This window comes from Ictidomys tridecemlineatus, chromosome 9 (assembly GCF_052094955.1).
Source record: "Ictidomys tridecemlineatus isolate mIctTri1 chromosome 9, mIctTri1.hap1, whole genome shotgun sequence".
In the NCBI taxonomy this organism is placed as follows: Eukaryota; Metazoa; Chordata; class Mammalia; order Rodentia; family Sciuridae; genus Ictidomys; species Ictidomys tridecemlineatus.
This window is the reverse complement of record NC_135485.1, coordinates 122,310,225-122,598,582: the sequence shown is the minus strand read 5'-3', so window position 1 is coordinate 122,598,582 and position 288,358 is coordinate 122,310,225. Positions and strand designations below refer to the sequence as shown.

Here is a 288,358-nt window from a genome sequence, read left to right as displayed (position 1 = left end):
AGTGCTGTGGGGTCACCGTTCTTGCAAGCAATGCTTCAGATGTCATTCAGAGCCATCTGACTTTGGCTTAGGAAAGAGACAGCTGGATGTGGCTCAAAAGGCACCAGCCCCAGCGGCCCTTGTTTCTCTGATAAGCAAGGTTCCTATCAGAGCCAGCCTGGGAACGTGGTTTCTCTCCAGACCAGAAGGTCCCGGAGCCGGCCTGCCGCTGGGTGTGGAAAGAATCCTGGGGCCAGGGAGGACTAGAGTCTAGGTGCCTCTCTCTGGTCTGCCCCTGCCAAGGCAGCTGCCTGCCCCCTGCACAGAGGCCAGACGGTGCCAGGATAGTCCTCTCGCTTTTGGTTTCTCCTTGCTTTAGCTTCAGGCTTCTGCCCATTATTCTTCTCTTGTGGTTCTTTTCTGGCTCTTGATTATTTGGACCAACAGCTTTCTCCCCACCCCACCCCACCTCTCCCCTGGGTTGTTTTTGTTTTTGTTTTTGTTTTAATAGAATGCTTCACGAATTTGCATGTTATCCTTGGTGCAGGGGTCATGCTAATCTTTCCTGTGTCATTCCAATTTAAGCACTCTCTCTGTTTTTGTAGACAGCTTTATTAAAGTATAATCAAAATAAAATAAACTGCACGTTTATTTTGGGAGGTATTATGAGTATAGATTTTGTTGTTGTTGTTCTTTTTAGTTATACATGACAGTAGAGTGTATTTTGACATATCATGCACACACGGAGTGTAACTTCCCAGTCTTGTGGCTGAACATGATGGGGAGTTCCCCTGGTCGTGTATTCATAATGAACGTAGGAAAGTTGTGTCTGATTCATGCTCCTGTCTTTCATTCCCATACCCGCTCCCTGCCTCCCACTACCCGCTGTGCAATCTGGTGAACCTCCATTTCCCTCCCCGCCATTGTGAGTCAGCATCTGCATATCAGAGAGAATATTTAACCTTTGGTTTTGGGGGATTGGCTTATTTCACTTAGCATGAATCGTGACGGTCTGCAGTTCCATCCATTTACCTGAAAAAGCCATCATTTCATTCTTCTTTAAGGCTAAGTAATATTCACTCCGTTGTGTGTATGTACATTTTCTTTATCCATTCATCTGTTGAAGGGTACTTGGGTTGGTTCCATAGCTTAGCTATTATGAATTGAGTTGCTATAAACGTTGATGTGGCAGTGTCACTATAGTATGCTGATTTTAAGTCCTTTGGGTATATACCAAGGAGTGTGATAACTGGGTCAAATGGTGGTTCCGTTCTAAGTTCTCCACAGAATCTCCATACTGTTTTCCAGAGTGGTTGCACCAATTTGCAGTCCCACCAGCAATGTATAAGTGGACCTTTTCTGCTACATTGTCACCAATGTTTATTGTTACTTGTATTCTTGACAATTGCCATTCTCACTGAAGTGAGACGGAATCTCGGTGTAGTTTTAATTTGCATCTCTCTAATTGCTATAAACTGCACATTTTAAACTATACAGTTTTATAAATTTTGACGTGCATATACATTTAGCAAACCATCAGCTCCATAATCAAGATAGAGAATATATCCAGCATCCCAAAGTCTCCCATGTCCCTTGGCCATCCAGCCCTCCATCCCTTATCTGTCCCCAGTTCCTAAGAATCACTGATAGTTGTCTATCACTATATAGGTTCGTTTGTGTTTTCTAGAATTTTATATGAATGCAGTCTTATAGAATGTTTATTTATTTATTTATTGGCCTCTCTGCTTTTACTTGGAAAAATATGCTGAAATTTATCTATATGGTTGGATGTATCAAAAAAAAGTGTTTTGGATCCCAGGGATTGAACCCAGGAGTGCTTACTGAGCCACATACCCAGCCCTCTTCATGTTTTTTTTAAGTTTAGAGATAGCAACTAAGTTGCTTAGGTCCTTTCTAAGTTGTTGAGGCTGGCTTTGAATTCATGATCCTCCTGCCTCAGGCTCACCAGTCACTAGGATGACAGGCGTGTACTATTGTACCTGGCAATTCCATTTCTTTTTATTGCTGAGTACTATTCCATCATGTGCCACAATTTTTTTTTATCCTTTCATCTGTTGGTTAATAATTAAATTGTCCCAAGCTTGGGGAAGACTTGCACTTAAAGCACACAGGCTGGCACTCCTTCAGAAAACACCCAGAGCTTCTTGCTGCCAAGGCTTATGGCTCTGATGGCCCCTGTTCTGCTGCAGGGAGAGCGGCAGGAAGTCATTTGCAGAGTTAGGGAAGGGTTGGGGGAGAACTGGCATTGCATCTCCATAAGCCCACCCACTTCCTGGCCCTTCTTCCCCACCACTTCCACCCCAGCGGTCTCTCAGATAATGATCATCTCTTGACAAGAGCTAGGAAGAGAGGGGACCAGACGAGGACGGGAGGAATGGGACCATTCAGTGGTGACACCATTTTCTTTGCATCTTGCACTATTCACCCTTGAGAAGAAGCCACATGCCTGCAGAGGTAGCTCACTGACAGTATTTATAAACTGTCCTTGGAATATGCTTTTAAGAGGCAAATTTAGAGCAGGGAGCAGTGGTGCACATCTGTAACCCCAGCGGCTCAGGAGGCTGAGGCAGGAGGATTGAGAGTTCAAAACCAGCCTCAGCAATTTAGCAAGGCCCTAAGCAACTCAGGGAGACCCTGTCTCTAGAAGAATATAGAAAAGGGATGGGGATATGGTCAGTGGTTAAGCACCCTTGGGGTTAATCCCCAGTAGCAAAAAAGAAAGAAAGAAAGGAAGAAAGAAAGAAAGAAAGAAAGAAAGAAAGAAAGAAAGAAAGAAAGAAAGAAAGAAAGAAAGAAAGAAAGAAAGAAAGAAAGAGGCAGATGTAGAATGCTCGGACAGTGCTTCTTAAACTTTGATGTGATTCAAATCATGAGAGGGTCATGTAAAATGCAGATTCTGATTCAATAGAAGAGGCGGAGGCCTGAGAGTCTGCATTCCTAGCAAACTCCCAGATGATTTGATGCTGTTGGTCTTCTATAACACTCTTCAAGGGGCCCATCACATGTGTCAATCATTTCATAATTGCTTTTTTTTTTTTTTTGTATCTGGAGTACTTAAACACTAAGCCACATCCCCAACCCATTTTTGTACTTTATTTAAAGACAGGGCCTGACTGAGTTACTTAAGACCTCACTAAACTGCTGAAGCTGGCTCTGAACTGGCAATCCTCCTGCCTCAGCCTCCTGAGCTCCTGGGATGACAGGCGTGTGCCCCTGCTTCTGGATCATAATTGCTTTTTAACAAGAGTTTAACCACTACCTATAAAATTCTACCAAGTACAGACTAATGCAAGCCTTCCTCTCTCCTGGAGAGCCCCTGCAGCTATTCCAAACCAACCAGGGATAACACAGTGCTCCTCTGAAGCCCAGAGCTGGCACTAGAGCTGCATGGTGTCAGATTTTAGTGTGTCAAGAACACTACCTCCACCAGGTGAAATGTCTACTGCTTCTCTTGTTTTCTACCTTATACTTTGGTTCCAGGAATATTGTGCTCTAGAACTAGGACTCCAGAGCTCGAGACTCCATGGTTCTGAGAACTCCAACCAGCAATATGATCATTTAACTGAAAAATGGACATAAAGCACAGAAAACGAAAGCAGCTGTGTAAAGCAACCAGTTAGTTGGACACCAGATGGAAGGGAAGGGAAACATGAGTACTGTAAGAAAGAGCGGAGAATTCCTAATGGTATGACCAAGGTTGGTGCTACCAGGGGCCAAGGAGTGAATGGCAAATCTGAGGTGGGCTGTAGTTTACAACTTAGATGCTAAAGAAGAAAATACTTCCAAAGAAGCCTCACTTGGTTCACTGTCCTCACTCAATGCCCTCCCTCATCCTTCCTTTCATTAGGAGACAAGGCAAAAGAACAGTCAGCCATGGATGACTAAGGATGGGGTCAGGAAGATGGGGCTGATTCAAAGGAAATAAAATGCAAATACCTCCAGAGCACTTCCCCCTCCTCCATCCTGTTGCCAAGGTTACCTGCCTCCAGGGAATTGTTCCTCTCAACAAGGAGGTGTTAATGAGCCCCCTGGACAACTCTCTTCTTGCCCTTTAGTCACTTTTGGTCACCTAGGAAAGATAAGAGAAGGAGAAGGCATAAGAAAGGAAATTTGAAATCTATAAAAGGGCCAGGACATACCCACTCCCTCAGGCACCAGCTTTGGACCTCCTCCTCTCTGAAGCGCTCTCTCTCTGGTCTCTAATATATATCTCTCTCTCTCTATCTCTATCTCTGTTCTATCCTTTAAATAAAATATTTTGCTCTTGCCTCCGTGTTTCTCGGGTGTTCGGTCTTCAATACCAGGGGAACAGGAGCCAATCCTGATTTTCAAGAACTGGTGTCCATCACCCGTGACAACTCCTGTGATGGAGGAAAGGCGGCGCTCACTGGGCTCATTCTTGACGCTGTGTGCACCGTTCACCTAGAGCCTCACTCCAGTACCATCTTTTTTCCCACAGGGACCGTCACGGAGCTGTCAAGGGTGGACATGAGCTGGTAATGGCTTCTGTGGAAATCACAGATTTCTGGCTGTAAAGTTGTGATAACGTCATTCATTCGATCATGCAAATGAAAGTTTATCTCTTATCATCTGTCAGGTACTGTCAGGACACAGTCTACCAGGACACAGTCCCTTCCCTTGAGGGAGGACAAGACATAAGCTGATATGTCCCCTCATTCACATTGGGAACTACAAACGAACTGTTTTAGGAGATCAGAGAAGAGAAGGGTCGCTGCTAACCACCGCAGAAGGTGGCCAGCAGCAGGTGGTGCTAATGACATCCGAGTGGCAGCTGCGGGGGGAGAAGGTAATCCCAGTGAAAGAGATGACCCGACAGACACCAGGGAGGGAGTACCCAATGTGTCTTTGAAAAAGGAAGTTGCTCAGTGACCCTGACTGAAGGAATGAACAGGAGAGGTAAAGGCGTGGTGGGTGGGGTGGGGTGGTGCCAGAGGCCTGCCTTGACCCTGGTACTATTTGAACTAGGTTTGTAGTTAACTCAGGGCTCTGAATTGACAGAATCAAGATAGAGCTAGGCACAGTGGCTCACGCCTATAACCCATCAACTCAAGAAGCTGAATTGGAGGATCTCGAGTTCAAGGCTACCTTCAGCCTCTTGGCAGGAACCTGTCTCAAAATTAAAAACAATAAAAAATAAAAAGGGCTGGGGAGGTAGCTCGGTGGCAGAGAACCCCTGGGTTCAATCCCCAGTATCACCAAAGAAAGAAAAAAAGATCTAAGATGGTATTTTAAGGCTGATTCAGTTACAATGTGCTTTGAAGGAACAGAAAGGGCAAGTTCCAAGGTAGGGAGAACAGCCGCTAGGAGGCCACTGTGTCAATCTGGGTGTGACAGCCTGAGCCAAGGTAGGGTTTCCAGGAACAGGAAAGGGAACTGGGTGAGGGAGCAGGGAAGGAAGACTCCCAGGACGGGGTGACTGTACCTTAGGGGTGATAGGAAGACAGCAGAGGCTGGGCCTCCATTGGAGACTTCCTGGAAGAACGAATGACAGTTCCCAGCCATGAGCTTGGCTTTGGTTAAGCTGAGCCACTTCTGTGAAAATGTCGGCAGCCGCTCTTCATGGAGAAGGACACAGTCCAGGTCACCCACAGCAGGTTCCTTCGTTTGTCCTGCAAAGAGAAACCTGAGACTGTGGTACTCCACCCTGTACCACTCTCTGGGGCTACAAGTGTCCCCTTCTACTAAATTCTCAGAATTCTGGAGGAAGCAGGCTGTTGTGGTTTGGATGTGAGGTGTCCCCAAAAGCTCATGTGTGAGACAGGGCAAGAAGGTTCAGAGAAGACATGATTGGGTGATGAGAGCCTTAATTCAGTCAGTGAATTGACCACCTCATAGGCAGATGGGGGGTAGCTGGAGGAGGTGGGCGTTGGGGGCGTGGCTCTGGGGTGTGTATTTTGTATCTGGTGAATGGAGTCCCAGTCTCTGCTTCCTGATCATCACGTGAGCTACTTCCCTCTGCCACACGCCCCCTCCAGGACGTTCTGCTTTACCTCAAGGTCCCAGGAAGGGAGCCTGCTGGACCGAGATCTCCGAAACCATGAGCCCCCAAATGAACTTTTCCTCCTCTAAAGTTGTTCTGGTTGTTCTTTTAGTCACAACTGCGAAAAAGCTGACTAAAACACAGGCCCCTCCTGCTTGAGCAGATTCTGTTACCAAAAGTTTGGTCCTTGTCCCCAATGCTAATCAAACAACAAGGATGCAGCTTATGAAAAAGAAGTTTTATTGCTTTACTAGCAAAGGAGAAACTCAGGGAGCAAGGGACTTGTAAAGAAGTGATCCAAGACTCCATTCCACGTGTTGCCTGTTGGAGTTGTCATTCTCTTGTTAACTTGGGAGATAGTCATTTCTGAGGTCTTCTGATGCCATCCCCAGAGTCTGGATTAGTTTGTCCCTGCGGTGGGTACACAAGGGCTCAAGGACAGATACCCTGCCTAGGATGGGGAAGAAAGGTAATCCTATTTTCCTCAAGATTAGGAAGGGGAGAGATAAAGGAGGAAGAGAAAGAAATATGTTCTTTTAAAACGAGGTCACAGTGACAGGGGAGCAGGGGTTATATTCAAAGTGGACCGTCACTGTTCCAATCCCAGGGCTGTACTGGGGGTGTCGGCAGGCAGTGGTGCTGGGGTTAAAGTGGAAAATCTCTTAGGCCCATCATGTCAAGGAGAGTTTATTTGAGCAAAGAAAGAAAACTGATTCATGAAACAAACAGCTCTCAGAACCAGAACGGTTCTGATAACTCCAACCAACAATATGATCATTTACTGAAAAAGGGACAGAAGGCCTAGAAAACTAATGACCACAGCTGAGTCAAGCAACCAGTTAGTTGGTCACAACTTAGCTAACTGGCTACCGGGCCTCGCGCAAGCCACCAGAGCTCAGTTACCAAGGTTAAATTGTATATTGGTTTGGTTTGTTAGACCCAGTTAGGACAGGTGCCCAGTTCAAATTCATGGCCTCCCTCAAATTTTATTGAATAGCGGGGAAATTCTTGGAGTGAGAAGAACAGGGTGTGGAGAGGTGCCTTTTTAACAAGGCACTTTTCAAATAAGCAGAGTTTTTAAAAATGCTTATAACGTGCCAGTCACTGTAATGAGCAATTGGAGGCAGAGATTAGGGCCCACATGTTTACATTCCACACACACAGGGGAGAGAAACTGGAGAAGTTGGTATTTAGCACCTTTGGAATGGGAATGGTCAAAGATCGCTGGGAGGCAATGTGGGTGCGGCTCTGGGGTAGAGTGCGTTCACAGGGGACTCTGGAATCTACCTTCCAGTGACAGGCGGGGGTGGGGGGAGGGGCGCAGGGGGACAGGACACGGGCACCCCACGCTGCCCACCTGCTCTCAGTTGGCTCTCTGGTGAACCCTCCTTCTCCTGGAGCCTCCCCAGCTGTGATCAGGGTTTTCTCTGTAAGCTCCATTTCCCAAGAGTGAATCAGTGGCCTACGCCCAGTTTCTCGGTGGCATATTTCTGCGTTCTGGCTTGTAAGTAAGTTTTCAGGCAGAACCCGAGATCTCAAGAAACTGGTTGCCCTAGTCCTGAACACCAGAACCCCTGACAGCCCTGGTTCCTCTGATTGCTGACCACTTGTCTGCCTCGATTTCTGCTGCTGCCCTCCAGCTTGGTTTACATCCTCACCCAGGATTTGAGATTTGATTGGGAAATTTTGCTAGTTGTCCGTCTTCTCAGAGACTTGACATGGAAAACTTCTTTTAAACTCACAACTCTTTAAAAATCAATCAAACAAACAACCTCTGCCTTATTTGCACCAAATGACCTTCTCCAGTTTGGTTTGGTCGGGGGCTGCCTCTGCTTCAGCACTGAGAGCAGGAGAGATTGTGACCAGCAGTGTGTACAAGTGGGTGGTGGGTGGCACACCCCCTGCCCCTGGCAAGTTTAAAAGAGGGGGAAGATGAGGGAATTCACCCAATCAACTTCTAGCTCCTCATTCTCCTCTCAGACATCCAACTATCCACTCATCAATTCCCCCTCTCAGTTGATCATCGATCTGTTCACCCAGTCAACAGAATTTGTGGAGTACCCACAGCATGCCAGCCTCCAGAAACAAAACACCCAGAGAGCTTCAGGAGAGGCTGAAACTAACCCATCTGTGACTCAGAGACTCAGACACGCCTAAGTTCTTCTCTTGCTTTCAGCCAAAGAGACGGAAAAACTTGTTTTATTTGCACAACTCACTGTCAGGGCTTCCTTTAAACAAGTGAAATCTCCGGCCTCTCTCCCCTCCTGTTCTCCCCCTCGGAGATATGAGTAAGATCCTCATTTAGGAATTCTGGGCAATAAGTACAGGATACCAAGTCCTTTAAAGACTTTTCCCAAGGTTGCCAAATGCAGAGGTGAAGATGGATGCTCCTGTATACTTGTCCTTTTATTTATTTGGTTTTGATACTGGGGATTGAACCCAGAGCCAGGTGTTTAGCAGGCACGCATTCTACCACTGAGCTATACCAGCAGCCCTTTTTTATTTTATTTTGAGACAGGGTCTTACTCAATTGGCTAGGCTGGCATCAAACTTGCAATCCTTCATCCTCAGCCCCTGGAGTAGCTGGGATTAAAGGTGTGTGCCACAGCAGTCAGCCTGTAAATATTCTCAGTATGCATGATAAGAGGAAAACGAGGGCTCTAGAACATTCTAACCTGAATCATACAGCAGGCCCAGCTCCAGCAGGGACCCACTGCCAAGGCATTGCAACCTTCTATTGCTCAGCAGTTGCATACCCAGCAGTGGCCCCCACTTGTTCCAGTTCCACCCTGGAGACAGTAGTCCCTGATGCCATTTCCTTGTATGTGCTTGTAGCAAGACCCAGAATCCCATTACCTTCATCAACTGCTTCAGGACAAAGCAGAGCCCAACCTTTGTCCAGAGAAAGGAAGAGGCAGGGCTATCAACTAAAAGATGTAGTGAAATGAAAGACTTTAAAGAATGGATAGAAGAAAGGTCCCATCTCATTCTAACACTGTCAGACAAGAGAATGAGCAACAGGCCGACCACTAAGTCATGCGTATTTAAAAATGGATTTGTGCTGAGCAATGGCATGGAATCTCAGTGACTTTGGAGCCTGAAGCAGGAGGATTGCAACTTCAAGGCCAGCCTCAATCACTTGGTGAGACCCTGTATCAAAATTTAAAAAAAAAAAAAATAGTACTGGGAATGTAGCTCAGTGGCATCCCTGGGTTCAATCCCTACTGCTGAAAAGAAAAAAGGTTTTTTCTTTCTTTGAGGATTGAACTCAGGGGCACTTAACCACTGAGCCACATCCCCAGCCCTATTTTATATTTTATTTGGAGACAGGGTCTCACTGAGTTGCTTAGAGCCTCACTAAGTTGCTGAGGTTGGCTTTGAACTCTCGATCCTCCTGCCTCAGCCTCCTGAGCTGCTGGGATTACAGCCATGTACAGCCATACACCACCACATCCAGCTTTTTCTTTCTTTCTTTCTTTCTTCCTTTCTTTCTTTCTTTCTTTCTTTCTTTCTTTCTTTCTTTCTTTCTTCCCTTCCTTCTTTCTTTCTTTCTTTCTTTTTATTTGTTTACTTAACATTTCTGATTAAAATAAAAAATATTGTAATGGTAGAAATTTATAAAATACTGAAAAGGATTAAGAAAAAATAAAAATCATCCCAAATTCTATTAGTCGGATATAAACACTGTTAACAATTAGTTTTGCAAAGCTTTTTTTTTAAAAAAAAAAATTTTAGTTGTAGACGGACATAATACCTTTATTTTATTTTTATGTGGTGCTGAGGATTGAACCCAGTGCCTCACACATGTGAGGTGAGCGCTCTACCACTGAGCTACAACCCCAGCCCCTCGCCAGGCTTTTTAATTTGCCTATAATTTTTATGCATTTAAAATTTTTAATCATATTACAGATACTCTTTGTAATCTATTTTTTATTTCACTTAATATCACATCCATTTCCCCATGTTTCTAGATGTTCTGTTACAACGTAGTTAATGGTAAAGGCATATCCACAGAAAGAATAAAAATATTAAGAGTTAACAGAGTATACAAGGCACTTTATACTGAATAACCCACTTCTCACAATAATGTAATGATCTTCACTTTACAAATGAGAAAACCGAAGCACAGAGGAGTCACACGCTATTTGAAACCAGGCAGTCTCGGTGGCCACGTCTCAACCCTTAATCCATGCTATAATATAATTTACTTAATCAACTCCCTATTGTTGGGTATCATCCTGACTCAGGGTTTTTTGCTATCATAAACAATCCTGAGTGGAATATCCCTGAATACACTTTGGTCCACCTATTTAATGATTTCCTTATGATGCTTCCTAGGCCAAAGGGAAAACTTGCTTTTAAGGCTTTTGATAGCATTACCAAATCTCAGAAATACCAAATTATGTTCTGCATATGTGGAAGCGTTGCTATTTAACGTTACCAATGCTGGTTATTTTTTTCCTTTGTGACTTATTTGGTGAAAATAGTTCCTTGTTATTGTTTTCATATACATTTCCTTATTTATTAGTTTTATACAATTTTTTCATAAAATTATTGGCTATTTGAATTTTTGTTTATAAATAGTTCATTTGTTTACCTATTGTTCTATTAGGTGTTCTCTTTTATTTATAAGAGTTCTTAATATTTTAAATTTTTTTGTCTGTTGGGTGTATTAAACATTATTGAAGGCTGTCATTTATTTGCCTTTTAGTATTGTTTATAGCAGTTTTTAAAAATCTACAGACACTTTTGGTTTTTCCTTTGTCAAATTCATTGATATTTTCTTATTTCCAATGTCGGGCTTAGGAAGACATTTCCTGCCTCACTCATTTGCTTGTAGTTCTTTCCAAACAATGTCATTTAATGACTTTCTGATCAAATGAGGAAAATTGCAGAAAATCAAAACAACTTAACTTTCCTGTGTTTTCATATATGAATACACGACCAGTGTAACTCCACATCATGTACAACCACAAGAATGGGGAGTTATACTTCATGTATAACTACTTCATGTATTTTACTGTCATGTAAACTAAAAAGAAAAAAAAAAAAAAAACCTTAGCGATGACTTGATGTATTGCCCAGCCCAATGTCTACTCTGATGCCATTTGAGAAATGTCGCCTTGAGAAGACAGGACACAGTTCCATTTTGCGGGTCTCCTAGCAGTGGCAGATCATTGTGACTCAGGGACATCCAGGGCTCCTCTTCCTATCTCTGAGGTTGCCTGGCTTGAGGCAAGATGATTTCTTTGCTTCCATTAATGGGAGCTGGGGGTTTTCAATCTGTGTGCACTTGGACTGCTTCTCTTGACTCTCCACGCTTCTCCAAAAAATATATATTCAGGGAAAACTAACACCTGGAACTTTCAAACACATTGAAAAGTTGATTCAACAACTCCTACATTTCCTTTCTTTAAAAAAAAAAAAAAAAAAACAAAAAAACCATTAGCTTTGTATACGTTTGCTGACCCCTTCAGGAACGACCCTCTCCGGGGACCACACTCTACCTGGCTGTGATCCTAAGGCAGTCAAGATATTTCTGAAGCCCCACCAGGATTCTTGCTGAGTGACAGGAAGACTGGAGATGTTGAGCTGCCTTCTCCCACTGCCACAGAAGGGAGAAAAAGGCTGTGTCAGTGTATGAGAGTCACACGTCGCGAGCACAGTTTCTTTCTGAACAAACTTTACCAAGTTGGGTAATCCCAAATGCCTGAGCAAGAAGCTGACCTTCCAGCATGCGGAGCCAGGCCTAACTGAAGAGCTGTGAGTTCTCCTTCTGGTGATGCTTCTCCTTCCCTATTGTGAGGAAAAGTAAGGAAAAAATGTTTCCTTCACACAATATGGTTTTATCTGTTACTATCTTTTTTTTTCTCCCCCTATTAAAATTACTGCCAAGGTCCTTCAAGAGAAGCCTCCAAGAGAATGTTTTCTTTCCACAGTGACACAGTTTTAAGTGGAAGGAGCTTCTGAGACAGGGGAGAAGGGACAAGGCTTAGATTCTTAGAAAGAGATGTTACTGTATCAGTAACCCAGTGGGTTCCCTGGGGACTTGCTCTGTGAGAAGGGAGCAGGCCCCTAGGCCTATCTGCAACCCTGCAGCAGAAATCAAGAGAAGCTGAGGCTTGCAGCCACCAATCTCTTCCTTCTCCAGAAACAGAGGGGCTTCAAACGGAGGAAGATGGGAATCACTACCAAATACCTCCTTTTGACCCTTTCCGCTACCTTCCTCTTTTAAATCTCTCTCACACAATCAGACTTTTAAGAAGTCTTTGGGGCAGAGGTTGTAGCTCAGTGGCAGAGCGCTTGCCCTACACGTGTTTGAGGCACCAGGTTCGATCCTCAGCACCACATAAAAAAAATAAAATGAACAAAGTAAAAAAGCCTTTGTCAGAATTACTGGGGATGGGGTGGGCAGAAATAACATCAAAAGTAGAATTGAAGGATTCTCAGAACTTCAGTACATCATACTATATATACCAAGTAGGTGGTTGGATTTTTTTTTTTTAACATAGACTCTTTTAGGACAGTTTTAGATTTACAGAACTACTGTGAAGATTGATTCTCTTATTATTGGTTTTACTTATTTATTTTTGGGGATGCTAGGGATAGAATCCAGGGCATCACACAGGCTAGGCAAGTGCTCCACCTCTAAGCTATCTGCCGCCCCTCCCCAGCCTTATCTCCTATTATTATCTAACATTTTTTTCACTATTGGAGAGTCCATATTCATACTTACGCATTATTATTAACTGACCTCCGTATATGATTCACATTCTTTCAGCTTTTACCTAATGTCCTCTTCCAAGATCTCCTCCAGGGTACATTTCATTTATTTGTCATGTCTCCTTTGCTTCCCTGTGGCTGTGACAATTTCTCAGGCTTCACTTGTTTCTTATGACCTTGACAGTTTTGAGGTGTATAGGTTAGGCATTTTGTAGAATGTTCTTCAGTTTGGGTTTGTCTAATATTTTTCTCGAGATTAAACTGGGTTGGTATGATTTTAGGAGGGAAATCACAGAGCTATTCTCATCCCATTGTGTCAAGGATACATGCTGTTAATATGACACATGGTTGACACTGACCTTGATCACCTGGCTCAGGTAATATTTGTCAGGTTTCTCCACTGCAGAGTTACTCTTTTTTTCTCACCCCTTTTCATTATCCTCCTTAGAGGGAAGTCATTCTGTGCAGCTCACACTGAAATGAGATTTATGCTCTACTTCCCTAAGGGTGACCACCTAACATTAATTATTTTGAGTTCCATATGGGAGATTTGTGTCTCCTACTTTTTTATTTGTATCACTATTGACTCATGGATATTTATCTTATACTTTAGGTTATGATCCAATACAATCTTAGCCAATAGTTTAATAAACTTTTTTTATGATGAACAATTTTGAACATACACAAAAGTAGTTAAAATGATGTAATAAACCCTAAAGTGCCAACCACCTAGTGCCAATAACATTTATGCCACAGGCAATTCTGCTACAAGCATATCATTTCTGTATGTATCTTTATAATTCTTTATATATCTTTTAAAAACAGACTTAAAGAAATGATCACAGCTAAAACCATAAAAACAAATCTCACCTCCAAAGTCTCCTCTCTGAATACCATCACCTTGGGGATTGAGTCCCAACATATGAATGTTCAGGGGACACAAGCATGCAGCCCATAGTGTATGTTAGAAGGTGATATAATAGGCAGGGCACAATGGCACATGTCTGCAATCCCAGTAGCTCAGGAAGGCTGAGGCAGGAGGATCTCAGAGTTCAGAGCCAACCTCAACAACTTGGTGAGGTCCTGAGCAACACAGCGAGACCCTGTCTCTAAATAAAATATAAAAAGGGTTGGGAGCCAGGTGCAGTGGAGCATGCCTATAATCCCAACAGCTTGGGAGGCTGAGAGCGGAGATCCCAAGTTCAAAGCCAGCCTCAAAGGGGCTGGGGATGTGGCTCAGTGGTTAGGTGCACCTGGGTTCAATCCCTGGTACTAAAAAATAAAAAGGTGACATAGTATCTGTTAAAAGGCGACAGAAAAGTAAATCAAAATAGGAAGTCAAAGCTGCATTCTTAAATAGGGCAGTCAGGGAAGGCCTCTCCAGGAGTGAGCCACTTTGGAAACCACGGGGGAAAAAGAGAACCAGGGGAGCAAGGTCTTGACCACAGTGCTCTAGCCACGTGGCCAGAGTGGCAGAGCCTGCCCCAGAAGAGAATCCCTCCCAGATGCCATTTTCTTTCCTTATGGTGTTCATCACTATGCACACTCTAAAGCTGATGTGTTTCTGCTCACTAGTAAGTGAACTCCTTTAGAGAATGAGCCTCCTTGTATTCACCCACACCATGCAGCCTGGCACCTGGAACACTGCTGCAGTATGAGGTGCTCAATGAGTATCTGTTGACTGGCTGGCACTGGACGGATGAATGACTGCACCCAAAATCATCTGTAGGGTCTGTTTCCCTTGTTCTCTTGCACGTGGACAAAGGTGGAGGACAGTCCTATCACACTAGGATGGCAAACATCTGTGGAAGAGATGATTGGGGTGGTGAAGGAGGATAAAACTTCTCCACTTTTCAAATCATTCTGCATAAATAGGGTTTGGGTGATTCCCTCTCTTCCCATTTATGGTCCTGTCTACAGGTGGAGGCACAGAGGGTGGGGGAGATGCAGCTGGGTATTTGCTCTTTGGTCAGCAACGCTCTCTCATCAGAAACAGAAACTCAAAGCTGCAAGGGTTAAAATGCCACTAAGACCTCTCCCCAGGCCCCCCAGCAGGCTTCACAACCTGTTGGAGTCAATTTCCTAATGTTTAGACATAACCCGCCTACTGATTTTATGATTATTGTTTTTCAATCTGGAAATACAGAGCAGCCGGCCTGATTTAAAAGGGAGATTTACATCCACCTGCTCAGAATAATGATGATCTGGCAGAGCATAGAGGAGTTCAGGGCCATATAGATATTTTATCATTTTCAGCAGGCAGGCCTCTTCTGCTGCCAAGAAAGAAAAAGAAAACAATGAGGAGGGAGATCAAATAAAATGATAATTCCAGACCTTAAAAATCAGAGCTGAGTACATGCCCGAGGGCTCAGTGCTCTTGTGGAACATGTTGCAGGGACCGCAGGTTGCTTAAGCACCTTGCCACATGTGGCTTGGGCAAACCCAGGAGGTCACTTCTCTGCCTGGTGAAAACGTGTGCATTTATTCATCTTAAAACACCTTGAGATTGTCAAATATTAAAAAGTAGAAATAGGACTTGTCATGCCAGATAAATAGAATTTGTGAATTAGATATGACTTGGAGACCAGGGAGCGAACCATAGAAGTATCCAAGGAGCTTAAAGCCTAAAAATTTAAAGGATTATTATTCCCCAAAGCCAAGGAAACAAGATAAAAATGATGCCAAATTATTTCAAGATTTCTCCCTGCCAGTGAGTTTAAATCTTTCTATGGAACAGTCTACTTGTTCAGGCAAAAGAACTCCAGTTCTTTGGCCTTGACATGGGTAAAAATTCTTAAGAGATTGGCCTTTTACCTCAGAGAAAAACTAGACACACCAAAGCTACAGATTTACCAAAAATAGTGGTAATTCATTTCTAGAACCAAATATCAGTCTACACATTTGGCCAACAAATGGGGAAGCCTCTCCGTGTTGGCAGAGATATAAATCGAGGTAAATAGAGTAAAAGTTTCTAGAGGACTTGGGGCGTAGCTCAGTGGTAGAGCACTTGCCTAGCATGTGAGAGGCCCTGGGTTCCATTCCCAGTACTGACAAAACCAACACACAATCAAACAAACCATAAAGTTTCTTAGTTTCCCTCACAATGCAAGAAAGAGAAGGGTGGATATACCAGCCCAATGTGGAAGATAAACCCGGCAGTAAGTGTTCACCTGCAGCAGAGTTTGTATCATACAAATGATAAATCTAACGCATCTAAATGTATCAATTAATAGGCCTATTAATAGGCATCTGCTTTAGAGAACTGAGAACTTTTCAATTTCAGCATAATTCATCATATGTTTTAGGACCAAATTTAAAGATAAATTATTTTAGTTGGTTCAAAAGGGTCTAAAGAGGGGTTGTGGCTCAGTGGCAGAGCGCTTGCCTGGCACATGTGAGGCACTGGGTTTGATCCTCAGCACCACATAAAAATAAATAAACAAAATAAAAGTATTGTGTTCATCTATAACTTATATATATGTGTGTGTGTATATATATATATATATATATTTTTTTTAAACGGTCTAAAGATCCTAAGGAAACATAAGGTTTGAGTCTGTTGTTTTCTCTGTAGGTTTGGTTTCTTCTCCTTTGGTTTTTTTTTTGTTGGTTGGTTGCTTTTGGTTTTAGTTTTGGGGATTTGATGCGGGGCAGGGCACCCAGGGCCTTACCCGAGCTAGGCGTGCTCTCTCCCACTAAACTCCACCTCCAGCCCTTTTTCTCTGGGTGTTTACTTCAGTGTCTTTTGCTTCCTGGCTGAAGCAATTCCTTTCTTAAGAGTGCTTAGCTAAAGTCTGAGGCTGTAAAGAATGGGTAAGAAGAGATATGGGAGTACATGCAAAATGTTGAGATGTCTTCCAAAACACAAAACTTACAGATATTATAAAAAACAGTTCCAAATTTGAGACACTTTACTAAGACCTATGTCTAAATATTATACAGTCAGGTGACTTCCTGGAAGACCGGGTTTTCATGAATTCAGTTCGACATACACTTGTTTCATCGTATGTTGGGATCAAAACAACATCTTTAATTTTTAATCCCTTTTTCTTTATTCATCTGATGAAATAACAATTTCTATCTTGTTATGGCCTCATAGGGAAAAAAATATCTCCACACTAAGATTCACAGCAAATGGAGCTGATCTCATATATAGCTTTGGTCTTTCTCCTCCATGATCCTATTCATTCTCTATATTTACTGAGACTTCATATGTATAGGGGAATGAGCCAAGGGCTTTGGTGCACACAGAGATGGCTCAAATGTGAATGATCTTGCACACAAGATTAGAATTGGAGCTGGGTACAGTGGCACACATCTGTAATCCCAGCAGCTGGGGAGGTTGAAGCAGGAGGATCATGAATTCAAAGCCAGCTTCAGCAATGTAGCAAGGCCCTAAGCAACTCAGTGAGGCCCTGTCTCTAAATAAAATACAAAAATGGGTTGGGGATGTGGCTCAGTGGTTAAGTGCACCTGGGTTCAATTCTAGTACAAGAAATTAAAAAATAAAAAAGATTAGGAGTGGAAGATTGAGTTCTAGTTCTGGCTCTGACACCAGCTACATGACTCTTGGGAAAAACACTTAACCCCTGGAGATTTCACTTTTCCCACCAACAAAGTGAGGGAGGAACTAGATCAGTAGTTCTTAACCTGGGATCCATATTACCCCAAATTATCCAAGGAAGATATTCAGGGCCTTGACTTGTATGAGAAAAAATTCCACTTTATTTTCACTAATCTCTAACTGAAAATACGCACTTCCTTCCATTGCAAATGTAGGCCATAAACCACAGCTGTAGTACGCTGGGTTAGCTGTGCCACATCACTAGCAGGAATCACAGGTGTCTTCATATTGAGGGCAGTTGGTGCAGGTATCTTGAAATATTTTTTAGTTCATTACTTTGAAGTTATGGTAGTTATCAGTCCTACCATCAGAATTTAACATGTTAATAAAAAACTTCTATATTACAAATTATCTCGTTTGTTCGTTTTGTGTGCTAGGGATTGAACCAGAGCCTCTTGAATACTAAATACATATTCTACCACTGAACCATACTGCCAGCTACAAGTAGGTTTTTGAGAATATGTTGAACATCCTACCTCATATTTATTAGAATAGTTACTATTTAAAAATCCAAAAAAATAGAAAATAACAAGTGTTGATGGGAGTGTGGAGAAATTGGAATCATCACACACTGTTGGTGGGAATGTAAAATAGTGCAGTCACTGTGGAAAACGGCATGGGGTTCTTCAAAATATGAAATATAGAATTACCATTTGACTCAATAATCCCACTTCTGGGAACACAACCAAAAGAATTGAAGGCAGGGACTTCAGCAGTTTTTCTGTCTGTTTGTTTTTGTTTGTTGTTTTGCTTTAAATAAACCTTATTGTATATATCTAAGGATAGATACAACATGATGTTATATGATGCATACAATAAAATGGTGTATATATATATATACACTAATATATATACACTAATATATATATATTATATATATATATATGTATATATATATATATACACACACACTAATCATTTATACTTGACAGTAGAATGCCTTTTGACATACAAACATGAGTGTATAACTTTTCATTCTTGTACATGCTGTAGAGTTACACAGGTCATGTAATCATATAAGCACATAAGGTAATAATGTCTGATTCATTCTACTATCATTCCTCTCCCATGCCCCTTCCTCTCCCTTCATGTCCCTCTGTCTGATCCAGAGTGCCTCTGTTTCCCCGCTACACACACACACCTTATTGTGAATTAGCATCCACATATCAGAGAAAACATTTGGCCTTTGGTTCTTTGGGATTGACTTATTTGGTTTAGTATAATATTCTCCAGTTCTGTCTATTTACTGGGTAATGCCATAATTTCATTCTTCTTTAAGTCGGAATAATATTTCATGTGTATATATACCAGTTTCTTGATCCATTCATCTGTTGAAGGGCACCTAGCTTGGTTCCACAGTTGAGCTATCACAGATGGAACTGTTGAGCAGTTATTTGTACACCCACATTCATAGCAACATTATTCATAATTGCCAAAAAATATGGACCTTAGACAGATGAAAGCATGAATGGATGGATGAAGGGCTGAACAAAATGTATTACGTACAGACAGTGGAGTATCATTCAGTCTTAAAAAGGAAGGAAATTCTGATCTATGCTACAATATGGATGAGGCTTAGAGTCACTATACAAAGTGAAATAAGCAAGTCACAGGGGCTGGGGGTGGAGCTCAAAGGGAGTTCACTTGCCTACTAGGTGTGGGGCCCTGGGTTCAATTCCCAGCCTGAGGGGGAAAAAAGAAAGCTCCCAGAAGCAAATACTCTCTGATTCCATGTATATGACATACTTAACCGTCAGACTTGTAGAGGAAGAAATGGGAAGGTGCTCGCCAGGGACCAGCAGGGAAAGAATGGGGAATTATCATTTAATAGGAATCAAGTTTCAGTTTCACAGGATGAAAAGAGTTCTAGAAATGGAAGGTGGTGACAGTCGCATGATACTAAGGCTGTATTTAATGCCACTGAATGGTGCACTTAAAGATAGTCAAGGAAGCAAACTTTATCTTATGTATATTTTATCATGACTTAAACTAGTAATAAAATATATATATGAAAACAGTATTTCAACATGATTGACATTTTTGGAATTTTATGCATTGAAAAAATTCTTCTGAAAAGGGTTTGCAGACTTCAGCAGAATGTCAAAGGGGTCCATGGGATATAAAGATTTAGAAACCCTTTAAAAGTCTCAAAAGTGTTTTTTAGTTCTGAAATGCTCAAATGCACTGAAATAGAAAAGCAAGCAAGAGAGGGCCTGGGGTTGTGGCTTAGTGGTAGAGCGCTCGCCTAGCACGTGTGAGGCCCTGGGTTCAGTTCCTCAGCACCACATAAAAATAAGTAAATAAAATAAAGATACTTAAAAAATCATATTAAAAAAAGAAATGGGATCAAGAGAAAAACAAATGTTTGTAAATGGATGAATGCAGCTATGTGTAGGAATAAACTTTCAACTATAAATTCACATCCTTTTCTTGTAATAAGAAATTTTAAACAGAATTCAGAAATTTTGAAAATATCCTTTGATGAATTCTAGATAGGGAAGAGGGGTGGGAGGGAAAGGGAAGGGGCAGGGGACTGGCAAGGATGGGGAAATGTGATGGACATTATTATCCAAAGTACATGTATGAAGACATAAATTTGGAGTCAAAATACTTTATATACAAATAGAGATATGAAAAATTATGGTATATATGTGTAATAAGAATGCATTCCACCATCATTTTTTTAATTAATAAAAAAAAGGAAAGAAAATATCCTTTGACATCTCAAGAAATAACACTAATAATCAAAGCTTTCTGCTGCCCTTTTCTTCAAAATGCTCGTCTTAGAAATCTGGTCAGGCTCTCTATGAATGATTTCAATAGCTGATTAAAACTAATCAAACCAGTTGGTTGGTTTTTGTTTTGTTTTGTTTTTAACATTTACCAAGATATAGCAAGTTACGAACAAGAATTTCTATGTTGTTTTGCAGTTAAAAAAAAAAAAGTAGAAAAGATTTCCCTCCATTTAAAAAAATATCTTGACTCAAATTCACATAGGAGGGCTGGGGATGTGGCTCAAGCAGTAGCGCGCTCGCCTGGCATGCCCGGGGCTCTGGCTTCGATCCTCAGCACCACATAAAAGTAAAATAAAGATGTGTCCACTGAAAACTAAAAAATAAATATTAAAAAATTATCTCTCTTTAAAAAATTAAAATTAAAAATAAATTAAAAATTCACATAGGAAGAGAAAAATATATTCAACTTTTAGGGCAGTTTATCTGTTCTGACACTATCTCATAAGAACTGAGTGTGTTTGATCCTGCCTACCCCTGCCCTTACCAGTTAGCCCTGCTGTGGGAGGTACCTGATAGTTATAGGCAAAAATTGAAAGGATTTCCTTCCTGTGTTAGTCCACTTTCCATTACTGTGACAAAACACTCAAGAAAATTAACTAAAGGAGGGAAAGTTTATTTTGGCTCTTGGTTCCAGAGGTTTTAGTTCATGGTCGATTGACCCTGTTGCCTATGGGCCTGCAACACCTCATGGTGGGAGCATATGGTGGAAGGAAATGCTCACTTCATGGCGACCAGGAAACAAAAAGAAAGAAACAGAAAAGGCCAGGTTACAAATATTCCTTTCTTTATCTACCTTTCTTTAATACCTCTATTTTATTTTTTTATATCATTCTGAGGATCAAACCCAGTGCCTCATTCATGCTGGGCAAGCACTTTACCACTGAGATACAACCTAGTCCTCCCAATGTTCCTTTCAAGGACACACCCACAATGTCCTAACTTCCTCCCACTAGACTCCACCTCTTAGAGGTTCCACCACCTCCCAAAGCACTACAGACTGGAAACACAAGACCTTTGGGAACATTTAAGATTCAAACCATAACACTGCCTCAAGGAGAAATAAAGCTTTCTTTATCCACGCTGTTTCCTCTTCCTGACCTGGATGCTTTTGTCTACTTATCTAAACTATAAATAGGTCACTTTCAGTTGAAAAAAAAAATTGTACATAGACTGGTAAATTTTCATAAGCTGTATGTCTAACAGAATGTTTTCATATCCTTTAACTTGGTGGTTTTCAACTAGGGCCCTCTTGTTCCCTAAGGGACATTTGGCAGTGTCTGGAGACATTTTTGTTTGTTGAGAATGGGTGGGAGTAAGGATTTCAGAATGAAGATTGCTACTGGAATCTAGCTTAAAAAGGCCAGTGCTCGGGATGCTGCTAAACACCCTAGCATGCACAGGACAGTCTCCCATAAACAGAAGTTATTGGACCCAAAGTGTCAATAGGGAGATTGTGAAACCCTCTTTATCTGATTTTGTTTAAAGAAAATGATTCTCAGATATCTCTTGAGAGCCACCTTAGGCAAAGGATGAAGAATGTAAAATCACACTGAGAACCTTGGGTTTTATCTATTAATACTGCTAATGCTCACACAACCACGTTTTAGGTATTTTCTCCATTAGCCCAAGTCAAGAAACAGGCTCCACAAATTTACGTCATTCAGTCTGATCATTAAGCACAGAACTAAATAGAATCTGGATCAGTCCGGTCCTAAAACTTATGCACTGTTAATCTGTGCTGTAGGTACTAAAAAAATATCAGTTACAGAGTAACAGAACCCCTAAAACAGTAGCCCTCATCTTTATGAAGCCTTACCATGCCATGGACACCTAGCCTAGCTCTTGGGTGCTAAATGGCAAATAAAAGTATTAGGTGGTGTGGAGAGCCACTCTGAATGATTCACATCTTCCGTCTTGGAGCCAAGAGGCTTTGATGTCTCTACATCTTGTAGTGACTTGGATATTGCCTTGTCCCCTGTCTGAGGACATTTGAGGATGCACCTTCAGACATAGGTGGGGCCCTAAAGCCCTTGGGTCGAATTACACTCACATGTCCCTTGTAACGCCACCCCTTCTTACCTTTTTTGGATGGAACTTTCTAAGAATGAGGATTCTCCCAATAAAAGCCCACTTCCAAATGTTCTCTCTCTCTCTCTCTCTCTCTCTCTCTCTCTCTCTCTCTCTCTCTCTCTCTCTCTCTCTCTCTCTCCTCCTCCCCGCCCCCGTCTCCCCTCCCCCCTCTCTCTCTCAACTATCCCTGGCTTTCCCATTTGGGGAGCTTGAGGCCAAGCGAGTGGAGGAGCTGTCCTGAAGCGTGTTTAAAGGTAAAGTGTGTGTCTGTGTTTTATTTGGTGTCCCTGGAAATTCACACGAGTGACCTTTTAAGTTCAGCTGCCTCAGTGGGTCAGAGGCGGCAAGGTGGTTCTAGGAGGATAGAAATGAGAAAAATTAAATCTGTAGGAAGTAACTAAGTAATAGTACCATATATTGGAGCACAGTGTATTGGTAAGAGTTGAATTCCTTGGCATTGACAGTGAGTGCCATGGAGTTGAGAAGGGCTGCCTTCAACAGACAACGTGCTCCATGAGGAAGTGAGAGTTGCGCTTTCGGCAGGCATGGGTTTGAAGGCAGATTTAGTTCAGGAGGGTTAGACAACACATTATTGTGCTGAGCGTAGGTGCTCTAGAATCAGATTCCCTGGGTTTAAATCCTATCTTTAGCTCCTAAGTAGTGGGACTTGGGCAAAGCACTTAACTCTTTTGTGTTTATTTCCTCATCTGTGGAATGCTGATGACTACATTTTTCACAGGGTGGTTCTGAGAATTAGATAAGATAATGCATGCAAAATCTGAGTATGATGCTTGTCCTATAGTAAAAGCTCACAACATTAGCTTTAAAAAATCCACAGGGGCATGTGTATACATGTGCTATGTCGATAGAGCTTTTTAACTGAAAGCAAAAGAAATTGAGTTAATTAAGCAGGACATAATTTTAATGGAAGGCTGAAGGTAGCTCACAGAATTGATTCAAGGCAGGGTAACCTGGATCAAGAAACCAGGCCCGGGGCTGGGGCTGGGGCTCAGTGGTAAAGCCCTTGCCTAGCACAGGTGAGGCACTGGGTTCAATTCTCAGCACCACATAAAACTAAAGAATAAACAAAATAAAGGCGTTGTCCATCTACAAATTAAAAAAAAAAAATAGGCAAGTGGATAACAGACACTGTAGCCAAAAACATAGTCACAAGCAGGGTCTTGCCTTCCACAGAGACTTACACATGGGGAGCACAGGAAGGACGGGGCTTCAGGCACTGGGTAGGTCCTACATTAGCAAATGTTTTCTATGGCAGGTGTTAAATTTTAGGGGAGTTAGATGCTAGGGACTCTGAGTTTGATGGCAAGGGACAACAGTAGTGTAAGGGTTAATTTGAATTGTCAACTTGATTGGATTAAGAGATGCAGATGATTAAGAAGCTTCTGGGTGTGCCAAAGAGGGTGTGTCTAGGAATGATGTTCGGATACATTCACCCAAACTGGCCTTGCGTTGTCTGAGAGGATAGGTACACTTTCAAGCATCCACTCAACAAACGTCAGTTAGACACTTACTATGAGCCAGATGCTAGGTATATGAAACTGAGTAGTAACCCACTTAGTCCCTTCCCTCATGGAGTGATGGTCTATACTAAGGAACGTAAACCATTTTTCTTGCCCATATAGTAGGCACTTCAGAGGCTACACCTGCATCCACAGGTCCTGTGCCCATTCGTTATTCAACAATTTTCCTACTTGTATTAGTCAAGGTTGGTTCCCCTAGAGGAACAGAATCAGCTGTGAACAAATAGAATTGGAGAATATGGTTGGGGCAGATCATAGATTAGATTTTAAGAAACACTAGAATTTGCCAGGCATGATGCTAAATACCTGTAATCCCAGTTACTCAGGAGGCTGAGGCAGCAGCATTGCAAGACCAGCCTGAGCAACTTAGTAAGACCCTGACTCAAAATAAAAAAACAAAAAATTCTGGGGATGTGGCTCAGTGGTAAATTGCCCTGGGTTAAGTCCCCAGAACCACCCCCACCCCCCGCCCTTAAAAAAAAAAAAAAAAGATCTGTGGATGTAATTCAGTACCCCTGGGTTCAATCCCCAGGATGGATGGAGGGAGGGATAAATAAATTAATAAAATGAATGAAACATAATTCAGGAAGTAGAAGGTAAGTCTAAAGGAAGCAAAACTAGTGGCTGGAAGACAACTTTTGGAACTACTGAGGTATCTAGGCAAGAGATAGGGAGAGCCTGACGTGAGGAAACTGGTGTAGGGATGGGGAGGAGAGGAGTGAGCCAGTCGTGATATCCATGATGGTGATAATTATAGCAATAAAAATATCAGCTAGGGTTAATTAAAATATTACTATATTAATTAAAATATTAATAATTACTATTATTAATTAAAATATTCCTATATGCTAGGTGCTGTTACAAGGACATTTACTGAATTGTTTTCTTAGTTCACTTAATAAATAGGCCAGGCACTCATCTAGGCACTGAAATACAGCAGGAAATAAACATAATAGAAATCCCAGCCTTCATGGACTTTCCACTCAACTGAGGAAGACAAACATTAAACAAGATAAATAAATAAAATTCAGTGGTAAGTAGATAATGCTAAGTGTGATGGAGGGAAAAAAATGCAGAAAAAAGAGAAAAAAAGTGTTGGGGAAGGCATGAAGTTTTTGACAGCAGAGCCGTGTGAGACCTCAATAAAATGTGTGACATTTAAACAGACTGAAAGGAAGTGAGGGAACCAAGGAAAACATGGCTGGGCGAAGACCACTGCTTGCAGAGGGAACAGCATGTGCGAGGTTCAGAGGCAGGAACTACCTAAGTTCCAGGGATAGTGGGAAGGCCACTGTAGCTAGACTTTAGTGAATGCGGGCAGGAGAAGTTGAAGATGAAGTTAAAAGGTAATGGAGTCCCCGTCTTTTGGGACCTCTAAGATCATAATAGGATTTTTTTTTTTTGTTTCGGGTGAGAAGGGATCCAGCCCCCAGAGCATCTTGAGCAGAAGAGTGACGTGATGCAACTTCAATTTTTAACAAGATCACCCCAGCTGACTTCTGAGAATAGATTGCTGGGGGGAAAAGGGCAGGATTGAAAAACCACTGCTGGGATAATCCAAGAGAAAAGGGGTAATGATGGCGGCTCAGAATGAGATAGATGCCATGGGAGGGGTGAGAAATGACCAATTTCTGATTATAATTTGAAATAGAGTTGATAAAATTTGCTGATAGATTGGATACTATGAGAGAGGGAGAGAATACGAGGATAAGTCTAAGGTTTTGTTTGAGCAGCTGGGAGGAATGGAATTGCCCTTCCCTGAGTTGGAGAAGACTGCACAGGAAGCAAGTCATATAGACGGGGACGGGAATGTCAGCATTCAACTGGGGACCTCAGATGGATGTCCAGGAGCCAATTGGACATATTGGCCTTGACTTGAGGGGAGCAGTCTCCACTGCAGATAATAATGTAGGAATGGTCCACAAATAAATGATGTGTAAAGCTCTAAGTCTAAGAGAAATCAACCAGGGAGTCAGTAAATAGAAAAAAGAAAGAGCACAAGGACAAAGTCCCGGGCATTCTAACAACATAGTTTGGAACTATGGAGGTCACTGGTGTTTTTGTTTGTTTCATTTTTTGGTACCAAAAATGTAAGTGGTTCAAGTGGGTTCAATCCCTTGTACAAAAAGATAGAAAGAAAAAGAAACAAGGAGGGAGAACAAGAAGAAAGAGTGTAAGCAAGATAGAAGCTTTACATTTAAATTAAATAAACATTAAATAGAATTTAAAATTCAATTCCTTGTTCACATTAGTGACATTTCATGTGCTTGGAAGCACCATATGACCCAGGCTACCGATTAGACAGAACAGACATAAAATCATCACCAATCTCGGAGGGGGGGGATGGCACCCACCTGTAATCCCAGGGATTTGAGAAGTTGAGGCAGGAGGATCGCAAGTTCAAAGCCAGCCTCAGCAATTTAGCAAGGCCTTAAGCAACTTAGACCCTGTCTCAAGATGAAAAATAAAAAAGGCTGGGGATGTGGCTTAGTGGTTAAGCACCCCTGGGTTCAATCCCTGGTACCAAAAATTTAAAAATTAACATTAAAAAGTTAAAAGCATCATCACAGAAAGATTCTGTTTGTTTGTAGTTTGCAAAACTGGGGATTGAACCCACGGCCTTGAATATGCTAGGCAAGTGCTGTACCACTGAGTCTTTTTATTTTTATTTTGAGACAGGATCTCCCTAAATTGCTGAGGCTGGTCTCAAATTTGCTATCCTGACTTCCTCAACCTCCTGAGTGGCTGCGATTATAGGTATGCGTGGCCACAGTGCCCAGCTATAAAGTTCTTTTGGGCTGTGGTAGCCTGTGCTATGAATAACAATGGGAGTAAGTAGCTGAGGTCAGGTGGAGGACAGGATCATTAAGGGAGAGACTGCCGAGTTGGGAAGATCACCTGGGTGTAACATGAAATTGTTAACAATCACAACAGGGTTAATATTAGAGAAAGTGAGGTGAGACAAGTAATAAAATAATCCAAAACTGATTTTTTAAAAAAGACTGGAGAGTACCTGATATAGTCACATAATGAGATGATCAAAGCTGAATTTTTAAAGGAGGAGGCAGGGGTTCATAGTCTATTTTATCCCCCATAACTATTGTTATTCCAGTTTTGCAGAAGAAGATGTATTCAGAAAACAATTAGGAAGAAAAATCAACAGGACTTGGTGAATGAAGCCCTAAGCAGGGGGGCGTCTGGGTATGAAAGAGGGGAAGAAGGAACTGGGAAGTGGATTCTGGTTTAACATGTTTTGAATGGAAGGTACAGGCAGAGGTGGGGAGTCACTGAATTGAAATTGGTTGAAGATGGTCAAAAATTAAGAAACAGGCTTGGGGCTGGGGATGTGGCTCAAGCGGTAGCGCGCTCGCCTAGCATGCGTGCGGCCCGGGTTCGATCCTCAGCAGCACCACATACCAACAAAGATGTTGTGTCCGCCAAGAACTAAGAAAAAAATAAATAAATGTTAAAATTCTCTCTCTCTCTCTGTCCCCCTCTCTCACTCTCTCTTTAAAAAAAAAAAAAAAAAAAAAAAGAAACAGGCTTGACTTAGGTGTCAGATCTAGAGAAGCTGATTTGGAAGTCAGCAGATCAAGACAGAGCAGGCCTTTGAGCTCCGGTGCTTCCCAGGTGGATCTTGCCTCTCAGGGAAAGTGGAATTGTTTTCCAGAGGTGAGAAACAAGAAGAGATTAGAAGTGAATTTCAATTCAGGAACCTGATAAGATCCCAGCTGTTGCCCTCAAACTACCCGCATAATATCTCTGCACAGATCGCGCTCTGAAGGAGTCTTTCTCAATTGTATTGCTGGTTAGTCGTCTTCTTTTGAAATATTGCTTTAACAGTGACCTCTAGTGTTATAAAGAGGTCTCTGCTAACTGATGAGGCCGTCTGAAAAAGAAAATTCCCTTCACCTGAGTCATTGCAGAGATTCTTATTGGCCAAAGATAGCCTCATACATTATTCAGTCCATCTCTCCCCTTGAGGGAGATCACACTTGAACAACTCCAGGTCACTTCCCTTCAAGGCAGATGTCATGGAGCTGGAGAGAGCTCAGAGAATGGCAACGCGCATGACCAAGGAGGGAGATGCACTGAAGAGGGAGAGAAAGAGGAGAGATGAGAAGAAATTACAAGCCAGACACATAAAACATGACATGATAAACTAACAAATCTCTAAGTACTAGAACTAAGAAGTACCTCTTTGAAACTATGAAGAGGTTGCTTTAGCCTAACACTGGCTCTGATTTTTGAGCATTTGTTCCATGGAGACATGCTTACAACCACTCCTGATGTAAGGACCACTATTAATCTCCATTTTACAGAGACGGAAACCAAGGTATAGCAATCAAGGTGACCCAGGGGGCAAATTCAGGATGGCAACTGAGGTTTTTTGGCTCCTAAGTGCTTCTGATCTCAATACAACAGCCCTTTAACACATGCGGATACTAATTTAGATGAAGAATACACACGAGTCATTAAATTGACAATGGCTAAATATATATATAAGTTTCTCAAGAAAAGTGGCAGTTTGAGAATGTCTGGGATGTTTTCAGGTAAATTCCCCTACCTGACCCCGTACACTCATTCACATGTCCTTATTACATATCAAATCTATGGACCTTTAGAGCAGTGCATTTCAATTTTAAAAAATGGAACCCCCTTACTGGAGGCTCAAGAGCCCTAGGTTCTATGCCCAGCACCAAAAATAAATGAATATATTAAAATATTCAATAACAGAATTTCTTTATGTTTTACTAAATCTCTTCTATTGATGCCCATTTTTATTTATCCTGTCATCAATGAAGATGGAAAACAGTTGGACATAATCCTCTCCAACCTTTTCTACACATAAGCACTATTAAATCTTTCCAGGCATCTGGTCTACCTACCTTGAAGCTACATAGTTTTTCATCTTTTCAAATGTCTCCATAAGTTTTTTTTTTTGTGTGTGTGTGTGTGTGTGACATTAACACACCTTATGGAAGTTTTTCTAATCCTAAAGAAAAGTTTGTGCTTTTGTAATTAATAAATCATAAAAATGTCTTCTTCCAATAATAGTTAAAACAATGTTTCTGGTTTGTAAAATGCTTTCCTATGCCTTATCTTTCTTGATTCTCCTACGTTTGACTCTGTTTAACTGAAGACAACATCGGGCTCAAAGAAATTAAATGATTTGTCAAAGGTCACATAAGGGAATAGTATAAAAAAAAAAAGACTGTCATTGGGCTTGGTGGTGACGCATGGTATACCAGTGACTCAGGAGGCTGTGGCAGGAGGATTGCAAGTTTGAGGTCAACCTCAGCAATTTAGCAAGGCCCTAAGCAACTTAGCAAGACCTTGTCTCAAAATAAAAATAAATAAATAAAAGGGCTGGGAATGCAGGTAACTCAGTACTAAGAAACAAACAATAAAACAAAACACCCTCTTTCCTTGTCATGGAAGGGGATGACTCTCAAAAATCAGAAGTTTTTGAAGGGCATGTAAGGGTTAGTAAGTAATCATTTTTGCTTTTGTGCATGTTTTTGGTGGCTGTCAATATCTAGAAATGTAAGTACCTAGCAAATGAAAGCAGAACCAACCTTTCTCATCACCCTTGGGCTTTTGTTTTTCATAACAGAGCACAGAGACTTTACTTCAACTAGGAAGGCTTAGGTAGCTGCCCAGTCTGTGCCACCAAATTATTATTTGGTGCCAGGCACTGCTCCCACCACTGCTCATGTATTCACTCACTTCTTTCCAACAATTCTATGAGGTAGGTGTTACTGTGATCTCTCATTTTACAGATGAGGAAACAGGCACAGGTACATTAACTAAATTGCCCAAAGTCATACAGTTAGCCCTAGTAAACATAAAGCTTAATTAAAAGGCCCTCTACATTTTGCATCTGGATTATTAAGTAGTAGGTATTAATCATGATGACTCATTATAATACTATAAGCTGCACTGGACAAATATGACTCCTTGAAGGCATAGGGAAAGTGGGTCTCATGGGGCTGAGTTATTCAATGCCGGTCACACAGTGAGGCAGGTTTGTTACTAATGGCCATATCAGTTGATACAGTGTTCAATATTTCTGTACAGGTGAGAAGTGCCACCCTAAGTCCTCCAGCACCCACCACCACCACTGGATCACCCCATAGACTGACAACTCCAGGGTTTTCTGCTCCAGTGAGGTTTGCACTCAGCTCTGTCAGGCTACCTTTGGGAACTGGGTGGGGGATATAGAGGGAGAAGGATATAGGAGGTGGGGGCAGGAGGTAATAGGAGCAGCCCAGGGGTATTTGCTGCACAGTTGGTTTCACCCTTCCTCTCTGCATTATTACCCCAACACAGCAATAAAACTCAGGAAGAGCACAGAAAACATCTTCTCCTTTGTTTTCACATTAGCTAGAGAAACTCTTGGTGTCTGAGCAAAGAAATAACCCTCTCTTTGGTGCAATGGTGCCCCAGAGTTGGGGGGACTTAGGGGACAGAGGACTAGCATTCGAGGAGAGAGAATTAGAGAGCCAGAAATGAAGACTAAGGGATTTTTCTCTATTCTATTTGTTATGTACATGAAAACACATGCACATGAAATCCTGTCATCCAGGGTCAGGCCCTTACCTACTACTCAATAAATGTGTGCTTTTCTTGTTGGATTAAGTTCTGAAGTGAACCCTTTAAAAAAGAGCAGTGGGAGTTGCTGTCGGCCTTGAATTTAGCAGGGGATTACTACAGCACAAGAGCAGACATTCAGGGGCCAGGGACAGTTACCAAATAAGGGGACATTGTTTTGGTAAAAAAGAATCTCTGAAATGGGACAGTCGTTATAAATACTAAAGGCAAATGCCTGGGCTCTGATGTAAGAAAACAAAAAGTAAAAATAAGACCAGCTTAGAAAAGACCCCAGCAGAACTGATTTTTCTAAATGTAAATCCACTGAATTAGTCCTGAGTCTACTCAGGCATTAAGTGGAAAAGAGACCAGAGACGAGATACCCATCCTTCTACACAAGCACACTCCAGGACTTCTGAGGGCACTAGGAAGAGGACAAACACAAGCACAAAACAAGATAAATGGCACAGTGCGAGAAGTCAAGATGATTAACTGTGACCAACCGACGGAGCCTGTAGATAAGCAAGGAGTTTGTGCAATGGGGAGTGCTACTGAGTCAGCAGAGATTCTATTAAAAAAAAAAATCTATTGCTCAGTTTAAAAATTTCATTCTTGCAAAGGATATAGAAGAAAGAGAACTGAATCATAAATAGCAGACGATGTTTGTATTCACTTCTTAGGGCAGCTCTAACAGGTGACTTAAAACCACAGGCGTTTATTCTCACAGAATTCTGGAGGCCACACGTTTAAAATCGGGGTGTCTGCAGGGCTGCACTACTGAAGGCTCTTGGGGAGGATCCTTCTGGCCTCTTCCAGCGTCTTGTAGCTCCTGGAGTTCTTGACTTGAGACAGCACAGCTACGGATCTCTGCCTTTGTCCTTCACTTTTTAAAATGTTTTTCTTCAGTGCTGAGGACAGAACCCAGGGCCTTGCACACACTAGGCATGCTCTACCACTAAGTTATACCCTACACCCTTTTTCCTTTTTTTTTTTTCTTTATTTTTAATCTTTTTCTGTCTCTGTCTTTACTCACTCTTCCCTGAGTTATTTTTTGTGTCCTTTCTTCCTTTATAAGGACCCCAGTCCATTGGATTTAGGACTAACTCTCCATCTGAGGTGACTTTATCTTGAGATTCTTAAGTAATTACCACCAATTACCTCTTTACAGACACTATTTTCAGATAAGGTCACATTCTGGAGTTCTGGGTGGACATACGTTTTGAGAGGACCTTATTCGACTCACTTCAATGTGTGTAAAACAAGATGTGTCACAGAAGATGGACAAAAGGAGAAGATCGTGCATTTAACAGAAAGGAAATTGATTTACTCTTTATGGGCCAACTATCTAATGAACAGTAGCAATCCAAACTGAACTAGATCTTTTTCTATATCCTGTGGGGATAGAGGTTCCTAAACGCTGGGCAGCAGAACAGCTCTGGTCCAAAGGGGAGTTTTTGTCGGCCAAGTTATCTTCCCCATAGACCATGTGTGTTCTCAGTTGAAGCCCCAGCGCCTCCCGTCGCCTGGCCTCAGCTACGAGGGATCACGGATGGGAACTCCACTCCCCAGACTCCCCAGGGCCCAGAGAGGAATGAAAGGTGGCATCAGAGCTGTCAGGAGACACAAAACATTTCCAAACCAAGGGAGATGCCATTTTCAATATTACTCTCTTTTTTGGTGCTGGGGATCAAACCCAGCTCCTCTCACAGGCTAAACATAGGCTCTAGCACAGTCGTGTCTGCTTCCATTTTGATTAACCAATGTACGAGAAGCTGGATTTAATAGTGAATGATATAGATAACATATGAGAATAAATTAAACATTTCTGCTTTACATTATGGGGTCCCGTTGCCTATCTAACCACAATCCGATAGGTATATAACAAACTGACAATTATAAACAGTGTAATATTTTACGAATTTTTTACAAAATTCATAAAATTTTTAAAAAATTCTTACAGTAACTCTTCTAAATTCAATAATTACGTATATGTTTAAAAATTATCTTTTATGCTTGTTGTCAGAGTTCCAACTGTCCTTCTTTGTGCTGTGTCCTTTTTATGAATGTCAAAGTATTACTTCTAACCTGAAGTAATAGTAAAAATAGATTCTTACCTTATAAAATATGGAGAGCAACTTTTGGTTGGCCCTGTGCCTTCTAAAAATTTTTACTGAATACGTCTCATATTTCAGTGATTTGTTTTTCTTTTAGCTTTCAAGTATAAACTGATTATGGAAATAAATTTCAGAATGTGAAGGTATTTCATCATAAGAAAATCTATCATTTAAAAGTCAAGCTTAAAGGGTATATGGGCTAAAATGTGATTGTATTGTTTGCTTTAAAGTAATAAGTTTTGCACTGAAGCAAAGGTACACCATGGATTTCCCTCATAAAATGCACTCCTACAGAGTATATATGATACAATTCCATTTTATTATATTTAAATCCAAAATTTCAAGACTACAGAAATCAAGTTACACCTCCTTTTTCTATTTTTGCCAGAGGCAGCTGTCAACAGGCAAGATATTCCCACTGCAGCCCTCGCCTCTCTTACCGGCCTGTCTTTCCACCAGGCACTTTGACATCAAGCAGATACACAGACTTGCAGCTGGGCCAACAGATAATTGTGCCGGTGAAAGCTGGACCCAAACTGGACACAGACGTTCTGCCCAGGACACTGGTTTTTCTTTTCTCTGAGCCTTAACCCTGCTTGACCACCACTTGACAAAAACTGGTAGCAAAAGCACAGTCACCACCAGTGACGATTATTACAGTTACTGGCAAGTGTCAAAAGTCTTCCCTCAGATGGAAGATTAGTATCTGCTCTGTTCAAGGTGCTCCAGGGGGAATGGCTTATAGTCCAACTCTTCTGTCTCCTTGAAGTTATCTCCTTGTGATGGTTTGTATGTGAGGTGTCTCCAAAAGCTCATGTGTGAGACTATGTGGGAGGGTTCAGAGGGGGAATGGTTAAGTGGTGAGAGCCTTGAACTAGTCCATGGATTAATCCCTAATGGGATTAACTGAGTGGTAACTGGAGGAGGTGGGGCTCAGCTGGAGGAGGTGGGGCTCAGCTGGAGGAGGTGGGCATTGGGGGCGTGGCTTTCAGGTATGGATTTTGTATCTGGAGTCGCTCTCTCTGCTTCCTGATCATCATGGGAGCTGCTTCCCTCTGCCACGTTCCTCTGCCCTGTTGTTCTGCCTCACCTGCAGACCTGAGGAGCCAGCTGTCTGTGGATTGAGACCTCTGAGGCCATGAGCCCTCAAATAAACTTTTCCTCCTCTACAGTTGTTCTGTTTGGGTCCTTTTAGTGACAGCAGCAAAGAAGCTGACTAAAACACTCCTTTATGTTTCTTTTGTGCAATTGCTTCTGGGCTTCCCTCCTTGTATGTTTAGGGAGGAATGGTGAAAATTTCAGACACCTACTTAATAGGAATTATGATCATCTGCTTATGGTTAGAAAAGCACTTCAGTTGCCCCTTAGTCATTCTGAATATTTCAAGTTTTAAACAACAAGGCCTTCTGGTTCCATCTTTGCGTTTCAGATGTTCTTTGAATTATAGCCAGAGGCCTTATTTACTAATATCCAATATAATCGTGTTGAAAGAGATACGTTCCTAAGATAGTTGACCTTAACCACATTCTGTGTGAATGCAGCTATATGCGTATCTCTCTCTGGTTCTAATGAAAGCCTTTGCGGAGACGCAGAGTTGAACTTGATGCAACAAAACTGCGTGGGTCCTGCCTTTCAGAGCAGGAGCTGCGACAGACAGGAAGGTGGCAGGCGCCTGAAAAAGATGAAAAACACTTGTCAATTTCTTCTTGGTCTGTCTTGTCTGCAATTCACATAGAAGATATATTACGTCCTTGGAAATGGCCCTTTTAACCCGCTGCCCTCCTACCACCGCACCAGAGTCTAATATTTCATCGTGTAAGCCTATATAAGCATCCCTTTGGTCTGAGCCGACTGGTAAATTAACTTATGCTAAACGGCGTCGGCCTGTGACTGTCACCTCTATCATCCTTGACTGTCTCCTTTCCTCTTTCCCGAGCATTTCATTTCACTGCGATGACATTTCATTTTATTCTCAGTGCCATTTCATCTCCTTGCAATGTATGAGATTTTTCAGGGAACAGGATACTCACTGACCCTTTGGAAACTGACAAGGATATTTGTGTGTCGCAAACAAGTTCAAAAATACAACTCCACTTGGCTTCCGTTCTGGTCTCTCCCAAGTTAGACTGTGCTTCAGAGGGTGAGTTTTTTAAAGGGAGTATCATCTATCTCCCCAATGATTGAATCCCCAAACTGGACTTAGGCCTCATTGTGAACATGCTATTGAGGATAATCAGTCGCATGAATGACCCTTAAGGGGGATATTGGGCAAAAGTCGTCTAGGAATCAGGAATCCCAGACATTTTCTGAGCACTTGCAGTATGACCTTGGATGCTGGAGTGGTCTCAAGGACACCTTAGGAACACAAATTCATTATAGTAGAGGAGGATTTTCTAACAAGATGTACATAATGGGGGTGAAGTGTGGGGGTTGTGACTCAGTGGTAGAGCACTTGCCTAGCATGTGTTTGATCCTCAGCACCACATAAAAAAGAAAATAAATAAAATATATTGTGTCCATCTATAACTACAAAATGGTAAAAAAAAAAAAAAGAAAGAAAGAAAAAGAAAAAAGATATACATATTCCAACTTCTTGGAAGCCCTCTATAAATATACTAGCTCCAAGTTCTTCCCACCTCTTTGGTCCATATGGACACACACACAAGCCATTCTAAACTAGCTATAGTGAAGTCTTAATATTTCATGCTCTTCCAAAACTTGAGATGTAGTTTCTGACTCTCCAGCCCAAGGCCTTCCAGCTCAGGTTTGTCTACACCAGTCACCAAAGATGGGCAGCTCCTCAGTGGAGAAACACCCAACTCTTTGGTAGCTCAACAATGACCAAAATGATAACTAAAATTTGTTATTTCTAAAGTACTGGGTATATGGCTCATTTTATTTGATTCTTGAAATTTGTAGATTTTATTATTCTCATAACAGATAACTAGTAAAGAAATGAAGGCTCAGAGAAGTAAACAGATTTGACAATTATCACATAACTTTTAAGTGGCAAATTGAGACTCAAATTGAAAGTTACTAACGTATTTGTGAAATGCTTTCATCAATGTCTGGCATACAGTGATATATGGGTATTGGTTAAATAAGTAATCAAAATGTTACTTAAAAAGGCTAATTCCAAAACAACTTCTCTCCACCACAATGGCTTCCCTATGTCCTGTGGAACAGTAGAGTTCTTCGGGAGTTGTTATGGTTTGGATATGAGATATCCTCTCCCACACACCCAGATTTCTGTGCTGTTACAGAAGCATTTGGAGATGAATGATTGGATTATGAGAACTGTACCCTAACCTATGCACCCTAGCTTTAATGGGCTAATGGATGGCAATTACAGGCAGGCAGGGTGTGGCCGGAAGAGATGGGTCCCTGGGAGCCTGCCCTGGAAGGGGTTGTCTTCCCTTCCTCTCTCTGAATCCTGGCTACATGGGTGGATTTGCACTCTTCCTGCCATGATGTTCTGCCTTTCCTTGGGCCCACAGCAATAGACTCGGGGTACCATGAACTAAACCTCTAAAACCATCCTCCTCTAAGTTGTTCTTGTCAGGTACTTTGTTCACAGCAAAAAAAATCTGACTAACACAGGGGTTCATTGGGGGTCACTTTGGAGACTCTAGAGGAAGGTAGAGCTCAAGGGCTGTCCACCCTCCCCAATCGCCATCCCTCAACAGAGCAGCTCCACTTTTTCCTGAACAGGTCATTTGCTGGAGAGCTTTGGGCAGGGTGGGGAGAGCAGCCTTGCCAATGACATAACATACGTATGTTCTATAAATACTATCCTGGGAGGATGGGGACACTATTGAGAAACTGTAACCTAAATATAAGAAGGGGAAACAACAGATTCCTAATTTCCAAATGCATTATGTCCCATTGGGGAGGAAGTTTATATTAGGTGGGTCACAGGCAGAAGTAGCATGAGGAAGAGACCTGGAACGTTTGAGAGAATTATATTTAAATCCTATTACTTCAACTGGCTAGCTGTGTGAGCCTCAGACTTATCATTTGTAATAATGGAACTAAGGAACCCCTCTTTAAGGATTATTTTTTTTTATTGCTGTATCCCCAATGCTTAGAACAGTACCTGCACATGGTTGGTACTCAATGAATATTTGTTGAATGAATGAATGAAATAACTACAGAACTGTCAAACCCAGAATCAGGCGAATTTTAATAATTCATTTTTTCCTAGGCATCAACTGAATGGGGATAGAGAATGTTTCCAAAGAGGGAATAGAGTAAAATAGTAATAATAATTAACACTGAAATATTCTATGTATTTTACCATTCTATATGCTTCACATATATTAAGTCCTTTAATCCTCAAGTTCTAGAGTATTGACTAACTTGAGAAAGCTACCTAATCTTTACCCTGGGAAAGTGATTTAGCCTCTCTCTCAGTTTGCTCACTTGTGGAATAGAAATAATAATAGTACTTACTTCATAGTTTGGTTATGAGAACGAAATTAGTTCATCTATATATAATTCTAGGAACAATTCCATGTACAAAGTAACCCTGATTAGGTTGTGAAACTACCACCAACCCACGTTTTGCTAATGTGATGTTCTTCTGAGCTCAATAAAAAAATGCTGTCAGAATTCCAGGGTGAGAGGGATCAGTGTAGGCAATTAGAGTTTTCTAGAGAATATAAGATTTAAGCTGGGCTTTCACTAAATTTGGATGGGCAGAGAAGAGTGGGACGATATATAGGTATGGATGGCCTTTGACACATCTTCTAAAAGGTTGGATTCTGGCTTGACCATTTAATAATTTTCCCACATGTGAAATCAGAATAATCTGCCTTGATCTTCATATGGATACAGCTTGACATGACTGCAGCCATTTTGAGTCCTAACCACACGATGGCCCTGAGTAACCCTTGTTGGGGTTTTCTGTATTGTTTCCCAGAAAACTAGAATAGATAAAACCATTAGTCCTAAGTGGAGCTTCACAACCAGACTCTGGCCAGGAACGTGCCTGACTCCTTGATATTACCTGAAGATAAGCTAAGTACGTTCCAGCCAGAATGAAGTCACTTTTGTCCTAACCCATAAAGTACACCCCTCTTTCTGACCCAAATTCAGCGACCCAACTGGTCTTGCTGCCATCCAGGTCCAGGCTTCTGTCAATAAACTGCACTGTTTGAGATCCTACATCTGTCTGACTCTTTTTCTTTGGTCTCATGGGAACTTGGGGCCAGTCTCAAAGCTAGGAGTGAGTTTTTCTGGAATGATCATTATACAATGTGTACATGAACTGAAACATTGCACCGTACCACATAAACATGTACAGTTATACGTACACTATAAATTTTAAAAATCCGCCTCACAGGGTTATTGCTCTTAGGCTGTTATGTGAAATAATGAGCAGAAAATGCCAGGCACATTATAAGCACCTGGTTTAAGGGCAGAAATAGAACTTTGGAGGATAATGGGAAAACTAGTTCATCCCATCCAGGAATCAAGCTAGGTCTCGAGTATCAGTGATTCACTGATTTTTCACTTACATGAGACCTTATTAACAACAGAAATCTGTTTTAAGTGGAGCCTTAAGTTCTAATGGGTTGGATTTAGGGGTAGGGAGTGGGAGTAAGTTTTGGAAATACCGCTTGGACGAACTGAGACGCATCCCCAGCCCTATTGCTTAGAGCCTTGCCATTGCTGAGGCTGGCTTTGAACTCACGATCCTCCTGTGTCAGCCTCCCAAACTGCTGGGATTATAGGCTTGCGCCACCATGCCCAGCTCTAGACTAACTTTTATATTTATATTTAAGTTGGTTAACATTCAAGTTACTGTATAATGAATTACTGAAAAGCAAACCAAACAATTTAGTGGAGAGGTGATTTGCTTGCTCCTAGGCCATTTCATGCAGATACAGGTTTGCTCCTTCTAAGTCAACCTGCTGCTGGGACAAGGAACAAGAGTAACATGAACCATAGTACTTTGCAGCTACTTCTTAAAATGCTTAATATAAACTTCTAGCTCCCAAAATAATTTTCTTGACCTCAGTACTCTTTGGAGCTCTAGTATTTCCCACTTAATCCTTTTATCCAACCCCACCCCAGATATATTTTAAAAAGCATGAGCTCAGGACTCACTTTTCATTTCATATTTATAGTGGCAATTGTTAATTTAATCATTTTAAAGTTCCTTTGTGAAGATTATATGCACACTTGGAAGTTTTTTTCGTTGGAGCTTCACATGATGAAAGATGGAGTTTCGCAGATTTATCTGCAGTACACTCAAAGCACTAGGTGAAACCACAGATTTACCTTCTCTAATCTATTTGGAAATATCACAAATGTGAACTATTTTCATATACAACACAGAAAATATAAAACAAAAAACTTTTGGAATTCTTCCACAGTGCCTTATTCGTTCCTGCCTAAGGTCTTTTACCCAGTTTTTCTTACCTGAATTTATCACCCTGCATTTTTCCTGTGCAGGCCTGGGGATCTCTGCATGGAGCTTCCTGACAGCAGCTCTTAGAATTCTTTTGTCACATTGATTTGAAACTTACCATGTGGTGAACTCTCCTTGTGAACACTTATTCTGTCTGTCTTCCCAATTACACGGTAAGATCCAAGGTAGACACCAGATTGCATCTCCTCTGTATGCTGGCTCACTACCTGACCCATGCATTGACAGAGAAGGTCCTCAGAGTAATATTTTACACTCATGTGACAGTCCACTTCCCAGTTCTGAAATAGCTACTATACTAATACAATTTTTTTCTCTTTTGTACTGAAAACAGAAAACACGTCATTCCTAGGAGGTTAGCCGGGGATCTGTAGTCTGCAGCTTTTGAATGCTATATTTCTTATGCTTCACTGAACAGCATGGTAATATCAGAGAATGCTGCAATAAACAAGTTCTTATTATGGAGATTCAGCTGGTACTAATTCCAGACTCTGTGTTCAGCTTCTAGGAGGCACAGACCTCAGATAGTTCTATTAATTTGATTTGGCAACAGGAGTTAATTCTTTGTAAAAATAAACAAACAAGTTATTAAAAATAATGTTATCAAAAATAGCATTCAAAGGAGAAAGACAAAAATAATGTGCAAAAGAAGTTCACATTGCTTAGTTAATATACAAGTTTAGAAAAATGATTCTAAAAATTTCTTAAGTATTTACTAGTAACACTGAAATGTTTTGTTTTTTTTTTAAAGAGGCCAGAGGCAGGATATTATCGCAAACTCCTCTGCACCTAGGTTTTTTTTTTTTATTTTTTTAAATATTTTGTATAGCTTTTAATAATGAAGATTGTATAAACGGTGAAAAAGTGAAGTAGAGTTGCTTAATAGTAAGTCTCTTTGGCCAGGGGTATAGCTCAGTAGTCAAGTGCACAAGCAAGGCCCCGGGTTTGATTCATAGAACGAAAAAACAAACAAACAACAAAAACAAAAACAAAAAAACTTGAAAATTTAACTTTATATGCAGGACACTTTGTGAGGGGAAAACCCAAAGCTTATTTGTATTCTCAAAGGGAACTGTTAAAAAAAAAAAATTGAAAGCACTACATTCTTCCCACCTGCTTTTTTGAGTTCAATAAGAGAGATGGAGATACTCCCAAATCCGATTCTAAAAATGTCTCACGTTACAATGCATTTTTAAATTTATTTCAAAGTCAGCAAAACAAAACAAAACAAAAACCCTCTACCTTCAACAATCTCAAAGCTAAAAACAAACACAGAGCAAAGAAATCACATAGGTGGTATTCAAAGGCTCAAGTTATACCGTGTTCCCTTGGGCCTGTGGAACTTGACAATGATTTCCAAAATTGCTCTTGAGAGCTTTGAGCATCTGGAATCCTCATAGGAGGAGAGCTGCCAAGTCATTAAAAAGTGTTAGCTTTTTAGTTTGCCTGATTAAACACGTAGCATCATCTCCCTTAGCTCCCACAAAAACTACCGGAAGCACTTAACTGGTTCCCACACAGTGAAAACCATTCTCTGGGCAGTCAATTAGGAACCAGGCCTTTCCCAGACTCAAAGACGGTTTTCAAACTGCTCAGCAGAGTGTGTGTCTGTCACACACATTATATAGAAAGAAAAAAAAAAAGTAGCCCAAGCTTGTGGTGAAAGTTCTTATAGAAAATAAAAATTAAAAGAACTACTTCTAACTTGGGGTATCATCTGGAGTAGACAGTTTTCAAGAAATCTGGTTTCTCATTAATTAAATAGGGTGAGGATAGAGCGAGTGGGATGAGAAGAAAAACAAGCTTTCAGTGGCAGTAATTTTAAAGACTACTGTCCCTGTTGAATGTACCCATCATAAAGCACTGAATGACACCCCAATCAAGAACAGGGGTCACCCCCAGGATATTAGAATTTGAAGAGGTCATTTGTATGCTAAGGATATCTGCAGAATATGGTTTAAATGATATCCAAAAAGAGAAATCACAGAAACTTATCTTTTATGCTTCATATGCCCTAAAAGATAGACTTTTATTTTACTTTTCTTTTGGGGGTGGAGGGGGTACTTTACCACTAGCTACATCTTCAGCCTTTTTCATTTTTTATTTTAAGGTGCGGTCTTACTAAGTTGCTTGGTGCCTTTAAATTGCTGAGACTGGCCTTGAGTTTGTGATCCTCCTGCCTCAGCCTCCTGAGCCACTGGTATTACAGGCATACTCCTCACACCCAGCTCACTCTTCTTTCTTAACACCTGGGTTCCAGATTGTCCTCTAGAACAACACATCATTATTATACTAATGGGGGGGGAATGATTTATTAAAGAATCATTTATTCTCTAAAGAAAAATTCGTTTTGTTGATTCGCCTTTTGTCACTTTTTGCCTCCTTAAGTGTTTTCAATTTTTTTTTTTTTTTTAAGGCTTGAACCTTAAAATATATACTTTGAGCTGGGCGCAGTGGCACATGCCTCTAACCCCAGAGGCTCTAGAGGATAAGGCAGGAGGATCCAGAGCTCAAAGCCAGTCTCAGCAGCAAGGCCCTAAGAATCTCAGCAAGACCCTGTCTCTGTCTCTGAATAAATATAAAAGGGGGCTGGAGATGTGGCTCAGTGGTTGAGTACCCCTGGGTTAAATCCCCAGTACCCTGGTGTGTGTGTGTGTGTGTGTGTGTGTGTGTGTGTGTGTATTTTTTTCAGGTAGATTATCAGATTGTTGGAGGTCTTTTTTTAACTTTATTTTTTAAATTTACATATGACAGCGGAACGCATTACAATTCTTATTACACATATAGAGCGCAATTTTTCGTATCTCTAGTTGTATACAAAGTATATTCACACCAATTCTTGTCTTCATACATGTACTTTGGAAAATAAAGATCATCACATTCCACCATCATTTATAACCCCCTGCTCCCCCTTCCCCTCCCACCCTTCTGCCCTATCTAGAGTTCATCTATTCCTCCCATGCTCCCCTCTCTATCCCACCATGAATCAGCTGGAGGTCTTTTTTTAATGTGGTGCAGGGGGTCAAAACCCAGGGCCATAGTGTTGTGCCAGTGAGATACATCCCCAGCCCAGCCTCGGAGATGTTTCATCCTCAAGAAGGATGATTTCCAGGCACGTCATTTGGGAGCATTGGCTTAACCTAATTCAGGATACCTCGTGAAAAATACCTCAACCATTAGGAGAACCACGGTTATTATTTAGCTTGTGCTTCCTTATTGTATACAAAATTCATATTAGTTTATAAAGAAGTGACAGAAAGGAATTAATATGTCACTATTAAAATTAATTTAATCTTTTTATAAAAATGTATGGCTTTTATAGTATGACTATATATTTGTTCCATATAGACAAATTCCTACCAGGTTATAATTCACATTATTAGCATCAAGGAAGTGGTTTCACGCTGTGGGGATGAGTTTTGGGTGCTGGGCAGTTAGAGTGATCTTACATGGGCTCAGTTACAGTTCTATTCCCAGATTAGGTATGCAAGGATTTCTACTAATCATCAGTACCATACTAATGGTGGGGTGGGGGCGAGGAGTGTAAATGATGTTAGATAATCATTTATTCTTTAAATAAATAAAAGTGTATTTAAGGAGGCGCTACTGCCTTTAGTGGGGCAGTTAAAATGTACAAGCAAAGTACAAGCTGCGGTCAAGAAAGTCCTCCCAGGGAAGTGGCTGGAGGTGGAGCATTCATGCCAGCCCCAGGCCCAGGCAATGGACACTGCTCACCGCAGAGGGGCTTGGCCATCTCAGAGACAGTCAGCTCCTGAAGCTCCTTGACCTTCGGATAATGCCCCTCTCAGGGACCTTGACTGCAGTCTTCCTGAATATATGGAGTGTCTAGACACGCTCCTCAACACGAGCACCTTGACTGGTGGGTAAGGCCTAGTGGAGCGAGCGAGCCTTCTGGCGGACAGTAATCTCGAGTGTGCAGCCAGGCCCCTCCGTTCTCTGCTCCCAGCATGCTTTTCCCTGCATCCATTTTCCTTCTCACACCTGGAGGGAATGTTTTTTAATGCCAGGAGGAAACTCCACTTTCTTCAGACTTCCCCTTTTCTCTAATATTTTTGTCTCTGAGTCCCACTATTCTGCTTTCAAAAACAAAAATGGGGAGGCTGGGGTTGTGGCTCAGAGGTAGAGAGCTTGCCTAGCACCACATAAAAATAAAATAAAAAAGATATTGTGTACACCCATAACTAAAAAATATTTAAAAATAAAAAAAAACCAGGAGTCCAAGAAATCTGGATTACTTTTCTTCTTATATTCTTTTCCTATAAATAAGACGGCTAATGTTCATGCAGTCTGAACTACGAGCTAGCCTCTGCCTCCCTCGCCACACTTGCCTCTCCTCTGGCTGCTTTCCTACGGGTTTGCATCTGACTCAGAGGTCTGTCTCAGAACAGTCTCCTTCCCCTGGTCTCTGTTGCCTAGTAAACTCCTGTTTATCAACCAAATCTCAGGTCTCAGTTCCAGACAGTTCCATGAATCCTTTGCTGACCCGTGACAAGGTCAAATTCCCATATTATACAATTTGATAGGAGGACGCACTCCTTCAGTGTATTTATTGCAGTTGTGTTTGTTGTGTTGAATCCTGTCTGCTTTCCTCATACACTGCCCACTGCCGATGCCACGAGGGATTTTTTTTTTCCTCCCTCACTTTTGAAATTCTTAGAGCCTAGCATAATTAACATGATAGGGTCTTGATGAACAATCAGATCACCCCACCCCCACCTCCGGTCACTCTAGTCATTAGAGTCATTAGGCTTGAACCAATTCTATTTGTAAAAACTCCCTGAACAGCTAAATAAATTAAATAAGATCAAACTGGACTTCTTAAGGATCTAGTATGATTTCTCTGACAGAATAATTGAATCTGGAGGACAGTGATCAAATTTGGGGGAAGAAAAGGGTCAAAGCTGAAATTCCAAAGCCTGAGTATAAGCAGATGTCCTAGAAATTATTTGCCCTATGGTAGATCTAACACGCACAGACCACAATTCAGGAATGAAGAAGTATACTTTTTAAAACAATTTTTTTTTTTTTTGGTACTAGGGGTTGAGCCTAGAGATGCTCTGCCACTGAACTATATCCCCAGCCCTTTTCACTTTATTATTATTATTATTATTATTATTATTATTACCTTTTGAGTCAGGGTCTTGCTAAGTTACTGAGGCTTGCCTTGAAATCCTGATCCTCCTGCCTCAGGCTGGCTCTCCACTTTACCCACTAAAACAAACTTTACTTGCTCCCAAACCCCCATTTTCATTCAATAGGAAAATAAACAACAATCTTTCCACTAAATTTTCTTTTGGTTCAAACCTTTTTTCTTGGTAACTATTCAGACATTATAGGATTTAAAGTCTTTTCCAGTATCACCTTTGGGCACAGGCCGAGGACTTGGTTTTTAATAGAAAAGGCATAACAAAATAGTAATCAATATACAGTGTGGGGCAGATCTCTCTCTGCAAAGCATTCCAAGAATTGAGAAATTCAATTCTGGGTCTACTTTGGGCAATGGTTCCTCATTTGGACAGGTGGTAACATGAAAATAGTTCTTATCTCTGTGCTGAGCTAGTTATTTTGCAATTTAGAAAATAAGGTGTGGTACCAGCCAAGAACACAGCAGTGACTGTATTAACAAAGGAGAGTTCGGAAGCTTACAAAGAGGAAATGAGGAGAAAACAAAACAAAAGTTGGTCTTTATTCCTAATACAAAAATAAGACTATCTGTAACTTTTTATTTAGTTCTTCCATTGGGTAAATATTTAATCATACCAGCAGCTGGCCATGTGTTTCATAGGTATTTGTGGGGAGATATAAAAGGATTCTACAATAGTCCAACCCTTAAAAAGCCACACAACCATATCAAGTGTTGACAAATAGAAAAAAATAAAAAAGTAAATATGGAATGAAGTGGGGAAATTTTCCTTTGATTTTTCTCCTTGACACTTTAGGTAAGGTTTGTTCTAATTAAGGAAACGATTCCTTAGGACTTAAATCAGGCTAATGAATGAAGATAAACTTGTAATTCATAGTACATTAAACCAGCAGGTATAGTTTTTCACAAATTTGATATTATATTCCTGTATTACCGGGCAAGGAATTTTCTAGCTTTGTGATGACTTAAGATATTCATCACAGAGAATCATAGGAAGAGGAGATTTTAGTTCCACACTTTGCAAGCCAAATTTAGAAAATATCCACTTCAGTTCAGGCCAGCAACTTCAATTTAGAATATATACCCATGCAAGAGAAATTTTTTAAAAAGTTTGAGCTTAGGAACTGGGGATGCAGCCAAGGGACAGAGTGTGTGCTTAACATATGCCAGGTGTGGGGTTCAATCCCCAGAACCAAACAACAAACAAAAAGTTTGAGCCCAGATGTTTCATTCAATATAAATTCAATAAAATATATTTAACCAACCTGCTGTTGGAAAGAAATATAGTTTTCAGTATTTTGTTTTTGTTTTGTGCTATTAAAGGACCACAATTTTTTATCTGCAGCTCTGAAATACAAAAAGCTCCAAATTTTTTTTTTTACACTCCATTTGATGGTAAAAGCTGACCTGATGTGAACTTATTTGGCAATAAAACCTATGAAGCTAGTTAGCTATTTATGACCTTTACATATTTGACTTAATGTGTCTTTATATGATTCACTACAAAATTATTCATTTTTATTGTGGCATGCCCTGATACCCACTGGGGGTGTTATATAGACAGATTTTTTTCAAATCTGAGAAATTCCTTTTTTCTTCCTTTAGTGCTGAGGTGGGACCCAGGGCCCCACCCTTGTTAGGCAGCCACTCTACCACTGAGCCGCACCCATCCAGGTCTGAGTAATTCTGGCACACATATGCTGCCAAAATTTTGGATAAGGGACTATGGAACTGTATGCATTAAAACAAATATCTTTAACGCTTTTGTTTGGTTAGTATAAATATATCCTAAGTATATCCTAAGTTTGAATCCTAGTTCTGTTACATATTAGCTGTAGCTATACATATTTACATTTTCTTATCAATTAAATAGTGATGATAACTGTTGGAGTTAGATTCTGAGGATTAAATAAGGTAACATGCAAAACACTTGGAACAATATCTGGCAATTGGTAAACAGTTAACATATGTCAGCTATAATAACAGAAGAATGCACCTATTCATAACAGATTTATCTTTACAACAGTGCACCCATTTTCCTATGCTCTTCATTTGTTATTCTAAATTTTTGTCTGACAGGCCAAACTTTTCTCAAAAAACTAAAAGAAGACAAAGATATTCCATTGTTTTGCTCACAACATCTTTGATTTCTAGTGATGTTGAAAATATTTTCATACTTTGATTAATCATTAGGGTTTTTTGGGGGGAGGGGGGAGTTGTTGCTGGGGATTGAACCCAGGGCCTTGAAAATGTTAGACAAGCAGTCTACCACAGAGCTAGACTTTCAGCCCCTTAAAAAAAATTTTAGACAAGGTCTAGCTAAGTTGTACCTGCTGACCTCAACTTGCTATCCTCCTGCCTCAGCCTCCCAAATAGCTGGGATTACAGGTACATATCACCCACTTAGCCCATTTGTTTGTTTTTTGGAACTGGGGATTGAACCCAGGGGCACTCAACTACTGAGCTACATGCCTGGATCCTTTTTATTTGACAAAGGGTCTTGTTGAAGCTGACGTTGAATTTGCAACCCTCCTGCATCAGTTTCCCCAGTCCCTGGGGTTACAGATGAGAACCACTGTGTATGGCTCCATTAGTATTTTTACCCTTGACTATTTTCCTTGAGTGTCATACTTTTCAAAAGATCTTCCTTATTACAAGATTATTAAAATAATTACATTGATTTTTTTCCTAGTATTTACAAGTTTGTTTCTTTCCTTTATTCCTTTAATAAGAATCTTATCCTTTCAGGACTCATTTTGGTGTATAACTTCCAAAAAACTTCTGTAGAGTTAGCCAGTTTCCCCAATAATAGTTACTAAATAATCCACCTGTTTTGGCTTCTGGTAGTCAACTACTCATTACTTCTATTTTTCCAATTTTTTTTAGATATTGATGCACACTTATTCTTACAAATAAAAATTTGAATTGTAAAGTTTTCAACAAAATTATTGGGATTTTGATTGGGATTAATTTAGGGGAAACTGACATTTTCATATTGTTCAAAGCCATAAAATGTTTCCATTTCATCAAGGTATATGTTTCATAAATCTTAAAGTTCTTGCTAATACCTTGATTCCTTTAGAGTTTCCTAAAGCTGATTAATGAGTTCTGAAAATATGCATGCCCTTTTAGCTTTTAGCAAATGGGAATTAAATATGTGAAAACATTTACTTATACTAGGTGGTTGTTATAAACTGAATGTTTGTGCCCCGCCCCCCAAATTCATATGTCGAAGCCCTAAACCCCAATGTAATATTTGGAGATGGGGAGGTAATTAGGATTATTTGTAGTTCTCAAGAAACTTGTATTTGGGGTAAAAAATGGGAGTTCATAACCCACTTGAATCAAATGTATGGAAGATGATATGTCATGAGCTTTGTAATGTTTTGAACAACCAATAAAAAAAAAAAAAGAAATGACAATAGGAACATCAAAGAGCTTGGTCTCTCTCCATACTCACACAAAGAGGTCATGTGAGCATAGTGTCAAAAGGCCAGAGACCCAAGGGGACAGCCCTCTGGCATCCTGATCTTGGGCTTCCAGTCTCCAGACTGTGAGAAAATAAATTTAAGTTGTTTAACTCTGTCTCCAGTACCATCATGGAAGACTGAGCAAACTGATATAGTGGTGTATTTATTATTTAGTGTGTCTCCAGACTCTGGGTTACCCTAGGTTTCACAAGTTTGTTACAGCTCCCAGACAGGAGAATTGAATTAGCTAAGGTGGCAACAGAAAGGGCTACTCTGTGATGAGCACTTATTGTATTGTTTCGCAGAAGGATCAACTCAGGAAAAATTAAGGTTTCTAAGTCATCTTTGTTCCTCATCCAAAATGAAGTTTCTGAACTCTCAATTAAACTGAACATTTCTAAAAATGCTGGCTTCCTTATTTCATTTCACATGTCAATAAAACTATCACTAGGGTTTAGGGGTTTTGGGGAGCATAGCTCAATGGTAGAGTATGTGCTTAGCATGTGCCAGGACTACAGCACCAAAGAAAGAAAGAAAAAAAAAAAAAGAAAGAAAACACGGTCATCAATAATTTAGCACCACTGTGTAATATCTGGGCATATTTGGAAGTAGTAGCATAGAAGCATTTTTCTGGTTATTGCTTAGAATTGTAGAATACTTGATTCCTTTAGAGTTTCCTAAATACACTCACATGCAAAATTTTCATTCTCAAAATAAATACAAATGAAGTATTGTGACTCTTATTTTATGGATGATAAAATTAAGATTTAGACAAATGGGTGTCTTTCACAATTAAGTAGAGCTAAAGCTTGATTTATTTCACCGAAAGAAAACTTTTCTGAGCTCTCTTGTGCACACTGGGGCCTCCAACCTAGGCCTTTCTGTCTTAAAAGTTGTGGGATCTTCCTTAGCAACTGTTGCAGCTTCCAGGCTGTCTTTTACCATGCTGTGCTGAGCTCTGTAGTCCAGAGATCAGGCCCAACCCTGAAGTGGGAACCTGCAGTAGATGAGGTGCTGCCTCTCCTACAGGCAAACCTCTCCACCAGTCCTACAGGGCTGGAGCCCCAGGGTGTCTCTTAACATTGGAAGTGTTGGTTTTAATGCTCCCTCCATTCCCTTCTCTCCTTTCCTCCCCCTCCCAATTAATCTGCCTTGCACACAGCGAAAGGAAGGTTTGAGATTTGAGCTCAGGTTCAGGTGAGAAGGTAAGCAGGCAACAGGAAACCCACAAGCTTTGATTTACTCATTGTCCTACTTTATTCTGAACTAAGCCTTTCACTAGAGGTTCATTAGCCACAGGTAGTGAAATAATGTCCCAAATTCAACAAGAGACTTGTTCTTGATGAAGTAGAATAAAAAACACATTGTTAAAGAGTAAAAATATAATGCAAGAACAATGAAAATAATACCACATTTTAAAACCAGGCAAATTGTAAATTGAGTTGTTTTTTTGGGGGGGAAAAACATTTAATTCTTACGTTGTACTGACTATGTATAGAGAAGAAAAATTAGGAGTGAGGTATGTAGCGGTGATTACATCCTAGGAAAAGTTAATTTCTAAAATTTTTGTTCCAAAAATTGTTTAAACGTATACATCTTATAAACCACACAGGCGTGAACAACGTTAACAACTTAAAGCTTATCTTTGAATTTAAACCCACAGGCATTTTTTCTTAATCAAATTTTATGTAACTTCTAACTTTACCATCTTTAGATTTATTACATCTCAGAAGTATTTACAATAAGAAATGTATAATATCGTAAAGGAAAGAAAGAGTGGGTGCTTTCAGCACTTTGGAAATTTTTATTTAAATAGAACCAGACAGAGTGGTATAGAATGACCAAATCAGAATATCTCTCAGTATTTCATTATTATGTGTACTTGGATGAGATCTTGTGAATAGTGCTATTAGCACGAATCTAGTGTATTCTCTGGAATACTTTGTCTTTTAATCTTCTAAATTAAGGGTAAAATAATGGAATTTTCTTTTAAAGAGAACAAGTTAGGAACATTGTGGTATATCGTTAGGGGAATGTAGGAACGGGTGATGAGGAACTACTGGATTTTAGTTTGGGCTCTGAAATTTTAAACAAATCATTTAATCTTTCCAAGTTTTAACTTCCTCATCTGTAAATAAGGAGGTAATTCTTATATTACAGAATATCTGAAATAATCAAATAGCAAAAGGCATCAAGTGGAGAAGGAAAAAAAATGATTGAGGGCTCATAATATGTGAGATATTAAAGTTATGAGTGGGGCTTAAGAACACCTTTAAGTCCACAATTTTATTAAATTAAAATTTTAAAGTAAATCATAAATAAAATCTTTTTAATTTAAACAATTGATATTTCACTCTAAAACATACGAAAACATTTGTCAGTCTTATTAGTAAATCTCAAAAGCCGAGTAAATCAACAGTGAAAAATAAAAATGCTTTCTACAATTTCTTCCAAATGTGTCATCTGTTGGCAGATTAATAATTCATAACAAAAATAATCTATGTTTTATCTTTACAAAATACTTTCCAAAGGGACACTAAATTATCTGTAATAAGTAAGCATAGTGTTTAAATTTAATAACAGAAAAATCTGATACACTGTTATAATTATTGACTGTTATAAGACTATTTTATAGAGATTAAATAATTTTACACAGCATTTAAAAACATTTGGTAGCTAAAACTTCTTCAAACAAAATTTTAATCCAAAATGTTATCCATTAAATTTGAAGGAAAAAAAGGACTGATTACATCAAATATGCTGAAAGAATATTTCATTTTTCCTGACAACAAGATTCAGTAAAATCAAGAAAATAATTCAATATTATAAATTAAAAGCTTGAGCTATTAACATTAGAAAAATATCTAAGCACCACATTTTTTCCTAGTAGTGCATATGTATCTTCTCATTTACTTTTTAAGAGTATTCTTATTAAAATATAAAATCATGAGTTTAATAAATGTTTCAACAAAGATTTTTCTATTAAACACACACACACACACACACACACACACACACATTTAAGAAAGACCCATATCTTCTGATTCTAGATGACAAAACCTGATATGGTCATTTCATTTGCCCTTATTATAGCTTGAAAATAATAAGATATATTTTTAATCATTTTGGTGTATAGGTATGTCAGAATTTATTTTCAGTAGTTCTACATAATTTCTTTTTAGAAAGGTTAGCTAGATATAAGAAAAATAAATTAAAACTACTGTAATATTTGATTCTTAAAATCTAGTTAGAATACATATGGCATATGTCTATAAAAATAAATATCTAAGCTATTTTGTATCTTAGACTAGGTAGATAAATTAAAATCTTCTAGAACATGATTTGAATTTTAAAAAAATAGCAATGATGATCCATTGTGTGTGAATTAGAGCTAAAGCATTCTTTTCATGTTTGACATATATAACTCTGAAATATTTTCTACTCCCTAAAACCTTACTGAATATAATTCAGTATTTTTATTTAATTAATCATTATTTACTAGGGAGCTTTGCTAGTCACACGTTTTTGCAATTAAACCAAAAATCACTAGGTTTTCATATTTTATCTTTAAATGGTATTTCTCCTTTACATACCTTATATATTAAATTACATCAGGAAAAGCTTTTAGTCTTCAGATGTTATATAACAAATAATTACTTAGGTGGTAAAGGGTTAATAAAATTTTCAAGTTCTGCTAAAGAATTATGAAGTCCATCATTCATGTCTTGACTTCTAAGAAATTTTTTAAGAGTATCTAAAGCGGTTAGTGCTTCATTTTTTGATGGTAAAGGAAGTTCAGTTTCTAAAGATCCACCATCATCTTCTTCATCTGAAGTATAAAATCCAGTTTCATCTGGCTGACTTTCTTCAGTGCATTCTGACTCATCGTTTGGTACTGCTTCACACGTCTCTAAGTCATCATCCAGGGCAGCATACTCCTCTATAGACAAACCTTCAGGAAATTCCACTCCTGCTCCCAGAGCATGGGTGACCAAATCAAGACCAGGGTCTCTCTCTGCATTGGCTGGGTCATTTTCTTCCTTTTGAGATTTGAATCCTGCTTCTTCGTAGCTTTTAATAATAGTCTCTGGGGTTACTGTACTCCAACATAGATGCAATGTATCAACTGCATCTAGTAATGAAAATGTAAATTCCCTACTACCTTCAACAGAGCTTAAAAATTTCTTGATGAGACAATGTCGATATTTGATTTTAAGACTTTTAATAACACCTTGTTTCATAGCTACGAATTTGGAAGATAAACATGATGGAAAGAATGCTAACTCAATGGACTTTAGGTTCTTTACCTCTGGATGTGCAGGGGAAGAATCCACAAAAATCACCACTCTTCGTTGCTGGGCTTGAAATTTCTCATCAAGCTTTTGCATCCATTGTTCAAATATGTCTGAAGTCATCCAGGCCATTCTGTTAGCTTCATAATGTACAGGCAATGATTTTATACCTTTGAAACAATGTGGATTTTTGTTTTTTCCAATGACAAGCAAAGGAAGTTTTTCTGAGCCATCCATGTTCGCACCAACCACCAGAGTTATCCTGTCTTTGCACAACTTTCCAACTGAACATGTTTCTCCTTTAAATGCAAATGTATTTGTAGGTAACATTCGATAAAGCAGTCCAGTCTCTTTTATATTAAAAACATTTTTATGATGATAATCATTTAAATAATAAGGAAGTATATTTTGGTACCACACAGTTGAAGGGTCTACTGATACACCTGAAGCTTCTGCAGGTTGAGCTCTGAATACTAAACCATACCTGGATTTAAAACGATCCAGCCAGCCATTACTGCACTTAAAGTCATTATGTCCCAGTTTCTGGGCAAAATCATTAGCTTTTAGACGCAACATTGGACCATTAACTGGTACATTTAGACACTGAGCAATTCGATACCATCTCATTAATGCCTCTTCTAGGTCTGTATAAAAAGCAGTTCTCAGTCTTTTTCTCTTTGGATCAAATCTCAAAGATTCAAAGGCTTCTAGAACTTTGTCTTTATTCTTCATAATAGAAGACAGTGAATTTTTCTTTATTCCATATTCAGCTGCAATCTCTGCTTTTTTCTTGCCACTTTCCACTGCATTTATGATGTCGATCTTTTCCTCAATGGATAGACTCTTCTTTTTCTTCACTGTTACAGGCAGAGTTGAGGCTTCCACAGGAGCTTCTGCCATCTCAGTCAGTGCGTACACAGAAAGCTCTCCTCTACTTCCTGCTGTCCATTTCTTTCAATTATTCTTTCAGTAGTATAAAGATTGCTGTTTTCTATGCCACTTCATATATTAAAACGTGGTAAATGTCTGATAGTCTTGCCCCTTAGGAAACTGGTGACTAAAAATCCCTTTTCAAAAGATCTGAAGAAGAAAAATGTTATGCTCAACTAGAATGTTTTAGAAGAGAAACTTCCTTTGCAAGACCTTGTGTAGCTCAGTTTATAGTTTGATTCAGAGTTCCAGAAGTCAAGCTAAAATAGAAATCTCATTATGTCAAACCTGTCCAGTCCTGCTGATATATTTTTGGAACTGCAATCCTTTAAGATGATCCATTTTATCCATGTGCGCATTCAACCTCCTATTAATTCTCCACAGAAGGCCTCCCAGATAAGAAGAAAAAAATGCTCAAAAATTTTCATGTAAAATGTTGCCCATTAATTTCCAAGTCTCTTCAAGGGTAGCAATGAAAATCCTTCCAGAACTTGCCTGTGTATCTTCTCTCTCTGGAAAATGAGGGTGGAAAAAAAAAGCAGAAATTTTAGCAATGTCAATTGAATATCAAAAGGAATGTTCGTATAAATTATTATGCTCTTAATAACAATGAAATGAATAGAAAGATGTTTCTGAAATACAATATCCAAAGCTTCCAGGAGAAGTGCTTACCTCCTGAATAGTTTCTCCTTAGAAAGCTCTCTGGCTCTGCTTCGTGCATTTGAATTCTCACTTGCCGTTGAATCCTTTGTAATATATACTTCTGAAAGAAATCAGACAAATTTAATCTGTTTTGAAAATGTGGGCTTACCAAAATTAAAGAACTAAAAATGATTCTGGATAGATCTTTGGTGGCTATTTTTTACATGAGGTCACAGACTGCACTCTCTGACTTCTCTAAAAGAAAAAAACAGTCAGACAGTAGTCACAAGGCTCAACTTTTAATAGCACATGGGAGAGAGTGTCCCCTTTATAGGAGTCTGGTAGAAACACTTCACTAAAAAAAAATAAATAAAATTAAGGGATTGATAATTCCATTTTAAAAGATCTATCTAAAAGCTTACTCTATCTAAAAGCTTAAAAATCCAGTAACTTTTGAATCAATTTGACACATGAGTTAAAAGTACGTAGGCCAGAGACACTGGAGAAAAGGCATAGGAATAAACAAATTATTAAGAGGACATAATGCAGAAAAAGTCCTAGACTAAGAGAAGGAAGTAGTATGACTAGGGGTCTTACTAGCTCTACTTCCTAAGTATAAAAAAAAAGGGATTTCTCATAATATAAGGACATGGGATTTGGCACCAGACAGATGTGAATTGAGAAGTGATTCCACTGTTTAGTACAGAATCTTAGGTCATTGAGTCTCAACTTCCTTGTCAGTCATGTGGCGATGACCACAGGACCTACCTCATGGGGTTGCACTTAATATAGTTTTTGATCTTTAAGGAAGGGCCCAGTCCAACAAATGTAGAGTGATGATTTCATCATCATCTTCTTTCTTATGTCCTTTCAGCTGTGTGACGGTTCAGGGATTTTATAAAATCCTACTTGTAAATGGAAGCAAGAATCCCAATTTGAATATACAGCAAAAGCAGGGCACTTCTTAAGCCCAGTTGTCCTGAGAGAACAGTCACAGGGCTCCCCATGGGCTCACTTCTCTCTTCCCAATCAATAGCTCCCTCACCAGAATCTACCAGCTCTTCGCCTTCTGTGGCCCAGATAACAAGAAGCCAACTCGACATTGGTATTGTGTTGTGGGAGAGAGTGAGCAGCCCATTCTTCTTGCGTGGGCTTCTGGGTTTCCCAGACGACATGTCTACCTTTTTTTATTTTTTGATTTTTGTCAAAGTTCTTCTGCCTTTGTTGTCCAACACAAAGAAGTAATTTTATCATAGGAATTACAACAAAGGAGCTCTTTTATTTTATATTTTAAATTGCTACAAGGTCTTCAAAATAATGATAGCCTAGGGTTTTGGATTCCAAATTGCTTCAGTATCTATATTATTCCAGATAATCAATGAGAAAGACAAAACTGGTCATACACACACACCCACACACACCTATATATATATATCATATTTATGAAATACGATCATATATATATGCTATATAAGGGTGTGTGTGTGTGTGTGTGTGTGTATGTATCAACATCAGGCCTCCATGGAAATATAGGCCATTATGAATTCTGTAAACACAAATAGCAACCCAATCCAACTGACAGGGAGAGCTAACCTTTCTAAGTAAGACTTGACCATTTGGCTAGAAAAGAAAAATCTTGCTTGAGTATAGGTTCTCACGATATATTTTACTGTAAATCTGCAAATATTTCAAAATAAAAACAATGTTTTGCTCCTATTAGGAAGATACCAAAGTTTAGAAACTGATAGCAATAACCAGTATTTTTAAAAAAGACAAAAATTACTAAGAGAAAAAAGGACATCTCCCAACTCCTCTCTCCTTCCCTTCCACCTTATTTTGCCAGAAATAAATCCTATCATCTCAAACAAGATTACAGAAAAAGTAACCTGAATTTCTTCTTACCCCATCCTGGTTAGAGCAATATAATACAGCTTGACTATCTCTAATCCAAGAATCTGAAATTCAGTGGGTTTATGGATTGGGGATGTTGAACCAATAGAGTCCATGCAAATATTCCAAATTTGAAAAAATCCAAAATTTGAAATACTTCTGGTCCAAAAAATTTTGGGTAAAGAATACTCAATCTGTATATATAATCAGAGATTATGGGTTATTTTGATCATATCAAAAAGAATGACATCTTGGGCTGGGGATGTGGCTCAAGCGGTAGCGCGCTTGCCTGGCATGCGTGCGGCCCGGTTGGATCCTCAGCAACACATACAAACAAAGATGTTGTGTCCGCCGAAAACTAAAAAAAAAATAAATATTAAAATTCTCTCTCTCTCTCTCTCTCTCCTCTCTCTTTAAAAAGAAAAAAAAAAAGAATGACATCTTTAGGAAGATATTAGTTCCCCTGGCCAATTAACAGTGTTACTTCCTTCAAAAATAGCAAAGCTGTGGGGATGAGTTTGTGGCTCAGTGGTAGAGTGCTTGCCTAGCGACTGTGAGGCAGTGGGTTTGATCCTCAGCACCAGATAAATAAACAAACAAACAAACAAATAAAGATATTGTGTCCATCTATAAATATTTTTAAAAATAGCAAATACATGGTGAAACACAATATATTCCTAAAACAATCACGTTTCTAATGCCAATCCAGACAAACTAGACTTTTTCCCTAGAAAAGTACTGCCTAATCAACAAAATGGGTATTCTCTGATCTCCCTCAGTAATATGTCTTATTTATCTATATATGTAAATGTTTATATGTGTATATATGTTTATGTATAAATATATGTATATATATTTCTCCCCTAGGGTTAACGGCAGTGACTAATACTTCTCAGAAGTACACATTCTCTCAAACTCATTAATCATTGTCCCCTTGGGGGGGAAAAAAAACAGCAGAGAAATGCTGTACTATAAGTTACGGAATATTTTCTCAATATTAATAAAGATAACCACAGAAGAAGAATAAGCAATTCACCAAAAGACTTAGCAAATGAACTCCAGTAAAGAAAACAATGGCCAACCCTACTAGAAATAGACAAATATAAATCTTCTTTTTAAAAAAGGAGACACTTTTTGTTTTGGCTTCTCAGAATAGCAGTGGCTGGTGTTTGCTACAGTCTAGTAACTGGTTGTCAGGAGGCACATAAATTGGTATAAGGATTATGAAGGGCAAATTAGTAATATGATTCAAAAACCTTATAAAACATGCATAACTTTTTATTCAGAATATATCTAGGATTTTATCCCTAAAGAAATTATAGCTATAAAAATAATTTCTTACAAATGTATTAAATTTTCTATTGTTATGTAACAAATTACCATACACTTAGTGACTTAAAACAACAACCATTTATTATCTTACACTTCTGTAGGTCAGAAGTCCGGGTGGGCTCAACTAGGTCCTCTATTTAGGGTCTCAAAAAGTAGAAATCATGATGTCAGTCAGCTAGGCTCTGGGAAAGAACCTGCTTCCAAGCTCATCAGGATTGTCTGCAGAATTGATCTGCTTTACTGTAGAACTGAGACCACTGCTTTTTTTGTTGTTGCTGTTGTCGGCTGTTGGCAGCACTCTCAGCTCCTAGGACCCTGTCAGTTCCTTGTCCATGGCCCTTTTCATTTCACATAGGAGAACAGTCTTCCTGTCCCATCTTTTGTACACTTTGAATCTGACTTCTTTTATTGTCAGCGAGACAAACTTATCTGCTTCTAAAGGGCTCCTGTGATTAGGTTAGGTCCACTCAGATTATCTCCCTTTCTAAGAACTCAGTCAATTGACTAGTAACCTTAATTCCATCTGCAAAATCCCCTTGTGTGTAACATAACATAATCATGGGAGTGTTATCCTATCATGTTTACATAATACAAGATAAGGGTTACTGAAGGTCATCTTAGAGTTTCCCAGATCAAACAAAAACATTCCTCACATTGTTGGTATATAATCATAGACAAAATTGGAAATGACCTAAATGTACAACAGAATATATAATATAAAGAATATCTATCTATATGTTGTCATATGATGAATCTCTAAAGGACAATGATTATTTAATAATTTAAGGAAAATTCCACGATACATTAAGTTAAAAAGTCAAAATACAGGGCTGGGGTTGTGGCTCAGTGGTAGAGCTCTTGCCTAGCATGTGTGGTGCACTGGGTTCGATTATCAGCACCACATATCAATAAACAAATTAATTAAATAAACGTCTATCACCAACTAAAAAATATTTTAAAAATAAAAAATTCAAAACTATAAAATGCAAAAATAAAATACTTGGGAATCAACTTAACAAAAGAGGTGAAACACTACAATGAAAACTACAGAACACTAAAGAAAGAAACTGAAGAAGACCTTAAAAGATAGAAAGAGCTCCCATGCTCTTGGACAGGCAAAATTAATATTGTCAAAATGGCCATACTACCCAAAGCACTATACAGATTCAATTAAAATACCAATGTCATTCCTTATAGAAATAGAAAGAGCAATTATGAAATTCATTTGGAAAAATAAGAGACCCAGAATAGCCAAAGCAATCCTTAGCAAGAAGAGTGAAGCAGGAGGGCATCACAATATCTGACCTTAAATTGTACTACAAATCTATAGTAACAAAAACAGCATGGTGTTGACACCAAAATAGACATGTAGACCAATGGTACACAAATATAGTTGTCTAATACTAGACAAAGGTGCCAAAAACACATATTGGAGAAAAGATAGCCTCTTCAACAAATGGTGCTGGGAGAACTGGAAATCCATATGCAACAAAATGAAACTAAATCGCTATCTCTCACCACCACAAAACTCAACTCAAAGTGGATCAAGGACCTAGGAATTAGACCAGAGACCCTGTGCCTAATAGAGGAAAAAGGAGGCCCAAAATTCATCACACTAAATTAGACCCTGACTTCCTTGATGAGACTCCTAAAGTGCAAGAAATAAAATCAAGAATTAATAAATAGGATGGATTCAAACTAAAAAGCTTCTCAGCAAAAGAAACAATCAATGAGGTGAAGAGAGAGCCTACATTTGGGGAGCAAATTTTTGCCACACACACATGTCATATATAACGCTAATCTCCAGGATATATAAAGAACTCAAAAATTTTAAACAAATTAAAAAAAATCAAACAACTCAATCAATAAAAGGAGCTGAACAGACACTTCTGAGAAGAAGATATACAATCGATCAACAAATATATGAAAAAATGTTCAACATCTCTAGTAATTAGAGAAATGCAAATCAAAACTACTCTAAGACTTCATCTCATGCCAGTCAGAATGGCAGGTATCAAGAACACAAGCAACAATAAGTGTTGGTGAGGATGTGGGGGAAAAGGCACATTTATACATTGCTGGTGGGACTGCAAATTAGTGCAACTACTCTGGAAAACAGAATGGAGATTCCTTAGAAAACTTGGAATAGAACCATCATTTGACCCAGCTATCCCACTCCTTGGTCTATATCCAAAGGACTTAAAATCAGTTTACTGTAGTAACACAGCCACATCAATGTTTATAGCAGCTCAATTCACAATAGCTAAACTGTGGAACCAACCTAAATGCCCTTCAATAGATGAATGGATAAAGAAACTGTGGTACATATACACAATGGAATAGTACTCAGCCTTAAAAGAGAATAAAAATTATGGCATTTGCAGGTAAATGGAAGGAGCTGGAGAATATCATGCTAAGCAAAGTAAGTCAATCCCTCCAAAACCAAAGGCCAAATGTTCTCTCTGATAAGTGGATACTGATCCATAATGGGGGGGGTGTGTCATGGGAAAAATGGAGGAACTTTGATTGGGCAAAGGGGAGGGGAGCAGTATGGGGGAAGGAAAGATGGTGGAATGAGATACACATTATTATTAACCCAGGTACATGTATGACTTTACATATGGGACACCACTACATCACGTATAACCAGAGAAATGAAAAAATGCATTCTGCTATCATATATTCCTAATTAAAATAAATAAATTAAAAAAATAAAAATACAAAACTATATATCACCAACTACTAAAAATTACATAAGGACAAAAGCTCACAGCTATTCCCACAGTGTTCAATGCCAGAAAACACAGGTTCTTAATAATAAATTATTAAGGAAAATATATATATATATGAAAAAAAAGACACTGACCAAAATATCAAATGTTCCTGGATAATTGAATTTATACCTAAATATAATTGAATTGTACCTAAATTCAGTTTTTTTCTCTTTATGTTAATTTTTTTACAATTCTAATGTTCTTTTTGTACCAGGTTATCATTAAAAAAAAAAAAACAGTATGAAGAAACATAAACCTGTCATTATTTTCATTCAGAATTTCTAGGTGTAGTAAATTACTCAGTTTTTTTGTACTGGGGATTAAACCCAGGGATGCTTATCACTGAGCTACATTCTCAGTCCTTTTTATTTTTTATTGAGATAGGGTCTCACTAAATTGCTGAGGCTAGCCTCCCAAGTCACTGGGATTATAGAGATGTGCCACCATGACTGTCCAGTTACTCTCCTTTTATCAGTAGTTTATAGCCCTCTGCAGAAAATCAACTACTTTCCAAACTGAAGAAAACACTCATTCTTTGTCTTCCACAAATAGACAGCAACTATGTCCACTTAATCCTGCCTATAGCATTATTCTAAATACCGGCAATTGCTGGTATTCTAGAACTTAACAGAGTTAGATTCCTGGTGCTGTGAGAGAACAAAATGAATCTAAAGTTCAGTCTCCCAAGAAGGATCATGGGAAACAGACATGCAGAGACACTAGTATAAGAAAGACTAAAACGGGCCAAACTGAGGACTGTGGGAGAAAACAAGTGGGAAAATTAACACTTACAAGAAGGATAAAAAAATGGATTTATAAACTGGGCACGGTGGTGTGCACCTATAATCCCAGCAACTCTGTAGACTGAGGCAGAAGGATCGCAATTTCAAAGCCAGCCTCAGAAACAGTGAGGTGCTAAGCAACTCAGTAAGAACCTGTCTCTAAATAAAATACAAAATAGGGCTGGGGATGTGGCCATGATAAAAGATATAAAGTAGCATCTGAGTTCAAATAAATAGTATGTGGCAGGTAAGAAGAGATAAGAAAACATTTTTGTGTGGTAAGACTAGAGAGTGAAACATGGAAGAAGGAAATTATAGGGCAGTTTGAAGCATATTAAACAGTTTTATGTGGGCTGGGCATGTAGCTCAAGTTAGAGTGCCTGTCTAGCATGCATGAGGACCTGGGTTGAATTCCAGTGCCAATAAGTAAATAGAAGTTTTATATGTAACTAAACCTTCATATCTATGTTAATATCTGTATCTATTAGTTGGCTAAATAAACACTCTCCCTCTACATGTATAAAAAGGAATATTCATTTGGTTGACTATGAACTATACTTATATACTGCAAAGTAAGATTGGGGTCAGACCTTGGTAAGAACTGAATGCTAGGATAAGGAATTCATTCAGCATGTCACAAATGTCACTCAAGGTTTTTGAGTAGAAGCATGTGACAGGATCACCTGAGAAACTTTCCTCTGTTGTAATAAGTGCATAAGAGAACTCTCCTACTTTTAGAAAAAAGTGATACTAAGAGCCTTAACATCAATAAATTCATCAGGTATACAAGTATAGTCTTTTTATAATTGAGTGAAGTTGTATATATACCTACTATAAAACTTTTTAAAAATGTAATAAGTCCTAGTAACTCACACCATACACCTTTACTTTGTACCTTACTTATTTTAGGGCTTCTTAAATAGTTCCATTATTCAGCATCTTCATGGGGGGTTTCATTCCAAAGGACTACACTGTGTGATCAACTAAATTTGAAAAGAGCCTCTGATGAACAATGAAACTTTTGAGACATCCCCAGAATTCCTATATAAAAGATCTGAAGTAGCAATTTCAGTAAATCATATTGATAAACAATATACAGTATTCAATATCTAAATTAGAGTTAAAAGGTCACTTGCGTGTTTCATTTATGTAGAATAGATTAAAAATAATATTCTTCACGTCTGTGATTCCAGCAACTCAGGAGGATCATGAGTTCAAAGCCAGCCTCAGCAGATTAGCTAGACACTGGGCAATTCAGTGAGACCCTGTCTCTAAATAAAATATAAAAAAGGGCTGGAGACATGGTTCAGTGGTTAAGTGCCTCTGGGTTTAATCCCTGGTATCCCCCCCCCACCACCAAAAATAAATTATTTAACTTGTTGCCTCTTTTCCTAAATGAAAGATAGGCTACTGGTCACTAATGAAAGTCTACTGGAGTTCTCCACAAGCCTACTGAATACATAAGATCTAATTTTTCAAAAGCTGAATAAAATGCTATGTAACTATCTATATTCATGGGGACAATCTCCATGTCATAGGGAAGGTAGCTATTCCCCCTTTTCTTACTTCTCTGAACAGGTCAACTGAGAGAAAACTAGTAATTTTTTCTTTTTAAATAGAATAGATAGGCAGAATTTCCCAATCTAGAGCAAAAGACAGCAAGAAGGAAGAAAGGTAGGAAGGGAGTAAGGAAGGTAAGGAGGGAGGGAAATTAAGGAGGAAAGAGAAAATATGTCTCTATCTAAGCAGGGCTAGGTATCAACAAACAAACAACAACAAAACCAAATAAAAAAACTTCCCCAGACCCAAAAAGCACTAGCTGCTGCTTCCTTTACTACAAAGGACATACACACTTTCATAATTTTCCATCATCAGGTGAAGTACCTTTCTGTGTTTTCTTAGGGCCACCTGCATTCTAATTTCCTAGGGGTAGAAGAAATCATGGAAAGATTAACCCCGTGTATAGCCCTGCAGAACTGTAATACCATGGATGTGGATTACTCATGCTCAGTACCAGAATCTCACTGTATTGAAGGGTGTCTGACATAATAAATAGCATCTTCTACAAGGATAAATTAGCATTAGTTCTGAGCAGTTCCAATTCTTGAGAATCTCTATCAAAACCATCAGCAGCTTCCAAGGAAACTATCCTGCTAACAGCAAATTACCCAAGCAACTGTTCACCTTCCTAGCATAAGAAAAACCTCTAACAGACTAACAGATTTTAGCAAAGTTAAGTATCCCCAAACTCAAAAGACAGAAAGCAGAAATGCTTAAGGATACAGCCAGTTCAAACATTAATGCACCTATTGCCAAAACTGTTCAAGCCCAGCTGGGCACTACCATGCACTTCTTCCAAGTCATCCTTGGGATACTTTGGGAATAACACTTGAACTTAGCTTCAAGTTTTGAGGTTACTTTTTTCCTACACAATAAGAGTAGTCACTATTCTAGATTGGAATCCTTTTCTTATGGCTGAGAAGAGGATGGCTTTGAGTATAAAAAATCCACAGTAAGCCAAAGAACTTAAGTTATGGTTTGTGTGAGTTGGCATTTATATTTACTGTTTTCTTGAAAAGAGAATCATTTAAGATACAGAAAGTCCCTTGACACTAGATTTGTTTTAGGATTTCAGTAGTGTTTTTTTAAGAGGTGGAGAAACACTTGTGGTGTCACAAGTATTTATTTTACACGAATCTGGAGAAGATATCTGTACAGCAATATTTCACTATTCTGAAGCTCTCTGGAATTCTGTAGAGGGGGAGTTATGCTTCTGGTCACTTAGTGTTTAAAAAAGTCTCGGTTAGCAAATGTGACAAGGAAAGTGAGAAGTGTGGTCTAAAAAAGGCTTAGTTTCATCATGAGCAAAGTTACTCTTTGCATTTCTACAAGCGAAATGAGAATAAAAATGAGCACCTAAAGCTGCTGCAGGAAATATCTGAAGGGAGATTAGTGTGTAGGGACAAAGGTAGCTACAATGTGTAAATGAGTTTCAGGAAGGTCTAGCACCGCCGCGGAGTCACAGTTTCCCTCCATTCAGTGCTGGGCGTTGGGGAGAGTGCCTGTGCAGGTTAGAGCTTCAACTTAGGAGACCACTAAGGGCTGAAAGAAGGAATTGCTCCGCGGCTTCTGTAGACAGGACAGCGAGAGCGATCTACTTTAACGGGGCGAGCAAAGAAAGGAGACCTCGGTCATGTGGCAAAAGAAAGGAGCAGCCAAGAAAGGTTATTGGGGATCCACTCTCAGGGCGCGAGCAGAGTAGCTACAGATCACCAAGACGGAGCAGGTAGCGAGAGCTCAGAGACGACGGGAGTCGGGGATCTGGGCTTTTCCAAAGGGAGTAGGCGCGAGGGCGCGGCAGGAGGGGGCCTGTCCGGGAACGGGGGAAGCGAGGGGGAGACGCCTGCACCCCGTCGGCTCCCTTGTCCCCACATTCTCTCCATCCCTCCCCCATCCCGCCCGCGGAACTGGTATAACCTTCGTGCTCTTCGGTGGCTGAGCAGCTTTGGCTCTTCGGTGGTAGCGTGGCGGTAAGCTACTTCCACCTCCACCCTCCCGGCGGACCGTCTGTTGGGGGGACGCCTAACGCGTGAGGCCGGGGCCTGTGAGTGAGAAAGAAGGGACGCTGAGGGCTCCTGGAGCCCAGAGACCATTCAAGGCAGGCCGGCGCGCCCTTCCGCTAGCTCCCAGCGCTGGCAGACGCCTCAGGAGCCGAGCGCAGAATCCACGACCATTCAGCCGCCGCCAGAAAATTACCCGGGCAACGGCACCAGTGGAGTCCCGGATGTGGTTGCTAGGGCCGCAGCCGGAGAGGCGGGGCCAGCCTCTGGAGAGGGGCGGAGGGAAACTCGTGAGAAGCGCGCTGGCACCATCGAGACGTGGAGGCGCCGGGCCCGATTTAGGGAGAGAGAGGCCGTCCAGAGCGAAGGACCACACCACTTCCGGTCCTCTCACTTCCGGCTTCGCGGCTCTTGGTGCAGGTTCTGGAGGCTGGGTTGAGAGGTCGCTGGTCCGAGTGTCCTCGGCGGTTGGTCAGTGTGAGCCTGTGACTGCTGCAGTTGTTCCCCGCCCCCGAGGATCCGAGGTGCGTGGGGGAGGGGAAGAAGGAAAAGGTCCCGGTCGCGTTTCCGCTCACTTCTTGCTCGAGTTGAGGCGATTCCAGAGAGCAGCCGCAGGATAATCTTCTACTTGAGAGGTGCCGGGTTCCCAGCAGACAGGTGAGGGCGGTGCGGGCCCGCCGGGAAGAGGCGGGGGGAAGGCGGGGGAAAGATGCTTGGAGGGCGGACACGTTGCCTCGGGCTTCACTTCTCCCGACTTTCCCCCGAGCACTTCTGTCCTTAGTCTGTACACTATCTGGCCAGTATTCTGCCTTCGGTTTCGGCCCCGTGGTTCCTGCAGTCCTGCCGAGTGTATCCCAGAAACAGTCGCTTGAGGGAGCAGGACGGCCCTTTGGGTCGGCACCCTCGGTTTGCATGCAATGAGTGGAAGAGGGCTGCAGGGTCCAGATCGTGATGAAGTGTCGGAGTGGGCCACCTTCGGGCTTGGTGTCCAACTTTCATTTCTCTCCTCCCCAGTTTGCATTTCCCCACTTCCTCTCTCCAGCTGAGAGGAAGGGAGATAGTGATAGTCCCTTGGAGAGGTTCGCCTGGCAGTGGTGCAGGGAGGAGCCCTGCCCGTGGAAGTTCCAAGACTTGACTGTGCTTGTGAGGACGTCTAAGGATTGCTGGAGTTTGAGAAAGGGACTTGTGGCCCTGTCTTCTGGTCCGTCCCTCTTTGCCCAGTTATTGCTGCTTACGTGTCTAGGAAAGGAAGTTTTTCTTTTGAACAGTTTTTAAACTCTAGACTTTTTCCTCTCTTTATTATTGCTTCCTTGGCTTTGTTGTTATCTTCCCCTTGAACTCTTTGATCTCAAAAAAGTTTGTGCTTTACACTTCCAGCAGATCCTTTGGTTAAAGGATTTCTGCTTCTTGTCTCTATTTTCTCCCAGAGTATGCTTCCTCAGTTCTTAATTGATAAGGAAACAATGGAAGATCTGCAGGACTTTTCAACGTGTGCTTTCACCTGGAAGGGTGTGTTCACGTTTGCCATTTAATTAACTTCGTTGACAGAAAGGTGCACCAGATTGGTTATGTTCATCCAGGCCTTTATGGGTTACGTTTAGCCAGCTGCAGGGATTGGCCGTTTCATTACTGCTCTTTCAAAGTGAGTACAGTCAACTATATTTTAGTACTGTTTTAATCATACTTTTCTTCCGTTTTTGTTTTCCTTGTTCAAGGTAACCAACGCCCTTTCCCAGCCATAAAGTCCAACACCATTATCTGGGAAAATGGACAATATTTCTATTCTAAATTTATTTTCTGGGTTAAGATCGCTGCCTCAGTTACTTTGGTTCCTTTTTAAATCAGTATATTAGTTTTCCTTAGTTTATGATTTGACTTGATTCTGGGCTATGAATTGAGGTCTGTGGATTTTCAGGGGTCTTCTTGGTCCCTGTCCTTGAAATCATATGACAGGTTTTGTTTGAGTGCCTTTTTCCAATCCCCCTCTGGAGTGAATGTCCATTCCTTTTCTCAAATTCTCAAAAGAGATATATGTCTAAATAGTTAAAACCACTACTTAGTGTCTTGCTGAAGTCAGTGAAAACAGAGCTTTTGGTGGAGCTGTTATTTTCCCAAACTCTAAGTGGCTTGTTTGGGGCCAAGGTGAGTAGAATGCAGGGATTCCAACTTGATATTGAAATCTCCAAGTACTTCATAACTTCAGTGTGTCTACATTCCTTCCTAGACTTACACTGTCTATTTATTTAGTTCCTGCTTTGTGGTTTGAGGTTTCTAAGCATACTATAGCCAGTGCTTTGGTGATCCAAGGGATGTATAAACTGATGTGCTTAGGTTCACCTGAGTAAAAGATTTAATTTTGGTTGTACTTTTCTTTCATTTCTTGTTTTTCCACTTTGTATTTACCTTGGGCTCTAGCTTTGCAAGGAAGAAAAAATAAGATATTTCAGTGGTGTGGCTCCTAAGCCTTTGTTAAGTTGCTGCTTAACTTGACAGACTCTCTCCCTCCATCCTACATTAGATATTTTAATGATTGTTTCTTTCTTTTAAGTAAGTTAGAATCTTTCCAAACTCAAGTTTTAGAGTGCATACTTTCTGATCGATTGTCAAGTAAATGTGTGTGTGTGTGTGTATGTGTGTGTGTGTGTGTGTGTGTGTGTATGTTGCTTACCTTATTCATGCAAGGCAAGTATTCTACAACTGAGCTATATTCCCCAACCCATGAAATGTTTTTTGATTGAAGGTTAAAGTTCTAAAGGTTTGAACCTTATGTCATATAATTTTAGAACTTGAGGAGTTATACAGCTTATCAGAATCTGTCTAACCAGTTTTTGGTTTTATTTTGCTCACAAAATAATCTTCCTTTTATATAGCATCCTAACTTGGAGGAGCAGTTAACATAACTTTGAAAAGAATGTTATGTTAAAATTAGTTTCTTTCTAAGGTAATGACAAATTCAGAAGATAAATTATATCCAACACCATAGTGACTGTTACATTTGTTTTGCCTCCTGTGTGCCAGAATTTATGCTAAGTGCTTTACATGGTTATTTCATTTAATCCTCTTAGCAACTTTGTAAGGGGCCTAACCCCCCTTTTTTTAATAGATGAAGAGACTGATACAAATGGCTAACTGAAGCTAAAATAATCTGTTCTGAATTACACTGATAGAGCCAGCATTTGATCCTAGGTGTCTGGTGCACACTACTTTAGACAGCTACTATATACTTCCATTACATTCTTTCAGGAATGAATTGGGGATATGTCACCTGATTTTCTGTCAGACATTAAAAAAAGGTCTTTTCTTTTATTGCTCTTCAGTGGATGAACAATTACTTGAATGTCCTACTGAAAAGTATGCCAAAAAGAAGTGAACTTGAACAGGGCTTATAGAGTGGTCATCTATAGGGTTTTCCCAAGAAGATGGATATAAATCTATGGGTGCGTTGTGTTCCTTAATGACATACAGGGGTGGGAAATGTGAAAATAAGTTATAAATAATAACCTTTTTACATCAAAACCCATCTTTAAGCATAAACAAATTTCAGTATAGTTCCCTGCTTAATATATACCTTTCTCTTGGGGTAGAGAAAGGTATATATTAAGCAGAGAACTTAAGGTAATATACTTATAGATGAACAGACTAAAAAAGTGAGTTATTTCCACATACTTTGGAAGATAATGACTTAAGGTCTATGATAATCTAAAAGATATATGCCAACATTACTTCTGGGATGTATGAAAAAGGCTTTATAAAACAAAGGATCTAACATGGTTTCTACTACATTTACACAGTCATAGAAGCCACTTAATATCTCTATCAGATTCTCAACTATTTTCTGTAAGACAAAAGTATATGTATGTATTTTTTCCCCTCTTTATTTTCTGTTCTTTCTCCTACCTCTCATTCCCCTCTCCTCTATCTCTTCTAAATCTTTGTCTTAAGATGGTCATAGGCAGGTGTTGCTTAGTTCTGTTAGCAGTTGACTCCTAAAAAGGAACATATGATCTTTTTATAAATTGTTTTCCCCCTAACAAACATACTTTTAAAAAAAATTTATTCTAATTTATTATACATGATGGCAGAATGCTAGTCATTTCATATTACACTTATAGAGCACAATTTTTCAGGTCACTGATACAAACATACTATTTAAGTGAATACTGTTCTTCTGAGAAGCAATCTGCTTTGAAATCTACTTCTGATACTACTGTTAACTCATATTGAGACATATGGTAAAGTTCTTTTCTACCATTGTCACTTCACCTTAGTCACCAGAGTCTGAATAACTGGGTATTGGGCTTTGTTTGTTTGTTTTGGTGGTATTGGGAATAGAATCCAGAATCTTGTGCATGTTAGGGAAATTCTTTACCACTGAACTACATCCCTAGCCCACAGTGATTCAGTATTTGGAAGAAATCATATCTCTTCTCAAAAGACAAAGATTTGTTACCAAAACTAAATTTTTAGAATGTTTTAGGCTTTGAAGGTAGTTGTAAAACTAGTAATTGCTCAATTCTTTTGTGAAAATACAGTTTTATCATTGCTATTTTCTGAACTAAGAGTTTTTGTTTGGTTTCATTTTTATCCTCTATTGCTTTGGACTAGCAGCAATAGATGTTCATGATTGATTTTCTTTAATCCTTTGGGGAGCAATAACAGATTTTGGAGCGGTACTGTAAGAGCAACAGATTTGTGAGTGAGGCCTAAAATCATGCAAAGTGGAAAGTCGGGTGGTCAAGCCCCATTTCTGCTAGCATGAGATAGAATTCTAGGGCAAGGTTTCCAAACTTTTCTGCATCATAGCACACATACAAAATTATTTACATTTGTGATGTCTGTAGCGAGGCTCTCCCTAGCTTTCTGAAAGTTTTTGGGGATAAAACAATGGGACAGTATTTTAGCACATCTGTAATCCATTCTTGGCATGTTGGTTGGAAAGTTTGCACTAGGGAAGAAAATGTTACTCCATGTTTAATACCTTTGTTTGTTTAGCATGTAATAATTTATAAAACACTTTCATATATGTTCTATTTTTATTCCAGCCATGTCATTTAGTGGAACAAATACCATAACCATGTTAGAAATGAAGAAATTGAGATTTAGGTAAAGTGCTTTATATAAGGTCAATGGATCAAGAATTCACGTGCTAGGTAGAAAGAATCCTTAGGGGTTCAGGAAGGGACCTTTAATCTCTAAGATTGCCAGGACCCTATCTGCTTTGATTGTTATTTCCATTTTCTGAGTCAGTTTCTAGGCACCTAGAGCTCCATAATAGTTATCATTTATTGAGTGTTACTCTGGCTTTCTAAATCACTATAGTGATTAAATAATTCTAGGACATTGAGAGTGGTGATCAGGTTCCAGTTAAAGTGTGTGTCATTGATGGCAGGGGATGGTGGTGGTGCTGGTAAAGGAAATGGTCAAGTGGACTGTCAAGAGCTTATCTTCACAGTTTTGAGAAGATGGCAGTTTAGCAGGATTTCCAAGGTTTTTGAGTAAAAGTAGATTAAAAGAGAAATGTAGTAAAATTCAAAGAAAGTAACTTGGGCCATTGGGCCATTAGTGTTTAGGTAATTCTAACAAAAGGATTAAAAATGTAGATCATCTTAATATATGGCTAAATGTTAATTGTAGACTATTTCTCCTGTTGTTTTTTTCTTTTTCTTTTCTCTCTCTCTTTTTTTTTTTTTTAATTGGTGGTAACTGGAACCAGTGCTTTCTGTGTGCTAAGCATATGTTCCACCACTGAGCTACATCTCCAGCACTAGATTATTTCTTAAAGATGGGTTTATAGATGATTTTTATTTTCTCTTTCTGTACTTTCTACTTTTATATATAGCATTTGATTACTTTTAAAATTAAAAATAAAAATGAAAGTACTATATACTCTGTTCTTTTGGTGCTGGGGATCAAACCCAGGGCCTTATGCATGCTAGGCAACACTCTACCGCTGAACTTCATCCCTTGCCCCTATTACTGTATGTTCTTGAAAGAAAAATTCTAATCACAGATAGAATAAAAGTTTCTTCTACTTCCCAGTCCCTCTAACCCTCATGTCTCTTCCCAATTAATTTGAGAAGAAGCTGTTAGGAATCAGATGAAATATATGAGGAAGCCCTAAACCTGCTCTAATATGATAGTTACTAGCCACATGTGGCTGTTTAAATTAGTTGAAATAAAATAAAATAAAAAATTTAGTTCCTTAGTTGCACCAGCCACATTTCAGTGCTCAGTAGCTGCCTCGTGGCTGCTTTATTGGACAATGCAGGTTTGGAACATTACCAAAAACATTTGCCAGCCTGCTAAAACTTTAAAATGCTATATATTCCTTACATAATTATTATATTATTGAAGTAAGATTTTGAAAATCCCTGTGTTCTCCGTGGTGCCTCGCAGTTTTTGTTTTAGCTGATGAAATATTATTGCCATGTTCTCTCTCAGCTTTTTAACTAAATCCAGATGGCCAAAGTCTAAGTCTAATGTTTTTCTTGGATACATAGGGATTATAGTTAGCTGCTTTTCTAGGATAAAGATGTCAGCTTTTCTCAGGACTTGAGTGTTTTCTCTTTTGAGCTCTAGATCTATATATCTTGTTGTCTGATTGACAACTTCTTAAATATCTTAAAGGTATCCCAAATCTAGTATGTATCAAACTAAATTGATTTCCCTTCCTTCTTCTCCAATCCCCCAAACACTTGTCATCTTTTTTTGTTCCTTTTTAAGTGAAAGATGCCATTATATTTTCATTTTATAATCAAGAAAATTAGGAGTGATGCTTATATCCCTTTCTCTGAGACAATAAATGAGTCTACAGGTTTTATTAATCTTACTTTCTAAATGTCATTTGAATCTATTCCTATTCCCACTAACATCACTTTAGCTTGTTACCATTATCTTGACTGAAATTTCAGTAGCCTCTTGGCTACTTTTGGCTCTTCTTTAATCTGTTATCCATCCTGAAGGCACAATAATTAATTTTGAAATATGTATGATTTTCATTCTCTTCCTCAATTGTTCTATGGCTTTCCATTGCTCCTAGAGTAAAAATAAAACTCCTTAACAATGCATAGTTCCCCAGCCTCACGAGTGCCATGTTCTGCCTAACTCCCCACTTCACCCATGCTAGCCTAGTTTAGTCCTTTGTATTTTGTTTGCTCCCTCCTGTTTTTGCACGGTTTTTGCACATGCTTTTCTCTTTGTCTGGACCATTCTTTTTTTCTTTCACTTCACTTGTTAACTCCTGATCATGCCAGTTTCACATCTTAGCTAAAGTTTTGCTTCTTTAGGGAATACTCTAACCTCCTAGATAAGGTAATAACATCATACATTTCCAAAGCTACAAATGACATTTATTTATTTGATTATAAGGTTGCCTTTCTCTTCAGTGGCCTATAAACCCTATGAAGGTAGGAACAATATCTAAATATCTAGTTATCTTTTTTTCACCCGTTTTTGGATTCCTAAAACCTAGGTCAGGACCTGACCCCTAAATATCAATTAATTAATTTTCTAATTTGATGTTGTAAAGATTTCAGCAAATGGAGTTTTATAATATAAGATTTTAAAAAATATATTTATTTTTTAGTTTTAGGTGGACACAATATCTTTATTTTATTTTTTTATGTGGTGTTGAGGATCGAACCCAGCGCCCCGCGCATGCCAGGCTAGCTCGCTACCGCTTGAGCCACATCCCCAGCCCTGTAATATAAGATTTTGAATATGAATTTTTATAAACATAGTCATTAAAATAGTAGAAGCTAGCAGGATACTGTGGCACATGCCTGTAATCCCAGCAACTTGGGAGGCTGATGCAGGAAGATTGAAAGGTTGAGACCAGCATGGGCAACTTAGTGGGACCCTGCCTCAAAATGCAAAATAAAAAGGGTTGGACTGGGCATGGTGGCGCATGCCTGTAAATCCCAGTGGCTCTGGAGGCTGAGGCAGGAAGATCAAAAATTCAAAGCCAGCCTCAGCTATTTTGTAAGGCCCTGAGCAACTGAGCAAGACTATCTCAAAAAATGTGATTCAGTGGTTAAATGCCCCTGGGTTCAATCCCCAATACAAAAAAAAAAAAAGGTGTGAGGAAGGGGGTTGGGGTTGAAATCCCCAGTACCAAAAAATAAAAGAGTTAAATTGCCAACTAGCTTTTCAAATATGCGGGCCAGATTATTAATAGTTATATAAAATATAACATGTTCTTTGATTATTTATAGTAAGTTTTTATTTTTAGATGGTTTTAAATTTAACAGATTTATTGTGAATATAGTATAGAGGTTGTATGTATCCCATACCTTTTATGAACATATTCATTAATAAATTTGTTAATAAATATACTTACTAAATAATATTAGATTATTGACATATAATTATGTTTCCTATTTTAACATTATTAACACATTTCATTATTATGATATATTTGTTATAATTAATGAAACAATATTTTTTTTTGAAAGAGAGACAGAGACAGAGAGAGAGAGAGAATTTTAATATTTATTTTTTAGTTATCGGTGGTCACAACATCTTTGTTTGTATGTGGTGCTGAGGATCGAACCCGGGCCACACGTATGCCAGGCAAGTGTCCTACCGCTTGAGCCACATCCCCAGCCCAAATGAACCAATATTAACACATTATTGTTAACTAAATCTGTATTTTATTCACATTGCCTTAGTTTTCCCCTCATGTCCTTTTTCTGTTCAAATGTCTCGTCTAGGGTAGTATAATCTATTTAGTTGTCATGTGTTCTTTTGGTTTGACAGTTTATCTTGTGTCCTTGTTTTAGGCAGGTTTGAAGATTATGAGTCAGATATTTGTACACTTTCCCTCAACTGGGATTTATTTGATGTTTTTCTCATGATGAGACTGATGAATGTGTTTGGGGGAAGAAGACCACAGTGCCATTTCCATCATGTATTGAGAGTATCCTACTGCAGTACTCTTCAGCACTGCTGATGTCAAACCTTGAACACTTGGCTTGTCACGTTTATCCACTATGAAATTACTGTTTTTCCCTCTCCTTTGTATATTGTACTTCTTGGAAGAGAATCTCTTAGTGAAGTACACAATTGGAGAATGGGGAATTATGTTCTATTTCCTTAGGGTCAAGTATTTATGTAAACTTTTGGGAAATATTCCATAAGGGAAACTTATCTCTTCTTCCCATTTATTAATTTATTCAAATGAATAAGTATTGTCTCATGGATATTTATTTTGTACTCTGAGTTATAATCTGGTAGTACTTTATTTTTTTGCTCATATCGTTCTAGCTTTGGCCATTTGGAGTGCTTTTAGTTAATGCTACATTCCTGTAACATACCCCCATCATTGTGAGGTTTATGGTGATTTTCTTTTTGACTTTTGAACAATTTTTTTTTTAAATTTTCTGACACGACAACATGCCCCAGGCTCATCTTGGTGTATATTATTTGCCCCAGTCCTAGAATCAGCCATTTCTCCAAGGAGCCCTGGTTCCTTTTCTTAGAGAATGATTAGAAACTAATACCTGTGTATGCTTATGACTACTGAGATGTCATTGTTTCTAGGCCCTCACATCAGACAGAACAAGGAAATATATGGTTGTATACTAACTGATGTATATGCACATTGCATGTAATAATCTGTATCTATTAAGTGATATTCAGGTTATTTACCATGAATTTTTTCCATTGAAAAAAAATTATGGGGCTGGGATTGTGGCTCAGCAGTAGAGCATTTGCCTAGCATGTACGAGGGCCTGGGTTCGATCCTCAGCACCACATAAAAATAAATTAATAAAATAAAGGTATTGTGTCCAACTACAACTGAAAAATAAATATTTTAAAAAATTATCTATGAATTTTGAATGAATTTATTTGGTATGGTTTTGGTAATTTTCTAACAAAGTAACTCTCCAATTATTCATTGCTAAGGGAGAATAACAACTCATACTTAAAATACCCAATAATGGGTAACCTATTTGGTCTTTGAGTGAATTCAGTTATAACAAACACTAAAAACAGTGGTTCTCTTTGGTTTGGCTTCACTGCTTATATTCTGGAACTCAGCTGGCCATGTGTGAAGAATCGCAGCCACCATTCACTGTATAATTTAGTTTATTTACAGCCAGTTTTCTTTTCAGAGAGCAATTTAGTTTTGTTGTGGTCCCGGGGATTGAACCCAGGGGTGTGTAACTGCTAAGCCACATTCCCAGCCCTTTTTTAATATTTTATTTTGAGACAGGGTCTCCCTGAGTTGCTAAGTGCCTCTCTTAGTTGCTGAGGCTGGCTTTCAATTCATAATCCTTTTGCCTCAGCCTCTTGAGCTCCTGGGATTACAGGCGTAGAGAGTCTTATCGTTAAGTTTCTCTGTAACACAGTCTGAAGGAGGAAAAGAAAAAGTCTTCTCCAAAGAGTTAATTTTGTTACTTGGTTAGAAATTGATTATGATGGTGGAGATGGGCATAATTGAATATGTTAGATTAACTGCTAAATTATTTCTCTTTACTAAATGTAATTAAGAATTAACTGTATTTGGTCCAGGTATCTGAATTTATCTTATGTGTTTATCTTTTTTGGGTTTTCTCCCCTTTCTTTTCTTTTTTGGAGATGGGGATTGAACCCAGGGATTTGTGCTTGCAAGCGCTTTACCATGAGCTATATCCCAGCCCTTTTATGTTAATCTTAATAAGCAACTTGAACTATAGGACTTGTAGATGTCTGTCAAAACAGCTTTTATAGTTACCATAGTTATAGTAATTAATATAAACACAGAAACATGAGGTGATTCTGTATTATCTTATTTCTTTTTATTTGGTTATTCTGTTTATGAAAGGAAATGTAATATGCTTTGAACGTACTACATGGTAAGCCATTTTCAGTCCACTATCAAATGAGTTGGACAGTAGGGAAAGTTTTTTTTTTTTTCTTTTAGGAGAGCTGTCATTATAGAAAACAAAATTATTTTAAGTTGTTTTGATGAAACGGAAGACTTCTGTATTTTGGATATTGTTTTCAACTCTAAACGTGTTTTTTTAATTTGAGTCATTATATATTTTGATTCTAATTTTTTTGCTGTAAAAGTAAGTTCAACTTGAAAATTAATATTGAATTATGAAATCAAAACAAACCTTAGTATTCTATTACCATTTCTTCATGAATGAGAAAGGGTAGACATATTCTAATAGATTCTGTTGAGAATGTGAGAGATAGAGCCACTTTCTTTAATCTTTAGCATGGTAACCAGACTCTGGAATGTCACAGAACAGTCAAAGAAGCTCAGCAAGATTAGATCAAAGCAAGCCTGTCTTGCTACTTTCAGCTCAGTGTTCTGTATTTAACCTTGACTCACCAATTGGAACTCCTTCATTCCATATGTTGTTGTTATTTATAGTACTTCTCAAACTTTTTTTTTTTTAACTATTCAAAGAATAACTCATGACATTTTTGTGAAGATTTATTATTTAAAAAATCAGTAAATTTCTCTGAAGACTTATGTGTACTGTTTTGTACAAGTGAATTTTTTTTTTAAAGAGAGAGGTGAGAGAGAGAGAGAGAGAATTTTTAATATTTATTTTTTAGTTTTTGGCAGACACAACATCTTTGTATGTGGTGCTGAGGATCGAACCCGGGCCGCTCGCACGCCAGGCGAGCATGCTACCTCTTGAGCCACATCCCCAGCCCTTCCAAGTGAATTTTGCTTTAGCTTCCTTAACATACTTATTTTACTAAATTCATATTCCAGTGTGATCTGCCATGTTTTTCCTGTTTGTGTCTGCCTCCCTGTGTCTTGGGCAAACTATTTTAGACCTCCAATGGTATATGAGTACTTAAATTATGATTTCTGTTCAACAACTCTTATCCCATAGATATTTTAGTATCAGACGGCTGAGTCTTTGAACTCAGTGGCATCATTGACTGTACATGGAGTGAGTTTTTGTTTTTGTCTTTTGTTTCATCTTAGGCTCTTATCTCTGGGGATCTGGCAGAATTCATGCCTCCTGCTTTCTTCCCAGGGTTCTAAGACCCTAAATGCATTTAAGAGTTATAGGGTATAGAATTTTTCCTCATTAAAAGTTCTTATATGTTTTCCCTCTGGATAGACCTACTCTATTCAGCTTACAAAATTGAAAGATGATTTTTCATAGTAAAATCAAAACAGCCACAGTTTGATGACTTATAAACTTCAGGTGATACTATGTATACATCTTTATAGATGCTAATTAGTAATTTTCTTTGTAGGCTTTTCTCCTTATGCTCATTGTTTCACGAATACCTCTGCTAATTATAGAAGATGAACCCTGGAAATGACTTAATGACATTTTTGGCTTCCAGTATAACTGCCTGTGGGGCTTGAGTATAAGTGGTAGTTTTATAGTAGTAATTAATTTTTTTTGTTTTAAAGATAACTGAACTCATAAATATCAGAAAATATATATTTTTGAGAAGGGACATTGCTGGAGATTGAACCCTGGTCCCTGCTTTTACTAAGCAAGTGCTCAGCCACTGAGCTATAACCCTAAAATGTATATCTTAAACAGCACAAATTACAAGTCATTAACTTTTAAATCTTTTCACTCTTACTTCTGTTAGTCATCAAACTTATAAACAAGCATATCTTTACGAAATAATTGTAAAGTAATTCAGAGCATTTAAAATATTAATAACGTAAGATCTAGTATATTGCCTTGCAATTCTTGGAAAATTTTTTCCTCCTCCTTTTCTTTTCCATTTATTTATTTATTTATTTATTTATTTATTTATTTATTTATTTATTTATTTATTTATTTATTTAAATGCTAGGGATCCAACCCTAGCATTTAAATAAATCCAAGCTTTGCATATACTCTGGTAAGCGCTCTACTAATAAGCCACATCCCAAGCCAATTTTCAGTTTTGTGCTGTTTCCCTGTTTGCCTCAAGTTATTTGTTTTTTTCTAGAACTATTTTCCCAATTGGTATTATTTTAATATTAGGGAGCAGATGATAAATTCTATTTTAAAAGAAAGTAGAAGATTGCAAAAATGAACTGCCTTAATGTTCTTTTTTTTTTTTTTTTGACATTCTACTCTTCACTGTCTCTACAGATTCCTTCCTCTTTTGAGGCAAGATACCATAGTCAAAGAGATTGCCACCTTTTATCTAAGGGTAATTCCTTTACCTTTGCTCAAAATTTTTTGTTATTTAAAAAAAATTAATCTAATTTTAAATAGAACATTTACAGAAAGAGTACAGAGAATTCTTCCCAGGGGCCTTAGACCCTAAGTGGAGTTCTAGGGTATAGAATTCTCTCACTCATTAAAAGTTTCCTTACCCCATTTCCCCTGATGCTGATATCTTACATAACTGTAATTATCAAGAGTAGGAAGTAAGATTGGTATAATATTATTCATTAAACTGCAGACCTTATTAGAATTAAACCAAATTTTCAACTACTCCCTTTTTCTGTTCCAGGATTTTATCCAGGAACTCATTGAATTTAGTAATTTCTCCATTGTCTTCTTTAATTTGTAAGTTTCTTACTCTGTCTTTGTCTTACACGAACATGATACTTTTGAAGAGAATAGATCAGTTAATTTTTAGCATGTCTCTTAATTTGTGTTTGTACAGTGTTTTCATATGAAAACATTTTAGCATTTTAGCATTTACTGAGAGGATCTTGTCAGCAACATTTGTGATATATGCCTGATAATGTTTCTGTTTGCTCTTATTTCCTTTCTATATTTTAATTGAGGTTCCTTTGTAAGGAAGAGTCACTTTTTCTGTTTACTTGTTTATGTCATTATGAACTCTTTAATGCTTGTTCTGTGTTTTTAAATTCAGTGCTATCCTTTATTTTATTGCTCAGTTTCTTTTTTTAAAAAACATATTTTTAGTTGTGGATGGACACCATACTTTTATTTTTATGTAGTGCTGAGGATTGAACCCAGTGCCTCATGCATGCTGTATCACTAAGCCACAACTCCAGCCTCAAATTTTGTTGCTCAGTTTCTTAAGGAGCACTAATGGCTCCTGTGTTCTTTGGACAACCCCTCACCCTTTTTGTTTTCTTTTAGAGTTTTCTTAGTTTCTGACATAAGATGATGTTCCAGCCCATTTTGTATTTTCCTGCCTCAGTCTTAGAATCAGCTACTTTGTCTAAGAGCCTTGATGCTTTTTATTGAAGTATTTAGAAACCAAAATCTGGGCACCAGATACACTTATTGTCACTATACAGTCTTTGCTTCTAGGCTCCTTAGTGAACAGAGCTAGGAAAGTAAACTAATGCACATAAATATTTATGTGCATATATTACAAATATAATAAATACGAATTTATACTGATGTCTCTGATTCCAGTCCAACACCACAGAATTAATTTTAGCATTTCTTCTTTCTTTATTTATAACTTCTTTTTTTTAAACAAACATTGTGGGAGGCCAACCTTACGGGTGACTGAGTTATACTCCCCAGCTGGGTGCTGAGGCGCTCAGTCACAGAAATGGGTGTGTCTTGCTACAGCCCTTGGGTGAAGCTATGCTCACCTGTTCCTTTGTAATATAACCCCTTGCCCTGTTTAGGATAGAATCTTCCATGGAAGTGCCTTGTGTGTGTCCCTTCCTCTTACTGTGCCCTTGGGTGTGGCCTACCCAGGTGTCAGTCAACCTGCTGACAGTGGACATCATGAAGATAGACTTAGTCCCCTGAAACCTGACCCCTTGCCTCATTTGAATAGCTTCTCCTCAATAAAAGGGGTCAGCGCGTGCTCTGGCTCTCTCTTTCTGCTCTGGCTCTCTCTTTCTGCGGACCCTTAAGGTCAGAGGAGCCGTCACAGCAACCCCAAAGAAAAGGTATTTGTGTCTCTTGTGTGGTTATTTCGTGCAGCCCAGTTAGCCCAGTTTAACTAGAGTGACCCCTGAGCCTTTTAGTCGCAAGAACAGAAACCCAACAAAACATATCTTTTTTTTATACCTTTATTTTATTGATTTATTTTTATGTGGTGCTGAGGATCGAATCCAGTGCCTCACAAGTGTGAGACAAGCACTCTACCTCTGAGCCACAATCCCAACCCTATTTATAACTTCTTTAACCCCAAGAACCCATTTCTAATTTTCTTTATTTTTCTTCCCTTTCTTCTTTTGGTTATTCATTATAATACAGTTAGTTAATTTGTTGGTGTCTCTGTACTATTTTGAGTTCCCACCTTATGCTGGCTGGTTTTAATTGTTTGTTTTTTAATTAAAAATTTTTTATAGTATATTTGAAAATTGCTATAGCTCTAACAGAATTAATTTTGGGCAGGGAGGGGGGTACCGGGGATTGAACTTGGGGCACTCAACCACTGAGCCACATCCCCAGCCCTATTTTGTATTTTATTTAGAGACAGGGTCTCACTGAGTTGCTTAGCACCTCACTTTTACTGAGGCTGGCTTTAAACTCATGATCCTCCTGCCTCAGCCTCCCAAGCCACTGGGATCATAGGTTTGCACCACTGTACCTGGCAGAATAAATTTTTAAAAAGAAAAAAATATGTGTCCCGAAATGTCACTTTTCCTTTTCCTCGGTTACCCTGTGCCTATTCTCTTAATTTTCCTACATCTTTCTACCCCTTTCTTACCTGCCCTACCCAGAGCCTTGGATAGTACTGAACCTTATATGTACTAAATTTTTTCCTGTGTGTGTGTGTATAATAAAATTTAATTTGTAAATGAGGCACAGTAAGAAATATAGCAATAGTAATAAAATAGACTATTGTAATAAAATAGACTAATAAAATGTACTATAATAAATGATATATGATAGTGGTGCCTTTATCTCTCAAAATATATTATAGTATTTTCACTTAACGGAAGCACTTCATGGCATCTCTTTGGCATATTTGAATTGGTAGCAAGACTTGAGTATGGAGTCCTTTTTAAATAAAATAAGGGTTACTTGAACACAAACACTGTGGTACCACAACAGGCAATCTGATAACAGACATCTATTGAGTGACTGAATGATAGGCAGCATACACAGGACAGATACTGTATGTAGTGTGACTATGCTACACAAAGGGATGATTCATCCTGAGTAGGATGGAGCAGGATGGTATGATATGTCATTACGTTCTTTATGATATCAGCAATTTAAAACTTAGGAATTATTCATTTTCTGGAAAATTTCATTTAAGTTTTCAGACCACAGTTGACTATAGAAAATGAAACTGGATAAGAGGGGACATGTCCTGGTAATCACTCCATATCATATGAAGATTGTCTTCTTTTTCTTTTCTTTTTTTTTTCCCCCTTTTACAGTTATACAGTTTAGATGTACCATAGTTTTCAATCACTTTCCTACGTGTAGACACCTTAGGCCATTTCCAATAATTTACAATTACAAAGAATGCTGCAATATATATGTATTTTTGTATCATTGGATGTGGTCATCTTGTTCAAGAATAGGGAATGTCTTTCCCTTTGCTCAAGTCTTCAGTGTTTTTCAGCCATGCTTAAACATTTTTTCCTCATACAAGTTTTATACATTGCTTACTTTGTTCCTAAGTATTTCATCATCTTCTTTTTGTGTGTGTGTGTGTGTGTGTGTGTGTGTATGTGGTGCTGGGGATTGAACCCATGGCCTTATGCATGTGAGGCAAATACTCTACCAACTGAGCTATATCCCCAGCCCCCAGTATTTCATCTTCTTGGTTGTTATTGTAAGTGAAATTTTCCCTGCCATTCTGTCCCCTGAATATAGTTTTTGTATGAAGGCTTTTGATTTTTATCTGTTAATTTTGTATTTTACTATTTCAATGAATTATTTTTTAGTTTTATCATTGATTCCTCAGGGTCTTTCAAGCATACTATCATATCCCCTGCAAAGAGAGATAATTTTACCTGTATCTGTTTCCTTTGGGATTTCTCTTAACTAGTCAGATTGGTTAATACCTCTAATACAATGTGAATAGTAGTGGAGATGGTGGGTGTTTTTGTCTTATTCCTGATATTAGTGGAAATGCCTGTTTTATTTATTAATTGAGATAATGGTCGTAGAACTAAAGTGGATAAATATTTTATGTTGAGAAAGTATTTCTTATTTTTTTAAAATTTTTTTTAATATTTATTTTTTTAGTTTTCAGCGGACACAACATCTTTGTTTGTATGTGGTGCTGAGGATCAAACCCGGGCTGTGAGCGCGCTACCGCTTGAGCCACATCCCAGCCCCGAGAAAGTATTTCTTTCTTTTTTTTTTTTTTTAACATATATATATGTATTTTTTTTAGTTCTCGGCGGACACAACATCTTTGTTGGTATGTGGTGCTGAGGATCGAACCTGGGCCGCACGCTTGCCAGGCGAGCGCACTACCGCTTGAGCCACATCCCCAGCCCAAGAAAGTATTTCTTAAATTCATATTTTCTTGAGTATTTTATTTTGAATAGGTGTTTTATTTTGTCAGATTTACTCCATCTCAGTGTTTGTGGAGAAAGCAATGTCCCCCTTTAGGTTTATGAATATAGTATCTATAATAGATTCCCTAATTGAACCAGTTCTATACTACTGAGATAAATCCCACTTGGTCATGTTGTATTATTTTCTTAATGTCTTGAATTTTGTTTGAAAACAGTAAATTGTTCCCTCTAGTGTATTTCAGGAGTAAAAATTTGTTTCTTTGCATTATAGTATGTAACTTTAATTGTCTTATAATTTTTTATGTATGACTCCCTGATTAGAGTGAGATTGCTTTTAGAATCTGCAATAGATTTTACTCTTCTTTTCCCTTAGTGCCTAGAAGAGTTCTTCATATGTAGTTGATGTTCTCCCTATTGAGTAAATTAGAAGCAGAAATAACTCATTAAACTTTTACTGAATAAAATCTGAGTTTTGTGTTACACTTAGACAATGAACAGTCACCACTGTTATTAATATTAAAGACCACTCTCCACCAGGGTAGGGAAGGTCTGAGTTCTGGTTTGGAATTTTGTTTTGTGTAGGCCACAGGTAATATTTTAACTTTAGACATCTTTGGATCTCAGTTTTTCCATCTGTCAAATCAGGTTGGCAGTCTTATCTTTTGAATTGTTTTATATCTAAGATATTTTATGAAATTATTTGTAATCATTCTGTATAAGTGCTTTTTCCTGAATTTTTGTTTTTAGAATTATTTATTTCTTGTAATCCATAGATACTTTTATTATTGTAGATAATTTGAAATGCAAATTCTCACTACAAATAAATTAGTTATGCTGTGGAATATTTGAAAGAATATCAGTGGGCTAATAAAGCTCTTTTAACTAAATGATTTAATATGTGCTTAACACATTTTACTTTTAGGTATGTCTGACTGCAGCAATGATACAACTACTCTTGGTGCATCTAAACCAGCCACAGAAGAAGTCAAGTCTAATTCTGAGGTGATTGGATGGTGTTATATTGTTTTGTAAAGTCAGTCCATCTCAATCAAGGTTTCAGACTAACTTAATTTGTTCAAACTTGTGCCATTCTATAAATAAACTCTTTTACACAAAGGGTAAGAGGAGGGAGAGGTTTCTTCATAATGGCAAGTAAGTCACACTTGCCTTCAGGCATCTGAAATTTTTAGACCACAGCTTGTCACATAATAATAAACATAAAAGCTGTATAAGTTCTTATTTAAAAAGGAAATGTGACAATCGCTATAAGTTACTCTTGAAATAATAGTTGTAGTAGGTTCATATTTTGCTCAAGAGCACTTTGGTTTGCTATGTGTCAGAATCCAGGTATAGTGTTTTTAAACCAAATTTCAGATTCGTTGAACCTGAGTGGTAGACAGTAGAGCTTATGTAGTTTTTTTCTTCTGATAGAATCACCTGTAGAACTAAGAGCCACTGTTCTAATTCATTAGACAAAGGAGAAATATTATGAAATATTAATTTTATATTGAACTCAAGTCAAATAGAATGTGAAACATAGTCATAATTGCCTATTATATTTGTAGTGCTTAAATATTTTACCACATAGCACTTTGTGTCCCACATTGACTCACTGTAATTCATGTAGGTAAGTAGAACAGCTGTTCTTTTTTCTTTTGTTGTTGTTGTTGAACAAATTTAACTTTCAGAGCAGTGGTGACTGATCTAGAGGAATGGATGAGGGTAGCTTTCAACATGGGGCCTTCTGACTCCAGCTGTGTTCCTTACCGATTTGTAACTTATATAGCTAGTGATGTACTAGGCGCATTATTGCTTTATTTGAGCAAGATACTGCCTGTGTGACAAACCTCAGTGAGGAATTTAGCACCAAGTAATTTACTTTTAGTCCGAAAATCAAAGATGAGTTCTGTTTGGCAAGTATGTATTATTTGTAGACAATTCAGAATTCTTTGTAATTTATGACGACTTGGCTGTTTATCATTTGGAAAAGCAGTGTTGTTAGATGTATGTAATCCTGAGAAAGTAGAGAATTATGTGTACTTATTTGTCTTACTTCACAGATTTGATTTTCAGTCACCCAATCTCTGAATCTGTACTCTTGAGAGATGATCAGGGGGAAAGTTTGTGAGCTACAGGAAAGAGTGGCAGCACAGCCAGTGACGGGACTCATAATTCATAATAAATAATAATAAGTGCAAGTATTCTGTTTATGTGACTTTTGTTTGTGTGAATGTTCCTCTGATAAATGTTAAACTAGAAATTTCCTGCTTGGCAGAGAGTGAGGTTTGGGTAACAGTGGTCTGAAGGAAACCACTGCAAATTAATGAATTGTTCAAATTTGTTCATAAGTTAACATAAAATCCATGTTAGGCATTCCCTCTGTGTGTGTATGTGTTTTAATTTTTTTAACTTATAGATGGACACAATACTTTTATTTTATTTATTTACTTACGTTTAATTTTATGTGGTGCTGAGGATCGAACCTTATGCCTCATTCGTGCTAGGCAAGTGCTCTGCCACTGAGCTACAACCCCAGCCCATTCCCTGTGTTTTTAACTATACCCAAATATGTCATGTCCAAAGGGAATGCTATAATAATAATAATAGTAATAATAGCAGACCAAGTATGTGAGTATAAGCTGAATCTGTGCCCCAATTTAAAGCATTATAGGAGTGTATAATTAACCAAAGTAAGATTTAAGAATGCTTTGTGATTTTTTCCTATTTGTAATGAAATATTGTCATTTTAGACAACATGTAGATTATTAAGTGAAATTAACCAAGCACAGAACAACAAGTACTGGATAATCTCACTCATATGTAAAATATATAAAAGTTGATCTCATAGAAGTTGAGAGTACAATGTTAGTTACCAGAGACTAGAGGGAATAGGGGAGAGGGAGGGTTGGAGAGGTTGCTCAGTGAGTACTAAGACACAGGGAGGTAGGAGTTAAAAGTTCCAGTGTGCTATTGTGGGTAATAATTATGTACTATATATATATAAAGAAACTAGGAGAAAGGATTTTCAAATTTTTTTGTCATAAAATAACAAATGAGGAAATAGATATGTTTAAACTGAGCATACAATGTATACCCGTATTGAAACATCAGGTGGTACTCTATTAATGTGTACAACTTCTTGTTTTTATCACTTAAAAGATAAAAAATAAATTCCCCTCTTATTAGTCTGCTGATTTGAATCTGCTTTTCCAAATCTTTGGATCAGATTGCTTACAAGTAGAAAGAGAAGGTAGGTTAATTGAGCCATTCACTGAGAGCCTATTGGTTGCCAGGCATTGTAGTAGGTTATACATTTGTAATCTCAGTGCTTCTATAACACTTTTGGCAGTTGAGGTTTTTCTCCCCATTTTACAGATTAGTTGAGACTGGAAAGGTTAACATAGCTATTAAGGAACCAGAGTTATGACTTGAACCCAGATGAAAGTGAAAAAGATGAATAAATTTAAGAAACTAAGTAGAAAAAAATTATTTAAAGGTAGAAGCAAGAAATTGGGAAAACAAGCAGGTAAGTATATTTTCAATAACAACAACAAAAGAAAGCAAAGACAGTGTGGCTTGGGATTATAGACTTATTTTGTCTGTCTCTCAGTATAGTAACATTAGTATATATACCAATTTCTAATACTGAGGAAAAATGTAGGCAAATATTTGCATTCTTTTGTGTAACTCAGAGATCGAAAAAATAAATTGGGTACAGATTCTGCATTCAAGGCTTATGTTGATCAATAGAAGAAATTTATAAATAAATAAAACGCAGGATAGTAATGCCTTTTGAGTGATACAGATTATTCACAGGAATATCAACCAGGAATATCAGCAGTGGTGGCATTATGCTGTCGTAGAGCTTGGGTAGAATTTGAGCATGTGAATGATAATGCTTATTGCTTGAGCCAAGGCTGAGGGAAGGAAAATTTAGAAACATGTTTGGAAAGAGTGAGTAAATTTGATTTATCTGATGAAGTATAATCTGAAAGAAGATAGTTCTGGTCTCAGGGAGAATTTTTCATGCTGAGGAGTTAGCTGTTATGTTGTAGACATATGCGTGGGAGACATTTTGAAAACAGACGTGTTATTTTTATTTTTGGTACCAGGGATTGAACCCACGGGCGCCTTACCACTGAGCCACATCCCCAGCTGTTTTCTGGATTTATTTAGAGACAGAGTCTCACTGAGTTGCTTCACGAAGTTGCTGAGGCTGGCTTTGAACTTGTGATCCTCCTGCCTCAGCCTCCCAAGCTGCTGGGATTACAGATGTGCACCACCGTGCCCAGCTGCATGTTATTTTATAATGCAAAGTAATATTTCCTGCTGTAAAACATGTTGGGGAGCTAAAGAGTAATGAAGAGTGCTAATTTACATAGGTTGTTCATAGCTGGCCCTTTTGAGATGATGTTTGAACAGATATTTGAATGAGATGAATGTCATCTCCCAGACAGAGGAAACAGCAAGGGCGGAAAAAAAGTTTGGTGTGTTAGAGCAACGGTGAAGAGGACTCTGGCTTGGAACCAAGAGTCAGGAAAAGGTATGAGGAATGTGGTTCAAGAGGCAACTAGCAGCTAAGATTGTTGTGTGTGGCATAGAAATGAGAACAACTGGCAGAAGATGAGAAAGTTGAAAGAAGATTTGAATTGCAGTTTGCAGTTAGCAGTATTTGAAAAATAAAGACCAGTTCGGGGTTGACACTAAAAAAAAAGAAAGAAAGAAAGAAAGAAATATGTGTAACAACCAGCACACTCTTGTACTCCCAGATATTCAGGAGGCTGAGGCAGGAGGATTGTAAGTTCAAAGCTAGCCTGGATAACCTAGTGAGACTTGTCTCAAAATAAAAAATAAAAAGTAAAAAAAAAAAAAAAAAAAAAAAAAAGGAGGGGGGGTGGCTGGGCACAGTGAAGCATGCCTGTAATCCCAGAGGCTCAGGAGGCTAAAGGCAGGAGGATCATGAGTTCAAAAACCAGCCTCAGCAAAAGCAAGGTGCTAAGCAACTCAGTGAGACCCTGTCTCTAAATAAAATACAAAATTGTGCTGGGGATGTGGCTCAGTGGTTTAGTGCCCCTGAGTTCAATCCCCAGTATCCCACCCGCAACCAAAAAAATAAAAAAGGGGTCTGGGGTGTGCCCCTGGGTTCATTGCTGGTAGAAGGAGGGAGGGAGGGATAGAGACATGCAAGAAAAATGAAAAAATGAAAAAATTTAAATTTAATGAATTTCCATATACTTATCATCCAGATTCAATAATTATTTGGATTTTATCACATTTGCTTTATTCCTTTATTAATAGGTTTGAGAGTCATTTGCCTCTTAAAACTATGAAATTGTCAGGATAACATAAAGGGGAAATTGGGATACAACAAGAACATTTATAATCATATTACAACTCCGTCCTGATTGTAATTTGTTTTAGAAAAGTACAGAGTGCCCATGGTGATGGTTTTAAGGAACAGCTATGCTGGTTAAGAAAGGAATGCATGTCAAGTATCCACTTTTTCTGAATTGTTTCCAGATGTGTTTTGGATTTGGGCTCTTTTTTTTTTTTTCTTCAGATTTTGGAATATTTGCATGTACGTAAATGAGTATCTTGGGGATAGGACCCAAATCTAAACACGGAATTCATTCATGTTTCATATACATCTTACATGCATAATCTGAAGTTAGTTTGGTTCAATATTTTACACATGACTGTGACCTGTCACATGAGGTCAAGTGTAGAACTTTCCATTTGTGGTATCATGTCAGAGATTTCAGATTGGAGCATTTTGAATTGGGAATGCTCAGCCTGTACCAGTGTTGGTGGAAATTATTCCAGTATTTGTCCTGTTGAACTTAACTATATTTGTAGCTTCTTTACATGGTATTTTCATGTTATACAGTAGTTACACATTTGTCTGACAATAGTTATATAAGCGAGATTAGTAATCTTATTTTATAATGAGGAAAATGAAAGTTTCAGAAGTAATGTGACTTATGTAAAGTATATAAAGGGGCAGAGCTGGACCTTAAATCATTACTTGTAATAACTCTTTGGCTAGTTCCTGTAACTTTGTGCATAGGCTTATTTACCTAATACTTTTGAACTATGTTGACTTTTTAGTAGATTAGCTTTTTTTTTTGCACAATTTATCTATTTATTTACTTTAAAAAATTTATTCTGATTTGTTATACATGATGGCAGAATGCACATATAGAGCACAACTTTTCAAGACACTGATTTCACACCAGTGAAACTTAGGGTGATGATGTCTAACTCATTTCACCATCATTTCTATCCTCTTGCTACCCCTCATTTCTCCTCCCTTCCCTTTGCCCTATCTAAAGTTCCTCCATTCCAAAAGGCTGTATTTTTGCTAATACAGAAGGAAATTTCAAAGACTTTGAATTATGAATTTAATAGAATTGCTTTCTCTTTTTGTAGGCAAACAAAAATCTGAATAATTTCATCCATCACAGATGGCATTTGTGCTTTTTGATATTGAAACAAAATATGGTCTCAGTTGAGATGCATAATCAGTTCACTAAGTATTGTGGCTTTCATTGTCTGAAGCCATAACTAGAACAATTAAAGTTGAAAATTTGTGGCTTCTTTCTTCTTTCTCTTTCTTCAGTGGGGATCTTTGTTAGGAGTCAAGAAAGCAGTGGGTTTGATTCATATAAATGCCGGAATATGTATGTGTGTGTATGTGTGTGACATGTAAGTACTCACTAAATGTTACCTCTTATTATTCACGTAGGACTTCTTTTGTAAGAAGGTGCAATATTTTGATTTGTTTAAATTTCTTAACTTTTCTAGGCCTTAGTTACCTCATCTGTAAAATTGGGAAAATTATATTTATCCCACAGAGCAGATGTGAGGGCTAAATGAAGTAATTCATGTAATATGTTTAGCACGTTGTTTAGCCTATAATAAACATTCAGGAAATATCAACCTTTTAATCATTACTGTTAGTATTAGAGAAAGGAACCATAAAGCTGTCAAACAAGTTTCATAGTATTCTGATATTCTGAAATTCTGAAAAATTGCCACACTATTTCAGAATTATCTAATAAATCAAAACTATTCACAAAGATATTAGGAGACTATTTTAAAATTTATCTACTTCTTGTTTGTAAGATTGGTGTCCCAATCTTATGTTGACAGCAAATGAAATCAGCTTTAGCTCATCCACTGAGAAAAAGGATTACTAAGAGGATAGAAGTGTCATGAGGCTTGGGAAACTAGAATCCTGGCTATACACTAGGAATATTGAGCACTGGTCCATTCAGGATACCATTGCTGCCATTGTTTAGCTCCAGGTGTAGCAGTTTGTATTGTTTGTACCTCTGTCTCTGGTAGCTGGAAGTTGCAATGGCTGAATGAGGTCTTGCTTCAGTTATTGCTTTCCCCAAATTCTTTGCTGTCTTTATTCTTTTTTTTTTTTTAACTGGGGATTTAACCCAGGGATGCTTTACCACTGAGCTATATCTCCAGCTCTGTTTTTTGGGGGGCAGGGGTGGCATTAGGGATTGAATTCAGGGGCACTTAACCACTGAGCAACATCTCCAGCCCTAATTTGTATTTTATAGAGACAGGGTCTCCTTGAGTTACTTTGTGCCTTGCATTTGCTAAGACTGACTTTGAACCCTTGATCCTCCTGTCTCAGCCTCCTGAGCCACTGGGATTACAGGCCTGCGCCACTGCACCTGGCATCCCCAGCTCTTTCTACTTTTTATTTTGAGACAGATTCTCACTAAGTTTCTTAGGGCCAAAGTTGCCAAGGCTGGCTTTGAACTTGGCATTCCTCCTATTTCAGCCTCCCTAGTTGCTTACATTGGGATTACAGGTACTCGTCACTGTACCCAACCTCATATCTATCCTTGTTATTACCACTAGCATTTTGATGGTGCAAGTGCCTCTGGTTTGGCAAAGCGTAGATAATAGGGCAGTGCCCTAGAGCTTGGGAAACAACAACAACATCATCATCATCATCATCATCATCATCATCATCATCATCATATGTTCAGCACTTAGTTTTAAATTAAAATATGTGTGTGTGTGTGTGTGTGTGTGTGTGTGTGTGTGTGTGTGTACACACACATTTATTTTATGCTACAACAATGCTATGAGGAAGGTACTATTATTTATCTAAGGAAAAAGAGTACTATGAATCTTGCTTAAGTAAGGTTCATAGCTACAAAACAGAGGAGCCATGAATGGAACCCCAAGCAAGGGTCTTTGCAGTTTTCCAGATATTTGTCTTGATAATCTGGTATTTTCAGTTTTATATTATATGAAGCAGGCTCTGCCTTTTTCCAGAGCTCAAAATATGGAGACTTTTCCCAACATTGAGAGAGGGCTGGGACTGGGTAGCCAAAAAGAACAACATAAACTTAGTACTTGGCTGAAGTCTGACTTGGCAAACCAGTTACGCCTCTATTGCTGTTTTAAAAGATCTAAGATGAGTGCAGAGGGATTTTTTTCTTAGTGGTTGCATTTCATGCTCTGCTGTTCTTTAGATATTTGCCATTGCTTAAATATTCTTTTGGAGGCAGTACTTACATTTTTAAGATTCTGGGTCAGGCAATATTGTTTGTAAAATGACAGGCTGATGCAATCATTTTTGCAATGAGTATTGTCATAATTTATTTTTTGTAGCTGGATGTATTTTGGCAAATGTTGGAACTTCTTTTGCTTCTGAGTTGTAGAGCTGTAAATCAGACCCTCCTTGTAGATTGGCATTGTGATCTGAATCACTCCACCCCACCAGACTGGTGCGGTTGTTCTGTGAGTGGATTTGGGGCTTGCAGGAAAAATCCTTTTTGTTTGAGGTGATATAATGGAATTTTACCCTTTTTTTCAAAATAAATAGTTAATTGATATAAAATTTATGTAGAATAAAAGCATACCCATTTTATATGTATACCCCAATGCATTTTTACAAATGTATAAACTTGGGAACCATAATTATCAAGAGGATATAGATTGTTTGAGACAGGAAGATCTCCAGTTCAAAGCCAGTCTCAGCAAAAACAAGGTGCTAAGCAACTCAGTGAGACCCTGTCTCTAAATAAAATACAAAATAGTCCTGGGGGTGTGGCTTAGTGATTGAGTGCCCCTGAGTTCAATCCCCAGTACCCAAAAATAGATAGATAGATAGATATTGTTTCTATCATCTTTAAGTTTCTTGTGCCCCTCCCCTACCACTCCTGTCCCAGGCAACCACTGATCTGTCATGACAGGTTAGTTTACTATGTTCTAACATTCTATATAAATAGAATCAAATAGTCTGTATCCTTTTGTGCCTGCAATATGTTGTGAGATTAATCAGAGTCCTGCCATGTGTCAGTAAGTCTTTCCTTTTTATTGCTCAGGAGTATTCCATTATTGTGGATATGCTGTAGTTTGTTTATTAAATAGCTTTTAGTGGATATTTTATTTTCTCGTTTGGGGTTCCAGGTATTTCTGAGATTCAAAATCATTGTCATCCATACAAGTCAGAACATTAGTTTTAATTTCTTTTTGATCAGTGCTTAGGTATAGAAGTAAGTTATATGGTCAAATGTGTATTTACTTGTATAGGAAATTGCTAAACAATTCTTCAAAGTGAAATACATTTTTACATCCCCTCCAGCAATGTATTAACACTTGTTATTACCAGTTATTTTATCTTGAGCCATTATAGTGGTATCTTATTGGGTTTTCTTTTCTTTTTTAAATTCTAATTTGTTATGCATGGCAGCAGAATGCATTACAATTCATATTACACATATAGAGCACAATTTTTTATATCTCTGGTTGTACACAAAGTAGAATCAACCATTCGTGTCTTCATACATGTATTTAGGGTAATGATGTCCATCTCATTTTACCGTCTTTCCTGCCCCTTGCCCTCTCCTTTCGTCTCCCTCCCTCCCCTCTGCTCTATCTAGAGTTCATCTAATCCTCCTATGCTCCCCCTCCCTACCTCAGTATGAGTCAGTCCACCTTATATCAGAAAACATTCGGCATTTGTTTTTTGGGGATTGACTAACTTCACTTAGCATTATCTTCTCCAATTCCATTCCTTACCTGCAAATGCCATGATTTTATTCTCTTTTAATGCTGAATAGTATTCCATTGTGTATATATACCACATTTTCATTATCCATTCATCAACTGAAGGGCATCTAGGTTGGTTCCACAGTTTAGCTATTGTGAATTATGCTTCTATAAACATTGATGTGTCTGTGTCCCTGTAGTATGCTATTTTTAAGTCCTTTGGGTATAGACCGAGGAGTGGGATAGCTGGGTCAAATGGTGGTTTCATTCCCAGTTTTCCAAGGAATCTCCATACTGTTTTCTGTATTGGCTGCACCAATTTGCAGTTCCACCAGTAATGTATGAGTATGCCTTTCCCCCCCCACATTCTCACCAACACTTTTGTTGTTTGTCTTCATAACAGCTGCCATTCTGACTGGAGTGAGTGAGAGGAAATCCAGAGTAGTTTTGATTTGCATTTCTCTAATTACTAGAGGTGTTGAACACTTTTTTCATGTATTTGTTGATTGATTGTACATCATCTTCTGAGAAGTGTCTGTTCAGTTCCTTGGCCCATTGATTGATTGGGATATTTGATTTTTTGGTGTTAAGATTTTTGAGTTCTTTATATATCCTAGAGATTTTTGCTCCCCAATGTAGGTTCTCTATTACCCATTGATTGTTTCTTTTGCTGAGAAGAAGCTTTTTAGTTTGAATCCATCCCATTTATTGATTCTTGATTTTAATTCTTGCACTATAGGAATCTTATTAAGGAAGTCAGGGCCTAACCTGACGATGGAGATTTGGGCCCAAGTTTTCTTCTGTTAAGCGTAGTGTCTCTGGTTTAATTCCTAGGTCCTTGATCCACTTTGATCATGGTGAGAGAGAGGGGTTTAATTTCATTTTGTTGCATATGGATTTCCAGTTTTCCCAGCAACCTTTGTTGAAGAGGCTATCTTTTTCTCCAGTATGTGTTTTGCACATTTGTCTAATATAAGATAACTGTAGTTATGTGGGTTTGTCTCTGTGTCCTCTATTCTGTACTATTGGTCTACCAGTCGGTTTGGGTGCCAATATCATGCTGTTTTTGTTTCTATTGCTATGTAGTATAATTTAAGGTCTAGTATAGTGATGCCACCTGCTTTATTCTTTCTGCTATTGATTGCTTTAGCTATTCTATGTCTCTTATTTTTCCAGATGAATTTCATGACTGCTTTTTCTATTTCTATGAGGAATGTCATTGGGATTTTGATTGGAATTGCATTAAATCTGTATAGTGCTTTTGGTAATATGGTCATTTTGCAAATATTAATTCTGCCTATCCAAGAACAAGGTAGATCTTTCCATCTTCTAAGGTCTTCTTTAATTTCTTTCTTTAGGATTCTGTAATTTTGATTATATAGATCCTTCAGCTCTTTCATTAAGTTGATTCCCAAGTATTTTATTTATTCTATTTTATTTGAGGCTATTGTAAATGGGGTAGTTTTCCTTATTTCCCTTTTAGATGATTTGTCATTGATATACAGAAATGCATTTGATTTATGGGTGTTAATTTTATATCCTGCTACTTTGCTGAAATCATTTATTAGTTCTAGAAGATACCTGGTGGAATTTTGGGGGTCTTCTAGGTATAGAATCATATCATCAGCAAACAGTGCTAATATGAGTTCTTCTTTTCCTACCCGTATCCCTTTAATTTCTTTTGTCTGTCTAATAGCCCTGGCCAGTGTTTCAAGAACTGTGTTAAATAAAAGTGGTGAAATAGGGCATCTCTGTCTTGTTTCAGTTTTTGGAGGGAATGCTTTCAATTTTTCTCCATTTAGAATGATGTTGGCCTGGGGTTTAGCATAGATAGCTTTTACCATGTTGAGATATGTTCCTGTTTTCCCTAAATTTTCTAATGTTTTGAACATGAAGGGGTGCTGAATTTTCTTGAATGCTTTTTCTGTATCTATTGAGATGATCATATGGTTCTTTAAATTTATTGATGTGATGAGTTGCATTTATTGATTTCCATATGTTAAACCAACCTTGCATCCCTGGTTGAACCCTACTTGATCATAGTGCACTATCTTTTTGATATGTTTCTGTATTCATTAGAAATATTGGTCTGAAGTTTTCTTTCTTTAATGTGTCCCTGCCTATCTTTGGAATCAAGGTGATACTGGCCTCATAGAATGAGTTTGAAAGTGCTCCCTCTTTTTCTATTTCACGAAATAATTTGAGGAGTATTGGTGTTAGTTCTTCTTTAAAGGTCTTGTAGAACTCAGCTGTGTATCATCCAGTCCTGGACTTTTCTTGGTTGGTAGACTTCTAATGGCATCTTCTATTTCATTCCTTGAAATTGATCTGTTTAAATTGTGTATATTATCCTGATTCAATTTGGGCAAATCATATGACTCTAGGAATTTTTCGATGCCCTCGATATTTTCTATCTTATTGGAGTACAAGTTTTCAAAATAATTTCTAATTATCTTCTGCGTTTCTGTAGTGTCTGTTGTGATATTTTCTTTTTAATCACGTTTGTTAGTGAGTTTAGTTTTCTCTCTCCTTTTCTTTTGTTAGCATGGCTAAGGGTTTGTCAATTTTATTTATTTTCTCAAAGAACCAACTTTTTGTTTTGTCAATTTTTTCAGTTGTTTCTTTTGTTTCAATTTCATCTCTGATTTTAATTATTTCCTGTCTCCTACTAATATGGGGGTTGGTTTATTCTTTTTCTAGGGCTTTAAGATATAATATTATGTCATTTATTTGTTGACTTTTTCTTCTTTTAAGGAATGAACTTCATGCAATGAACTTTCCTGTGAGAACTGTCTTTATAGTGTTCCAGAGATTTTGATATGTTGTATCAGTGTTCTCATTTATCTCTAAGAATTTTTTAACTGCCTCCTTGATGACTTTTGCAACCCATTGTTCATTTAGTAGCATATTATTTAGACTCTAGTTGTTGGAGTAGCTTTTATTTTTTATTTTATCATTGTTTTCTAGTTTCATTCCATTATGATCTGATAGAATGTAGGGTAGAATCTCCAGTATTTAATATTTGCTAAGAGTTGCTTTGTGGCATAATATATGGTGTATTTTAGAGAAGGATCCATGTGCTGCTAAGAAGAATGTGTTGTTCTTCACTTATTGAAGGTCAGTTAAGTCTAAGTTATTGATTGTATTATTGTAAATTATAGATAATTTCTTTGTTCAGCTTTTGTTTGGAAGATCATTCCAGTGGTGAAAGAGGTGTGTTAAAGTCACCGAGAATTATTATGTTGTGGTCTGTTTGACTCTTGAACTTGAGAAGAGTTTGTTTGATGAACATAGATGCTCCATTGTTTGGGACATATATATTTATAATTGTTATGTCTTGTTGGTGTGTGGGTTCCTTTAGCAGTATGTAGTGTCCTTCTTCATCCCTTTTGATTAACTTTGGCTTGAGGTCTACTTTATTTGGTATGAGGATGGAAACCCCTGCTTACTTCCACAGTCCATGTGAGTGGTATGATTTTTCCCAACCTTTCACCTTCAGTCTGAGGATGTCTTTTCCTATGAGATGAGTCTCTTGGAGGCAGCATATTGTTGGGTCTTTTTTTTTTTTTTTTTATTCAATCTGCTAGTCTATGTTTTTTGATTGGTGATTTAGGCCATTATTATTCAGGGTTATTATTGAGACATGATTTGTATTCCCAGCCATTTTTGTTTATTTTTGGTATTTAACTTGACTTGGTTTCTCCTTTGATTAGTTTTTCCCTTAGTGTAATAACTCCCCCTGCTGATTTTCATCATTGTTTTTCATTTCCTCTTCATGGAATATTTTGCCAATGATGTTCTGTAGTTCAAGCTTTGTAGTTGTAAATTCTTTTAATTTTTGTTTATCATGGAAACTTTTTATTTCATCATCAAATCTAAAACTTAATTTTGCTAGATATAAGATTCTTGGTTGGCATCCATTTTCTTTCAGAGCTTGGTATACGATGTTCCATAATCTCCTGGCTTTGAGAGTCTGGGTTGAAAGATCTGCTGGTATATAATTGGTCCCCCCAAATGTGATCTGATTCCTCTCTTGCGGCTTTTAAGATTCTATCCTTATTCTGTATGCTAAGGCATTTTCATTATAATGTGCCTTGGTGTAGATCTGTTGTAATTTTGTACGTTTGGTGTCCTGTAAGACTCTTGTATTTGATTTTCCAATTCATTCTTCATGCTTGGAAAATTTTCTGATATTATCTCGTTGAAGAGATTGTGCATTCCTTTGGTTTGAATCTCTGTGCCTTCCTCTGTCCCAATAACTCTTAGATTTTGTCTTTTGATGCTATCCCATAATTGTTGGATGTTCTGTTCATGGTTTCTTTCTATCTTCAGAGTCTCTCTTTCTTGAAGTAATCTTTTGCTACCTGTATTTGCTCTCTTATCTTGTTGTTGGAGTGATCAGTTTTTGCCTGTATTTGCTTATTTAGGTCATTCTTTATTCACAGAGCATTTTAATTATGAACATTCTGAACTCCTTCTCTGACATTTCATCAACTGTGCTGTCCATAGGTTCTGTTATTATAGTGTCCTGGTTGGTTTGGGGCACTTTCCTCCCTTGTTTTTTCATGTTGTCTATGTGTCTTCCTTTCTTGCAGTGTGGATCTGAAATGTTACAGTTTCTACCCTATAATCTTGTAGTATTTGTGCAGTTTATCTGTACCTCACTTGATGTTGGGCTTCCAGACCTTGCAGGTGTCCCTTGATATATGCTACTGCAACTAAAGATGGTGGCGACAATAGGGGAGGTATCTCGAGATAGCAGTGAAGGTGCCCCAAGATGGATGCAATGTCTTTCAGAGATGGGGCTGAAAGGGTGGGCCTTACACTGACTTTGGGATGCCTGCTCCGAGATGCAGTTGCTTCTAGGCCCTGTTTTTGTCTAGAGGTGGAGGCTATTTTGCATGGGGAAGGTTATGGTAATGTCTGCAGTGTTCCAAGATGGAAGTGGGTTAGGCCTGGGCTCCCAGGTGGGAGGGAAAGGCATGTGTGTGGCGGACTTAGACCTATCCTGGGCCTGGGTCCTGCACTATTTGGGTTTTCTTGATGTACTTATTTGCCATTTATGTTTTCTTCTGAAAAAAGTTTTGACCATTTTATATTTGAGTTGTCTTAGGTGACACGAGTGTGTGTGTGTGTATGTGTACGTGTGTGTGTGTGTGTGTGTGTGTGTGTGTAGGTGTGAACTGTTTTATTCCAGTCTGTGAATTTCCTTTTCAATTTTTTTTTAATGGTGTCATTTGGAAGTTTTTAGTGGGGTTTTGTTTTGTTTTGTTTTGCTTTGTTTTTGGCAGTCGGGAGTTGAACCCAGGGGCATGCTACTGCTGAGCTACATCCCTATCCCTTTTTATTTTACTTTGAAAAGGGTCTTGCTAAATTGCCCAGGCTGAGCTGTACTTGGATCCTCAGCCTCTGGATTCTCTTTCCGGTACCCAGCTGGAAAGTTTTAGTTTTCATGCAGTCCAGGTTATCAGTGTTTTTCTTTTATTATTTTTGCTTTTGTGTCTAAGAAATGTTTCCCTACTCCAAAGACATGAGTCAGTACTTGCTCATTCTGTGATAACCACTATTCTGCCTACTATTATAATTAATTACTGGTTTTCCTTCTTTTTTTGTGTGGTGCTGAGGATAGAACCCAAGGCCTTGTGCATGCAAGTCAAGCACTCTACCAGCTGAGCTATATCCCCAGCCCTGTTTTCTTTTTGAATCGAATCATACATTACTCTTTTGTTCTGGTTTCATATGCAGAGAATAAAGTTTTTTCTCACTGTTCATCCTGTAGATTGTTCTATTGGATGACTAGGCCACAGTCTATTCAGTGAACATTTGGATTGTCACCAATTTTTGGCTATTATAAATAAAGCTGCTCTGCATACGTACCTTTTGATGGACAGATGCACTTATTTTTGTTAGGTGTATTCCTAGGAGCAAAATTGCTGGGATATTGGCTAGTCATATATTTAATAATATTGCTCAATAGTTTTCTAAAGTGATTTTATCAGTATCAGCAATGTATTAGTCTCGTTGTTCCACGTACTTGGTGATACTGGGTTTGTCAGTTCTTCTAATTTGGCCATTCTTCTTTTTTTTTTTTTTTCTTTTCCCCATTTTTTGTTTTTCTTTTGCAGTGCTGGGAATTGAACCCAGGGCTCCATGCCTGCTAGGCAAGTACTCTACCACTGAGCTACATCCTCAGCCTTTTCATTTTATTTTTCTATTTTAAGACAGGGTCTCACTGTATTGTTCAGGCTGGCCTTGAACTTGTGATCTTTCTGCCTCAGCCTCCTGAGTCGCTGGACAAGCATTTGTCACTACAGCTAACTTAATTTTGGCTATTCTAAAGAGCATATAGTGGTGTTTTATTTGTGGTTTTACTCAGCATGATATGTTGAACTAAATGGCTTTGCAGATACTTCCCAATACTGAAATTTTCTGTTTGTTTTAAAGAGTGGCAAAGGTTATGGTTAAGGACCCGTGTAGCATGCTGCACTTTTCAGTAATAGATATTTGTATGGCTGATCTGGCTGTGTTCACCTTCCTCTGCTGTCTAGGGTATGCTTATAGCAGTGCTTGTCACTCAGCTGCACTTTAGAATCACGTGGTGAGATTTTTAAAATAGTTTAAAGCTTGCTGGCCACTCACACAAGGGATGAATGGAGGCCATCATTAAATCATGATCTCTGTGGAGTGGTTAAAAGCTCCCCAGGTAGTTCTGAGATGCAGAAGCTTGAGAATCATTGGCATATCTGAGTGAGACATTCCATTGCCTCTTGAGAACTTGACATACACTTTAGGGATGAAATACCACCATAAAATCACTATTAAGTTTGTGCACTGTTAATTTATCCCCAGCTTTGGCTCGTTGTTCCCTGGCTTTCACATTTTTGGTTCTCCAATATACAGTGTTGTTTCAAAGTCAGTTCTGTGCTCATATTTTTGATTTTGCATCACTCTTCATGTTACAAGGTTAAGTCTGCTTTTAAAGTGCACTCAACTACATATAAATACAATTTGCTGTCTATAAAAATAAGTGCATTTTTTTCTATTAGGGCATATAGCAGCATTCAGTCACATAGAGTAGTTGATCAATTTTGATCTTTTCCTTACACATGACTGGATTTAGAATGTGCTTGGAATTAACAGGGCATGAAAGAAGGACATAATTTGGTTGTTGCTTTATAAAATGAAAAGTGAACATGTGTAGTTTTTTTATTAATTTCCAAACAAGTAATATAATCTAGAATGTAAGACCTATGTATTGGATTTTAAAAGATAATTTCCAAAGATTCATCTGTATAGAATTCCTAACACTTATTTTCTAACTTGGAAGAATTCAGTTGTGGCTAGAACTGGCTTATAATGACTTACAAACACTGATTGTTAATTTTCAGGAATTTGTGAGCCAGCTTTTGAACACAGCCATTACTTCTTTTACAAAAATTTTATAAACTTAGATTAAATATATATATTAAAATAAAAGTAAGACATACTCAAAGTGTACTAGCTTCTTAATATTTTATGGTATCTTCCTGTGCTCCTGAGGTTATTTGTGGCTAATGGTAGCTCTGTGGTAAACTACTACATGTGGTGTGACAGTACATTTCTCTCTGCCTCTGGATTCAGTGAGGTCATGTTGGAAGCTTGAAATTGGCCCCAGTTGACAACACAGAATAGGTGAAAACAAAGATCAGGACTTTTCTTTTCTTTCTTTCTTTTTTTTTATTTGGAGAATCAGTTGTTAACCACTTACTAGCCACTGCCCTGGAAGGATCATTATTTATTCATTGGGTGCTAGCTGCTCTTTATAAATGCTTTGGATACACATTCACTTAATTTCCTCAAGTGTTATTCGAGATGTATATATTTTAATATACTTATAGATGAGAAAAATCAGATTAAGAAGATCACATTGCAGCTGCTGTGTTGTTGAGCTGAGATTTTAACCCATCTTTCATATTCCAAAGACCTTACCCTTCCTGTTATACTATAGACTCTCGGAAGTCTCTTTGGTTTTAAGCCCCATCCTGCTAATTTGTATATTGTCTGTTAATTTATTCAGTACTGTAATGGTCATTAAGTAGTGTTTCCTGAAATGGGTCATTCGTTGTAGAGAATCTAAGATAACAAATAGGTAATATAAGAATGTTTGTACATCTTTTGGCAACTGAGTATTCCTATTACCTGCTCTATGGCATAAAATAATATTGGTTTATCATTTTATTTTTCATTTTCAGAACATTTGTTTCCTATTTAAAGTCACAAATTAGAACAATATGTAATAATTCCACTGCTGTGGTTTTCTCTGCTGTGTTTGCATCATGAAGCTGTTTATCCCCTTGCCCCTGCAACTTTTTTGCAGTGTCCTCTGCTTTTAATGTTCCATAGGATGCTTTTCTTGGGTTCTCCTCTTGCCTTCTATTTCATGCCATCTCCATCCTTTACAGTGATTAACTCTCAGGTACCTCTTAGCCTGGGTACTAGACCTGCATTTTGGAATTCCTTGTGTTCTCATGGACTTGGATACTCCACAGACATTCTCAAATTCATGTTATTTACAACTGAACACATTGTCTGTCCTTCTCAAGCCAAATGAACCTTTTACTTTTCCTACTGTGGTGATTGACATGTTCATCTTTCCAGGTGCCCAAGCCACAAATTTGGGGGTGAGAAGGAGGTAGGTCATCCTAGATTCCTTTTTATCTCCCACAGTCTAGTTATCTCTATCTCTTCTACCTTCTTAGTATCACTTGAATATATGTATTTTTCTATCCCTACACCCTTAGTTCAGATTTTTATTACTTACCTGCGGGAAGCCATCTGTGAAATACGTAACGATCTTCTCTTACATGAAGCCAGGTATATTTAGGTTTGGCTTTGGGAACTATCCATGACTCTCCCACTGCAATAGATTGCCTAGTGCACATGACCTTTATCTCTGCTAGGAAAATCCCTTAGTAGCTCTGGAGATGGGTGTAACCTGTTAGGAACTGAACAGCCCATCTTGAACCTTTTTTGGTGAAGATCATTCTATGGAAGGCCTTTGATGTTTCCCTATATAAATAAAGCAGACACAGGCTCCATTTTGCCAAAGTCTAGAAGCTCCATCCATCAGATCAGCTTGCTGGTTCTGTCTTGACTTTTGGAATTACTTTCTGTGTTCTGTGGTTTTTTCACTGTTATATTTTTCATAGCTTTTATTTCTCAGCCAGCCCATTTCACCGTGGGGAACCCCATTCCAACCACCTGTGTGGGACAGAGTCGAATTTACCTTGAACTACAAAATATTCTTCTAAACAGGTGTTCTACCACCATTTTGTTCTCCTTTTAATTTAATCTAACCTTCCACTAAGCCATTTGTTTTCTAGACATTTCTACTGCTTTGTCTTTATATCCCTTTTAGGTTTTGTTTCTTTTTTAAAAAAAAAAAAAACTCCTCTCCTTTTCCCCCCTCCCATTCTCTTTTCTTACCTTTTTATTTATTATTTGAAAATATTTTAGAATTCCATTTTCATTTTTCTGGCCACTTGGCTGTACTTCTTTACATTATACTTTTAGTGGTTGCTATAAAGATTGTGGTATATATTCTAAACTCTTCGTATTCCACTTATAATTAATAATGTGTTGCTTAATTTACAATATGAAAGTCTTGCAGGTTTTTAATGTCCATTTTTCCCTTGTCTCCTCCCACCTTGTTTCTCAATATAGTTGTTATATATAATAAATCTAGGTAAATTATGAGCCCCAGAAGATGTTACAGTATCTGTTTCAAGCAGTTATATGGTTTATAAAGAAATTGAGAGAAAAAGGCAAAAAAAAGGAAAAAATTTAAAAATAGTCTTTTGTGTTAACTCATATCTTGCCCTTTTCTTTTCTGAAGATCCATGTTTCTGTCTGATTTTATTTCCCTTCAGACTGAAGAACTTCCTTTAGCATTTCTTACAATGCAAATCTGCTGCTGAATTATCTAAGTTTTATCTGAAAACATTTTTATTTTCCCTTCCTTCCTTGTTTGATTTTTTTTTTTCATTTTCATTTTTTTCCCAGTTCTGGGAATTGAAAAAAGGGACACTCTACCTCAGATTGCAAGCTGGGCCATCACACCTGCTTCTCCTTTATTCTTTTTTTTTTTATCTTCACAATTTTATTTTGTATACACATTTCCTCTAAATCAGTGAATTTCTAGGCCTGGTTCAAGTAACTGAAGGGCCTTTATAAGTACTTTATATTGTCTAGACCCAAGGTATGCTGCAAACATAGTCTGAAGTAAAATGGGAAATAACATCTTTCTGAAGATAGGCTTAGAAATTTTAATCCAGTAAGTTAAGGTGTTTCCTTTCTCTGGTAGCAGGGCTGATTGATTCCTGGCTGCTAGGCCACCATTTATAGATATAGCCAAGAAAACAGGATACAGACCTCCTAAAACTAAACCAACAAGTCCACCCCGTGTCACAGTACAGGTTTCACAATTCAAATCACCTGTACTCAAAGGTAAACTTACAAAACCTTTGAAAGATGCATTTGCTGTCAAAAATGGGAGTGCTGCCATTGGTAAAGTAGCAGCTATTCGGGCCTGTGTTACATGCAAGACACGCAGAAAAAGACTGTTTGCTATTAGGCCACAAAGAGCAGCATTAAGTCCATTATATGTGGATCCATGTTCAAGTAGATTCCTTTCTGCTTCTGGTAGTAGTTCAATTTTTCTGGCTATGATATCAAAAATTGACTTTTCCTTGATAGTATCATGTGGTTTATGCTTTTCCATCTTGACCCTGCCGCTCTCCTCCCAACAGCCAGTGCCTCCCCTGTTCTAACACGCCGGGGCTTAAGATACAACCTTTACTCCGTTCCTCCCAGCGCAGCCATCTTCGGCAGACACCTCTCCTTTATTCTTGAAGGGTATTTTTATTGGATATAGTATTCTGGGTGGACAGTTTTTTGTTTTTCATCACTTTAGAAAATGTTCTGTTCTCTTCTGGCTTTTGTAAATTCTGGTGAGAAGTTAGACATTAATTGTTCCCAGATAATAATGTTTTTCTCTTGCTGCTTTTAAAGTTAGCTTTTTCCATTTTTGGGCTTTAAATTTATTAATTCCCCACAATATTACATATTTTAGTCAACAACAGTGGTCCCATAAGATTATATTGTTAGTGAAAATGTAGCTTAGTTTGTGTAAGTACACTCTTAACAATGTTGGTAGGACAGAATTGCCTGATTCATTTCTCAGAATGTATCCCCATTATAAGCAGCATATGACTGTCTTTGACTCTGATGTGCCTTGGCACAGTCTTCTTTGTTTTTATTTTGCATTGTATTTTTTTAGCATCTTGTATCTTCCAATCTTTTTTTCCAACTTTTTTTTTTTTTTTTTTTTTTTTTTTTTAGTTGTAGTCAGACACAATAGCTTTATTTTATTTGTCTTTATGTGGTGCTGAGGATCGAATCCAGCGCCTCGAACATGCTAGGTAAGCGCTCTACTGCTGAGCCACAACCCCAGACCCCAACTTTTGTCATCTAATTTTGGGAAATTTTTAGTCATTAGTTCTTCAAATATTTTTCTGTGCCTTATACTCCCTCCTCCTCTTATATTTCAGTTACACATATGTTGGTCCATTTAATGTCATCTAATAAGTCTCTCAATCTCTTTTTTCTTCAGTCTACTTTACTCTTTGTTCTTCATGTTGGATAATTTGTTTTGATTTGTCTTTACCCTTTCCTCTGTCATTTCCATTTGGATGTTAAGTCTAGTTATTTTTTTTAAATATTAATTCGTAAGTCTTAGGTGGACACAATATTGTTATTTTACATTTATGTGGTGCTAAGGATTGAACCCAGTGCCTCATGCTAGGTGAGCATTCTACCAATTAGCCACAACCCCAGCCCTAGTAATTTTTTTAAATTGTATTTTTCAGTTCTAGAATTTCCTTTTTTGGGGGGGCGGTACTAGAAATTGAATTCAGGAACATTTTGCCACACAGCCATATCCTCATCCCTTTTTAAAATTTGTTTATCTTTTATTTTGAGACCAGTTCATGAGAAGTTGCTTAGGACTTCTCTAAGTTGCTGAAGCTGGCTTTGATCTTGCATCCTCCTGCCTCAGCCTCCCAAGCTGCTGGGATTATAGTCATGTACCACTGCAAATGGCCTGGAATTTTTATTTGGTTCATTTCTATTGGTTATATTTCTGTACTTGAATTTTTTTTCCTTCAGTGCTTGGATTTGAACTCAAAGCCTCACACATGGTAGGCAAGTGTTTTACCACTGATCTATATCCCAGCCCTGAGATATTTTTCCCACTGATATTTTTGTTCGTTGAAACTACTTCATTTTATTTGTTGAAAGTTGTTAAATAGCTTCTTTAAAATCTTTGTCTCTTTCAATGTCTGGTTCATCTCAGAATCAACCTAGATTGATTTTGTTTTTCTATGTGTTTATTTTCTTGTCTCATTACATGTCTAGCAGTTTTTAATTGTATTCTGAACATTGTGAACATTAATGTGTGGAGATTGTAGATTGGTTGTTTTTCCCAAATGATATTGTTTCCTTTGATTTAGTGGTAATTTTCTTACCTGGGCTTACATTACAAACTGTTTCTTGATGACACATCTAGTCTTAGTTCAGATCTTTTCTCATTAGCTGAGGTCATTTGAGTCTGTTCTACCCAGTCAAGTTCAAGGGTTGTCAGAGATGTGGGTAGGCAGTTTGGGATCCTCAGAATTCTCTTTTCCCTTCACTTTTCCTTGACTTAACTTTTCCTCAGACTCCCCAGTAGGAAGACTTTTGCCAATTCTTTTTACTCCCTGACTGTTGCTGGGTGTACAGCATAGAGTATTGAGCTTCAGACTAAAAGCCGAGAGGATTGAAACTGACTCTCATAGCTCCCTGTCTCCCTCCTCCAAGTGAGCATGCACTTCCCACCAGAGTTGCTGCTTTCCTTTACCTTTTAGTGCCTTAAAGCAATTGTTTTTAAAAGTGTGTGAAGTTTGTATGTTTTTTTTTTTGTTGTTGTTGTTGTTTGGGTTTTGTTTTTTTGCAGGGTGGGGAGATTTAGTAGTATCTTGGTCCATTAGTGTGCAACAGAAACCTTTTTTTAAAACCTGTCCTCAGAAACTTCCTGTTAAGGTTTTTCTCCTAACTTTGGAGGTTTTCCTCCTAAGATTCCTTTGCTAATTCCTCCTCATTTCCCCATTTCTTAGGGCTTGAGATATCTCAGAGCTCAGTCTTCAGACCCCCTTTCTACCTATATCAATTCTTCAAGGCAAGGGTCAGGCCAAAGACATTCTAGTCCATTCACATATTGTCTACAGCTGCTTTTGGACTACAACAGCAAAATCGAGTAGAATTTTGCAACAGAGAATCTTTGGTACATAGAGCCTAAGATATTTACTCCTTGATCTTTCATAGAAAAAGCATGTTGACTTCTTGGTCTAGGTGATCTCGTCCAGTCAGAGATTTAAATGCCATTTATACACTGTTGTCTTTTACATTTCTTTTTCCCAGCTTCAAGCTTTCCCCACCCCCCTGGGATTTTATGTGCAATAGCTTACTTACCTTTTCACTTTAATGTACAGTAGGCTTGATATTTCCTTGATATTTCCCCTATATTGTGCTCCTCCATGAGTCTTACCTGGGTCTGTTGTTGGCAATTCCATTTTTTTCAGCCCAGACCCCTAGAGTTATTCTTGGCCTCATTTTGTTTTGTTTTTAAGAGAGAGATTTCACATCTCTTTTAAGGAGTTCCTATTGGCTCTAGCCTCAGCATGCATCTGGAATCAGATCAGTCTGTGTATCTCCAGCCACTGTCACTCTACTCCAGTAGAATCATTTACCTAGATTACTCCAATAGCTTCCTAATTGCTGTCCTTCCTTCTGCCTTTGTTCAACTGTTGTTTAACACAGGAGCAAAAGTACAGTCCTTTTGAAACACAAATCAGATTGTTTTATTCTACTATTCAGAATACTTAGATGGCTTCTCATTTCACTCAGAATAAAATCCACAGTTCTTCTGATGGTCTCTAAACCTACAGTATTCTTCCTACTGACTGTCTCTGACATTTGATACTATTCTTCCCCTCAAACCAAACAGCTTTCTTGTCTTTCCATGAAAGGTTGAGCATGATCCCATCTCTTGGTATTTGTACCCACTATTCCCTCTGCATGGAGTGCTGTATTCCTACATGCCTTTATGACTCACTCCGCCACTTTATTCAGGTCTCACAAAGTATAATACCACTTCTGAGATTTTCCTTGATCACCCTATCAAGAGCAAGCATGAGCTTGTGTGTATGTGCTTCTATCTGTGTATATATATGTACACATATCTGTATACACACACATCCATTAACGTTTATGACTGACGTATATGCTTGTTTGTTTCCCCAAATACAATTTTTATTGGTTGGAAGGGTGGTACTGGGGATTGAACCCTGGGGCACTTTACCACTGAGCCACAACCCAGCCGTTTTTATTTTTTATGTTTCAGACACAATTTTATTAAGTTGCGTAGGACCTCTCTGAATTGCTGAGGCTGGCCTCAAACTTGGGATCCTCCTGCTTTAGCCTCCCAAGTTGCTGGGATTACAGGTGTGCATCACCATGCCCAGTCCCAAATAGGATTTAAGCTTTATGAGTATAGGGGGTTTTGTTCATTTTGATCATCATTGTCCTGTGAGTCTGAAATTCTGCCTAACACATTATAGAGCACAAGAAATTAGTTGAATAGATTTATGAATGCTAATTCACCGTTCTAATCAAGTTACTTAAAAATTTCCAGAATATACCGTTTCAAAAATTTTTTTTAAAGAAAAAATAAAATTCCAGAGTACACTGGACTGTTTCCACTCTGCTCCCTCTCTTCATTTCTTCTGTTGAGTCTCTCATTCACTGCAGTACTGTCAGCCTATTACTTTCAGCTTGAATGTCACCTCTGATTAGTTTCCCTCTTACTGATTAACACATTGTTAATATAAATGCTTTCCTCTCAGAGCTCACCATACTGAATTATAATTATTTTTTACCTGCCAAAACTTTAAGTTCCCTGAAGGCAGAGAACTGATTTATATTTCTATTATATCTTCTGCACATTGTCTAGAAGGTAGTAAGCACATAGTGAAATACCAACTGTTTTTAGAAGGATGAAAGAAAATAATTTTGCTGTTTGAAAAAGTTATGATAACTTGATAGCTTGATTGGAATAGAGACCAAATACTGGTGTCATTTCCTTCTCCTTCTCCCCCTCTCTCTCTTTTTATAAAGAAACACATGTATTTCTACTAGCTGGTACACTTACAAATCACACAAAGATACATATTTATTTTTAAAATAAAGACTTGAAAATGAAACCAATTCATCAAATTTTTACCAAAGTATGACAAGAAATCTTTTATGCAAAAAGTAAAAATTGATGCAGAAATAACCCTCAACTTTTCTAATATCTTAAAAATCACATTAATTCTATAATAGACTATTTCTAAATATGGAATTTTAATTGTACCTTGCCCATTTCTGTCATGCTTACAATAAAAAAAAGTGCTCTAAGTATAATTAATGGAATTATTACATTTAAAACTTTTTCTTCATATAAAAGATAACAATCACTTCATTTTTTAAAAATTTATTATTACCATACACTAATTTTTTTTAAATTCCTTTTTTTTTTTTGAGAGAGAGAGAGAGAGAGAGAGAGAGAGAGAGAGAGAGAGAGAGAGAGAATTTTAATATTTATTTTTTAGTTTTCGGCAGACACATCATCTTTGAATGTGGTGCTAAGGATCGAACCCAGGCCGCACGCATGCCAGGCGAGCGCGCTACCGCTTGAGCCACATCCCCAGCCCCACAATCACTTCATATATTAATTTTCTACTTTATATTGTACTAAGATTACTTTACATTAAAGAACTACTTGATGTATCATCATGACTACTTAGGTACATTCTTTGATATTCACATCTACCTTAATGTATATGTCACAGTCCATTTAAATAAATTTTCTAGTAGATATCAAATGATCTAATAACATAGCACTACTCTTTTTAAGAGCAAATATTGAGGTTTTATTATGACTGCCTTTGGGAAATACACTGAATTTTAAAAACACAAGTAAATCACTCATGGTACCTGACGTTGATTCTTCATTTATTTTTTTGAGAGTCCCTCCTATCCCCTGCCTTTGGATGTATTGGGAATTGACCCCAGGGATGCTCTATCACTGAGCCATATCCCCAGACTTGTTTTTGCTATTTAGAGATAGGATCTCCCTAAGTTACAAGGGCTGGCCTCAAACTTGCCATCCTCCTGCCTCAGCCTCTGGAGCCACTGGGATTATAGGCATGTGCCAACACACCCAGCTTGAGTCTCTACCTACCCAATGGTGCTTAATGACTGAGCCACATCTCTAGAGCTTTTAATTTTTTATTTTGAGACAGGGTCTTGCTAAGTTGCTTAGGGCCTTACTAAATTACTGAGGCTGGCTTTGAATTTGTGATCCTCCCATCTCAGCCTCAGGAGCTACTAGGATTACAGTCGTGAGTCACCGTACCTGGTGACTCTCTACTTTTAAATACAACATTTATTTTACTACAAAATGAAGAAAAAATAAAAAATGTTCTTTTATCCAGTGAAGAAGAATTATGAGAAGAGAAATAATAATACTTCAATGCTGATTATATTTTATAGAACTTAAAAATTCAGTTTTCATTGTTCTGCTGTGTTATGTTTGTATGTGAGGTGTCCCTCAAAAGCTCACATGTGGGACCATGCAAGAAAGTTCAGAGAAGAAAAGATTGGGTTGTTAGAGTCTTAACCCAATCAGGGAGTTAATCCCCTAGTAGGGGGGTGGCTGGAGGAGGTGAGAATTGGGGGCATGGCTTTGGGGTATATATTTTGTATCTGGCCAGTGGAGTCTCCCTCTGCTTTCTGATCATCATGTGAACTGGTTCTCTCTGCCACACTCTTCCACCATGATGTCTTGCCTCACCTTGAGCCCCAAGGAATGGAGACAACCTTCCGTGGACTAAGACCTCTGAAATCGTGAGCCTTTGAATAAACTTATCCTCCTCTACAATTGTTCTGGTCAGGTCTTTTAGTCGCAGCAGCAAAATAGATCACTAAAATAGCTATAGCTTTTTATTTAATAATATAAATAAAATGTTGAGAGTCTTACAAGATGATGACTTTGGCTTGGAGTATCATTCAGTGGTCAAGTACATGATCAGCATGTGCAAAGCCTTGGGTTAAATCCCTGGCACCCCCCCAAAAAAATTATGATTACAATTAAAAAGCTTTGAACCAGGAGGCTGGGAATTTAGCTTAGGGGTGGTACACTTGCCTACCATGTGTGAGGTGCTGGTTTTGACTCTAGCATTGCAAAAAAAAAAAAAAGTTTGGAACTGGAACAGTATGATAAATCTAATGGCAACCTCTTAAACTCCATTTTAAGTTATCTCTGCTTTCAAATAACACTTTAAAATGTTCTCATATAACCAGATTATGATTGCCGTCATCAGCTTAGGGATATTTTTTCAGTGTTCAAAGTTATAATGTTTGGCATCAGAAAGGATATTGGCATCAAAAAATGTGTTGGAATCACTTTTGATTTGTGAATTAAAAATTAAAAATCTAGAACTAGCGCCAGTGGTTCCTGTGACAGGGTAAATATTCCCCTTCGAGTAATGTTTGCTTCACAATTAAAGTAATATTTTTATTTTTCCCTCAGAGTTTATTAAGGAAAAGAAATTACAAACCACAATTTTTTTTTTTCAGTTGAGGTGAAAAAAACTGCTTCATAAGTTCATATGTTGTAAAAGCCACTGCTTGAGAGGGAAGATACCAAATGTATATCTCTTATTTTCAAGGCACAGAAACTTAATTCCAGTAACCACAAGTAATCTGAATGGAGTAGCAGTAAGAAAGTCAGAATATCAAAATAATCTAAAAAACCAAGACTATTAAGTGAGGCAGGTTAGAGTGATAGTCAGCTCTGGGTTGCTGGGACAGTATAGCTGGCAAGAACAACTGAAGAGGAGGGAAAGTTTATTTTGGCTCATGATTTCAAAGATTTGGTGCATAGTGTGCTGACCCTCTTCCTCTGGGCCCAAGGTGAGATTTATTAACATACAATAGGTTTATTAACATATAGGATTTAACATATAATAGGTTGATAATTTTGGAAAGGCATCCAGAGGGAAGTTGCTCAGAATGTGGCAGCCAGAAGCAGGAAGAGGGAGAAGGGGAGAAGAGGCCTGAAGAAAGATACATTCTTCCAGGGCACACCCCAAGTGACCTACCACCTCTAGCCACACTCTACCTGCCTACAGTTACCAGCCGTCCATTTAAACTAGGACTGACTGATGAGGTTTCAGCTGTCACCATTCAGTCATTTTACCTCCAGCCATTCCTGCATTAACACAGGAGCTTTGGGGAGACATCTCATATCCAATCCATAGCAGTCTCTTCAACACTTTTTAGTAACATTAAGACATTATTTCATTGTCATTGTTGTCACACTGGCCCTGTGCCCAAGAATTGGTAGGTAGAACTGCTCATGTCTTAGCAGGAATCAAGGCAGTTGGACCAAGATGAATTACTAGTCATATTCTTTTCACCATTATAAACTTTCAGTAAAGAAAAATACCAGTCCTCTTTAAAAATGACTTGGATGGAGCAGAAAACTTTTTATTAAGTCTTTTAAATATTCTGTTTGACAAAATGAGAAGTATCCTTACAGCATTCCTGCTGCATGCCAAAAGCTCAGCAGTTGCCTAGAAGACATGTGTGATTATATTCTGAGCTAGCTGGGTTTTTGTTTTTAATGAAATATCATCTTTTTACTTGGAAAAATAACATAAAAGCAAACTATGACTATATTTAGATTTGGATGTTTGAGAGACATATTTTGGAAAACCTGTTACTTCAAGTTAAATCATGGACAGTGTTAACAGTGATCAAATTCAAGATTTCAAGCAAAAATTTGGACTTTTTAATATAAGGAATGTGTCAGTATTTGAAAGATCTGCACAACTCAGAACCAGAATTTTAAAAAATGACCATTGTATGATGATACCAAATTATGTACATATGGAAGATTCATTCAGAAGACAAAGAAGACCAATGGATTTTAATGTAGCAGAATATAAAAAGTCCTTTGATATGCTTTTATATTTCATATTATGCTTAGGTTTAAGAAAGTACCACTTATCAAGTTTTGGTATAATATCAAAGAAGAATATCCAGTTATTTTGAGGAGACATAGTCATGAACCAGATTTTTATTCACATAGTTTTGTCAAAACACATACAGCAACAAATTTAATGAAAAAGTAGATATGAAAATCCAGCTGTCTTCTTATAAAGGCAGACATTAATTTGCAAAAGTATAAAAGAGTGCTATTTGTCTCACTAAATTTTTGTAGTTTTGGAAAGCAGTTATTTTTTATTAAAGGATTTATTAACATAATAGTTTGATAATTGTTTCTTTAAATGGATTAATAAATATAAAGTCCTCAGCATTAATGCTAGATAGTAAATATTGATAGATATAATCCACATAAACAGAAGTTTTTTGAAGTCTTTAATGATTTTTAAGAATGTAAGAGGATTTTGAGACCAAAGTTTGAGAATTGCTATTTCTATGTAGTGCTGAGATTATTTTCCGTCAAAACTTCTGACACTTGACAGCATCTTTTCATAGAGTGCAACATATCATGCTTCAGCTGGATATAACAACTGTATCTTTGTTATTTTAATCTTCGTTTTTCTTGTTACCCTGCCTTTACTACTTCTGTCATTATATAGCAGGTCTCATACATCTCGTATACTTTTGCAGGGGGGAAGTCCCCAGCCCACCACCCAACCATACTTGCCATGTGTACCCCCACTTAGATTTTACAAAAAAGAGAATCCTGTGTGCATAAGTTAAGGTGAAGAGACCAGCTCCACTAGCCCCCCTGGTGGCAAAAAAGGAGAGCTGCCCATGTTGTGGCATTCAACCAAGGGGTTTTGGAAGTGGCAATGGTCTCCCGTGGTGATTCTTGTCCCCTGGCAGCCAATTGAGGGTGAAATGTCCAAATGTGTGTTTAAGATTCTATGGGATTATTTTTGTTTTGTGTAACATTTTGTGTGTACACACACACTCTCTCTCTCTCTCTCTCTCTCTCTCTCTCTCTCTCTCTCTCTCTCTCTCTCTCTCTCCCCCCCCCCCCCAACACACACAAATGGAGAGAGAGACATAGATCTGTCCTGTTTCTGGATGAAGCACCATGCACTGGCTGAGAAGCTGAACCCTGTTTCTGGGAGCTATGGTGATAAGCTGGCCCTCCAGGCCTGAGAACCTGCTCTTCTATGGTCGTGCCAGTCTGATTTTGAGATGCACAGGTTTGGAGATGTAAGGGCCATTTATTCCTTTGGGCAGTCCTTGTCATGTGAGGAAAGGACTCCCATGAGTTGGGAGGCCTTTGGAAGGTACTTGTGAACGTTGTGTCCCTGTAGAGGTGCTGTGTAGTCCTCACTACATAGGGATTCTTTTCCTGCGGATTAAGGGAGGCTGTCAAAGCTTGTGGTGTTGCTGCCCGAGGTATTCTGAGGTGTGTTCTTGGACTGTCTGTCAGTGCTCAGGACTAGGAAGCTGCTATCTGTTCATGTCATATCAGGTCATGACCTACTGAGGGTGACAGACTGCAGTGTGCAGTGGCCGGGTGGTTGAGCAGTAGGAGGTATTTGGAAGGAGCCACAGTCTCCCTATTGGCAAGAGGTTGGCTGGTTCTGAGCGGAAGGGACATCTACCTCACAGGACCTGTCTTTTCAGGGAGTCTCACATTGAAGTCTTGTCAGATCTCCACCTGCTCAGGCTTTTGGAAATAGAGGGGATGGGAATTTTTTAGACTGGGGAGATCATGGGGAGCCAGATCTTTTCACTGAGGTCCCAACAGTTAATCTCTTAAAAAAAAAAAATCTTACAGAGAATACTTGAAGAACCTCTTAATATTTTGGGCAGTAGATTCTAGTCTGTAGGGTAAATACACACATACACACATACATACACACACACACACACACACGTTTATTTTAGTTATTGAGCCTGTTTTTGGCAATTCTGTGCAGTGCAGTTGGGATAGCAGCTAGATTTAGATGTGAGCATTAGAACAAACATATGCTGGTAGTTACTGATTCTCTCCTTAACAGATGTTTCTATCAAGGCCTTTATTCTAGTGAGTACTATGATTAAAATTTGGGGTATATGTGTATAAAGTCATTATGATTTTTAAAAAAGGTCGGGTTGGGAGAGAAGGAGGTGCTTGTTCTCTGTGAGAAGTTGAATAAATGACTTAGTTTATTTACTCAGTTTTAAAAATTTTAGTGGGAGAAAATAATTTTCAAGATCTTTAAAAACCTGAAATTGTCCCTATAATTTGTAGTCATACAGTTTTTTAAAAAATCACAATTGGGTCAAAAGAATATTACCAACTGTAATTGATATTCTGTTATTGGTTATTCTCTGAAAGAAGTTTTTATTTCCTGCAATTATAGAGTTAAGGAATATTTTGATTTTGTAACTTAAAGTTGGTATAAAACTTAATTCTCCACATATAGAGATTTAAAATTTTTTTGTTATGTCAGGAAGATTATTTTCTTTTGACAAAAGTTCACTTAGAAGCCCTTTAGATAACAACAGAAAAAATAGAGCCACTGTGGTGAGTTAACAACCAAATTTAACTTTGTATAATATTTTATCACCTTGTAAGTGGTAGTCTATTATAACACTATTTAAGAGACACAGATAGTGTCTGCTCTCCTGGTAACTGTAACAAGTAATTCTTTTTTTTTTTTTTTTTTTCTTTTGGTACTGGGGATTGAACCCAGAGGCACTTAACACTGAGCCACACCTCCAGCCCTTTTTTCAATATTTTTAAATTTAGAGACAGAGTCTTGCCAAGTCACTTGAGTTGCTGAGGCTGGTTTTGAACTCCCAAGCCAGTAGGATTACAGGAGTGTGCCATTGCGTGTGGCAAGTAACTCATTCTTTTTTTTTTTTTTTTAAAGAGAGAGAGAGAGAGAGAGAGAGAGAATTTTTTAATATTTTTTTCTCAGCGGACACAACATCTTTGTTTGTATGTGGTGCTGAGGATCGAACCTGGGCCACACGCATGCCAGGCGAGCACGCTACCGCTTGAGCCACATCCCCAGCCCCAAGAAATTTAGGTTGGGATGAAAATAGCCCCATGCATTTTTAATTGTATTACTGTCATGTTTATTATTATTGCATTTATAAAAATGAATTAATAAACTTGTGACTAGTAAATGCTATAAACATGAATATTGTCTTATGAATATTTACCTTTTATGATTTGGTATTATGTCTTTTTTTTTTTTTTTTGTAAAGGAGTCTACCATGGCTCAAGAGTCTCCCAAAAATTCAGCAGCAGAAATTCCAGTGACCAGTAATGGAGAAGTTGATGATTCTCATGAACATGGCTTTAATAGGGTAAGAATACTTTTCTTTCTGTTAATGCAAAGAATCATGATAAGTCTTTAAATGTTTCGATGAAAAGTAACAGAACTTTAGCCAGTATGGTGGCACATACCTGTAATCCCAGCAACTTGGAGGCAGAGGCCAGGGGATCATAACCTCTAGGCCAGCCTCAGCAATTAGCAAGGCCATTTCTTAAAACAAAAAATAAAAGGGCTGGTAGTGCAACTCCTAGGTAGAATGCCCCAGGGTTCAGTCCCCTATATCCAGCTCCCCCACCAAACCAAAACAAAACAAAACCCCCAAAAACTAATAGAGGCATTTTTCTTAAATTGGTTTCCATCAATAATTTATTTTATTTTAGGGGTGTCTAGGTTGGCCATGATGTGATTTGTCATGGTTAAGCTCTAGGGCCATAAGCTTTGATGTTTATTTCAGTAATTGACCAGAATGAAAGCGTGTGTTTGATTAACATATAACTTTATAAAACTACTTAATTTTATTTGTCATAAGAAAAATATTAAATATATATTATCCTTTTAAAATTTGACATTGTTTAATTTCTTTTCTATATGTCATTAATACATTAATTCCTAAGTAGCTGCTCCTGATTTTGCTGTTCACTTTCTAAAGTAGTTTCCTTGACTCGGACAAATTAAAACTTTGGATATTTTTTGTTTGTTTGTTCATCCGACTGTTTTAGAGGTGGCATATTAGGTATTGAATCCAGGGCTATATGCATGCTAAGCACACACTCTACCCCTAAGTTGTGTACCCCCTTCCCTAGCCCAGTGCTTTTTATTTTGATCTCCCTCTAAGTTGAAATTTAAATTTAATATATCTTAATGGGAATACCATGGCTTTGGAGATAATTTGGGTTCAAACTTCAGCTTTATCATTTCAAGCAGTATCATCTTGAGCTAGTATTTATTTAATCTGTTCTACTTTTTTTCTACAATTAAAATCTTAATTTACTTTCATGAGGATATTAATATCATATGAGATAATAATAATACACTCTTAGAAATGATAGTGATAGTTATTATTTCTGTAAGTATTTACACTAAACATTCTTTTTAATGACATTTGATACATGTGTACGACTTTAAAAATAATAATATTTAGATACTTAAAGTAGTAGTTGAAAGGTTCTTAATTTATAGTTTAGATAGGACTCTTTGCTTTATATATTTAAGAATAAAATCCTTTAGTTTAACAGGAAGTGATACTTTAGTTCAGGATTTCTCAATGTCAGCACCATTGACAGCTTGAGTCATACAATTCTCTGTTTGAGAGGTTGTTCTGTACATCTCTATCTTCTTCCTACTGGATTGTAGTAGCACTCTTCTGTTGGTAAGCAAAAATGTTTTCAGGTATTGTTAAATATCCCCAAGGATGGAAGAAATTTATCTCTGTTTTAGATTAGTTTAATTGAGATTAGAAAGTTCCATTGAATTTCTTTTGTTTTTCCTCTTCAAGCTTGAGGCTTTTGCTTTAGTCTGTTTTCTATTGCTATAACAAAATACCCAGGACTTGGATAATTTAGAAAGAAAAGAGGCTTATTCACAGTCCTGAGGGCAAGGAAATTCAAGATAAGGTGCTGCATTTGTCAAGGAACTTACGTTATGTCATAATATGATGGATGATGGCTAAGGCAGGAGTACGTGCATGAGTGGCAAGTGAACACATATGGAAGAGGGATGGGAAAAAGGGAGCCACATGCTTCACAGTAACCTCCTCTTGACTGAACTAATCCAGTTTCTTGAGAAAGACTTTAGTCCCTATCATAGGCACTACTTTCTAGCACGACTACCTTGGCAACCACATTTCCATGAGTTTTGGCAAGGACAGACCACATCCAAACCGTAGTGGTTTATTTTACTTGCAAACATCTGTGGATCCCCCCACCGAAAAAAAAAAAAAAACCCAACAACAGTGATTCATAGAAGAAAGAGACTTAAATTCTGAGTGTACAAACACTTGAGGTGTTAGTCTAAGGAAACTCAAGTTATCATCATTACCTTTACCTATTATAAAATTCTGGTCAAATACTCATTATACCAAGCTTTTTATTAGTGGTTTCTTCATTTAATTTTTGGTAACTGCTCTTTTACAAATGTATTTGGCAAATGTTTCTAGTATTGCTATATACCAGGCAAGGCACTAGAGAGATATAACAATGGACAGAAATTCCTGCCATCAGGGAGCTGATATCCCAAAAGACAATCTGGTGAAAGCTAAGGACCTTTATCCAAGAAAAATGCAATGTATACAAAATGCTGCAAGGGTTGGGGTTATAGCTCAGTATTAAGAGCGTGTGTATGCATCAGGTCCTGGGTTCAATCCCCATCACCCCCACCTCCTCCCCACCCCGCAAATTGTAGTAGTCAGTGTTGGGAAAGGCACCTGCCACCTTCAGCCTATTTTTTTCTTGTTGCTCTTTGTTGTTGGAGTATGGCTTATACACAGTTAAAGCACAGATGTGAAGTATACACCATCCAGATCAAGATGAAGAACATTTCCAGGACCTCTGAAGACTCCCTGATGCCCTCTACTGGGCAGTAAATCTAATTCTTCCCAGGGTAACCACCGCTGATCTTAACTATCATCAATAGATTGCTTTTGACTGTTCTTCAACTGTGTATCACTACAATCATGCAGTCTATACTTTTTTTGGCAGGGTTGGGGGGAACCAGGGATTGAACTCAGGGGCACTCAACCACTGAGCCACATCCCAGGCCCTGTTTTGTATTTTTTTTAGAGACAGGGTCTCACTGAGTTGATTAGTGCCTTGCTGTTGCTAAAGCTGGCTTTGAATTGGCTGGCAGTCGTCCTCTCTCAGCCTCCTGAGCCACTGGGATTTCAGGTGTGTGCCACTGCGCCCAACTAGTCTGTACTTTTTTGACAGGCTTTCACTGAATGTTGTATCTGAGATTCATTCATATTGCTACTTATGGCAGTATTTTATTCCTTTAATTGTTTTTTAGTTTTCCATTTGTGTTTCTATTTTTTGGTTGATAGGCTGTTTCCAGTCCTTGACCATTATAAATAAAGCTTCTGTTACTACCTTCACAGGCCTTGGGTGTACACAATTACCTGTTTCTTTTGGGTGCGTACCCAAGAGTGAAACTGGCCAGGTCATGAGTTTAGCAAGTGGTTGAACTATTTAGCAAGTGGTTGAACCAGTTGACAATTTTACCAGCATTCAATGGCAGTTCTGGTTGTTTACATTTCAATTTTAGTCATTCTGATGGAGGCATATGGTTTCCTGTTGTGGTTTTACTAAGCATTTTCCTGATGACTGATGATGTTGGGCATGTTTTCATATTTTTAATGGCCATTTGGATACTGTCTTCTGTGAAGTAGCTTTCCAAGTTTTTTGCTCATTTTTCTACTGGGTGTGTGCTTTTTAAAAATTCTTTTGTATTTTTTGTATATTCTGGGTTTAAGTCATTTGAATGGATATATTACAATATTATCTTCCAGCCTGTGACTTTCTTTTGTACTTACTCTATTATTAATACTATCTGGTGAACAGAAATTATTCGTTTTGTGTGTATGTGTGCTACTGGGGGTTAAACCTAGGGGTGCTTTACCATCACACTATATCTTCAACCCATTTTGTGTTTTATTTTGAGACAAGGTCTAAGTTACTGAAGCTGATTTCTACTGAATTGCTGGGATTACAGTTGTGCATCACCATACCTGGCCAGAAATTGTTAATTTTAATGAATTCCAGTTTATCAGTCTTCCCTTCTCCAGTTAGTGATTTTTGTGTCCTGTTTTTTTAAAAAAAGCTTTGCCTGTTCAGCATATTGATTCTGTTTCTTCTCAAAGTTTTATTGTTTTGCTTCTCTTACTTAGGTCTGTGATTCATCCTAAGTTAATTTTTGTGTATGGTATGAGGCGTAGAGGTTGTAGGTTTTTTTCTCCCTTGCATAAATATCTATCTAGTTAATATAAAATGGGTTAAAGACCCAAACATAAGATCTAAAACTATAAAAACTTCTAGAAGAAAAACTCCATGACATTGGTCTCATAAATGATTTTTTTGAATATGACATCAGATGCACAAATAATTGGGACTACATCAAACTAAAAGCAAAGGAAACAGTCAACAAAATGAAAAGTCCAAAGAATGAAAAAAATATTTACAAATCATATAATGAAAGGTATTATTATCCCAAATATATAAAGGATTTATACAAGTCAGTAGCAGATAAACAACCCAATTAAAAAATGAGGAAAAACTGGCAACAGCGGCACATATATCTCATTTACTCAGGAGGCTGAGGCAGGACAATTACAAGTTAGAGGCCAGCCTGAGCAACTTGGCAAGATCCTGTCAAAATAAAAAGGGCTGGGAATATAGCAGTGGCAGAGCACTTGATTAGCATGCACCAGGCCCTGGATTCGATCCCCTAGTAGTTGCAGGTGGGGGAAGCAAAGGAAACTGAGTAGACTTTTTTCTAAAGAAGAAATACAAATAGTCAACAGTTGTGAATAGGTGCTCAATATAATTTATCCTCAGGAAAAATGCAAATCAAAACCAGAGTGAAATATTACTTCACATCTGTTAGGAATAGCTATTATCAAAAAGTCAATAGCTTAGGTGGGGATGTGGAAAAAAGGGAACCCTTATACACTATTAGTGGGAATGTAAATAACCTTTATAGAAAATAGTTTGGAGATTCCTCAAACAATTAAAACTAGAACTACCACAAGATAGTAAAGATAGAGAAAAAGCAATCCCACTTATGGGTATATATTAAAGGAAATAAAGTCATTATATCAAAAGAGACATCGCACTTTCAAGTTTATTGCAGTACTCTTCACAATGGCCAAGATATATGTCCACTGACAAATGAATGGATAAAAAGAGTGATTATCCATCACACTGATGAGACTATTATTCAGCCTTAAAAAAAAGGAAGAAAATTCTACCATTTCTGACAATTTAGATGGGGCTGGAGGACATTATGTTATGTGAAATAAGCCAGGCACAGGAGGACAAATATTGTGTGTTCTCATTTAGATATGGAATCTAGAAGTCTAGCTCATCGAAACAAAGTAGAACAGTAGGTAGAGGTGAGGGTTAGGGAGATGTTGATCAAGACTGCAATTAGTTATAGGATAAAATAGTTCTGGAGACCTAAAGTACAGCAGGGTAGATATAGTCAATAATAATGTATTATGTACTGGAAATTTGCTAGGAGAGTACATCTTAGATATCCTCGCCACACACAAAAATGATAACTATGTGAGGTGATGAATATCTTAATTAGCTTGATTGTGGTAATTATTCAACAGTATATACACAAATTAAAACATCACAATGTACACATTACAGTTAATTTGTCAATTATATGTCAGTAAATCTGGGATAAAAAAAAAAGTCTGGGTACAGTGATGCATGCCTATAATCCTAGCACCTCAGGCAGAAGGATTGCAAGTTCAAAGCAAGCCTCAGCAATTTAGCAAAGCCCTAAACAACTCAGTGAGACCCTGCCTCTAAATTAAAAAATGTGTGTGTGTGTGCACACACACACACAAAGATATTTTTTTTAAAATGGAGAGAAAAGTTCATCCTTCCTTCATTGAGGGCTTTTGCTCTATAATAATTAGAAATGTTTGGGCACATTTCTGAACTCTGCTTTATTTCTTGGTCTTTTTATGTATCCTTGAAATAATACCACACAGTATTTTTCTTACTATAATAATTAACACTGGAACAGGTATCAGCCCCAATGTTGATACCTGGTAACTAATTTCTTCAGCATTTTTCTTCTTCAAGTTTACCTTGTACCTTAAGCCTATTCATAAGTCTTTTTTTTTTTTTTAAAGAATCTTTGCCTTTAAGTGTCACTGGAAAAGTTATTTACTTATGTGCAGCCAATATTTGCTGTCTTGAGAATTTACTCACTAGTTCATATCAAATTCTCCTTTTAGAAATTATACCTCAATATTATTTCACTTTCTGTTGGGAAGTAGAGAAGGATAAAAGGATGTTATCTTGGAGGTCTCTTCCTGTTGGATATGAAATTCATCAGTGGGAGAAACCCCCAAAGAAGCAATGATCCACTTCAACCAGTATGTCCCAACTCTTCTCCCTATAGAAATTCAACAGTATAAAAAATTGTTTGTTGTACCTTTTTTTATTAGAAAAATGCATATCATGAGAGTCTCTTAAACATTTAATACTCTTTAATTAAAATCAAATTTACAAGTGTTTTGTATATATTAAGATTCATTGGCCATGTTTACCTAGACATTGACTTCTGAGCAGTAAACAGGAAATTTTCTGAGCAGTAAACAGGAAATTGTGTTTAACCTCAAATCCAATTTTTAGAATTTTAATAGAAATAAAAAATCATTGAGGAAAATAAGTATTAAATATATTGCTTAGCAGTAGACTATAGACTGGTAAAGTGATCTTATATGTAAAAGTGGATCATACATTATGTATCTATCTTATATACATTATAAATGTACTGGCATATCTTATATACATTATAAATGTACTGGCATATGTATTTCGATTTAAAATCTGAAGATGATTTATTTGATGCATACTGTATAACGCACTTTGAAAGTAGAGTCACAAAATCAAATTGGTACTTATTAAGTTGCCATAACTTGGTTGGCCAGCTGGTGTCACTGTGGCATAGGCAATGAAATTATTAAAAAAAAAATTGTTTTTGTTTTTCATTGCAGATGTTTGATTTTCATTTGACTTCCTTTCTTAGTCAAGACACTGGTTAGACTTATACTCAACACTCATATTTATAGAAATTATAATGGAAGTGCTCATGCTAGAAATGGCCTTGTCAGCAGTTTAGTCAGACCATTGCCTCATCTATGAATATTTCTAGATTTGTTTCTCTTATTAAGATAGGGGCAATAGCTAGATGAGGAGAGGACATGAGGTGGTGTTTTGTTTTTTAATATTTTTTTTAGTTGTAAATGGACACAATCGATACCTTCATTATTTATTTATTTATTTATTTTGATATAGTGCTGAGGATCAAACTCAGTGCCTCACTTGTGCCAGATGAGCACTCAGCCACTGAGCCACAACCCCAGCCCAGCGTTTCAGGGTTTCTTGAGGGTTTTATTGTTGTTCTTATTGATGGATTTTGTTTTGTTTTTTGTAGCAAAGATATTTCTATTTCTAAATAAAAAATAATTCTTGTATTTTAAAGATTAGTAAAGTTTCATCAAAAACTTCAAATTCTCTTTGACTTATAAACTCCATTCTATTTATAATGGATGCTGTTATAGTGTTTGTTAAAATATTAAATTAGAAATTTACCATTTGCACCATGAGTTAAAAAGAAGAAGCAAGTATTAGCTCTGCATGGTTGAGACTTCTTATAATTAAGGTATAGTTGTCAGATTTAGAGAAATTACCTCATTAGACATAGCTGAAATGGAACTTTTCCTGTGGGAAGCCCAAAACAAAAATTCATAATTTTAGTGTTTTTCCATTTGTGAACGTTTTTTCTCTAGGGAAAAAAAACCAAAAAACAAAAAACATGGTACTCTCTCCCCACCCCCCAACAGAACTACCAAAATTTGCATTTAAATTGAGGGAGCTTAGGACTTACTGAATCTACCATTGGGTTCTTAGATTTTCTGGGGCTTAAGAACCCTTGGTCTGTAAGTTTTGAGTTAAATCACGGGATACTGGTTCTGTAGGAGTACCCTGGCTCTCACTGCTTTATTTTACAAGAGAGGAAAAGGGCCCTGGAGGTTATGATTGAATTACCCACCATTACATAGCTACACCAAAAGGTTATGTGATTTGACTATAATTGTGATGAGAGCAATGCCTCTATCATCATTGCCTAATTTCCAGAGCCTGGCCAACAGTGCTTGGCATATAGTACCAGTTTTCAGTAAATGTTTATTCATGCTAGGGCTCGGATTAAAAATAAGGTTTCTAGGATTCTGTGGGAAAAGGGAGAAGAGAGATTGTAATCTTAGATGTGGTATAAGTTGTGTTGATTTCTCTGCGTTAGTTGTTGCTTTGATGTGTATGCACTCTTAATGTTATTGTTTTAATCTTTTAAGGCTTCTGTGTACCTAAGCAATTTCTCCATTCCCAGCCTGGAGATTGGGGAAAGAAAAAAGGATACAGATAAGAAACAGTTTGGATATACTTTCATCTCCAATCCTCACCAACCCAATGTTATAATTTATTTATCTGCTTTTTATTCATTTATTATTCATTCATTCATTTATCATTTATTTTCTACTTTTCCTAAGAAGTTGGAATCACTATTAAAGCATAGACTGTGTGCACACAACATAGTTTATGGTTCGCTGCAGTTGCTTAAAAAAAATGATGATTTCAAGTGTATGGACTTAAAATTTGACATATGTTCTATTTCTGTCATCCTACACTAGAGTTTGAGTAGTATGCAATGATGTTTTTGTCTTCATATCATACAGAAATATAGTACTATGTGTCCATACTATACCTAAAACATTCAGTAGCTCAGTCAGTGGCAACATTGATTTGACATTAGCTTTTTCAGAAAACCAGTTCTGATCAAATATATATCTAGGACACTTTAAGAGGTATGGAGAATGTCTTTCAAAGGTTCATTAACCCTATTCAAATCTATATTCACTTTTGAAAATTGATACATAAAAATTGTACATATTCATAGGATATCATAATGTTTCAATATGTGTATATATTATTGTCTAATGTTCACAATAAGGCACACATATCCATCTCCAACAATTATCCTTCATTTGTGGTAAAAACATTCAAATTCCTTTTTTCTAGCTTTCAAAATGTACAATACATTATCATTATAGTCACCTTACTGTGGTGGTAGCACGACAGACCTTATTCCTCCTATCTTACTACCCAGTTGACCAATCTTTAGGTTAATTTTAATATTTACTTTTAAGCTAAAACACAGTGAAAAATTTAAATCTGTGTTTATTATATGCACATACATTAAATTAATTCTGGATTGAGATTCCTGTTGAAAACTGTGAAGAAATATATAATTTGTAATGGAAGACTAAAGCCCTATCTTTATAATCTGTAAATTTGTGCCCTTACTTATATAAGCAAAAGCTATCATGAATGTTTTTGACCTCTAGGGGAAATTATTTTGAATGTAGATACATACTGATATTTTTATCTCTTTGAATGAATTCAGCATTCATTTGGTGCAAAATTGGTATGTGATTTTATGTTATTTCATGCTTATTGAAATTTTGTACTATTTAGAATGTAGCTAAGTGGGCAGGAGTGGGTGATGCCAAGAGAGTTGGCATAGAACCTCCAAAAGGTAGTGCTAATATGTTTTTGAATTCATTAAATGAATGAATGAATGAGATGGAGAGATATTGAAATCATACATCTGTGTTATCAGCATATGTGCATAGTGAGGATATAGAGAAATCAAATTTATTATCTTGATCAGGTAGAATAGTGTATATAAGAAGTGTGGTCATAAAGTGATGTTATTAGACTTATTCACTTAAAATGACATTCAAGAAGTGTTGCTTCTGAGTCAAATAACAAAGTCCAAAGAGTGGCCATTGATGTTTGGGATACTTAAGTGGAATGATGTTTGAAAGATGAATGGCATTGGAGATGAGGAGTTAATCACATCTGAGACTAGGTATAGTCTGGGTTATATTATATTTAGACCAGTACACTTTTTTTTTTTTTTTTTTCAAATCTACCCTTATCCTTTTTTGGCTCTGAGCAACTACAATTCACATTGCCAATTTTAGGCATACCTGCAAATATTCTGAGAAAAAAAATTATATACCTATACTTAATTTTATTACTATACTCCATCATTCTGCTTCAGCATAGATAGGTAGGCTTATGCAATAGATTTAATTTTATTTTAAGTATTATACAGTGTGTTAAAAATATAGCAAAATATTATATACTTTGCCTTTAGTGAACTTTATTTTTGATAATCTTTGAAAAATTTTTAGCTCAGAGCTTGGAAGAAAGTGCTAACAGAATACATAATGCTTCCCAGAAAGTATGCCCAGTAGCCTGCAAAAGCTTGGAAACATCCAGAATACTAAAAAGAGTGAGTTATGCCAAAGCCCTCAACAAATACTTAGGATTGACTGAAAGGAAGGTAGATGGCAATGTTGAGGTTGACAAGATGGCAATGAGACCCCAGCCTGGAGGGGTGCGGGGGGGGGGGGGGAGGGGATGACACATAAAAAATGGGAGTTGGGGTGAGGATCCATGCTGTACAAGGACAGAAAAACGGTTTTCTGTAGGAGTTCCTCAAAATAGGCCAAGGTTCACCCACATCAGAGTCACTGACTTGCTTGCTTGAAATTCTGACTCCTGGACTCCAAATTTGAACTTCATGAGAATCACAAGGGGCATTGAAGAGGAATTTGTGTTTCAAACAGGCTCCTCGGATGATTTTTTACTGAAAATAATGTTTGAAAACTGGTAGTTTAGAGGTACCAGTGGAGAGCTGAAAAAAATGCGGACCCAGACTCCTAATAGTAGAGTATTGGTAAGTAGGAAGTTGGAGCACAGTCAGTTTGACTCAGGTAATTGGAGAGAAGCAGAGGGGCACTGGGTGGGGGTAATGATGCTGCACTGTATCAGCAAGTGGAATGGGATCTGGAGGCCTGTTTGAATAATTGCTTTGCTCTGACAGATGTTCTTTATAGATAGCTGTTAAGATAGAAGTGGATTTTAGTTTACCAAAATTCGTTGAGCATTTAACAGAAAATTTTGAGTTTGTTTCTTTAAAAAATTATATAGCAGCTTTGGAAGGTTTTGTCCAGTTTGAAGAATTAAGTGAGATGTTTAAATTGAGAAATTTTCTTAGTAAATGAAGTAATAAGCACTCTGTCAGATGTCAGGAATACAAAAGGGAACCAAACACGTAAGTTTCCTGGTCTGTCTTAGCATATTGTCTTGAGGGGAGACTACAGACAATTTTTTAACAAATATATTTTGGTTTTAGTTGTAGATGGACACAATACCTTTACTTATTTGTTTATTTTTATGTGGTGCTGGGGATTGAACCCAGTGCCTCACACATGCTAGGCAAGCACTGTACCACTGAGCCACAACCCCAGCCCCAGACAAGTTAATTTTGAGTACTGTGTGGGAAATGATATGCAAGGCCAAGTAGAGCGTGGTCTGAGAATGGTTAGGAGTTTGGAAAGTTTCCTGGGGAATTTCTGTCTGACCCGAGAGTTGAAGGATAAACTGGCCAGATGAAGAATCAAGAATGTTCCCACTAGAGGCAGCTGATGGAGGTGCAGGACCACAGAATTGAAATCTCATGTTGCTGGAGTGAAGAAACAGGGGGCAGGTATATGAGAAATGAGACTAGAGAGAGAAGTAGAGAGTAGATTTCACAAAACCTCAAAACCATATTGAGGAACTTAGACTTTACCTAAAATGCAATGGTATAAAAATGGGGTGTCTCACTCAGATACCCATTTTAGAAAGTTATCTCTGGCTACACTTTGAAGATTCCGTTCTAAAGCTAACAGGACTAGAGAAGGGAAACCAGAATTGTCAACAAGACCTAGCGAAGCACACCAAGCTATGTTGGAAGATACGGGTAGGAATAAAACTGGGAGAAAGTAGAGTTAGGCAGCTAAGGGAGAAGAGAGTTGGTATAGTTTGTAGACCACTTGGAGGATCCTGGGTTGTCACAATATATGCTTTCAGAATCACTCCCTTATTTGAGATTTCTCCCCCTAGCCCTAAGTAAAAGGGGAAGAATAACTAATTTCCAGTATCCTGAGTGTTACTAAAGATGTGTATTTTAAAGCAAATTTGCTGAATGTTTTGTATTCTTTATGTGTTGGTTTTAGAATAATGTTACTTTAAAAGTAAATTATCATACTAATTTATAAATTCCAAACTTATATTTTAACCTCATTCTTATTCTGAACAATATGCAAAATGGAAACAAGTTCCTTTTGTTTGAAATGAGAGACCCCTTCACAGCTTTATGAAAGTTATTACTGTGAATATTCTTTTGTATTCTTTGAAGAGGACTAAAAGTATACATGAAACTTATTTGGAGCTTCTTCCAAAAGTGTTATATTTTGTTTTAACCCTGTCATTTGAAAATGTGTTTTTAAAAAATACTGAATACTCCAGCATTATCTTACTAGCTATAATAGAAGGTTGACTTCAGGTTTATTCCATTTTATTAGACAGTTGTTAAGCTTGGCCTTGCAAAGTCTTAAAGTTTGAGTTGAATGCCAGCAATTTAAAATGCAAATTAGAAATTTTATATTGTAGATTATAAGTGGGCTAATTGTCTTTTAAATATACTCCAGAAACTGTGGAAATAAATGCAATAGCATATTTTTTAAAGATAATGAGCTAAACACAGCTTTATGACTGAGACACTTTAACATTTTTTTAAGTGTTTTGTAAAGAAGGCACATTTAAATTTTTTGTGAACTGTGAAGCCATATTACATGATTTAGGGAATAAGTAATACAAGAAAGGAAAAAAAAGTCTACACACTTTAGAATCCTGGGTATAATGTCACAAATCATTCATCCATTTCTCATACGTGGTCCCTATCATTTGGTGTTGCACTTAGCTGCCTATCAAAATGATAATCCTCTTCAGAATTTGCACCACCCTTTTTTTTCACATTCTAATTTGTTACATATGACAGCAGAATGCAGTATAATTCATATAATGCACCACCTTTTGATCCGGCTCCTTCTGTTAGGCAGATTAGGTATAGGAAATCCTTGGTGCTATTCACATTTTACAGCTGCTTTATGTTAAGGACAGAACTTTTCTGGAAGAACTTTTGTGTGTTGAGTGAAGGAACTCTGGTGACTGTGGGAGGGTTTTGAGTGAGGTATAATACCCTCAACACTCCAGTTGTCTTTTCTAGGGGCCATGCGTGACAAGGTGGAAGGTGTCCCCATAACTTCCTTAGAACTTATGTAACCGGAGATATCTATCTTATCTATTATTTAACCCATTATTAGCTACCCTCCTCCCCAATACTTCTCTTTCCAACAATTTACACAATGTTCCGTGACAGGAAAACGATTCAGATGACTAATTATATGCATATATATATATATATATACCTATATATGTTTTTTTGTACCAGCGATTGAACCCAGGGGTGCTTAACCACTGAGCCACATCCACAGCCCTTTTTGTATTTTATTTAGAGACAGGGTCTCACTAAGTTGCTAAGGCTGGCTCCTTCCTGAGCCTTCTGAGCCACTGGGATTACAGACGTGCAAGCTGACTAATGTGCTTTCAAATAAGCTCCAAGAAAAAGCAAGCCCAACTATCAAAGATACCATGTGAACATAGTTTGAGTGTGTTTAGATAATGTTTATTATTTTAATTCCTTCTATTTTGAGAGGTATCTCTGATATTTTTTTCTTAAGGAGAACTATTGTGTTTACTGGACAATAAGTTTCTGAGAAGCTGTTAGGAGTTAGCAAGGTAACAACCATGGAAACAGCCAGTCCAAAAATAGTTGACCTCAGTGAGCAAACTTAGAAAGTTTAAAAAATACTTCAGTAGTTTGACAGGATTTTATTTTGTAATAAATGTTTGTCTTTTGGTGAGAGGAGATTGTCTAGTTAAAATGTAAATATGAACAAAAAGAATACTAATATTTAAAGCTAAAAACCATTGACTTAGGTATTAAAATACAAAGTGGCAAAATTCAAGGTCTTATTCAGCCAAGTGAGCAGACTCAGAGACTTGATTTAAAAATAGGAAGTAAATAAAACTGAGTGTAAAGAATGTCTTCTTTGTTATTCTAAGTGCTCTTCAAAACAATAGCTGAAAAGGATGTGCTATGACAAGAGGTTTTAAGTGACATTAGGAAACAAGTGAATGGAATAAAGTCTGCTCATTTGTTTTCTAATAGGAAGTTACAAGTTGAGAACTTAGTTCTGTTAAACAAGTTCTGAAATATTTGAGATGTATTTTTTAAACAAATATTTCAGAAAACATACTGTTAAAATGAATTATAAATTGCTAATAAATTGCTTATAGCTCTTTACATTTCCTATACTTTATAGTTAATGTTGTTTCTTGAAGCTTGGCCTTAACCATATTGCTAGTAATAAAATGACACACTTCTCCGTCCCAGTGAAATGGGAGCAATAACAGTCTACAAAATATTGCTGTTGTGATTAAATGAGGTTGTATACATATAGTTTTTGCTTTGTATAGTTTCAGTATACATCAGTTTCATTTAGCACAGTTTAGATAAATAGCACAGTCCTCCAACAGCACAGCTCTCTTTCTCACTCTGTTTAGTCCTCTGATCACATGCTAACTCCTTCACATGTAGAGTAACCTTGGCCTGTCACTCCCTAGCCCTTTTATATTGCCTTGAAATAAAAAACCAAAAGAACATATTACTTGTTTACCTATTACTTATTACTTATCTGCAGCACTTATTACTGCCTTACATATGTTTTACTGTCAGTCTCTTTCCTCTGCCCTCCTGTCATATAGGATGTGAGTCGGTGTGGGCAGAGACTTGATCTGTTTTCTTCACTGCTGTATCTGTGGTATTTGCAGCAGTGACTGGCTTAAAGTTAGTTCTAAGTAGATGCTGATTCAATAAATAAATCTTTTATGTTTCAGAGCTCAAACAGTGCTTTTGCCTTTCCTATGTCCTTCTTATGGTGGATTCTGAATTCCTCTGATACTTATTGTCTTTATTTTGACACCAAGTTCAGCTTTTATGTTAATATATATCTCATTTCTCCAGTGAGGTGCCAATGACTGTATCTTTTTCTTTCCCTAGAAAATCTAACATATTAAGAGTAAACAAATACTTATTACATTTAAAAATAAACTAGTTGCTATTGCAGCTTCTTAATCTACATGGTGTTGTCATAAATCCTTTATTTCATTCAACAAATCCAGTTTGTTTATTCATTCAGCACATTTAGTACACACCTGCTATTCAGGTATTGGCATATAACAGCAAACCAAATGGTAACAAAAGTTTCTCTGTAAGTTATTCTTACATGTGTCCCAAATTAATTTTTTCTTTTTCCTTTCCTTTTCTGCAGTGGAAATTAAACCCGGGGCACCACAAGTGCTCTTCCACTGACCTACATTCCTAGTGTTTTGGTTTTTTGTGTGTGCTTTAAGGTTGAGACATGGGCACACTAAGTTGCCAAGGCTGGCCAAAGTTTGTGATCTTCCTCAGCCTACCAAGTAGATGGGATTGATTACAGGTTTTGCCACTATACCCAGCTCCAAATTAGTATTCTTAAAGCAGTTCTTTCACCAAGTCAAGCAAATTGCTGCTCAAAATTTAGAATTTACTAATTCAATCAGGGTCAAAATTTCTACCTTAGTATTTTATCTGGTCTCCTAATTCTTTTACCCCCATTGACCATGGGAGCCTGGTTGCTGGCCTCCATGCTATGCCAGTAACGTGGCAGTGACTGCTCTGAGCTTCCTGCCTTCTCCTGGAATAGTTTTTATGATAGGGTGAGAATGTATTCTTCCTCTCTCTTGCCCCCTCCCTCTCTCCAACACTCCAAATCCTCCACAAATATATCTCATTCTAATTAAAAAGTGTAACTCCTCCCTTTGAGAAATATTCTCAACCCTGCTCTAGGCTCAGTGCTTTACCATTACATTAAAAGAGATATGATGGTTCTAAAATCTGTATAAAAATTAGCTTAGTCGTTAGGTAGATTTAATTTTAATTTGTCATGGTCTTCAAATTCCTGTGAAATTTTAACAAAAATAAATAGAAAAGTGATTTTTTTTCTTTTAGATTTAATGCCTTACTTCAGTTTAATTGCTTTGAAGTGCTAATCATGTAGATTGGCTAGGTTTTAATCTGCATTATTAATATATTTCCTTCCCATAGAGCTAGTAAACTGTAGCTTCAGTTTTAGTTTTTGGTGCTTTTAGGCACTTTTATCTTGACCTGTTTGCCTAACATTTACTAAGCCCTGAGATTTAATTTACAAGGTCCAGACAACATTTTTTCTAGCTAACTTGCTTTGTGCCTTTTTTAAAAGATATCTTTGTTTTTTATGTGGTGCTAAGGATCAAACTCAGTGCCGCATAAGTGCTAGGTAAGCATTCTAACACTGAGCTAATCCTAGCCCCTGGTTTGTGCCTTTTAAATAGCATTGTGCTCCTTGGCTTTCTATTCTTTTTAAATTGTAAGACTCACTGTGTAATATCATTTTTATTACAGTTAAACTAATTTATATTTAGGTTGACTGATATTAGCTTTTATAATATATATCTGAATTAAAGGAAATTTCTTTCCTTTACCTAGCCATGATTAAAATCAGAGAAACCCCCATTTACCTAACTCACCTTGGAATTGAGGGGAAATTAACATTGCTCATGAATGATTTACTCATATTGGACATTGACTAAGCTTATAATAATGATATATTATTATATATACACTGGTGGGTGTCTAAAATTAGACATCATATTTTAGTGATTTGGGGGAGGAGGATGTACTGGGGATTGAACCCAGTGGTGCTCTACACCGAGCTATATCTCCAGTCCTTTTTTAAAAAATTATTTTTTATTTTGAGATAGAGTCTCACTAAGTTGCTGAGAGCTTGGCCGAGTTGCTGAGGCTGACCTAAAACTTGCAATCCTCCTGCCTCAGCCTTTCTAGCTGCTGGGACTATAGGAATGTGCCACCACACCTAGTTAGTCATCTTAATTCTGTTCCTTAAAATAATATTCGTAGTAGATTGGTAGTTTTAAAATTTTAAGCTGAATTTTAATATCTGCCTGCTGCTTACTTCCAGAATAAAGAAAGTATCTTATGTTTGATGTCCACTGTACCAATTAATAGCAAATCTTGCTATATTTGCTGCTGATTATATATCATTATAGAATGTCATGACAGCATAAGGGAATACATAGAAGAGAGAAAAATAGTCTGAGATGTGATTAAAAGGGCACAATTAATTCTGAAGTGTTGTCTGGTATGGGATTTTTTACAAAGATTTTTTTCTTTTATTCAAATGTTACTAAGGATTTGAAGCGTTCATTACCATCTGGACTTGGTCTCTCAGAAACTCAAATTACATCTCATGGCTTTGACAGTACCAAAGAGGGGGTTATTGAAGCAGGAGCATATCAAGGTAAGAGCCCATATATTTGTAAAGATGGCTGGGATGGAGGAGGGGAGAAGTTTACTGACTGTACTTCCATTAATAAAGAACAAGAGTTGAGACCTTTAATTCTGTAATAAAACACTAATAAACACAATCCTTTTTCTCTTCAACTTAAGTATTTTAGGCTGTGTCTTAATAATCTTATATAAATTGATCAATGTGCATATTTTCACTGTTAAAAATTGTTTTTTAAATACTGAAAAACTCAAAATTATATCAAAATGTAGATTTAGATTGTATCCGTAAATTTATCTAGTTTGTAACCATAAAATTTATAACTATAAATATTGGTTTGTAGGAGTACATATTTCCTATATCAAAACATTAAAGTTCTCACCTAAAATAATTATCATGTAAATAAAAGAAGAACCATGCACACTATTTGAATGTGAAAAAATACATTGTTTTCTTGACAGAGCTGTAGTTAAAGTAATCGATGTTCATGAAGTACACTAATTTTAATACTACCTTGTAATTTCATGAGATAAAAACATCTCCATGCTTTTGCAATACTTAGCCCTCTTGCACATAGTAATGTGCTATATTTTTAGTGTATTACTGGCCAATTCTTTATTCAAGAACAGTTTAGATTTTAAAATATATTCTTTGCTACTGGGTCCTAGAAATAGGCATTTAGGATAATCCAGTATAATATCCCCTGTCCTAGATTAGTGAAGTGAATAGACTATCTCATGGTTTCACTTTCTCTCTCTCTTTCTCCCTCTCTCTCTCTCTCTCTTTCTCCCTCTCTCTCTCTCTCTCTCCCTCCTCCCCCTCTCTCTCTGTTTTTAATGTTTATAAAAATAAAGCTATAAAAGGGAACAAACATATCAGTATCTTAACAGTATACACATAAGCCCTGCATACTATATGTAGACACGGTCTTAAAAAAAAAATTCATCTCTGCATTTTTAAGCATAATGGCATTGTTATCTCTTTAGAGGTACAAGGCTTACTTTACATTAATTATTGTTTCTTTGTGGTATTGGGGATTGAACTCAGGATTGGGGATTGAACTCAGGGCCTTTAGCGTACTATTCAAGTGCTCTACCATCCGCAGCCCCAGTTTCAAAACTTAAATGTCAGCATAGAATAAAAATTAATTTAATATTCAGATATTTTAAGTGTTTTCAATGAAATTATTTAGCTGACATTTGATTTAACCTTTTTCCCCTCAAGTGAAACAGGATTATTGAATAATTGAAATCAACTGGCCATTCTAATTGGCAGTGCATGAACATTAAAATGCTAGTCAGTTTCATTTACTTAGAGATATACCCAATCCTTCAAATAGGAATTGAAAACGTGCTTCACACTGAGCATGGAGGCACATGCCTGTAATCCCAGTGGCTTGTGAGACTGAGGCAGGAGAATTGCAGGTTTGAGGCCAGCCTCAGCACCTTAATGAGGGCATAAGCAATTTAGCAGGTCCCTGTCTCAGAATAAAAATGAAAAGGACTGGGAAAATGTGTTTTATATAAAGGCAGTAATTTGTCTCTTTGAACTGTGTTTATAAAACATTTCTTAACCTAAACTGCATTGTTGATCAGTGTTAAAAAGAGAATCAGAGCAAGATGTAGTGGCACATACCTATAATCCCAGCTACTAGGGAGACTAAATAGGAGGATTGCAATTTGAAGGCCAGCCTGGACAACATATCAAGATTCTGTTGAGAGAGAGAGAGAGAGAGAGAGAGAGAGAGAGAGAGAGAGAGAGAGAGAGGGAGGGAGGGAATATCATGCTGCCACACTGGGATAAGTGGATCAATTGAGTGTTTACTGGAAAGTGGTAGTTGTTTTGAGGGCCTCTTTGCCTGCCCCTCTCTGTCTTTCTCTCTTTCTCTCTCTCTCTTCCATACACACACACACACACACACACACACAGACATATCTGTCTCACACACTCTCTCTCTATATATGAATATGATAAAGAGCGACATAATGCTTATAATTTAGAAAATAAGTCTTATGAAAAATGTTAGATATTTTAGTGCTGTTTGTTAGCTCTGGAAGAATGAAAGATAACTTAGTGACTCTATTACGCAGAACAGTTACTATAAGAAGAATGTTAATGGGGCTGGGGCTGTAGCTCAATTGATAGAGTGTTTGCTTAGCGCGTGTGAAGCACTGCGTTTGATCCTCAGCACCATATAAAAATAAAATAAAGATATTGTGTCCATCTACTATAAAAATATTTTTTTAAAAGAAGAATATTAACAATGTACTTTCCCATTTATCACTATCTTTAGCAAGTTTAGAAGAAATTATACTTAAATTCAGCTTAAAAAAACAATTATTATTGAAATTTTCCTAACAACAAAGATGTGGCAGAATTAGTAATAGTGGAACTCATGAATAAATCAAAGCTCCTAAGAGTGACTTGTGCTTCGTTTCTGGGTTTTGTTTTAATGGGGGTTTCAATCATTGAATCCATTTATTCCTTTCTTAGATTTCTGTTGTTGAGATGAAATGGAGCTAATTCCCCAAATTTAGTCAGTTAACAAGATCCTAGATTTTCTTTTGTTGATATTGGGGATTGAACTTAGGGGCACTTAACCAGTGAGCCACATCCCCGCTCCTTTTTATATTTTACTTAGAGACAGGATCTCACTAAGTTGTTTAGGGCCTCGATAAATTGCTGAGGCTGGCTTTTAACTTGCAATCCTCCTGCCTCAGACTCCCAAGCCGCTGGGATTACAGGCATGCACTACCATGCTGGCTGTTATTTTTAATGGGTATTGCTGAATGCTTTTGGTAACCCGTTTGGTAACTCTGGGTTAGTTTGAACTAGTTTAAAGGATTAGAATACTGAATACTAAAGATGCAAAGAGTGATAATTACCTTTGAAGGTAAAGCAAACAGCGGAAATCCCAATTACCTTAGCACAACGCCATGGTTTGCCATTTTAGTTTGGAAAGTTACATATATATATTACACATATCATGTTGTGTCATGATATTATTTCTTGTGCAAGATTAATAAACTGTAATAACTAAAACTACAGCTCTGTTCCTGGGATCATCAAGACATGAACTATGGTAGTCTTCTTTTATTTAATGCTTCCTTATAATAGGAACCCTTGTGCCTTGGATAGTAGTGATATAGTCTTTGTTTAAAATGGTGGTCAGATTTGATAACCTACTAAAATGTCCTCCAGCTCAGCAAGTAACTTATAATTAATGTTTTCTGCATTGAATCTAATAATGAAGATATCATAGTGTGGATTCAGAACATCTCAGTCTCTAATAAGAAACTGTTTTAATCTCTCTGAGCCCCATTTCTCTTACAGTTTAATTTGACAATTTGGCCTAGTTGATTTTCATCTCCCTTTCTAGTTTTAAATGTTATAGTACAACAGACTTTAGGGCACATGTATCTCTCATTTTGAAATGTAGTGACAATATGTAGGCTTATTGCAAAAATGTGAGATCTAGTCCAAATTCAGAATGGTACTAGAATTGATAACTGTTTCTGTTGCGAGGCACAGTAGTGCATGCTTATAATCCCAGCAGTTTGGAAGCTGAAACAGGAAGACTGCAAGTTCAAAGACAGCCTCAGCAACTTGGTGAGGCCCTAATCAACGTAGTGAGTCCTTTTCTCCAAAAAAAGGGAGTGGTGGTGGTGTGGGGATATGGCTCAGTGATTAGGTGCCCCAATACCAAAAAAAAGAAAAAAGAAAAAGAACTTACTGTGTCTGAAATATGTAGTTACCACTATTTTAAGTAAGGAAAGTGGTTATTGATTCTTTCTTAAGAAAATTTAGTTATGAATTTGATATATTATGTATTTTCCAGAGAACTAGGGAAGAACATTTACAGACATTAAATATTCTCAGCTATTTTTTTAACATCTTTTAAATGATTACTCCCTTTTCTTTGGTTTGCTACTTAGCATTAGCAATAATATTAAGTAGTCAGTATTTCTTATGCTGTGATGACAAGGTTCATAGATATTACATAATTTGCTACTAATGTGTTCCTGGCACTATGTGGTAAACAGCCATAATTTCATGCGGAGGGTCAGAATTTAAAACTGTTTCATTCAACAGTTTGTTTCCTCTGGTTATCAAACTTGATTGTGTTTAAAAATCAACTGGCTTTTAAAAAACAACATATGCCTGTTTCACTAATGATAACGATCACTAGATCTATAAAGTATCCCGATAATGTTTTAAAAACTATGGAAGTGGTGATCAGTCAGAAAATACATCAGCACTTCTGAAACTTCCAAGTCCTACAAAGGAACTAGGTACTGAGGATCTTGTGATAATAGGGATTCTGGTTCAGCAGATATGGGACAGGGCTTGAGATTTTGTGTTTCTAGATAGGCTTCCAGGTGACTTAATTGCTGTGGGTGCCCTGCATGACTCGAGTGAAGGACATAGTTCATTCACATTTCTGTAAGAGATAATAAAGCATTCTTTCATATCCCTGTGTGCCTTCGGATATTTACTTGAAAAGTTTTTCCTTCATTTTAAAGAGTAGCACATTATGAAGTATTTACTTCAGCTTTAAATCATTCAATTGTGGAACTTTAATCACTTTCTATTATTTGGTTTTGAAAATAGCAGAGTCCAGGTGAAATAATTTTGTTTAGATATGATCTTGCCAAATTTCTTCATATAGGTATGTGTTTTGTTTGCTTTTTATAGTTTGATGAAAAATTTATATAAGAACTCCATTTAATATTAGTTCTTTTCTGAAAGAAAGCAAATATATTAATTCCAGTCATTAATCTCAGTGTTTTCGTATTTTAAAGGAAATAGCAATAAACCTAATTTCAAAACGTATAGTATGAGGAGGAGGAAAAGGATATTCATGGTTAAATGTCTGCCCTGCCCTTTTCAGGTTCCCCAGCACCACCTTTGCCATCTGTTCTGTCTCCTAGCAGGGTTGCAGCTAGTCGACTGGCTCTACAAGGAAGTGATTTAATTGTTCCTGCAGGTATTCACTGCACTGATTGGATAAAGCCTCCTTGCTACTGCTGAAGCTAAAATTCACTCAGTTTCATAATCACTTGCTTTGTGTTCTTAGGTGTGTGTTATTCTGGCTTTTTTGGTGGCTGCTGCTTTTTTTTAAAACAATAGGGAAATAATCTTTCTAGCCATAGCCTATCTTTCTGGCTTTTCAAAGTAATTAAGCTGCATCTCGCTGAAATTTAATCCTTTTAAAGGTTAGAATCATAGTAAAATGTGATTTGCTTTAAATCATTCTTTCTTTGCTCTGGGCAATATAGGTTCACTGACTGGATCCTAACCTTCCAGCTTTGCAGCTCTGTCCTGTTTTCAGTTAAACAAAAAAGGAAGTTTCAACAGTTCGGTGGTTATTATTGGGAACAGAATATTGGAAGTAGAAAAGATTTTGTCTTATTTTCTTCCTCAACTTACAAATAGTTTTCAGATTGCAATAAAATACTATACAATTTGCCAATTATGCCCAATTTAAAAAATCCTTGGGAAGGATTAACATCTTTGCATTTTAAATTTGCTCCGCACTTTAATGTTGCTGGACTATAGAAACAGGAAAAATGAATTCCATGTTTCTTTTGGTATGGAATGTTGACAATATTTTGTTTCTATGAGAATTTTGCAAATTCCTAAATGTGCTTGATTTTATATACTTTTCTCAGATTTTATCTTAGCTTGTGATAAAGCTGGGTTAAAGGTGGGCTGGCTATAGGAAGAAGAGAGAGAAGAAAATTGTTTTATTTCTCAGAGAGGGATCCAACGCCAGACCTTGCACAGGTCAGGCAGGTGTTCTACCACTAATATACCCACCACCTCCTAGCCTTAATCCTAATTTTTTAAAACCATTTTTGTTTTAATTTTTTCCTTAGTGTTTTATTGTGCTTTTAAAAATTATTTTAAAGTTTCTACCCCAAGTCATTTATATTGTAAATGTTTATAAAACATTTTTTTCTACTATGAAAAATATTTGTGATTAGAAATTATATAGTGTTAGAGTTGCTTTTTTGTCATAAAGTCTCAATTGCTGGGACAATATATCATCAGGACTTTCCAATGCCTTTATTAATTATGCCTTGTTTTTTAAAGATTTTTGTGGGAGAGGCTCTTGAGGAAAAGGTACAGTGTAGGTCTTTTTTCAACTCAGCATATTACACTGCTGGTGAGATTTTTTTATTATTATTTAAATAAAATGTGTTTTTTAACTGATGATATAAAAATTGTGCATTTTAAGCTGGTACCATGTGATTGATTTGATATATGTATTCATTGTGTAATGTTTAAGTCATATTAAACATATGTTCTTAAACATTTATCATTCTTCATGGTGAAAACATTAATTTTTTAATGACTTTTTGAATCATTTTTAAAAATTTATCCAAAATCATAGCAACTGGTCTAAATAGTATATGCAGTGGAAGGAGGTCACTGTTAAGGATTTTCATTGACAAAAATAGTTTCTTTAAAGGGTCAGCAGGTTATAAGATAAGTTGTGAAATTTTTATTTTATGTGAAGAAAATAGCAACAATATAGAAAAGAAGGTTGATTGCAGCAGAGTTTTTTTTAAAAGATAACAGCCGGGCATGGTAGTGCATGCCTGTAATCTCAGCAGCTCCCAAGGCTGAGGCAAGAGGATCACAAGTTCAAAGCCAGCCTCAGCAACTTAGCCAGGCCCTAAGCAACTCAGCAAGACCCTGTCTCTAAATTAAATATAAAAAAGGGCTGGGGCACGCTCAGTGGTAAAGTGCCCTGGTTTCAATCCCTAGTACCAAAAACAACAACAACAAAAAAAAAACCCCAAAAAACAAAAAAACACCCCAGACAGACAGACTACATGACATACATTTAAGTTTCATGGACAGAGGTGTTTTTAAGTGATTAGGAATTTCTAGTTCTACAATTTGTGAGAACCTTTTTATTTTTTAATTGTAAAGTAGTTTTAGTTGAATGGCATCAATATTTTGTTTTCTTTCTTTCCCTACTTGTCTTTATCTGGATGGTGCTTTTGTCTTTTTGTTATGATCATGCAGGTGGCCAACGAACACAGACAAAAAGTGGACCAGTAATTCTAGCAGATGAAATTAAAAATCCTGCAATGGAAAAGTTAGAACTTGTTAGAAAATGGAGTCTAAACACCTATAAGGTTTGTAATTTTTAAATTTTTCTTAAATGGGTCTAAGAATCTTCATTTATGTTTATTCAAATTATTATATTGCAATGTTATGAATATGAATATATAGAAAAGAATTTAACCATCTAAATTTGAAAGTACAATTAGAAAATTAAATGTTTGTTTTATTATCGATATTTACATATAATTTAAAATGTCAGTAAAAATAGTGAAAAGCTATTAAAATTCTTAACTGCCAAATAGTACATATTTGAAGAAATATACTTACTGCCTTGGGATTATTTAGCCATAGGGCTATTACAGATATATTTGCCCCCTCTGCCTCCCCCACCCCGCTATTTTGGATACTTTATTTATTTTTAATTTTAAGAGAGAGTGCTGCCCAGGATGGCCCCCAGCTCCTAGATCAAGTGTTCCTCCTTCCTCAACCTCCTGAGTAGCTGACTATAGGCATGTGCCAGGCCTTTTTTTTTTTTTAATACTTTATAGTAACCAAAGATTGGGAAAGCATATTAATTCTCTAAGGTTTGAAATTCTTGTATCTTCTTATAATTACTAAGTGTTAGCCATAGGTAGCACAGTAAATTTATTAGGTTTTAAAATTTTATCCACATTGTTATTGCATAGCTTGAGTATTTGGTTATTTTCCTTATGTTCTCCATAAAATAAATAAGCAAATTACTTAATCTATAATATATTTCATGTATTATAAATAGCCCAAGCCCTAAATTCACTTAGTAATTTTGAAAACTCATCGTGGATAGGGTACTAAATTCATGGAACAGGTAAGTGGCTGAAAGCCCCAGCAGCTTAGGTTGGAGCATGAGCCACACTCTTGAGTTGTGAATTGTTTGTCAATCTGTTGGTTGGCAGTTCAGGAATCATGTGTTTCTTTATACAGAGTTGATCTCTCCTCTGTGTCTTCTTAAAACAGTGAATTTATTTTTTCAGTTAATTATTTTTTAAATATGTTTTGAAATCCTCAACAAAATTACAGTTTTTCTGCAGATGGTAAACGTGCCCTGAAACATGCTATGTTTAACCCATAACTTCCAGAAGTTACTTAGCTTGGGACAGTGTAGAAGCTGAGAAATGCCAGTGATGCCAGCTTATGCAGGGCATTCTCTTAAGTCATTGCTCTGTTTTCAAAGATTGGAATTACCCTATTCCTTCATATCACAACTGCTTACCCAATATTCACAGATGTCTCCTCCATCTTCTTACTGATCCCACATACTCAGTCAGTCATTAAATCCTATGGATTCTGCCTCCTTAGTTTTCCATCATGTTTTCCTCTTTTCTGCATCCCAGCCTTCACAGCCATTGTTTTGTCTTTGTTACACAAACTATCCCCCCACTCCACCCTTACTGTAATAACTTCTCAACAAATTCTCTTGGACTACATTTGCCTAATGTGGTCACTGTTGCTTTAACATCCTCCAGCCAATCCCCAGTTGTCTTCAGAATGGCATGAATCTGACCCTGTCTACTTTTCCAGCTTTTTCTACTCCTCTTTTCTGTCTATGGATCCTATCCATACCAAATTACCCAAAGATTTCCTTAAGCAATCTATGCTTTCTAATACTTGAGTAACTTTGTTTATGATGCTTATCTGCCGACTGCATGGAATTCCCCTTTATTTCACTTGTTTCTTTCATACCAGACTAAACTCCATTTATTTATTCATTTATTTATTAAATGTAGTTCCTTTGAACCCTCCTCTCATTTCATTTGGTTTTTTTCTTGTTCCTTTTCTAATTGTTCCTATTTGTGAATGTTATGTTTCTTTTCTTCCATTTATTACTTCTACACTAATCTGAGTTGAATCGTTATTAAGATTCTACATTTGTCTCATAATATTAATATTATGTAGATTCTACATTTATCCTTTCCTGAAATTTATATAAATGAAAATGACCAGTCTTTAAAATGTGGTGCATATGGTATACTATGTGAAGGAGGTGTTGTGTTTTTTTATATGAAAAATTCTCATCAGAACTTAATTTGGATATTCCAATTTAGGTCACAGGAGAAAAAGAGGGTTCTAACTCAAATGATTTTTTGGAGCTTGTTGCCCCGTGTGTCTAGGCTGACAAACAGCTCTCAACCAAAGGAAGCTCAGAGTAAAATGACCTGTTGGGTCTATATGATTCTCTTTGTTCTCTTTTACACCTTTTTGATCTAAATTGTACCTGTTATTGGGTATTCATTGTTATGGATAATGCTTTAGGAACTTGTTCTGATTGGGTGGATTTGGGACAATGATTGTTATCCTTATTATTTCTTTTTTTAAATATTTTTTAGTTGTCAATGGATCTTTATTTTATTTATTTATATGCGGTACTGAGAATCAAACCCAGTGCCTCACACATGCTAGGCAAGCTCTCTACCACTGAGCCTCCACCTCAGCCTCTTTATATTATTCTTGAATATCTTGATTCGGTTCATGACTTTGATCTTCCTGCTTTCATGATTTCTGTCTTTAATTTCTTCTGTCCTTTAGAAATACTCCAAGGCTTTTGTCAAAAAGAAGATCTAGTTCTTCATTTGTTCATTGTTAATTTCAGCCCCAAGACCAGGCTGGTAATTAAAAGCCAGCTAATGTAATAGGAGTAATTTTGAGTTCAGCTCTTGAACCCATCTTTTGAAGCATTATTTTAATCTACCTGATTTTATTCATAAAATTCAAATCCAGAATTTATTTTATGCTTCTCATCTGTAGAAACAATTGTAAATAATAAGCTATTTTATGTTGTTTCGTCTTTTGTTTTTCCTCGTCTACAATAGAGTACTTTTTGAAGTCTTTTTTTAACATTAATCTCAGTTTCAGCATTTAGAGCTGTTTGATTCTTTCCTAAATATTAAAAAATTTTTTAAGATATTTAAGAATTTTCCATTTTTATTCATACTCTTATTAATTAATCTTTGTTGTCTTTAAGGCAGTATCTTTTAAACTCCCTTGTAAACTGCCTGTTTTTCTTGTCATATTGCCTCGTTCATTTATTGGTTGGCCTATTTTCCCTGTTCAAGTTTTTTTGATGCTCCCTTCTCTATATTTCATTGTAATAACCTTCTTAAAATCTGTCTGTTGTTGCTCTGTGTTTCTTCTTTTGCTTGCACTTAAATGTCTTTATTTTTTAGCATTTGAAAAAAGCTCTTGGTGCTATTTAAATACTCTTGCACAGTCACTATCTTGTAAGTTCATGCAGTGACATGCAGGGTAATTTTCACACCATGTGTCACTTTATTTCATCTGTCCTGCTCCAACTGGGAGATCTACATGGATCAGTAATTGACTTTGCCTTTCTTCTACCCCTTTAACTTAGCTTCATTTGGAAGCTGTTATCTTCAAAATGAAATCTTAATTTATATGGGACTACCAGCTCATTACAAATAATCTACATTTTCAAGGACTTTAACAAAGGATAGAGAACTTAGATTCTTAATTTTGTTTTATTTTAGACTTCCTCCATAGTATATAGTAGTCTACAAATTTTCATTTTAATATCAGTATACATTAGAAATTGATTTAAATAAAAATTCACTCTTTAGGGATTATGTAAAAAACTCTTTTTGAGACCCTAATGAGTGGCACAATGCCTAACAGCTTTATATCTTCTCACTACAACTTTCTTCACAAAGCTGCCTGTAGGCCAGTATAGTATTCTTATTTCCAGATTATTTAATTTTTTAAAGAGTATATGATTACCTTTATTGGAATATAGGTTCTGTAAGGTCAGTTTCAAAACTTGTTTCAGGTGTCCAGATTCACCTTAATTTGCCTCATATCAGTATCTCACTGCCCTAGCTTCCTGGAAACAAGCAAACAAAAACATTTCCTCATTAAACCTTTGGCCCTCCTGCCTTTCTGTAACTGTTATTTCTGGGGGAAGAAAATGGCCACTCAAAATAACAGGTGACATTTCTTTAGTTTTGCCCAGTTTATGAATCTACTTTAATGGACTTTGGCTTCTTAACTTTCAACAGATACTAATCTGGGTTGCTATGGAAGGAACCACATGCTTTGGTTTGGGAATAAATTCAGTGTCTCTGATAGGGAACATCCTGGTCTAAAAGAAAAGTGTGAGAATGAGTGACCTAGCTCTTTTATGTTATTGCCACTTCAAGCAATTATTTCTTGCTGATTTTTTTTCCTCCTTAAAATCATCATATCTCCTCCAGTTAAACTTTTCTCTTTATGTGATTTTTATCTCATAGGACAGTTTTGTATGTTTTCCCAGTAATAGTGTTATTTCTCTTCTATTCTTAACCTGTACTTTTTTTTTCTTTTTCTTTTTTTCTTCCCTTTAGTTCTGGGGTACTCTAGCACTGAGCTACATCCCTAGACCTTTTGATTTTTCATTTTGAGATACAGTATTGCTGAGTTGCTCAGACTGGCCTTCATCTTGGGATCCTCCTTCCTCAGCCTCTGAGGTAGCTGGGATTATAGGCATGTTCCCCCATACCTGGTTATTATACTTTTTTATTATAATTTTTTCTATGTAGTTAAGAATTTTTCTACTTTTTAAGAAAAGAATTCCTTTAAAAAAAAAAAGTTTGTTCCTAAAGATCCTTAGTTGATGAAAAAAAGAGAATGTGTCAGGAAATTAGTTTTAATTTTAAATGGAAAAATATATGATTAGCAGGTTTATGTATATTGACAAAAGGGCTTACGATATTTTAATAGAAAAGAAACATTCAGAGTATTTTATATGTAACAGAATAATCTCATATTTATTCCAAACATTTTATGTTTGATTATATGTTTAAAGTTGAGTTTAGAATTTAGAATACTCAAAACTATTGATAGATGCCTATTTAATGGGATTAAAGGAAAAGGGAATTTACCTTTTATTTTATGCATTGTTTTAATTTCTATAACAAACATTAATTCTATAATCAAACCTTTGAAAAACATAATAAAGAGCAAATTTTTAAATTATGATACTATATTTTTAGAATATTTTTGGTAAGTTTTAATGGTGAATATGTTGATATGCTACACAGTTACCTTTAAAATGTATTATTGAATGATGAAAGCCTTATCATAATTTTCTATTTCCATCAAAAATTGTTACTTGGAGGGGCTGCAGTTGTGGCCCAGTGGTAGAGCGCTTGCCTAGCATGTGTGAGGTACTGGGTTCGATTCTCAACACCACATACAAATAAATAAAATAAAGGTCTATCAACAACTAAAAAATATTTTTTAAAAAATGTTACTTGGAAACTTATTTTCATGTGCTTTGAAATTAAATATATTTTAAAGCATTTTAGGTTTCTATATCTTCTGTATTATTATTTCAGGTGTAGAATAGAATAACATAATTAAACATCATGCTAAGTAAAAGGAGAACTCAGTAATCTGTAATTTCCCTCTTTTTCTCTTTCCCCTCCTCCTGCTTCCTTCCCTTTTCATTCTTCCTTCTTTCCCTTCATTCCTACTTTATATACTCATACACAAGAATTACATAGGGGGAAGACAGACTAAAACAAAGCCTTTGAAACCCAATAAGAGCATAGAATTTTGGTATTATTCTTAAAACAATGCCAACTATCTCTATTGTGTCCAATAATTTATCCAAACTTAAATGTGAGAATTTATCTGACAGTATATAAATTAGATGAATCTTAAAACTTCTTCTGATTAGTAATAGTTTTTAGACATATCTGGTAAATTTGCTCTGTGTCCTGATAAATTGCTAAACGGCTGGCAACTTTCGGTTTGTTAGGTTAGTTTACTTGAAATTAAAATACAAAAGACGGGCTGGGGCTGTAAGTCAGTGGCAGAGAGTTTGCCCAGCATGTGGGTTCGATCCTCAGCACCACATAAAAATAAATAGATAAAATAAAGTCATGATGTCCATCTACAACTACAAAAACAAAAACAAAAAGACTTATGCTACATGTTTAGCATTTGTATTTTGGATTGCTATATTTGTTTTTCCTTTTCTCTCTCCCTTTCCTAAACAAAGTACATCTTTCCATTTTTAGTGTACTCGACAAATTATCTCTGAGAAGCTAGGCCGTGGCTCAAGAACTGTGGATCTTGAACTTGAAGCTCAGATTGATATATTAAGAGATAACAAGAAAAAATATGAAAACATTCTAAGACTGGCTCAGACATTGTCAACCCAGCTTTTCCAGATGGTGCACACCCAAAGGCAACTTGGAGATGCTTTTGCTGACCTGAGTTTGAAGTCTCTAGAACTCCATGTAAGATTATTTAAAATAGCTATTAGAGATGGAAGAAAATGTTAATGGGAATAGTCCAAGAGGTGATTTGTTACATTTATGATTTGCTGAATTCTTAATACAGTTGGAGTTTGGGTTTTGGGGATTGAACCTAGAGCCTTGTGCATGCTCTACCACTGGTCTACAGCCCCAGCTTTATATAATTGAAATTTTGAGACATTCTTTTAAGGTATTTCATGTAATTTTTTAAGACTGTCCAACTAACTTTAGTCAACATAGTAATCCATTTGTACCCTAGACTATATGTCAGCTGGAGGTTTTCGGAAAATGGAACTTTGGTAAAGAGAGAAGGAAAGATATTCAAGCAGCCTAGAAAGAAGTTATGTGTGTTTTGGTTTTGTTGTAGTTGTTTTTGTTTTGTTTTTCGGTGTGGGCATATCTTGTGATCTCTTTTATGTCTAGGTGTTTTTGTTTTTTTGTTTCTTACTTGAAGCTTTCTGGTACAGACATCCCTTAACTACAAACTTCTAACTTGAAGAATTCAATAAGTTAAAACATTAAATTCCTTTGTCCTAAAACCTTGGACAACAAAATTTGGCTTCAGATCACAATAATGAAAAATACTGAAACTCAATTTTGACTAAGCCATTAAACAGACAGAAATAGTATTTGGGAAACTGAATGTAATAACAGCTGCAATTACTGAGTACACAATTTAAATGGAACAGACTAGGTACTTTATATTTATTACATGTATCTGAAATGAATGGGACCAGAAGTATTTGAGATTTGGGAATTTTTCAGATTTTGGAATACATGCATAGTGTACCAGTTGAGTATCCCTAATCTGAAAATGTAAAATACAAAATGTTCCCAGATCTACAACTCTTTTTTTGTTTTTTCACAGTGCTAGGCTTCAAACCCAGGACTTCATGCATGCTAAGCAAACACTTTACCACTGAACTTAAAGAGCTACATCCCCTTCCCCCAAATCAAAAAAGTTTTGAATATTATGTAATTTAGCTACATGGAAGTAATTTTGGCACAGACAGTGCATGCAGAGAAGGCAAATTTGTATGTAGTATATCTGTTCCACAGATATGTTCCAGAATTTTATAATATAATATATTTAGATATAATTCATGTACCATAGTTTATCCTTACAAAGTTGCATTCAGAAAGTAGGCATTTATAAAAATCATTTTTATCTCCTTTAAGAGATTTTTGTTTTTTCTGCTCAGTACATTCAAAAAGATGTGCATCGATCACCACTGTCAAATTCCAGAACATTTTCTCATCCCAGAATGAAAATGCACATCCATTCTTTACTTCCTTTGGTTCCTGACAAGCATTAATCTATTTTATGTCTCTGTGGAATGACATATTATGGACATTTGATATAAATGGGATTATATAATATGTAACCTTTTGAGTCTGACATTCTAACTTTATTTTCTTTATCCCCACCCTCACCCCCGTGGAATTGCTGGGTTATGTGGTAGTTCTTTTTTTACATTTTTCTAGGAACCTCCATGCTACATACCATAATTGATATAGTAATTTATCTTCCCACCAGTGGTATATAAGAGCTCTCTTTTGTCCACATCCTTACCAGCGTTTCTGTGTGGGGTTGTTTGTTTTGTTTTTTGCTTATAGTATTTCTAACTGGGGTGAGATGATAACTCGTGGTTTTGATTTACATCTTCCTGATAGTGATGTTGCCCATTTTTTCCATGTACTCCTTGGCCATTTGTATCTTGTCTTTTGAGAAATGTCTGTTCAGATTGTTTGGCCATTTTTTTTAAATTGGATTAGTTGGGTAATGGTGTTATTGTTTTACGTTCCTCATATATTCTGAATTTTAATCCCTTGGCAAATATAGAATTTCTCTTATTCTATAGGTTTTCTTTTTGTTGATGGTTTCCTTTTCTTAGTGTTTTAATTTGATATAATGCCATTTGTCTCGTTTTGCTTTTCAGATCTTATTCAAAATATTGTCTATACTGGTGTCTTAAAAGTGTTTCTCCTATAGTTTCTGCTAGTAGTTTCTTAGTTTCAGGAGGTCTTTGATACATTTTGAGTTGATTTTTGTATATGATAAGAGATAGAGGTCTAGGTTCATTCTTATGCATATGGATATCCAGTTTTTCCAGTACCACTTATTGAGGAGACTGATGTTTTCCCAATATGTTTTTGAGACCTTTGTCAATGATCATTTGGCTTAGATATATGGATTTATTTCTAGTTCTTCTGTTCTGTTGGTCTGTGTGTCAGTTTGTATACTGGTATATGGTATTTAGAAATTAAATTTTTAATTCTAGGAATTGCATTAACCTTCTATCTTAAGTAGCAGATTAGAACTACAGTCCTACTCCTGATGTAAATATGCTTGATTATTTTATGTTTATTTGTAATTGCTAAAACAACTTATAATAATATATAAAATATCCCTATCTAACTGAGAATACTAAGAATTGTCAGCAACTCAAGTTTGAGTCATACTCTTATTTTCAGTGCCAAAAGTTTATTTACTTATAATGTATATACATAAGTATATTCATTTCTTTCTAATTATTGTGTTCTAATTATTTTATATCATTTACTACTATAGCTTATGTGCCTTATTATAAAAAATTAGCTTTTTATTTTAGCCGGTTGAAGTTTTCAAATTATACATTAAAATCTTAAGTATTTGTTTTTGTTGTTCATAGTAGTGGGGATTCAGCCCAAGGCCTTGCATGCTCTAGGCAAGAGCTCTCCCACTAACTACATCTGCAATTCTAAAATCTTAAGTTATAAACACATTTCCCAGAATTACAGGTGGGATTTATATTCATGAAATAAAACAGCATCACTTTACTCTTCCTCCCTGCTTTGTATTTAGGCCCATTGTTCTCATGTGTAAATTTAGGATTCCAAATTCTATTATATAATTTTTCAATTTGCTGAAATTTCATCTTCCTATGATTTTGTTTGTTTGTTTATGAAAGAATAGCTCTCTAGGTTATATACATCTTCCTGTAGTTAAATTGGGGTTGTGGGCATTTTGAAGGTTTAATGTATAATTGTGGGTATTGAGAACTTTTTAGAAATGAACACAGTACTACAGGGAGGGGTATCGTGTAATGATACATAGTTTGTTTTACAGTGAGTAGAAAGGGTCCTTTTATCCACTATTGAATTTATCTAACTTCCATATTTTTCATCCTTTTATTTGTTGATTTTTGAATTTTGCCCTTTTTAATGAATATCAAAGGAAATAGAGTTGTAATATGTTCTATTAACATTTTCTTTTTTGTGGAGGGCAGTACTAGGGATTAGATTAGGGGCACTTATCTCTGAGTTCCCAGTCCTTTTTATTTTTTGATTTAGGGCTTCTCTGAGTGGCCTAGGCTGACCTTGAATTTACCATTCTCCTGCCCCAGCTTCCCAAGTTGCTAGGAGTTGCTTGGATTACTGATATCTGCCACTGTCTCTGGCATGTTAATATTTTCTAAAAGTTATAAAATTGTTTTGTCCTGTACTCTTCTATTTCCAGTAACATTTATTTAGACTTTGTGTATAATCTAGCTTATAGAAACTTGTCACAAATCTTCAGCTGTCCTACCTTTCATTTTAGTTTTTACATGTACTAATTGTCATTCTTTTATTGTAATCCTATATCTACCAATATTTGCAATCAAAGTCTATACAGTTTTGAAAACCAAATCCAGTGTAAAGAGTTGCATGGATCTAGTTTAAATAGAAAATACTTTTCGCATAAGAAAAATAATTTTAGTTAGTTTTTTTTTCAGGTGAAATTGAGAAATGTTTTATAATTAACTGGAGAATTCTCAAGATGAAGATTTATCATACAATAAAACATGATCTTTTGGAGTTGGGGGGTGTAGTTCAGTGGTAGAGTGCTTGCCTAGCATGTATGAGGCTTGGGTTTGAGCCCCAGCATCACAAAATACGTACGCATACACATATAAATGTATATGGGTATATACATGTATATATGATCAGTATTTTAATTTGGTCGGATGTGTGTTCCTCAGTAATCTGTTTTAATGAAACGTGGACTGGGAAGCTTCCTCTGCTAAATATTTAGGGTTAGTTTTTGCCGTGTCTGAAGGAGTAGTGTGTAATGTTTGCTGAGCTGATGTGGTTTATTCAGAGAATGAACTAAATCTGGTGTTGAGTGATCCTTCCTCAGCTGTATGCATAGATAGGCTTGAGCTTGGGAGTCAACTGGTCGCTAAGTTTACACAGAAATGTGTCTTGTTAATATTTGTACTTTGAGGAGATTCAGTCAAAACATGAAAAATTACAATATATTTTATGTCTGAAAGTTTTAACCAATTTTTACCTAATTTGGTTGTAAAAGTTATAGTTTCTTTGATTAATAATCTGCTATATTTTTCTTCCTAACAGCTGTGCTTATTCTAGTACAAAGTAGTTTAACTTTTAAAAATCATTTATGTTTAGCTATGCATCTAAGCTGATGACAATTTTGGCTTATTAAACTTTTTTGATAATGAAATAGCTAATCATGATGTAAATTCTTATATATTTTAAGACTGAAAGAAAAACTTACATTGCTAGATTTCTAAAGAAAATATTTTCTCATTAGTGATATGTTTGTGTTTTCAAAGTCATGTCTACTCATTTACCACTCAGTAAATTAAGATGACTTCTTTATTTTAGGAAGAATTTGGCTATAATGCAGATACCCAGAAGCTGCTGGCTAAAAATGGAGAGACTCTTCTTGGGGCCATTAATTTTTTCATTGCTAGTGTGAACACATTGGTGAATAAAACAATTGAAGATACATTAATGACTGTGAAACAATATGAAAGTGCCAGGTAGGTATAAAGTTTCTCCATATTGTCTATTTTACAGATGGCACATAATTCTGTTAAAATTTTGGTTGCAAAGAACAGAAACCAACTCTGTCTAATAAGGGTAAAAAAGGAATATACTGGAAGATTATAAGATAACACACAGAGCTATCATAAAGGGGGGAAAACAAAATTCTGGAAATAGGCAAGAACCAAAGCCAAATAATGCCTACGAGTATCTGATCAGTACCCTGATTTTTATGCCCCTGCTACTTGATGGTACCACAGCTACCAGAAGTACTTTCCAATAGACCTCTGAATACTTGATTCATTGCCTTGGGAATGTCCAGTGGAGCCTTGGTAGTGTGTCTAAACTTGCCTGCTAGGGAATAGGAAATGGAGGATCTCTCAGCTCCACCTTCCTTAGAAGAGCACAGGCCCTGTGTCCTTCCAGGACCGCTTAAAGCATGGCCTAAGATTACCTTTTATCCTCATTACCACTTTCACCTGCATTACCTGTGCTTCCCTATGAGTAAGCAGTCCCACTGCTCCACAGCAGCTAGACCTGCACTGTCAGTTCCTCCTGAATATACAAGCTCATTTCTGTCACCAGGATTTTGTGAATATCATTGTGAATACCTGCTCCTGATTTTCATTTATCCAGGTTGACCAACCTTCAAACCCTTTTCATGTTTTATTTTATATTTTGATAACTGTTTATAATGAGCATTTTTATACATTCCATTTCATTTATGTGCATATATATAATTTCCCTATCAACCATTTTGTTAGGTGTACAGCATGCATATTAATAAGTATTTATTAATGCTAAAAAAGTAGCAAACTTGTAATAGTATTTTTCAGCTTTCAATTCCAGGCTCAGTTTTTTCCCTACATGCCTTGTCACTTTTATGTTAAGTATCAGTCTAGTCGCCTTTGAGTTCACCCGCTTCCTGAACACTTAAAATTATTATTTTCTGTTATACTTTTCATAGCCTAATTAAAGAAAGGTGCAAACTTTAATATTCCTTTTTGATCATTTCACAAGAAGAAATTCTTCTGTCCCATGCTGTATCTGTAACTTTCAGTTTAACATTAACATAGGAAGTTCTTATTGACTTAGACATTAGTGAAGAAAAACAGATGTGATTGGTTAGAACTTTGTGGCTTATTTAGGTTTAGGTCTTGGGTTTTTGCTTTTCTTTATTGTTTGAATTATTTACTAACATGGTATTAAAATTAAAAGGTGGGAAAAAAGAAAAAGAAGGAATTTATTATCCTTCATTAACCCTGAAGGAATTTATCAAGAAGATACCTTTAATGGAAACCCCTTTAGTAACATTCCTAGTAATTGGTTTTCCAGTCTCCATCTAAATCCTTTCATGCACTTTTTATTTTTCAAAGGAAACATTGTGTACATGAATGAAACATTTCAGTTCTATAAATTCTGTTTGTTATTCTAAGTTTATCTTTTCCTTACATAATGACTTAATTTGTTCATAAGAATATTTTTTATTGCTTTCATCATTTTAAGCTTCTTATTTTCTAGTCTTTTTGATTATTCTTATATTTATGAGTTTTGAAGGTAAAAAATTATTTTGTAATATCCAAAAAGTAACTTCCACCATCTCCCATTTAGGAATTATATGAATCTGATTAGTTTTTCAACTTCATAATTATCTGTCTACCTATTCTGAAATAGTAACTGAAATATGTCACTTAACATATAGTGTTTTTCTCTTTAGCCTTTTTTTCTTTTTTGCAAACCTTAAATATATTTTTAACTTTTTCTTCAAGCTTTATTTCTAGTATGACTTTAAAAATATTAGCCCCTATTTTAAAAAGCAAGAATTATCAGATAAGCCACTGTTTATACATAAAACAATTTATATTTTATTACAGAAGAGAAGTAAGGGCTATAGGTTACATGCTTTGCTCTCAGTAGTCAATTTCAAAGCCAAGACAGGAACCCATTTTACTCTTTCACGTTTGATCAGTAGATGTTAAGCTTGAACTAGATTAATCTAAAATTTTAGACTGAGAGTGTAGTTCAGTGGTAGAGCACTTGCCTTGCATTCACAAGGCCCTGGCTTTAATACCCAACATAGCAAAAAGAAAAAACAGTGGCAACAAAAAGATAGTAATAAAAAATAAAATAAAATTCTGCATATAATTAGGAAAAATTATTTTCACATTTTATAATGAAAAGCCCAACTTAAAGTATAATATAGTATAAGATCTGAGCATTTATAATATTTAGGTTTGTTTGAAACTTTCTAAACAAAATTATAAATCAAGTTCTATGTACTTGATAGCCAGTTACTTAAAGGAAGCCTCCGACAACCTCTCTGTGTACTTTACAAACTAACAGCAATCTCACTTCATAACTTATCCTTTTTTAATTCAAATTACAATATATGATCTTATTCATTAAGCTTAGCTTGGGATTTGACTTTTTATGAAGTACCAAGGAATTGGCTACTTTTAACACTGAAACATTGGTTACCAAAGAATAATATTCAAAAAGAATCCAAGATTAAAATTTTTCAGTATCTGAATTTTCTTCTCTGTTAAAACCAGAATTTACTGACTTCTAGGGCAAAGGTCATCTATTTGATCAGCACAAAAAATGGTAATTTAGGCGAATGCCCGAGTGGCTTTTTAATGCTCCCTATTATGTATTGTGTACAAGTATTTCCTAGCCCTCTGGTGTTTTTGTTAGAAAATCTTATAACAGCCCATTCAACTCTTCTCCACAGCAGCACCAACAAGGGAGTCAATTGTAGTCAAGACTTTTCAGATGCTGACACCTGTTCTCTAGAAGTTTTACATAAGCCATAGAGTAACCATCACTAACTGTGCCAATACAGACCCAGTACAGACCGGCAGCCTTGAAAAGTTAGTGCCCTTCCCTTCTTGGTGGTAATGCATACCATTAGAGAAGCTCTTATGGGAGCTTTTACTTTGATACCTTCTACAAACTCTGAATGTAAAAATTAAGAAATATAAGGTCAGTATTTAACTTTTATTATGTTTGAATTAATCACTGCTGTTTAGATATATGCTCCAAGGCTATTGAAGGATGTTTCTTCTTAGATTAAATTACCGCATAATACCATTTATTTCAGTTCCATCTTTTCCTTTTATTTCTTAGTCTTTAGTATGTTTGTTCCTGGTCATAACCCCTCTTTTTAATTTCATGTTTATAGATTTATATTCTCACTTCTTAGTCAATTATAAACATTTTCCTTCCCATGTCACTAAATGACTATACCATAGCTATCTTGCTTCTAATTTGCCATAATAATAAACATTCTGAAGGTTTTTGTTATTACCAAGTGTCCTTTACACACACATACACACACACACACACACGTATACATATGCTACATATATGTAAAATCATGTATATGTATGGATTTGTGGAGATTTTTATTCCCATTCATAGATGAAAAATTCGATCGCAAAGATATGCAGTACTAGCTAAAGACATTAGAACAATTAAAGGGCAGAGTTTGGCTGCTGAATCCATTGATTTAACAAATTAAATTAAATCTATTGTAGCTGTCTTCTTAGCTTCACTGCGTGTCCATGGTCATCTAATTGGTTTCCTTGCTTCTGTTCTTAATCGTCTATTCTAGTCCATCCTGAATTCCTTAGACTACCACTAGAGTGATTTTTCTATGCTGAACAAATAGAATCATGTTCCTTTCACGTCAGATCAAAATCCTTCAGTGACCTCCCATCAACTGTCCTACTGGGTTAAATCTGAACTGTTTAGCAGGGTCATAGGGCTGCTTCATCTCAGTCCTACTTACCTGACTGACTTTAGTTCCTCTCATTATGTTCTGACTTCAGGATGTAACATGCTGAATTAATTCCTAAATGTGTAATGGTGTCTATGCCTTTGCACATGGCTGTTCTCTTCCTGGAATACTCTACCAGTTTCCCTGCCCTAATCAAGCAAATAAGCTTTTACCATCCTTCAGATTTTAATTATAGCATTTTAATTCTACTCTGACATGCCTTTCCAGATACTTACTTACTTAATTCTTCCTCTTGACCTCCATTACTTCTTACTCCCTCATGGTAGTATTTTTTGTAATCATGTGCAATCTTGTCCTTTTCTAGACTGCAGGCTTCTTGGGGATAAACTCACTGCTCAAATTTTCAGCTCTACATTAAAGCATAGTGAGTGAAACAGAAGGTGCTCACCTGATAATTGTTGAATGAATCAACATATCAGCTAATGAATAAATGATCCTCCTTTATTCCTGAAAAATCAAGTTTCTTAAGTTCAGTATGAGTTCAGAATAAATTAGGCTTAGTGAGAAAGATTTTCTCAAGTGATGCATACAATATAGTTTGTGATCTTTAAAGTATTTCTAATTCCCAAACTGGAGATGTGACTCATACTATCTGAATAAAAAGCTTTAGTTTGGGGGCATGTGCTTTGTGATTCTGCTTTTGATTAAACTAGAAGTCTCTCTGCTACTTCTTGGCTGAGTACTGAATAGTCAGTGCTGATAGATGAATCACTATTTAACAAGAGTTCTGTGATAGAGATATTATAAGGTGCTTGCCGTGGATCACAGAGTAATGGTAGTAGGTCTAGTTTAGTTAATGGTGGTAGAATATTTGGTAAGGCATTTCACAGAATGCAAGTGGTAAGTACTCTGTAAGATGGCATTGTCACATTCTTAATACTATAGAAATACTATAGAAATCTAGCTAGAGCTGTGTTATATATAGTACCCAATGTGTTTGTTGAGAGCTCGAAACACCTAGCTAAATTTTGATGTTATGGAAGTATAAGATACATAATGGATTTCAAAGACTTAGTTCCCAGTTCTGAAATGTGAAGTAGCTTACTAACAATTTCTTGAATTGATTACATTTTCCAATAATAATAATTTAAATATATTGGATAGAATATATTGTTTAAAAGCAGGTGTAATTAATTTATCATTTTAATGTAGCTAGCTACTAGAAGTTTAAATTACAGTTATGGCTCCCATTATATTGCTGTTTTGCATTGCTGACCTATACCACATTTTGAGGTCTGCTGACTCTCAGCGTAACTTTCTTTTGTCTGTTGGTTTTAGTTTAGCATTCTAGTGTTTACTTTCCTCACCTACTATGCCTCATCAATATTAATCAACTAACATAGGGACTCCATCTCTACTCTTGATCTTGTATTCACATCTGTTAGATTTTTTTAAATATTTATTTATTTTTGTTGTATACAATGCCTTTATTTTTATTTATTTATTTTTATGCGGTGCTGAGAATTGAACCCCAGGCCTTGCACGTGCCTGGCTAGCGCTCTACCACTAAGCCACGACCCCAGCCCCCCATGTCTGTTAGATTTTGACATCTATATTTTTAAACTGGTTTTTAAATTTTGGAAATTACTTGTTTAGATAATAGTGTACTCTGTGAGGAATAGTTTTTGAGTTTAAGCAGCTTTTCTGCTAGGCATGGTGGAAGCCATTGCTCAGGAGGCTGAGGCAGAAGGATCACGAGTTCAAAGCTAGCCTCAGCAACTTAGCCAGGACCTAAGCAACTCAGTGAGACCCTGTCCCTAAATAATTGCTCAGTGGTTAAGCAATCCTGGGTCTAATCCCTGGTACAAAAAAAGAAGGAAGCAGCCTTTTCCCCACATTGTAGGTATTTTTTCTCCCCCTCCCTTTTCTTCATTTTTTCCTTTTTTGTTTGTGTGTGTGGTGCTGGAGTGGACCCCAGGACCTCTGATGTAGTAGGCAAGCACTCTGCCACTAAGCCATATCTCTAGGCCTCCACATTCTTACTTTAATAGCTCTTTGTTTTTAAGGAGTAACAATTTCAGAAGCATAAGGTATGGAACCTTTATGAATACTTTATATATCATCACATAAAGAGACCAAATATTATGTTTTCTAGCCCGTCTCCTGAACATATTTTTCTTTGTTTTGTTGTATACATCACATACTCTCTTCTTTCTAGGATCGAATATGATGCTTATCGCACTGATTTGGAAGAACTGAATCTTGGACCACGCGATGCAAACACCCTCCCAAAAATTGAGCAGTCACAACATCTGTTCCAAGCACATAAGGAAAAATATGATAAAATGCGCAATGATGTTTCCATCAAATTGAAATTTCTAGAAGAAAATAAGGTAAATTTATTCTTTACTTTCAACTTCTTTCTGTGGAGTTTAAAATAAAGTTACCCTGAAGAGATATATAGATTTTTGTTTGGATTAATTCTGTATTGTAACAATTACAAGAAGGAATTCCATATAAATCAGAGTTTGAGAGTTTTTTTGTTTGGGGGGTACTGGGCATTGAGCTTAGGGGCACTCAGCCACTGAGCCACATCCCCAGCCTTATTTTGTATTTTATTTAGAGACAGGATCTCACTGAGTTGCTTAGCGCCTTGCTGTTGCTGAGGCTGGCTTTGAACTCGCAATCCTATCTCAGCCTCCCAAACCACTGGGAATACAGGAATGTGCCATCTGCCCTGTTTTGAGTTTTAAGAACACAAAATATTACTTTTCTGTCAGAAGAGTCATCAACTATATTGTATAGTTTTTCATATATAACAATTGGCAAAAAAAATACTTGATGTTCAACCCTTAATTTTAAGATTGATGTTAGTAGCATGTGATTTAAATAAGTAATGACAGATGCTCCTCTGAATAATTTGAAACTTTTTCATTAATGTTAGGTATGGATTTCAAGGAGAAATTACAGCATCCTCCCCAGTAACTGATGAATGAGGAATAGCTAAAAGGTTCAGTGTAGGGCTGTAGTTAGCATAAACTAGAAGGAATAAAACAGGAAATGAATTTGCCACATTGTGTTCATGTAACATGAACACATCAAAAGACAACAGGTAAAGCCTGATTCATCTCATTAGTGTAGTCTGCCTTTCTTTTAACTCTGGGTGCTCTGCTGTCAGACAGTGACATCCCCAGCATGGGTCATTGCAATAACAACAGAATGAAAAGAATATGAAGTTGAGGCAGAATGACAGGATTGGAAAATCAAAATAGGAAGCTGGTTCAGCTTGCAGGGAGTAAGGACGAAGGATAGGGTTTTGTTTTTTTTTTTTTTTGGACCCAGTGTTTAATTTGAGATGGTGACAAAATATTCAAGTGGAAACAGTTGGTAGGAAGTTGACAGTGTGTGTTTGGGAGTTTGGATAAGCAGGGTCAGAGTCTCGGAGATAAAGGTTTGGGAGTCATTGCTTTGAAAATAATGTCATTATCACATTTTCTTTTTGACTATAAAATAGAAAATTGCTTCTGTAATCCAATTGTTCTGCTCTATAAAAGCACTATAAATTGCATAGCTTATAGGGAGACAGAAGGCTGAGACCAAGGTATCGCAGATCTAGCGTGTAGTGAGGGCTGCCTTCCAGCTTGTTCCTGCTGTGCCCTTACATGTTGGAAGGGAGGAAGCAGTCTCTCTCAGGCCTCTACTCTCACTCATGAGGAGGCTGTCCTGTGGGACCTGATCACCTCCCAAAGGCCCCGCCTGCTAATGCCATCGCCTTGAAGGTGAAGATTTCAACATGGGAATTTAGGAGGGGTACACAGCACTCAGATCATAGCAGGAAATAGCCAGAGATATCCTTTGTTTAGGCTTTCCACAGCTGTCATCAAGTTGTCATTTCAGTTTGAACTCAGTAATCAGCTATGTCTAAAATAAAATCAGTAGAGAAACTTTGGTTTTTTATATTTTTTATCTAACTCTTCAAAACTATAAAGAGATATTGTCAATCTGTTGTTTTTAAGCAATAACTATAATTTGGGTGAAGACTTAGAGAACTTTGTAGAAGACTGTAAGAGAACTTTTGTTTTGGCTATTGTTATTGAACAATTTTTACCCTTTTATTTTTAATAGTTTAAAGAAAGATCGAGCCTTTAGGCTTAGGAACTGTCTATTGCCCCTATTTGCTTTCTTTGGAAGCTTGGAATACCTCAAATCTGGTTTTGTTTTGTTTTGTTTCTTTTGTTCAACTATAGCTGAATGTGTACCTTAATGTCACTTCTGCATAGATGTCAGATAATCTACTTAGTACTCAAATTTTAACAATGTTTTCTTCCTATTTATTATGTATTATATATTGATTTTTTTAAAAAACGAACTGGAACATCGTTGAGAGTGCTGTTTTATGTTTGATGTTGTTCTAAAGGCCTAGTTTTGCAGTTTTTCATAGCCTTTGTTAGGGGGAGGGGTACTCTGTTGGTTCTCCCAGCATGGTTCCTGGAGCTCTTTCTAAGGTAACTTCTGAGCTATGTTTTAGAAATTGAGGTGTTTATAGTATGTACTTAGTCTGGCTTTCCTTCCCTCTGGCAAAACAAAGAGGGACAGAATATAAGATACACAAGTGTCTGTCAATGTACATGTATTAATACTGAGTGATATACTTATCTGTATTTGTCTTTATCCTTAATAAAATCTTGAGTTCTATTTATAATCTGTATTTTCTGTCTCTTCACCCCATTATATAGTTGTTTGCTTTTACCCTAAACAATCCTTATTAATCTCTGAAATTCTCTTATTTGTTTACTACACAGCATTGAGTTGTATAGCAATAAAGAAATGGTTAATTACACTCATCTAATGTTTCTCCTTTCATCAGTTTTCTCCTTTTGGAGACTTTTAAATAATGTAACTTGAGCTATTTTGTGAGTAAAGGCACTTTGTTTACTTGTTATTGTCCTTTCAAGTCTGTTTTAGTAAGGACAAAGACCAACATTACTGGTGCTCTGTAGACTTTGTGAGAATAGGTATCATGCCTTCTTTTTCAGCCCTCCTGATGCCTGGCAGTGGTGCTAAGTATATCGTAGTCATTCAGCCAGGTGCACATTAATGTTCTTCCCCAGATTAGAAGTGTGCTGCAAGAACCTGAGGGTGGGGGGGGGGAGTGAGTGGGAGTCAACTTCAGGAGGTGGTAGTGGGTGGGGAGGATCCTGATTACCTTACTGGTGTCTCAGAAATGCTTCTTTTGTCTGGAGCAGTTTACTGTTTGCATAGAAAATGGAAGCAATGTGTTCATTTTTGGGGGGTGGGGGCAGTACTAGGGATTGAACTCAGGGGCACTCCACGACTGAGCCACATCTCCAGCCCTATTTTGTATTTTATTTAGAGTCAGGGTCTCACTGAGTTGCTACTCACCTCCCTTTTGCTAAGGCTGACTTTGAACTCGAAATCCTCCTGCCTCAGCCTCCCGAGCCCCTGGGATTATAGGTGTGTGTCACCTTGCCCAGCCTGGTATTGATTTTTTTTAAAAACAATTTTTATATGGTTTGAAACTACTTAGAATGTGGGGGAAAAAATAATAATATTCCCCTCAAGATTACTGCCTTTTAATTGGGGATGATAAATCTCTTTTTAGGGTTATAAGTATGTTGGGAAAGTGGAGACCTGTGCCTCAAAAGAGCCAATAAAGTAGTTTGGGGTATAAATTTAAAAAGTGATGATTTTTTTGTGTATTTTTATTGATAAAATATACTCTAATGTAATCTTTCTTAATTAGCTATAACCATTAAGTTGAGGCTTATTTCATTATTTGATATTTTAGTAACTTAATGGATGGCAAAAACAGACTTAGGATCTGCTTTTGTCATGAACAGATAGGATCTGTTCTGTATTAGTATAATTACTTAATTAAAAACATTTTTTCCTTAAAAATTCAAGTCATTTTGAATCTTAGGTTGATATGAAAAGAGTGGTTTACACTCACAGTATCCTGTATATAATCATAGTACCGTAATATTCCTGAACTCTGTGATTTCTTTTCTAACATTTTATACATCATTTCCTTTTTAAAATACATATTTCTTTCTAATGTATTTTATTATAAGTTTAATTTTTCAGAGAAAACTCCAGTAAATTAAATATAGTTGGTAGACAGGAGAAAAAAGAATAGAAAATCAAGAAGGGTAAACATATTGATGTAATGTGAATTAGCAATATACAGTTGTATAAGATTTTATTCAGATAAGTACCATAATAGGAAGTATGGTGCAAAGCCTAGTATTTTTTTTTTTAAAAATACACTGTAAAAGTTTGGAAAAGTTTGAAGGAAGGACAGAGATATTCTTTTCTTACTAATAGTTGTCTTTGAGAAGAAAAAATATAAGCCTCTGAATTTGTTTACTTTTATCTTATTTATTTATTTTTGCAGTGATGGGAGGCTTGGGCAACCACTATACCACTAAAGCCATACCCCCAGCCTAAACGTCTAAAATTTAAAAAAATGGTAATTGATGCTAAAGTTTAAGGAGCATGTTAATCATTACCTAATATGAACAAGAAGATACATTCTTAAAATATTTTCCCCATTGTCAAAAGAAAACAAGCCTAACTTTTTACTTTTTGATTGCTTTCAAAATATTCATATTAATGATTTAATGTCATGTTTATATCCATAACAGGAGGCACAAACAGTAGTACTTGGTATAGATGCTTGTATAGGTCAAGTGAAATTAAGTTATAGAGGTAGTAAAAGGACTCTATTTAGTTTTAAATAAAAAAAAATGGATTGAAATTTCTAAGTGCAAAGGTAACTATGGAGATAGTTTCTTTTGTGTCCAACAATACCATCTGTCAACACTGTGTCAAATATAATCATACATGTTTGGATCCTGGGAAATGTTCCCTTATTCATGCAATTTTACTTCTTGAGTATATTTATTTCATCATGTAATTTGATGTTATTTGATGTTATTATTGTTCTGTCTTTTAATCCATTCAACAAACATTTACAAAGTATCTACTTATATTTTGTGCTAGGAAGTATTCTGGATATTGATGATACCTGGTGAACAAAAGTAAACACAAATTCTACCCTGGAAGAGCTGATAGCCTACTAAGAGAAACAGTCTTAGTTAAATCACATTAAAAAAAATTGTATAAAATTTTAGCCATGATTGGTGGTCAGTTCAGAGTAGTAGAGAAGTCTTCCATGAGGAAGTGATGTTGAACATTAATATCTTAACTAGATAAGTGAGAAGCAGAAAATATTCCAGATAGAAAGAATAGCCTGTGTAGCAGTCCTGTGGTAGCAGGGTCGTTGTTAGGTTCCAAAAGTGAATATGTCTGGCTCATAGGGACAAGGCTGGAGGAGTAAGTGAGGGCAGACCATGCAGGACTTAAAACCACACACACTAAGAGGTTTATTATCAGTGGAAAGCCCATGAAAGAATTCTTAGCATATGCTAGCTCTAAAATACAGAGGACAGATTATAGTAGGACCTAAGAATGAATATAGTAGTTTAGAAAAGAGCTCAGAGCGGATTAAGGTGATAATAGTAGAAATGGAATGAACTGAAAGTTTCAAGAGATAGATAACAGATAAAATAAAATATATGTGAAGTAGTAGGAGCAGGTTGGTGTGTAATGGGCACCTTTGACATTTTCTTTCTTTATTCTGTAAATATTCATCTATTGCTTTTTATGTGCCAGCCATAGGTTAGGGAATAGAGGTATAATTGTCTTGTCTTCATAGAGCCTAAAATCAAGTAGGGAAAATAGACGTTACATACATACAAGTAGGCATTACACACAGTACATAAAACCAAACAATTACATACATACAGGCTATGGTATATGTTGTAAAGGGAAAATCAGAGATCATGTGATGTTCCACCTATTAAAAAATAAGTTTTTTATAAAGAAATGAAACTAAGTACAGCTGAAAAGTGTTTGTTTTTTATTTTTTTTTAATTTTTAAGTGTTTGTTTTTTAAATAGCGTGCCTATTCGTTTTTCCAAAATGAGGCTCAGAATTAATTTCTATTTCTCAAACATTGTCAGAGTCTGTAATTTTCCTCTTTGCTTTAAAATCCAATGATCAATTCTGTGCTGGAGAAAATAGAAAAATAGCTAACTTTCTAGGACATGAGCTACCTACATCATTATTAAAAGACATTCTTAAATGACAAATAACATGAGATAGTGCTCTTCGTTTATGTGAGAAAGTGTTTTCACATTTGGTCAGTGTTTACTGTGCTGCTGGTTTGTCTTCTACTTATTCTACCACTTTTAATCTTTTTTTCTAAACCTACACAGAAGAAGAAATTAACTGTATATAAGCCAAAAAGAACGGTGAGAAGAGGGGAGAATTTCAGGTTGTGGATTGATTTTGAAATTAGACTCCTCCAAGCCATACCATCCCAAACCAGGGTACTTTGCAGTCATCTGAGGATGAGCAGGAAGGAAAGTCAGAGAGGGTGCTGGGGAGGAGCAAGCCTTGCTGACTCTTCAGAGTGTTTTCTTGTCCGTTGTGTTCAGATTTCTGTCAAGGTGCTTTTGAAGAAGTTATTTTGTACGCAATCTTTATAATCATGAATTGGTGGTCCTTACATTTGACTGGGCTTTTTACAATCATTAAGTACTTAAATGTTTTCTGATCCTTGGTCAGAAGTGGACAGCTTATATTCATGGTAGGGTTGTAGTTTCGGGTTTCTGTTGTGTGTTAGTAGGGAGGAGATTGTGTGTGCCTTTCACTTTGAAAAGAATTCACTTAACAAAACTTTACTTCCTAACCACAATTGCTGTGCTATGTCTGTTCCACAACAGAACATGTTTTGTGATGTGGGTTTGTTTTTAAGTCATCAGCATGAGATTTGAACAGATCACTTGTCATGCATATTTGTTGAGTTTGTTGCAGAAGTGCCATAGCTTGTGGCTGTGTTGTTATTGCACATTTTTTAGTTAAGGTTACAGTCGCTTCTACTTGCTAAAAGTAAAACCATTAATTAGTATTTCTGAGTAAAACCTCCAAAGACAATAACAGTGTTGAAAAATTTGACTTTGCAGTATTCCTTTTAACCTTTCCTGGAAATTCTCTCAATAGTGACTCAGCACTTTCATGTTGACCCCCATATCTTCCATGAGTCATCTATACTTTATTTGATTAAAAGTTTAAAATTTGATAACAAGGTTTCTTTGTTCCTCTTAAACTTGTAGTATTCTGATTTTCTATCCTTATTCCTTTAAATTTTCAAGACTTTTTTTTTTATTCATTTCATTGTGTAAGGTACTTGTTTTAGGGATATCATTATGCCTAATCCTGTCTATCATTATAAAATGCTAAGTTAAGCATGAAAAAGAAAAAATATAGAATTTAATGAAGAAAAATGTTACTGTGGTCCCAAAATACCTGCTAGATGGTTTGACTGGAACAGGACTTTTTTTTTTTTTTTAATTTTCTACCTGTCAGTGATTTGTTGAAACCTATCCCAGTGAGTCAGAAAAATAGTCTATTCTTCCACCTCCACTTTCAGTTCCTATTTGTCTTTCCTTCTCTTGTTGCCTTTCCAATGCCCACACCCATATTTTTGATAGTGTTTCTCTTTCTCAACCAGTAGCTGCTTTGACATGACAAGCATTTCCAAAGCTATTTTGAACTAATAAAATGATACTCCACAAACTAATAAAGACCAAGGCAAGTATCTTTTCTGCTTATTATTCTCCAGCCTCTTGTTTCCTGGGAAAAGAATCAGCAGGGGCCAGGGAAGCACATAACTGTCAATTTTGAAATAAGTGTAGAACGGAGTTGAGCTTTACCTGTTGATAGGGGGAGACTTCTTACCAAAGAACCGTTTGTTTTACATTTTCCTCACGTGCTTACCGACATGCTTATCAACCTGTTTCCCCAATATTTTGCTATACTTAATAAAAATCCCTATTTCATAGAATTATTGGGAGAGGCAGTAATTACTTTGAAGAACTTAACAGTTGTGAATATATTAAAACTAATAACTTTAACTGGGAAATGTGTGTTTTTTTTTAAATTCTCTGAATAAGAATGTATGTAATCTAAATTTGATTTGGAAAAATAATGGACCTTTCGTATGTTTTTTATGTCAACAGAGTACTGCTTATCTCTGAAGTTTTTCAGTTGGTGACTTTGTAAAAGGTGTCTGTCTTCTAATGATAGGTGCTATGCAGGCAGAAGGAAGCTTTCAGTGTCTTCCTGTGACACTGTGTGTCAGTCCTCCTTTTAAACTTCTTACCCAGTTTGTGTTTAAAACCTGTTTTGTCTTTCTGTCTTAAGAGTCAGTGTTGGACTTTGTTTTGCCCTTTAACAATTAAGGTATTGTATAGGATGTTTAGGTCACTCAACAGATGTTGCTATAGTGGTTTTGCTTATATCTGATCTGGATTGCTCACTGTTTGGCAGATCTTTATGAAAGTTCTTTGTGATTGAGCTCACAATGATTTAGTGTATTTCTAAATTACTGTAATTGTTTCTGATGTTAGCTTTTGAAAATTTGTCAAATTTGTCGTCATCTCATTTTTGCCTGTAATTATTACCTCTTTTCTTGCTCCTGTTTGAAATCTCTGCTTTGCTATTGTGTTTTATCTGTACTTTTAACCACTTTAAATTTTCCCAGTCAGGATATTAATAGTTTAGTCAAGTTTTTTCCCTACTCTGTATATATGAAAGAGTATATGAAAGCCTAGTATTGTACTATTCTTCATAAATATACAAAGAATTCACTTTCCTTTCATCTACCCCATCCCTTTGTTAGATCCTTGTCCCAAGGATGTTAAGTTGCAACGTTAAGGCTAACAAAATTAGGAATGAGGTTAAAGTGAGTCTGTCTCTACATTACTACCCTTCCTGTAAGTGCTCTGCTGCCCTTGTTCATTTTTTTTTTTAAAGTTTTTAAAAATGCTTACTGCCCTATGAACAGCAGCAAGTCATGAGTAGATGAAAAAGCGTGAACCCATCTTGGGATGAGACACTTCCAGATTTCCTAAATCCTGTCTACCTCCTTAGCAGTCTAACCTTGGGCAGGTTATTCAGCTGAGTCTGGTTCATCCCTCCTTCCATATCTGCTGCCCTCCTTCTCTCTCCCTCCTTCCCTCCCTCCCTTTCTCTCTCTCTCTCTGCCCTCTCTCCCTCTACTATGGAGATAATATACTATATACCAAGTAGATATAAGAATAATGTTTTTATGATTATATTACTATAGGTGATAGTAGGTGACTAATTCCCTACAGGTAATTTTTCTAGTTTTAGTATTTTACCCTCAAAATTAAATGAAAAAAAAATCAAAAAGTTTAAAACTGGATCACTTGACCTTTTCTCTTCTTATCTCCTCCCGGTTCTAAATGCTTATGTCTCTTGATGGCCAGCATCCTCTTGGATCTACAGTTTAGCTCATCACATTCAAGTCTTAGCACAGTCTTCTTCGTGGTTTTAGCTTCTTGCAGAGATTGGCCTTGTCTGCCCACCTTAGCCGCTCTGCTTCCCATCATAGAGCCTCTTCCCTGGGGTATAAAGGGAATCCTTGCCTTTCTCATACTGGGTCACTTTATGAGGCTGGTGCTTGCCACACTTTTTACAAAGTCCTTCAGGTTTTAGGTACATTGACCATATTTATAGTAGCGGTATCTACACGATGAAAACCAAGCCAAGAGAGTGTGTCTAGTCTTCCCTTTCTTACAAGGTCCTTCCCTGGGTTCTGAGCAATGGAGACTCCTGTTTAAACTATTGCAGTCCAGCCCTGATTTCAAGAATAATGTTTGGGTTTTGTTTTTTGTTTTTGTTTTTGTTTTTGTTTTTGTTTTGTTTTGTTTTGAGGGGGAGGGTACCAGGGATAGAACTCAGGGCTCTTGGCCACTGAACCACATCCCCAGCCCTTTTTTGTATTTATTTAGAGATAGGGTCTCACTGAGTTGCTTAGCACCTCTGAGTTGCTGAGACTGGCTTTGAACTCGTGATCTTCCTGCCTCAGCCTCCCAAGCTGCTGTATTACAGGCGTGCACTTCTGCATCCAGCAAGAATAATATTTTATCTGTGATACAGAAAGTGCTTCTCAAAAGTTAGTGTTGCTCCACCCTATTAAAGCATAGTTTACTAAAAATATGTGGCTCTTTTCTTGATTATGTGTGCTCCTTAGTTCTCATAGTCTGAAAACTTAAATGTTTCCTGGAACATTCTTGGCTTTTGTCCTTTTTCCTTAAAGTAGGATCTGACCTTTGTCACCTCACTTCCTTCATCTCTCTCCCTACACCAATTCTACTGAGAATTCAGAATCTTTCCTAGATTGACCCTTTTAGATTTCAGATTTTCTCAGATTTGAAGTATATGCATATGCATAAACCAGATATTTGGAGGATGGCACCCATATCTAAACACAGAATTCATTTGTTTCACATAACCTTATACACATAGTCTGGAGGTAATTTCATAAGTAGTCTTAGTGTGCCTGCATTTGACTGTCACCCATCACATGAGGACAGATGTAGAAATTTTCATTTCGAATTTGACACTTTTTGAGTGTGTTAGCACTCAAAGCTTTGGATTTTGGAGCATTTTGGGTTTGGGATTTTCAGATTACGGATGCTTGACCTGTACCAAGATTGTAAAAATTAATTGCTTTAAAAAGAGTCTTGCAACTGCTTTTCTAATATTACTTAATTACTCTTTTTAAGTGGCAATGATTTCTACTTACTTAATAACCAAAACATCCTGAGAATTATCTGTAACATATCTGGCAGAACTGCATTGAGGACATTGTATGAATGTACATCATAGTGCAAATTAGTAAATCAAAACTAGGCAGACGGGCTGGGGTTGTGGCTCAGTGGTAGAGCACTTGTCTAACGTGTGAGGCACTGGGTTCTGTCCCCAGTACTGCATAAAATAAAGGCACTTTGTCCATGTGCAACTAAAATTTTTTTTTAAATAGAAAAAGTATTCTAATTTGTAACTCATGAAGTTTGAAAGGTATTTTCATACTGAAAATTGGCTTATTAACTTACTTTAATTTCCCTTTATTTTTTATTAATATTTGGACTGAACAAGAGTCAACATTCTTATTTAAGTTTGTATCTGATTTTGAAAACATTACCATCAAAACCAAATATAAGTATTCACAAAATCAGTACTAATAGAAAAATGAATTGATTTATCTGTTTTAGTTTAGAGTGAAAACTATTAGCATATTAAAAGGAAAACAGTTTCTGATATTAAAATGGGAATGAAATTTTATACTTTACAGTTAGAGTTTTTTTCCTTGTGTTTTTACATTTTAAATGCAATCTGTGAATCACTAGTTGTTCTGTCTAAATACCAAGGACTACTCTAGAGTGTGTGTGTATTTCAAAAGGCTCTACTCACCAACCTTCTCACAGTTACTGGGAGGATGTTTTGGTGAATATGAGTATCGTATCATTTTGTTGTGAAAACTAGCACCTAGACCTAAAAAGCACCCTGTCTTTGATGTTCCATGGATTAAGTTTCCTTGGAGGGGGGGGTTACACACCCAGTGTGAGGCTTCATTACCGAGCTCCTAGTCTTCCTTAGCTACCAGAGGAGCTGGCCCAGCCCTCTGTGTTCAGCCCCCACAGACCTCAGTGGGTGAGGAAAGAAACTGACTTGTGTAGACATTTGCAGAGTTAAATTTTCTGATGCCTTTTCTTCTTTCTTTCTTTCTCTGTAATTGTCTACATGTCTAATATGTGACGTGATCACATGCTCTGCTTTTGTTCTGTAATTATAAAGCACTGGGAATTGAAATTTGAAACAAAAATTTTTGTGACTCAGTAGTAAAGTAACTGATCAGAGTCTATTTATGAAAATTGAACTTTCACACTAAAAATAAGGAAGTCCTTTAGTTACTATGTGAAAACAATTAGCGTGTAAAAACAGTGAACAATTCTTGGATGAGCCAGGAATCATCCAAAATAGCAAAACAAAAATTGGCCAAATAATACTGTTAGAACAGGTGGAAAATGACTTTGTGACCTAAATAGGTTACTAGTGTGAAAGCCTTCACAGAGGGGGAAATGTTGCATCTTCTAAATTTCATATAAATGAAACCAAACAGTTCATACTCTCTCTTTTCCTCCTTTCACTGAACAGTGTTCTTATCACTCATCTGTGTTGCATGTATGGGTGTATTCGTTCCTGAGTAGTGTTCCATTATATGGGAAAACCCCGATTTGTTCATCTTTTCACTCTTGGTTGACATTTGAGTTGTTTCCAGTTTTAAGCTGCCACAAGTAAAGCTACTATGACCATTGATGTACAGTCTGTGGATAGGCTTCATTCCCTCACTTCAGATCCCAAGAAGTGGAATGGTTGCATTAGATCATAGGTATATGCTTAGCTTTGTAAGAAACTGACAAACTTTCAAGATGGTTGTACATTTTATGTTCTGTGTCCTTGCCAATAGGTTATGGTCAGTCTTCTTAATTTTAGTCATTCTGTGGTTGTGCAGTAGCATCTCATGGTGGGTTTAATTTGGATCTTTGTAATAACTAAAGATTTTGAACATGTTTTCATGTGCTTGCTTGCCATCTGAATATTTCCTTGGTGAACTACCTGTTCAAATTTTTTGCTCATTTTTATTGGGTTGTCATCTTATTCAATTCTAAGAATTCTTTCTTTTTTAAAGTACTGGGGATCTAGTCCAAGACCTTGGACATGATAAACATGCATTCTGTCACTAAGCTATATCCCCAGCCCCTAAGAATTCTTTATATATCCTACAATCAAGTTCTTTGATACATATTTTCTCCCAGTATATGGCTTACCTTTTCATTTTTATAATAGACTCTTCTGAAGAGAAAAAAATATTTTTATGAAGTCTATTTTGTTTTTTTATAATTTATGCTTTGTGTGTACTATTTAAAGTCTTTCTCAAACTCAAGACTATTAAGATTTTTCTCCTGTGTTTTCTTCTATAAGTTTGTTGCTTTAGTTCTGACATTTAGACCCGTGCTCCATTTTGGGTTGAGGTGTAAGTGTACGGGTTTGCTGCTGATGACTTAGTCCTTGGGTCCCTTTTCAATCTACGCACTCTCTGATAAGTCACATGGCTTAAAATATCATCTGTATGTTGTGACTCTCGAGTTACCTCCAGCCCGCCCTGCTCACCTAGAACCCAGCTCTCTCAATAGTCCCCTTCCCCTCTGCCACACCTGCCCGCTCCATCTTCCCATTTCAATATATGGCAGCGTCATCCTTTCAGTTGCTTAGGGCCCAAGTCTTGGCATCATTTTTGGCTGTTCTCTTGCTCCCACACCCCACATCTTTGGCAACAAATCCCACTGGTTCCGCCTTCCTATCGTGTTGGAATCACACCTCTGCCACCCTTATCCGTCACCCAGTGGCAATAACAGGCCTCTCTACTTCCACCTTTGCATATTTATTAAATTAAGTCAGATGTTGTCATTCCCCCCCCCCTCCAAGAATCTCCCAGTGGCTTTTCCTTTCATTCAGAGAAGGATTCTAAGATCTTCCACCATCTAGTCCCACTCCTTATCTAACCACATCTCTTACCAGACCTTATTCAGCTCTGCCCAGATGGCCTCAGTGCCTTTTCTTAAGCATACTAAGCACACTGCCCACCCCAGTGCCCTTGTATATAATATTTTTTCTGTAAGCACACTGCCCATCCCAGTGCCTTTGTATATAATATTTTTTCTGTCTAGATTTTCTTGTTCCAGATATCCTGAAGCAACCCCTCTCTTCTCAGCTGCCACTCACATGAAGTCTCCTAGCCGCCTGCCTTTTTAAATGGTGACATGCTCACTGACATACGCATCTCACATTTCCCATTGCTGCTTTACTTTTCTCTGAAACATACTGTACATTTGACCTATCTTGTTTCTCTTTCTTTCCTTAAAAGAGTATAAACTTATTGCAAGTGGAGATGTTTGTCCTTTTGTTGATTGCTTGCATGTCCAGCCCTGGAATAGCATCTGATGTTTAACAGAACCTCAGTAATATTTGTTGGATGAATGAATTTAAGTAATATTTTAGTGGGGCTGTCTGTAGTGAACACTCCAGGTCCTCAGAAAAGTTATGATATAGACAGACTTTATCTTTTATAATCTTTTCCTTTTAATGATTAAAAAAAATGTTAAATTCAGCCAGACACAGTGGCATACACCTGTGATCTCAGCTACTCAGGAGGCTGAGGCAGGTGTATCACAAGTTCAAGTCCAGCCTCAGCAACCTAGTGGGATCGTCTGTCAGAATAAACAGGGCTGGGGATGTGGCCCAGTGGGAGAACTCATGCTTAGCATGTGTCATGGGGTACCTGTGCATGTTTTTCTAGGGCAGAGTTTTAGGAATTAAATTGGTGTTCTGTAGCATGTTTCTTTCGCTTTACTGTTAATAATTGTTTTCAAAAGTAATTATATATCATTAATACCACTGATCAGCAATATATTTATATGAGTTTTTATTGTTTTACATTTTACTGAGGTGAGGGTGTAAAATGGTACCCCATGTTAGTTTTAGTTTTGCATCTTCCTATTTCCTAATGAAGCTGGATGTCTTTTTGGTAGTTGGTCATTCCCGTTTCCTCCTTTGTACAATGTTATGCTCTCCTTCCTTCCTTTCTTCTCTCCCTCTCCCCATCTCCCTCTTCACCACCTATCTACCTCTTTCTCCCTCCCTCTCTCCCTCTCCTTCTCTATCTCTTCCTTCCTTCCTTCCTTTTCTTTCACAGAGCTGAGGGTAGAACCCAAAGCTTCGCATATACTAAACAAATGCTCTACCACTGAGCTACATCCCTGACCCTAATCTTTTTTAATGGGGCTATTTTTGGTTTATGGGAGCTCTTCGAATTTTCTAGATACATATCCTTTGTCAGTTACATATAACGCAGATCACCTTTACCCAGTTTATAGCTGTCTTTTCACTCCCTTTTGATGAACAGAAACTCAGTTTTAATGTAATTTAATTTATCAATCTTTTCCTTCATGATGTAGGATTTTTTTAAATTCTCATTCAAGAAATGCTTTAGCATCTAGCCAGGCACTGTGGTGCACACCTGTAATCCCAGCGGCTTGGGAGGCTGATGCAGGAGGATCGCAAGTTCAAATCCAACCTCAGCAATTTAGTGAGGACCTAAGCATCTTAACAAGACCTTGTCTCAAAATAAAAAAATAAAAGGCAAGAGGTATGACTCAGTGGTTAAGTGCCTCTGGGTTCAATCCCTGGTACCAAAAAAAGGAATGCTTTAGCCTTCAAGGACATAATAGGAGGTTTTCCACCCTTGGTTGAAGCATTTTACTCTTGGTGCTTTCCTTTGAGCCTCCCTGGTAACCAGTCATAGTGTCAGAGCAACTGAGAGCAGCTTGGTTTTAGAAAACATTTTTGGAAATTGAGAAAGAAAGGTAGTGAATTCAGATATCATACCATGTATAAAATTTTATATATTTTTTTCATTTAGACTTTTTGTATCATTAAAATTATTAAAGCTCAGTTTTATGGGCTGGGACTATAGCTCAATGGCAGAGCACTTGCCTAGCAGTTGCACAGTGGTGCATACCTGTAATCCCAGCATCTCAGGAGGCTAAGGCAGAAGGATCTCAAGTTTGAGGCCAGCCTCAACATCTTATTGAGGCGCTGACTCAAAAATAAAAAGGGCTAGGGATGTGGCTCAATGGCAGAGTAGTCCTGGGTTCAAATCCCAATACCAAAAAAATTATAATAGTAATAATTTTATTTTGCAGTTATTATAAATAAGACCTCAGGAAACGATTCATAAATTTTTTTAAATATATTCTTTTTTTAATATATATATTTTTTAGTTGTCAATGGACTTTATTTTATTTTTTTATGTATGGTACTGAGAATAAACACAGTGCCTCACACATGTTAGGCAAGCACTCTACCACTGAGCCACAACCCCAGCCCGTAATTCATAAATCTTTTTGATGGTTTGCTCATTTCTTTTTTGGGGGGATTGGGGTGGGGAGGGGAGGGATACCGGGGATTGAACTCAGGGGCACTCAACCACTGAACCACATTCACAGCCCTATTTTTTGCATTTTATTTAGAGACAAGGTCTCGCTGAGTTGTTTAGCACCTCACTTTTTGCTGAAGCTGGCTTTGAACTCTCGACCCTTTTGTCTCGGCCTCCCGAGCTGCTGGGATTACAGGCGTGCATCACTGCGCCTGGTGGTTTGCTTATTTCTTTAAGATAGAAGTAGTGAAAACTTATCTAACTTGGTAAAACTTACTCTTGATATCACTAAAATAAAAAGCAATTGGAAATAACCAAGTCATAAGAACTTTGAATAAATTGACTTTCTGGACAATGTTTGCTCCCATTGCTTGATTCTTTACAACGAAATGCAGTGTTTTAAAGTATCCAGCCTACACAGTTTTATGTAAACTGTAGCTTTCGGTGTGTCCATACCTGCTATGTAGCATTTATTGTACAGTAATTATATAATTTCCCTTTTAGGTATCTCACATGATTTTGAATATACTTAGTTTGAGGGTAAATTTAGTGATATTTAAATTACTGCTCTCAATAATGTTTGAAAAGTATTAACAGAGCTGGGACTTAGCTCAATGGTAGAGCACTTGCCTAGAAGGTATATTGAAGATTTACAGGGTATATATTTAGCATCTTAAAACTGACTTTTTTCCTTTAGGGTAATTAAAAAGTTATCAAAGGCTCAGTGACCCATAATACTTGGTATGTGTGAAATGCTGTCTCTATTAAAGTGGCTTTTCTTGAGGAGAGAGACGGTGATTCATTAGGGATGTAGTATGTCACCTTCCATCTCGTGTCCTTGGTGTTAATGCTTGGTCTTATCCTTCTGCCATGTCCACAGGTTAAAGTATTGCACAATCAGCTGGTCCTTTTCCACAATGCCATCGCCGCCTACTTTGCTGGGAATCAGAAGCAGCTTGAACAGACACTGAAACAGTTCCATATCAAATTGAAAACCCCTGGAGTGGATGCCCCGTCTTGGCTTGAAGAACAGTAAAATCTCAACTGGAGAGGGAAAAAAAAAAAGGAATTTCTAAACCAACCTAATCTGATAAGAATTAAGCAGAGTTGGGGGATGTGGTGAGGGTTAACAACTATTGTAGTGATTCTTGCACAAAGCTTTAATTTTTCCCTTCTCATACCTTAACAATTGAACTGTTAAATTTGATGGGAAGGTTGGTAGTTTTAATGTAAACATAAATTCTCTAATCCAAACACAGTAATTTTCCTTTTTGAGAAATCTTTTTGTATTGTGAGGGTTGATGGCTATTTCTGTAGTTTGAAAACATCTAATATAGATTTGCACTGACAAGATAAAAATTTGAGGTTTTTGGTCCTGGAATCGAGGACCAGTTGTAACTTTTCCAGAGGGAGGTTTACACGATTTGTATCGACATCAGATATTTTATATATGAATATATTAAACATCTTTAAGAGATTAATTTTCATGTATTGTCTTAAAGAGAAGAGAAACTATTTTGCAAAGTAAATTATATGGCGTTCCTGCAGCATCCACACAGAGGTGGCAGTTCTAATGAATGATTGATTGGCTCATGGAGTTGTGGTAAACACCTTTATAAAAATGAATCTACCATTATAATTTTCTTCAGCATCTTTATTTTAAAGACACAGGAATAACACTTGTCATTTCTGTGGTGGGTCCTTAAGCTTATGAATTTGTATCACCCAGAGTCACTGGGCAGTTATGTTAGCAATTTCTTTTGATTTATAACGAAACCTGGTTAAAAGAGATTTTTTTTTTTTTTACAGGTGGACTTGAGAATGGAAATTCATGATGGTTTCTAGAGTAGAAATCTGTACTTAGAACACTAGTTTTTGGGTAAATTTCATTTTGATAGTCGTAAATTCCTAGAGAGCTTTCATTGACTTCCATATGTAACAATACCGATTAAGCCTTAAATCACAGATATGTGCCTTCTCAGATACAGTAATTCTTGTTCAACCAATGTACATAATCCATGAAGAAACCCCTTTCAGATAATGTTTGATGTGTCTGTTCCTTGGGAAGGAGCACATGTATAAAGATTGAGTTTCTTTGGCCTCGTTAAACCACATTTGAGGTTTACAGTGGAATCAACATTTGAGTTTGTCGTTTGGTTTCTCTTGAGTCCTTTTAAGGAATGAGCAGCAGAAGGACTTTTTCATTTGAGTAATGAAAAGGTGACATGGAACAGTAGTGTGGCTGTAAGAGGAGAGGATGATGATTGGGAAGGCCAGTACCGTCTCAGCTATGCAGCACATTTGGTTTTGTGTTCTTCGTGGTTGGCCCATGTCCAACTGTATGGTTCCTCAATAATGTAATCCTCTTTAAATGTAAAGTTCTTTTGATTTTTGTCATAGACATAAAGTAATATTTTGAGAGGTGTCTCACCTGTTCATTTCTATTGTGTTGAAATGAAGTACTTAAAATTATTGTTATCCATGAACTTTGTGGACTGTAAATTTGTTATATACGTTCAATGCCTTTTAGCTGGCTTTTTAATTAATATGCCTGTTTTGAGTGCTTAATACAATGTAATGTGATTGTAAATCATCAGCTTATTTTCAATCATTCCCTCCTGTATATTTGTACTCTTGAGAGCCTTATTTTATTCTTCCAGCAGAATAACTTACTTGTGATAGTTCATTTACATTCCCCAGAACGTGCCTCTGGTGTGAATTTTGTATTCTTATTAAAAGTGTTTGCTGCAGTATCTTGTTTCTCTTGCCCTCAGAGTTTTAAATAAGAAATAACTTTTTAGAAATTCTGAGAACATAGCATTTTCCCCCTGAACTTTAAAAAAGAAAAAAAAAAACAGCAACAAGAAATAATGCTTTTGTTACTTATAATTGTTTTGCTCAGTTTTCTTTTCCTTCATTTTGAATCTCTTTTGGAAACTGAACCTGTCCAGTCTCACCACATTTCAGTAAACAATGTACTAGCAAAACAGCTAACTAGTTTCATACGGATTAATGATTTTTCAGAATAAACTGAAAATGTCAGTGACTCGTGAGTAGTGGGTACGTGTGCAAAAGAAATAAGAAAAGTAACATACTAGCCAGAGGTACATTTGCTTTGTTAGGAAAGTAATTCATATTTGTTGTAGAAAGAAATAAGAAAAGTTTCATAAAATGAAAGATAACAACCACTTTCTTAACTGAATAAGTACTGCATGGAACCACCTAACCCTCCTGAAGTTGGATGTTTTAATCACCAATTTTTTATATCATAATCTCAGGTTTGGATAACTTTTAACAGGCATATGTTCATCTTTGCACTCTTCTAATTATTTCCTAAGTTATACTCCTGGAAGTAAATATGGATCCTCAAAGTATATGCACACTCCTAAGACTGTGTTGTATTTTGCCTGTTTGCCTTCAAGAAAGAGTATGCCAGTTTACACCTCCCAGAACATACCACATGTGCCTGGTTAGCTTTTATTTAAAGCCAGTATGCAAAAAATTTTTTAAAAAATCCATAGAATCAACAGGACATCACTTTATAAATGTTTTAGGTGGAAAGGAAAAACTGTCAGATAAGACCTGAACAATCAAGATTTGGGGAGTTTTCAGATGTGAGGTATAGGAGCAAAAGATAGGTGGAAGTAGCTGACTTTTCTCATAAAAATAGAAAATATTCAAGAAAAAACAAAAACATTCAAGAAAACTAGTCCTTGAAATTGAACTGTCCATTCAAATGCTTTTAAATCTTGGGTCTAGGAAGGACCTGGATTTGCAGAAACAATTTATCTGAAATAGAAACTTTATTAAGCATTTTTTAAATATCCATAGTACACTGATGACATTATACCATAGAGTGTGAAATGAAAATGTTTCTCAGAGATTGTCTAACACTTTTTTACAGATAAAGGCCTCAGAATATATAAAATTAGCCAGCCCACCATCCTCAAGTCTAATGTCAGATGAGTGCTTGCGACTAAACATGAATGCTTCTTTAAGTCCTGCTATTTCACCTGCATAATTAAACCAAAGCATTGTGTCAAGTTCCTTCTAAAGGAAAGTACAGTATATGTGTTAAATGTCTTTCCTGTTGAAAAAGGTAACCCATCCACCTCCACACGGGTTCATATTAGATACAGTATAAAGTATATAAGACGTTTGTCCTTTCTGACCATTCAAAGAAATCACGTGAGCCTGAAAAGTGTTATATAAAGTAAAATTATGTAAATTATGAAGTTTCTTTCAATCCTGAAATTGTTAATTTGAAGAATAATTTATCTACTTCAAAATGTGCCATCTCGTTTAGTTTTCGATGGAGATGACCATAGGTGTGGAAAATAAAAGCAAATTATCCAAGGTGCTAGTTCAGTACAACATGTATGTGTACTTTTTCCTAATATTTGTGAAGTATTACTTAGAATGCCTGTATTTTGTAATAGTCCTAAATACGTCTTGCCAGTAGCTCTTTCCTTGCCTGGAAAAGTTGAGACCACCTGAAATCCTGCTTTACTGTTTTAACCAAACGTAGGCATTAAGAAAACCTGATTCCCCTTTAAGATCACAATTTTTTTGTCGGTTGAGGCTGTCCCATGGTAAGTGGGCAATAAACAGGGCTGGGGCTGGGGCTCAGCGGTAACGCACTTGCCTGGCAAGTATGAGGCACTGGGTTTGATTCTCAGCCCCACATATAAATAATTACATAAAATAAAGGTCTATCAACAACTAAGAAAATATTTTTTAAAAACTTATTAAAATAGAACTACGATAGAAACAACTTTTCTCTTTTGAGGACTTTTATTAAATTCTGTGTTCCCACTTGAACATTTCCTGTTCAACAGGTTTCCTACCACAAATGGTTCTTTAATAAATTGCTAAGTGGTCCGCCTAATGTACAGGAAACTGAAGTTCATCTTTGTGTAAAATAAAGGTTGATTCATAGAGTTTATGTATATTGACAACTACTTATTATTCCTGTATTAACCCTGATAGGGAAAAAAGAGACTGTTCATTTGAGGAAGGGAAATTAGACCCAGCCTGAGAACCGTAATTCCTTCTGTGCAGTTAATTCATTAATATGCTGCCAGAGCTGGGAATTTCAGTGACATTTTTACAAATGAAATGTGCCACAAAACCCCAAAACAGTTTGTTTTGTTTGGACCCAAGTAAAGGTTTGCCATGAAGTCAAAAGACTGAGCTTTCTGCATCTGTGATCCAATGAATTGTTTGTTGATTTTTAAAAGTTTTTAAAAGGAACAGGCTACCATTCTGTTGGCCTTGAACTTTCCTTGGCTTAGACTTTCATATTGCTTTGCTTTTGGTTCATGTATGTGTCATTTATATAAATTACTTAGGAAAGAAGTGTACCTCTAGGCAGCATGGGGGCACAAAGAAAGAAAAATGTAAGCCATATGATTTTTCATCCTGTCTTAGTGTCTGAAGTTCCACTAAGAAAAGCAAACTCACAGGGCCCAGTGGCACAAGCCTGTAATCCCAGCGGCTCAGGAGGCTGAGACAGGAGGATGACCAGTTCAAAGCCAGCCTCAGCTAAGCAACTCAGTGAGAGTTGCTCTAAATAAAATACAAAATAGGGCTGAGGTGATGGCTCAGCGGTCAAGTGCCCCTGAGTTCAATTCCCATACCCCGCCCCAAGCAAAACAAACGTTTTTTGGTTTTGTTTTCAAGTGGGTGGAAAGCATGGAGTAGAGAAAGGGAAAGTAACTTTTCAATCCTGTTAGTCTTCCTGAGAAAGTTTTTAGCATAAGGAATAAAGTATTCCTGATAAATTATTTATATATGTTGTTTTACTTGTGTTCTCCCTCTACATGATTTCTGGTTCTTCCCAAGGAAGCTTTTTATGAAAAAAAGTACCTAGAGTTTTGAGCAGATAATTACAATTCTTTCCTTTGAGCAGTATATACTTACTATGGCTAGACGCTAAGCTCTGAGAAAGGCATAGTGTTGGATGCTGTTTTACTCACCCTGTATCCCCAGCTTCTTGCATAGTTTTTAAAGGAGCCAAGTACAAAGTTTAGAAATACTCAATTTTTTAGCTGAAAATTCAAACGCAGACGAGTACTCAGTTGCACCACTAGCTCATTTCAGTGCGTTACAACAGAGGCAGGGCACTTATTCTAAATTAACATCAGGTGTTACCCAAGACAATAGAATGTTTACGGGAGAGTGGCCAGTTTAAAAATATATTTTATAAAAGGGGGCGTGGCATAGCTCATGGTAGGGCTCAGCTTAGCACGCACAGGCTCTGGGCCTCATCCCCAGTACCAAAAATAAATAAATAAAAGGAATAATTGGAAGAATCATTATTTTGCCACCCCCACTAAAATAACTGATTTACACTGACATCACCAGTAAGTACTAAACTCATTAGGAGAAAGATTGAAGGAAAACCATATTTCCATAATACCAAAGAATTGTTCTCCATAGTACTAATCATGGAAGAGGAAAATACTAAGAGATTTGTGTCTCCAGATGCAATTCAATATAAATTAATGCAACATCACTTTGGAGTTACACTGATGGAACTGCTTAATCTTGATCAAACTGAACCTTTTGCTTTAAATTCCAGGGTACAGAATACAGGGGACTAGGGAACAAGTTAAATTACACCATGTGAAACCAGCTGGACAAATGCAGAATCTGGCACATGCTGCAAGATAATTGGCTGGGTCTTTTCAATAAGTCTGTCACAAAAGAAAAATAATGAACTGCTCTTCAGCTTACACTCTGAAAAATAGCTATATAAAACATTTGAAGATCAACTGAAAATTTTGAGTATGTTTGATGCTACTAGGGACTTTTTTTTTTTTTTGGTAGCAGGGATTGAACTCAGAGACACTTAACCACTGAGCAATATCCCCAGCCCTTTTTGTATTTTATTTAGAGACAGGGTCTCACTGAGTTGCTTAGTGCCTCACTAAATTGCTGAGGCTGGTTTTGAAATCTCAACCTTCCTGCCTCAGCGTCCTGATCCACTGTGATTACAGATGTGCGCCACCGCACCCAGCTCATTAACTTTTAAGCTATGACGGTATATTATAGTAATAAAAGGAAAAAAACTGCATTAGATGTGTTCCTGAAGAATTTAAAGGCAAAGTGTCCTGGTGTCTGCAATTTACTTTAAAATGATTGAGTCAAAATACGCAATTCATACATACACACTGCTGTATGTGGAGAGAAAGCTGGAGAAAAGGAAAGAGAAAGATGCCTTAATATGGCAAAATGTTAGCAGTTGTTGAAGTAGGTGGGTAGATAAAGTGGTGTTTCAGAATAACAGTCTTTATCTTTTTAAAAAATGTTTATAAAATTTTTAATTTTTTAAAAAAGGCTCTTTGGTTCAGAGAGAAAAAGATTTCCTCCATCTTCCCCAGAGTGGCAGTCGGCTTCTTGGGGTAGAGCCTGTGCCTCTCTGTTCCACTCCTGCACATACCAGGATCCCCCTGTGGCATGGGAAAGACAGCAGTTTGTGTTTGGAAACAGACTCAAGGAAGTTAGGCAATTTTCTGCTTGTCGTTAAAGACTTCAGGAACAGCAAATGACACAGCAGAAGGAGTTCAGGATATGAGACTGAAGAGCACATTCCACGGAGGAATAGGTGAGCTCACCAAACTCAGGGTCTTTTCCTTTTCATTTCTCTCCTCGGCTCATTTCCAAATTGATTTTTTTCTCAGCAGCTGTGAGAAAGTACCAAAGAAGTTAAGCTCCAAAATAAAACACTGTATTTTAGTTTAAGATTTCTTGTATCTCATTTTTTTACCCTTTTCTTGGAAATAATTGTAGCTTCATATAAAGCCTGCTTAAAATAAATTTCATTTGCACACTGGTCATTTTAATACCATTTTTAATATAAAAAGATTTTAGGCCAGGCTCAGTGAGTGGCACACGCCTGTAATCTCAGCAGTTTGGGAGGCTGAGGCAGGAGCATTGCAAGTTCAAGGCCAGCATCAGCAATTTAGTGAGACCCTGTCTCAAAAAAAATAGAAAGAACTGTGGATGTAGCTCAGTAGTAAAGCACCCCTGGGTTCAAACCCCAGTACAAAAAAAAAAAAAAAAATTATGAGACAGCTAAGTTTTTCCTAATTTGCACTTTTTTTTTTGGATCCAGAGTTGAATCCAGGGGCACTCGGCCACTGAGCCACATCCCCAGCCCTATTTTGTATTTTAGTTAAGAGACAGGGTCTCACTGAGTTGCTTAGCGTCTTGCCATTGCTGAAGCTGGCTTTGAACTTGCCATCCTCCTGTCTCGGCCTCCCGAGCTGCTGGAGTTATGGGCATGAGCCACCCCGCCTGGCCTAATTTGTACTTTTTAAATTAATAAAATAGCTTTGATCTTTAAAGTGCCCCCAAATGAATTGTTTCCTATTCCCTACCCCTATCTCAGAGAAGAACAAGGAACGTACAATGAATTCAAACTTCCTAAGGAGTTTATATCCAATCCATAATAGAAGCAGCAAAAGCCCAGGCAGTGTTTTGAGAATTGAGTTTTAACCATGGCAATGGTTACTATATAACCACTGCTTATCAGGTGAGGTGTTTTTCTTTAAGAATGTAAATTTAAACGGTCATGAGTATTTGCTGAGTGACTGGTCAGCTTCCCGTGTTGATTCTCATCACCTGATGCCACTAACGCCCCAAAGAGGTCCAGATGACTCCTCAAGTGGCCATCAACAGTTTCTCCTTGAACTGGTGTTGGCCACCTGAGGATAGACCCTTAATTCATCATGTGGATGTCCTGTGGTGTGAGTCGGAAAAAATCACGTAAGGTGCCAGTGGCAGAGCACTTACCTGACATGCGCAAGGCCCTGGGTCCCATCCCCCATCTCCACTAATAATAATAAAAATACAATCTGAATGTCTATTGTTTCAAAATTTTATTTCTCTATAAAGACCATATTTTCTTTGTGACGCTTAGCATTCTCCAATTAAGCCAGTCATAAAGTAAGAGAAATTAGTTAGAGATTGCAAATGAAGAGCTAGTAGTCAAAAAAAAAAAAAAAAAACCCAAAAGAAACTTTTTTGTGTCTTGGAAATATTGCCTAAACTCACAAGGGAAGGAAAAGTAACACATTAAAACTTCATAGCAGGCTTTGGTTCCAACTTGCCCTTTTGTCCTTTAAAAAAAAAAACACAATGACATAATAGGCTGTTGTGCTGTGTCGAGGTTTTCGAGCTTTTGGAGTCATGATTTGTGCTCATGCCTGGAGTCGTGGAAACAAGCCCTTTTTTCCCCCTGAAACAAGCGGCCTCAGTCTGGGCCACTCCAGACTTCCTTGCTGCTGACCTCAGCATTGACCTTGACTTATTCTAGGAAGAACTCTGCCCGTTTGGCCCTTTGGTTCGTTTTTATGTGAATTTGTGTTCCCTAGCATTGAAGTGCGATCTCCCAGTTAATAAGCAAAAACTGCGTTCATGACTAATTCTGAGGCTGCTGTCTTTTCATCAGGATTTGGAATTTGTAAACTTGGCTTATGGAGTCTGCTTAGCCCAAGGGGTGACAGCTGGACAGCTGTCTTATCAAGGGCATATGTAGACTCACCTGGTTTAAAAATCAGGTCCCCAACTCTTATGTAGCCCTAAAAAAAAGTGGAGGGTTCGAGCAATATGCTTTGGTTCTGAAGTGCTTCTCCACTTTTATCAAGTTTCAGGAGAGGAAACTCACTTCCCAAACCGTGTCAGGCTGAGGCTGGTCTTCAGCGCGACGCTGGCTGCACTGCTTTGGGTCAGGCATCAGCTCGTCTTATGAAAGGCTTCACTCAACTGGCCTGTGCAGGTCGATGCTGCTTCCTTCACCATGAAATGTGATCACGCCTGGCTGTTGTCTTCACCACTTGCCTGCTGCTTCAAAGAGCTTGAATCTTTGGTCCCTTCAGGACCATAAAAGCTCATGGAGGGCAAGAACCATTTGGAACACTTTTGTGGCCGGCATGTCAAAGGCACTCCATGCTTTCAGTAATGATTCACACTGCTGGGGCCTCGGGCCCAGACTCCGGGGTCCATTGGTGTCCTTTGCTAGTGATGAGGATCTCAGGATTGGATGTCAGACACACTGACTCTCGGCCACTTTTAGAGTCCTGGATGCTGAGATCTGAAGATGAAGAAGACAGCCTCACCCTCATACTTTTTGGTTTATTGGAGAGAAAGTCGACACAAATCATAGGAATAAATGGTATGGGGGAGAGAGGTAGCAGTATGAAGAACATACTCTCGTTTTTTTGTTTTGGGGAAGGGGTTCCCAGGGAATGAAATCAGGGATACTTGACCACTGAGCCACATTCCCAGCCCTATTTTGTATTTTATTTAGAGACAGAATCTCACCGAGTTGCTTAGCACCTGGCTTTTTCTGAGGCTGGCTTTGGACTCTCCATCCTCCTGCATCAGCCTCCGGAGCTGCTGGAATTACAGGCATGTATCACCGCGCCTGGCTGGAGAACATACTCTGTGGTTGATTATGGAAGCTTTGACTCCAGATAGGATGCCGCAGTCTGGCTGGGCACAAATCACGAGCCACTCAAGCAGGAACAAACTTTATTTCCGAACTCCCACAGCACACTCCAGCACACTCCCCGGGGAACTCTCCCAAACGCCACCCACGCGGCTTCTCTATGAACACCCCACACACCAACCGGAACTCCCCCTGGGAACTCTCCCGGAACACCACCGGGCTGCGCGGGCATTCACTCTCGGAACCCCGCAAGAACTCAACGGGAGAACTCAACGGGAGAACTCAACGGGAACTCCAAAGTAGTGGGCATCCAAGGCAGCAAGAGCCGCCCTATACCGACAGTAAAGGTCTAATATACAATGTAATCAATCCAGCATCATCTTAATGGCTCTCAACCATTACTTCTAGCAAAATGCCAGGGGCCATTCCGACTGGCTGTGGCTCTCAACAATAGGAAGTCTTGATTCTATACAGATGTGGGTTTCTGTGTGTGTGTGTGTGTGTGTGTGTGTGTGTGTGTGTATGGCCAAAGGGGTTCATTTTACCATCCTGCTATAGCAACTTGATCTGTCACAATGGTCCTATCCATGCTGCCAAACTAAACCTTTCAAAAATCAAATCTTACAATATTGCACAATATTATCTCTTCATAGACTTTCAATCCACATTCCCGCCTTCCACCAGTCATTCAGCGTAGAAAGCTTCACTCCTTTTTACCTAGTGGCACTAGGATGTATTTGGACAGTGGAAGTGGCAGAATGATTCAGAACCTTCTAGGTTCCCTGGGGAGAACTCTTGGTTAGAAGATTTTGCTGTCTAACCGATGACCTTCATTTTGATCTGGAAGTCAGCCTAAGTAAGCACTGTTATATTCTAGAAGGAAAAGAAAGTAATCACTAGTTACCCAGAGTGTGGATTATAACTAGAGGCACGTGAGGACCGGGGTGTGTGGGTGTGTCAGGACCACCCAGAGGAGCCTTAGAATCTGGAGGAATGGCTTTCTGGAACTTGAAAACAATTCTGGCAAGTCAATCCTTTATTGCAGCATCGATTTTGCAGCCTAATGCAGAAGAAATTGGCTTGTTGTGCCACACACACACACACACACATACACACACACACACACACACACACACAGAGCATTTATTGGTTTTCTCCAAAGGTTTGGTTAAATGTAGAATAATGGGTGACTTTTATTAAAAACTTGGATGCTAATAAAATGGGGAAGAGTCAGGAGCTCCCTCTCCATGGTCCCTTTTCCCTCCAGGCCTCCTTATTCAGCCCCTCTGATTTCTCTCTACCCATCCTCCACACAAAACGAAGGGCCTAGGACGTCGGGTGACCTCTGTGGCCTCGGTACCACGAGTGTGGGATCACAGGCCCCCCCTGCTTCGCAATCGTGGTCAGTGGAGGGGAGCAGCTGCAGGAGAATTCATTTCTCTGCCTTCCCCTCCAACCAGAGATAAGGTGAGCCTGATTATGCCCAGCGGGCAAGTAGCCACCTTTGGAAATCAGTCTCCTTACTGAGACAAACCGTGAAGACTGCACACTTGCAAAAGAAAGAATGTGGAGCTGGAAGGTACGTGCAAATCCTCAGGATGGAGAGCGTGGGGGTGGGAAGGAAGATGTGTGTGTGAGCACTTAGAATTTTCTCTGCTTTTCTTTCCTCAGACTCTTTTCAAAATTACAAACAGAATGGGCCTTTGTGACCCCTAATTTGGGGTAAATAATGATCTATGACAACAGAGTTTTCAATTGTCCCGGGGAAGAGAAACTGCAGTGTGTGTGTGTGTGTGTGTGTGTGTGTGTGTGTGTCAGTCAGAGGGAGGGAGCTATTTCCAGCATAAAAATAATTCCATTTACAGTGTCAGTGAAATGTCCCGTGTTTCCGTGGTTCCCCCTGCAGCCCCTGTTCTCCCCAGCCATGTAACAGATGCCATTTACCCTTCAGTGACACTATCCGGCATCTCACAGGAAGCCTGGCATATTCAAAACCAAAATTCAGAAATTTGTTTACCTCTTGTCTTCAACAGCTGGGTGCAGTGAGTAGGAACCTAGGAGATTGTTTAGAAAACCAGCTACACTTCGAAAAATTTAAATGTAAAACTGTTTGCTCTTTTTTTCTAGCTTAGTCCTGAGAAATCAGCACCAATCTAATATTTTGTACAGAAATTTTAGGCTACTTTATTACTGAACGTGAATTTAATTTCTAACAGGCCAAAGTTGATCATATGTGCAAAAGCACTACCTAAAAGGGATCTAGAAATATGAGGGAATTATTTTTTCATCCAGGTTAAAATTTGAAGAGTCAAGTTTTTAATACCAAACCTCTCACATGAAATGCAGGACCCTCTTTTTGTCAGCAGGAGGTCAGAAAGTTAGGAGTGAAGATGAAAGGAGTCCTAGGTTTAGCCTCCATGGAATCGCTGTTAATTTTAGTCTGGCCAGGCCCACGAAAGGGTGCAACATGAGCTAATTGCAACACCGTGTTTAATAGGGATTCTCTTCATGTCCAAGGCCAGTCGTAACTTGACAAACAGTATTTCCAGCAAACAGCTTACCCCTTTTACTTTCTCCAAAAATGGTCCATTTTCATTATTTCTATAAATCTGCTTGAAAAATATTATGATTCTCATTGCTGCTCAGCAAGCACAAGGCCCGGGGTTCAATCCCCAGCACCAGAAAAAAAGAAAAAAAAAAAAAACAACTCTGATTATTATGGGCTGGCCTCACTTTTTGCTATTATACCTGAAGTATTTACCTGCTTAATAAAAATAGAAACTTTGTGCAACCAAATTGTCAGGAGCTTTTCCACTGATCTAAGTACACACTCAATTCCCAAGGGCACAAAAAGGACTTCCAAGTTGCAAAATCACAACAGGTCCTTTCGCCTGCCTCCATAGGCCCTCACCTTCCTCCAGGGAGAGAGGGAGACACACACACACCAATATTGTTGATTCATTGGGTTTGTTTGGGACTGCTTATACTGTGTGGGTTAGGGTTTCAAATTACTATTTGCTCTTTTAACTTCTTAGAAGGGTAAACAACTTGAAAACAGTTAAAACCAGTAGCAAAAGAAACTGGCTTCTGACCTACTCAGTTAACTTCATTCCTCTTCCTCAGACTTGCACAGTTGTTTTTGATGATGACTAAACAAAAGAAGCGGTAAGCTGTTGCGTTGCATGTTAAAGCTATTCTTCTGCTCAGTGGTGTGACAGCCAGACCCTACATTGGTGACTAATACTGAATCAGTGGTTTTCTAAGCGCTGAACTGGTGGTAAACTAAAGAGGTCTAACTGAAGGTTTTCTGGATGAAGACTCGCTACTATAAATAGTGTTCCTTTCCTTTGTCTGTTTTTCCACCCCCAGGTTCCAACACCCAATACCCACATCCTAAAAGAGAAAATGGACAATTTGTTCCAAATAAATTTAGACAGGTGGGGAAAAGGGTCATCAGGGATCTCACTGTCCCATTCCGATCTCTCCCACTCTCAAACAAACAAGGCACCTTTAAGTGTATGTATGTATGTATGTATATATATATAAAATGGAAGTTGGGGGCACTCGACCACTGAGCTATATCCCCAGCCCTTTTCATTTTTGTGACTAGTTGCCGAGGTTCGCCTTGGATTTCAGGTCCTGTTATTGAGAAGAACTTGAACTTAGGGCAAGAGAGATGCTATTGCTGCTGCCATGGATATTACCAACTGGGGTGAAAGCATTTTCTATTTAAAACTTTCTGAAACCACTACTTAGCATTCAGGGAAAAAAAAAAAAAACGCTTACCCTCTTAGTGATCAGAGCCTAGTCATTGTGTACTATATTTAAAGGCCACTTATTATTTAAATTTCTTAGCCTGCAAAAATAAAATATCATTTTGTCAGTTCAAAAGTGGTTTGGAAAACTACAGGAATATGACATTTGCATTCTGCCAATAAGTCACACCAATACTAGTGACAGTAACAGTTTTTCTGATTTATTGGTTGTATGCTTTCCACCCTCTGAAGGAATCAGAGTCTAGAAGTTTCTCTAGGCAGTGGCTGTTGCTGGAAGGTGGATTGATGAGCCTTTGCGTTTGTCTGAGAGTCTGTTAACTGAAGCGTTGGCAGTTCGTTTCTTTCTTCTTTTTTTTTTAAGAGAGAGAGAGAGAGAGAGAGAGAGAGAGAGATTTTAAATATTTATTTATTTATTTTTAGTTTTTGGCGGACACAACATCTTTGTTTGTATGTGGTGCTGAGGATCGAACCCGGGCCGCACGCATGCCAGGCGAGCGCGCTACCGCTTGAGCCACATCCCCAGCCCCAGTTCGTTTCTTTCTGCAGTTTCCAATTTTAAGAGGTAATGCAACCTATAATCTAAATACTGGACAAACTGACCTCGTCAGATGTATGTTTTAAGAAGAATAAACATGAAAAGATGAGGTAAAGCAAATCTCAGTCTGTATCATAAAAAGAGGCCAAAGGAGGAAAGAAGTGGGGAGGGAAGGAAGGCAGGGAAGGAGAAAGATTTAAAACGAATTGGTTGCTTCACTCCTATAGTCAAGGAATTGGTTTCAATGTGTGGACACATTGGAGTCAACTCATAGAGTTACTCCTTCAGCAGGTAAGTCTGTTGAAAACCTCCAAGGGATTCTTTGGAATAGATCCTGAAATTTGATGCATTTTGCACAATTGTTTTTGATGATAGCTAAACTAAAGAAGTGATATGCTGTTGTGTTGTATGTTAAAGCTATTTCTTCTGCTTAGGATTTGTTCAGTGGCTCCTAATGACAGTTTCAAATACAAAATACTTGTGGGACGACACATTGGTGCAACCACTCTGGAAAGCAGTATGGAGATTCCTCAGAAAACTTGGAATGGAACCACCATGGGCCCAATTATCCCTCTCCTCGGTATACACACAGAAGACTTAAAATCAGCGTACTATAGTGAAGCAGCTACATCAGTGTTTATAGCAGCTCAATTCACAATAGCTAAGCTATGAAACCAACTTGGGTGCCCTTCAACAAATGAATGGATAAAGAAAATGTGGTATATATATATACACAATGGACTATTACTCAGCCATAAAGAATGAAATGATGGCATTTACCGGTAAATGGGTAGGCTATCATGTTAAGTAAAATAAATAAGGCAATCTCAAAATATGAAAGGCCGAATGTTCTCTCTGATATGTGGATGCTGACTCACAACAGGCAAAGGGAGGAGGAGGGAGGAGTAGAGGTTCACTGGATTGGGGGGAGGGAAGGAAGGGAGGAAGGATGGGAATAGGAAAGACAGTAGAATGAATGGACATCACTTCCCCATGTTCATATATGAATACTCGACCAGTGTGACTCCACATCATGTACATCCACAAGAATGGGAAGTAGGGGCTGGGGCTGGGGCTCAGTGGCAGAGTGCTCACCTGGCATGCGTGAGGCACTGGGTTCGATCCTCAGCACCACATAAATTTAAAACAAAGATATTGTGTCCACCTATAACTAAAAAATAAATATTTTTAAAAAGAATGGGAAGTTATATTTTATGTGTGTACAATATGTCAAAATATATTATACTGTCATGTATAACTAAAAAGAAAAAATCAGATTTAAAAAGGAAAAGAAACACCAAAATACTTGATGCAACAGAAACCCAGAGCTCCTCAGGACTGAGGGAAGCAAGAAGAAAGAAAATGAACTGGGGAAAGGAGACAGGCTGTGGAAGGGAGAGCCAGGGAGGGACGAGCAGCGCACAGGGAGGAGGGGAACAGACATGCTGCAGGCCCGCGTTGCCTGGGCCACGCTCATAACCAGTACACACACTTGGAGAGGCTTGACCTGCCTGGGAAAGTGAGGGCTGCCACACGGCCCTCTGCTCAAGAGCACTGGCAACAGCAGCCACTACCAAGCCAGGAAGTAAATCCCACGACCACACTCAGCCTCCGGCAGGCTCACGTTCAGGAGCCTTCTGGCCTTCAGGCTGGTTGGCACTTTATTTTTTTTATTATTATTTTGGTACCAGGGATTGAACTCAGGGGCACTTGACCACTGAGCCACATCCCCAGCCCTATTTCTGAATTTCATTTAGAGACAGGATCTCACTGAGTTGCTTAGCGCCTCACCATTGCTGAGCTGGTTTTGAACTCACAGTCTGCCTGTCTCAACCTCTCGAGCTGCTGGGATCACAGGTGGGCGCCACCACGCATGGCAGTTTGGCACATTTTTGTGATGTGAATGATGTGAATGGACAGAAGCTCTTTTCTGGCAGGTGCAAACTTAGGTGAGAGGAGGGTACAGTTAACAATCAGCAGATGAGTAGATGAAGAATAAATTGTTTTCTAGATTTGCAGCCTTAGAACTAACGCATCAAGATATGAACTCTAGCCTGGTGTGGTGGTGCACACCTGTGATCCCAGCAGCTCTGGTGGCTGAGGCAGGAGAATTATAAATTGGAGACCAATCTCTGCAACATGGCAAGGAATCTGTCTCGATTTTTTAAAAATTAAAAAAATAATTTAAAAAAAGAACTCTTGAGAGTTGTGCTTATGTTTGCTTCATTCAAGTACCTTTTGTTCTCTGAATGTGTATAATACAAAAAAGGAGTCCAACCAAGCAGGACACATTCTGGGGCAGCATGCCATGCTGCTTGTGTAAAAGGGGACCCACCAGATTGTGGGGGATGAAGGCAGAACACTACCATCAGCCTGAAGAATGCCGCCTTTTTCCTGAAGGTGCCATTTGAACTATAGAACATGTTGTGATGTAAACATGTAGGTCATGTGATGAGATTACAAAAGAGTAATCTGACAGCAGTTTCAAGATGGATTTAGGGAGGAGAGAAGGGAAGGGGAAAGAACACCACTGAGGTAGTGGATGCAGACATCCAATTTAACTTTCCTAGGCTAAAAAAATACAGGAAGTGGGGTTTCCAGGATTGTAAGACTCAAGATGCCTGAAACATGGCCAACAGCCAAAACACCTCAGTTCCCCCTTCCTCTAATTGGGGGAGTGTGGTGACAGTGGATATAAAGCTTAGACTAACAGATATCACTTGGGAAAGAACTGCAAACTTGGCAACTGCATGGATATAAGGAATTGAGAGAGAGAAAGAGACCCCAAACGAAAAGCTGGCATTTGACCTTTAAAAACCAGCTTTTAGGTTGGCATAGCTCAGTAGTAGAGAGTAAGGCCCAGAGTTCAAATCGCAGAAACAAGTCAAGACATAAAACCCAAAAGCACACTTAGGTAAAGCAGGGAGGGAAGAGGATCAGTTCTGACAGAAAGATGAGTACACTTTATATACTGAGTTCGGACTTTAGAACTAATAGAATATGAAGCAAGAGTCCCTGGCAGTGGGAAAATAAGGAGTGAATTTGCTTTGACCTTTCCGTTTCCATGTCCCTCATTTTCCCTGGGCCCTTCCAAGGACAGATACCTAGCATTTGTTTGTAAGTTTTTATTGTTGTGCTTTAAAAACCTCCCTCACCAGTTGTAGGCTTCAAGCCCCACCAAAGCAGGACCATCCAGGTTGGAGCGAAAGGCAATTGGTTTGGGATAATAATGGATGATGGGAGATCAAGACTTGGAAGAGGCTTATGACCACCCTCAAAGGAAAAGAAGGGTCCTCAGGGAGGGCCAGAAAAGCAGATGGCAGGACCCTGCAGAGATCAGAGGGAGGAAAGGCAGGGGTAGGTCGCCCACTTAGTGATAGCTTTTTTTTTTTTTTTTTTTTTTGAGACAGGGGTCTGACTGTGTTGCCCAGGTTGGCCTAACCTCCCGGCTCAAGTGATCCTCCTGCCCCTGCCTCGCAGCAGCTGGGATCACAGGTGAGCCTCTACACAGGGCTAAGGTGACCGATTCAGAGCGCATGCTCAGTACAGTGCTGGGCGGCCACGTTCCCAGGGCTGGAGGAGTGGGACCAGGCAGCAGGTGTGGACCCCCCTCGCAGCAGAGAAAGAAAGGTAGAGGATGCCAACCGCCCCTCACTTGTGGCACCCTGTCGGTCCACTTTTGCCACTTGAGTCAATATTCATTTGGGATTAATATCAGTGTAAAACACAGGCTGTCTTTAATCACCTTTTCCGACTCTCGAGCCTTTCCATGAACTTACTAGCATCCCTTTCGGAGTGTACACCCGACCCACGACCAAGAAACGGGCTACTGGTGAGCAGGTTTGGGGTCTAGTGGGTTGGTCGCTTGGTTTACACTACTAGTTCCTCTTTTTCTATCCAAGGAGCATGCGAGGAATTCTGTCCTTTGGGTTCAGGCACCGGGGACCAGGTGGAGAAGGAGGAAGTCCCCAGGCACCTGAGCCTGGAAAAGCCTGGTCGGTTATCTGGGATCACCGAGTCAAAGGTGGCGATGACCTCATCCCCGCAGAGGGCGCCTCCCCACCGGCAGCTGACTTCCGCCAGCCGATCTGCCCGGTGAGTTTTCTTTGACGACTCGCTTCTCCTGCCTGGCGTCACAAGTCACTGGAGGGGAAAAAAAAGAGATTAAACTGATTTCTCTGTTTCCCCCAGTGAAGAGCAGGAGGAGTGCTCCCCAGACCGCGTCAGTCCGTTCCACCAGGCCTGGAAGAGACTTTTGCTTTCTGCTCTGTTTTTAATAAAACGCAAAGTTTCCTCTGTTACCATCATTGAGATTTAAAAAAAAAAAAAAAAAACTACAAACTTACAGGTTGGCAGGCCCCAGGAAGGGGCAGACCGCTGGGGAAGCTCGGGCCCGCCAAAGTTCGGCCACCGGGCTGGGACAGTCCTCCGAGTGCTGCCCAATGCTCCAGGGAGAAAGAGGCTCTGCGGCGCGCGGGGATGCGTGAGTGTGCTGGAGGGTGTGCGTGCTTGCTGAAGTGTGTGCGGTGTGTGCGCGCGCGTGTGCGCAGGGGAGGGTGTCCGGGAGGCTGCGGCAGAGGCTCCTTTGTGGAAGCCGCTTGCCCGCTCAGAAGCCAGCGTGGCGCCTCCCTCGCCCGTTCCACTAGGACACCCGGCTCCTCTCCAAGCCGCGCCATCTCCGTCTCCCTCTCGGACCTCCCTCCACAGCCCGCATCCGTCTTCGCGCGCCGGGAACAGCTCGCCGGCGCGGCTTCCAAGACCCGAGAGCCCGGGGCAGGTGAAGGCGAGCGCGGTGGCGGCGTCGGCGGCGCCCAGAGGGTGGAGGGGAGCGGGGGAGGCCGCCGAGCAGGAAAGGGCGTGCTGCCCTTCGCGGCCGGCGCGGGGAGCAGCCCGGTCCGCAGCTTTGTTACCTGAGGCAGCGGCTCCGCCCCGCCCCGCTCCGCCTCGCCCTGCCCCCTCGCGGTCCTGGAGCGGCGGGGCCTGCAGTGACCCGCGGGAGTCGGCGGCGTCGGGAGACCGCGGCTGCAGCTGCGGCGGGAGCCGGGCGCGGGCGCGGTGAGTGAGCGCCGAGCCCACCGGCCCAGGGGGCGGGGTGGGGCCGCGGGGACTCGGAGCCGCGACGGGCGGCGGGGGGCGCGCGGTCTGCCTTTCTCCTGCCTCCCCGCGAAGGCTGGAGGGGACGGGGGAGGCTCGAGCTCCTTCTGTTCCCGACCCCGGGTGACTTTGGTGGCCACCTCTTCCTGGCCGCAGAGGGCGGCGACCCTTTGCTGGAGGCCAAGACGCGCGGGTCTGGACCTGCAGCGGGAGAACCGGCTCGCCTGCGGGCTGCCTGCGGGTCGGATCCGGGCCGGCCGAGGGAGCTTCCCCACGACTGTGGGTGTCCCTGCTCGTCGGGGAGAGCGAAGCCCCGCACCCGACGCGCCTGCAGCCGCGATCGGCCCCTGCGACCGTGGGTGCGGGGTTGGCGGGACCAGAGGAGCGGCGGTTCTGGCTCCGGCTTGCTGGCCCTGGAAGTTCACGTCCCAAGTGGCGCCCCTGGCTGGGGCAAGTGAGAGCAGGGGACCGGTGGGCTGGCGGGTCGCCACCCTCCAGACGCGGGACGTCGCCAGGTCTGGGACGCGGGCTCCGGTTTAACCCCCGACCCCCTCCCCGCTGGAACCGCCAGGGGCCTCCCTCTGGCGTTTTCCTCGCCGGTTCTTCGCCGCTCCCTTGGGGCCGAGCGGAGCGCGACCGCGAGGTTTTTCTCCCGGACCCGGGACCCCGGGAAGAGTTCTCGCCGAGGTCCCAGGAGGGGGCGTAGCCCGGAGCGGTGGCCGCGGCCCGGAAGACCCCTCTTTCTCTTTAAGCCCCCGACACCTCCCCCGTTGGCCCCCTCCCCCATCTCTGGGACCTTGGGGCCGCGGCCCCCGCAGAGGGGCGGGCACTCGGGTCAGCGTGGGTGGGGGGCGCCGGGCCAGGCGGAGCGACCCCTCGGCCCGCCCCGACCGGAGGGACCTGGGGAGGAGCGAGCCGGCGGGGCGGCCGTCGCAGTGGCTTCTGCGGGAGGAGGGGAGACGGCCGCTCGCGCCCCGGGGAGGCGAGGGTCGAGCCCTTCCCGGCCCCGTGTCCCCGCAGTGCCAGCGCGCCCCTCTCCAGGGCTCCGGGCCCCTGGCAGCGGCCGCAGAGCCTGGGCGGCCCTGGTGGGCGGTTATCAGTGCGGCGACGCGCTCCCGCCAGGCCCAGATAAGGACGTCGCTGGGGCTTGCGAGGCCCGGGACCGCCCACTCGCGTTTCTCCCGCTGCCCCGGAGCCCTGCTCCCCCGGGATCCCGACGAGCGCGGCTAGGTGGCCCCTGCCAATCGGGGTTGTGCAGGGAGGTGACCGAGCCATTGGCATTTTGGTGAGTGATTCGGGCAGGGGAGGGGGCGCCGGGTTGGAGACTGAGGAAATGGTGAACCTCTCTCCAAGCAAAGACCTAGGAAACGTGTGTCCAGATTGACTTTGGGAAGTCCAGAAGTCGTGTCAGTGTTCAAACATCTGTTTGCACAGAAATGACTCCTTGAGTTCGGCCGTCTGTGACCCCCTTTGCTGACCTCCAGTGGTCTTCCTGGAATCAGTAGCTAGCGCTTCCTTCCCTCTCTCAAGAGCATCCTTTGGCACTCAAGTGCTCCCCCCTCCACCTCGGTTTTGGGACTGTAAGAGAAGAAACTGAAAGTGCACATTCAGAAAAAGCGTTCTGGTGCTCTGGGGTGTTGCTGTCAGGGCAGCTGTGAATGTTTATGTGATGCGAGGGATTACACACGCTGTCTTGGAAATCCCTTCTCTTTATTTCTTTCACTGCTGGCCCCAGTGCTAAATTGGACTTTCTAAGTGGGATCGGCTGTGTGGTGGCTCAGACTGACATTGCCTGTTTAGTAACTAAGAAAGACATGTCCTGGTGAAGGAGACTTCTTAAGGACGAAGTGCAGTGAGAACAAAAATTCTGCATTTTAGAATTATCTGAACTTTCCCCATCCTTTCTTCTCTCCCAGCTAAAATCGGTGTGCATTGTTCTCACCAAACCTGGCTCTCTCTGCCCAGGTTCATCTTCAGAAGCATGTGGGCCAGTCCTTCCTGCCCCCACATCATCTGTGACACAGGAGTGGAGGAGAAAGATTTTTCTGGCACTGGTTTTCCTTTTGATTATTGTTGGCCAAGGGGGTGAGTGTCAAGCTGAACAACAGTGCTGGCCTGACCCTCTTTCAGGAAAGGCACAGTGAGAGGAAGCCTCCATACTCTACTTTCTTCTGTCCTGCTCACTCCCTTCAAAAGAATGGAACCTCAGGATGTTTCTTAAGCATAGGACAGAGCAGTGCAGGCTTGTGCTAAAGAGCGGTTATGAGGCCACGGAGAGCTTCTCTGAAGACCCCTGGCAACATTCTCATTCTAAGCCTTTGCGTGCTGATTAAATGCTTATGGTTAAATGCATGATTATAGTATTGCCTTATTGAAATTTTACATGGTTAAAAGATGCTCCGCTGAACTACAGCCCTCCACCCCTGGAGCATCATCCATCACTTAAGCCCACCTCTGCTGGGTCATGGTTAGCACTCTATAGGACTTGAAAGCAACTTATCAGCTTCAGAGCCTAATCATGACAGCTCTGCATTTGACTCAGGGCAGTCTCTTTGTCAGCATCAGCAACCATCCTCCCTGCTGCTGAGGTCCCCATACTGTAGGTGAGATGTTAAATGCTAGCCTGTCTCTGCCTATCCTAGGGAGATTGATGGGATACTTGGCATGTCCCAGACACAACCAGGTCTAATCCCATTGTCCCTACTGGCAGTTGCAAGATGTGAGAAACAGGTGGTGAGCGTCATCTGTCAGGGCTGTGGCTTCACCTGCGTTTTCCAGGTGTACCTGAGAGTGTACACTGCATCTGTATTGTTCTTTGTGTATCCTTTCTCCTAACTCATGTGACTGCAAAAAGAGTTAGAATTCTGTCTGCACTCTCTTTGCCTACCACCTCTTTGACATTGGAAATACTGCCTGAGGGGAAAGCATTATTGAAGTTAATGGGTAGTAAAAGCATTAGCATCAAAAGCTTTAGCATCAGAGCTGATCATTACTGGTGAACTGATTCCTGAGAAGCTGTTGGGGGGCTAGGACCCTTGTGTGTTACTCTGGGAAAAAATTAACCAGGCAACTTATTAGAAACAATGTGATACATCTTCTTTTAACTTTTAAAAACAGCATTCTTTCCAGAGATGGGGCAGTAGTTTGAAGCGTGACAACTCTTAGCTAACAACATTTTTTTTTTTTTTAATTCGGTACTTCCTCTGCGCAAAACACAATACTCAAAAGATGTGCACCTTTTTGTGCTTTGGTGTTAAAAGTGATGTTGTACAAACTTTGAGTGTATAGTCTTTCTCACTATCAGTATTTCTACATTTGCATGGGGGGGGTTAATGACATATGTGTTCAGCACTGAATGACTTATTACTTTCTAGGTTGGAGACTTTTTTAACTTGTCACCTGGGGCTGGAACCTAGGGCCTGAAGGGTGCTAGGCAAGCACTCTACTACTGAATTGCTCCATAGCTATTACCATTCTTAGAGGGATAATATATAAATATGTCAGCATATCTGGAATTGGAGGTGAACTGGAGGATTTGCAGTTTTTCTATACATGAAATATTTTATGTACAGAAGTATTTTAAAATGCATAAGGATAAACTGCCAAAATTACCTGTACAGTCTTGAAAAAAGAAGAGTTCAAATATAACTATAAACTGTAATTGACAATGAGTCATTGCTTTAGGGATGCCAGCTATGAAAACAGCCTAGTTATGCTACTAATGATAATTATGAAAACTCCTTCTAAAAGCCAGTTGCATCTCAAGTGAACTGTAAGTCAACTTGGATACATACTTTTCTTATTTAGAAGTTATCCAGGGCGGATAGCTGCATTATACTGTGAATGTACTTAATGCCACCAAATTTTATTAAAAATGACTAAAATAGCTTCTTTTAGAGTATCCTATGAATAGTTGGAAATGACATTTCCTACTTACATTATAAGAAATTTTCAAAACTTAAATTTTCAGGGGCCTTGGGGGTAGCTTGTGATAGAGCCCATACTCAGCACACCTGAGTTCAATTCCCAGCATCCTTAGATATTCAAATGTTTCATAAAAATATTTGTTCTTGTAATGAAGAAGTAATTTAATATGCAATCACTAAGTATTGAAAAAGAACAAATCTCATAAACCACAAACTTTGATAGACAAAAATGGGGATATTAAAAATATATTTTTTAGCAGCCAGAGATAACTTGGCATTTTATCTGTAAACCCCAAACATATTTCAAAGCCAATGGAATGCCTGTGAAAATAAAGGAAAATCATATATACATATGGGCAGCTTGTGATTGTTTTTAATAATAGCTGGCTGTGTGCCAGGCATCTTGGTAAGAACTGTGCGTGTAGTAACTCATTTCTTATACAAGCCAGTGAAACAGGTACATCCTCATTTTGTAGATAAAAATGCTAAAATGTAGGTTAAGTAACCTATCTCTGCTCGGGTTGAGTATGCAGGAAGTAGCAGACCTGGGTTCTAGAGTCTCCTCTCTCACTTCCAAGCCAATCCTAGCTGACATATATGTGGCTGTACGTAAAACATCTCGTAATGTTTGATTAGTGTTATCACACAGTTTCCCCCCGGGTAATCCAGCATTGTTTGACTAACTTGTGTTCATCAAGTCTGGGCTCCGACAACTGATGCTATAAAAGGATAATTGCAGCCAGGAGCCCTGTGTGTAAGTTTGGCCCTTTATGATCTGGAGGAGGTAGTCCTTTTCTCACACTTCCCATCGTTGGGGTGCTCTCTTGACACCTGGCACTTATTCCCTTCACCCACCCCCCACTCCATCACGCGCATCCTTGTATCAGAAGAACCGTAGTTGTTTTGACCCAGTTTCAGGTCAATAGCAACCCCAGAGCAAACATTTAAAGGTCCATAAGGACCCAGCAGAGTGAGTTATGTGGATAAGGGACACACATTTGGCAGATGTGATTTGGACAGCATGCCCTTGTGTGTATCTCTTCTTTGCTAGTATCATGAAGCAGAACAGGTAGATGACATGTTCTAATGGTTTCCACAGAGTGGCTTAACAAATGCAAGATGACAGCATTGAAGGGGATGCTAGAGGTCATTTGACATATCCCCCTGATTTCACAAACGAGAGCACTGAACTCTGGCCAGGTGGAGGGACCTGTCTGGTAATGTAAGCAGTCAGGCTTGCTTTAGACCCAGAATGTGCAATGCTCACGCCTGGCCTTCTTTTCTCTAGCTGAGGGAAGGCCACATCACCCAGTGGAGCAGGAACATAGTGACCCTGACTCCGGGGAAAGGAGCTAGGCCATTATTTCATCATCTCCAACTGCCCCACCTGTTGTGTTCAAGGTGGAAGATGCCTTTTGGCCCACTGATTGGTAGGAGACAGGTCCAGACTAGAAAAAGGCAGGGTCACTGCACACCTAATGCTTCAGCAATTTGGGCAGTTTCCCTAGGGGTTGGGTATCCATTGCCCAAAAGAGAATGAACTAGTTGGTGAACAAGTAGTGATTCACAGAGCGAGCAGTACTTGCTGAACCTATGGGAGGCTCTCAATACACATACGCTGTATTGATTAATGGAAGGTTTCCAAATTGGACTTAACTGATGCTACTTTGGCAGTGTTTCCTGGTAAAATTTGGTTCACACTCAGAGAAGTATTAGTTCCTCTTAACGCCCCTTGGGATATCTTCCTTGACGTGAATGCCCACCCATGTAGGAGGACTGGTTCTGGCCTCTGCGGGGGGGGGGGGGGGGGGGGGGGGGAACTGGTATGAAAGCGTTTGCCAGCGCAGCTTTTAAACTTGCTTTATCTTGGCAGGTTTGGAAGATGACACGCCGCACACTTGCCTCTTTTCCTGGCCGCCAACTTGCTGGCAAAAAAGCATGACACAAGGTTGATGTTTGTGTCTGCTTCTCCAAGGTCAAGGAATTATCTCCTTAGAAGGCAACAGTACTATGCATGTTATGAATTGTGTCTCCCTGGCCAGTGATAAAGAAAATGGGAATATCGCCCCGGCAGCTGGATTCATGATTGGGCAGGAGTCACCCCCAGCATCTCCTCCGCCTCCTCCTCCACCCCCTCCGCCTCCACCATGTCTGTACTCAGGGGAAGGACTTTCCCCCTCGCCGCCTCCTCCCCCACCGCCTCCGCTCCCTGGAGGCCCCCCTGGCCCCCCTCCCCCTCCAGGACCACCCCCCACTTCTCACATGAATGGCTACAGTTCCCTGGGTAAGAAGAGGATGAGAAGCTTTTTTTGGAAAACCATTCCAGAGGAGCAAGTTCGTGGCAAGACCAACATCTGGACCTTGGCCGCCAGGCAGCAGCATCACTACCAGATCGATGCCAGGACGATCGAGGAGCTCTTTGGGCAGCAGGAAGACACCACCAAGTCCTGCCTCCCCAGGAGAGGAGGACCTTTAAATTCATCCTTCAGGGACGCTCGGGAAGAGGTAAGAATGGGGAGGGGCAGTCCTCCACATGCCCAGTTGGTTTGCATTCGAGATATGATTCCTGCGCGTTTCAAACAGTTGCCAAACGTCACTAAGAAGTAAGAGAAGGCAAGGGGGTGTGGCCTGGAGATGATGGAGAGAGCCTCATATGAGGACTCTGAGCCAGCAGTGGAAAAGTGTTGAGAGCGTGCATGCTGCGTCCTCCCAGACATCCCCGTGCATGCTGCGTCCTCCCAGACATCCCCGGGGACTGTGACCTCATGCAGAGAGCATGCTAGTTAGGGGCCTTGGTCTCTGGCCTCTGAGCACTGCCCTGTCTCTAGCACATCTGGGATGGTTTCCTGGGTGGAGAAGTTCTGCTGGAGTCCAGAATTGTTAGTCTTCATTGAAACAAAAAAATGGGCTCCTGAACTTGGTTATCTGGGATGAACTGGATCAAGAGCCTTTTGTTAAATGACATCAACTGCTAGCATTTTACCCTGATTTTCCTCTGCAGTTTCCCTCAACACGTGGTTTGGGATGGTCATTATTCCTCAAAATCGGAATTAAATTCTGACCATTGTGGAAGAGAGATTTCCAGAGAGCCAAAGCATAAAGCTCTTTTCGGGTAGATTTTGTAAAAAAGTGTATTTCTAGTTCACACTCAATGCCTTACTTTAAGAGGAAATAAAAGCTATTAAATTATAAGATATTAACTCACCGCCATTCAGTATAGAAACTCAACCAAAAATTATATTTGTCAGTACTCTCAGCTTTGAAACAAGAAAGCCAATCCCTTTCCTTGCTAGGAGAAATTAGAAAGTCAGATTAAAAGGAAAGAAGGCTTTGAAAGAAGGAAGGAAGGAGCGAGTGGAGGGAGAGGGAGAAAAGGAAAGAGGGGAGAGAGAGGCAACATAGCATAAATCCTTCATGTTCAATCTGTTGTAAAGGAGCAGAGAAAAATAGGTCAGCGATGGAGGTGACTAGATAAGAGAGTGGGCAGGGCCCCGATGAAGCATTCGCTCTATGCATTATTGAATTCTTGAGCCAACACTATTGGCCTCTTTTGTCTTTCTGGCTCAGGAGCATAACTCCTCCTTTTGGCTCACTGGGGCCCCTGAAAGCTGGTTGCGTGATCCCCTGTTGAAGTCTCCAAGAGCTGGTTTATTATGAAAGGCTGTGGGAACGCTGGGATTAGGAGCTTTAGGTGTAAAATAAACTGGAGAAGGAACTCATCAGGAGAACCGTGGTGCCAGCAGTGCTTCCTGCCCCTTCCTCTTATGCACAGTCCCTTTATTTGTTAAAGTATCCTTTCAGCATTGGAAGGAGCAAGAAGTCACTTCCTTAGTACCCTGGCCTTTGCCCCAGCCCCAACAGAGGTTCTTTATTGTACGTGGTCCTGGCTGTCCTTGCTGAGATCCATGATCCTGGAGTAGCCACTGGAGGGCTGCATGTGGAGATGGGATGCATCTGTCCTTGCTGTCCTTGCTGAGATCCATGATCCTGGAGTAGCCACTGGAGGGCTGCATGTGGAGATGGGATGCATCTGTCCTTGCTGTCCCTGCTGAGATCCATGATCCTGGAGTAGCCACTGGAGGGCTGCATGTGGAGATGGGATGCATCTCAGTTAAGAGCCTGGACGCCAGGGTTTAGCGCCAGGTCCCTAGGGAGGGGCCACCCCAGAGCAGCTGGCGCCCTTTGTGGACTGCAGCATTTCAAGGCCCTCCAGGGAGGGGAACATGCTGCTTTATGTTTGTGAATTGAAGAGAGATTGAGAACCGCTGAGAGGTGAAGGAAAGAGACACAGGTGCGGATCCTTCCCCAGCTGTGGCAGGAGCAGAAACGGCCATTTCCAGGCCAGATCTAAAATTCAGGCAAAAACATTTTCTCTTTGCTTACCTCCACACCTGGACCCTATGTACGTTTTTACTTTTCTTTTTTTTAAGCCCCATTTCTTTCTTGACCTTCTGTTTTTAAGAATGGTTTTATAAATAGTTTAATTTTAATTTAATTTTCTTTATCTATTTTGGTGGTCCTGCAGTTCAAACCCAGGGCCTTCCTTACACATGCTAGGCAAGTGCCCTGCCGCTGAGCTACAGCACCAGCCCTAAAATATTTTTAATTGCAAAACACATTGAAGCTTTGCCGCCTTAACCGTTGTAAGCCTATAGTTAAGTGGCCTTCAGGACATCCACACTATGGTGTGTCCCTCACCATCATCCGTCTCCGGTGTTATTTCAACTTGCAAAGCTGAAACTCTGCGCCTGTCAGACAGAAGCTTCCCAGGTCCGCCTTGCGCTCCCTCTTGGCAACTCCACTCCACTCTCTCTGAGTTTGACTCCCCTCAGGACCTCATTTAGTGTCATCTTTTTGTAATTGCCTTCTTTCACTTAGCATGATGTCCTCAAGTTTCATCCATGTTGTTGCATTTTTCAGAATTTTAAGGCCAAATAACATTTCATTGTACGCCTGTACCTTTCTTGATCCATTCATCCATTGGTGGGTAATTGGGTTGCTTCTGCCTTGTGTGAATAACACTGAAGTACATACAGGTATGTGATCTGTATTTTTTTTTTTTTTTTTGGTTGGAGGATTGAACCCAGGGGTGCTTAATCACTGAGCCACATCCTCAGCCCTTTAAAATATATATATTTTATTAGAGACAGGGTCTCGCTGAGTTGCTTAGGGCCTTGCTAGATTGCTGAGACTGACATAGAACTCATGATCCTCCTGCCTGAGCCACCTGAGCTGCTAGGACTACAGGCGTGTGCCACTGCACCCAGCAAGATCTGTACTTGCAACACTTGTTGGTCTTAACTCTGAGCGGCAGCAGACCATAAAGGAAAATTAAATCAGCATGACTGAGTATCACAAGATAATCTTAACTCCTCAGCCCTTTAGTGTGCAGGTATAAGTAGTTTAGATTGACCTATTTAAGTTCATGCTAGGTCACATTGGCACTTGAAGGATATCCAGCATGATTTTCTATTTTTCGTGTTTTCTCCAATATAGCCGGAAGTATTAGAGATACTTTTTTCAGTGAAAGAACAGGATGCATGTTATTTTTCTCATTAGATTTTCTTCTAGAGAAGTTATAACTCAACAGAGTTGTAATCTGACATCAGATCAGCAATAAACCTTCCAACTCACCCTGCAGTGAGTGGAGTCCAGGGTCAAAAGTAACAGTCCTCACCCTCCGTCCAGGCGAACAGGAGAACATTGAACAGCGTGTTCAGCAGAGGACGGGTCCTGAGCTTACGATCAAGGCATCAACACGTTTCAACACAGGCCGTAATTCTCGAGGTTCAGACGTGCAGAGGATCAGATTATGTCCCCTCACAGGGTAATGACCTCCCACAGAAACAGCTGACATTATGCAATTGGCTTATACTTTAAAGGGTTTCTAAAGCATTACAAATAAGTTCCATTCCACCCCAGAAGGAGATTTTGCTGGAAGATAGGGAAGGTTTGGGTTTGGGAATGGCTGAACATAGAACTACACTTACAGTAGCAAATTAGAACATTTAATAGGGGGAAGAAGGTTATGAAATAGTTCCATCCTTATATCTTTGTTACCTAAAAATTAACCTGAGACCGATTACAGATGTGATGGTACAATGGTAATTAAACTGTAATAAAGTAATTGAAGATAACACAGATATATTACTGGGGATCATAATAAAAGGTCTCAGACTCACCTTTTTTTCAGAGTTTGCTGATCTTAACCCATCAGAAGTTGCCAGATTCCTGTCCATCTGTTACAGATGTCCCTTGGTTGGTCCCCTTAATAGCATTGTGTCTCCCTCTGTAAGTTGACCACCTCTTAAGGATAGATATCTTGGCCAATTAGTATCCTCCAAAGGAAACAAAAGGTAGTGGAATAGTCAGCTGGACCAAGGTGACAGCAGATCAAAATGAGGATTCCCCAAGAAAAAGCAAATATTGAGAAACCTACTGTCATTCACTTGTGATGTCAGGAGCATGACACTGAACGTACGAGGACCATATAGAAAATAATAAAATCTCCAGCTGGAATAAGAGAAGAGGAAGAGGGAAGCACAGAAGGATGATTGCTTTCTGTAAATTTACAAGCAGTGACGTTTTATTCTCCTACACTGCGATTCAGGGATCCGTCATTCCTCCTCAGCTGCTGTGATGATCCCTCTGTGTTCTGAAGTTCTGGGATCTGCTCTCAACCAGAACTGGAGAATGACACAGAATATTCAAAATTTTTATTATTTTTTAATGTGCTTCAACGGGTTTCAATTTGTCTCCTAAAGTGGGGATGAGCAACTGTTTCTAGTTGACAGCCAGCCACAAAGAAAATAAAAAACCGCTGGGAACAGTGGTATACGCCTGTAATCCCAGCCGCTCAGGAGGCTGAGGCAGGAGGATTGTGCGTTCAAAGCCAGCCTCAGCAATGGCGAGGCGCTAAGCATCTCAGTGAGACCCTTTTTCTTATAAAATACAGAATTGGGCTGGGGATGTGGCTCAGTGGTTGAGTGCCCCTAAGTTCAATTCCTGGTATCAAAAATAAGAAAGAAAAGAAAAAAAAAAGAAAAAAAACTATCAAAGATCAAATGCTAGTTCTATATCTGGATAGAGGAAAACTTTTTTTTAAAGTTTTTGCCTTTCAGAATTTGAAGTGGCCACTATTTAGTGTTAGGATAAGGGAGCCACCTTTGAATTATTGAAACAGAAGTAATTTTATAAGTTTCTTTTTCTACCTTGAGGGCATTATGCTGAGTGAAGTAAGTTAGTCATAAAAGGACAAAGTATAGCTGGGCGCTGTGGCACACGCCTGTAATCCCAGCGGCTTGAGAGGCTGAGGCAGGAGGATGATGAGTTCAAAGCCAGCCTCAGCAAAAGTGAGGCACTAAATAACTCAGTGAGACCCTGTCTCTAAATAAAATACAAAATAAGGCTGGGGATGTGGCTCAGTGGCGGTCGAGTTCCCCTGAGTTCAATCCCCAGTACCAAAAAAAAAAAAAAAGCAAAGTATGGTTCTGCATATAAGAGGCATCTAGAGTACTCAGACTCAGATTGAAAAGAGAGGGGCTGGGGCGGGGAATGGGGAGTAAGTTTTTAATGGGCACAGAGCTTCAGTTTTGCAAGATGAGAAAGTTCTGGATATGGATGTTGGTCATGGTTGCACAAGGTGGGGGTACTTAATAGCACTTAAAATTGGTTGCAATAGCTGGGTGCGGTGGTGCACCCTGTAATCCCAGCAATTCAGGAAGCTGAGGCAGGAGAAGCACAAATTTGAGGCCAGCCCCAACAACTTTGCAAAGCCCTAAGCAAGTTAACAAGAACTTGTTTCTATAGAAAGAAAGAAAAGAAAGAGTCGGGGGGAGAGGGAAGGTGGGCAGGCTGGGATGTGGATCAATGGTCAAGTGCCCCTGGGTGCAATACCCAGTACAAAAAAAAAAAAAGTTCTCATTAGAGAATGTTATTTGTCGTTTACTTCAACTTAAACACATTCCTCTTCCTGTGGAGGATATGGGAGACAGATTTTGCAATGGATTGATGGCAGTGAAGCTGCAAGAATGGCAGCAGAAGAAACCGGGTGATCTCATTCCAAAGCTTTAGCAAGAGGTGGAATGAAGCCACTCACAGACAGCATACACCCTGCCCTGCACAGCATGCGCTGCTCACTCGGTGCCTCAGAGGACGTCCCACAACCCGGGCCATCCTGGCAGTTTCAGGGGCACTGTTACTGAAAGCCAGGTCCCCTTCACAATCTAGTGGGAGATCCTTGAAGTGAGCAGGGGGCACTTGCCGGGTTCTCACTCTTCTGCAGGGAGAGCTGATGGACTCTGTTGTGCATCTCCTGAACCTGCTGGTGCAGCACTGACTTCTGGGGCCATCAGCCCCGTCTACACGCCCTGGTGTGTCCAGAAGAGTAGATTATGAGTCAGTTGGAGCTGGTGGGAGGGATGGGCAACAGTGCCCTTGGCTGAGTTGCCTCATCCCTATTTGGGGGCAATTTGTACAGCCAACAAGGTGGGATCCCAGGTACAGATTCCACTCTCTGAACGATTCCCAAACATCATCACCCAATCCCAAATGCATTCATTGCTGAATGGCCCAGCTCTGAGCCGGCCAGTGTTTGGGGAGTGAGATAAGCTGATTTACACGTGGCCTGGCATGATAACTGTCTTTAAGGACTTTTAACAAACACTTTTACAACAGTGCTTAGAAGGCTGGAGTGATAAGGTAGGAGAAAGAGACTTCTCAGGCACTAGGCACCTGAGGATGCCTGGAGAGAGCAGGACTGTCCCGGGATGTTATCAGCTGTCTTATTTTCACACAAGGCTTTGTTTTCTCTGTGAGGTACTCGGTCAAGGCCAGCCTGGGTTTTTCCTTAGGAACTGGTGACCGGTTCCTGAAACACAGCCAGCGCTGTGGAGTCAACTGCTCCTCCAAGCCATGGCTACCCTGGGTGGAGCGTGGTGGGCTGCGCCCCTGGAGGCTGTCTTACCTGCTGAGAATGTGTATCTGAGCATTCCCACAGATACAACTCTGGGGTCACCAGGGGACTTCGCCAGGCACTGGGGATGGCAAATTTCTACAGATTTGCCCCCATTTTTGTGGAAATCTTCCCACTGGGACTGGGACTATGTAGGAAGCCCCCTGGTACTAAAACAGAAACTACAGTGAAAAGGGATCCGGGAGACCCAGGCTAGCACTCTTATGCCAGTACTGCTTTAGGGAAGTTATAAAATTGTTATCTCTGAGGCTCAGTTTCCTTATCTGTCAAATAGGGATAAATACGAGTAATTTTCTCCATCGCTTTTCCAGCAACAATGGTTATGGACCTAAGCCAACTGTACAGAGCCCCAGAGTGTTGAGGGGCGGACAGGATGAGGGTGGGGCTTGGAGCCGTGGGGGTGGGAGGATGCTTAAGGCAAAGGTTATATATAGCAGGAGGCATTGATTTCATTAGAGAAATATAAAACGATTTCTCTCTCCATTGTAGGTGGAAGTGAATGCATAGAAGTTTTTCAGATGTGTGTATAATTATATCAATATGCATGCTCATACTTGAGATCTTTCAATTTATGACCTACAGTAAACGCATGATTTTCTGTTTTTGTAAATTGAAATTCCTCTCTTTGGTACCAACTTTCCTCCTTAAAGCTTGTTAAGTCTGACAGGAAAAATTCTCCCCCTTTCCGTCCTCTCCCTTCACACTGAACTTGAACTGCGATCCCTGGGTAGGATTCCAGGCAGTCTGTCCTTTTAACTTAGGAGTTTATTTTATGGCTGGCAGGTGATCATGTTAACACGAAATAAACCCGTAGGTTGGTAAATAATGTGATTGTTTAAGATTAGTCTTCAAAAGAAGGCACCCATACTCATGTAAAAATTTAACCTTATAGCCAGGAAGTGACATTAACGTAGGTTAACAGTCTCCAGTCTCGCTGTTGCTTATAAACTTAGAAGCAGACCCAGAGATTTAGTCTGAAACCTGACTCTCTTTTGTTCACAATGAATCACATACATTTGGAAAGGAAGAGGATTATAACAACATTCCTATTTTAACTAGTCTCCCTCTACCAAAAAACAAATGGAAAAAATCGTCATCATTGTAGATTATCTTTCCTCCATGCATTTACCTCCAGAGATAGAAATAGGTTCAGTATTCAGCAACCAAAAAGAAGAAAAAAAAAAGATTCAAATTTCTAGTCTGATAACATCCTACTGTATTATTAATTTTGAACAGTTTAAATATTGCAGCCTAAATCTGATACATTAGAATAGCTTTATCATATTTTATTTATATCAAAAGGTACCCTACCTTGTGAGATATGTCATATATTAAAAACTATGCAATATTAAAACCATTATTATATTTTAAAAATATAGGGTAGAAAGTTTGGAAAGATGATAATATCAATAATATATTCATAAAATTATTAAGTTTATTAATCACTAGATTGATGAGTTGATAATTATTCTTTTGTTAGTATTGTATCTTGACAGGGTTTGATTCTCTTCTTTCCTCTTTTTATTTGTACTTTAATAATCTTCTGTGTCTCTGTTTTTTTTCCAGATTACCATCTTAGATGCAAAACGGAACATGAACATTGGGATATTTCTTAAGCAATTTAAGAAGTAAGATTTCTTTGCGCACATTCAAGCTTTAGTCATCTGTATCCAGGCTGTCAACATCAAAGTCTGTGGGTGTGACCCAGCTGAAGTTCAACTTCAATATGAGTGAAAGACATTCCTCACACCTTCTGGTCCTTTTTAGACGCAGTGCTTGATGAGCCCGCTAGTATCTGTCAAAGCGTAATCTAGTTGCTTGAAGTCGGGAGAATTGCCAGGACTGACCGTTCAGGCCAGTTGTGTCATGGAAGTTCTAGATTCATCTTTAGTGTTGCTCCTTCAGTGGAGACTGGACTGAGGAGGCAAATTGCTGTTGCACTCACAAGGAGGGGGCTCTGTAGGAATTCTGGGGAAGCCGAAGGGGATTGTTTTACTTCCCCCAGAGACGACTCCAGGAACCTGGGAGGGAGCTGGGATGGGAAGGAGGGTGGAGGCGTTTTAATTTCCACAGACCTGTTCCCTCTTGACACTCCAAGCACGTGACATGGAACGTGATTCATTATCTTTTCAAGGTCTCCTCAGTCCATTGTGGAAGATATTCATCAAGGAAAGAGTGAGCATTACGGATCAGAGACGTTGCGAGAATTTCTGAAGCTTTTGCCAGAGTTGGAAGAGGTAAGGAATTTAGCGTGTGTTTTGGGTGTGAAGAATGACGAGAAAATCTTGGCACTTCTGCGTGTGTCAGAACTCACGTGGGAAGGGCACTCTTCTGCCCAGAGCCAGAGTTTTCCCCCATAAATATAAAAGGTGACCCAATAGAAACAGCCAGGCCACAGAGTCAGAGTCTCTTGGTTCAGGTCAAGCCATACCTTATGGAGAACCTTGGGCAAGGTCCATAACTCCTGTGAACTTCAGTCTCCTCACCTGTAGAACGAGGATAATGACCCTTACCTCATTGGGCTGCCGAGATGACTAAACCCAGCTTGGTGCTTGGCACATGGGAGCTCAATAAATTTTTGAGTTTTCTTTTCCATCGTCTAAAGATGACCTTTGCCTAGGGTGAACCTGGGTTATAATACATAGACTTTTTTAAAAAGAGAAAAAGGAAACAATCATTTTTGGAGGATGCTCTGTAATTAGGAGAGCTGTGTGAACTGTTAGTACATCATGTCACCTAATTTAGTGAAAAGTAGAAATTGCTGTGGTAGCTAAAAGTACCATAATATAAAGGTTATTTATTTTGTTTGGATCAAATTAACTTAATTATTGAGTGGGTAGGTGCTTGATAGGAAGAAACAGAATAATTTTATATATAAAACCTTCCAAAATCGTGATGACACTTTCCTTTATTTTTGATGAAAAATTCAATAGGAAATTACACATGTGCTCATAAACATTTAAATAAAACAGCATAGAATCTGACAAATATATTGTCTATGTAAGTAAAAATAAAGGGTGATGTTTTTTCTAAGGAAAAGAGATGACTTTTGTATAAATTATTCTTTTCACCCAGACTGCTGGATCCCCCTTCCTCACCCCAGCTCCTTTTCCCAGACATGATTTATGGAGCTTGACTTTTAACGTCATTAATAACAAGAAAAGAGATAAAACTGTGCTTTTTCTTTTACATTGGTTGATGTTCAGTTAATGCCAAGTGTAGATTAGTGGGTAACCGGATTCTAGTTTTATCTGGGTATCTCTAATAATCTGAGGCTCAATCTTTACCTCAAGTTTTTTGTTTGCAAATTAAGTATAATTAACCTAACTCCAGATTAATTCATGGCACACTCAACAGTCCTTAATCTGTCTATCTATCTATCTATCTCTCTCTCTCTCTCTCTCTCTCTTTTTCTTTTTCTTTTTCTTTTTTTTTTTTTTTTTGGTAATTCTTTCTTAGGTGCTTGATAGGAAGAAACAGAATAATTTTATAAAACCTTCCAAATCCATGATGATATTTTCCTTTATTTTTGATGAAGAATAGAGCTTAATTAATGTGAATTTTAAGATGATCTATTTGCTTTCCAGCCAGAGATGCAGCTCAGGGGTAGAGCACTTGCTTAGCATGCAGAAGGCCCTGAATTTGATCCCAAGCACTGCAAAAAAAAAAAAAAAAAAAAAGAAAGAAAGAAAAAGAAAAACAAAAAGAGATTTATTTGCTTTCGAAATATTATTCCTGCTTGGGCTTCTTCCCTGACTCCTCCTTAGGACTGCTTTCTATACCCCCTCCTAACTGACCTCATCGGTTTTTGGTTTTGTTTTTTTTAAGCAAGAATCAAATTTGACAGTGCCTGTGAAACGCGCTAAATGTCTAACTAAATGATTAAGTTGGGCGTGAGGGAGGGTGCCGCCTTCGTGCCACGAAGAGGTGGGAGGTGGAACCTGATTTTAGTTAACATCTTCATCTCTCATTTAAAATTCAAAAAGTGATTAGAAAATGCAAAGGGGTTTTTTCAAAGAAGCAGATGAGCTGTCAAACCCCTCGCATTTTTAAAGAACTCTTTTTAAAACTTTGAGAAAATCATTTTTTAGTTGAATGTAGGATCTAATTAGAAAGGAAGGATGTTAAGGGCCAGATGAGGAAAACCCACCCAGGTCTGCCAGAGTCCCCAGGCCCTCTTGCCCTGACACGTAGCCAACTGAAGTAGGACGCTGGCCGGGGCTCCCCAGCCATCTTTGCAGCCAAGGGACCAGACCCCAGCTGGCTCTCCCCCACCCTCCTGCTGCAGGGCCACCCCCAGTCCCACTTCTTGTTTATGTCACTGACTCTTGGCTTGGCTCACCACACCCTCCACGCTCAGCTGGGAGCTTCCTCCCCACCCTGACAGTCCCCAGGACGCCCCTCCCTAAACACTCTGGGATCTGTGCTGTCAGAGAAAGCTGAAGCCACCCGGTGACTGATGCCCCCACCAAGGACAAATTGCCTTGGTGCAGACACTCTGTGGCCCTGGCACCACCCAGACTCAGAGCCAAGTCTTTGGTCTCCTGGATGTTGGAGGATGAGGATGAGGCCAGGGATGAGGCAAGGCCGAGCAAAGGAGGTTTAGGAATGTGGCAGAAATATGCTTATAAATGCATAAGTGTGTGTGTCACCACATTTAGTAAGGCTGCAGGGTGACGTTCTGGGCTCATTTTCAGCACTAATAGGACTGAACCTTTAGTGAATGTCCTGTGTGCCAGGCACAGGCACAGCAAAATAATAATAATAATAATAATAAATTTTAGAGGGGTACCAGGAATTGAATCCAGGGGTGCTTAACCACTGAGCCACATCCCCAGCCCTTTTTTATATTTTATTTAGAGACAGGGTCTCACTAAGTTGCTTAGAGCCTGGCTAAGTTACTGAGGCTGGCTTTGATCCTCCTGCCTCAGCCTCCCAACCCCCCCATGTATCACCAACGCCCAGCTCAGACATAGCAAAATGAAATGAAGTGGCAGTGTATTTAAAGTGCTCAGCTCAGCCCGGTGCCTGGCACACACAGGAGGTCAATCAATTATAGTTGTGGTTATTTTATATATCTTTTCATTTAAATCTTACAGTGACATTTTAACAGACTCCTTCCTCATTTTACAAACGAGAAGCCAGGGCTCTCACGGGCTAGACGGTGTCCCATGACTGCTGGGCCCTAGAGGAGGGGTGCACTTAACCCTGATCCCTCTGGCCCTGCAGCAGTTCTTTCTGCCACCCTCCACCACCTCCCTGAGGAAGGAAGGGCAAAGGTTGTCAAAGCTGTGCCTTGCACCCTGTGGCCTCCCAGCCTCTTCATCACCTGCTGTCACAGAGCCCTGGTGTGAGTGTCATTCGCATAATGCTATAATCTTATCAGCAGGCTGGAAATTATGAGCGGAAACAGCCCTTTTCTCCTGCCTTCTCGGTGGAGGAGCCAGCCAGCCAAGCCAAGGTTAATTTGTTGTCAGGAATTTCTCTGCCCTTCACAGATCTTTTCTCTGACGTGTCTGTTCATCTTTCCTGCAGTGTGTGGTTAGCACTTGCAGAGCAAGGTGGGTCCAGGAGTGCACGCACCCGAGGGCTCTGCTCCACCTGTGCCCGTGCCCCAGAGGGGGTGGGAGGAGGCGTGGGCACCCCCACCGAGCCTGGCGAGCCCTTCCTCGGCCAAGGGGCTGATGCCCCATCCGCATCTCAGTGTCAGGGTCCAGTGCTGGAAGGTGCTGGGAACTCTCTGTGTTCCCTGGGGGATGCTGAGTTGCCTCCTCTGGTCTCCCTCTCCCCAGGCCCCCCTCCCAGTGCCAGGGATAGAACCCAGGGCCTTGCTCTTGCCAAGCACGTGCTCTTCCACTGAGCCACACCCCGGCACCTGGACGTGTTCATTTGCTCTTTCTTTATTACTCTGCTGCTGTTAGGAGGGGATGACAGGGAGGAAGCGGAGGGTCTTCTGTCAGGTGGGTGCGTTTGTGGGGAGTCCTGCCACTTCAAGCTTGAGACCATAAGGAGCGTGCTCTGGCTAATAGGACAGAAACTGGGCCCAGCCAGGGTCCTAATGAGAGTCTCTTGGCCCAGCCAACAAAATTATGCCTAACAGTGTTTAATAAATGCTTTTTGATAATGACGAGAATGCATAATAATTATAGGGTTTGTTCACCTCTCTTTTACTTCCCTACCGTTGGGAAGGTGCAGTAATCCCTTTAATGAACATAAATCTCTTTTTGAAATAGAGGGAGGGACTGTACACCTGGCCTAAATAAGACTGTCTTTCCGTCACCATTCTCTTGAAATCTATAAACATTTTAGCCTTTGACATGAGTGATGGGGATTCCTCATTGCTCAGATACAGTTTAGCACATGTTTAATGGAAGTATTTACCAAGTTTACTTAGCATGACCTGTTCTTACACTTCACACTAAAATCTGTGCCATTATTTCCAGAAGCTTCGTATGTGCTGCATATAGGATCTTTGCAAAAGGCACAGCCTCCTTCTGCCCCTGGCCATATATAGCAATTTGTTAGACTCTGTTTCAGAAGGGATCAGAATTCATCCTAGGGATTTCTCAGTTCAGAAACCAGCCACAGATTCGGTTTAGCTAAACCAGAAGTGCCAGTGCCCTGACATTTGTGAAGGCTAAAAATGGTAAATTCACTTTGTAGCTCTGTTGGTAAGGCAGATGCAGTTTTACAAATGTGTATTTTCTGCTTGTTGGGGAAAAAAAAAAAAAAGCGAGGTGTAGTGGGCGGTTCATGCCTGTAATCCCAGCAGTTTAGGAACTTGAGGCAGGAGGACCTCAGGTCCAAGGCCAGCCTGGGCAACTTGGGGAGACCTATTCTCAAAGTGAAATAAAAAGAGCTGGGGATGTAGCTCAGTAGTAAAGTGCTCCTGGGTTCAGTCCCCAGTACTGCAAAAATACATAAATAATAAAAATAAATCAAGGTGGAGGGTGCAGCTCAGTGAAAAAGCATTTGCGTAGCATTCATGAGGCCTTGGGATCCCCTGTACCACTGGAAAAAAAAAAAAAAGAAAAAGAAAAGAAAAAGAAGTCTTAAGAATCAGACATAACACTAGGATGTGACTTTGCTCTGTTACATTTTATATTTTCAAATGATTAAAGTAGATGTTTCAGTTTGTAGATCTTTGAAAAAAAAATTTTTTTTTTTTTTGATACCAGGGGTTGAACCCAGGAATGCTCAACCACTGAGCTATATCCCCAGCCCTTTTTGTTTTTTTATTTTGAGACAGGGTCTCACTAAGTTGCAAAGTCCAGCCTTGAACTTGCAATCCTCCTGCATCTCTAGGATTATATGTATGCACCACTGTGCCTGGCTTGAAAAATACTTGTTTTTGAATGTCCTATTTTTCTATTTTTTGAAAGGACTTAAAATCATATTATTAATCATAATTCAGGGAATGGAAGAGACTAAGCTTTATAAGGAATAATAGGGCTTGGGGTGTAGTTCCTTGGTAAGAAAGTGTGATTAGTGTGCACAAGGTCCTGGGTTCAGTCCAGCACACACACACACACAAAAAGAATTTTAAAGTAGTAGGTACTTACAGGCAACAGGTACCTACAAAGACAGACTATGTACTTTACCAAGAGTACTAAGGTACTACTTACCATAAAGAATTTTTTTGGAAGGCTCTATTAACAGTGGCCTTAGAAGTGCTTTTACCGTTGGCTCAATCAGTTTTCTGTGTGGGGAAGGCATGATTTTTCTCTGTGATGTATTTGGAGAACTTTCTCTTTGCTTACACATCCTCCTGCTAGCTGTTGGGCTATACACCTCTGTCAGAACTCCTCTTCTTTGTTTTATTAAGGTGGAAGGAATATTTGTGTGTTTAAAAATTTCACTTAGCATGATTTTTTAAAAGAGCAATGCATATATATTTCGGGTAATAAAAATGAGCAGCAAAAGAAAGTGGCATTCACCTGGGGGCTGCTGCCTAGTGTATGAGGGGCTTTCATCTTTTTCCTGTGTGGGTAGCAGGTGTGTGCATGGGAAGTTGGGGGTCATGGATACCCTTTTTAAAATTTATTGAAATGGAAATGCTACGGTGCATACTGGACTTTTCATAGGGGGAAATCTTTTTTAAATGTTTTATTTTTGACTAAGATGTATTAGTTATACATATTAGTGGTGTTCCGTGTGATAACGTGTATACAGCATGAGCTAATCAGATCCAGGCTCCCTTTATCCCCCTTTCCAAGCTTCAATTTCCAGTCTCTGCTAATCAGTGTTATATGTTCAGGTTCCCATTTTAGCCTCCACACGTGATAGCGGACATACTCTCTGGCCTGTTTCACTTAACGTCCTCCAATTCCACCCATTTTGCTACAAAGGACAGGATTTTGTTCTTTCAGGCAGTGTAGTTCTCCATGGTGTATGTCCACCAGATTTTCTTTATCCCTCCATCTCCATGGCACCTAGCTGATTCTGCGTCCTAGCTGTTGTGAGTATGGCCATCATAGCGGGGAGTCTTCACCTACTCGCCTCAGGATACCATGATCCAGGCTGGATTCTCTGTGGCAGAGCCCTTGCCAAGCCTGTTCCGGGCTCCGGCTTCCAGCCCCAGGACCACAAAAAGACGCAGTCGTCCCTTCCTATAAGCTGTTAGATGTGAAGTGGAAATGGCCCGTGGAGCAATCTGTGTTAGACTTTCCCCAAGCAGCCAAGTGTATTCTATCCAAAATACTTAAGATAATAAGATTGTTTTCCACTTAGTATTTCAAGTGTTGTAATGACTCTCCAGTCATTTCTTCCTTCTTCCAAACAATGATCTCACGTCCAGATTATTACTCCCAGGGAATGTTCATCCTCACAACAGACCCCTTCCCAGTGCGTCCCTGTAGTAACCTACCTGAGGACTCTGGCGCCTCAGCTCTGTGTTTCGTTTGGCGCTGTTTATCTCCATCCGTACGAGCAACACTAGTTCATGTCCTTCAAGTTTGTGAGTTCATTTTTTTTCTTTTAAAAAACAAAGAAGTAGGGCAGGACTCACCTAGCAGGCAGAACACCTGGGAACCAAGCATGCAAAAAAATACAAAATAAATGAAAGAAAGAAAGAAAGAACAAAGTGGTAGCCAAGATGATTGCCTTTTCTGTCTTTCCTAAGGTCTGCATTTTTATTAATTTGAACTTAGCCCTGAAATCCTGTTTTCTTAGGAGTATTCTGAGATGAAATTTAGAATAATCTTGACTTTTAATCATAACTGATTTTTTCCTGACTCCCTTTCCATTTGTCATTCAGGTGAAGAAGCTGAAAACGTTCAGTGGCGACGTGTCCAAGCTCTCCCTGGCAGACTCCTTTCTGCACTGCTTAATTCAGGTGCCAAAGTAAGGATGAAGTCACTGATGGTTGTTTTGTGCAGAGTAAGGTTTCTAAGCCGATGTCGAATTCAGCCGTTCAACCTTTTATATTTTTCAGCTATTCACTTCGGATTGAAGCCATGGTGCTAAAGAAGGAATTTTTACCCTCCTGTTCTTCCCTGTACACAGATATAACAATTTTAAGAACTGCTACAAAAGGTAAGTAAATACATGAACCTGCATACAGCCTGTTTTTATCAATTTTGCTGGTAGTTTATTTTTTAGAAAACTATACTTGAAATTAGAAATGGAAAGTCCCATTTCTGGTACACCCTAAAAAGGGAAATGAGCTGTTAACGAGGGATACATTTAAAGTTCATTTCCATTTACCTTTTTTCTCCTAATGAATAATAATTTGCCTATTATCTTCCCATTAAAGAACATGTGTTCCATCTTTAGCTTCAGGATAAGCCTGGCTGATTGCCACTGGCTCTTGTCCCTCTCTGTGGTCAGCGTCTCTGGGCACACACAAGGCCTGCACCCCGGCCCAGCTGTGTCTCCTCCCTTCTCTGGTCTCTGTGGGTGTCTGTCCCTAGCTTTTCCAGAAGCAGACTTTCTCTCTGGGCCTCTGGTTCGTGACGTTGATGGTCTGTGGTATCTCTTCCCACCCGCACCCTCTCCAGACCCAGCATCTGGCGGGCCACTGAAGTCTGAAAGGGGCAAGTTGGTCATTGTCACTTCTTGAACAACTCTAAATCATTGCCTGTCCAGGCTCCTTTCGGAGTCGTTCTGATGTCTCACAGGGCACTGGGGCCTTCATTTCTGGTGTATGTGGCCCTGGGGACACGGCCCACAACGGCACTGTAGCTGTCCCCTGCTCGGCTCCTCCCTGGCTCTCCGCTTCCTGGTGTCCTCGGCACCGGCCTGATTTCCTCCATCTCGTTTTCTGAGTTACTAGTTGTTGATGTAGGGCTGTCTATTCCTATTTGGTTTTCCTGTGTTAAGATAAAGGTTTTTCTTCAGCCCACAGTATTTTCTTCATTTCAGAGAGGATGCTAAAAATGAAAAAAAAAAAAAAGAATTATTCTTCCTCCAGTTCAGAGGACTTTTAAAATTTCTCCCTATACCAAGGTTGTTGCAGGAACTTGTTCTTTCTGTTCAAATAGTGATGGAAAAGCATGTTTTCATATTAAACGTTGCAAACTTGTGGGCACGGCAGAAATGCTTCTTATCTGGGTGACCTTCCCAAACTGGCCTTCCTAGATAACGAAATATAGTCAGTGATCCAAAAGTAGCTTGTACAGGAGAATATTAACTTTAAAATATCATAGGTAACGTTTGACTGACTGTATATACTGTAATTTTGAGGATCAAGTTTTCTCTTTAACTTTTCAAATATATTTTAGAAATTTAGTTGTTGAGTTTCTGTCCATAACTATACAAGAGATTTGGTGGTAATAGGGAGCTCTCTAGCCGGGATATTACAGAGGTAGCTTCCTTCTTAAAATCTTCATCCAATCCAAATTAAATGCACAGCTTTGAATAAAATGGAAAGATGCCCTGAGTGCCAGGGCCCCAGGGGTTGGTGCTTTGCAAGTCATTTACATGTCATCCCAGCTTGTTTATTTTTTTTTATCTCTTCTTACCTCATTGGTAAGCAAAACGCTGCTTGCTGTTTATTTTCATGTTCCATAAACACAGTCTCAAAAACTAGTTGACATGAAGGAAAGAAAATTAACTAACTACAGAGGAGAAGAAAGTTAGTTCCTATAACACCGAGGACGGCCTTTCGTTAGGCTTCTGTCTTTTCCACTGCTTGAAGTTTTTCCTTAGTGAGCCCTTTTGTGATGTTTAACTGTCGTGCATATCTGATCCCTAGTCAAACAGGATGACATGGGTTGCCAGTAGCAAGTGTGCCTTTGGTTTGGAGTGGAATGTGCTACTTGGTTTGTTTGTTCAGTCCTTGTATGCAGTTGCAGGTCAGCACTTGCTTCAGGCACACTTGAACTTGGACCTGGCCACTGTCTTGTGCTGGTGAGGAGGAAGAGTCCTCTGAGACACTCTGATGTGTTCTTTTTGACAGAGCTGATGTCCTGTGAGGAGCTACACTCAATATTACACTTGGTGCTCCAGGCTGGGAACATCATGAATGCAGTAAGTAAGATCCAGAAAAAGTTAAAAATGTTGTGTTCTCAGCTTTCATGTTGGTTTCAAGGCATAATTGGTTTCTCTCTCTTGCTTCGCCTTCTTTAGGGAAGGTATGCCGGCAATGCGGTAGGATTTAAACTATCTTCTTTGCTCAAATTGGCAGACACAAAATCCAACAAACCTGGGATGAATCTTCTGCACTTTGTCGCACAGGTATGTGGAAATGACAGATGTGGAGAGGGACCGGGGATGAAGCCCCGCCTGGAGGCTGGGAGGTCTTCCCAGACAATGAGATGGTGACTGAGTTAGGGAAGGGCATGGTGAGGTCCAAGGGGGTTCTCTTTGCAGGAGGCTTATTTGCTTATGTGTGAATTCCTCAGCTGAGGATTATAGGGCTGGAGGGAAGTGGAACAGGTGAAGCCAGGAGCTGGGAAGCGTGTCATGAAGGTGTCAGGTGTCAGGCGTGAGAGATGGGGAATTTGGGTTTCATGCTTTGGCAGTGGGAAGCCAATAGAGGTTTGTGCACACCATAATGGCATGATCAGATTTTTGATTTTCAGGACAAAAGGTACTGTGAAGGCTGGGTTGGAGAGGAGAGAGAACTAGAAATAGGGGTATATCTTTGTGGAAATTGGTTATTTGGGGACAATGGTGGCCTTAGGAATAGATAATAGAGGACTGAAGATGCACATACTCCCAATGTGCACTAGACCAGATTTGTCACCAGTTGTGTTTAAAGAGATTGCCCTTTCCTTTCTTCTGTGAGCTGTGTGTCAGAGTGCCTTCCTGCTATGCAGAGTATGGGGACTGACCCCATCCGTGGCTTCTCTGGGGGCTGAGGACGGAACCCGCAGCACCTCCTGCATGCTAAGCACATGCTGTGCCACCGAGTACACCCCGGTGCTGGCTTCTTGTTTGGACAGGGTCTTTGTGATGTTAGAATAGCTAAGTGCAATGTAGAAACTCAGCCATGGTCAGTTCTCTCTTTTTGGTTAGATGCTCTCAACTAACTGTAATGATTTGGTTTTCTTCCATTGATTCCCTTGTTCCGACACAATTTTAATCTGGGGAAGGAAGCTCTGTGCATGTTTGCAGTGTGAGCTCCAGGACAGGATAGAACAGATAGGATGGGGGGTTCTGACTGTCCTTTAATAGCCTCGGACAGCTACTTAAACCTCCTTAGACAAGCTACTTAAATCTTTAGACCCTCAATCTTATGATGAGGTTAGTGACAGTGCCCGCAAAACCAGGCAATTGAGGGCTAGGGTTGTGGCTCAGAGAGAGAGAGCACTCGCCTAGCAAGCATGAGGCACTGGGTTTGATCCTCAGCACCATGTAAGAATAAAATAAAGGTATTACGTCCACCTATAACTAAAAGATAAATTAAAAAAAAAACATATAATTGAGAGGACCCAAGGAGGTTAGGTTCATAGAGGGCCTGGCTGACTATCTGGCAGATAGTAAGCACTCCATAAATAACACGAGTACTGTAAATAACACACAGTACTGTTACTATGTTCTTCTGAGGACAAAGGGCCATGTTTAACTCAATACTAATTTTCTTTTGTTTTTGCAGCACTGGGGAGGAAACCCAGGGCATCGTGCTTGCTAGGCAAGCACTATATCCCTGAGCGCCTCCTCTACTCCTGAGTACATTATTCAGAAGTTCAGGGCATTAAGAGAAGAATCTGGGGGCTGAGGTTGTGGCTTAGTGGTAGGGCACTGGGTTCCATCCTCAGCACCACATAAAAATAAAATAAAGATATTGTGTCCCCCTAAAACTAAAAAATAAATATTAAAAAAATTTCTCTGCATTTCATCTCATATTATTTTAAAAAAGAAGAAGAAACTATTCCTTCTCTGGCACGGATTGCAGACGGTGCTTCACCCAAGCTCTGTCAGATCCATGCATCCAATGGCTCTGACTAACTTAGGTCGCTGCCCACGAGGGCAAGTCTCCTGGGTCAGTAATGGCTTCCTTCCCACCTGCCTTCTGCTCACCCTCCCCCCAGGTGAAGAATCCACATGCCTCCAGGACTGAGTACCTTCTGACTAAACTCAGTTTGCAAACTGGTTTAGCAGCCGAGGCATCCCAGTCATGGAAAGGCTACTCGTAGGTATGGTGGTATTTAGGCAGGAGGTATTGGGTTCTCTGAAAAACAAAGGGCCCTGCTAAGCTGCCACCTCCTTCCATTGAGTCCCCGTGCACATGAATTGCATTTCATGAATTGCATTTCATGATTGCTCTGGGGAGTTAAATGTATCTTGAGACTTCTGGAAAATCTTACCAAGAGGATCAGAGTTCATATGTTAATGAATTGCTTTAAACATTGCAAGCTGAAAATGAGCAGTGATTTCACAGTTCCTTTAAGCCTTCAGAAGATGATTTCCTTCCAGTTTTATCCATCCAATGAGGGAAAGAAAAAAAAAATCTGTTCTTGTTTCAGGAAGCCCAGAAGAAAGATGCCAACCTTCTAAACTTTTCTGGAAAGCTGCATCATGTTCAGGAGACTGCTAGGTAAGTGGGAAGCAGGCGGTGAGCTGGGAAAACTGCTTGGCTTAGCTCCCTTCTGGGGAAACTACTGAGCAGTTACAACTTTGGGATTCAAGTTTGAACTTTAAAAGTTTTCCCTTGCTAAACTTGCAGGCCTTCTTTTTATTTGCTTAACAGAGATGTGTGTGTGTGCCTTGGAATTTGGGGGTTTTGAGTAATTAACCTTTATCTTTTAAAAGTTTTTTAGTCTATTCTAATGAAATGTCATCAGTTTAAAAAATATATATGGATTAAGAACTTCAAATCCTTCCACACCCAAAAGATAGGGTTCAAACAACACAGCTTATTACCCTGGGAGTTGGTTTGTATCAGTCAAACTTTCAGGGCCATACATCGCTGTTTCCTTGTAGAATCTAACATGGTACATTTATTTTCTATTGCATTAAAAGGGCTTGGAACCATACCAAGAACTCTGAAAGGATTTGATTTTAAACTAGTCACTCAACTTTACAGAGAAAGTATCTCCCAAACAAAGCTCTAATTACATCACTCTAATTTGCTTCTAACCCTAATATGGAAGCATGCTTTCTTTAATGCAGGCTTAATCTCTGTGTGTGTACCATCTTGAGTCCTGAGTTTTTCAACATATAGGACATAGTCATTCCAAGGTAAATGCTTCTGATAACTAGTTCTCTACGAGGGGGAAAAAAAAAGCCCTGGTTTGTAGCACTTGCTTGTTTCCATGCCATGAATACTGGGACCTAGCAGATATCAGGCTGCTGACACAGAGTCACTGAATGCAGAGCTGGGGAGAGACACCCACATTGGCTCTCAGGAGCTGGCTCAGTGCACCGCTCCTTGCATCAGCCCCGTTCATACTGTGTGCTTATTACCTGAGTGACTAGAGCCAGCTGTGACAGAGCCGGGCCATATGCATATAAACAAGTGAACCATAGTTCACAGCCTGTCATTGGCCAGTATCTCACTGTTATTGACTCTGTGAACATCTCACCACAGATTACATGTCTTTCCCAAAGGGGGATTATCAGTGCAAAGGTGTAAACAGTTCATAATTCATGTTTACAGATCACCTGATTATTCTCCAAGAAGAATGGATAGCTTAGAAGTCACAAACTGTCTTGCTTTTTAATTACTAGAAGAAATCCGTGGGAATATTTTTACTCTGACTATAGAGACCTTCTAAAAGATAATACAAGGAGTTATCTTTTTTTTTTTTACATACTGGGGACTGAACTCAGGGGTACTCTGCACCACTACACCATATCCCAGTTCTTTTTCTTTTTTTTATTTTGAGATAGGGTCTCACAGAGTTACCCAGTCTGTCCTCAAACTTGCCATCCTCCTGCCTCAGCCTCCTGAATCACTGGAATTACAGCGCCACCTTTCCTGAAAGGGGATTTCTGGTCTGAGTTGGATCAGAAGTTTAGCTAGACATGGTCGTAGAAGACTCCTTTTCAGTGAGATTTGTTTATGTGAAAAGGAAGGTGAATACACAGGTGAAGTACAGCTGGATCTCAGATGGGCATCCAGGACCAATTAAGGTGGAAAGTTTCATTGCACAGTTAAGTTAGTGTCGACGACAGAAGCATGAACGCAGCTTCATTTATAAATTTCACCTGTTCACTTTGCCAGGTTGCAAGACCCTCTTTCGTGTTCCACTAATCTTCATTTGCTCTAGGGATTCGAAGCATTGCAGTCCACGTAACCTCTTTCTTGCAGGGCTGTTGGCTGTGTTTGAGTTCTCTGTGAAGCAGAGCTCAGGCAGCCTCGCTGTGTGAAGCAGGGAGAGGTGGGCTTAGTGTCTTTATGGGACCCTGAGTTATGTTGGGGCTGTCAGCATCTGTGGCTGGGCCTCTTGGGTTAGAGCTTTCCAGCCCCAGGAGAGCGCGTGTCTCCAGGGCCCTGGTGGCTTTTAGTTTTTCCCGTTTGTTGCATGAACGTGCTCACATCAGCTTGTGAGCCTCTTCACAGGCCTGTGGTTTTGGTTGTCTCCCCTGTAAGCACAGAGTGACAGGCTCCTCTGAGCCGGGGTGTGCTCTTGGGAAGGACTTGCCTCCTGAAACAACGTGTGGGGACTCCCAGACCCACACCCAGGGCGGCTCTCCCCTCCTGCTTCCAGGGCTGGCCGGCTGGGGGTCCTGTTTGATGTTCCCATTGACCCAGGGCTTCCTCGTGCCCGCTGCCCACTCTCGCTCTCTTCTTTAGATTGTCTCTGGACAACACGGAGGCAGAACTGCACTCGCTCTTTGTCAGGACGCGATCGCTGAAGGAAAACGTCCAGCGGGACGCGGAGCTCCGTCAGCAGATGGAAGACTTCCTCCAGGTTCGTAGGACTGCAGGCAGTCCCCAGGCCCTCAGATCTCATCTCCCCCCAGGGCTGCTGACGATTGTGTGGTTCATGTTTCCCCCCAAGTTAGTACAGGAACTTGGCATCTCTCTCGACGCCTGTTTCTTACAGAAGATGTTGGTGTGGTCTAAAGCTCGGTATTAGTTTAGGAAAGTGGCTTTTGCTTATGGCTGCTCATTGTGTGTGACCCCCTTGCTCCTGACTGTAGTGAGTGGGCATCAGCTTAGGGCACTTATGTTTGGAATGTGCCTGGCAACTTGAGACTGGGTTCGAAGCCAATCAGCTTTTGAACAAGAGCACAGAGTTCTGCAGAACTCAACCAGACACTTAGGACTCGGGCTCTTCTTCCTTCCCTTGTTTATATGGAAGAGACAAGCTGCATATTGGCATGATTTCTAATGAGAGCAGCATACATATTCGCGCACCCGTCCCCGTGCCTATCAACACCCAAATACAACAACCCCATAGGGTGTGTCGGGAGCTGTTCGAATAACATCAACAGAAAACAGCCGAGTGGACATGTTTGTGACAGCTCATTGTGACTCACTAATCACATAGTCTGACATACTTCTTTTATCTTCTTAATTAAAAAAAAAAGTGGCACCATCTCACGCTTTTGCATTCTCTGAACCGGGGTGCTGCCTTAAAGGTTGTTGGTGCTGTGAGTTGCACAAGGCAGAATCCCTGCGGCTGGGCTGCCTCCACAGCAGACAGGAGCAGCGCGTTCCAAGGTCGGACACCAGGGCCTGCACTCGTTGATTGGGTCTTGTCAAAGTGTTCTGAGCTTCAGCTCCTGTCGGCGAACACTGGCCTACAAGCTTGTTTTTTTTTAATCACTCAACCTGTGCTCTCTATTTGCTTTCAAATATAACCAAATGCTAATTTTCCCTTACTTCACATTTTTCTCAAAGTGCAAAAACAGAACGAATACCACCAGCAGCAGCAGGACCACAGAGACACAGAGCAGTAGTGAGTGCTGTCAGCTGCATAGAACAAGCTCAGGAATCCAAGAATGAGACCCGCACCCATCAAGATTCTGGTTGTTGGGCCAGGCCTGGTGGTGCACACCTGTAATCCTAGTGATTCAGGAGGCTGAGGCAGGAGGATCGCAACTTAGGAGACCCTGTCTCAAAATTAAAAAGGGCTGGGGACAAGGCTAAGTGATAAAGCACCCCTGGGTTCAATCTCTGCTACCTGCCCCCTCCCCCCCAAAAAAAAGAGGAAGGAAGGAAAGATTTGACCCTTGTGTGAGACGTGCTGGTGTGGGCTGTTGTTGGGCTGAGGTTGTGGTCTAGTAGATTAACCCTCCCCTGGCATGCACAAAGCTCTGGGTCTGATCCCCAGCACCACAAAAAATAAACAAAATAAAAAGTGTGGTTGTTCCCCCAAGTTCTTATCTTAAATATTAATATCATACACCAATTTTTTTTTCTATTTTTTGTGATGCTGAGAGTGAAACCAAAGACCTTGAGCATGCTAGGGCAAGACTTTCCCTTGAACTGTATCCCTAGCTTCTGTCTAATACTAAGTCCTGATGTAGAAAGGTCTAGAAGGAAGTATGGCTCTTCCTTCTCGTCACCTCCTGGCAACCTTGTTTTAACTAGTTAAACTCTTCTTCCTGGTTGTGGGGGTTTTAGTTTTAGTTTTTGTGGTGTTGATTTGTAGTTTTAGGGGCTGAACCCAGGGCCTCACACACACAGGTAGAGTGTTTACCACAGAGCTACATCCCCAGTCCTGGTAGCTGTTTTTTTAGTTGGTTTAAACTTGGAGCACTTGACCACTGAGCACATCCCCAGTCCTGGTAGCCATTTTTTTAGTTGGTTTGTTTAGTTGGGCTTTTTATTTGTACCAGGGATTAAACTTGGAGCACTTGACCACTGAGCACATCCCCAACCCTATTTTTGTATTTCATTTAAAGACAGGGCCTCACTGAGTTGCTAGTGCCTCGCCATTGCTAAGGCTGGCTTTGAACTCACAATCCTCCTGTCTCAGCCTCCCAAGGCTATGGGATTACAGGTGTACGCCACTACGCCTGGCCTGGTAGCTGTATTTATCTCTAAATAAAAAATGCCACACAGCCATGGCTTTTTCTTTCTTAAACTCAACTTCTTAGATGAGTGAGATGAAAATTCTTAAGTAGGTCAGGGTCGGACTGTGCAGGGTTCTGAGCACCAGTCTGAGAACCTTGGGCTTCTTGGGAGGCTAAGCAGAGGGACCAGTTAAGGTTTCTGAGTGGAAAGGTGACAGGGATGCATCTTTTTGCAGATCCCATCAGCATTTTGACCCTTGGGTGAGACAGGCTGGTGTGGGACTCTGGTCCATAGCAGGCAAGTTAGAGATGGAAAGTTGGTTGACACTCCAACTGCTGATGTCTTTGTCATTGTCCTCTGCCAGCACAACTTTGAACTGTGCCCCAAGCATGTTGAACTCATGGTGTGCAACTCAGCCACGGTGATTTTTCAGGTCCACATTCTGTGTGGTCCATTTGCCCAGGGCTGGGGTGACGTGGGCACGTTGAGGCCTTCCCTTTCCAGTGTCCGTGGATCCCCACAGGCTCTGCAGATGAGCCTTACGAGGTGGAGCTGAGCCCCTGGGTAGATTTCTGTTGGGAAACCTGTCTTCTGCAGCTGAGCTGTTCTTGGCGGGACTCCCCTTTACCCCCCTGCATAAGAATGACAGGTGGAGATTTATCCCTGCATGAATACCCTCCTCTCCATGAAGGAAAACACAGCACAAGGGACATACTGCCTTGAGCTACTGACTCAGACGGTTGTTCTCTCTGGTATTTGGTTTCCTAAATAGTTTTGGTTTCCTACTACCTCTAGAATGTGTTTGGTTTAAGAAAAGGGCCTTCGAGCAGATAAAGTGGTTAGAACGGGTGGGAAGTGGCAAGCCGTAAAGGAATTTCTCTTGGGTCTGTAGCTCACCAGGCGTGCTCAGGCAGCGACCGCCTTCCTGGAGGCCTGTGGCCCCCACACTCCAAAACATGTTGCCCAAATGCGACTCTGTCTTCAAAGCGTGATACATGGGATTTCATGGAGTAACATGATTGCTCCATCCCTTCTTTACATACACCCAGTAAGTAAGAAAGGATCACAAGGCTTCAGTCTCCCCTTTACCACCCTGCCTTCTCATGACAGCGCAACCTGAGGTCCCTGAGCTGCACCCCGTGACCCTTTGATGTGGCAGATCCTATCCTAAAAGGCTTGGGATCTCCCTGGGAGAAGCAAGCTTCCTTCATTCCTGCCACACTGGAATCAGGCCTTGGAGCCTGGGTATTGTAGAAGCACACACAAGGAAAACTAAATCAGGGAGAAGGGGGTTTGTATGGGTCACTGATTCCTAGCCCTGAGACCCTCCAGAATCTCCTGGTGACTGTTGCTAAAACATCAGTGCAGGGTGCTCCCCAAACCTATTAACCACACATGGGGTGCAAGCCTGGATGATTGGCAGAGCTTCCCAGCTGACTCAGGTGGCACCCCTAGTTTTGGCACGAGGGCTTCAGTCCTGCAACACAGACCCCACAGATCTTATTTGGAATTAAGTTTAGACTCCCTCTCGGCAGGGCAAAAGGGACACCTTGTCAGTACAAATTCACTTTAAACCTTTGGCTAGCACGAGTCGGTTTCCATGGAAGGAAGAACTGGTGTAGAATGAGTTTCTCTTTGCTTTGCTTTTTGTACTGGGGGTTGAACCCAGGGACGATTTACCATTGGGCTACACCCCCAGCCCTTTTTATTTTTAATTTTGAGACAGGTCTCACTGAGTTGCTTAGGCTAGCCTTGAACTTGAGATCCTGCCGCCTCAGCCTCCCCATTTGCTAGGATTGTAGACATGTACGTCACTGAGAGTTTTTCTAATACAACCTCCCGTACACCTGAGGAATTTATTCAGTAACGTTGAAAGTGAAAACTTGTTAGTGGCATTCTACAGAGTAAAGGTCTTAAATCAGTCTTTTTTTCTTTTTCTCTTTTTTTCAGCGTCTCACTCACTGTCTTGCCCAGGCTGACCTCAGACTCTGGGGTCAGGCGATCCCATCTCCACCTCCTGGGTAGCTGGGACCTGAGGCGCACCCCATGCACACCTAGCTTCAGTCTGCTCTGTGCCCCTAGGTCTCATGGAGCAGGTCACCTTGCTTGCTCAGCTTTGTTTGGGTTGACTTACTTTCCTTTTGGCTCTGAGTGCAGTGGCCTGACAATAAGCCTTCCCTTCTCCAAGACCTGAAATGGAGCCCTGGGAGCCGGTCTTCCCCAGGCAGCAGACAGAGCCCCGCCTCTTCGGCTGACCTGTTTATTTCAGTGTATTCCTGTTTGTTTTCTGCAGTTTGCGCTGGAAAAGCTGACGGAGCTGGAGTACTGGAAACAGGAGCTGCAGGGCGAGGCTCACACACTTATAGATTTCTTCTGTGAAGACAAAGAAACCATGAAACTGGATGAGTGCTTCCAGATATTCAGAGATTTCTGTACCAGATTCAACAAAGCAGTTAAGGTACGGCTGGCTGGTGACGACTGCACACTTTCCAGAGTGGTTTGGATGTTTATTTTTCTTCTTGCCGACCTGGTCCTCTCCCCGTGGTGGAAAGAGAGTTCAACATCTCCATGGTTTCAGGAGCATCTGGCCAGGTGGCATGGACAGGCCCGGGCTGGGCTGGCTGGGGCCGGGCTCTGCCTTTCCAGACCTGCAGGGTCCATATCACCAAGTGTCTGGCCCCTCACCAACACCCACAGTAAAAGCATCTCGTTAGCAAACTTCATGATGGAGGTCACACGTTTACACTCCTACCAAAGATCCTAATGTCCTACTCAGCCCCTCCCCAGAAGAGCATTTCCACTCTCAGGGACACTTTTGTTGCAGTGGGATGATTGGAAGATGCCTAGTGTCATGACGAAGGCCAGCAAAGCCTACGGTCACTCCCAGATCCATAAGGAGCTGCTGCTGCCCTGAGCACAGGGGCCACACTTGGTACCCTTCAACCACCCACTCCAGTGATCTCCAGTGAAATAGAAAGCCGGGAAATGCTCAGGGTAGCTTGACTGTGCAAATCAGACTTTCTTTTTTGGTACCAGGAATTGAACCCATGGATGCTTAACCACTGAGCCACGTCCCCATCGCTTTTATTTTTTATTTTGAAACAGGATCTGGCTAAGTTGTTTAGGGCCTCGATAAGTTGCTGAGGCTGGCTTTGAATTTGCCATCCTCCTGCCTCAACCTCCAAAGCCACTGGGATTACAGGCGTGCAATACCATGCCTGGCTGCAAGTCAGGCTTTTAACAAAATGTTGATTAAAACAGAATCCCACATTCCTTCTTATTAGGTGGCGATGGAGAGCCAGGTACTTCTGAGTCATCTCTTGCCCTGTATTTTATTTTGATTAACTTAGTTGGTACTGGGGATGGAACCCAGAGCCTGGTGCTCCTACCCTGCATGCAGACCTGTCCCCAGCCAGCTTCCTGGGGGAACTGGTCACATTTCTCTCAAGCCCAGCTTTACTTTAGCTCCTTCCTCTATCCAGCTAGAAGGAGTCTCAGCCGGTAGCCACGTTTACTGTCCTCTGTCCAAGCAGTGAGCTCAGCTGTGGGAGGTCATGGGGTGGGGGATAGGATAGCAGAGGCCAGATTGACTCTTTCTGACATTCTGAGGCCCTCACTTCCCATCCAAGTTGTACAGGCCTGTGAAGCCACCTGCGTGGTGCTGTCTCCCAGCTGTCCTGAAAGCCAGGACCTGGCCCCACCTCACCATGCACCACCTTGGAGAAGGCTGGAGAGGCTTAGGGACCCTGGGGGAGGCTTAGGCCAGAGCTGAAGGAGGAGCCAAGAGTCTCCAGCCAGAACCTCACAGAAACTTGGAAAGTCTACTGTAGGAGGAAATTGATTTTCAAGTAAAAACTGCTAACAATAACAGAATTGGGTCATGAGATCCGTGTAATTACATGATTACATGGCTTTCCCAACCCAAAAGAGAGCCATGATTTGTGACACGGATGCAGCCAGCCCTCCACTCCACAGTTCTCCCGCTGCAAATTCAACCAACCACAAGTTGGAAGTATTTTTCTGTAAAGTGCACATCTGTGCCAAACGAGTGCAGGCCCTTTTGTCGTCATTTCTCCCTAAACAGCGCAGTATAACCACTGCCTACGTAATGCCCCCATTGCACTGAGCATTATAATTAGTCTAGAGGTGACTTAGAGTATATGTGAGGATGTGCATGGGTTATATGCAAACCCTACAACTAAGATTTGGGTGTCCCCATGGGGATCTGGAATCAGTCCCCTGCAGATGCCGAGGGACCGCTGGAAATGAACTGCATAGGTGGATGAGGTGTGATTGGTTCTGACTCAGTTTCTCTGTAAGGGACTGGGCGCCCTGCAGCCGGGTGGAAGGTGGAAGGATTTGTAAAGCCTATGCACTCCTCTTCCTCTTCCCTGATTGTGGGAACAAGTTGGCTTTCTTTGGAGTTGAGGTGGCGTCCATATGTGGAATCGGAGCCTATGCTTAAGGGACAGTGTATTGGCTGGAGAGCTGGAAGTGGAGCCCAGGAAGGAGACCTGTAGACAGATGGCTGGAGCAGGGTGGCGAGTCCCTGGGCCAGATCCCTGCGTTTCTTTGGGAGGTCCTCGTCCACCCGCCTGCACCCCTGCATATGCACAAAGCAGTGCACAGTCTTTCTTAGCGTGGGATGTGACCCAGGGCTGTCCTCCACGCAAGTCCCTCTCTTTGAGTCTTAGGGTAGGTGGCTTGGCGATTGCAGGAGGCCCCGCGTCTCACGCTGCCTTCTCCTCCCTCCCTTCAGGACAACCAGGACCGGGAGGTGCAGGAGCTAAGGCAGCTGCAGCGGCTGAAGGAGCAGGAACAGAAAAGGCGTTCCTGGGCGAGCGGGGAGCTCGGGTTTGCCCGGAGCAGCAGTGAGAACGACGTCGAGCTGCTAACCAAGAAGGGTGCAGAGGACCTGAGCCCTTTCCTGCACCCCAGGCCCATCAGTCCCTCCTACCGGCCCCCCAACACGCGCCGCTCCCGCCTCTCCCTGGGCACCTCTGCTGACCGCGAGCTGCTGACCTTCCTGGAGAGCGGCGCCGGCAGCCCCGAGGCGCTCCACAAGTTCAACAGCTTGCCCCGGAGGGGCCCCCGGCAGGCCCGGCCCCTGGTAGCCTGGATGGAGCCTGGAGAACCACGGGCTGGAGGCCCTAGTGGGGCACAAGAACCTCGGGCTCCAGAGGGCCAGGAGAAAGCCACCGAGCTGCCCTCCGCTGGGCAGAGCCAGCCTCCAGCCCCGCAGCCCGAGGAGCCTGCCTCTGCTTCCCCCCGAGCCGCACGCGCAGGGGCCGGCCTCCTCCGGAAGAGGAACAGCGAGCCCGTGGGCTTGGGGCCGGCCTGGGCCCCTCCACTCCCGCCACTGGCTCTGGGCATTAAGGAGCATGAGCTGGTGACAGGGCTGGCCCAGTTCAGCCTCCAGGGTCCCAAGGTCCTGGAGGAGACATCCCCTTTGACCCTGAGTGACTTCAGCCCCGTGGAGCTCGCATCTTTGGGTGACGGGAACCCGCCGTCCCTCGGTGCTGGCCGTGACCGTTTGACACCTGTGGGCAGAGGTCCCCAGGAAGGACCCCGCCCCGCCCCGGAGGATGACCGGGCTGCCCCCGAGGAGCCCAGCGGCGCAGCTGTGGCGTCTGTGGGCAGCAGTGAGCCCGAGAGCAAGGACCCCGGGCCGCCATGGTGTGTCTCGGACACCACCGACTGCTCGCTGACCCTGGACTGCTCCGAGGGAGCCGACTCCAGGCACGGGCAGGGCGAGCCCGAGGAGGAGAGGGAAGGGGACGGCTCCGTGTCCTCCAACCCCGCTTCCAGCACCCCGGGGGAGGCGCCTTCTCCCCTCTCCATGAAGAGCGAGCCGGGCCCCAAGGGTGACCTTCCCAGGGACAGACCTAGCAAAGGGAAGGACGCTGCAGGACCAAAGAGAAACTCCCTCAAAGAGGCGTCTCCGGGGGCCGCCAAGCCTGGAGCGGCCCGGCGGAGCCCGGGGGCGGCGCCCAAGCCCGTGCGCACCCTGACGGCCTCGGAGAGCGAGAGCATGCGCAAGGTGGTGCCCATAGCCAGGGCCAGCAGGGCCCCCGGGGGCTGGAAGCGGCCCGAGCAGCCGTCCCGGCGGGACGCCCCCGGCAGCACTGACACACTGTCGCGCCGCAGCTCCGTGAAGGGGACCTCAGACACGTCGCCCAGGAGGGCCTCCACGGGGGCCGGGGCCACAGTGGCCGAGGAGCAGCGACTGTCCCGGGGCAGCAGCACCCGGCTGGGGAAGGAGCCCCCGCTGCAGCCCAGGGGCTCCCTCAAGAAGCCCAGCGCCAAGCCCCTCAGGAACCTCCCCAGGCAGAAGCCCGAGGAGAATAAGGTCCCCGAGAGCCCCGAGGAAGAGCCCAAGGCCCCGCCCGCCCCCAGTGCCCCCCGCGTCCCACCCCCTGTCCCCAGCTTTGCCCGAAACACAGTGGCCTCCTCCTCTCGGTGCCAGAGGACGGATCCCCCTGCCGGGGCCAAAGGCATCACTCGGACGGTGTCCCAGCGGCAGCTGAGGGTCAAGGGCAGCCCTGAGGACGCGGCCTCCAAGGACAGCAGCAGCCTGAGGCGGGCCAGCAGCGCCCGGGTTCCCAAGAGGGGCCCGGAGTCTGCCGAGAGCCCCGCTGCGGACGCGGAGGCCCCTGTAAAGGGCAGAGGGCTCGGGGAAAGGGCCTCCCTTAGACTGAAGGACTCGGGTCGGACCGCACTGGGGAGGGTCCTGAATCCATTGCACAAGTGACGGGTGTCTGTCTCTGTCGCCTCTGGGACTCAGAGGGTGAGGACTGACTGCTGGGAAGAGGCCAACACTGAATGTCTGTGTTACACGTTGAGCCATCCACTGTGCACGATCCAATCACTAAAGGTACAGCGCGGGAGGCCGTGGGCTCGCCTGCCTGCCGACTGCTGCTGCCAACTCCAGGGCCCAGAGGCAGGTCCCCACCGCCAGGACCCCAGTGCCCCCTCTCACACCCGGACCCTGTTCTTGACTCCTTCCCCAGGACAGAGGTTCCTTGATGGATGGACTCCACCTACAAGATGACGTTCTTATGTAACGAGTGAATTTTTTTTCTGGCCAGTTTTTATATATGTAAGACTTATTTTTTAATATAAAAATAAAATGATGTTTTCGTTGGTTCCCTTTGCAGAGTGAAATACCTCCCGGGCTTAAAAATTCATCTTAAACATGAAAATATTTGTCCCTTCCTGCGTCCCCTCAGGTTCCACCTGGACGCACCACTCCCCACTGGCAGCTGGCCTCGCAGGCCCTGGCTGTCGTTGGCTCTGTCTCCTGGAAGGCCTCTGGCCTCTGCCGTCTTGTGTGACCTTGGTGGTTTGTGTGGGACCGTTAGGTGATGGAATGGGGTGCTCTTGAGTGTTGGGGGCACTGTGGTGGGGAGGTGCAGCCCCTGAGAGAATCGTGGCTTGTGCAGAGCCGAGCAGCGCTCTGCCGGGCTGGTCCTTCCCATCCTGGTTCCCCTGCTTGTCCCCTGTGTTCGCTCTGGTTACCGGGAAGAACCAACCCTGTGTCCCCCGAGGCTCCCCCACCCCGCTTCCGCTTTGCCTGCTCATAGCCCTCAGGTCATTTCCAAGGTCACGTGGAGCCTGGGCCCCCCACTCTCCCCAGCTCCTCCTCTTGATTCCTTCTAATACTTTCTAATATTGACGTCTCTTCCTTCCTGAGTGGTATTTAAGTCCTGAGAAACGCAAATCAAGTTTTTTAATTTGTTAAGCAGACCAAATTAAAAAAAAGAAAAGAAGAAGAAGAAAGAAAAAGAAAAAAAAATGAAATTGATTTCAAGTCTTGGGGGTTAAAAAAAAAAACTCAGGCTTCCTTTCTTTTGAAGAAAGCTCCATTCCTACCCAATGTCTATCTCACTCCTCTCTGAGATTTGGGAACTAGGGGAATTCTTGGAACATTTTTGTTTTTTAAAAGTTGCTTCCTTTCACTTTGGGTGGCTTGGTGAAACCTTTTAGATGCAGCATTGGCAGCTGGATGGACTTGGGGACCTGGATGCATCTGTGCTGAATCCTGTGGCTAATGTTACAGGTCCCTCCTGGGGAATGTTGCCTTTTACCCAAATTAATTGGAAACTGATTTGCAAAGGTGAAGGTCATGGTTGGAGGTAAAGGTAGCCCTGAGCAGATTGTCCTGGGCTCCTGGAGAGGTGGATGGGAGCCCAGAGCAGCTTTTCACTGTTTCAGAAAGACTCAGATGTCACATTCTAACCAGGTAGAGTCAAAACATCCCAAACATGGGGTCCACGTGTGGGTGGGAAACAATGAAGGAAGTCATGGGTATCAGGACCCTTTAGAAGGACCCCCAGGGTCCCTGTCTCTGCTCTGTCCTGATGCTGTGTCTTTGGCAGGACACTGCTTCTTCCTGAGCATCTGTCATGCATACCTCCATAGACGTGGGGACATGGCCTCCCTGATGGTTTCTAGGGGCCCTTCCAGCTTCAAGGGTCTGAGTCACATGAACAAGCACGGACCCATCTCTGCCCCAGGATCAGCTCTCAGAAACAACCACCCCCAGCCTCCCTAAAACAGGCCTCACTCAAGGGCTGCGAGAAGAAAGTTCCACACAATGTTGAGGTGCTGTCAGAGGGGACAGGCTGAGCTTCCTGAGAAGGGGTGTTCTCCTCAGCCTTGGGGACAGCCGTCTGCGCATCTGTGTGAGCAGGTGATACCGGCCTTTAAGCCTGGAAAGATGATTTGTACAGGGGAGAAATGTAAATACGTTTCTACAGAAATTTGTGTAAGATGAACTTGGATATATTTAAAGGTCCGTTTACATGGGCTTTTATGTATAGGTAATTTAATAAAGTTCCTGTTTATGGGAGTGGTTTTATCTCAGCTTCTTCTATGCATCCGTCCTCAACAATCCCGCAGGGAAGATGTTTAATTTCCTGGCGGGATGGGATGCCGGAGGTGAGGGCAGTCTTTTCCTCCAAAGTCTTGAGAGCCAAAATGAAGCCGTTGGCAGCGTGTCTTCTTGGTATAGGTAGCAGGCATCACGCCTGCAGTGGAGGGCTCCGGAAGAGGGCTTTGTGCCAGACTGTAGGGATGCTGCATGCGTCTGACCCAGAGATCAGCGATGGAATGTTCTGTGCCTCCTACGGGCTTGCGTTAGTCCACGTTGGGCCAGGATTTGTGTAATCTCTGTGGGGCCGGCAAGTCTGGATCTGCTCCTGTGTCCTCCTGCAAGTTGGCTCAGGAGAGCCATTGGGAAACCGCAGCTCACCTCTGTGGCTAGCTCAGGAATGAGCAGAGAGGGAGGGAGGTGTTGCTTCATTGGAAATGCAGCCTTGGTGCATATTTTTAAAGGAGGGGATCACGGGTAAGATATACCTCCTACTCGGATTTTATGCCACCTTTTAGTGCTAGAGGACCTCCTGCTCTGCCCGAAAGTGGGTTGGAGGAATGAACACCCCTGCTCAGACATCCGCAGGCGAGACAGTAGGCGATGCGTTTGTGAGTTGCTACGTGATCCCTGGACACTTAGAACCTGGTTTGGCTTGGGTTATAAGCAGATTGGGAGGCCAAACTCCTTTCTGTACCACTGCTGTGCCCAGAGTGATTGACCACCCACCCCTGCAGCCCCACCCACAGCCCTTTTCTTGGTCTTTGCAAAGAACCTGAGTTCCAGCTGTCCTCCCAAAGATTCAAATAAAAATGGCTGGTTTCCCAACCATTCATTTGAGATTCTGCATATCCATGTATTATGGGGGGTTTGGGGAAGAGGTTCTGGAATACTTCAATAGAACCTTTCTTTCTTTCTTTCTTTCTTTCTTTCTTTCTTTCTTTCTTTCTTTCTTTTCTTTTCTTTTCTTTTCTTTCTCTCTCTCTCCAAGGATTGAAACAAGGAGCACTAAATCACTGAGCCATATCCCCAGCCCATTTTTTAATCCTTTATTTAGACATAAGCTCTTGCTAAGTTGCTGAGGCTGGCTTTAAATTTGTGATCCTCCTGCCTCAGCCTCCAAAGCCACTAGGAATATAGGTGTGTACCACTGCACCCAGCTTCCATAGAACTTTTAATTCATGTTCTGAGGTGCACGAATTCATGAATGTCTGCCTCCAAACATTGGTATCCTCCACCTTCCACCTCCCTTCTGACAATGAAGACATTTGGTAAGTTGATAGAATTTTCCATTAAATTTCAACTCATTCTTACTTTCTCATTAAACTTTGATTTCATGCTTCAGACCTTACAGAAAATACCAGAGCTTTGTGTGCGGGTTATGTCCCCAAACACCTACTGGCATCAAATATATAACCCAAATGTGATTAATTGACATGCACCTGGTTACTTAGTAAGTGCTGTCTAAAACTAGGCTGCGAGCACAGTGGGTCTGCAGTCCCCCTACTCAGCATCTGTGGAGCAATAACCTGGAGCTCATACTTGGTGTTGGCAGGGTCAACTTCTCCCTGGGCCTTTTTCATCCACAATTGTCTCCCAGTTAAGTTGCTCTAAGCCTCACTGGGTCACCTAAGTGAAAACAAAAATAATATTCTTGCTGTTGGAGAAAATGGATGTCTGTCTTCTGAGCCAGAGCTTTGAAATGGGGCTTTTGGCTTCCTGGTCGGTGGGTGGCACAATTGGACTCCATTGTGAAAGGGGTCATGGCCCCGGGCAGCCTTCCTAGTCTGCTCATTCAGGGACCCTTCACCAGGGCCACCAGGAGCTTGGCACACCCTGCCACAAGCCTGCGGCATCAAGGCATCAAAGCCTGTCAGCGAGGACGCTGCTCAGAGTCCCCGTTGATGGATTCATGACAGACGCTTGGAACCAGGTCCAGGCTTTGCCCCTGGCCTCCTCAGGAACTCAAGGGCTGAGTCCCACAGGAGGCCCCTAACTCTCACGCTGACGATGTTCCCCAAATTTGTTTGCAATTAGATTTGAGAAGTTCAGAGTACACTTTCCCCCAGCAACCATATCAGGTCTGATAGGTAGGTCTCCGAGACAGTCCACTAGAGCCCCATGTGACCTTTCTGATATGGTCTAAATGTTTTTGCCTCCAAAATTCCTACGTTGGAACCCCAAGGTGCTGATACTAGGAGCTGGGGCCTTGGGGAAGGGGCTAGGTGTGAGGCAGAGCTCTGAGGGGGCTCTTCTGCCCGCTCCACCAAGCAAGGACACAGCTAGAGGTACCTCTATGAACCAAGAAGCAGCCCTCACCAGACACCAAATCTCCTGGTGCCTCCATCTTGGGCTTTCCAACCTCCAAACTTAGGAACAGTGAGATGCTCTTGTTGATGGTATTCTGTGACAGCAGCCTGAATGGACTAAGACACCATCTGTAGGTAGACTGTGGGCCTGGCATTTCTACAGAAGAGAACCTCCGTTACACTAGTGTTTCTAGCCCCCTGGCAACACCTTCTGTTAGGTTGAAGGCACAGTGAACCAGCCTCTGCACTCCAGAGGTCGATCCCTCAAGCCACTGCAGGCGAAGACATGAGGGGTTCCTAGGCAACCCCAGGAAATATGGACCATTCCTGTCTGCAACCTCCTTCTGTCTGTTCTTTCTGATAGAGAGCACACGGGCCCAACAGAAGATGGACCTGCTCTGCCTTCCATTTCCCCAGCCTCTAGGCCACCATTGAGAAGGTGGCAGAGGTGAGAAGGTGGCGTGATAGGGCCAGGGCCTCATGAGCCACAAGGCCAGCAGGCGGCTGGGCAAGTGGCCACCTCAGGAAGGACTGGGCATGCTGGCTGCAATGTGCTCTCTGTGAAGCCTCCCAAGTGGCAGCATCAGGGCACCCGGTGCCACTCAGTATATGGAGTGGCAGTCACTGTGTGGAGTGCTCCTGGGTCCTGCAGAACCACCTGGGGTTGGTGCTTCCTGGCCCCACCCTGTGCCTTCTCTCTGGCTGTGTACAGGGCCAGGCAGCCCCAGCATGGCCTCTGCACTGGCCTCCCTGGTTAGGAACGGGGTGGGTGCAGCTCTCCAGGGTGCTGACTGTGCAGAAAAGGAGCCGGTGCCCGCTCACCCTGGCATTCAGGGTGTGGACAACCACGGGAAAAGAGCCCCCATCCTGTTTTAGGACAAGGAAGGCCTCCTTGGAAGGAGGACGGGGCCCACTTCTTCCCCAAGCTGTTGGCGTAGTCATTTAGGTTTTTATCACCTCCATGCCCTACGTGGCTTCCCCTCTGTCTGAGAAGATTGCCCAAAGGATCCGGACGGCCTTGCTGCTTTCAGAGACAACCATTTGGCCAGTTTGGGCAAGTGCAAATGTGGGTCTGAGTACGTTGGGATAAAAATGTGATGGTTCAGCTTTGGAAGCTGCCCCAAGAGAAAGAACAGTGGCTCCATTCAGCTGTGGCTTTCTGGTCACCTGCGCCTCCTGTTCCCAAGGCACCTGCGGTTCCCAGCAGCTGATTCATCCTCAGGGAGGAGAGGGAAGGGGTGGGCTGCCCGCAGGGCTGCTTCTTTGCCACTGAGAGACAGCCAAGAAGCCTCCCCCACGCCCACTCAGGATGGATCCCAGTACAACAGAAGCCAGGGGATGGGTCAGCAGCTGCAGAAGGTGCCTGCTGCTCGCAGCCCCTCCCAGACCCTTGCCAGTTCTCCCAGCTCACGGTGGGCTGAGCTCTGGCTACAGCTTGTCTCCTAAGAAACTGCTTTGGAGACAGTCACCACACTCATGTGATCTCAGCCACAAGGGAGAGGTGAAACGAAAAGTCATTCCCACTTGTCAATGGAGGAATTCATTCCAGAAAGATGGCTACTAAAATGCCATCTTTGGCCACCTTCTTGGAGCCGAGGTACTGGAATGAGGCCCAGTGGGTCAGTCCGTGGTCCTCAGGCCCGGGACCTACTTTCCAGGAAGGACCTTGATGAGCTGCACTGTGACAGAAGAGAATGACCAGAAAAGCCAAGGGTCTGGCCACCTGCTACAGGTGAGCAGCTGGGGCCGCCGTGATGGTTTAAACCCAAGGGCTCAGAAAAGCCTGGTGGTGGGGCTGATCTTATCCTATGTCACCCAGAGCACAAAGGCGAGCCCAGGGTATGGCTCAGGGGGACAGTGTATGCTTACCATGCAAAAGGCCCTGGTGTGATCCCCAGCACCACCGAGACCAACCAACCAACAACAGCAACGACAACAACAGCAACAACAAAATACACCAAAACCAAACCCAAGCACAAGGGAGATTAGTCCTCGGGCACAGGAGGAGCGGACACCAGCCGCACACCCACGTCCCTGGGCTGGAGCCTCCATCTCTCTTCTACTGGAAGACTCTGGCCCTGTGGTGACTGACCCAGACTCAGCTGTTGAGTCACTCAAGTAATCCCCAAGGCCATTTTTCCCATGCAGGGACATGGGAGAGTCAGCTGCTCCTTAATGGGTCCTGAGAAGAAGCCTCATGGCCATCATCCTTATCACCAAAAGCACTTTTTTTTTTTTTTTTTGGTACCAGGGTTTGAACCCAGGGGTGCTTACCCACTGGGCCACACCCCTAGTCTTTTTTTAAATTTCTTTTTATTTTGAGACAGGGTCTTACTAAATTGCAAGATGACCTTGCTATGTTGCTGAGGCTGGCCTCAAACTTATGATCCTCCTGCTTCAGCCTCCCACATGGCTGGCATTACAGGCATGTGCCACCATATCTAGCAAAAAACACTTTTTCAATGGTGTCTGCAGTGTCTGCTCCTCTTGGATTTGTCCATACGGCAGGACTCTGGAGCACAAGGGCGGTCACCCTACCATGGACTCTCAGTGGGAGTTAAGAAGACTTTGGGACTCAGGGAAGCTGGGTTTGGAGGGATTCTAACATGGGGTAGTGAGGCCTGTGTTGTCCAGGGGCTCCTCAGAATCCCAACCGTGCTGTGGGCCCAGCTCAAATACCGCGTTCCCTCTGTCTCCTCCCCTCTGACCTCCAGCTTGGGAATCGATCTTGCCCTCCCCTGAGCTCTTGAAGCACCAGGGTCATCCCACGGATCCCAGCTGGACTTGTCCAACAGCTGGAGTGTGCTGTGGCCTTCAGGGTGTATCCTGGGCAGTGATTCTTCATGTGTGGAACCCTCCAGGACCCAGTGAGGGCCAGTACCACGTGGGCATTCAGCACATGTGGGCTGATGGAAGCGGAGGGATGAAGGGAAGATTCTGGAACCACCTGCATCCTAGAAGAAGACAGATCAGGGACCCACGGCCCTGCCCCAGCACTGTGGGGTCTGTGTCTCTGTCTGGGCTTCGCCCTGGTAGCTAAAGGGGCAGCACCTAGGGCTCCCATCTAGGGCCACATGGAAGGAGCCAGGGCTTCCAGAAGAGGAGGGACCTTGGAGACCAGAAAAGGAACAAGAGCCAAGATAAAACAAACAAACAAACAAACAAACAAAAAACAAAACAAAACAAAAACCCGAGTTGAATGCCCGGGGCACCTAGAGAGGGATGGGAGCCTCACAGCAGTCACCCCCAACCCTCAGGCTCATTGAGATACAGCTGCAGGGTGGTGACAGTCCCACTCTGGGACTGCCCTCACCTGTCCTAGACCATACCTCAGGGACCGAAAGCAAGAAAGAGCCGCCACTGCGCATTCCACACACGACCCCTGTGCCGTGATCTGCAAAGAGCCCTGCACATTCCCGCACTGGAAATAGGGACAGCTGGGCACTGGCCTCCACCAGCTGTGGCTCCCGCCAGCCTGGGTGTTCATTAGTCGCATGACTTGGGCAATGAATGGCTGACCATCTCTGCTTGGGGACCTAGCTGTGTGTAGCTTCAGAGCAGCTGAGAGGATTATGTCACTAAATATGTTGGGACATTGTAAGAGCCTGTCACCAAAACGCAATCAGAGCTCAGACGTGGCGACCTCTCTGCGGGAACAGCGCCCCTGGAGGAGACCGGGGGAGACAGTGCCCCCTCTCCCCAGCTCTGCCTGCAAGAGAGAGAAGTCTCGAGAGGTCCACGTGTGTCGGAGAGGGAGGCTGCCCAATGACTCAGTGCGGCGGGTCCTCACCTGACACTGTCCCTACCTGGTTAGTGACCTTGGGCAGGTCACCAAACCCAGCTCTGCCTCTATTCCTGCTTCCTCCTCCAAGGGAGCGCTCGAGGCAGGGTTCCATGACACCTGACAGTATGTAATAGCCAGCTGTGTCTGATTTATTGGAGCTATAAAATACATTTGCTTCCAAGGCCCATGATCTCATCCTCAGGCCAAAGTCTTCAGGGGATTACCTCCCACCCAGGACTCCTGGCGTCCTTCTCCTTTGGACAATATTTGCTGAATGTTTACAGGGAGGAAGGTGTTTTCTACTTAGCAGCGAGCACCGTGTCGGTGTAGGGAAAGGCCAGGGGACGGCCATGCCCAGGTCTCTCTCTCTCAGGGTCAACCAAACCCAGCAGAAGCACCAGGAACAACAGCGAGGCTCTGTCTCCAGGCCCCCGCACGCTCCTTCCTGGCTCCACCGGGTGGCCTACTTCCCCATGGCCACCTGCCCCGTCGTGTCCTCCACCCACACAGACCCATCTCCCCAGCTGCAAGGAAGGCAAGAGAGAAAGCAGGGAGCAAGTCAGGGTCCCCGCGACTGCAGAACACTGGCAAAGAGGGGGCCACAGGATGCGGGGAAGGAGCAGAGGCCTGCCTGGAATTCACAAGACCTTGTCTGACCCAGGTGGACCCTGGTCAATGGCACGTCCTCTCTGAACATCAGTTTCCTCATTCCTCCAAGGGATGTGGGGTTCAGTGACCGCCAAGTTCCTGCCAGGGTCAAGGTTCTTTGGCCCTAATGGTATGGTGCTTCCTATGGGACTTGGGGCCCACACCACAGCCCACTCCCCTCTGCTCCTGTGCTCAGTCTTATCCAGGAGCTCAAAGGACCCTCCTAAACCTGAGCTTCTGGTGGCCCCCTCGCAGCCTTTTGGAGGCCCTGTACAGATCAACGGGCGAGGGTATGAGGCCTGGCTCAAACTCCACCTTGGCTCTTACTAACTGGACCACCCTGGGGAGTCTCAGTTTCTCATCTGTACAATGGGAAAACACCATGCCGACTTTTGAAGGGGTTATCAAAATTAAATACATATTTCCTGGTGTGTGGAAAGTGCTTATAAACGGGAAGTCTGTTCTGTGTGTGCCGCAGTCTGGCTGGGCACAAATCACGAGCCACTCAAGCAGGAACAAACTTGATTTCCGAACTCCACCAGCACACTCCACACAGGCTCCCCAGGAACTCTCCCGAACGCCACGGGGCTCCTCCAGGAGCCACCAACCGGAAATCCCTCCTCCCGCACTTCCCCAGCCAATGCGAACTCTTCAGGAATCCCCGCGAGAGCTCAACCGGAACTCAAGGGGAACTCCGCGAGAACTCCAAAGTCATCATCTTCATGGCTCGCTGGCGTCACCTCTCAACCACTACTTCTGGCAAAAATGCCATGCGTCACCCCGACTCGGCTGTGGCCCTCAACATGTGTGTATTCCTCTAGGCTTCGTGAAGGTTGGTCGGGGGTTCTATTCTCTGATTGGTGGGAAAACGCTGCGTAGTGTAACAGGCTCCTACCCCTCTCCCATCCCAGCTGAGATACAACTGTCAGATGAAAGAACTGTGGCTTGTCATCGGGCTCCAGAGGAATTCCAAAGGAAAAGTTCTAAGAGACATTGAACACACCAGGCCACGTGTCTTCCATGTGGCCACCGTGTTTGGCTGTTTCCAACAACCGTCTTGACACCCTGAGGCCTCTGGGAGGAAAGTGCCAGAAACTCAGTCCTTCACCTCTCAACCCGTGGCCCCTCCCGTGGTCCAGGCTGCTCAGCAAAGAGCCGCAGCCATGGGATGACACCTATGGACACGAGACGGTGCAGGGCAAGCCGGGGTCAGCCTGGCTGGTCATCCAGGTGCTGGGCTCCCGGCTGGTCATCTAGGTGCCTGCTGACTCTCCATGGAACTTGGTGAATAAGCGAGTCACTTCATTTCTCCTTGCAGCCCCCAGGATGGGACCGTGGCTCATCACTTGCTCATCTCATAGCGCCCAGTAGGGTCAAGGGATCTTATTTTTAAAGATCTTTAAACTTGAGTGGGTGGTAGGGGGTATATTAAAATGGAGCTGCGGTTTTAATCACATTATATTCTTTCCAGGTGGTAACTGGGAATGATATTTTGCCGTAGATTCAACCTGAAGACAAACACAACTATTGGAAAACCATGTTGCCTACCTAAGTCCTTTTTCATCCTACTGATCGCTACATTGACCGCCTTGAGAGACTTTTTCCAGACACTCAGTTATCTCTCAGTCTAGTAATAGAACTATCAGCACAACACAGCCACGTTAGGAAGGGATTTCTACCATCTCCACACTCCAGGTGAACTGAACCCTGCATTAGTCAGCTGTCTGTCACTATAATCAGAGACAAACCAACTTATAGAGAGAAAAGGTTTCTTGTCACTCACAAGAGTTTCAGTCCATGACTGGTTGACCCCATGGCTTTGTCCTGTGGCAGCACATCATGGTGGAGCCACTTGGTGAAGCCAAACTACTCACCCTGTGGCCAGAAGTGAAAGAGAGAGGAAGAGGAAGGGGCTGGGGTCCCATAATCTCCTTAAAGGGCATCCCCCTCCACCCCCAACCTGAAGGCCTCTCATTAGGCTCCACCTCTTAAAGGTTCCAGCACCTCCCAACAGAGCCAGGCTGAGAACCAGGCCTCTAACCCACGGGTCTCTGGGGGACAGTTAAGATACAAACTAGAGCAAATTTCAAGCTTCTGGGTAGCAGTTGTACTTGGCTCCTGACCTTTACTGACCCTGATGCTGATGCAGGTAAATAAAGCTGGGGATAGAATTGCAGATGTCAGAAGTCAGGAGGGGGCTCCTTAGTGACCCGAAAGGGACATGGTGAGGAGTAGGGGGTTCTGGGGTGTGGGGGTGTTCTGTGCTGATCTTATGCGTGTGTGCAATGTTTCCTACATAAGTATTCTGCACTTGAATAATAAAAAAAAAAGACGGGTTGTGCAGTATGTGGGGGGCATTCGTGATAGGAACCCATTTAGAAAGCTGCTCCTTTAAGAGACTCTCCAACGCGTCCTGTTCATGCCCCCTTTTCAGGAAAATGACTGCCATAGACCTTGACCAGCTGCCCACACGGATCCCCTGCTCGGCTTTCTTGTCAGCAGTTTATGGATCTGCAGGTCCCAGCAAATCTGTTGACATCAACTTGTGCTACCCACACTGTGCAGGGGTCCTGGACGGGTCACGGTCAGGCGTGTACTGAGCGAGCTGTGGGAAAGACGGTCCTTTGAGTCTCTCCTCACCACCATGATGTCATTTCCTCCACCAGGGATCACTCCCAGTAAAGCCCTGTCCGGGTTCTGCTTTTACCTGCCCATGAGTCAATGAGCTCATCTGAGCTTTGAGGTGGTTGTCCTGGAAAGACCCAAAACACTCAACAACGAAGATAAGACAGTGCCCAGCCTCCCCACGCCCCAGGAGGTCTTCACCTTGACCTTCCCCAGGAAAGGCCAGTGAGCACCAATGTGTGACTCCAGACCCGGTGCCCACATGCTCAGATAAACACGGCCAAGCCCTTTAAACAAACACTAGAAACCCAGCTTGAGTGTTTGGACAGAGAGCAGGACACAAAGTACCAGCTGGGGACTAGAGCCTGCTAGAACCACCTCCTCTTGCCACCAAGGAGCTGCGCACCTGGGGTAACTCACATGCCCTCTCTGAACCTTGAGTCCCTTAACCTTAATGTGGGGAGTTGCCTTGGAATAATTCCTAAGGCCCCTGAAAAAGAGACAATAATATCATCATGGCCCTGCAAAATCAGGCTTCTCACAGGTTGGTTGGTTGTTGGTTGGTTTTGTGTGTCACACTAGCTGAGAACGAACCAAGCAGACGCCTCAGTTCCTGGCACTAGACCATTTCAGTCTGAGCAAAGCCCTTTGGCACCAGGTATTGTTGTACCCCCACCCCCCTGACTCTAATCTCCACTCCTATTCTGTTCCCAGCAGGCATCACTGTAGTATTTAATGTCTGTTCGTAGGTGTGTGTGGGTGTCTATACGACTGTACAGCTGTGTCCTTGAAAAACATGAACAGCAGCTTCAGGTGTAGGTTTCTAATTCACATAGTCGGTAGTGTGCTCTGAACCCCAGCCTGTTTCTTTTTTCTTTTTTTCTTTTTTTTTTTGGTATCAGGGATTGAATTCGGGGGCTCTCGACCCCTGAGCCACATCCCCAGCCCTATTTTGTATTTTATTTAGAGACAGGTCTCACTGAGTTGCTTAGCACCTTGCTCTTGCTGAGGCTGGATTTGAACTCCTGGTCCTCCTGCCTCAGCTGAGCCCAGGCTGTTTCCTCATTCTGCTCTCCATTTTTAGGATCTCTGTGTTGCTGTGTATACAACTAGATTGATAGTTTTTCCTTTTTTTTTGTACTGGGGATTGAACCCAGGGACACTTCACCACTGGGCCACATCCCCAGCCCAGCCCTTTTTATCTTTTATTTTGAGACAAGATCTCACTAAGTTGCTGAGGCTGAGGTCCTCCCAGATTGCTGTAGGGCGGAAGGCAGAGGACCGTGCGGGAGGGGGGGAGGGGGGGTGCAGGGGCAGGAGGAGGGCCTGTCAAACCAGAGCCAGGGCTGGTGGAGTTGCCGGTGCTGCCTCTAGACTCTCCTTCTCGGCAGAAGGCACAGTTCTTCATTGATGACCTTTTACTTTAGGAGCCACGATCCCCGTAGAGCTGACAGAGTGGCTTATAAGTGAATGTGATTTGAATTATTATTAGATCGCCTGTCTCTCCCGCTGGCCTGCAAGTCCTCTGAGGCAGGCAGGTGCTCTTCTCATCCACAGTTGGATCACACCCAACCCCTGGGACAGAGCTACGGTAGTCAATGCCCAGCAAAGTTGAGCCCTGAGGGCCAAGCAAGAAGCCTGAGCTGGGCTAGGACGAGGAAAGAGAGGTTCCAGGGCACAATGTCTAGGGAGTCTGTGCCGAGGGGGGACCTACCCCTCCTCCCCGCCCCTGGCCTTATCCCAGACCCAGCGGCTTGTTTGGAGCCTAGACCTCACTAAGTTGCTGTGAGGGGAGGGGCCTCTAGGCCAGCTTCACAGGCAACTTTTCCTTTCAAAAAGCTTTTGACTCAGGCTCAGCATCTCACCTGGTGCCTTCCCTCCCTCTGCCTTCCGCTGTCTTTCACTTGGCGTTCACGGTGTGCCAGGCTGATGCTGGCATGGGTGGCTCTCACGAGGTCCTTGTATAAGCCGGTGCGATGGCGCATCCTGAAATCCCAGGGGCTCGAGAGGCTGAGGCAGGAGGATCTCGAGTTTAAAACCAGCCTCAGCCAAATTGAGGCCCTAAGCAACTCAGTGAGACCCTGTCTCTAAATAAAGTATAAAGAAGGGACTGGGGAGGTGGCTCAGCGGTTAAGCACCCCTAGGCTCAATCTGGGTACAAAAAAAAGGGATTCCTTGTGCAACAGAGGAGGGAAATGTGACATAAATCATATGCAGGGGGAAGAGTTAAGGGGAAGAGTCAACGCTGGAGACCCTATGGGCAGAAGGAGGGTGGTTCACGCAGGTGGCATCGAGGAGATGATGCGTGGGGTTGGGTCTGTCAGGAGGCAGCAGGTCGGGGGGGGGGGGGACCTGGGTGGGGCAAATCGTTCAAAGGCCCTAAAGAGAACAAATGTGTGTCCAGGGCTTGGCTTGGCTCTGTGTCTCTGGAGCCTGAGGTTCTCCACGGGGAGGCAGGGGAGGGAGCAGGGAGCAGGGAGGAGGCTGTCCAAGGAAGGGGAGGCAGAGGGAGGGAGGGAGGAGGGGGTGAGGGGCAGGAATCCACCAGGAAGTCTGCAGAGGAGAGGAGAAGAGGTGGATCACAGCTGAACTTTAGAAGATGGCCTGGGGGTGTTGGGAGGGAAGAGACCCAGGGCAGGCCAAGATGGCCGCTGAGGCTCTGACCCGATGGCCGCCAAGGCTCTGACCAGGCGGTTGAGGCCAGGTGTTGTGCTGTCTGCAGGAGACCCTGAGGGCGAGATCAGATTTGGGCAGTGGGGCGAGGGGCCTCTAGGCCATCTGAGTGGACACAGGACAGGGCTGGGCCTTGACCCTCAGGGTCAGCACTTCCCTTCTTAGCATTGTGTGGAATGTGTGGCCCTGGGCACCCTGAGGACCGAGCCACCTGAGGTACCTATGAGTAGGGTCTCCCCGGGGTTAACAGTGACCGTGTCCTCTGGCCTGACGGAACAGCGGCCATCCTCTTAGAGCAAACTACGGTGGGCAAAGTTGTTTTCCAGAATAAGAGAAGGCCGCTGGGCAACGGTCAGCCTTGCCTCCATCCCACCTCGACCCTGGGAAGGTCTTCCAGGCTCCCGGGCTGTGTCCTCATCCTCAGGACAGAGGGACGGAGGCAGGACAGGGGCAGCTGTCTGGGGCCCCTCCTGGAGGGCGTGTCTCTGTCCTCCTTCCCCTCTCCAGGGCTGAAACCACCAACATGTGGCGTGAGGACCCTCTTGCCTCCCCCATATTGAGGCAGCCTGGTTCCAGAGGGACAAGCCATGATCTTTGTGCTTGTTCAACGCTCACTTTGTTCAAGAGAAATTTCTTTCCTCTCCACCCCTTTGCCAAACCAGCCTTTCAGGCTCGGCGGCTCTGGGGAAGGTGTTTGGGGGTTACCAGCGCCTCAGGTCCTTAGGCTCCTCCTCCCCTCCCCTCCCCCTCCCCCAGCTCTGTTTGTTTGTTTGTTTCTCTGAATCTCTCCTTTGTCCCCTGACTTCAGATCCACTGCTAGGTGGCCAAGCTGAAAATCCTCTGTCCTCCTTCCCCAGGGCCCTCCCTGCCCTCCAAGAGCAGCCAAAGGAAGGCCTTGACTGTCCAACCAGGAAAACCCCAGGCTGCAGCCAGCTTCCTGGCAGCAGCCAGCTCTCTCTGTTTAGAAATCGTGCCAGAAAAATTGGCCTGTCATGTCACTTCACCCGCTGGTGGCTTACAGCCCTCCCGCCCCCACCCCCGGCCTTCCTGAAGTCCTAACTGCCTGTGGGAACAGGGATTGGGGAAGTTTTTCTGGATGAAAGTGACATGGCGCTGAGGATCTCTGCTTAGGGAAATGTCAACAGTGAGGAGATTATTGTGTAAAATAAAAATGCCATCCATTCAGTCGGCGTCTTCAGAATCAAGTTCACCCTGAAACATTCTGCTGACCTCACTTCCCCCTCTCCCCCTGGGCTCTCCCTCACCTCCCACCCTACCTGGGTTAGGGAACTCAGAGGCCACCTGAAGTTTGGGCAGCTGCTCTTGGTCCTGTTTACTGCCAGGAGAGGACTGGGTCATTTAGAGGCTAAATCTAGGCCCCGGGAAAGAGCATCGTGAAAAGGAGTGCTTGTCTGGGGTTGCAGGAGCAATTTGTGTCCATGGAACCGAGCGAGCTATCTGGCCCCTTTGGTCAGGGAAACCTTTGACCTCGCTCCTCGGGGGTCCAGCCAAGTCTGTGAAGCCCTGACCCTCCTCTGTGTCTTTGAATCTGACCATTTTGCTATGGTTCAAGCTTTTAGCTCCTGGGTCTACGTCCAGCCCAAGAAGGATAGCAAGAAAGAGGGAGAACACGGAGAAGCCAGAAAGGGGTGGTGGGGGTGGGCAGCACAGCTATGTTGGATTCTCAGAACTTATTTCTTTTTAATTATTTGTTGTAGTTTAACTTTTTTTTTATTTGTTCTTTTTAGTTGCCCATGGCAGTAGAATGTATTTTCACACATCCTACATACGTGGAGTGCAACTTCCCATTCTTGTGGTTGAACATGAAGTGGAGTTATGCATCCTGAATTCATAGACCAACACGGGAAAGTGACGTCTGACTCATTCTCCGTCTTCCCTATTCCCCTCCCCCATCTCTATTTTAGTTTCAAACATGTATACTGTCAAGAATTCACACTATACATCAGTAAGAGTCAACTAAGAGTCATCTGAATACCACACCCCAAAGGCAGTCCTTCCCTTGGGGCACCCACTGTTTGTTTTTTGTTTTGTTTTGTTTTTTTGCACTGGGATTGAACCCAGGGGTGTTTTATCACTGAGCCACACCCCCACATTTTTTATTTTTTACTTTCTCACTAGGTTTCTCACTAGGTTGCTGAGGCTGGCCTCGAACTTGGGATCTTCTTCCCTCAGCCTCCTGAGTCGGTGGGATTATAGGTGGGCACCACTGTGTCTGGCTGGGGCGCCACTGCTAGTGGTTTTTACTGAGTGGGGTATCTCTCGGGCCCTTTGCCCTTTTGCTCACGTGTGCATAGATCACAGGGCCATGCTACACCATGGGATTGAGCACCCCATGCCACTCTTCCACAGCCTTTGGTTTCTCAATACTGCCTCATGGACACGTGGGAAGATGCGCAGCCGGTGCTGAGTACCCAGCAGGTGAGTAATCCTTCCTGCCCGGAGGTGGGTGAGGTAACTTCTCTGTGTGCCAAAGGCAGGAGCAGAGGATGATTCACTGTGCTGGTCTCCTTGTTTGCCTACTTTGTGACTAGCCTGGTCCACTGAAGGAAGAGTCCGGCATGGCTAGGCTCTGCTGCTTACCCAAGTGAGTCTCTGGTTTGGCAGGTCGCAGTCATGGTAAGGACATTGGATAGAGTACATCAGCCAATCAACAGCCATATTCATGGAGGTCCTACTATGTGTCAGACACTGTCCAGGCACTGGAACGCAGTGGTGATGAGAGAGACAGAGTCCCAGGGAGCTTTCATGCTGAGGATGTGTGGGTGGAGAAAAGACAGAAAACGATCAGGTTAACATAGAAGTACCCTGAGACCCTGCTCACCGCTCGGTAGAAAATCAGTTGTCGAGCTGATGCTGCCTTGAAGGGGTGACTGAGAATCTGCAGACTTGGGGGCCAGCTCTGGTCTAGTCAAGAACCAGAAGCGGGACATGGAACAGAATAGAATGTCCCCCTGGCCTGGAAGTCACCTTCCTCGGCACAGTGAGCATGTTGGACCAGGTCACCTCTGCTCCTTCTATCCGTAAGGCACTCAGGAGGTTCAGACACAGGGGTCTGTGGCTATGTCTTCCCAGAGTCCTTTTCTGTGGTCACAGCCTCTAGGAAGAGAGATCTTTATTAAAAAACCTTCAAGGAATCATGGCCGAAGCACTCGGAACAGCAGGAGGAGGAGCCCTGCATTATGTTCCAAGTGGCTTTGTGCCGGAAGCCCAGGTAGGAAGAAGGGCAGGTGGCGCTCCAAAACTGAGTGCTGGGCCAGAAGCCACAGGGACAGGCAGAGCCCGGGGACCTGGGGAGGCAGGCGGTGGACGGGGAGCAGAGGGTGGCAGGAGCTTCGCAGGCCCCTGGGAACAAGAGTCCTCCGCTGCAGTGTCTTCATCTCCCAGCTCCTCCGAGTTAATCCCCCTTGGCTGGTCTCCACGGCAAACAGGGCTAGCAGATCTGGTTTGCCAAACGCACTCAGGACCAGCCCCCAAGGGGACCTGAGTTCAGACACCACCAAGAAAATCCTGCTCTGCAGAGAGGACCAGTTTAGCTCTTGAGAACCAGAGGCCGGAGGAAGGAGTGGAGAGAATCCCCACGTCCCCCTCCCTGAATGACTCAGAAGACTTCTTTCTCTTTTATAATTCAGAGGGTCCCATGTCACTTAGATGTGGGGTCTCAAATGCCCAGGGACTGCAGATTTTTCAGACTCCAACAGGTGTAGGATTGTGTGGTTCAGTCAGTGCTGAGGTTTGCCCACCTCAGCCTGCCTGGGGGGACACACAGCTGGGCAGAGGGCTGGTCACAGTGTGCTTTCACTTTAGGGGGAAAAGGAGTCCGTGCTCCCAGAGGCCTCCTGTCTGATTCACACTCATTCATAATTCATCAGGCTGAGGGAATATGAGTGATTCAGGAGTGCCAGAAACCAGGCCATAGGTCATTGCTTCTTTGACACAGGGACTGGGGTTCTGGGGTCCTGTACCTTGTCAGGAAGCCAAGGTTGCCAGCAACAGAGCCATCCTGAGGGAGTGGCCCATTTCAGGTTTTTAATGAGAGGTGGGTGACGTCATGCGAAGTTCAAAACTAAACCACACAGGGATTGAGAGCTCAGCTTGTGATAGGCACCGTGTCCAACCTGAGGAGGCAAGTAACAGACCTGAGAAACCACAGGTAGGGACGGACCTCGAGAGAGCCCGTTGGCATGGTGAGGCCCGGGCTAGCACTTGGGGCAGGACACTGTTCCATAAATGTGAGTCGAAGGCTCGGGGTCCCCAGGACAAAGCCTACCCAGGGTTCCGGTGGGAATTAAGAGCTGGAGAATGTTTATGGAACCGTCCAAACGGCCCAGCAAGCCAGCCAGAGCTTGGCTCCTTTCTCCCCTCCTAACAGCCCAGGGAAATACTTTATTAGAATTATAGAAAGGATTTCTCCATTTTACAACTAAAACAATTTAAACAATATTAAAGATTAAAATGTCTCTGGACTTAAGAGAACTAGTGATGGTTTCATTTTGCAACTAAAAGAGATTAAGAACGATTCTTGGGAAGTTCTGGCCTAGGTTCTGAACCATCCGGGGACACCCTAGGCCTTCCCGGTGGCAATTGAGTCCCAGTCCCCCACCCACCCAAGAATATGGAGAATAAGTCCAGGGACACTTTCCCCTAAGCTTTTGTCATTTAAAATCCCAGGAACACAAAAGAAACTCTCAGCAGCCTGGCCTCTGACCACCACCCCCACCCGAAGGGGTCAGCTGACCCCAGAAAGCCCCAGAAAATTCCCTGTTCACATTCCTGCCCCACCCTCATGGATCAGTGGACCCCAGTACAAGGAACCAGGAACCACCCTCCCGTCCCACCCTAATCAAAGCCTATGGAACCCAGGCCCTTGCTTTAACTGCCACCATTTTCTACCCCCAAAATGAGCCTTGCCTGGTGCTGGACCCGCGACTCCACTGCTGAATCCTGAATTTTAAAGAAAAGCTTGCTGATCCGAGGTTTGCTTCCTCACGTGGGCGTCACTTTTCTAAGTTAGACAGGCGTTGGTACATTCACAGGAGAATGAGGGAAAAGTTTTAAATTTTTTCTTCACTTGGGAGGACTTTACTTTTGTGTGTATGTTTGTGATTCTGGGGGCCAATGCCGAGGTGGGTGCTTGCCGGCTCCTCTGCCACTGAGCTGCGCCCCCAGCCCTCCTCTGACTTTAAAGCCTCACCTGGGTGGTGGGGGTGGGCAGTGTGTCCACACCACCCAGAGAGCTTTTTAAAAAACGTGCTTGGAGGGCTGGGGATGTAGCTCAGTTGGTAGAGGGCCTGCCTCCCATGCACAATGCCCTGGGTTCAATCCCAAAGGTATTTTGAGCCAGGCCTCAGCAGCTTAGGCTCTAAGCAATTTAGCAAAAGAGTAGGGGACTGATCCCCAGTGGTTAAGCACCCCTGGGTTCAATCCCTGGTACCAAGAGGAAAAGATATTTGGGCTGGGGGGTGTAGCTCAGTGGTGGAGCCAATCCCATCACATTAAAAAAAAAAATTAAACTGCAAACTCAATTCCCTGCAAGGGGCGGGTGGGCCGACCGGCTGATTCCCAGGAGGGATCCGAGTGCCTGGCCCTCTCCTGCCTTGCCCTTGACCTGCCTCCAGCCACATGTGAGTCCTGAGGAACTGGAGCTGGGCAGGCCCGTGGCCAGGCACAGAGAAGAGGAGACAGAGAAAGAGCTGGCCGGGGTGGAGCTCTCTCTTAAATCTTTTTCTCTCCCCCTTCTTACCCCATCCTGGGTTTTTGTAAGTTTGTTTCTTTCTGCAGCGGGGGCAGGGTGGGGCGGGGTGGGGCGCGCCCTACAAGCGCCCTATCACCCAGCTCCGCCCCAGCCCCATTCCTTTCTTCTTCCCTTTCCCCTTCCCTGTCTTTCCACCACTGTGTCCAGAGGAGGCCAGGAAGGCCTTGGCAGGTCCCTAGCCCCAGGCCTCCTCCCTGCCCCAGAATTCCTAACCCTTTAAGGGAAAGGCAGCCTCTCACCAGGCTTGAGCATAATGGCCTCTTGGATCTTGGTCTTCCAGACCCAGGGTATCCCCCCAACGCCCCCCACCTCCCTTCCCGTCTGGTCTGGCTGATTCTGGAAGCTCATCTAAATGCCACCCTTCAGGTCCCCTTCAATGTGACTCTTTGTGCCAGTAATATCTCAGGACAGCCACCCTACTGTGGCATTTGAGTGAGCCTCTGGCTAATAAGATGTTCGTGTCAAAGTCCGTGATTTGTGGAGGGCCAGCTGGACCAACGGTTTCAATAAAAAGCCTCTCTTGGCCCCCTGTTTCTTGGGGTAATCAGAAGAGAGCTCTAGCAGGGCCCCTCTTCCCCAAGCAAGCCACGGCCACGGCCAGTGTGCACAGGGTGGAGGAGGGGACGTCCCTTCCAGCTGCTGCAGGGGCTCACCTGTTGGCTGCTCAGTGACTTCCCAGGTCCCATCTGCTCTGGCAGTTGGTGTCTGGCTCTTGCCCTCTGAGGCACGATGAATTCCTACCTACCCAGAGTTCAAGTTCCCCTGGAGCTCAGCAACATGAGTATCGAGACAGCACTGGTGTCTCTTTTCTTTTTCTTTGGTACTGAGGATTGACGCCAGGGGTGCTTAACCACTGAGCTACATCCCCAGCTCTTTTTCATATTTTAGAGTCAAGAGAACAAGCAAGTAATGTCTAACTTTTCCCTCCTCTGGGCAGGGGCTTGGGCTGCCCTCTCCTGGGCTGACCTCCCCCTGCCCTGTCGAGGATTGCAGCCTAGAATGAGTGAAGGATTCTCCCGTGACTCTGGGGAAGGCAGGGCAAGCTTTCTGGACTCTGTGTGCTCTGTTTCCCCTGTGCTACTTCATCAAATTCTTTTGAATCCCAAAAAGTCAAAATGAAGGTTGAGAAATCCCGGTGCCATGGGTTAAATTGTATCCTCCTCCAAATCCCTCTGTGGTTCCAGTCCTATCCCAGTGTCTCAGGGTGGAACCATATTTGGAAATAAGGTCATCGCACGTGCAATTAGTTAGGATGAGGTCACTCTGGAGTAGGGTGGCTCCTCATCCCATATGACTGGTTCCTTATAAAAAGGAATCTGGACACAGACCCACGCCCAGACACAATATCTTGTGGAGGCAGAGATTGCGACGATTCTATAAGTCAAGGCTGGCCAGAAATTGACAGCGAGCCTCCAGAATCTTGGGGAAGACGTGGGTCAGGATCAGACTCCCCGTCAGCCTTCAGAAGCACCCAATCCTTCTGGCACCTTCTAGCCTCCAGAGTGGGGAAGCGATTTCTGTATTTCTATTCTGTTCTGTTTTTTTTTTTTTTCCCCCTTTTTTGAGGCAGGGTCTTGCTAGGTTGCCTAGGCTAGCCTCAACTCCTGGGCTCAAGTGAACCTCCTGCCTCAGCCTCCCTAGTAACTGGTGCCAGGGATGGGACCCAGGGCCCCACTCACCGTAGACAAGTTTTCTAGCCCTGAGCTATCCTCCCAGCTCTGCATTTTTGTCCTTTAAGCCACACAGTTCATGGAGCCCTAGCAAACAACTGTCCCTGGGCTAAACCATTTTCTTGACTTGAGAACTTCTCAGAGGCTTCATTAGTCATTAAATGTGTGTGTGACAGTTTTTAATTTGATCTTAGGACACATCCTTCTACGGGGCCCTGGGCTGGGGTAGGATTCATAGGAGTGCGTTCTGGGAGACGCGGTCCAGGCTGGTGGAAACCACCTCCCGGGCCGGGGTGTGACTCAGTGGTAGCTCCGTGGCCGGTCCTGGATTTGATCCCCAGCACTGCCTGAGACTTATGACACGGGTCCTGGAACCCAAGTCACGTAGCTGCTCTCTGCCTCAGTCCCATATCTGCCCAGCCAGGGCCTGACGCTGCATAGGTGCTCTGCAGGCGACGGGAGATGCCGCTCATGATGTCAGGGTGGGGTGTGAAGGAGTGGGGGTCCCCTGTCAGAGCTGCCGCTGAGCCAGGAGCCCAGTGGCAGGGACCCTGGGGTGGCACAGCAGCCTTTGTCTTTCTGGCTTGAATCCAGCAACATCTGCAGGAGCCAGGGCGCCTGTCCAGGGGCCTCGGGACAGCCCGAGACGGGGGTTTCCAGGACACGGACTCACACAGCTCTGAGCCTGCAGGCCGGCCTCTGTCACAGCCCCTCTGCACCCGGCACCAGGGCTCTCCATGATCCAGTCTGTTCCTGGCTTCCAGACAGAAACCTCAGCCAGGGTGGCCTCTAGGAAGAGCGGGGGCTGCCAGCATGGAAAACCGGGGCCTGAGCTCAAAATAGCACAGGCAGAGCCGGGAGTGTCACTTCCTAACTCCCACCTCAGGAGGGTCCGGCAGATCAGTGGGAGGAGGAGGACAGGGGCCAGGGGGAGGGACAGTAATTGTTATGCTGCAAAGACCCGCCTCCAAGAGCACCCAGCTGCATGGAGTGTGATTGTGTGTGTGATTGTGTGTGTGTGATTGTGAGTGTGTGTGTGAGTGTGTGTGTGAGTGTGTGTGTTTGAGAGTGTGTGAGAGTGTGTGTGTGATTGTGTGTGTGAGAGTGTGTGTGAGTGTGTGTGTGAGTGTGTGTGTGAGTGTGTGTGTTTGAGAGTGTGTGAGAGTGTGTGTGTGATTGTGTGTGTGAGAGTGTGTGAGAGAGTGTGTGTGTGAGAGTGTGTGTGTGAGTGTGATTGTGTGTGTGTGAGGGTTTGTGTGAGTGTGTGTGTTTGAGAGTGTGTGAGAGTGTGTGTGTGTGAGAGTGTGTGTGAGTGAGTGTAATTGTGTGTGTGTGAGTGTGTGTGAGTGTGTGTGAGTGTGTATGTGTGTGAGTGTGTGTGAGTATGTGAGTGTGTGTGAGTGTGTATGTGAGTGTGTGAGAGTGTGTGTGAGAGTGTGAGTGTGTGTGAGTGTGTGTATGTGAGTGTGTGTGAGAGTGTGTGTGAGAGTGTGAGTGTGTGTGAGAGTGTGTGAGTGTGTGTGAGTATGTGAGTGTGTGTATGTGAGTGTGTGTGAGAGTGTGTGTGAGAGTGTGTGTGAGAGTGTGTGTGAGTGTGAGAGTGTGTGTGAGAGTGTGTGTGTGAGAGTGTGTGAGTGTGTGTGTGGGGGGGGGGCGCTGGCTTCGCCTCACAGCAGTTGTGATTTGATCTCCACTGCCTAAATCCTCTGGAAGATCCCTGGTGGCACAGGAAGAAGCTGCACTTTCATGTGGCAGCAACAGGCGTGTGTGTGTGTGTGTGTGTGTGTGTGTGTGTGTGTGTGTGTGTATAGCCTACAGGAGATGAGGCCTGAGAGGTGGGCCAGGGGGTGCTTAAAAGTCCAGTGAAGGATCTCTTCTGAGGGTTGTGGGAAGGGGAAAGTTTTTTTTCACACCTGAATGACAAAGCAGGGCTTTGGTGACTTGGAGGGGCTGAGACTAGACATGAGGGCTCAGAAAGTGATCAAGACAGGCGGTTCTGCTGGGTGCGTTGGCATACCTCTATAATCCCAGTCACTAGGGAGGCTGAGGCAGGAGACCAGCCTCAGCAACTTAGCAAGACTCTGCCTCAAGCTCTTTCCAGCCGGCGCCGAGCCATGGGCATCTCTCGGGATAACTGGCACAAGCACCTCAAGACTGGGGGCAAGAGAAAGCCCTACCACAAGAAGCGGGAGTACGAGTTGGGACGCCCTGCTGCCAACACTAGATTGGACTGCGTCGCATACACACTGTCAGAGTTCGAGGAGGCAACGAGAAGTATCGTGCTTTGAGGCTGGATGTGGGGAACTTCTCCTGGGGCTCTGAGTGTTGTACTTGGAAAACAAGGATCATTGATGCTGTCTACAATGCATCCAATAATGAGCTAGTCCGCACCAAGACCCTGGTGAAGAACTGCGTTGTGCTCACTGATAGCACACCATACCCACAGTGGTACGAGTCCCACTATGCATTGCCCCTGGGCCGCAAGAAGGGGGCCAAGCTGACTCCTGAGGAGGAAGAAGTATTAAACAAAAAGCGGCCTAAGAAAATTCAAAAGAAGTATGAGGAAAGGAAGAAGAATGCTAAATCACCACTCTTCTGGAGGAGCAGCTCCAGCAGGGCAAGCTTCTTGCTTGCATTGCATCAAGACCAGGACAGAGTGGGCCAGCAGATGGCTATGTTCTAGAAGGCCAGGAGCTGGAGTTCTATCTGAGGAAAATCAAAGCCCGGAAGGGCAAATAAGTCCTCCTCCCTTCTGTCTTAGCTCATGTAATAAAGGTGTTTATTGTTCTATGTCCTATGTTAAAAAAAAAAAAAGACTCTGCCTCAAAATAAAAAATAAAAAGGTCTGGGGATGTAGCTCAGTGGTAAAGCACCCTCGGTTTCATGCCCAGCACGCGCACGTGCACATACACACACACACACACACACACACACACACACACACACACACACACACACGGTGTGGGGAGGCTCTGAGGTGTCTCACTGAGAAGTGGCCAAGGTGGTACAAAAGTCACTACAAGAGCCCAAAGCTAAAGAGTCTGGCAAGTGGCAACATACTCTTCTTGCCCCTCCTCACACCTGCTAGAAGAGCTGGGCTCCGAAGAACTCACGTGCCCAGCCTTGTGGAATAAGAGGCAGGCAGAACCCGCACACATTGCTGGTGGGCGCCCTTTGCTGAAAGAGGACATAGAGAAAGGGGCAGGCAGCCTACCTCCTGCCTGCTTCTAAAAGTCATTGTAGAAAACTGCCAAACACTTTTTCAAAGTTGTCTCGCCACTCTGCAAAGTGGTTACAGAACCACTGTGAAAATACTTCCATTTTTTAAAGTATAATTTGATATCTATTGCTATAGTTTGGATCTTAAATATCCTCAAAAGGCCCATACTCTAAGGGCTTGGTCCCCAGGGTGTTGCTCTTAGGAGGTGAGGGGGCCTTTAAGAGGCGGGGCCTAGTGGGAGGAAGATAGGTTATTGGAAGTGTGCCCTTGATGGGGATATTAGGACCCCAGCCCTGTCTCTCTCTCTCTCTCTCTCTCTCTCTCTCTCTCTCTGGCCACCATGAGGTAAGCAGCTTTGCTCCACCAGTGCTCTCTTCTTGATGTGCTACTCCCTTGCCACAGGTCCAAAAGTGACAGGCCAGCTGACCACGGACTGAAACCTCAGAAACTGCACGTCAAAATCAACCTTTCCTCTTTCTAAGTTGATGATCTTAGGCATTTTGTTACAATAACAGCTGACTAACACCTACACCCACATACACAGCAATCCCACTGCGGGTCCTTATCAGGAAAAAATGAAAGCATATGTCCTCAAATAGACTTCCCTGACAGTGTTCACCATAGCTGTAGTCCCAGCAGCCAGAAATGGAACACAACTCAAAATCTCCATCCCAGGAGAATGGATAAACACACTGAAACTATTCATACAACGGAATCATACGCTTATCAGTCGAAAGGAACCAGCTGTGGATACATTAACAATACAGGTAAATCTCACAGTTCCTAAGTGAGTCCTTACTACATGATCCTATTTCTGTGAAGTTCAAGAACTCCTGTTCTTGAAACTAATCTCTGATAGAAATTGGGGTAGCGATGGCCTCTGAGGGTGAGGATTTGATTGGAAAAGGACAGGAAAGATCTCACGGAGATAATGGAATTCTTCCATTTTCTATTTGGGTAACATTTACACCATAGATTACCTTTTTTTGTTTTTTTTTTCTTTTCCATTTGGCATTGGGCAAGGATAGTGTTTATAGGGACATATGATGAGGAAGTGTTCAGATTCTTTCCTCTGGGTCTGGTCTAGGTTTCTTTCTCTCTTTCTTTCTTTCTAACCAGGGATTGAACCCAGGGCTGCTTAACCTTAACAACTGAGCCACATCCCAGCCCTATTTTGTATTTTATTTAGAGACAGACTGCTTAGTGCCTCACCTTGCTGAGTCCTGACTCAGCCTCCGGAGCCACTGGGATTTACAGGTGTGCACCACAATGACCAGCTGTTCTAGGTTTCCTGAACCTGCCCATCTGATAGAAGAGAACATGGGGCCTCGTGGTGTGGGTGCTGGCCCCCAAGTCATTTAACTCCTCCACGCCTCCATTTTCATCTTTACACCCAGAATAGTCCCTCTGCTCAGGGTCTGATGCACTGTAGAATCTTTCTCAATCAAGAACAGTCGGGTGAACAATGAAGCCGGCTTGGGGCCTTTAGTTTTCAGTGTTATTCCGACTCACAGCACAGAGTACACATTTCTTGGAGGAGCTGGAGATGTGTGGATCTTTCCTTTCCAAGGAGGGAGCCTAATCATCTAATTTGTATCCAGAAGAACCGAATGAGCAACCTAACAGAGAGGAAGAGAAAGGCACCCAGTACAGGGCTGTTGGCCTGCTTCATCCCGTCGAGTCCTCAAATCAGACCTAGTGGCCGCAGCAGAAGCTCTACCCCTCGTGTGCAGGTGGGTGGGTGGCCCAGCTCCAAGTGTGAGAAGCTGGGCTTGCACCCAGGTCTCCTGGCTCCTTAGATCCCTTTCACTCAGGAGGGTTGCTATAGCAGTGGAAGCAGTTGGTCTCAGCTCCCCAAAACACTCTGTCGACACCAGCAGAGAAAGGGCTCATTTGCATGCAAACAAATGGTGATTGAGTCCCTGAGAGAGGCGCCCAAGGAACCTTCTCCTGGTCAGAGGGAGGGCTTACTGCCTGTATCCAGTTCCCTAGGGCCCAAATGGTGATCAGGGGAGGATGTGCCCAGTCCTCCCAGGGCCTGAGCAGCCAGCGGCTGGCAGAGCTCCACGAGGTGAGCACCACTTTCCTCTCTCAACCCTTTTCCACAGGGGGATGCTTCTGGTGAGGCCAGCACCTGTGCACTAACGTTACGCATGGTCTGAGGGTGTGGCCCCGTGGCAGGTGTCTGCCAGCACGTCCAGAATCTGATGGGCCAGAAGCGGGGAAGAGCCGCACTCCTGCCCTCCTGTCTTCCCTCCTGTAACGCGATTTAGGATTTTTCATTTCAGTTGCTCACCTGAGGACTGAGTGGGGACAAAAGACCAGAACATTATGTTGATGACTAGTTTAGGAGTCAGACTAAATGAAAGGACTGAAATTATGTTTTTTTATTTTTATTTTTGATAACTGCATCCTTCTCATGGAGCGCTGCATGGAGCACTTGATACTGAAACACAGGACGGCCCACCCAGCACAGGCCCCAACCAACAACAAGAAGCATGCCAGGCAAAGCATTTCATTTCTCATGACCAATTTGAAGACCAGTTTGTTCTCCCTGTGCAGATGGTGAATACTAGCCCTGCAGCTAGCCATGTGCAAATGAGGAACTAGCTCAGTGAAGGGGTTGTAAGAGCCAGCCAAGGTCACACAGCAGGTTTAGACTCTTGTCTTCAGATTCTCAATCTAGGGACCAGGAGAACCGTCTCTCTGAGATGATGCTATTTTGTATTTAGCTTATCTACCCACAGGCCTTGCCAGATCCATCACATTCAGAGTTAATTGATACTTGTATAAAAGCAGGCCAAGACCCGGCAATATGTGAAGTATGAACCAAACTAGGCACTGGCAAACATTTTTTAATTAATTTTTTAAAAGTTTATATATGATGGCAGAATGCATTGCAATTCATATTACACATATAAAGCACGACTTTTCATATCTCTGGTTGTATACAAAGTATGTTCACACCAATTTGTGTCTTCATACATGTACTTTGGATAATGATGACCATCATATTCCACCATCATTTTTAACCCCTTGTCCCCTCCTTTACCCTCCCACCCTTCTGCCCTATCTAGAGTTCATCTATTCCTCCCATGTACCCTCTCCCTACCCCACTGTGAATCAGCCTCCTTAAAACAGAGAAAACGTTCGCCATTTGGTTTTTTGGGATTGGCTAACTTCACTTAGCATTATCTCCTCCAACTCCATCCATTTACCTGTAAATGTTATGATTTTATTCTCTTTTATTGCTGAGTAATATTCCATTGTGTATATATGCCACATTTTTTTTTTTATCCATTCATCTACTGAAGGTCATCTAGGTTGGTTCCACAGTTTAGCTATTGTGTGTTGTGCTGCTATAAACATTGATGTGGCTGTGTCCCTGTAGTATGCTGTTTTTAAGTCCTTTGGGTATAGACCGAGGAGAAGGATAGCTGGGTCAAATGGTGGTTCCTTTCCCAATTTTCCAAGGAATCTCCATACTGCTTTCTGTATTGGCTGCACTAATTTGCAGTCCCACCAGCAGTACATGAGTGTGCCTTTTCCCCCACATCCTCACCAATACTTATTGTTGTTTGTATTCTTAATGGCTGCCATTCTGACTAGAGTGAGATGAAATCTGAGAGTAGTTTTGATTTGCATTTCTCTAATTGCTAGCGATGATGAACATTTTTTCATATATTTGTTAATTGATTATATATCATCTTCTGAGAAGTGTATGTTCAGTTCCTTGGCCCATTTATTGACTGGGTTATCTAGGTTTTTTTGGTGCTTAGCTTTTTGAGTTCTTTATATACCCTAGAGATTAGTGCTCTATCTGATGTGTGAGGGGTAAAATTTGCTCCCAAGATGTAGGCTCTCTGTTCACCTCACAGATTGTTTCTCTTGCTGAGAAGAAACTTTTTAGTTTGAATCCATCCATTTATTGATTCTTGATTTTAATTTTTGCACTATAGGAGTCTTATTAAGGAAGTTGGGGCCTAATACCACATGATGGAGATTTGGGCCTACTTTTTCTTCTATTAGATGCAAGGGCTCTGGTTTAATTCCCAGGTCCTTGATCTATTTTGAGTTGAGTTTTATGCATGGTAAGAGACAGGGGTTTAATTTCATTTTGTTGCATATGGATTTCCAGTTTTCCCAGCACCATTTGTTAAGGAGGCTGTCTTTGCTCCAATGTGTGTTTTTGGCACCTTTGTCTAATATAAGATAATTGTAATTTTGTGGGTTAGTCTCTGTGTCCTCTAAATTGTACCACTGGTCTCCCAGTCTGTTTTGGTGCAAATACCATGCTGTTTTTTTTTCTTTAATATTTATTTTTTAGGTTTAGATGGACACAACACAATGCCTTTATTCTTTATGTGGTGCTGAGGATGGAACCCGGGTCCTGCCCGTGCTAGGCGAGTGCTCTACCTCTGAGCCACAATCCCAGCCCTACCATGCTGTTTTTGTTACCATTGCTCTGCAGTACAGTTTAATGTCTGGTATAGTGATGCCATCTGCTTCATTCTTTCAGCTAAGGATTGCTTTAGCTGGGTCTCTTATTTTTCCAGATGAATTTCATGGTTACTTTTTCTATTTCTATGAGGAATGCTATTGGGATTTTGATTGGAATTGCATTAAACCTGTACAGTGCTTTTTGGTAGTATGGTCATTTTGACAATATTAATTTTTGCCTTTATGTTTATTAGAGATATTGGTCTGAAGTTTTCTTTCTTTGATGTGTCTTTGCCTGGTTTTGGAATCAAGGTGATACTGGCCTCATAGAATGAGTTTAGAAGTGCTGCCTCCTTTTCTATTTCCTGAAATAAATTGAAGAAGAACAAGAACAAGGTAGATATTTCCATCTTCTAAGGTTTTCTTTAATTTCTTTCTTTAGTGCTTTGTAGTTTTTGTTGTAGAGTCTTTCACCTCTTTTGTTGAGTCCCAAGTATTTTATTTTTTAATTTATTTTTGAGACTATTGTAAATGGGATAGTTTTCCTTGTTTCATATTCAGAGGATTTGTCACTGACATACAGAAATGCCTTTGATTTATGGGTATTGATTTTATATCCTGCTACTTTGCTGAATTCATTTACTAGATCTGGAAGTTTTCTGCTGAAATTTTTGGGGTCTTCTAGGTATAGAATCCTATCGTCATCAAATAGTGCTAATTTGAGTTCTTCTTTTCCTATCTGTACCCCTTTAATTTCTTTTGTCTGGCCAGTGTTTCAAAACTATGTTAAACAGAAGTGGTGAAAGAGGGCATCTCTGTATTGTTTCAATGTTTAGAGGAAATTTTTTCAATTTTTCTCCATTTAGAATGATGCTGGCCTGGGGCTTAGCATAGATAGCTTTTATGATGTTGAGATATGTTTCTGGTGCACTATCTTTTTAATATGTTTTTGTATTCGATTTGCCAGAATTTTATTGAGAATTTTTGCATCTATGTTTACTAGAGATATTGGTCTGAAGTTTTCTTTCTTTAGTATGTCTTTGCCTGGTTTTGGAATCAAGGTGATACTGGCCTCATAGAATGAGTTTAGAAGTGCTGCCTATTTTTCTATTTCCTGAAACAAATTGAAGAGTATTGGTATTAGTTCTTCTTTAAAGGTCTTGTAGAACTCAGCTGTGTATTCATTCGGTCCTGGGCTTTTCTTTGTTGGAAGGCTTCTGATGGCGTCTTCTATTTCGTTGCTTGAAATTGATCTGTTTAAATTGTATATATCATCCTGATTCAATCTGGGCAAATCATATGTCTCTAGAAATTTTTTGATGCCTTCAATATTTTCTATTTTATTGGAGTACAAGTTTTCAAAATAATTTCAAATTATCTTCCATATTTCTAAAGTGAATGTTGTGATACTTCCTTTTTCATGACGTATGTTAGTAATTCTCTCTCCTTCTCTTTGTTAGCATGGCTAAGGGTCTGTCAATTTTATTTATTTTTTCAAAGAAACAACTTTTTGTTCTGTCAATTTTTTCAATTGTCTCATATTATTTAGTCTCCAAGTATTGGAGTAGCTTTTATTTCTTATTTTATAATTGATTTCTAATTTCATTTATTATGATCTGATAGAATGGAGGGTAACATCTCTACTCTAATATTTGCTAGGAGTTGCTTTGTGGCATAATACATGGTCTATTTTAGAGAAGGACCCATGTTCTGTTGAGAAAAAAGTATACTCGATTGTTGAAGGATGAAATATTCTATATATGTCAGTTAAGTCTAAGTTATTGATTGTATATTGAGTTCTATAGTTTGTTTGTTCAGCTTTTGTTTAGAAGATCTATCCAGTGGTGAAAGCGGTATGTTAAAGTCACCCAAAATTATTGTGTTGTGGCCTATTGGACTCTTGAACCTGAGAAGTGTTTGTTTGATGAACATAGGTGCTCCATTGTTTGGGGCATATATATTTATAATTGTTAAGTCTTGTTGGTGTATGGTTCCCTTGAGCAGTATGTAGTGTCTTTCTTTGTCCTTTTTGATTGACTTTAGCTTGAAGTCTATTTTATTTGATGTGAGGATGGAAACCCCGCTTGCTTCCGCAGTCCATGTGAGTGGTATGATTTTTTCCCAACCTTTCACCTTCAGTCTGTGAATGTCTTTTCCTATGAGATGAGTCTCTTGGAGGCAGCATATTGTTGGGTCTTTTTTTTTTTTTTTTGAGTCCAATCTGCTAGTCTATGTCTTTTGATTGATGAATTTAGGCCATTAACATTCAGCATTATTTGTATTCGCAGCCATTTTTGTTTATTTTTGGTATTTAACATGACTTGGTTTCTCCTCTGATTAGGTTTTCCTTTATTGTAATCCCTCCCTCCACTGATCTTCATCCTTGTTTTTTATTTCCTCTTCGAGGAATATTTTGCTGAGGATGTTCTGTAGTGCAGGATTTCTAGTTGTACATTCTTTTAATTTTTGTTTATTGTGGAAGATTTTTATTTCATCATCAAATCAAAGCTTAGTTTTGTTGGATATAAGATTCTTGGTTGGCATCCATTTTCTTTCAGAGCTTGGTATATGTTGTTCCATTATCTGCTGGCTTTGGGGGTCTGGGTTGAAAAATCTGCTGAGATATGAATTGGTCTCCCCTATATGTGATCTGATTCCTCTCTTGCAGCTTTTAAGATTCTATCCTTATTCTGTATGCTAAGGCATTTTTATTAAAATGTGCCTTGGTGTAGATCTGTTGTAATTTTGTACATTTGGTGTCCTGTAAGCCTCTTGTGTTTGGTTTTCAATTCATTCTTCATGCTTGGGAAATTTTCTGATATTATCTCATTGAAGAGATTATGCATTTGAATCTCTGTGCCTTCCTCTATCCCAATAAATCTTAGATTTGGTCTTTTGAAGCTGTCCCATAATTCTTGGATGTTCTGTTCATGGTTTCTTACTATCTTCACTGTGTGATCAACTTTATTTTCCAGATTGTATTCTTTGTCTTCATTATCTGACGTTCTTTCTTCCAAGTGACCTGGGCTGTTGGTTATGCTTTCTATTGAGGTTTGTATTTGGCTTATTGTATCCTTCATTTCAAAGATTTCTGATCTTTTTTTCAGAGTCTCTATCTCTTTCTGAAGTAATCTTTTTCTACCTGCATTTGCTCTCTTATCTCTTTGTTGGAGTGATCAGTTTTTGCCTGTATTTGCTCATTTAGGTCATTCTTTATTCACAGAGCATTTTAATTATGAACCTCCTGAACTCCTTCTTTGACATTTCATCAACTGTGCTGTCCATGGGTTCTCTTATTATAGTGTCCTGGTTGGTTTGGGGCACTTTCCTCCCTTGTTTTTTCATATTGTCGATGCGTCTTCCTTTCTTGAAGTGTGGATCCTGGACCTAGGTCCCGTGCAAGTTGGTGAGAGCAGCTCTGGTATGGGCCTGAGCTCCCACAGTTGTCTGCTGGTCCAAAGGGGTGTTCCTGTGCCAGAAGCTGAGCTCCGGCGGGTGTCTACAGGTGGTGGGATGAACTGGGCCTACTGTGAGCCTGAGTCCCCGTGCAGGCAGGTGTGTGCAGATCTTGGTAAACATTTTTTATAAAAAGTCACCTTGTATCCGGGCACAGTGGCGCATGCCTGTAATCCCAGCAGAGGATTGGGAGGCTGAGGCAGAAGATTGCAAGTTCAAAGCCAGCCTCCAACTTGGTGAGGCCCTAAGCAACTTTGTACAAAAGTACAAAAAAAAAAAAAAAAAAAAAAAAAGAAGAAGAAGAAGAAGAAAGAAAGAAAGAAAGAAAGAAAGACTGCCTTGTAAATGCTTTCAGGTTTGTGGACCACCTGGTCTTGTCACTCTGTCACTGTAGCACCCATATGAATAAATGGACAATTGGGTGGGGCTGTGTTCCAATAAAATTCAATTTATGAGCATTAACATTTGAATTTCATATAATATTTACATGTTAAGAAATAGCATTGTTCTTTCAATGTCAAAGAATGTGAAAAACACTCTTAGCCCACAGGCCACATACAAATAGGTGTCAGACAGGATTGGGCACCTGGGCTGCATTTCCAACCCTTGGGCTAGACACTCCGGACCTCTCTCCAGGATTGTGTTGGTGAGATATGGATTACCTTACATTCCTCTAAATCCCACCAGCTAACTATAGGTTCCAGCAACCCAGAGGCTGCAGGTGCACACCAGTGCCCAGCCTGCTCTGGGGACTGTGTATGCAGAATTCACCCAGCCACAGGCTTTCACCTGGTAATTGTCCTTTCCTGGTTCTCCCTGTACCTTCTCAGAAAGGGGCCTGTCAAGAGCCAGCATTGAGACTCCTTAAGTTATTTAACAGTGGAATAGCCCTGTGTGTGGGTTCAGACTGCCTGGGTCTGATTCTCTTCTCCCTGTGCATGACCTTGGTTGGATTTGCAATCTTCTCTGCACCGTGTTTCTTCTTCTGTGCTGCAGTAACAATGAGCTGAGCAGCGTACGGAGAGGATTTAGAACATGCTGTGCATAGTTCAGCTGGATCATGGTGCCTTTACTGTTTGCTTCTCTTCTCTCTCTCTCTCTCCTGAATCCATCCTTCCAAAATTTATAAAGTGCCAGGCTACCTCTGTGCAGGGGAGGGGATCCAAACCCAGAGGAGTCTGTGCCCTGGTCCTGGAGTCCTTCGGTCTGTTGACAGTCATTATAGATAGCTATTGCTGTGTAATAAAATGCCCCCAAACTTAGTGACTTAAACTAGCAACAAACATTTATTTGCTTGACGTTCTGCAGTTGGAGCAGGGTTTGGTGCAGATGGCTTATCTCTGCTCCACATGGTCTTGGCTGGGGTGCTGCCACTGGACCCCAAGGTTCCAGTAGAGCCTTGTCATGTGTCTGGGATCTCAGCTGGGTGGGTGGAATAGCTGGGGGCTGGCTGAGTTCCATCCTCCCCTACTGCCCCCACACCCTTTTAGCAGGACAGTTTGATTCATTTAACTGGCATTTGGCTTCTATGAGGGTGTCAATGGGCCAATGAGCGGAGGAAGGCTCTTAAAACCCAGGACCAAAAGGTACAGTGTCACCTACATCCCACGCTATGGCCAAAGCCATTAACAGGGTCAGGTCCGACTTAAGGGCAGGCATTGTGGGTGGCCACCTCTGTAGGCACCTGTTAGGGTCTGTAAACAAGTCAGGATGGCGCCTGGCATTTTGCAGAGGGAGTGGTTTGTGAGGTGGCGCCAGCGAGCCATTAAGTGTGGAGATTGCTTATTGGTTAACTGCTGTATCTAGTTTATGTTAATTAGGATAAGCTGTGTGGAATGTATATATACCACTCCTGTCCTACAATAAACGGCTCCCACTCCTGCTGTATCAATCTACACAAGTTGCTCGTCACCCCCTGGCTATTTTGCCCAGTCAGCCGGAGAGATGGAGTGAAGCCCCAGCCAGCTCACAAGGGCCACAGCACAACTGGCTGATTGACCCATTGCCACCAAGGTGATGCTAGAGGATGCTTTTGAAAACACTCAGAGAATTCTTAATTCCAGGGGCTGGGGTGTAGCTCCATGTAGGGCATGTGCCTATCGTGTGTGAGGCCTTGGGCTCTATCTCCAGCACAAAGGGAGGAAGGGAGGGAGGGAGAAATAAACCTATTTCCAACCAGCAGAGTAGGCACACCTGTAATTCTAAGGTCTTGGAAGGCTAAGGCAGGAGGATCACAAGTTCAAGGGCAGCCTCAGCAACTTAGCAAGACTGTCAGGAAAAAAAATAAAAAGGGCTGGGGGTGCAACTCAGTGGTGGAGTGATCCTGAGTTCAATCCCAGTACCCAAAAAGAAAACTAAAGCAAGAAAAAAAAAAAGGAAAAGAAAAAAGAAAGAAAGCTTTTGAAGAATTCTCTTAATTTTGATCTTTCCAAAGATTTGTTTATTAAAATGATGTTAATAAAGAAATTTTCAATCCCATAAAAACTCTAGAAAATCTCCATATAGCTTTTCATTTGTGTATATTCCATTTTTTTAATGATAAAGTTATGTGAGACATAAAAATTATATAAAATATATAAATCTTTGGGGCTTGGGATTTGCCTAGCAGGCACAAGGCCCTAGGTTCGATTATTATCACTGAAAATTTTTTATAAAAGAGACATATAAATCTTCAATATACAATACTTGAGAGCTGGGGATGTAGCTCAGTGGTGGAGAACTTGCTCAGCCTGCTGAGTTCCATGCCCAGCTCCACACACACACACACACACACACACACACACACATATACACACAAAAAAACCCACAAAAAACTACTTAACCAAAATGAAATAACCAACTTTTAATACTTGAGAAACATACATATATATATTGGTACCAGGGATCGAACACCCAGGGTCTGACCCCATGCCTATGTCTATTGAGCCACATCCCCAGCCCTTGTTTGTATTTTATTTGGAGACAGGGTCTCACTGAGTTGCTTAGGGCCTCGCTAAGTTGCTGAGGCTGGCTTTGAACTTGTGATCCTCCTGCCTCAGCCTCCGGAGCCCCAGGGAATTTTAGGCATGCACCACTGAAGCCACTTCTCTTTCATTTTGATGTGTCATTTATTTATTTATTCACTTGCTCAGTCAACGAATAACTCCTGTTTAGGGCCTCCTCTGGGGAGGTCACTCTTCCGGTCACTGGGTACAACTTGAACAAAAATAGACTGTTCCCTATGGATAACATATTACTTATTTAACAGATGTTCCTGCTTGGTGAACTTTGGCCAGCCAAACAGGGTGAATGCAAGTCCCAAGGTTAGGTAACACACACAAAGCCATTCCATCACCAGGTTGCAAGTACTCATCCCAAGACCAGAACGGTGACAGTTGCAAAGAAGAAACTTCCCTTTTCAAGCACCCCTGAAATCCAGCAGCTCAGAAGGCTGAGGCAAGAGGATCATGATTTTGAGGCCAGCCTCAATAACTTAGGGAGGCCCTAAGCCACGTAGAGAGACCCGGTCTCAAAATAAAACATTAAAAAGAGGCAAGACTTGGGTCTGGGCGACTCAGAGGCAGAGGGACGGAAGTTTGGACTCTTTCAATGCAAGTCCATGAGCCCACTGCAGGGTGGTGGGTCAAAGGCCAGTCTAAGAGCCACAGAAGGGTCCTAAATGGCACCATTGGGGGGGGGGCAGGCTGCCCTTGGGTCCTGCCCTGGGGGCTGCGGGTGTGGGGAGGAATACGTTCCTGGCCTGAGAGCCCAGAGGAGCAGCTGCTGGCCCATCCCAACCCTGAGGTTCCAAAGTGGCAGCTACTTCTACTGCTGCTGCTGTTGGCCCCTTCTCTCCTACCACCTGCCACGGGTTGAACTGTGCCCTCTCCCACCTCCCAAATAGATCTGTTAAAGTTCTTACCCCAGGACCTCGGAATGTGATCTTATTAGAAATAGGGTAGTCACAGATGTGACTTAAGATGAGGCCATATTGAAGTAGGGTAGGCCTGAGTCCAACATGATTTGTGTCATCATGAGTTCATGGCATGTGAAGACAGACACACTGGGAGAAGAACACCATGTGACACGCAACGACAAAAGCAGAAAGTGGAGGGACACCGTGGCAAACCAAAGAACCCTGAAGGTGGCAGAGATTCCTCTGCAAATTAAAGAGGCAGCATGGCCCTGCAGATGCCTTTATTTCAGACTTCTGGGCCTGGAACTGTGTGAGAGAAAAAAAATTCTGTGGTACTATTTTGTTACAGCATCTCCAGGAGTCTCATACACACTCCCTCCCGGTTTTTATTAGGTGGCGGCGAAGGTTCATTCATTGTGAAGCTCAGAAAGGGTAACAGACCCCTTCCTTGGCTCTGTACTTCATTTTGTGTTTGCAATTTTGTATTCTTTCTTTTTGTAAGAGTACTCCCCACCCCTATCAAATAGATTCAGATGCCACAAAACCTAGGTCTGGGAAGGGTCCCCAGTTATCACCCTGTTGGTGCCCTGCCCAGGCCCACCTCTGCCTAGGGAAGAGTCCCAGGGCCTCAGCAGGGCGGGACCCCATTCCCTCTAAGGTTTGCTCCGTAGCTGTCCTCCATGTCCCCAGGGCGTTGGAAAGAGAGGTGGTTTTAGGCTTTTGTCGCAGAAGCCTGAGCTAGAGGACTTCCTGGGGATTGTCCTGGCCAAGGCTCCATTACAGTCACTTTCCTCCCACACCTCAGTGGGCATGAGTTAAAATCTCCCACAGGCAGCCACAGCGCGAGCGGCTGACTTGCCACGCAGGCAGTGCCCTGGGACAGGCCATGCCCAGGGACAGGGACAGGCCTGGTGCTTCCAGTCTGGCTGCTCTCATTCCCGCCCGTCCTGCTTCGTGGCTTCCCCACCTCCACCCAACCCGACCTCATTCTCTACATTCAGATCAGCAGAGACTGCAGAAATGCTCTCGCCAGGCACCCAAGACACACCCCTGTCTCCATGGGAGGTCTCTTTAGCCCATCTCCCCACCTCCAGGCCCACCCTAACTCACAGCACTGCGACAAACAGGCGGCATCTAGTCTGTGGGAGGTGATGGGGATCCCTTGACCTGTGGTACGTGGGTCCTGAGAAAGTCACCATGGAGGGGGCAGCTGACCTGCACATAATAACCACCCTGGCCAAGAATAGCTAGAGATCGAGGTGGATGTTCCTTGAGTAAACAGTGTGCGTTCTAGCGGCTTAAGAGTGTCAATTATTATTATTATGGGTACCAGGAAATGAACCCAGGGGTGCTTAACCACTGAGCCACACCCCAGCCTCTTTTTATATTTTATTTAGAGACAGGGTCTCATTGAGTTGCTTAGGTCCTCACTGAGTTGCTTGGGGTCTCAATAAGTTGCTGAGGCTGGGTTTGAACTCGAGATCCTCCTGCCACAGCCTCCTGAGCCCCTGGGCTTATAGGCCTGGGCCACCATGCCTGGCAAGAGGAACAATTCATTCCTATTTGGGTGTTGACTTAGAGGGTAGTAGAATCAAACCTATTGAATAGAATTGAGGGCCCACAGCGCTCAGGAAGCCAGTCCCTGGAGGGCCCTTCAGCTGGGCTGAAGGGAGACCTGGGACCTGCAGGGAAGGCCCAGGTGGCTGGCGACCTGGGAGGGCTCAGGCCAGCTAAGCTCTGCCACTTGGAAGCAGAGCATCTTGCCACCTGACCCCGCCCACAAACGTCAGCCCTGCAGACTGGAGGCTGGGCACATGTGCGGCTGCCATTGGCTCCTTCCCCTGGAAAAGCTCTTCCTTCCCTTCCAGAACAGCCTCTCGCAGTGCCATCTGCTTCTTCTCACTCTGTGTCGCAATGACACCACCTGCCTGCCATGAAAGAGGGTATTGTCTTTCCACCTGAGCCTCCTACACCTGGGTGGGGATAGCAGCGGGTCCCCATGCCAGGGCACTTTCCCACGGGGCCTCACGCTGGGAGCAGCTCAGGTGCTCGTGGGGAGGGAGGTGGGGTGCCTCCTGGACCGGGATCTTGGGGTGCCTCCTGGACCGGGATCTTGGGGTGCCTCCTGGACCGGGGTCTTGGGGTGCCTCCTGGATTGGGATCTTGGGGTGCCTCCTGGACCGGGATCTTGGGGTGCCTCCTGGACCGGGATCTTGGGGTGCCTCCTGGACCGGGATCTTGAGGTGCACGGGGCAATGAAACAGCGGGCGTGGCCCATAAAATAACCCCCGCCCTGGGCATTGCCAAGTGGCGGCCGCACGGCAGTTTCTTAAAGATGTAATTATCTTCGGGGAAAGGACTCCAGAGCGCATCAACCCTTGGGGGATAGAATGTTTACAATAGGAAAAATGTCTGCGTCTTTTTTCCCCTTTATTGAGATATTTGAGCCACCCACAATGACAGTTATGGAAAACAAAGTCCTCGTCCGCAGAGTCCACAGAAAAGAGCCCACGTGAGGCTCCTGGGCTGCGCCGTGCAGCCGGGGCCTGGGGTGACACTGGGGACACGGCCTCGCAGGGGCTGCTGGGAGCAGCAAAGAGCCTGCGGCGGCGGCAGATCGGCTGCACCCAGGAGCTGGGGCGGGTTTATGAACTTAGCTGAGCTACTGAAGGAAGAAGGAAAAGGGTCTTGCAGTGTGTGTCTGAGAGAAATGCACAGAGAGCCACAAGGCACAGTTGATGGGACCTGGGTCCTGGGAGCCCGGTCAATGGCCCTGGCCGTCGCTACCCTGGCACGCCACAGTACAGTCTCCAGTCTCCTGCAATATTTCCACTCTGACAGCAGCAAAGGGCCAGCAAGTTCTGTGCCTCGGGTTGTTTTCTTGCCTTGAAGTCCTAGAAAAGCAAAGCGCAGCGTCTGTCCACAGCCAGCGCCTCCGCTGACACTGACAGGCCCGGTGGCCCAGCGCTGGCAGGAGGCCCTGGATCCTCCTTTTCACTTCCTTTCCCTGTCATTTCTGATCCTTCACTTTCCTCTCCACCTTCTCGCAGTGTCCTTGTCAAGAGAGAAGGAGACTGCTGGCTACAGGGCATCCGGGCCACTCGCAGGACGTGCCTGAATGTCAGGTAGGGGGAAATGTTTACTCCCTCTAAGCTCCTTAAGAATAGCCTCAAGGCAGAGGAGGAGGAGGATCACAGGGAGCAGGGTAGAAGCCCCCAGCCCTGCACACAGCCCCTGCAGGCGAAAATGGATTCCAGTTGCAGAGCTGCCCAGCCACTGCTAGGGTCAGGGTTAGTCCAGACTGCCAGGCCCCAGAAATGAGCAACCTTCTCATCTACACAAGTGCCATCCCATACCCAGCTCACGTGGGCACCTCATACCCTCAGAAAACTAAGAGGATTCCGAGCAGTGTTTCTGTAAACAGTTATGTTATCCCTGGAGGGCCAAATGGGAGACATGTGTAGCACCCATCAGAATCTTTGGTAACGGTGCCGCTGGTCTGTTTCTTCTCCCAGCAACCTGCCAACTCAGGTACTCTCAGTCAGAAGAAAGAGCTCTGCTCAGAAGCCTCCCTTTTCATAAGGCATCCACGAGCAGGTTATTCTATTCTTCTTCTTCTTCTTCTTATTATTATTATTATACCAGAGATTGAACCCAGAGTGCTTAACCACTGAGCCACACCCTCAGCCCTTTTTTTGTTTTGTTTTTTTTTTTTTTAGAGACAGGGTCTTGCTAAGTTGCTGAGGGCCTTGCTAAGTTGCTGAGGTTGGCTTTGAACTCGCGATCTTCCTGCCTCAGCCTTGTGAGCTCCTAGGATTACAGGCACGTGCCCCACCATACCTGACCTAGGTTATTTTTTTTCTTAGTTATTGATGGATCTTTATTTGTATGTGGTACTGAGAATCAAACCCAGTGCCTCATACATGCTAGGCAAGAGCTCTACCCCTGAGCTACAACCCCAGCCCCTAGGTTGCTTTTTAAAAATTAATTATTGAAAAATATATAGGCACCAAGAAATTGCATAGGGCATGAACACACACTGATCATGTGACTGTCAAATGAAAACCTTTCCTGAGATGTTCAAGGGCACCCGAGTGATAAATTTGGAGTCATTCAGATCTTGTTCCGCAGGCATGTGCCGGTGTATGAAGAACTTCATGTGGGTGCAAAGCCAGGCAGGGCAAGGTCAGAGCAAAAGCCTTAGTGACTGTATCTTCCTGTGCATGGTGTCTGTGCCCTGGGTCTGCTACCCTACCCCACCACTCCAGGCAGCATCAGCTAGGATTTTAGAGAACAAATGTGCACCCCATTGCCAGATGACTTGGGATTTTTAAGACATGGTCTTTCTCTTGATGATCTTTGGGGAAAATATAAAACTTGCAAGTATGATTCATTACGGAGGCCCTGCCCAACCCACTCTACCCAGCAAAAGCTGGAGTGCACAGTGCGAGGTCTCAGAAATGAGCAACCTTCTCATCTACTCCAGGGTAGAGAGGGAGTTTCGAGGGTGAGAGCGGCACGGGCTCAGGTTCTAGAAGAAGGATTCACGGGTGGGCACTGGTGGTCATTTGGGGGAATGGCAGGGGCCAAGGCAGGAGAAAGGCCAAGGTGTTCGGGGAGGCCTTGTAAGGGTTGCAGCCCTGCTGAGTGCACGTCCACTCTGGCTCCAGCGAGATCTGTGATTTCCCTGTGAGCAGGACACTTGTTCTTGAAGCCTCAGTGTCCCGCGAGTACAAGACCAGGAGGTAATGAATAAACATTCAATCAGCAAATCTGATACTGGCGACGGTCCCCATTTGGACTTAGCATGAACCTTTCATAGGAGATGGTGGGGACAGGGTGGCAGTGGGGGGAACTTGGGAACTCACTTAGCAGCTTTTACAGAAGCATTTTGTTACTTTAGCAACCAGTATAATTGTACCCTTGGGTGCCAGCTGAATGTCAGCTGTGGTCACGATAATACCAGTTTAGCCAACCTTACATAGCGTTGCAAAGATCAAATGTCAAAATGTACACGAGAGCTTTTTATAAACTGTCACAGGCTGAGCAAGTACAAATTGCTGCTGTTCCTATCATTACGGCATGCTCTGGAGTCATGTGGTACACTGGGGTGGAAAACAGAAAAGCAAGTTCTAAAATAATAATAGAAGCAGAAAGATATTTTCTGGACCATCTATAATTGGGGAAAGCTTGTTTCATTCGTGGACCATCATGGTATTCACTGTTGCTCAGGGTAGTGATACCACCCTTAGCATACCCAGGGAAACCCCCAAGGAGCTAGAACTCTTACCTCCGCCCAGCAGAAATGAAGATCCCCACTTTAGCTGAAGGGTCTCTACCTCCACCTACCAGTCTCAAGATGGACTCTCCTGTTCTCTGTCAGAGTCATGCCGGAGAATTCCAGTTAAAAGAGGTGATTTGAGTAAGATTCAGAGTCTTGTAATGCAATACGAAATGTCCAGGCTCAATCTATAAGGATAGAGCTTGTTCTGATCACCCTACAGACATCTTGGTTGTACCTGCCATTTGGCCAGCTAGGTGACCCTTAACACATCCCAAGACCTATAGGAAGCAAAGTTGTTAAGACAGCCAGCCTGGCATGTGCTGGCCACAGATGCCTGTACTGTTTCTTGACTGATGTTAAATGTTTTTGAGAAAACTCAGGTATACTCTGACAGGTGCAGTCCAATATGTCAGGCTTGGCATATAAGCCCTTTCTCCTGCCTTGGGGTGTGGGGATTCACTTTTCTTGCTGCCACTCAAGACATAAGAGCTTCTCTCCATAAGTCACCAAACACTCAATTGCACGTCATGAAGTCCTGAGTTTGTCTGACTCTTCCTTTAAGCTCATGGCCCCCACTGCTCTTGGTGGCTGGTTTGCATATACCATGCCTAGAGTTTTCCAAAACAATTTAAAAAAAATCACTTGTCATACCCCAAACTAGGAAGAGTTCAAACTGAATGAAACAAAGATCATTAATAGATGCCAATGCCAAGATGACAAAGAAGGTAGATTTATCTAACCAAGATTTTAAGGCGATCATGATAAAAATGTTTTAACAAACAACTAAAAACATGCTTAAAACAAATGGAAAAACTTAGCACAAAAAAAGAAGATATCAAGAAGATTCAAATAGAAATCTTAAAAATGGAAAATACAATAATAGAAATAAAAATCTCAGTGGATGGGTTCAACAGCGGAATGGAAAGAATTAATGAACTTGAAGATAGAACAATAATAATTGCTCAGTCTGAACAATGAGGGAAAATAGACTGGAAAACAAATGATCAGAGCCTCAGAGACCTATGAGACTATAACAAAATATCTTAGTGTCACGTAATTAAAGTTCTGAAGAAAAGGAGGAAGAAAAGGAGGCTGGAAAAGACCTTGAAGAAATAAAGGCTGAAAGCTTCCTGGTTTGTCAAGATTCATAAATATAAATATTTAAGAAGATGAGCAAACCCCTGATAAGATAACTCCAGTAAATTCATGCCGGCTTATATCATGATTAAACTTCTGAAAACTAAAGGAAAAAAGAATCTTGAGAACAGCTGGTGGAAAATGACAATTTATCTACAGTTTGAGTCACAGGAGACTTATCATCATCACAAAGAAGTGGCATGATATTTTTCATGTACTAAAAGAAATGCCTTCCAAGAATCCTATACTCTTAAAAAAAGATGCTTCAGAAATGAAGGGAAATTAAGGCATTCTCAGATGAAGGAAAACTAAGTCGAGTTTGTCACCAATAGAGCAATCCTAAAAGGATGGCTAAAGAAAGTCTCTAAATAAAAGGAAATGACAAAAGAAGGAAATGTGGGACATTCAGAAGGAAAAAGATCACAGTAAACAAAAATATAATAGACTTTTCTTAATCTCTTGAGGTTTATGAATAATGTTTAAGCATTAAAACAAAACCTTATAACACTGTGTGATGTGGTTCTAAATATAGGTAGAGGAAGTATTTATTTTTTGTGTGGAGGGAATACTGTGGATTGAACTCAGGGATACTTGACCACTGAGCCATATCCCCAGCCCTATTTTGTATTTTATTTAGAGACAGGCTCTCACTGATTTGCTTAGGGCCTTGCTGTTGCTGAGGCTGGTTTTGAACTCATGATCCTCCTGCCTCAGCCTCCCTAGCTTCTGGGATTATAGGCATGTGCTACTGCATCTGGCTAAAGGAAGTATTTAAAATAATTATTTTATAAGTAGACCTGAAAGAAAATAAGATTTTTATATTTATTTGAACTGGTAAAATGATGGCACTAGTAATCCATGGTAAGTTATGTATATGTAATTTAATGCCTAGAGCAATTTGTTAAAAAGCAACAGAGAAATACACAAAAAATAGTAGAAAGAAATCAAAATAGTAATCTCATAAATGTTCAAGTAACCCATAGGAAGGCAAGAAAGGGAAATAAAAGTCAGAGAGAACAAACAGAAAATAAAAAACCAGTCAGACTTAAGTCCTAACATATCAATAATCACATTAAATGTAAATGGCCTAAATATTCCAATTAAAAGAATTGTTAGAGTGGATCAAAGAAACAGCCCAATTATAAGTTGTCCCCAAGAAACTTACTTTAAATATAATAATAATGGCAGACTGAAAGTAAAAGGATGGGGCTGGGGTTGTGGCTCAGTGGTGCTTGGTGGCATGTGTGAGGCCCTGGGTTCAGTCCTCAGCACTGCATATAAATAAATAAATAAAAGATCCATTGACAACTAAAAAATATTTTTTAAAAAAGAAGCAAAAGGATGGAAAAGTAGATATTACAAAAACATTCATCAAAGAAAAGCCAAAAAGACATATTAGTATCAGATAATATAGACTTCGGAGCAAAGAAAAGAACCTAAGAAAGAAAAAGGACATTATGCCGTGGTAAAAGGATCAGCCCACCATAAAGATTAGCAATTCTAAATGTTTATCAATTCATATACTGGAGATAAAATATATGTTCAGCAAAAACTAATAGACCTGAAAAAGAAATAGCCAAATCTATAGTTATTTTTTTTTTAAAGAGAGAGTGAGAGAGGGGAGAGAGAGAGAGAGAGAGAGAGAGAGAGAGAGAGAGAGAGAGAGAGAATTTTTTTTTAATATTTATTTTTTAGTTCTTGGCGGACACAACATCTTTGTTGGTATGTGGTGCTGAGGATCGAACCCGGGCCGCACGCATGCCAGGCGAGCGCGCTACCGCTTGAGCCACATCCCCAGCCCCCAAATCTATAGTTATTGTTGAAAACCTCCAACAGTCTTTCAACAATTGATTGAACCACTGGACGGAATACCAAAGAGAATACAGAAGAACTCAGCAGCACCATCAAGATACATGGTCTAATCAGCCTTTAGACAATACTTCACCCAACAACAGTAGAATAAGCATGTTTTCAACACTCATAGAACGTATATCAAGATAGACCCTACCCTGGGCTATAAAAAACCTCAACAAATCTTGATCATATCAAGCATGTTCTCTGACTACAAGGAATCAAATAGACCTTTAAATATAATAATAATGGCAGACTGAAAGTAAAATGACAGAAAGATCACAGGGATACTTCTAGACACTTGGAAAGTAAACAGCACACTTCTAAATAGTCCATGTGTTGAAGAATAAGTCTCAGGGAACACTTTTAAAAATACATGGAAAGGGCTGGGGATGTGGCTCCAGCGGTAGCGCGCTCGCCTGGCATGTGTGCGACCCGGGTTCGATCCTCAGCACCACATACCAACAAAAAGATGTTGTGCCCGCCGAAAACTAAAAAATAAATATTAAAAAAAATACATGGAAATAAATGAAAATACATTATGTGGAAATTTGTGAGACACACCATCAATGGAGAATGGATAAGGAAAAAACATATATATCAATATGTTATATATTATATATAATGGAGTTCTATTCAGCCATAAAAAGAATGAAAATATGTCACCTGCAGGAAAAATGGATGGAATTTGAGAACATTATGTTAAGCAAAATAAGCCAGACTCAGGAAGTCCCAAGTTGTGTTTTCTCTCATATGTGGGAGCTAGAGAGGAAAGAGAAAGAGAAAGGTTTGGGGAAATCTCATGAAAATTGAAGGGAGATCAGTAGAGTAGAGGAAAGAGACCAGGAGGAAGGAAAAAGGAAAGGAGAGAGGAAAGAAAGGAGAAGTACTGGGGAATGATATTGGCCAAATTATAGTGTGGTATCATGTGCACCTATGAATATATAACAAGGAATTCCACCCTATGTACAACTATCATGCACCAAAAAATTATCCAATAGAATTTAGCAATCTACAAAAGGAATTACTCACCTTGACCAAGTCGGATTTATTACAGGGAAGCAAAGTTGGTTCAGATTTTAAAACTCAGTCACTGCGGGCTGGGGATGTGGCTCAAGCGGTAGCACGCTCGCCTGGCATGCGTGCGGCCCGGGTTCGATCCTCAGCACCACATACCAACAAAGATGTTGTGTCCGCCGAGAACTAAAAAAAATAAATATTAAAAATTCTCTCTCTCTCTCCTCTCTCACTCTTTCTTAAAAAAAAAAAAACTCAGTCACTGCAATCTATCATAATCACATAGCAGCTACCCATTCACTTGACAAAAGCATTTGACAAAATTAACCCCAGTTATAATAAAAAAAATCACCGAAAAATGTAGAAAAAGGGGACTTCCTCAGCTTGGCAAAGAAAATGTACAACAACCCTAAAATTAATATTATCCTTAATAGAGAACAACCAAATGTTTTCTTCCTAAGATCAGGAACAAGGCAGGAATGTGCCCTGTCACCATTCTTATTCACAGCTCTGGAATTTCTAGGCAGTGTGACAAGTCAAGGAAAAAAAATTAACAGCAGGTTGGGAAGGAATAAAACTGTCCCTATTTGCAGATGACATAATTTTCTACATAAAAATTTCCAAGTAATCTACCTAAAACCTCCCAAAATTTGTCCTGCAAGACTTCAGGATATAAGATCAACGTACAAAAACCAATCGTACAAATTGAGCATCTTTGATCCCCAAATCCAAAACCCCAAGTGCTCCAATATCCAAAACTTTTTGAGCATTGACGTGATGCTACAAATGGAAAATTCTACACCATGATACTTAGTTTCATGCACAAAATTACTAAAAATATTGTACAAAGTTACTTTCAGGCTGTGTGTATAAGTGTATATGAAACAGGAGTGAATTTCATGTTTGGATTTGGGTTCTATCCCCAAGATCCCTTCTATACATACAAACATTCTTAAATCTGAAATACAAAATGCTTCAGATCCCAAGCATTTCAGATAATCAATACTAAACTTATTAATAAATACATAAACACCAAATCAAAGATATAATACCATTTATAATAGCTCAAAAAAATGCTCAGGCCTTGTATGCTTAGTGTGCACTATGCTGATGAAAAATCAGCGATCTAAATAAACGAAGAGACATAACTATGGTTATGAATTGGAAGATCCAAAATAGTAAGGATATAAATTCTCCTTGAATTTATTCACAGATTTATCACAATTCCTATCAAAACCCCAGCCATACTATAGTGATGGAACCACTTCAACGTTCATAGCAGCTCAATTCATAGTAGCTAAGCTATGGAACCAAACTAGGTGCCCTTCAACAGATGAATGGGTAATTAAAATGTGGTATGTTACTCAGAAGAGAAATTATGATATCTGCCGGTAAACGGAACTGGAGACTATGCTAAGTGAAATAAGCCAATCCCCCCAAACCAAAGACCAAATGTTAGCAGGTGCTAACTCACAAAAGTGGGGTGGCTAGGGAAGAAAAAAAGTATTTTGGATTAGATGAAGGGGAATGAAGGGAAGGGAGGGGGAATGGGAATAGGAAAGATAGTAGAATAAATTGGACATCACTTTCCTATGTCATATATGAATATGACCAACGTAACTCCATATCTTGTGCAACCAGAAGAAAAGGAAGTTGTACTCCTTGTGTATAAAATATGTCAAAATATATTCTGCTGTCATGTATAACCAAAAAGAACAAATAAAAAAGCAAAAAAAAAAAAACAGCTATTTTTTTTATTATATAGATAATTCTACAAATTTGGAAAGACAAAGAAAACAGAGTAGTTAAATTTATAAAAGAATAATAAATTGGTAATCATTTTTCCACTTTCAAGACTTTTTATCTAGATACAGTAATCAAAACTATGCATCACTGGACACAGTGGTACACGCCTGTAATCCCAGCAGCTCGGGAGGCTGAGGCAGGAGGAAGACAAGTTCAAAGCCAACCTCAGCAACTAAGCAAGGCCCTAAGCAACTCAGTGAGACCCTGTCTGTAAATAAAATGTAAAAAGGGCTGGATATGTGGCTCAGAGGTTAAACACCCCTGGGTTCAACCCTTGGTCTCTAAAAATAAATAAATAAAAATTGAAAACCAAAAAAACCTGCACATTGTTGGTGGAGGAATACGTACATAGATCAGTGGAACAGAACAGAGAACCCAGAAATAACCCACACAAATATGTCCAGTTGATTTTTGAAATTTATTCTGTTTAGATATACATGACGGTAGAGTGTATTTGGACATATCACACATGCATGGAGTATAATTTATTCCAGTTAAAATTCCATTCTTGTGGTTGTACATGATGTGAGTTACCTGTCATGTGTTCATATATGAACATAGGAAAGTGATGTCTGATTCATTCTACTGTCTTTCCTATTCCCATCCCCTCAACCCTTACCTTTCTCCAACTGATTTTTGACAAAGGATGCAAAAGAAATTCAGAGGATGATGAATCTTGAACTTGAGTCTCACCTTATAGAAAAATAACTCAAAATAGATCATGGACATACATGTAAAACCATAAAACTTAGAGATTTAAAGGACAATCTTGAGGATTTAGGGCCAAGTAGGATTTGTTCAATTTTATACCAAAAGCACAATCTGGAAAAAAGAAAAATTGATCAATTGGACTTAATCCACATTAAAAACTTTTCTCTAGCCGAGCGCAGAGGCACATGCCTATAATTTCAGTGACTGGGGAGGCAGAGGTATGAGGATCGTGAGTTCAAGGCTAGCCTTAGCAATTTAGCGAGGGGCTGAGCAAGTCAGTGAGACCCTATCTCTAAATAAAATACACAGTAGGGCTGGGGATCTGGCTCAGTGGCTGAGTGTCCTTGAGTTCAATCCCCAGTACATCCCCCCACAAAACAAAAACAAAAAAACAAAAAACACCTCTCTCTGAGAAAGATACTATTTTCTATTTTCTTTTCCTGGTACTGGGAAATGAACCTAGGGAAGCTTTACCTCTAAGGTATATCCTCAGCCCTTCCTTATTTTTTACTTTGAGACAGGGTCTCTGTAAGTTGCCCAGACTGGCCTTGAACTTGTGATCCTCCTGCCTCAGCCTCTGGAGTCCCTGGGATCGCAGGCGTGTGCCTTCATGCCTGGTGAGCAAGATCCCATAAAGAGGATTAAGAGACCAGCTGCAGAGCAGGAGGAGATATTTGCAAACTACACATACATCAAAGTACTGTTATCCAGAATACATAAAGAACTCTCAAAACTCAACCGTAAAAGAGCAAAGAGTCCAATTAGAAGAGACATGAAGAGACATTGCACCAAGGATCAAAAGATGTTCAACCTCATTATCCACTAGGCAAATGCAAAGGGAAACCACGATGGTCCCTTACTACAAAAACATGAGAAAGGCTATAATGCAGGTACAATGCCAGTCTCAGCAATCTAGCAAGGCTGTAAGCAACCTAGTGAGACCCTGTTCAAAATAAAACATAAAAAGGGCTGGTGTTGTGGCTCAGTGGTTAAACGCCCTTGGGCTCAATTCCTTATAGCAAAAACACCAAACAAACAAACAAACAAAAAATATCTTTACAACATATACTGGTGGGGATACAATGTGGACAAACTGGATCACCAGTGCATAGCTGGTGGGAATGTAAGATGGCTTTGCCCCCCTGTAAAGCAGTTGGGCGATTTCTTTAAAAATCAACATGCAGTGTTGGGTGCAGTGGCCCTGCTTGTAATCTCAGCAGCTCAGGAGGCCAAGGCAGGAGGATCACAAGTTCAACGCCAGCCTCTGCAAATTAGTGTTTCCAAAAAAAAAAAAAAAAAATACAAAGGACTGGGGATGTGGCTTAAATATAGAATTACATTCATACAAGCACCTGTTCATACAATGCCGGTGATCTGGCCCTGTCTTAGAGGCGGTGCAGAGATGGGTCCCTGAGCCTTTTCCCACCAAACTGATCTTTGTAGCGCCACCAGGCATCCGATAGTCTATTGGGGCCACAACAGAAGCTGTCCTCTTCTGCGGCCACCCTGTTCTAGTGCTTTCTGCTCCCACCAGGGGAAAGGAGGTGTGTTCCACTACCCAGGCGATCAGAGACTGAATTGCTATGTTACGTAATGGATGGCAGTCCCTTCCATGTCCATAGGCTGAAGCCTAACTGTGTGACAGTTTCTGGAGATGAGTCCTTTGGGAGACAATTAGCTTTAGATGATATCAGGAGGATCTGCTCCCCCTGATATATTAGTGCCCTTAGAAGAGTCCCCAGAGAGTTTGCCCTGTCTCTCTCCTGGCCATCTTGAATTTCTAGCCTCAATGTCTGCAGGTGACCAGTGCAGAGTGTGGTATTGTGGTGGGCTGAGCTAAGATGGCTTTTAGTAGTGACAATGAGGAGTTGCTGTGACAGGTACCTAAACACGTGGACTGGATAATGGGCAGTCACGGGAAGAGTTTCCAGGTGCCTGCTAGAAATCTGGACAGTCGAAGACCATTCTGATGAGTTCTCAGGTGGAAATAGGACTATGTTTGGACAGTGGGGAAAACGGGTCTTTTTTAGAAGTGGTAAAGAACTTGGCTGAACTCTGTCTAGCGAGTGTGAAGGGTAAAACTTGAGAGTGGTGAAATTGACTATTTGCCAGAGGATATTTCTAAGCGGAGGGTTGAAGGTACGGCTTGGTTTATCCTGATGCCTTATAGTAAAATGTGAAGAGAGAGATGCACAAAGGAGGAATCGTTAGGCAAAGAGGAACTAGAGATCTGAAGTTTGGGGAAATTCTCAGCCTACCTGTACTGAAAAACTGAGAATGCTTGCTCTAAAAAACAAACAAACCAAACAAACAAAAAACCCACACACACCCAAGGGCATGACTGAACTATCTGATGACCAGTGGGTAGGACGGCGGTAGCAGAGCACTGTCTGTTTGAACTGAAGAGACAGAGACAGGGATAAAATAAAGGAAGACTGTCAGACGTCTTAGGTTCGACACTACAGGACAGTTGAGCTATTTGATGATGAACATGGGCTAGTATTTGTAAGGAGAGGGAAAAATGATCTTGAAGGGGATTCGGAGACCATTAGGGCCACCAGCTCAGCTTCTATGGGCCATCTGGGCCTACACCTGGAGCCCTGGGGCTAGGACGAGGGCCCAACAGTCAGGAGATCCCTGCCCGAGGCCAGGGGACAGTGCCCTACTGTAGAACCAAAGCCATGGGGGCCCCCCTGTGAGCCGTGGCCTGGGAGGTGGGACCCCAAGCCCGAGGGTGATTCTGGAGCCTCAAGATCTAATCGAGCATTCCTCACTAAGGAGGGACAGGTCACCCCTTTCTCCCTTCTGGAATGGGAATGTCTAGCTTCTCTCTGTCCCACTGTTTGGTGTTGGTAGCACATGATTTTTCAGGTTTTATAGGTTCACAGCCGCAGAGGAATTTTACCTCAGGATGAACTGTGCTTTGAGCCTCGCCATATCTGATTCAGATGGTCTGATCTAGATGGCACCGGGATAAGGCTTTAGACTGCGGGTCTTAGAGAGGGTGCTGGGATGGGTTAGGCTTTGGGGGCTGTTAGGATGCCATGAATGTGTTTTGCCCACAGGGGGGATTGGAATTGGCCAGGTGCTGGGGTGGAATGCGGTGGAACACACTCCCCCAAATTCAGATGTTGACATCATAACCCCCCTGCGGTAAGTCTTCAGAGATGGGGATCTTCAAGCGACAACTAGGCTTAGATGAAGGTGGAAGCCTCGGGAGGGGATTAATGTCCTTATAAGAAGAGACACCAGTAACTTGGCTCTTTCTCTCCTCCCCAGGAGGACACAGTGAGAAGATGGCTGTCCACAGCCAGGAACTGACCCTACTGCACCTTGATCTTGAACTTCCAAGTCTCCAGAACCACGAGAAAATCAATTTCTGTTAAAAAAAAAAAAAAAGAACAGATATGGCTGCTTTCTTTGTCCAAATCTGGAAACAACCCAGGTGTCCTTCAGGGAGTGAATGGCTAGAGAGTCTATGGCGTATCCCCCCTGGGGAACGTTGTACGGAGATAAGAAGAACGAGTTATTGATATATACAAAAGCCTGGATGAATCTCAAGGTAATTATGCTGAGTAATAAAAGCTAATTCCAAAAGGTTGCATACTGTATGATTTTACTTATGCAATATTTCTTTTTAAATAGTTTTCAGTTGTAAATGGACATGATACCTTTATTTATTTGTTTATTTTTTACGTGATACTGGAGCTAGAACCCAGGGCCTTGAACATCCTAGTTCTATCACTGAGCCACAACCCCAGCCCTATTTATATAACATTTTGAAGTGATAAAATTATAAAACTAGCGAACAGAAGAAGGGGTTGGGGAAGGAGGAAAGAGAGTGGTCGTAGCTATAAAAGAACAACAGAAGCGACCTGTGGCTGATGGAAATGTTCTGTATCTTGGCTGTATCACGTTCAGAATTTTGTTGGTGATATTGTACTACAGTTTTGCAAAATGTTACTTTCTTTTTTCTTTTTCTCCTTTTTCTTTTCAGGGCTGGGGATGGAACTTAGGGCTGGTTACCACCACTGAGCTGCAGCCTGGGACCAGATGTTCCCACTGTTCCTGGGGAACTGAGTGGAAGTCATCATAGAGCTCTCTGTATTACTTCTTACAGCTGCATATGAATCTATAATCATCTCATAATAAAAAAAATTAATTTAAAAGATTACTGAAGACAGCAGACAGCTTGCTTATGATCTATTGATAGGTGGTATATTGAAAATGAAAACAGAGACTTTTGAACATGTTTACTTAATTCCTTTGAAAATAAACCCAACACATATGAATGAAAATAGCTTATTTGTATGAAGACTATATTTTTCCATAACCGAAAACAATTAGTGAGAATTGTGACATTGTTTTGCATCTTTGGGATCTCCGTAATGTCTGACTTAGTAGAAGACAATTGGATGCTCATATCTGCTTCTGCATCCATATGTAGTGATGTGTTCTCATTGAAATATATGAGATAATCTAGCCCCACTTGGAGGTGCAGTTTGGAAAATTGAAGAATGTTTTATTAGTCTTTTCACATAGTTGCATACACTACTTTTTATTTAGTGCAAAAATCTTGGAAAGTGATAGTTTCCTGAAGATTAGTTGCAATGCAGAAATAATTATTTATTTGTATCTATCTATCTATTATCTATCTATTTATTTTGGAATACTTGATTGAGCCCAGGGGTGATAAACCACTGAGCCACATCCCTAGCTCTTTTTATTTCTTACGTTGAGAAGGTCAGGCTAAGTTGTTCAAGGCCTTGCTAAATTGCTGAGGCTGGCTTTGAATTTGTTATCCTCCTGCCTCAGCCTCCTGAGCTGCTGGGATTATAGGCCTGTATCACCAAGACAGGCTGGAAAGGATAACTTTTTAAAAAGATTAGTTGAAGCCATATGAATGAACTTTTTATATTCTGCTACATTAAAATCCATTTACCAGTTGATCTTTGGCCTGTGGAACTGCCGAAACAGCTAGGGGTTCCTGGACCCCTCTTTGAGAACCATTGCCCCAAAGTTCTTCATCTAAGACCTGATATAGGGGCCCCAAAAGGCATTGATTTGGTGACAGAATATCAAAATCCTTTGTTCAAAACACTGTTCAGAGGCTGGGCAAATAAAAGTAAAGGAAATCCTGCTCAGGAGGAGATAACAAATATTGAGGGCAGAATCCAGCCTCCACCACTCCGGTGCTCCCCAAGGTGGCCATGTTGATCTGGGGGCTGTGCCACTGTGAGTGTATCCTCCAAGAGAAGGGCCATTCTGCCAGCACACAGGCCTCTTAAGTGAAGTTCAAGCACTTTGAAAAGAAGCGTTCTTCTGTTTTCATAGATGGAGGTCTTGAATGCCTTCCAATGGCTGGTGCAGGGTGCAGAATGGGAACCAGGTGCCAGAATTCCTGACCCTCTTCCCCATCCACCTCCCCACACAGCCGTGGACGGCCCCTGTTAGTGGCGGTTAACGAGCCTCTGCCCGGCTTCTCTCTTAACAGAGGTATAATGGTTCCCCTGTGAATCTGAGGCAAGGAATCAAAGAATTCTTTCCTTTTCTCAGTGAATCGTAACCCGGGAGAGCTCACTGCCACAGTCATTATCACAGCCAATAACTGAGGCCGGATAGAAACAAGACCAGACACTTGTCCCCTAGGGGAGACCATGGCGGCTTTGAGATCCCTTTGCTCTGATGCAGTCAGTGGTCACTAGCTCAAATCTGAGATGACATCTCAGTGAGAGATGATTAGGTGTGGGTTTCCTTTTTTTCTTCTTTTTTGCTTCATGCTGTTTTTGTTTTGTTTTGTTTTGTTTTTAGGAGAAGGCTTGCATCTCATTCTGGAAGACTCCAGGCAAATCGGAGCGAGGATTTGTGCAACACTCCCATGGAAGCCCGGATAGGCTTTTCATGGTCACTCCACCCAATAGCTGCGGCTTTGTTTTCTCTGGTTGTCCCCGGAGGGAACCTGGGTACAGGGAATCCTAATGGGCTGTAGACCTGTGGGCTCGTCCCTCAGAGCGGTCCTTGCAGGCAGGGACTGCCCTGGTCACTGTGGCTCTCTACAGCTCCGCACAGTGAGTCACCCGGAATTCATGCTTGGTTACTTGTTGAGTTAGTGAATCACATTGAGTTGGTTAGATGCTGAGGTCTGGTTCAGCAGGTAGATAACAGCTGATCACTCCAGGCTGTTCTAGAACTCCACAGGAGACGTCCTGTTCCGTAGAGGGGGGGAAATTCAGTTGTGCATAAGGTGGGTTTTTTTCTGGGTTTTCTAAGTGGTTTTTAGTTGGTTTAATTTGTCAACCCAAAGGATTCTGGGATCAAAATCAGATTTGAAAATGCCTCTCCTCCCTCTTCCCCTGGGATCTTCCTCTAGGCACAAGCAGGAGGCTGGTGTGGCAGGGAGGCAGACTATTTGGGAAGAAAGTCTTCAGATCTAGAAACTATCTTCAGGACCTTATGCCAGGTCAGAACCAAAGGCTTCAGACCCTTGGGGCATCTTGGAAGTGGCCACACGGGTTGTAGTTCTATTAAGAGAAAAATATGGACCTACGATCCCGGTCCCGCACATCTTCTTTTCATTCTCCCGGGTTTTGTCTTCGTGCCTTAGACGAGTTCTCAGTTAAATCCAATTACCATTCGTCTAAGTTACAGCAGCATCAACAACAATAAAAACCCTGTGTCATAAAACACTTCCAAGCCCCAGCTGGTGCCTACTTAAGCAATTACACAGTCCTCGGGTGTGCTGTAATGGGATTTGATTTGTGTTTGGGAATCCCTGAGGAATATATGAATACGAGATTTTACTCTGACTATGGGTTATGGCTGTTACCAAGCGACATATAAATCATAGCAACTAGACTTCAAGCTCAAGTTCACTTCATTCACACATCTATTTTTTTTTTCTCATTCAGTCATTACAATTACTAAGAAAGAGATACTATGCTGGGCTACAAAAATACTTTTGTCCATTTATTTTGCGGTGTTGAGGACAAATGTATTTTTAAACAGGCACTTTTCTATCGATTATGAAATGCTCGGTGCTGTTCTATGTCCTTCTATATATTTTACATCACTTAGTCACCTAACAGCCCCATACTTTACGTATTTTGTTAGCCCCACCTAAGAGCTGATAGTGTTTTGAAGGAGACAATTGAAAAGATAAACATTGAACAACATGGTGGACGTAGTGGTGAAGTCGTTCCAAGGACGTCTGGGCACACAAGAGACACGTGACTCAACTTTCCCCAATACCAGGCCTGAGGGGACAGGGAGGGATGCTTGAACCAAGTCATTGCTGCTTCTCTCATGTACAATTACTTAACATTTCATGGTTTGAAGACATTATTTAACATTTTATAGCAAATCATCCAACGTTCACCACAGCATTTCATTATATTTCTAAAGATTGAAGAATTACGTTAAGCTTTGAAATACATCAACTTTTTCTAAAAATGTGGTCCAAATCTCACTTGTGATGTTTTGAGCAATCTGTTGTTGGTTAAATCTGAATGGAGAGCCATGAACTTGACTCTTGGAGAAAGAAGAATATGTGATAATTAGATGAATTATTAAACTACCAGCATAACTTGGGGTGGAAGGCTCTCACCAAAACTGCAGCATGGCAGCTCAGCGCCTGGATTCAGATTCCAAATGTGCTTTAATGGATTCCCTACAGTGTTTGCAGACATACAGGAGGCACTGATGAGAAGTTGGGAAATTTCACATAAAAACTGAATTTTAAAATTAAAACTGAATTTTCTAGCTGGGCACAACGGTGGCGCACACCTGTAATCCCAGCGGCTCAGGAGGCTGAGGCAGGAGGATCGTGAGTTGAAAGCCAGCCTCAGCAACAGCGAGGCACTTAGCAGCTCAGTGAGACCCTGTCTCTAAATAAAATAAAAAATAGGGCTGGGGATGTGGCTCCGTGGCCAAGGAACCCTGAGTTTAGTCCCCAGTACCACCTCCATCCCCCACTTTCCCCAGAAAACCCCCTGAAATTTCTGATTTCTCTTAGGAAAAAATGGACTATCTGGTGGCCATGGCCATGACCCTCTGAACTGGCTGCCTCCTGGGAATGTGGCATGTTGGTGTAGAAAGGATGAATGCAGGGATTCTCATCATGGATGGAAAGAGGGAGAATTGTGTGGTCGGAGTATAAAATTTGAATCAAGAGGAGTAAAGAGCTGGGCCCGGTGGTGCACACGCCTAAATCCCAGTGGCTCAGGAGGCTGAGGCAGGAGGATCAAAGCCAGCCTCAGCCACTTAGAGAGGCCCTAAGCATCTCAGTGATCTAAATAAAATATAAAAAGGACAGGGGGCTGAGGTCATGGCTCAGTGGTAGAGCACTTGCCTGGCATGTGGGAGGTACTGGGTTTGATCCTCAGCACCATGTAAAAATAAATAAATAAAATAAAGGTTAAAGTATCCAAATAAATAAATAAATAAAGATAATGGAACATTCCAAACTCTACTTCCTACCCCACAACTCCTCTTCTACAGTCTTCCTTCCTCCCAAGGGCAATAACTACTATTCTGAATTTTGTGGACACTTTTTTTTTTTTTTTGGCTTTCTCAGGGTCATTGTGTAAATAGCATGAAACTGTGTGTCTTCTTTTATGTCAGGTCTTTTGTTACGGAAGTCTTTTTATTTTAATGTTTTGCTTTTAAGATTCATTCTGCTGATACGTGCGACTTTAGTTCGTCTTTTCACGGTGTTTTAGCTCTCCGTGTGCCACAGTTTATCAGTGCTGCTGTCAAGGGTCCTCTGGGGTCTGTCTGGGTTTTTTCTATAATGAATAGTATCTTCCAGAACGTTCCTGTCCATGTGTGTTGGGGGAATATCTGCACCTAAGGATACTCCTAAAATTCCAATAGCTGATTGGTCTGTGTTATGGGCAGCCATAACATAACGTTTTCCCAGGTGGGTGGGCCAATTTACGATCCCACTTGAAATCAATATTCAGTAAATAAGTGTTGAAATGGAAAAATAGTTCTGCCCCAGCGAATCCTTTTTCTCAGTGCTGGGGATTGAACCCGGGGCCCTGGGTGTGCCAGGAGACTGCCCTACCCCTGAGCCACAGCCTCGGCCCATTGACCCCCGGGAACAGCTTCAGTGTCTTTTCTTTTTACTCATTTTTTAAAATATTTTTTAGTTATAGATGGACTCACGACCTTTATTTTATATATTTACTTTTTATGTCGTGCTGAGGATGGAACCCAGTGCCCCCGTGCGCTAGGCAAGGGCCCTACCCCTGAGCCCCAGCCCCGGCCCCTCTTCATGTTCCTTTTGACTCGGTCAATCTGCCATTCTTCCCCCTTTGGATTTGTGTTACATCTTTCCTCTCCCGGGTTCATCCTGAAGGTCAAAGTGCCCTTCTTTCTACGTCTTAGGCCCTGTTCTTTTTCTCTCTCTTTTACTCATCTCCCCCAACCCCACTCTCTGCCTTGAGAAAGGGCGACCCCAATTCCTTATCTAGAAATTCCCCGTGGAGCTGGGCCATGGCGGCACATGTCTGTAATCTCAGCCACTCAGGAGGCTGAGGCAGGAGGATGGTAGGTTGCCAGCCTGAGCAACTTAGGGAGTCCCTCAGCAACTTAGGGAGTCCCTGTCTCAAAATAGAAAATAAAGGGGGCTGGGGGTGTGGCTCAGTGGTTGAGCACCCTTGGGTTCAATCCCTGGTTTCAAAAAACAGAAACAAACAAAACAGAGATTCCTGGTGGATTCACGGCTGGAGCAAGATTCCCAGCATCAGATAAGGAGAGGCCAGGGCCTGGGAGGCCTCGGGAAGACCCACCCTTGGGCTCCCTGTCCAACTTTTCGCTGTTTTGTGTTTTTCCTCCCTTTTCTCTTTAACATGTGTCACCTGTTGAGCTGGCCTTTGGGGACCCGGATGTTGGGTCTGTTGAACTCCCTGTTTCCTGAGCACACAGGTAAGTGGCCCTGGGACCTACTCAGCATTCCCTGGGGCCGCTGGGCCCAGGCAGGTGGCGCGAGGTAAGCAGAGCAGGCCTGGAAATAAACAGCTAAGGCCTTAGCAGAAAGGCCCGGAGCTCCAGCCCTGCCTGCCATTTCCACAGGGACAGGAGGCCTCGCTCAGGGCACGTGGCCTCGGGAGGGCTGGGTCCCCTCTGTGGCTGGAAGTGCTCTGCCGGGCCCCAGGCACCTGGCACTTGGGCATCTTGACTCCAGGCTCCATGTGGTTCCTCCCGATGGCCTCTGGAGGTCCAGGGGACAGGGGTGCCTGTCTAGCTGTCCTGCCACAGACGGGGAAGGGGCCCGGGGGGTGGATCCTCTGCCTCATTTGCCTGTTTTTACTTAGCCCCTCCCTGGAACCAACTGGAAAACTTTTTAATAGATGATACCTGGGTCCCACGCCCAGAGGCTCTGATCTCAGGGGCCTGGGCATCTGGGTGATTGAAAGCTTTCCAGATGGTTCTAACGCGGCCAAAGCTGAGAAGCTGCCTAAAGTCAAATCTGAAGCCCTCAGGCACCTCAGGAGACCATCTGCTGTGTTCTGCTTTGCTCCTCTTACTAGGGTTCATTGATGCCCACTGTGTGCCAGATAAGGTGCTGAGCTGGGAACACACACTAGGTCGACACGATCAGCCCTGGGGTAAGGGGAAGAAAACAAAGGCTCAGAGAGGTTAAGGGACTTACTCAAGGTTACACAGCAAAGTTCTGCTTTCGATTCTGGTGCTTCTGACTCCCTTGCTGGGCTCTTGCTGCCCCAGGGAACCTCTTGTTTGGAGGAAAATCCAGGAGGGTTTAGAGTTTGAAAGAGCCCTTTCATTCAGCGTAGCAGGTTAACAAGATTTAAAACGTGAATGAGGAAGACTCATGAGAATGCAAGGGAGTGGGGAGAGAGGAGGGAGTTGTCCACTTTGAATTTGGGGATCCCGAGCTCCCCTACAATGAAGCCTTTCTTTGAGGAGCTCAGAGGAGCCACAGTCACGGCTACAGTCTGGGCCCATGGGCTGTGGGTGAGTCAGGCCCCAGCAGGACTCTGACTCAGGCTGATGAGAGATGCGCAGCCTCCCCAGCCTCCCCCGGACCCTCCTCTGTGCTCCACAGAGTGCTGGAGACCCTGGGCAGCCCTGCCGGGCCCAGCTGCGCAGCGCCCGCCGAGAAGGCTGAGGATCAGGTGATGTGGTTTTAATTTTTTTTAATGATCCATTTTCTCATGCATTGGTTTCCTTCCTTCCTTCCTTCCTTCCTTCCTTCCTTCCTTCCTTCCTTCCTTCCTTCCTTCCTTCCTTCCTTCCTTCTTTCCTTCCTTCCTTCCTTCCTTCCTTTTATGCTGGGAATTGGAGTACGGCCCTCATGTTGGTTTCATGATGAGAAAAATAAATACTGAAAATATTGACTATTTTATAAATACCCATTCCACTATCTGTAGCTATTGATTTTTTTTTTTTTTGGCACCAGGGATTGAAACCAGGGGCGCTTAGCCACTGAGCCACATCCCCAGCTCTATTTTTTTTTTTTTTAGATAATTAATTTAGAGACAGGGTCTCACTAAG

The 288,358-nt window shown here is 41.0% G+C and overlaps 5 protein-coding genes, 2 long non-coding RNA genes, 1 other non-coding gene and 2 pseudogenes across 22 annotated transcripts; 4 read left to right on the top strand and 6 right to left on the bottom strand.

Annotated features, from left to right (window-relative positions):
- Positions 1-480: 480 nt before the first annotated feature.
- LOC120892647 (U6 spliceosomal RNA) lies at positions 481-585 on the bottom strand. The gene has a single exon (XR_005737433.1). It is a non-coding gene; the product is annotated as a U6 spliceosomal RNA (small nuclear RNA).
- Positions 586-48,762: 48,177 nt separating this feature from the next.
- Positions 48,763-64,146, bottom strand: Tigd4 (tigger transposable element derived 4). Of its 3 annotated transcripts, none has more exons than XM_078022027.1 (3): positions 63,928-64,146; positions 53,424-53,514; positions 48,763-53,263 (listed from the first exon to the last, which is right to left on the bottom strand). In XM_078022027.1, the coding sequence occupies exon 3, from the start codon at positions 52,719-52,721 to the stop codon at positions 51,183-51,185; it is 1,539 nt and encodes a 512-aa protein (XP_077878153.1). In that variant the 5' UTR covers positions 52,722-53,263; positions 53,424-53,514; positions 63,928-64,146; the 3' UTR covers positions 48,763-51,182. The 3 variants fall into 3 exon arrangements, with proteins under 3 accessions (XP_077878153.1, XP_021590427.2, XP_077878154.1); XM_021734752.3 differs by lacking the exon at positions 63,928-64,146 and adding an exon at positions 63,649-63,921; XM_078022028.1 differs by lacking the exon at positions 63,928-64,146 and adding an exon at positions 56,707-58,549.
- Positions 64,092-173,307, top strand: Arfip1 (ARF interacting protein 1). 9 transcript variants are annotated; one of them, XM_013363926.4, is made up of 10 exons: positions 64,114-64,388; positions 81,995-82,074; positions 113,470-113,571; positions 130,584-130,692; positions 135,572-135,667; positions 137,719-137,831; positions 143,811-144,032; positions 148,701-148,858; positions 154,820-154,994; positions 171,435-173,307. In XM_013363926.4, exons 2-10 carry the CDS (start codon positions 81,997-81,999, stop codon positions 171,588-171,590), a joined length of 1,209 nt encoding a protein of 402 aa, XP_013219380.2. In that variant the 5' UTR covers positions 64,114-64,388; positions 81,995-81,996; the 3' UTR covers positions 171,591-173,307. The 9 variants fall into 9 exon arrangements, with proteins under 9 accessions (XP_021590430.3, XP_005337664.4, XP_005337666.3 ...); XM_013363927.4 differs by having other exon boundaries at positions 64,132-64,255; XM_005337607.5 differs by lacking the exon at positions 81,995-82,074 and having other exon boundaries at positions 64,100-64,255.
- LOC101957186 (transmembrane protein 126A) lies at positions 101,192-101,979 on the bottom strand. The gene is made up of 2 exons (XM_078022029.1): positions 101,933-101,979; positions 101,192-101,867 (listed from the first exon to the last, which is right to left on the bottom strand). Exon 2 carries the CDS (start codon positions 101,858-101,860, stop codon positions 101,267-101,269), a length of 594 nt encoding a protein of 197 aa, XP_077878155.1. The 5' UTR covers positions 101,861-101,867; positions 101,933-101,979; the 3' UTR covers positions 101,192-101,266.
- Positions 163,905-164,221, bottom strand: LOC101956895 (large ribosomal subunit protein eL42-like; annotated as a pseudogene).
- Positions 173,308-188,431: 15,124 nt separating the features above from the next.
- On the bottom strand, positions 188,432-191,696 carry LOC144366478 (uncharacterized). Its single transcript, XM_078020749.1, has 3 exons — positions 191,212-191,696; positions 189,668-191,160; positions 188,432-189,464 (listed from the first exon to the last, which is right to left on the bottom strand). The coding sequence occupies exons 1-3, from the start codon at positions 191,694-191,696 to the stop codon at positions 189,358-189,360; spliced, it is 2,085 nt and encodes a 694-aa protein (XP_077876875.1). The 3' UTR covers positions 188,432-189,357.
- On the top strand, positions 189,966-228,816 carry Fhdc1 (FH2 domain containing 1). Of its 4 annotated transcripts, none has more exons than XM_078022025.1 (12): positions 189,966-190,098; positions 196,215-196,846; positions 204,882-204,943; positions 205,450-205,552; positions 212,572-212,657; positions 212,749-212,849; positions 214,714-214,784; positions 214,884-214,991; positions 217,226-217,296; positions 219,499-219,616; positions 223,964-224,128; positions 226,430-228,816. In XM_078022025.1, the coding sequence occupies exons 2-12, from the start codon at positions 196,352-196,354 to the stop codon at positions 228,419-228,421; spliced, it is 3,372 nt and encodes a 1,123-aa protein (XP_077878151.1). In that variant the 5' UTR covers positions 189,966-190,098; positions 196,215-196,351; the 3' UTR covers positions 228,422-228,816. The 4 variants fall into 4 exon arrangements, with proteins under 4 accessions (XP_077878151.1, XP_077878150.1, XP_005337670.2 ...); XM_078022024.1 differs by lacking the exon at positions 189,966-190,098 and adding an exon at positions 190,242-190,376; XM_005337613.5 differs by lacking the exon at positions 189,966-190,098 and adding an exon at positions 191,146-191,700.
- Positions 228,817-244,257: 15,441 nt separating this feature from the next.
- Positions 244,258-274,817, bottom strand: LOC144366921 (uncharacterized). Of its 2 annotated transcripts, none has more exons than XR_013426124.1 (3): positions 274,677-274,817; positions 274,340-274,510; positions 244,258-245,350 (listed from the first exon to the last, which is right to left on the bottom strand). It is a non-coding gene; the product is annotated as an uncharacterized LOC144366921 (long non-coding RNA). The 2 variants fall into 2 exon arrangements; XR_013426125.1 differs by lacking the exon at positions 244,258-245,350 and adding an exon at positions 267,449-267,929.
- LOC144366920 (small ribosomal subunit protein eS8 pseudogene) lies at positions 252,097-252,821 on the top strand (annotated as a pseudogene).
- Positions 267,937-281,012, top strand: LOC120892520 (uncharacterized). The gene is made up of 3 exons (XR_005737221.2): positions 267,937-268,160; positions 280,121-280,403; positions 280,839-281,012. It is a non-coding gene; the product is annotated as an uncharacterized LOC120892520 (long non-coding RNA).
- The last annotated feature ends 7,346 nt before the right edge of the window (positions 281,013-288,358 follow it).

Bases quoted from the DNA above. Each gene is read 5' to 3' on its own strand.
- Tigd4 (XM_078022027.1), bottom strand. From the start codon at position 52,721: ATGGCAGAAGCTCCTGTGGAAGCCTCAACTCTGCCTGTAACAGTGAAG.
- Arfip1 (XM_013363926.4), top strand. From the start codon at position 81,997: ATGTCTGACTGCAGCAATGATACAACTACTCTTGGTGCATCTAAACCA. The intron at 82,075-113,469 runs GTGATTGGATGG...TTTTTTGTAAAG, and splicing joins AAGTCAAGTCTAATTCTGAG to GAGTCTACCATGGCTCAAGA. The intron at 148,859-154,819 runs GTAGGTATAAAG...TCTTCTTTCTAG, and splicing joins AAACAATATGAAAGTGCCAG to GATCGAATATGATGCTTATC.
- LOC101957186 (XM_078022029.1), bottom strand. From the start codon at position 101,860: ATGGAAAAGCATAAACCACATGATACTATCAAGGAAAAGTCAATTTTT.
- LOC144366478 (XM_078020749.1), bottom strand. From the start codon at position 191,696: ATGCCAATGGCTCGGTCACCTCCCTGCACAACCCCGATTGGCAGGGGC. The intron at 191,161-191,211 runs GTCCCAGAGATG...GGGGGCTTAAAG, and splicing joins GCGGGGGCCGCGGCCCCAAG to AGAAAGAGGGGTCTTCCGGG. The intron at 189,465-189,667 runs GTAAGTTTGTAG...TTTCCCCTCCAG, and splicing joins TTCCTGGGGCCTGCCAACCT to TGACTTGTGACGCCAGGCAG.
- Fhdc1 (XM_078022025.1), top strand. From the start codon at position 196,352: ATGCATGTTATGAATTGTGTCTCCCTGGCCAGTGATAAAGAAAATGGG. The intron at 196,847-204,881 runs GTAAGAATGGGG...TTTTTTTTCCAG, and splicing joins TCAGGGACGCTCGGGAAGAG to ATTACCATCTTAGATGCAAA. The intron at 214,992-217,225 runs GTATGTGGAAAT...TTCTTGTTTCAG, and splicing joins TTCTGCACTTTGTCGCACAG to GAAGCCCAGAAGAAAGATGC.